The 210,138-nt window shown below is 39.0% G+C and overlaps 2 protein-coding genes and 2 long non-coding RNA genes across 8 annotated transcripts in view; 2 read left to right on the forward strand and 2 right to left on the reverse strand.

Annotated features, from left to right (window-relative positions):
* Window positions 1-786, forward strand: part of LOC311073155 (cadherin-like protein 26) — a gene marked incomplete at both ends in the record, with an annotated part of 5,064 nt that extends 4,278 nt beyond the window's left edge. Inside the window, 2 exons of the mRNA XM_084098637.1 lie at window positions 1-173; window positions 527-786. The exon at window positions 1-173 is cut by the window's left edge and continues 49 nt beyond it. Of these exons, the coding sequence (XP_083954763.1) occupies window positions 1-173; window positions 527-786 (433 nt within the window). The remainder of the gene's footprint in view (window positions 174-526) is intronic.
* Window positions 787-22,757: 21,971 nt separating this feature from the next.
* Window positions 22,758-26,569, reverse strand: LOC311073703. 2 transcript variants are annotated; one of them, XR_014604195.1, is made up of 5 exons: window positions 26,306-26,569; window positions 26,075-26,210; window positions 25,009-25,089; window positions 24,759-24,908; window positions 22,758-23,091 (listed from the first exon to the last, which is right to left on the reverse strand). It is a non-coding gene; the product is annotated as an uncharacterized lncRNA (long non-coding RNA). The 2 variants fall into 2 exon arrangements; XR_014604196.1 differs by having other exon boundaries at window positions 22,761-23,091; window positions 26,075-26,569.
* Window positions 26,570-70,287: 43,718 nt separating this feature from the next.
* LOC311073770 (cadherin-like protein 26) lies at window positions 70,288-193,984 on the forward strand. 2 transcript variants are annotated; one of them, XM_084099715.1, is made up of 17 exons: window positions 70,288-70,384; window positions 181,519-181,635; window positions 181,779-181,934; window positions 182,029-182,173; window positions 182,713-182,906; window positions 183,046-183,177; window positions 183,304-183,486; window positions 183,760-184,079; window positions 184,194-184,336; window positions 185,125-185,349; window positions 185,592-185,813; window positions 190,392-190,510; window positions 191,288-191,407; window positions 191,734-191,805; window positions 191,894-191,926; window positions 192,021-192,098; window positions 192,281-193,984. In XM_084099715.1, the coding sequence occupies exons 1-17, from the start codon at window positions 70,349-70,351 to the stop codon at window positions 192,485-192,487; spliced, it is 2,502 nt and encodes an 833-aa protein (XP_083955841.1). In that variant the 5' UTR covers window positions 70,288-70,348; the 3' UTR covers window positions 192,488-193,984. The 2 variants fall into 2 exon arrangements, with proteins under 2 accessions (XP_083955841.1, XP_083955840.1); XM_084099714.1 differs by having other exon boundaries at window positions 70,296-70,384; window positions 192,018-192,098.
* Window positions 99,244-104,358, reverse strand: LOC311073394. 3 transcript variants are annotated; one of them, XR_014604137.1, is made up of 13 exons: window positions 102,072-104,358; window positions 101,796-101,951; window positions 101,678-101,712; window positions 101,483-101,596; window positions 101,340-101,404; window positions 100,800-100,896; window positions 100,635-100,715; window positions 100,465-100,541; window positions 100,307-100,387; window positions 100,119-100,218; window positions 99,965-100,045; window positions 99,771-99,867; window positions 99,244-99,684 (listed from the first exon to the last, which is right to left on the reverse strand). It is a non-coding gene; the product is annotated as an uncharacterized lncRNA (long non-coding RNA). The 3 variants fall into 3 exon arrangements; XR_014604138.1 differs by having other exon boundaries at window positions 99,965-100,060; XR_014604136.1 differs by lacking the exon at window positions 101,340-101,404.
* Window positions 193,985-210,138: the final 16,154 nt, after the last annotated feature.

Raw genomic sequence — 210,138 nt, forward strand, 5'->3', positions numbered from 1 at the left:
CCTCCTCCAGATCAAAATATCAGACCAGCAGGGATTGTCCTCCATCCAAAACCTGTCGGTCACAGTGTGTGACTGCTCTATCGCTCCCGACTGCCATGTCAGGATGACTCGGATGGCTCAAATGGGACCTGCTGCAGCCTGGATCGTTGTTCTTACAGTTCTGATCTTCATAGGTAATGTAGTGATTTACAATGTTTTGATGGTATTAACAGTCCTAATAGATGAAGGATTTTGCAAAGTTTCATAATACTAAAAACCCATCCTTCTGTACAAGTCAATCCAACAATTAAAGGTGTGGTAAAACAACAAAAAATTCTTTGGAAACCTATTGAAACCGGTTTTTGAATGACATATGCTTTTGAGAATTACACTTATTTTATTGTTCCAGACCGCCAAAGATGGTGAATCATAGTGGAAAAGTTTGTGCACTAGCGTACACTTATGAGAATCTCATGTTGATCCAGTTACATGTGACTCTAATCAATGACATACCTGTCACGCTTTGGCAACAGCGTTTATAACATAGACACAAACACTAACCGACAAGGGACTAAACTGAACGGGGAGAATAATAAACACAGGGTAAACGAGGGAACTAACTACACAGGTGGCCACGGGCACCAAGGTGGCGCAGACAGTGAGAGGAGCCAGGGTGGAGTCCATACAGAGGGGGCGGACGGAACCCTGGAGCCGAACCATGGTGAGAGGTGGAGGAACCAGTGGAACCAAGTGGCTGACGGTCCAAGGCGACACCGTAGAACCGGAAGACGGGAGCTGAGCCACTGACCTGCGGGACTGAGGCGGTGACATGGGGACGGATGACCAGGGTGACAATGTGGTGAGGGAGGCCGACGGGGAGGTCAGAGGAAGGGAGGAGTCCAGGGGTGCCAAAGAGGTGCAGGTTGAAGGCCGACCTGGAGAGTCGAGCAAGCCCAGCAGAGCTTCCGGGCAGACGGACCGCGGAGGTGATGAAGGAGTGGTGGGTCGAGGTGAGGACGATAGGCTGACTGGACGAGGTGGTGGTTTGGGCCTGGAGGCCCGAGGTGTAGTTGGGGACTCGGCCTCTAGCCGAGCTGGTGGCACGGGAGCCTGAGGCGTGGAGGATGAGCTGCACGGAGTGAGCTTCAGTGGCAGAGCCGAGGAGCTACACGACACCAGTGGTGCCGACGGATCCAGGGGGCTGGTCGTGACCAATGATGGAGACGGGAGAAGGACAACAGGCAGGGATACGGGCGGAAGACTTCTGGGCAGGACCGGCGAAGAAGATGAAGTGAGGGTGGGGACTTGGGTGGGAACAGGATCCGGTGAAGAGAGACTGCTGTTCCGGAGCATCAAGGCCAGGTAACCAAGATAGGGCCTGCTCTGAGGACAGAGGAGAAGCTGCAGCGTGGGTGATTCCATCAAGTTAATTTCTTTGTTGGGTCGGTTATTCTGTTAAAGGAGAACTTGGTAACTTTTTTAACTTAATAAATCTGTCTAGAAATCATTTGGATGGTTAAACAACCTGTTCTGGTGATATTGGTGACTTTCCCCGCTCCCCCCAGCGTTCCCAGGCGGAAAACCAACCTTGCAACTTGAGGACTACCGTCCAGGCAAGATAGAAATTTGAAGTCTCGTGAGAAGCGAGAACGAGCGCGAAACACGAATTGCTTTACGGCAATTCGACATAAACACACACGCATGTATGATGTATTACCAGATTACCCACCTCGGTAGACATAGCTCCACACGATACAGTTGGCTTGCTCCGATCATAACAAACGCACATGAGCAGCGGTAGAGAGGGGGAGGAGGCCGCCGCAAGTGAGTTTTTTACGACCGTGTTGTGAAATATACGCCCCCCCCCACAGCTGTAGGGGGAGCTCGTGGGGAAAACATGCGACAACAAAAGGGAAAATCAGCGAAGAAGTGACTAGAGTTCGCTAGAGTTGCCGAGTTCTGCTTTAAGCTTTGGCTGATGAAGCAGACAGACGAATCTTGATTCCAAAATATGACAAAGCTTTAAAAGACACAAGCAGGTGAATAGGACGCAACAGCATGTATAATATAGACACGAACAATAACCGACAAGGGACTGAACTAAACAGGGAGAATAAACAAGGGTAAACGAGGGAACTAACTAGACACAGGTGGATGAAGGTTAACTAATCAGGGACTAACAAGAACAGGTGCAGACAAGACAGAACATAATTGTGACAATACCGGAATCCATATATGCTACCGTTTATCATGGTCTGCTTTGTCATTCTCTCAAAATTATCTTGCTCGATTGTGCACAGATTGTTTGGCAATCCCCGCGGAGTTCCATCTGCATGGATTTATCTGACTTGAAGGACTCATTGGTTATTCAGGGTCTCTCATCAGGGGAATATCCAACAGTATTAAGGTGAATATTAATAGAACTTATAAGTCAACCAGGGTACCCATTACCATCTTACTGGGTCGCGTGGTGTTTGTATGTGATTTCTAGGCCTAATCTTAAGAACGCTCACTGGTTTACCAGAGTACTGTGTTTGGTTGCGGTGATAACATTTGGACCTCCCTGTCAAGTGGTAATTCTGTGTTCCTGTATATAAGAGAACTGCCCCTCACCACCGTTGATGCCGCAGGGTATGTGACAGTCCATTTTTCAGTCTCTCATATACAACATTGGAGGGACATTACAAACAATGTGCGGCTCCTCGATACACTAGAAAACGGTTATTGTCATCAAGTCAGTAACAGACCGCTGTTATGTACCTGTATTGGCCCACAGTAGTTTGGGACCTTTGCCAGGCTCTTGCTTCAGATCCACCCCAGGGGCTTCCATTCAAAATACTTTCTTGTTCAGTAACAGGGTGGGAATTTCAGACGAATCCTCAGCCTCAGATGCTTGAACAGTCACCTCATACATCTACCTTTCTGCATGTTATATCATGTGAGTAAAAATGTAAATGTGGTAGATGTATTGCGTGCTGTTGAACCTGGCATGTGGTTCACCTTTGTAAACCTAAATGATGCATATTTGCACATCCAGATTACATTCAGACATTCCAGGGCAGAACATACCAATACTGTGTCCTTGCCTTTGGACTTTCTCTCTCCCCATGTGTGATCACACAATGTATTCAGGTGGCATTAGAAGTTAGAAATGCAGTGGGACGGCCTGTTGATTCTACACATCGACAAGCAGCCAAACAACAACACACTGCACCTACTGAAGCATGTTGCAGCCTCAGGGCTGAAGATGAATCTGCAGAAAAGCTGTTTGTTCTTCATCAGTCAATGTGTTTTCTGGGTATGCACCTGGATTCAATATCAATGAGGGCAACTCACACAGTGAACAAAAGGTGGTAGCAAGGTTCCAAGTTTCCAGAAACCCTACATCGAATTCCTGTGACTGAACTGCTGCCTGAGCAGTCATTCATCTACTGTGGTTACACCTGCAGCCATTTCAATGCTGGTTAATATCCAGGTGATTGTCAGCCGTTCACAGTTGTAGTTTATCTGGCATGGTGTGTAGATGAGGCTGCCTCTCACATGCAGAAAAGTGGAAACCACAGATGCTTTTCTGACAGGATGGGGAGAACTGTGGCAGAATTGTGGCATACAGGGGAGGTTTAGTTCATGGCTGAGGGTATGTCATATCAATCTGTTTGAGTTATTGGTGGTATTTCTTACCCTTCATCTTTTCAGACAGGGACTTGCAGGAGGCAGATACTAGTGAAAACAGACAATACCACATTAGTGTTTCTCATCAATCGTCAGTATTGTTGCTTCTTGCAGACAGACACCTCCTGTCAATTAGAGCAATGCACATTCCTGGTCAGAGCAAGAGTGTGGCGGATTCCCTTTCTCGCCGCAGCCTGAGCTCAGTGGATGGGTGTCTCCACAGACCAGTGGTTTGATCAATTTGGGAGAGATATGGGATGGTGTCAGTGGACCTCTTTGCCAGCAGGACATTAACACATTGTTCCCTTTGGTTGAGCAGAATCAAGTACTTGTTCAAGTACAAGCCCTAGCTCACATGTACAAGCCCTAGATCTCCTGCTATATGCTTATCCTCCTCTTCCACCGATCTGGGTGGTCCTGAGACGTGTGCAGGAGAGACAACACAAGCTAATATCCATTTCCGGAGACACTGAAGTTGTGTGTCTGGACCTTGGAGCTCCAGTACTGACTGAATCAATGCAAGATTCTCTGTATGGTACATAAACACTCAACCTTTCCACTATGACTAACCATTTCTGGCAGTCTTCCACTGTTAATCGAACCACGGTTGCACAAAGGTAGACAGAAATTCTCTCTTTTTTCAGCAATGTGCTTGATGGTCCTTCTGATCTCCTGCAAGGCAGAAAAAAAAATGATTGAAATGGACGATGGCATTGGTCATCTCATCAAAACAAATACGGAAAATCCAGGAACAGACTGCATGGTAATTTAATCACACAACCCACAGTAGCGGCCCTTCAGTAATATTTGAATTGGTGCATTTTATTCATTTTTTGGCAACACTTTACAACAAGGTTCTATGTGTCAACATTATGTAATAACATGAAATAATGAACCGTTCTTTTACAGCATTTGCTCATTTAATGGTAATTTGTCTTTGCTATTGTTATATATTTCAGCATCATTACTCCAGTCTTCAGTGTCACATGATCCTTCAGAAATCATTCTAATATGCTGATTTGATGCTCAAGAAACATCAGTGCATTGTGAGACATATTTACATTTTATTTATTAATGAAAACATTTATTTGAAATAGAAAGATTTTGTAACATTGTAAAGGTCTTTGTCACTTTTGGTCAATTTAATATGTCCTTGCTGAATAAAAGTAGTAATTTCTTTCAAATGAACCCAAAACTTTTGAAAAGTACTTGATGTGACATTTTTTGACAAGATTGAAATGATGCATAGTTCTTGTTATTTGAAGAATATAATTACAGTAACGTGATATGTGTAAGAAGCACTGTAAAATAACATTTTACCACATTAACTTTATAGATTTGTAAATGCTGTAAAAACTATTGTTCATACTACATGCTACCTATTCATTAACAAATAATAATTAACCGAACCTTATTGTAAAGTGTAAAGTATTGATAAGTGTAACTCATATTTATATAAAACATTCATTGTTGCCTTGAATGATTGTTTTAATTAAAATCATCAGGTTGTCTTCAGAAAGGTTCCTTCCAGTATAGGCATTCAGAAAACAGCTTCTTCTAACGTAAATACCAGCTTTAAGTTGTCTACAAATGTAAATTCAAGCCACAAGCTCACATCACGAACTGTGAGTAATTTCAATAAAACTATTCATGTTGGTCTTTGGGGTTAATTAGAGCATTCTGGGAAATAATCTTTATGTTTCAAAATTATTTCACACATAAATAATATCATCTAACATTTCTGGAAATGTTTCTGTATGTTATGTATATGATTAATTGTTCATGAGAAAAATTAAATGTTTTATTTAAAAAAATATAGTTAAAAGCAGTTCAATTTTATTTCTACTCCTTTCAAGTGAAATTCTGCATCCTGTTTGCTATCCTATACAGGAGATGCTTTTTTTTTAAATTATCTTTTTGTTTCAAAATATCCAGGCGATACATAAAACACAGGAGGCTCCAAAGCTAGACTTCCCCGACCAGATGTTCATACGCTCAGTAGATAGGGTGAGTATTACAACCACAGCAAGTTTCTAATGTTTTGGTCATTTCATTGGTTTTGTGATGGACTGTTTCTGCTATGTGTGTTTTCTAGAGTTCCACAAGATCATACAGAGAAAATTTCAGAGTAAGAATGAAGTGACAGTAATAATTAATAATATATGCAAACATCGGCTCAGCTCAGCCTCAATTACATCATAATATGTGTTTTTTTAAGCAGCGTTCGAGTATCAGATCAAGTGCTTTTTACGGCAATGCGACTTACCTGAGCAACAGCCTTGCTGTTATCATCAACAAGGTGATTTTATGCTTCTTTCAACATAGACTACTAATCAGAGGATTGGACATGATCTACTCATTCTTTATCATTAATCATTTAGAAGCATTTAGAACCTTTGGTCCGGGTATCGTTCGTTCATTTGTTTTTGCTTTTACATACGAAAACGAAAAAACGAGAAAACAGCTCCTTTTTCCGTTTTTTCAGAAAAACGAAAAAACGAAATTATGACTTGATTTTTGGTTTTCCCGTTCTTGCACGGAAATCAGAAAAAACACTTGATATTCCGATTTCCCCCTGTGAATGCAGGAAATGCATTCATTATTTTTCAAATTAAGAGTTTACCCATACGGTGACGCATTGCTGCCACATAGGCCAAACGTTACATATTATTTTTTCCCCTAAATTTTTTTCGTAATAACGAGATCTTTTGTCGTTAAAACGACATATTTTCTCGTAATAACGAGATATGTTATGTCGTTAAAACGACATATTTTCTCGTAATAACGAGATGTTATTCTATATGTTTTCTTGGCCTTATAAGGACATGTGTCGTCATGTACAAAATATGCCTTTAAAATATATATATATATATTATATTTTTATATTTTATAGGCCTATAAGTTTTTTTTATATAATATATTAGGCTATATATAAGATTTATAAGTTTATTATTTTTTACAACATTGTGTTCTTATTTTGTTTAATTAACGAAATGTCAATCTTGTCTTTATAACAGAAGATACAATACAATACAAAAATCTTCAATATACTACAATCTTCACATGTATAACGGATTGTTAGCTTATAACAGTCCTTTGTGTGGTGGAATAAGCAATGCTATATAGAAATATGGTTAGTTTCTGAATTTAAACTTTATTTTATTATTTCATTAACTAGGGATGTCCCGATCAGGTTTTTTTGCCCTCGAGTCCGAGTCCGAGTCATTTGATTTTAAGTATCTGCCGATACCGAGTCCCGATCCGATACTTCTATAATGCAAAAAAAAAAAAAAAGAATAAAGAAGAGCGAAAAAAACAGATCCAGGATGTTCCTTATTTTTTATTTAATTCACCTTATTTTAACATTCAACAACTCTGTTAACAAACAGAGCACTTCTGTGAGGTAGCTTGAACAATCAAGTAATAAATAAATTCTTCACTTTTGGACTTTAGTGCAACAGTAAATATTTTAAAAAGTCTAATATATAAACAAATAGCACCTCAACTTAAAATATCCGGTAGGCATGTAAACAAATAAAAAATAAAAGTGCCACAGTGTTTGCAAAGCCAGTAATGTGCTTTTAGGAACTGCGCTCCTAACTCTTACGCCGGTTTCACACTGCACTGTTAGCAGAGCGTGCAGCGCGTATTTTTTTCGCCGCCCATGTTAACAGATTAAACCAGGCTTTAGAGCATTCACACCGCGCGCAGAGGTGGCGCGGCAGTGCGTAGCAGAGCAGAAGTGCCGTGATCGTTTCGGCGCCGAGTCTATTTTTGCTGCGCCGCTTTTGCTGAATTAAAGTGACAATACATTGATCATGGCCAAAATACACCGCAGTTTTATCCAAAAAGTTCATTGATGATATCTATTGTGTTTTAAACAGTCAATCAAATGACCAACAGCAATTTAAAAAGAAAACAAATGTCCAAAAACAAACTTGTTGCCATAACAATAAAAACAAAGATGAACCAAAAGTTATATAAATTAAATTATTAATAAAATATGCTTCTTGACAAGTCTTTTCTCTTAAATGTATTTGAAAACGAAAAAAAGCAATGCCAACTTATCCATTATAGACACTGTCTGTACACAACCCGCGGTTCAGCCGCGCGTGACAAACGCTGCCAGTATGAAAGCAAAACGCGCGTGTCCTGCTCCTGCTCACCATACGCACTGCTCCTGCGCTGCTTACACTCTAATAACGCGTGCAGTGTTAAACCGCCGTAACTCTGTGTCACCGCATAATAGAGGTGTTAAAAAATAATGAGAATATAAATACATATATATCCGAGTCCTGATCGGGAGGTAACGTCCGATTCCGATCGAGTCTGAAAACACGCGATCGGGCCCGATTTCCGATCACGTGATCGGATCGGGACATCCCTATCATTAACTAATTATGCTAACTGAACTAATTTAATGTAAAGAGCTGGATAAAATTAGGCTATGTGGGCTATTGTTTAGAGTTGCCATAGACTAAAGATTTTTCTAGACTAGTAGTCATTTATTTAAGCAATTAGGACTAATCGCACGTTTATATTCAATCCTGGGTGCATATACGCTTATTCCTCGCTCAAGCGCATGCATAAAACTTGCCGCAAAGCACCCAGTAGCACCGGCAAAAGTAGGCTAATGATGCGTTACGGTCCGGACGTGACACAAAAAAACTTAAACTTTTAGGTGGTAAAATATGTTTTAGTAATTCTATGAATTTTGCGCAAATTAAAAATTTAATATATATATATATATATATATATATATATATATATATATATATATATATATATATTATTATTATTATTATTATTCTTATATTTTTTTTTTTTTTTTTTTTTTTTTTTTTATCAAAATCTCTCTTTTTTTTCTCTCGACACCTATTTAACTTGGCACGAAGTTCTGGAAAACTGTCAGTGAAGTCCCGATATGCAAATTTGTTTAAATTCATACCTACGTAATCACCATGACCAAATTTGTACTTTTTCTTTTTACATTGAATCTTGAAAAAAAAATATACCGACGCCTTTTTTTTTTTTGGCTGTTAAGGCAAACCAACATATTTTTAAGGATGGCCTGAGCAAGAGTATATCGGGAAGATATAAAGGGATAGCAAAATCTATTGGCAAGGGAAGGCAAAAAAAAACCTATATTGCGAAGGAATGCACTAAGAAGGGCCTTCTCTCCATTCTGCCTTTTGTCTGATAACCACCCTGACCACATGTCAATGCGTGAACATGTTTACATTTAGGCTATTTCAATAGACTTTTTCAGTCAGTTAAGCCAAATAATTGGGTAACAAATAGCATGCATATAGACTATTCATTTTAGAGGCTAACAAATACAGTATGGGTAAACTCTTAATTTGAAAAATAATGAATGCATTTCCTGCCAATCAGATTTAGCACCACCTACAGGGGAAAATCAGAATATCAAGTGTTTTTTCTGATTTCCGTGCAAGAACGGGAAAACCAAAAATCAAGTCATAATTTCGTTTTTTCGTTTTTCTAAAAAAACGAAAAAACGGAAAAGGAGCTGTTTTCTCGTTTTTTCGTTTTCATATGTGAAAGCAAAAACAAATGAACGAACGATACACGGACCACCTTTAGATCATAAGTAACATGTCCAAAAGTTTGACAGGATGGTCAACCATTTTCATTGCGCTTTCCTTCCCCCTTCTTCTCTATAGAAACTACTTGCTCTCCAAACCCGTGATGAGGAGTTTGTAGTTTATGAGCCGCACTGCTACGCGGATGAAGGACAAACTATGGACAATGCTGAACTGGATGCACTCTCTATTCCAGAGAATGACTTTCATCCAGAGATGCTTATCAATCTGGACAACAGGTTCTGTCAACTAGCAATAATTTCCAGACCTGACCTAATGCAAAGGTAACAGTTATCTCAAGAAGTGTAGCAGATTTTTTGAAAACGAGATACTGAATGAAAACCTGAAATCAAAAATATTGATACTGAATATTGGATGATCAGCGATGCTGGGTGAAACATTTACGACAAATGGAACGAGGGTCTTCGAAGATTTTTCTATTGTTTAATAGTGTTGATGTTAATGTAAGCTCAGGTTTTGGGTCTTGGGTCAGTGTAGATACATTTTTTGTTGTGACTCTCAGCGCCATGTCTTGTTTTCTTCTGGTGTTTTAACCACTAAGTGTCACAGTTGTGTTCTGTTTAGTTTGTTTCCAATGGACTTGTCTGCCTGTCTTCATGTCACGTATCATCACCATTATCAGTTCATCTGTATCACCTGGGTTTAGTTCATCATCATCATCATCATCATCATCATCTACATCACCTGTGTTCTGTTAATCAGTGTTCATCTGTGTTAGTATTTAAGTTCCTTCAGTTCAGTCAGTCTTTGTCTGTTCTCTGTTGTATTTAGGTGTGTAGCGGATGGACAAAATCCTGATGACTTGTCATTATGAATCTTAGGGAAGCTTTTAACCCTTAAAGTCATAATTGTAAATTACAGCTTAGCGCCGAACAGTCTGAATCAAATTGCCCTTCTGACACTTTTGCTGCCGAATGAAGTTGGGCAGAACCATCGCCAAGCTCCTCGCTTGCAGTTCAAAGAGATGGTTATTGGTATATACTCCTGTGTGTTTCCCAGTTCATAATCGCTTAGTTTATGATTTTCTAGTTGGAGTGAACTCTTAAGCGCTCATATTCATGCATACAAATGTAACTTTGTATCTCCACCTCCTTTACCTGCCGTTCTTGGTATCTCGTTAACCATCTCAGTCTGACTGAACTAACCATATACAGGAGATTACAGTAAAATGTATTATTCTGTGTGTACCATCCTTCTGGAGTAGAATCGACTATGCAGATGAACCGTCCCGACAGGACAAAGAAACATCTTCCCGCTCGAAAATCTCTGAAGGTGATTTGCCATTCACGCAAAAGGAGGCGTGAATGAGGATTTCCTTAAAAGGACGCAACATTTAGCTTCAGTTCTTCACTTCAGTTATTCTTCAGTTATTCTTCGGTTATTCTTCAGTTATTCATCCTCAGCTATCCTCTTCAGTTTTCTTCACTTCGGTTTTCTTTTTTGCTTTAGTTTTAGTCCTTTGTCTTTGTTTTTCATATTCCCCTTTGTTCATTTCTACCTACGAGTGAAATGAACTTAGCCTGAATTATTTCTTTGGTAACTTCACTTTCAATGTACCTTTAAATTCCCCGCGACTCTGCTCGCCCCAGAAGAAACGAGAGAGCACGCCCGGCTCCGAAAGACCGACGTACGCGCCTTCTTTCCTCAGCAACACAAAAGAACCATATGCAAATATCAGCTTTATCGAGTTTTTAATGCGTTAAGAGTGTTCGCCCCTGCTTAGGGTGATTTGATTTCTTGTTGTCTCTCAAAGGTTACTTTGTCTGTGATGATCTTTTTCTTTCCCTCAGTAGTTAACCTACCTGTGCGCTGATAGGCTATGCTTATTAGGCACCTTCCTGGTCAGGTCGGACTCCTTGGCCTAAAAATAGATCAAAAGAATGCAAAAATAAAAACTTAAGTTGTTTAGAATGCTTGATTTGATATGAATTAATGATTTAGTGAGTTTTACTGCAATGCTTACCTGAATAAATTAAATCTGGTGAGACTGAACACGGTGGTCTGTGGAAAATGGTCCATCTTCTGATTGGTTCATTTGCTGTGTAATAAATATTAGACATAATGCAAAGGTCACTTATTTGATATAAAGTTAGCACATGTAAGTTATTGTATGCTAACAGTTACCTAGCCTGCACATCACTGGCTAAAGAGCACTTATGACATATTGCTAATCATTTCAGCAAACTTTCAAATCCACTACTACGACTACATTTTATACGTAACGTTAATCAAATTAATAAAGAGTAGATGATTTTTAAAACACCCTTACAGATAACATTTTGTGTATTGTAAGTCGAGTAGCACTAAGTTACAATCTAGGTGCGGTCACGTTTACCATTGCTTGGCGAAATTTTGCGTGTAAAATCCATTTATTAATAAAGGTCTCTTCATTATCTGGAATTTCATGTGAAAGTGGAAAAAAATTATGCCGATTTTGAATCGGGGTTTCCACGCAAATTCGCAGCATTGATCAACATAAAGCTGCTTGGTTTAGCCGTGCTTCAGCTAACTTTAACGTTACACTATTGACAATAGTCGAGTTTTTTGCCCGCAAAATCTCGTCGTAACCTAGCTTTTAAACCAGTATTAAAATAACAGTAGCAGGAAATATTGTTTTTGTAAATGAACATGAGTAAAAAAATATATAATTCAAGTACAGCGAGCTTACCTCAAGAACCTTGAGCATCACCGGCGTGATTCGGCGCGAATCATCTCCTCCCTGGTAAAGAGGTGGTTTTCACGAACAGTTTTGACGCGAGGGGTAGTCGATAACGAAGTGATAAGGTATACATGTTTTATTTTCAACAATATAGTAAAAACAAAATAGTTGCTGTCGTTAACAGACTTTTATCTACTAACGTTACTGAACTGACTGGAACTGGATTATGTTCACTCAAAAGTCACCTTATTGGTTGGTTCAGTTCGACTAGCTAATTTAAATAACGGTCGCGTTATAAAAAATAACACATTAAAGTGTGTAAGCACATCAGTCTACTCATATTGTGTTAAATGCTTTGAGTAAATACCCAAGTTGTGTAAACTTTAAACTACACATGGATATGTGTAAAATAGATTATTTTTTTATACACAGTTTTAGTTAATATTGACACAAAATGTGTAAATTAGAGTGTTACACATAATTTGTGTAATTTTTCTACACATTCCTTCTAAGAGTGTACATTGGCAAAAGTATCCCCTTTATGGGTTATTTAACCTGTATGCGATACATTAATCATATTCCTGATTAATTATTAATATTCCCTTTATTTGAGCTAGTGTCCTTACAGGTGTGTGTGAACCTTCTGCCTGTCTGTACCTGTTTGAATATTATTAGTAAACATTTGCATTGGAACTTTTGACTAGTGATGGTGAAATGAAGCTTTGTGAAACACTGGAGCTTTCCCCCTCGACTGCATCATAAAATGGTTCATTACTCGAAGCTTTTCAACACATTGCACACTAACGACATCTTGTGGTCAAAAGGTGGAAAAGCTGCCTTTCTGTCCCAGAAGACCTTTTTTTTTATTTTTTTTATTTAAAAAAAAAAAAAAAACATACTAAAGAGTGCTTTATGGAAATTCAAAAAATCCCTAAAGTTTTCCATGAGGGTTATGTTTAGGGGTTGTGTTAGGGTTAGGGGATAGAAAATATGTAAATATGTCACGTCAATGTTACGTGGTAGTTTAACGTTGTTTCTTCTGCATATTTCTGAGTTTATGTTGGTGGATTATATTAAAGACTCCTTTATTTCTAATTTCCTGCATTGTGCACTCTTCACACACCAACTACGTGATATGGGAGAGGTTTTGTAAGATTTTATTAAGATAAAATGAAAGGTTTTTATTGTAAAAATGCATAAAGTCTTCTGTTATGATTAGAGTTATGGTTAAATTAACGTATTTATAGCTGTATATGAAAACATTAGTCGTTCATGGAATGTCTCCATTTAGATAGCTAAGTAAATGTGTGTGTCTTACAGCTCACTTCTTCCCTGTCAGGTCTTGTATTGTTGGCTGTTGAATGGTTGTATGAAATTTTCATGATTGCCATCAACATGTACTTTTTCATGAAATTCGAATTAAATTAAAATGTAAAACATGCATGCTAATTATTGCATGCTAACAATTGTATTACAATACAAACTGGTGTACATCTTTACAGATGGTCATGACTGTTAAAATCAGGCAACACTGACCTCTAGTGTTTAACAGGTGACTTGTTCATGTCTTGTGTTCACCATGTGGGGAACAGAAATTTGTCTTGGTTACATTTGAAATCTGATTAACATTATGCAAAAAGAGGAACTCGCAACAGTCAGACAAGTCTCTTGTTTCCATTGAAAATCCATGGAAACACAAGCGCAGAGGAATGCAAAATCATGTTCTGTGTGAAAGGACCCTCAGTGAACTGGAATGTGGGTCAACAGTAAGTTGGGCTATACTTCTATAAATAAATAAATATAGTTCTATATTTCCAGTACAAGGAAGTAAACGACACTCTCAAGAAAAGTGGTTCTAAACAGTACCAAATGAGGGTTCTTCGGCTTGTAACAATAGCAGAACCCTTTTTGGTGCTAAATAGAACCCTTTTTAGAAGGTTCCATAAAGAACCATGCTTTGAAAGTGCTATATAGGACCTTTATGGTGTTATAAATAACCTTTAATATTATTTTTTATAAATTATTTATTAATATTGTTTTTTTTTAGCCCTCTATCTGCCTGGTCTTATATCTTTTTGCCTCTATTTGGGATTTACATTAAAAAAATAAAATAAAAAAACAGCATGTTGTGTCAATTAAGTACTTTTATTTTGTATTGACATGGCAGATTGTAAAAATGACAGTGCTTTAACAACAGAGGTTACCTGAATACATTAATAAATAACAATTGACATTGAACACGATTTAGATGTATTGAAGACCAAGTTCCAGTGAAATATCTTCACAGTCCCCATGATGTCTTTACATCCTTCATTATGTGTGTATTCTGAGTGACAGTTTCTCTCTGCAGATGTTGAGGTTATGATGCGTGAGTGACAGCATCTGAAATAAACAATTGAGTTTAGAGTTACATTGTGTCTCTTCCATTTGTTCATGAAGGCCAAAATTAGCAAAAATGGACAGAATGAGCCCTTTAGCATGTTAAAAGGAAAAAGTGATATAAAGTCATGGTATAGCTTTAATGTTGTTTTGTTGTGATTGGGTATGTTTATGTCACGGTTCATGAATTCGCTGCCTCTTCCTGGGGCCTGTACCATGAAGCCGGATTAGGTGGCTAGCCAGCTATGTTTCAGCTTAGTTTCCGCCAACCCTGGGTTTTAGGTACTATGAAAGTAGCTCGGCTTTAATCGGTGTTCGTTGCCATGGTATCTTACGCTGCACGGCTAACCTGCTCCGGGGCAGGTTATGTTCTGGATTCAAGATCTCAGACCGAAGTTTGACCAATCAGCTGAGAGTAAAGAAACATTATAGGTGACGTAACTTATTCCAAGTGTCTGTTGCAATGACTTCACCTTTTCTTCCAAATCTGGTGGACATCTCAGCGCAAATTGTTTGACGAGCACTTCGTAGAGAAATAGTTTTTAGCCAGACAAAATCCCCTTGCCTTAACTGATAGTTACTTGTATGAAAGATACAGATTTTCCGCGGAAGGAATGTCTTATCTTTGCGAACTTCTTGAGCCTCACATAAAGAATTTAACACGTCGAATTCATGCACTTACTGTACCGCAAATTGTATTGCGTTGCGTTTTTTTTTTTGTGTGTGTGTGCAAGTGGTACATTCTTGCACGGTGGGTGACGCACAGAAGCTAGGGGAAAACATATGTTTGTCGAACCATTCGCAAGATGGTCCTCGCTCTGCAGGAGTACATGAAAAGCTTCATTAATAGTGTTCCCCGGACATTTATCGACCATGTCCATAAAAGAGGGCTTTTATAAAATTGCCGGTAATATATATTGATAGGGTGACATCACATGAACACTTTTTTTTTTCTCAAAAAGCAAATTTCACAAATGTACTATACAATATAATACATGTTAAGAATTATTTTGAATCTTTTTTATTATTCTTCTGATAATCTTATGATAGGATTCCCAAGTCATTGCAACATGTATGCAGTATTGCTCCAATCTCCACTGCTCTAGGGAACATGAGGCAGATTATGTTAATAGGAAGTCCTATCACAGCCTTAATGTTCAGGTAGAGATGATGTGAATATGTGAGATGATTATTTTCTGTGAGATGAATCTTTAAATAGTAACTTTAACAGATATAACAATGATCTACTAAACATTTCATCTGCAGATGACTTGTCTTGTGGTCATGAACATATGATCAAGTTTGGATGCCAAATGGCCTGGCTCCAGTGCTTGTCTTACCAATTTTCCTTGAGTCTGTGTTGTGTCAGCGCTTTGAGGAAAGCAAGTTAAATTTGGTACAGTACAAAACACTGTTAATTTGAACTGAGATAGAAAAACCTACACAATGACCCCCTATCATGACCCTCAGATAGGGCCACAGCACCGCTTCAGTGTGGCCCTCAGTAAAACCAGAGTGAAGATAGCGATGACCTTTGGCATCCTAAAGGCACATTTCAACTGTGTTCGGCGCTTCAGAGTCACCAGAGCGGGCATCACAGATAGTGGCTGTATGTGCCATTCTGCACAATATAGCCACCAGTAGAAAGAGCGAGAAACAACACAAAACCAGCTTCTCCCCGATGAAACTGACCCGATCACACTTGACCACCCAGCTGGTGCAGATGTAGATGCAATCACCATACAATATTACACTTAATAAAAGCACATTGAAACTGCAGATATGTCTCAAACTGTTTTATTGGTTTTGTGGGATGGGAGAGAGAAAGAGAGCAAGATAAAGTTGCATTAATAAATATTCATACTAAAGTGTTACTTGGTTAAATAAGATATATATATATATATATATATATATATATATATATATATCAGTTTTATCCAGCTGTTTGATTTTGTTTGGAGCCTCCTCAGCTCACAGTCAGCTCCTTTAGTGTGCAGTCTAGTTCAAGTCTCCTTTAGTGTGCAGTCTAGCTTGAGACTCTTTTAGTGTGCAGTCTAGTTCGAGACTCCTTTTGTACAGGGCCCTGACGGAGTCTGTTTCCACCTGAAACATAATTCCACCACAAACATGATCATTACAAGTTTTCTGGAGGCTCATCAAAATCACAAAAAGTTCCTTGACTTCCTACAAACACAGGACTGACTGTAATTTATGTCAAGGGTTTTAAATCCTTACACATTTCTTCTGAAGCCCATTGAGGTAGAGGCCTCAGTTTCTGGGTCAGGTTGTGAAAAATCCTACAAAAGAGATGTGTAAGGGCCAGTCCCTTTTTTATGCCACACATTCAAATGTTTGCCATAATAAAAAGCCCAGTGCATTCACATCAGCAACTGTCTGAGAACACACAGACAGAGTGTCTTCATCATTTGCTTCACCCTAATAAATAAAAGTAGGCCACTGTAAAGCATAACTGTTGTAAAGCAGGTTATGTTTGGTGTTCTGTCTGCTGCATACTGACCTCTGTGTGGGAGACTGTGTGTGTGTGTGTGTCTGTGTCTGTGTGTGTGAATGTGTGCTAGCTTCAACAGGGACACTGTATTTCCCTGCAGAACATACAGTCAGCCATATTTAAAACTTAAAAAAAAAGTAGTAATGTATTGCACACGTACCCAGTGTTACTTGCTTAGAGGAGCCAGCACCAGGGTCAGATTGTACAGCACCTGTAATCCCATCCATAATCGGCCGTCCCTTATTGCCTACTCAGAGCCAACTCCTCCGCCAGTGTATTCTGGTTTTCTGAATTTAATTCTTTATTTCTGTTTGCTGCAAACAAGTGTGATAAAATGTTCACAAAAGTAATAAAAGGTTGTGGTAAATACTCTTTGAATTAACTCCTTGAAATAACCACTTTGAATTATATTTTTATATTTTGTCTTTATCTGCTGCCAAGAACATTTGGAGTTGGGGTTGCATCTAAAAATCTAAAAATCAATGAATGTTAATCTTTCTTAGTAGCCTACATACATGCACATTTTTTATATATTACAAAAATAGGCTATTGGCTATATTACACATATAGGCTACACATACATATATACATACATCATTTTACATAAATATAGAATGTATTTGTTTAACTTACACATTAACAATCAGCAATCTTTCTCCAACAGTCTTCTCTTGCTTTGGCAGCAGAGACCGTATTGTTTCGAGCTTGAAATACATATTTAAATTAATCGTAATTATGAATGATTATCTCTTGCTCCTCCGCGGAAAAATATATTGCTCTAGCTTTACACGCGATTGGTTGTTCAGTGTCGACGTCACTCTTTTATGTGCACGCGCGCGTGGAGTAATCATAGCTTAAGGATCAAAGCCTGAGTTGACAGAGAAAGTTGATGAGCTGCATCATGGTACCAATAAAGCCTGATTGCATCGGTTTGGTTTTGTCAACTCAAAACTAATCCTGTAACCCCGAGTTTGTTAAGCTACCTTCATGGTACAGGCCCCTTGTCTCGTATGATTGTGTATAGTGTGTGTGATTAGTGTGGGTGTGTCATCATCAGCGCCAGCTGATTCCACTCCACTTACCCATATATTCTCAGTGACTGGTGTCTTTGATCGTTGTGGTGTTTACCGGGGTTGGTTCCTGTCCTGTTTGGTGTTCTTTCGTGATCATCGTTCCTGTTGGATTAGTGTCTTCGTTTCCTGTCGTCATCATCATCGTTCTTCTGGATTAATGGATTCCTCATTCACCTGTCATCCACCATCAGCCCAGTAGCCCATCGAGGTCCCTGCGTCACTTTCCTGCCCTGTGTGTCGTCAGAGAATGTCTAATAAGGCGAGAAGTACACTTCCGGCTTTTGAACTGGTTGCAGTTCCACTCTGATTCCACATGAGGGCGCTCACAGGACGAGTGCAGAATGAATGGAGGTCTATGGCGTTATACACATCAAAATCCACTTTTCTCAGGATATAATTTTTTTTCTAATAATTTGAATATTATATTCGAAAGGAGATGCAAAGAAATTACACACTGCTGGGTGTTAGATTTTTTAGAGTCACTTATTTGCTTTAAAAAGTCTTTTAAAGTGTCAATGACGTCATACACATCGTACGACAGATACTGCTTTACGGCAATCCTTCAGTCACTTAGGTGCGTTCGCGCTCTGCACTTTCTTTTCTTTCGAGGCATCGACAACACAGCTGACACCGGTAAATACACGTGCTACAAGAGCTTTTGTTTTGTTTGTTTCTGGTCCCGCTTCGGATGCCACGATGCCATCAAGCGGCATCTCTGGTCGTAATCAGTCCTTCACTGACCAATCAGCGTTCATTAGCAGAATGCTAGCGTGTTATGGGCAACAACAACTCAACCTGTAAGAAATCAAAAGGACTTAAGTACTCGTTCATTTAACTTTCGACCTATAACCCATGTTGAACTTGCAAAACCTACAATCAAATCTGAGATTTCTCAACGGCAATCGGGTGAAAGAGACAAATTTAGCTGTCTAGCGCCATAGACTCCCATTCATTCTGCACTCATGGGCGATCGCCCCCAGTGGAACTCTGGTGGAACTACAACCAAAATTCGGTACAATAGGACTTAATAGGGAGTGGGCAGGCTCTCCGTAGACTGGCTCTGGTGTCGTGTTGTTTGGACCTGATCATCACAGTTTATTTATAATAAACCTCTTTTACCTGCATCTTGCTTCCTCTCGCATTCATGACAGTTTAAGCATAAAGTCATAAGTTATAATTTATAGACATTTTAAGAAAGAAATATAATTTACCTGTTGAGAGTATGTTGACAGTCTGTGTAGTAACTATAGTTGTATAGCTGAGCTCCAGAAAATCAGTAATGAGGACATGGCTTTGACAGTTACAGATTTGAAAACAAAAAGGCGGGAATAAAGAACCCTAAACTCTAACACAAAGAACCATTTCAGCATATAAAGGGTTCTTCGGGACGATACGGCACTAAAAAGATCTGTTACTGCGAGTAAAGAACCATCTTATTTCGAGTGTAGGAAGAATTCTGATATCTGCCTCCAATAACCAGTTGTGGGTTTCAGTGTTAAGCCTTGATTAATTTGTTATGTTAGTACATAGGCTAGTTAATAAAAGACACTGTAAATTAAATTATAGCGGGCTGTAAATTAAAGTGGTGCTTGCTACCCTCTTCTTCCAGTTACAGAGGGTAAGTACAATACAACACAATCTCACTGACTCTGAAACCTTTATTCGAAGAAAAAAAAAAAACTTATTTCAAAACAGATTTATTACACTTCTAATTTGTTTCTCTTGCTTGGCTTCCTCCTCCTCTTGTTCCTCTTCTTCTTTTTCTTTCTTTCCACTGATGAATCTTAAGAAGGAATCCTGTGTCTCTTGCTATTCTGTATTAAAAGAAAATACAGGACACCTAGAAATATCCTCACCATCTTTTACCCTCATGCCATTCGAGATACGACTTTCTTTCTTCAGATGAAATAAAAGGTTTTTAGAGAAATAAATAATCTCTGGGAATACATATAAGCTAGTGCAAGCTTAAAAGTTGAAGCATCAAACATCACATACAGCAATAGTAATCCATACGACCCCAATGGATGAACCAATTTCTTCTGAAGTGAAACGATAAGTGTTTGTACCTGTTTGTAATGCTCACAACAAAATACAAAAAATAACAGATAATAATAATATAATGAGAAACGAACAATACAGAAGAACAGAGACGCCAGATCTTGGCTTGAAGCTTCACGCTGTTCATTACAATGTGTTTTGTGAAACGTGAAGTTGACTCTCATGCGCGTGTGCTGGTGACAGTTGTTCTGAAGTGAAAAGATGAGTAAATTATGAGAACATTTATGGGTGTCCTGTATTTCCTTTTAATACATAATAGCAAAAGACATGGGATTCCTTCTTAAGATTCATCAGTGGGAAGAAAGAAAGAAAGAAAAAGAAGAGGAACAAGAGGAGGAGGAAGCCAAGCAAGAGAAACAAAAAAAAAAAAGTGCTTCTTTCTGTCAGGACTTTAGTAGTAGTAGTAGACAAATATTTTTATTGAATTTTCCAAACATTTAAACAACAGTCACATCAAACTAAAATGTTAATACAACATCTCAAACGTAAGAAGAAAAAAAAAGCAAACAAAAAACCTACTAGGTGGGGGGTAAAGGGGGAGCTTAAAATTAGTGTTTGGGTTGAATCTATCTTCAAAATATGAAAGAAAAGGCCTCCAGACTTTAAAAAATCTGTTGACAGAGCCTTGCATGGAATGTCTCAGTTTCTCTAACTTTAAATATGCCATAACACTTTCTACCCACTTAACATGCGTTGGTGGTTTATTTGACTTCCATTTCAGAAGTATAAGCCGTCGAGCCAACAAAGAAGAGAAAGCCAGTGTATCCGATTGACCTGGTGGTAGAGAGAGGTTCTCAAATGCCACACCAAATATTGCTATTATGGGGTCTGGTTTTATCTCCTTTCCACACATATATGAAAACGTCTCAAACACAGCAGACCAGAATGGTCCTAGAACTGGGCATGTCCAAAACATATGACCAAAAGTGGCCTGTATCTGTAACATCTAGAACATGTTGGGTCTATTTCCGGGAATATTCTTGCCAGTTTACTTCTAGAAAAGTGTAGGCTATGGATTATCTTAAATTGCAGTAGTCCATGTCTGACACAAATAGATGTCGAATGAATTCTCCTAATGGCTGATTGCCAGACTGTTTCTGCGACTACACTTCCCAAATCCTCTTCCCACTGTTTCTTTAAAAAATCTAAAGATGGAGAGACCGCTCTTTGAATCAGACTGTACACTGTTGATATCAGACCTCGCTCAGATATACTCAATTCAAAGAGCTCCTCAATCCAACAATGAGGAGGAGGGGCCGAAAGGGTATTGAAATATTTTTTCACTAGACTTCGCACCTGCAGATATCTATAAAAAATTGATTTAGGAATATCAAATGCTTTAATCATATGTTCGAACGAGATAAAACTACCGCCTTGTAAAAAATCCCTTACAGAGTCCCTTTCTAAACCATGCCTGAAATGCATGATCAATTAAGGATGGTGGAAACAATGCATTGGAAGTAATGGGTAACAAGGAAAGTGCTTGTTTTCGCTTAAAGTGTGACCTAAACTGAGCCCATATTTTTAGAGAGCTAGTCACCAATGGGTTGCTTGTTAAATACTTCCTGTTGAGTGGTAGTGGGGCACAGAGCATTGAGAATAGAGAGACTGGACCACAAGATGCCTGTTCCATCTCCACCCAAACAGGTTTGTTCTCCTGATTCGAATGTTCTGCCCAATAGATAACTTTATCAATATTACATGACCAATAATAATACAAAAAGTTGGGCAATGCCAGTCCCCCTTCATCTTTCTGTCTTTCTAAAAATGTTTTCCTGATTCTTGGAATGCTTTTATTCCATATGAAGGAAGATAAAAGTTTGTCTAACTCCTTAAAGAAAGATTTGGGGATAAACAATGGGACATTTTGAAATAAAAATTAAAAACCTTGGCAGAACAGACATCTTAACTGTGTTTATTCTGCCTGCCAGTGAAATAGGTAGTAAGGACCATCGGTTTAAATCTTTTTTAGTTTTTTCCATCAATACAGTGAAGTTACATTTAAATAGCTCTTTGTATGTATTTGTCACTGAAATTCCCAAATACTTAAAGGAATCATAAGTTGTTTTGAATGGGAATTTCTTGAGGTCTAACTGCTTTGCCTCATTATTAATTGGGAATAATATACTTTTATTAAAATTTACACTGTTAGACAGTTCTTGTAATTTTACAGGAAATTCCTGGCTAATAGTTGCCGTAAATTTACTGTAAACAGTATACAGGACTGTTATTGTAATACTTAATACAACATCCCTACTGTAATTAATTACAATAATCATGTAAATTTACTGGTATTTGCCAGGAATTTCCTGTAATTTCACAGGATAGAATACTGTAAATATTACAGCAAAATGTTATATTTACGGCAACTCAGTAGCCAGGAATTTCCTGTAATTTCACAGGACAAATCAATATACTGTAAAACATTACAAGTATAAATATTACAAGTAAAAAGCTGTCATTTTTCGTATTGGCCAATTAAAAACACAACAATGGTATATTTTCTTTTTTTTTAATTAACAAACTGTGCAAAAATACATATTACAAAAGTATCCACTTTATCACACATAAAACAAAATTTTACTTTTAAAGAGATACTCCACTTTTTTTGAAAATAGGCTCATTTTACAACTCCCCCAGAGTTAAACAGTTGAGTTTTACCGTTTTCGAATCCATTCAGCCGATCTCCGGGTCTTTAGAAGAATGTCCGAGTTTTTGGTCCCATTGACTTCCATAGTATATATTTTTTCCTACTATGGAAGTCAATGGGACCAAAAACTGTCTGGTTACTGACATTCTTCTAAAGACCCGGAGATCGGCTGAATGGATTCGAAAACGGTAAAACTCAACTGTTTAACTCTGGGGGAGTTGTAAAATGAGCCTATTTCCAAAAAAAGTGGAGTATCCCTTTAATGAAGAAGCTCACTTCCAGACATCCAGGCAGCCAATCATCAGGGGGAACATGATGATATGGAACAAAGGTGTCCAGCCAGACTTGAACTGCATAGGGGAAGTTGTTCATGTTACTATCCCATCAACTCAAAGTCCAGTTTTCTTAGGAGGGTGCAAACAGGTGCGTTGAGCCTGTGTCTCTTCTCGGCTTTACTGCCCGTCTGGGAGTGGATTCCACAAAAAGCTCTGAAAACCGAGAGAGAGGAAAAAAGTTAAAGTTTTCATATCTGTTAAATAATGACAAATACTGTATAAAAAACATAAGTAACCTACTTGCTCATAAAATAAAATGACTTTGATGTATTTATTTAACATTAACAACTTTAACCATACAATTTAATTTAATGAATTAATGAAAGTTGTAATGTTAAATTGTTGTCCGTCAGTCTCTTCTGTTTACACAAATTATGTCCTGCAGGGGAAAACCAACTCTACTATAGAACAGACACTTAACAGCAATAGCTGGGTCTCCATCCAACTTTTTAATGCACATTTTAACCATTTGAAAAAGAAATCCTGACTGGAAACGGTTACAATTCACATAAAATATTCTAATGTGAACAAAAACTTCTATGTGGATTGACAAATTTGCATTTTTTGCAATTATATCAGGTGTTTCAAGTTGCCCTGTCAACCTTACGTTTTGATCCCACAGCTGTTCACGACTCCTAGGTGCGTGACCATTTATAATTCGCATAACAGAGTTGATTGAAATGCGCTCCAATTAGAGGGTTTTTTTGCCAAATTTTTACGAATGCGTTTAAAAGTTATGTTTTAATTGGATGGAAACCTATCTATTGACATCATTGCATAGAATATATCATAGAACCTAACAATACTGGTAATAAGGTAATAATTCATGGGACGTTACATATGAGAATGATGGATTCACTTTACAGTAAGAATTATCATGAATTCATGTATAAATTCATGCATGAATTATGCATTCATATCTCATGAATCATCAGGAACTAACACGAGTTCAACGTTTTTCATTCATGACTTCATGAGTGAACAACACCTTAATTAAAACATTAACTAAGATGGGTAAATCATCATGAATTATGATTTATTACGCATGATCATGATGTTTTCTTTGTTCACAGTTATACCACTGTTCATCAGTGTTTCTAAGGACCAGTCACCACTTTAGTTGAGGGGCCACACACATGAAGTCATTGATAGATAATGCTTAGTTAATGATGACTACTGTATTTGAATGTCAACAGTTCATGTCTTCTTCAAAGCCTGCAGGTGATGATGATGATGATGATGTTTATTTCAAACCTGCATTCTAATTTTCTCACAATCAACATAACAGGCAACATAGCAGACAAATTATACAAGTGCATGGTTTGAAAAGGAGGTGGACGAAGCAAACGCTTGTGGTAGTTGGACAGACCCCAAAATAGACCAATCACAGCTCAGAGCACACAGATTCTGTTGACATTCAAATACAGTAGTCATCATTAACTAAGCATCATCTATCAATGACTTCATGTGTGTGGCCCCTCAACTAAAGTGGTGACTGGTCCTTAGAAACACTGATGAACAATGTGCTAATGGTCGCATATGTGAACAAAGAAAAGCATCACGATCATGCGTAATAAATCATAATTCATGATGATGTACTCATCTTAGTTAATTTTTTTATTAAGGTGTTGTTCACTCATGAAGTCATGAATGAAAAACGTTGAACTTGTGTTATTTCCTGATGATTCATGAGATATTAATGCATGAATGAATGCGTAATTCATGCATGAATTTATACATGAATTCATGATAATTAATTTACCCATACTGTAAAGTGTTACCTCATTTTCTTTATTAGTGTGTAAACAGTTTAAACATACCTTTGTATAAAGTGCCTGAGGCGTCTTTAGGATACTGCATGTTGAACACATAGTAAGCAGCGAAGGTTTCAGCCACTCCATTCAAAAGACTGTTTTGGGCCCCATCACAACTGTTCCTTCTATGAACACTTGTTGCGATTAGTGTCTCTCCTGAAATGCATTAACACAATATGATAATAAAAGGTGAGTAAATCATGGGGTAATTTTCATTTAAAAGTGAACTACTCTATAAAATAAGGGAAGAATTTACCTTGCACAATTAAGCAAGGTGTGCTGGATAGGTCTCTCTCTCTCTCTCTCTGGATATCAGCAGCTGTGGCAGAGGGCTAGGCTAGGGAATAAAAAACGTAAACATTACCAAATGTATTACCAATTACACAAATGCCAAATTAAAAATCTATTATTATTTTAGTCCATATAGTCTGCCAGGCAGCCACATGTAATTTGAGACAAACAAAATGGTTAACTTAATTTTAATACTACTGATAATTTGCTGCCTTTTCTGAAGACAAAGAGAGCATTGAAAGCTTTTCAACAGAACCCAGGCTCCGGAAAAAAATATATTTTATGACGATGCTGGTTGGATTTAGTTGCGCACGCGCAGTTTATTTTAGATACAGACAGTTACATGACTGCTCTTCCAACCTGGTTTGCCAAGCACAAAGTAATGTTATAACATATGAGCATACCAGATGCTATATTCAGCTTATCTCACAGTTATAGCTGACTCACATAATTAAAGATACCAGCATTGTCGTTTAATTAAAGCCCATATTTCAACTAAAATGTGCTTGTGTTTATTCAGTGGCCGTAAAATCTAACGTTACAAACTTCGTTTATGCTAGTGTGCAAACCACGGCTTCAAGACCCCCGATTACAAGACAGCAAAGCCCTAATAATGTTACGACAGCCTATACAGTAGCACGTGTAATCAATGCAATAATAACCTGAGCTAACTGATCGGGCTAACGTTAATGCTTATTATTAACAGTCTGGGCTAACGTTATTTGAGCTATCGTTATTGTGGTGGTTTTCCATTAACGTTAGGCTACGTTACAAGCTCAGCTCTACTCGATTCTACTCACCATGTTTGTTTTTCCATTGAAAATAGTGCCGTGTATCTGCATGTGGTAACGTTACTATTTTCTTTATGGATTGAGTAACTTAAAGAAGACGCCGCTTCACCGCAGTCAGTTCAGGTTTATAACGTCGTTACCCGGGAGTGAGCGGGGCGAGTTGAGCTAACGTTATATCTAACATTACTCTAGCTAATGTTACTGAAATATACCAAGCGAAAAATTGTGAATATCTCGTACCTTGTAGCTGCATGTGGTAACTTTTTTCCGTATGGGTTGTGTAAGAAGACGCCACTTCACCGCGGTCAGTTCATGGTGTTGTTTTACCGGGAGTGAGCGAGTCGAGTCGGGGCGAACGTCACAGAAGCTAATGTCACTGAAATATACCAAACGAAACAATCACCACTCATATGACCGGTATTAATATATCCATAGACTTATAAAAATAGATGGCATGTTAACGTTTCATACCTGAGATGTGTTCCTTCCAAAAGCTGCTTCTTCCAAAAGTGTTTGATTCTGGTGCCGTTGGCCGCCGCGGTACCGCGCAATTTCAAAATTCAAATCGCAGCAATCCCACAATGCTATGCGGTGGCTGTAAAATAATGCTTCTACAGTGTAGTTACAACAAAATTACAGGACTGTCCATAAATTTCCCATCATGCATTTGTATTTACAATAAAAACATGAATACAATATGTTGTTGTAAATTTTATTGTAAAAATTACATCAATTGCTAACAGTGTATCTTATATCCTGATATTCCCCCAAAACTATTTATAAGTTCTATCGCTTTAGGTATGGACATATCTGGGTTGGATATATATATTATGAGGTCATCTGCATACAACGAAATCTTGTGGGTTCTCCCACCTCTATTTATACCTAGCAAATCTGCCTCCTTCCTTAAAGCTATTGCTAGGGGTTCTATCGCTATGTTAAATAAGAGTGGTGACGGGGCAGCCCTGCCTTGTACCCCTGTGCAAACAGAAATAGTCTGATATTACCCTATTGGTTCTTATACAAGCAGATGGATGTGCATAGAGTATACTGATCCAAGTGCAAAAACTAGATCCAAAACCAAAATGTTTCAGAGCTGTAAATAAATACATGTATTCTATGCGATCAAAGGCTTTATGTGCGTCTAATGACAACAGAAACACTGGTAGCCGTGGGCTGCCTTGTGAGTAAAGTATATTGAATAGTCTTCGTAGATTACTTGAGAGCTGCCGTCCAGGTATGAACCCTGTCTGGTCTTGATGAATAATAGACTGCATGACAGGATTCAACCTCACTGCTAAGACCTTAGCTAATATCTTATAATCATTTGAAAGCAAACTTATAGGGCGATATGAGTCGCATTTTAGGCGATCTTTACCTTTTTTTGTGTACAACTGTAATGATAGCCTGAGACATTGTTGGTGGCAAATTTTTTGCTCAATTATTTCCTTAAACACTTCTTTCAAAATAGGGGATAATTTCCCTGAAAACTTATTATAGAATTCGATTATAAACCCATCTGGGCCAGGTGCTTTTCCACTTTTCATTTGTTTAATAGCTTGTTCAATCTCCACTGTTGATATGGATTGTTCAAGATTGGCTTTATTTTGTTCACTGATGTTAGGTATTTCTAATTTGGCAAAAAAACGTCCTATGTTCGCCTTGTCACATGGCTCCGATGTATACAATTCCTCATAAAAATTTTTAAACTGCTTGTTAATATTCAACTGGTCTGTGGTTACTCCGTTTGCTGTCTGAATTTCAGCTATATAATTAGCTTCAGTTGTCTGTCTCAGGTGGTGTGAAAGCAACTTGCTAGCCCTTTCACATACTCAAATTCTTGCTGTTTAGATCTCAAATACAATGCCTCCTCTGTCTCTGTAATCAGGTTATCTAATTCTGACTGTAATAATCCTCTCTCCTTATATAGAGTAGGAGTGGGGGTTCTAGAATGTCCTTGATCTATATCATTTATCCTTGAGATCCTCTCCATTCTTTTTTTCCTCATACCTACACTGTATGAAATTATTTGGCCTCTTAAGATGGCCTTCATTGTCTCCCAGAGGTTGCAGTGAGTCATACCTGGTGTGCGGTTTGTTTCAAAGAAGTAATCTATCTGATTGGATAAGAAATCAACAAACTTCTCATCTGTCAATAATCTGGAGTTGAATTTCCACATACTCTGGGGTGGAATGTTATTAGGAAAGCAGAGAGTCATCAATACAGGGCTATGGTCGGAAATTACTATACCCGTGTATTCACATGATCTAAGTAGTGGTAACATTCTCTTGTCTATAAAGATGAAATCAATCCTTGAATAAATCTGATGTGCTGCAGAAAAAAAAGAATATTGCCTTGATGTTGGATTCTTATATTTCCGTGCATCGACCATACCATAAGTTTGCATAAACTCATTGACACATCGAGCTGATTTACTAAGTGGCCCAGATGATGCTTTAGATCGGTCCAGCACTGGGTGGAGTGTACAATTTAAATCACCTCCTAAAATAAGCTGGTGACTGTCAAGATCTGGGGCCTGTACCATGAAGGTAGCTGAACAAACTCGGGGTTACAGGATAAGTTTTGAGTTGACAAAACCAAACCGATGCAATCAGGCTTTATTGGTACCATGATGCAGCTCATCAACTTTCTCTGTCAACTCAGGCTTTGATCCTCAAGCTATGATTACTCCACGCGCGCGTGCACATAAAAGAGTGACGTCGACACTGAACAACCAATCGCGGGTCGCGATTTTTCCGCGGAGGAGCAAGAGATAATCATTCATAATTACGATGAATTTAAATATGTATTTCAAGCTCGAAACAATACGGTTTCTGCGGCCAAAGCAAGAGAAGACTGTTGGAGAAAGATTGCTTATTGTTAATGTGTAAGTTAAACAAATACGTTCTATATTTATGTACAATTATGTATGTATGTGTAGCCTATACGTGTAATATAGCCTATAGCCTATTTTTATAATATATAAAAATGTGCATGTACCGGTACTAAGAAAAATTAATATTCATTGATTTTTAGATGCAACCCCAACTCCAAATGTTCTTGGCAGCAGATAAAGACAAAATATAAAAATATAATTCAAAGTGGTGAGTATTTACCACGACCTTTTATTACTTTTGTGAACATTTTATCACAAACACTTGTTTGCAGCAAACAGAAATAAAGAATTAAATTCAGAAAACCAGAATACACTGGCAGAGTAGTTGGCTCTCAGATTATGGATGATTACAGGTGCTGTACAATCTGACTCTGGTGCTGGCTCCTCTAAGCAAGTAACACTGGGTACGTGTGCAATACATTACTACTTTTTTTTTTAAGTTGTAAATATGGCTGACTGTATGTTCTGCAGTAGAGGGAAATACAGTGTCCCTGTTGAAGCCAGCACACATACACACAGTCTCCCACACAGAGGTCAGTATGCAGCAGACAGATCACCAAACATAACCTGCTTTACAACAGTTATGCTTTACATTGGCCAACTTTTATTTATTAGGGTGGAGGAAATGAAGACACTCTGTCTGTGTGTTCTCAGACAGTTGCTGTTGTGAATGCACTGAGCTTTTTATTGTGGCAAACATTTGAATGTGTGGCATAAAAAAGGGACTGGCCCTTACACATCTCTTTTATTGTAGGATTTTTCACAACCTGCCCCAGAAACTGAGGCCTCTACCTCAATGGGCTTCAGAAGAAATGTGTAAGGATTTAAAATCCTTGACATAAATTACAGTCAGTCCTGTGTTTGTAGGAAGTCAAGGAACTTTTTGTGATTTTGATGAGCCTCCAGAAAACTTGTAATGATCATGTTTGTGGTGGAATTATGTTTCAGGTGGAAACAGACTCAGTCAGGGCCCTGTACAAAAGGAGTCTTGAACTAGACTGTTCACTAAAGGAGTCTTGAACTAGACTGCACACTAAAGGAGACTTGAACTAGACTGTTCACTAAAGGAGACTTGAACTAGACTGTTCACTAAAGGAGCTGACTGTGAGCTGAGGAGGCTTTAAACAAAATCAAACAGCTGGACAAAACTGATCTCAGTATGTATATAGTTATATATATATATATATATATATATATATATATATATATATTAGTATAACTTATTTAACCAAGTAACACTTTAGTATGAATATTTATTAATGCAACTTTCTCTTGCTCTCTTTCTCCCTCCCATCCCACAAAACCAATAAAACAGTTTGAGACATATCTGCAGTTTCAATGTGCTTTTATTAAGTGTAATATTGTATGGTGATTGCATCTACATCTGCACCAGCTGGGTGGTCAAGTGTGATCGGCTCAGTTTCATCGGGGAGAAGCTGGTTTTGTGGTGTTTTTCGCTCCTTTCTACTGGTGGCTATATTGTGCAGAATGGCACATGCAGCCACTATCTGTGATGCCCGCTCTGGTGACTCTTAAGGGCCGAACACCATTGAAACGTGCATTTAGGATGCCAAAGGTCATCTCTATCTTTACTCTGGTTTTACTGAGGGCCACATTGAAGCAATGCTGTGGCCCTGTCTGAGGGTCATGATAGGGGGTTATTGTGTAGGTTTTTCTAGCTCAGTTCAAATTAACAGTGTTTTGTATTGTACCAAATTTAACTTGCTTTCCTCAAAGTGCTGACACAACACAGAATCATGGAAAATTTGTGAGACAAGCACTGGAGCCAGGCCATTTGGCATCCAAACTTGATCATATATGTTCATGACCACAAGTCGTCTGCAGATGAAATGTTTAGTAAATCATTATATCTGTTAATGTTACTATTAATTTAAAGATTCATCTCACAGAAAATAATCATCTCACATATTCACATCATCTCTACCTGAACATTAAGGCTGTGATAGGACTTCCTATTAACATAATCTGCCTCATGTTCCCTAGAGCATGAAGATTGGAGCAATAGACTGCATACATGTTGCAATGACTTGGGAATCCTATCATAAGATTAACAGAAGAATAATAAAAAAAAGATTCAAAATAATTCTTAACATGTATTATTTTGTATAGTACACTTGTGAAATTTGCTTAAAAAAAAAGTGTTCATGTGATGTCACCCTATCAATATATCTTACTGGCAATTTGATAAAAGCCCTCTTTTATGGACATGGTCGATAAATGTCCGGGGAACATGAAACTTTTCATGTACTCCTGCAGAGCGAGGACCACCTTGCGAATGGTTTGACAAACCGTGTTTTCCCCTATAGCTTCTGTGCGTCACCCACCGTGAAAGAATGTACCACTTGCAAAAAAAAAAAAAAAAAAACCGCAACGCAATACCATTTGCGGTACAGTAAGTGCATGAATTCGACGTGTTAAATTCTTTATGTGCGGCTCAAGAAGTTCGCAAAGATAAGAAATTCCTTCCGCGGAAAATCTGTATCTTTCATACAAGTAACTATCAGTTAAGGCAAGGGGATTTTGTCTAGCTAAAAACTCTTTCTCTACGAAGTGCTCGTCAAACAATTTGCGCTGAGATGTCCACCGGATTTGGAAGAAAAGGTGAAGTCATTGCAACAGACACTTGGAATAAGTTACGTCACCTATATGTTTCTTTGCTCTCAGCTGATTGGTCAAACTTCAGTCTGAGATCTCGAATCCAGAACATAACCTGCCCCGGAGCAGGTTAGCCGTGCAGCGTAAAATACCATGGCAACGAACACCGATTAAAGCCGAGCTACTTTCATAGTACCTAAAACCCAGGGTTGGCGGAAACTAAGCTGAAACATAGCTGGCTAGCCACCTAATCCGGCTTCATGGTACAGGCCCCTGGAAGACGTGTAAAGAGGTCTTTAAAAAAATTTACATTGTCCCAATTAGGTGCATATATGTTTACCAGCAGCACTTGCTGGTTGAACAGTTTTCCTTGGGCGATAACATAATGGCCCTCTTTATCAGCTATCACCTTTGATTCCTCAAATGATACATCTCTATGAATTAATATGGCAGTACCTCGACTTTTCCCAGTAAACTTTGAATTAATTTTTTTTTGAAAACCCCCTCTTTTCAACTTATTGAGATCCTTAGGAATCAAATGTGTTTCTTGTAAATATACAATAGATGCTTTCTGTTTGGAGATGTGAGAGAAAACCTTGCTTCGTTTTATTGGATGATTAAGACCCCGACAATTCCAACTTAAAACTACTGTACTGCCTCTCTTTTCCATACGAGATTACTATTTGCTGCATAATATATGCTCCCTCGGAAAGGGGAGGGGGAGGGGCTGGGGAGGAAATAAAAAAAAGAAAGAAAACAAAAACAAAACAACAACAACAACAACTTGAGCTGGCCTCTAAAAGAAGGCTGCTAATTACCATATCCTCTTAACGTCACTCGTCCCACTGACTTAAACTCCAATCTGAACTGTTATGATAAAATAATATTGCCACAAACTGCATTTCTCCTGCATTTACAGGAATATGTTGAATACTAGAGATATAAATAACGTATCTCTTAAATGTAGGCTATTACTGTCAACCAACTTTATCTTCAGATACTAAGTGCCATAATCAACAATTAGCAATCAAACAAAGTCCAAATGGTAAAAGTTTAACTCACCATGCATTAATTAGCAAGATATTAAAAGTCACATCATTTGTATTAGGTTTCAAAGTGTCTCTCACGAAGTCCATAGCCTGTTTTGGATCTTTAAAACTCTGTCTCACCCCATCTTTCGCGGTGATTCTCAGCTCGACAGGATAGAACAGACCGTAGCGCACACCCTCACAGCGTCTGAGTAGTCCACGCACCTCATTGAAGGCCGATCGCTGTTTCACAACCTTTTGGGTATAGTCGGGCTGGAGGTGTATTTTGTCTCCGTCCGGTGTGACAATCTCCATTCTCTGCATGGCTTTCTTAATCAATAATTCCTTCTCCTGAAAATAGTGAAATTTCACTATAATTGCCCTTGCTGGTTGATCGTCTCCTGGTATCTCAGGGTTCTGTGTGCGCGATCTATTACAGGGGCCTTGTCCAGCTGTAACGAATCCTTGAGAAGCTCGGATATGAAGTCGGGAATATGCTTTCCCTCCTCCCGTCTCTCCTTCACTCACGTGATGCGTAGATTACAACGGCGCGATCTGGCCTCAAGATCCTAATTTTTTGCTTCCAATGCAGCGACATCTTGTTTAAGTTTCACCACCTCTCGCTGCAGAGTACACACGTCATCCGAATGTCCACTTTCTGCTTCTTCCAGCGAGAGCACCCGCGTCTCAATTGTGGCCATTCTCTACTTCCATCGTCGCGTTTTCCGCCATCTTATCTGGTTTGCTGCGAGTGCCGGACATATTCAGTAAACCTCTGAATTAGACGATTATTTACTCAAACTTTACTTTGTAGGGTCTCTTCTTTTTTAACTATATGAAATCACAATGAGCTGGTCGAGAATGCATTTGTTTTTAACTAGTTAAATACAGTTCAGTATGGAGACCAGCCAAACACGTCTTCACATGTTGCCGTCCAAACCGGAAGCCCGACTTTAGTATTTGAAATGAAAAGTTGATTTTAAAAAATGAATAAATTAATAAGAAGTATTGTAAATCTGTTTTGAATTAAGTTGTTTTTCAAATAAAGGTTTCAGAGTCAGATTGTGTGAGTGTTTTATTGTACTTACCCTGTAACTTCATGAAACAAGAGGGTAACAAGGACCACTTTAATGTACAGCCCACAATGTCACACTTACACTGTAACTACATGGAACAAGAGTATATTTCTCCAGTATTTAAAAAAAGAAAGTTGCAATTGTTTTAATTGCCTTGAAACAGGGAAGCCCAAACTAAAACAGCTGCACTTTTGATATCAAAACAAATTACTGTATAAATGCACTGATATGTCCCCCGTAATAAAATAAAAAAAGATTGTTGTCTATCATAATAGTATAAGTTCCCCCTTAGTTCTAAAATAAGTATAAATTATTTATTTTCCTGGTTGTTACCCCTTTATTCTAGAGATGGGTATTTTTCAAAAAATATCGTATTCGAATATTCGGGTTCATAAAAATCGAATATTCGTTTATTTAAATGTTTAACGAAAAAGACGTTATTTTTTAAGTTTAAGGTTATTTTTTTTATTGTCACCATTTCAGAATAAGCTTACTTTAGGCAATATACACAACAAGCTTACTATATATGTTAAGGTTTTCTTTTAGTTGAAAGCATTTAACAATATGTGTAAACAAAAAATATAAGGAACAAAAGCATTTAAGCTCAAGCAGCGCGAACGGAAAAAACGCTAATAAAGCAGACTGCGCTAGTTATCGTAGAACGTACATGCACTCGAGTCAGCATTATCGTGTTTATATTGTTTCACGTTCATGTTGAGAAAAACAATAATAGGCCTATCCACATGCTCGAGTGAGAGATTAGTTTTAATAACATAGTACTTTCCGGGCCTTAATCTAAAGCGTTACCAAAATCTCATCAATCAACAAATATGGCTGAAGCCGTTGTGGTCTTTTTCCCTGTATGCTGTCTGGTTCAGTCTGTAATTCCTCAAATAAAGGTGAATTAGACAGCTTTAAATTTCCCGAACTGTAGTAAATACTCTGCCCCTGTTAATTTGGAAAAGAGGCCCAAGTAGTAATGTCACATGGTCCATGTCTGTAGAGGCATCTTTTGCTGTAGAGGTTCTTATTCTTGTTCTTGGTTGTGAAGAGCAGCTGATCCCATCTAGTTCTTGGTAATGGAGGCAGATAAATTCATAGAGATGATGAATATTAACATTTAGCAATCCATATAAGTTTGCCCTACTGAAAATCTCAATTTTTTTTAACTGTTTTGCTTCCTAGAAATGCCAAAAATCCTTAGTGTAATGGGCAAGCTGGGGAAAATGGCTTGAAGCGAAGGAGCAGAGCCCACAGGACCAACTGGCATCACCTTCCAGCTTAAAGGAAACTGTGAGTATGCTAATTTCCAAACCACTACTGTAGTAACAGCTAAAACAGCAAGGTACAACAGTAAAGACAAAGAAGAACCGCATGCATGCACAAAATGGTGGCTAGCACAGCACAACATTCTGAAGTCTTTGTTTTAAAAATGGGTTATCCGAAAATAATAATAGAAAAAAACAAAGGCAGCGTGTGTGGAGCACCTGGCTCTCTCCGACATGTTCCCTGTGTTAGTCTGTTGTTGTCATCGTTACTGTAATTGTGTTATCAAGTTATGTGCTCCTATTGGTTCTTGATTTGACGGTCATCTTGAAAGTCGTCACACTGCAGGACAGTGGCTCAAAATTTCTGACACTGCCAAAATTTTATCGAAGTACACATTTTATCATAATGATCATTAATTGGCTGTTGGCGAACCTGTCAAACTAGCGCTTAAAGGATTAGTTCACTTCAGAATTAAAATTTCCTGATAATGTACCCACCCCCATGTCATCCAAGATGTTCATGTCTTTCTTTCTTCAATTGAAAAGAAATCATGTTTTTTTAGGAAAACATTCCAGGATTTTTCTCCATACAATGGACTTCAATTGCAACCAACGGGTTGAAGGTTCAAATCAGTGCAGTTTCAAAGGCTCTACACGATCCCAGCCGAGGAATAATGGTCAAACCATCTGTGATTTTCAACAACAAAACAAAACAAAAACATTTATATACTTTTTAACCACAAATGCTCGACTTTGGTGTTCTGCTTCTGCACGAAATGTTACGTTATCACATTGGAAAGGACCCAGTGTTAAAACGAACATGCAAAGACTAAATCAAACGTCCTTTACAAAAATAAATGTAAAACATCGATGTCGGACAAATTTTGAAGTCGGAGGAGAAAATGAGATGGAGTCTTTCGGCACTGGGTCGGTACTTCCACTTACGTCACAAGCGACGTGATGACGCAATATGTCGTGCAGAAGCAGACCACCGAAGTCGAGCATTTGTGTTTAAAAAGTATATACAGTTTTATTTTTTTTTAGAAAATGGCAGATGGTTTGGCTAGATAAGACCCTTATTCCTCGGCTGGGATCATGTAGAGCCTTTGAAACTGCAGTGATTTGGACCTTCAAACTGTTGGTTACCAATCTAAAGGGTAGTTTAAACGAGAATGCACGCTTTGATGATAATGCATAAACTGGTGTTGCATGAAAATGTGGAGAATGTGAAAACAAAGATGCCTCTTAAATTTATAAATGTATCGAATTTTTGCACGTTGCATCGATGCATCGTTACACCACTAATAGAAAGTATGTGATGCAAAGCTAAATTGTATCATGGCCCCCTAAAACTTTTTGTTAAAGCAATGTTTTATTTTGTAATATAACTCTAATATTAATGCATGTTTGTCCTCTCCCCACAGCTTGAAATTCACCTGGGCTCAGGAGTTTATGTACCAAAAAATGTGTTGTGGTCAGCTAGCCATGCAAACAGCCCCACTACCATGGCACGGATGCTTCTCCTTGGAGTATTTGATATTGAGACACTTCTAAAGAGCAATCTCAGAGGTATCCCTTACAAAAATTAACCATGGTTTTACTATAGTAAAACTGTAGTTAACTATGACTGTAGTAACCGTGGTATTTTGGTGCGAACCATGGTTTTTAAAAACTACTACAGTTATATTGTAGTAATACTACAGTAAAACCATAGTAACCATGACTGTAGTAACCGTGGTTACTACAAAAACCACGGTTACTACAGTCATGATTACTATGGTTTTACTGTAGTATTACCACAGTGTAGCCATGGTTTTACAAAATTATCTTGAATTACATTTAAGCCATTTACTTACAACAAACATCTACAAAATAACAACAGAAAGAAGTTACCATTCTATGATACAGACTTTATTACAGAAATTACATAATCTGAAAAAAATATATAAACTTGCATTTGTTCTCACATGTGACATAAAACAATAAACTACAAAGTTATACAAAATTATTGGTGATAAAGTGGTGCTGTGCAATGGTTAAAAAATTCAGTTGCTAATTTACAAATAAAAAAATAGCAATTTTTTCCACTATAATAATGATTTATATACAAAAAAAACATTGCACAAATAAACATGACTTAGAGCACCTTTAAATACACAGCATCAAATGTCTATAACCTGTAAACACGTGTCCAACACAAGCATGTTTGCAATTTATACTGTACATACATTAACAAGATGACAACAACTACTTCATTACTTAAAAACATTACTAAAAGTTTAATGGAAAATTCTTACATATACTACTAAAATTCAGAAGAAATGAGCAGTTCTTTGAAGAATGTTTAAAATGATATCCACTCACAAGAGATGAAGACATGGAGTCTCCTCATGGGGGATGAAAATTCTAGGTGAAAAAGTTTTTGTTCAAAAACGTGATGCAGCATCCATGCCAGTAGTTGTCAGTATGAAGTCTGCCATACAGGCCAGTGAGTTACAGTCCAGCTTGGGTTTGGTTCTGTCTCGACCTTCAGCCCAAATGGACGCAGGAGCTAAAATGAGAAGAATACACACCACATTAACACAAGACTTGCTGGAATCCTCAACTGTACGGGTAGCCGAGTAATAATGTCCAAGTGCAATAATGTCCATTCAGCCAGTGTTTTCATAAATAACCCATAAATTATTAGGGCTCCAAAAGCCAAGCAGAAATAATGTACATTATATGATCAGCTGAGTGTATTCTCTTTTACTTGTACTCTTGAAAGGTTAAACAGAACAAAAAGTACAAGTCTCATATATACATCATTTCACGAAAATCAGAACAAAACATTCTTCCAAAGTTCACGTTTTGTGTTCCACAGAGTCATAAAGGTCTGAAAAAACGTGAGAGTAGATGACGACAGATATCAAATATTTTTTGGTAAGTTACTTATCCCTTTAATGTATATCATATTTTGGGGAGTTATAATGACATTTGTTAGACAAAAATGAATTGGTTTGTAAATGTACTTACCACTAATACACTTGAATTGCCAATAGAACTCGCTTTCTTCCAGTCCAAGAATTCTTTTTTTCATATTGGTATAGATTGGACAGGTTTTAGAAAAAATATATATTTTAAAAGACAGAAAATTTAGATATACAGTAGGCTACATACCATATAATCATTATATGTTTATTAATGGTATTCACTATGACTTCACTATTTACCTGGCAAACAGCTGATGGTTTCACACTCTCTCTTGTCTGTATTAAAGAAGATGATAATTAGAAATTACATTTTGCCAGTCACAAGTTGTCCAAAGTAATTAAATGTAATGCTTAAGATCTGTGCATGGATACACAATTCTGTGTGGATGTCAAAATATATTAACAATACGGAACAAGTTCAATTTGTATTGGTTATAGATCTGCCAGGTTCTCACACCAGCCAATCACAGCTCACTCCCACTTCGTTTCACCTTCGTTCATCTTAGGAACACAAATGAAGATATTTTTAATGAAATTCTGAGGGCTTTCTGTCTCTCCATTGGGAGCAATGCAACTAACACATTCAAGGCCCAGAACGATAGGAAAGACATCATTGAAGTAATCCATGTGACTCCAGTGGTTTAACCGATTTTATGAAGCGATGCCGGTGCTTTGCTTGTTTTTGCAAAAAAATACTGACCTGGGCCCATATTCATAAAGATTCTAAGAATCCTCTAAGAAAACTCTTAATTTAGCTTAAAAACTTTTACGTAGGAGTCTTAGCTTAAAAGCGATTCGGGACCGATCTGAGAGCAACTCTGAGTAAGGAAAAGACAAAAACTTTCATCTTAGTGAGGAGGCGGGGTTAACCCCGTTGCTATGTATGACACAATCTTTTGAAGACTGTGATTGGTTGGTTGTCCAAGAAGGAAGAAAAAAGTGATTTTAACTATAGGGTCAATTCTAAGCCTTCACTTTGAAATTACATGCATAATTTTTCCTATTTGACCGTTCTCACACACACACACACACACATTATATATAAATCCTTTTTTTTTTTTTTACCATGCTGTTAATTTCCTATAAGGTATTTGATTGGCTTGGAATGATAAAACATTTTCCACTCTTTCCAATTACACTGATTGCTGGCGTGTCTATTTAAGTGGTGGTTTGAATGTTGGTTTTAATGTATCAAACATGGAATTTTCCCAGTTGCCAAATATCGTAATGTAGTGATTACTTTCATTTCAGGGGCTATGGCATTTCTGTGCTGTGTTGGAGATGTTAGCGTGTCTCTAATAAGATCAGTCTCAAACATGATCCCTGCACGATTTAATCTATAGCGTCTTATTAACTCACTGTTATTCATTGTCTGCAACACATTTCTTCTCCCTCTTCGTCTTTCTGCCATTTTCTCCTCTGCTAAAGAAACTCTTAAGCCTCTTAAAAGTCCTCATCCGTGCTCCTAACAATTTTGACCTTAAGACCTCTTTTAAGGGTTAAGATGCTTTCTGAATTACTTTTTTCTTTACTAGGATTTTTTCTTTAATTTTAAGAGTAAACGCCCACATTTCTAAGAATTTTCTTAGAATTTTGTCACTAGGAGCTACTCTTTGCATTAAGATTCTTTATGAATTCGGGCCCTGCAGTCCAGTAGGGGGAGCACTGCGACGCATGCTAGTGGTGGAAATTTGATTCTTTCCAGAGACTCGTTCATTTTCAGTTCGTTCACCAAAATGATTCGTTCAGATTCGTTCACTGATTCGTTCAGTGATAATTTCTTCATATTACATATATACTGCAGCAGGTGGCGAAAAAGAGTGTATTTTATGCTATGTTTTAACGAACGTATTTACTTGTTACAAAAAAAAGTGATTTGGCTTTGTTAAAATGTGTGCCTTATTTACTAAATTAATAACATAAGTCTAAATAAGTGGTTCAGATGACCAAACCAAAGTTTTCTTGCATAATTAACATTTTAATTGTTTAGTCAGACATACACATTCATAAATCTGGGATTATATTAAACGTTGATGTTCTGTATGTTGAATATGAATATAAACAATTATATGTGCACACACCTATAACTGCGCTTTTAATGAGATTGAATCACATGCTAAATGACCGATCTACCCAGTACTCTCATTCACGAACGAAAGTACCAGTTAGTTCAATTCGTTCACGAACGAGATCTCTCTCTCTCTCGTTCAGACTCAAAACAGAGCGATCTCAGTCAGTGATAGGCATATTCGTCCAGTAGATCCAACCAAATACATGCCCCTTCACAGCCCGAACTGAAATGCTATTTGCTGACGTTACGCAAATGAGACCTAACCAATACTGTCATATTTTTTTTGGTTTGTTTTAGTTTTTAGAGAAGTGCATATGACATGAATAAAACGTAATGAATTCATTTTTGATAATACAAAATGAACACAAGTAGGCCTAGTCAAGTAAATTGTTCAAAGTGCAAAATACCACAAAACAAAGACTAAAACACACAAACAAAATATAAGAAAAGCAGGTAACGAGAAGTGTAAATTTAAATCAAGTAAACAGTCAAGTGCACCCCCCTTAGCTCAAACCAAGTAAAAAATGACGATGTTAATTTGTCTTTGTTATATTTAACCATTAGCTTGCGTTATTAACCTGTTTTCATTACAATGGTAAAGTGTAAATTTCTTTCTTTGATGCAAACATTCTAACTACACAAACCTATCTCTATCGGTTCGCCATCATTATCGTTCAAACAACTGGTTATTTTCGTTCATGTACCAGTTCGTTCAACTCGTTCACAAACGATAAGATCTCTCTCGTTCAGACTCAAAAGCAACTCGGTCACAGTCAGTGAAGGGCGTATTCGTTCACTACATCCAACAAATCACATGCTCCGTCACATCTCATTCTCGAAGGCTATTGGCTCGAGGTTCATTCTTTGACAGGTTGAAAACACTGGTTCACTGAGCTGCGCATGCGCTGCTAATAGCGCCGCGCTGCTGTAGAGGGAGGGATTTCACATTTCAGTGAACGAGAAATATGAGTCAATGGATTATGTGAACGAGAACGATTCGTTCACCTAAAGGATTCGTTCAAAAAGAACGTTTCGTTCACGAACGTAACATTACTAACGCATGCGTATTGTGTTGACTCAAGACCGGAAGTTGTTCCGTGAATGTGCTTTAGATAATATTATTTTGTAAATATAGAGGTAAATTATGCTGTTGTTTTTTGCGCAAAACAAAGCACTTGCATCGCTTCATTAAATTGAGGTTAAACCACTGGAGTCATATGGATTACCTCAATGGTGTCTTTACTACCTTTCTGGGGCTTGAATGTATTAGTTGCGTAGGCTACCAATGGAGGAACAGAAAGCTCTTGGAGTTCATAAAAAATATCTTCATTTGTGTTCCGAAGATAAACAAAGGTCTTACGGGTTTGGAACGACATGAGGGTGAGTAATTAATGACAGAATTTTTTTACAAAGTAGAGCTAGGGCTACTGTATGATGAAAGGCAAGATGTTCACTAAAAATAGTTCACCCAAAAAATGAAAATTCTGTCATTAATTACTCACCCTCATGTAGTTTCAAACCTGCAAGACTTTAGTTCCTCTTTGGAACACAAATGAAGATCTTAATAATGAAATCTGAGAGCTTTCTGACCAACCAGACAGCTACGCAACTACCACTTTAACGCTTTAAAAAGTTCATAGAGATTGTAAAACTAATCCATTTGAATTGAGCAGTTTAGTCCAAATTTTCTGAAGAGACATGATCGCTTTATATGTAGAGCTGTCGCGGTGAAGGATTTTCCCTTGCGGTAATTTTGAGTGGCTCAATAGCGCTGTATGCGGTATTATCGCTATTTATTTATTTAGATTTATTTGTTGCTATATAAATGAGTGTTACAATGTGGTCAGCAGGCACAAAAACAAGTACATTTTCAGTAACCAATGTAGCCGAAACTAAACAGCATCTCTGCGCATTGAAAGGCTGTCACTCAGCCGCGCTGTCTCTGTAACGTTGCTGAGGAAGACAGGCGAAGACGAGGATCTAAACGCAGGGTATTTTAATAAAGTAACAAGAAACATGGAACACAGAACTCAAAGGAACAAAACCAGGGGAATCACAGAGGCAACCATTACACGTACAACAACTGACAAAGTAACAAGTGAAACACAAGGGCTATAAATACACAGGGACAAACAAGCTAAACAAGATAACAAGGGGGTGTGGCTAATTAGAAACACCTGGAAAGACTAATAAACAAGAAAAACTACAAAGGACTACAAAACATGGCACAGAACAGGAAATAACAAGTCCACACAAGACAAGGGGAACACAAGACAGAAATCATGACAGTCACATTGTTACGGCAACGGACTGTCTTTGAGTGAGTCATTAAACCGTTCATTCAACGAACACATTCAAAAACGCTGATTCATTAAAAGATAGATGTAATGAAACAAGGTGTTAATTATTTTTAACTTTGAGCTCCACTTTTCAAGGCTCAGCTGACCAGCAATGCGTCGCATGGGTAACGCTGAAGCTTCACTTTGTAACAATCGGCCTAATCGGTAGCGTTACAAGAATAAAATTGGGGTCAGATTAAACTGTGTGAGTATTTTTTAAGTGTTTTAAAAGATGAGACGACAACAGAAATAAAGTGAATAAATGAAGTGTATTTACAATTTCTACCAGGAACTTAAAACACCACAATACAACAAAGAAGCCTTAGGCTGTTAAAAGCATAGTCCATTGGTTCCATACCATAAAACAGTCCTTAAGAGTCCTTGCGTGCTGTAAGTCCCAATGTGTAAGTGTCCACCGGTGTATATACAATCCAACTGTAGTGATAATCCAATGAAAGTGATGTGGTTTGCTGGAATGGTAAGTCCTTAAAAGCAACTCCTCGATCCAGCTTTGGTCCTATTGACAGAGACCCTGTTTGTTTGCCATGCTGCTTCCTTTATGCTGGCTATTTCCTGTTTACTTGCAAAATAGCAGGGTGTTCAAATACTTATTTTCCTCACTGTATATGATCAGTTGTTACTGTGTCATAAATACTCATACCCTTCAAAGAGGCATGTGCATCAGCTGTACTGATACAATGATCTAACCAAGATGTAGTATTCCAAGCCTCGCTAACATAAGTATAGCTATCTACAGGCAAAATCACTTCACTTGACAATATGAGATTAGTATCCTGACAGAATTGAACAATATGTTTAGAAAACAAAAATGGATGCATTCATATCCCCAATAACATATACAGTGAGGAAAATAAGTATTTGAACACCCTGCTATTTTGCAAGTTCTCCCACTTGGAAATCATGGAGGGGTCTGAAATTGTCATCGTAGGTGCATGTCCACTGTGAGAGACGTAATCTAAAAAAAAAAATCCAGAAATCACAATGTATGATTTTTTAACTATTTATTTGTATGATACAGCTGCAAATAAGTATTTGAACACCTGAGAAAATCAATGTTAATATTTGGTACAGTAGCCTTTGTTTGCAATTACAGAGGTCAAACGTTTCCTGTAGTTTTTCACCAGGTTTGCACACACTGCAGGAGGGATTTTGGCCCACTCCTCCACACAGATCTTCTCTAGATCAGTCAGGTTTCTGGGCTGTCACTGAGAAACACGGAGTTTGAGCTCCCTCCAAAGATTCTCTATTGGGTTTAGGTCTGGAACTGGCTAGGCCACGCCAGAACCTTGATATGCTTCTTACAGAGCCACTCCTTGGTTATCCTGGCTGTGTGCTTCGGGTCATTGTCATGTTGGAAGACCCAGCCTCGACCCATCTTCAATGCTCTAACTGAGGGAAGGAGGTTGTTCCCCAAAATCTCGCAATACATGGCCCCGGTCATCCTCTCCTTAATACAGTGCAGTCGCCCTGTCCCATGTGCAGAAAAACACCCCCAAAGCATGATGCTACCATCCCCATGCTTCACAGTAGGGATGGTGTTCTTGGGATGGTACTCATCATTCTTCTTCCTCCAAACACGTTTAGTGGAATTATGACCAAAAAGTTATATTTTGGTCTCATCTGACCACATGACTTTCTCCCATGACTCCTCTGGATCATCCAAATGGTCATTGGCAAACTTAAGACGGGCCTTGACATGTGCTGGTTTAAGCAGGGGAACCTTCTGTGCCATGCATGATTTCAAACCATGACGTCTTAGTGTATTACCAACAGTAACCTTGGAAACGGTGGTCCCAGCTCTTTTCAGGTCATTGACCAGCTCCTCCCGTGTAGTTCTGGGCTGATTTCTCACCTTTCTTAGGATCATTGAGACCCCACGAGGTGAGATCTTGCATGGAGCCCCAGTCCAAGGGAGATTGACAGTCATGTTTAGCTTCTTCCATTTTCTAATGATTGCTCCAACAGTGGACCTTTTTTCACCAAGCTGCTTGGCAATTTCCCCGTAGCCCTTTCCAGCCTTGTGGAGGTGTACAATTTTGTCTCTAGTGTCTTTGGACAGCTCTTTGGTCTTGGCCATGTTAGTAGTTGGATTCTTACTGATTGTATGGGGTGGACAGGTGTCTTTATGCAGCTAACGACCTCAAACAGGTGCATCTAATTTAGGATAATAAATGGAGTGGAGGTGGACATTTTAAAGGCAGACTAACAGGTCTTTGAGGGTCAGAATTCTAGCTGATAGACAGGTGTTCAAATACTTATTTGCAGCTGTATCATACAAATAACTAGTTAAAAAATCATACATTGTGATTTCTGGATTTTTTTTTTTAGATTATGTCTCTCACAGTGGACATGCACCTACGATGACAATTTCAGACCCCTCCATGATTTCCAAGTGGGAGAACTTGCAAAATAGCAGGGTGTTCAAATACTTATTTTCCTCACTGTACATTAGAAGTAGAATTACTTTCAATAAAAGAATAAAGGCTAACCTATTTAAATGCTCATCTTCATTATGGTGACATTCATAAGGTGTATATACATTTAGGATAATGAATTCCTTGTCCTGATAGGAAATCTGTATTCCTATACCCCAGCTGACACCAAGTCTAACCAGCCAAATTTTTATTCCACAATATAGCCACACCCCTGGGTATCCTACCTCTAATTATACCAGTACCACTATCTGTTGTGGATTCACCAACACCATGAAAATTGACATTAAAAGAGTTCAGTTTTTCCAACTCTTGCACAGCTAAAAATGTCTCTTGCAAACATAGAATATCACAGTTCTCCAACAGCCTGTCAACAAAGTTACGGCGGGCTTTATGCCCATCACTCTGGTCCACACGCAAACCACGACAGTTGTATGACACGACCCGAATGTCCATGGGGGCCACTAATGGATGATCCATTAGTGATCCATTCAATAATGAATGATCATACTAGACGAAGGCACACGCATATCCCCGGACCCCAGTACAGTGTGAGACCTGATAACTCCCGCCCTGCACGGCTCACAATAGCGTTTAACAAATGCCACTTCAGCCCAGAGCTCCGGGTCATACATTTCACTGACCTCATTACATTCAGCAGAAATTGTAAATTAACTATATCTGCTATATACAGAATCAATCCTCTGACAAGAAACTTTGCGCCCAAGTTTTTCTTTCAGATATCCAGACAAAGTCAAAGCATCTAAATCAGGTGTGAACTTGGAGGCAAAAACACTCACCAGTTTAGTCTTGATCATTTTGATGTTGCCCATAGCTCCAGTGCCAACAACAGACATAGCATTACCATAGCATCTCAAAACCTTGACGGCGAGCCTTTTTCACCATGCGACTCCACTTTGGAGAGTTTGAGAACGTCTCAGGTTACGACTGTAACCCTAGTTCCCTGAGTAGGGAATGAGACAATGCGTCAATGACGCTTTGGGAACACCCCTGCGTGATTGCGTCTGAAGAACATGTGTCAACTAGTCCTATGGCGAGAATTAACGTCATGGGCGGGTGACGTCATGACCTGGAAAGGATAAAAGCACATCCGGATTACAACCGTGCTAGCTTCGAAAAAAGCCGAAGCAAGTCGATCACAGTGATGTAGGAAGTATGGCAAAGTGACGCATCATCTCGTTCCCTACTCAGGGAACTAGGGTTACAGTCGTAACCTGTAAACTAAATCATTTTGAGCAGAATATAAATGTATCATATTGTTATTCTTAATATATAAGAATATGTATTTTTTTACAACATTTTTAACATATAGAGAATATAAGTTTAGCATGTTGTGTGTATTTCCTAATTATAAGCTTTTGGTGAAATTGCAACAAAACTAAAAGTGCATAAAAACATAAAAAACGTCATTTAAATAAACTAAAAATCATTTTATGAGCTCAAAAATTTGAATATAATGTGCTATTGCTGAAAATTGCCCATATCTAAATGAGTATATTCATCTTTAAAGTTGAAGAAACAAAAAAGTAATGTGCTGGTAAGCATTCGTCAAAAAATAATAATAATTCTCCATAATGATGTAATTTATTTTTTTAATAACATATTGTAGCTGTCGGGCAGAAATCTTGTCATTTTTATTTAAAGCCACACCGTGTAACTTTTCAACCTTCATAATATATTTCCAAGACCCTTGTGATGGTACATCGACTTACAATAGGTTGAATGACACGTCTGCCATAGCCTGACGGGGTCTGTATCGCTTTTACTGGCACTATGTAACTTCGGGGTTCGGGTAGTAACCAGAGCACAAAAAGAACTACAAAATTCGACTGCTTTATGGCATACGTCACTTCCCCCACCACTTCCTCAAATTCGGACGTGAGCGTTTATATACTGTCTATGGACGTGAGATGCCAACCAGCGTTTGTTTTCGGCTTTCGTGCGTATGTTTTTGTCATGGGGGCTGTTGTGTTTAGACCTGACCACTTCATGCGTTTTCTCAGATCGGATAGCTATCCAATCGTGAAAAAACCAGGTGTAAATGCCCTCCGAAACGCATTCAAGATGCTCAAACCACTTCAGGAGGAGGTCTGAGACGCATTCCAGACGAAACTGAACAAGTATAAATGCATCTGGTTGTTTAAACCACATATGTAAATTGTACTCCTCCCAAAAATGCTAAAAAATAGATAATAAAAAAACCGTGTGAGAGCGTGTTATAGGCTATATGTTATTGCCAGATATGACGACGCGCTGGAACACGCATCACCGCAGATGAGAAGCTGAGCATCAGATCATCAAGCCAACGTGCAAACTATCGCAAATCAAAGTGAAAGTAAGTCGCAGATGCTTAACACACAATCATTAAAAGTAAAGAAACAAAATGATCTTACCAGGGCTGTTGCTGCTGCTCTCTCTTATTGCGGTCTTTGATTTAGAAATTTTAGCTGATGAACAATAAAATGCAGCTCATATCTGTTGCTTTCGGTGATGTGCACTCCATTAAATCTGCATATAGCGCGAGAATTGAAGATCGGATTTAAATCCGTTTCGCAAAAACACATTTATGTGACCAGGTGTAAATAGAATCGTTTTGATAAATCTGATAGCTATCCGATCTGAGAAAACGCACGAAGTGGCCAGTAAATAAATCTCTTATTTGTAAACTTGTTTGCATTCTATGTTGTATGTTGTTGCGCTTGCTTGTAGTATGTCATTTTTTTTTACATGCTGTTCATTCATCCATTGCTGATAATTAGACCAGTCCAATAATTTCCACATATGTCTAGCTAGATTTCGATTATCAGAGCTGTTAACAGACAACAAACACTCGTTCTCTAAGGCCTACGTGTTTTTTGCATTATGTTTTATTGCCTAGCTTGCCTCACGAACTAGTTTGCCAGCTGAACTCAGGTGTTGTGAGGTGTATTTACGACAGTGCAAGTATTCCACAGCGACTCTAGGGGTCGCTGTTTGACAAAAACACAATTTCTCCACAGTGTCCCTTTAATTTCAGAAGTCAACTGTTAAAGCTGTAGTCTGCGATGTTGAAAATCGGTTGGGAAGTTTTAAAAAACTCATCCCTCCCTCCACACACACCCCCCTCCCCTCTGTGCTACCTGATCCCTCCCACCGGGAAACGACCTGAACAACGTCACTCAGTCAAGCTGTGATCACCGGTAGTAAACATCGGCGCATCTTGTTCAAATTCCGATCGGCTCGAACAGAAACCCGCTAGGCCTACTGAAATATATTCAAGCACTTCAAGAAATATAATTACTTTGACCTGTGATAGGCGATGCTAAACGGCTAACATTCCAATGCCGACCGGCAGCATAAGCATGTTGTCAGACTGATAAAAAGCTATTTATGTAACACCTCACACCATAAAAGTATAAATAAATGCTTACCTGCTCAACAAAAAGTCAGCCGTGTCAGCGTCGGTTTTTTCGGTTTGTTTTTTCTCCATTGCTGAGCTGATGCTACTTTGCTAGCTACCATAGACTGTCAGCTGCTTGCCCGCGAAATTTCATGTTGCAGGAGGGGGGCGGGGTGGGGTGCGGTGGGGTGGAGACGCGAGCGTCAAGTGGAGCGGGGGATTGGATGAGAGCAGTTGACCAATGTAAGCTGTCCGGCCGGACAGCTTACATTGGTCAACTTCTCTGCAGCTGTACACCCAATAGAGTGAGTGGATTTTTTTCATTCTTTTTTCTCTTCATATTGTTAGGATTGTACTGTAGAACCATAACCAGCATCTAAACTAGGTTATTAATAATGAACAATCTTTGAAATCGTAGACCATAGCTTTAATCACCCTTTATATGGATTTTGTGAACATTTAACAAATTGTCAAACTGTTTTTTTATGTTAAAAATTGGAGTAGGATTTACTTAAAAAAAGCTAGGAAACAATTTTCACTCAGAAAAATGCTAGTAAATTTAAAGGTGCCATGTGTCAGAATTGAGGTAAAAATATCCAAAAAATGAGCTACACGCATCAAAAGAATGAGAAGAAATAAGGGCGATGATGTCATAAAAAAAATGACAAGTTATAGTGCTGCAGAGATATCAACCTGAATTAGCATTAGCATTACTAGCCACGGCCCGACAGGTGTCGTAATACCAGTTTTGGCCATGGGAGGCGGTATGCGGGCAACATAACCACCAGCCAAACATGCAATACACGAATAACTCACACGGCTTGTGGGCGTACTTGAACCTGATGTCAATCGTGTGGAAAGTACAGCCCACTACTACATTCAAATAAAATCTGATAAAAAAAGGAACAGAACCAGAGTAAATATTGGCACTGCTTTCCATCGCTGGAGACAACTAATGGACATGAAAGAAATGAGGTTCGACTCCGAACTTGCAACATTTCTTTTGGATTGGTAAGTAAGATGCTGTTAGTATTTCGTTAGAAGTTTGTTTTATATGTTTGTGTAGTTTTTCGGGAAGTTATAACATAGAAATGTATCGAAGGCTGTTCGATAAACGTATATATAACGTACATAAATAATATAGTACACATATATAGCACAATCTCTATAGCTCTTTTTTTCTTGCCAACTACGTGACCTATATTATGTTTATTAAATGGCTTTCCTGAGGTAAATCTGACATAATTGTTCTCCAGCTATGTTATTGACCTCTTCACGCTGATAAAAAACACTGATTGGTCGATACTATGTATGAGGAATACATTTTGGTAAGTCGTAGCCTAGCCTACTGTATCTTTCAACAGTGTTCGTTTTTTTTACTATTAGTAGAGATGATCGGTTCACGTGCGCTAGGGATCTGTCGTGTAACATTTACAAGCGCCAAAACGTAATAAAATTGACAGAATCTGAGAGCTGAGATTTTTTTATATCATAACTAACCTGCTCTGTCTAGTCTGTCGGTCTCCGTGTCCTCTTTGCTTCGCGATTTTTCTGTGCGTGAGAAAATTGATGTGTGGCGTGAGAGCGTGTGAAAAGTGTCAATTGCGTGTGTCTCACGGTGAATGCGTGAGAGTTGGCAGCTCTGGTTATGTTGGCGCTAGCTTGGTCAACATCAGCGAATGCTGTCTGTCAACTTAATGTAATTCAAACTAACAATAAAAATGTAATATGAACAAAACGAATATGAACATATTCACTGGTAAAGGTGAAGTAGCTTGAAGATGTCATATTTTACCTTTTATAGCCTACTACAGTTGAATCAGATTGAATGCATTAATATTATGAACAGCAGCTACGCTAATTATTTCCCATCTGCTTTTCTGTTGTTATCTCGGGACGCTAGTCCCAAGGTAAATACAGATCGTCAGCTCCAGTTTGTATCCAGCCTCCCATGGAAACTACAGATGCCCCAACACCCGTGCATAGACGACTCGAAGCCTGTGAAGAGACGACTCGACGCTGGCGATATGTTTATGCCCTAAATTAATACATGATTAACTAACTGTATTTTTCTATGTACATTTCTGAAATGCACTTTCTGTAAAGCTGCTTTGAAACAATATGTATTGTGAAAAGCGCTATACAAATAAATTTTAATTGAATTGAATTGAATATTTCAAAATCACTGTGAAGGTAGGGGCGGAGCATAGAGACTATGCCGTTTCTCGGTTGTTACTCCAGAGTAGACCAACTCACTTTCTGGAGGTATACTGCCCCCATCTGGTATGGAATGTGGAGTATGAATTTATTTTTTTTGGCGGACATTACTACACAAGGCACCTTTAAACAAAATTATCAGCAGCTTTAACTTTATTACTTTTTTTATTCTTATTCACTCTTTGTTTTAGCGATGTTTATAAATATACTATATTTTTGCATTTTGTTGACAAACTGTCCTACACTGAAAAGAAACCAATGTAATCTTCCTGATTTAATCACGTAAAACACAAGTCTAATCACAAGCACCACTCTTCTGAATGATGGTAACCACAAACCTCCAAGAGTTTGTAAACCAATTGTTTGTAAAACATATGTAATGCTAACTTTACTTACAAATTCAAAAAAATATTTTTATAGTGTATAAATAAAACGACATGAAGGAAGTTAATTCCAAAATGTAATTAATTGCACAGTCTTTGTTTTAGCTGCTTGTTTTAGCTGCTACCAATTGACACAGAGTCAAGAAATTACAAACCACCCACCCCCCAGGTCTGGCAATTCTTTGTCAACCCCCAATGCTAATCGATCTCCTCTCAGGGCATCAAAAGAAAACCGGTTTTTCCAGTTTTCACCAGCGTGTTGGGTTTTAATTCCTACCCTTGCAGTTCCTTTGTTTAAATGCTATTTAAGCAAATCTACTATACATACGCTTTAAGTTATTTCAAATTAATGTTTATAACTTATAAAAATAAGTTGATATAGCGTAACTTAATTTGACATATGTTGATATAACCAACTGACATTTACAGCAAGAAATGGAACGTTTCACATTTCATGTGATCAAAAAATGTTAATACAAAGCATAAGCCTCTTCCTGGCATGCAATCTAATCTACTAGGCTACAAAAATACAACAAAAAGAGCATATAATTAAAAAGCTTTTATTTGTTGAAAGTGGTCATACAAGTATACAGACTATTAAGGCATGAAAGTTATTGTACAGCTACATTCCAGTATGTCCACCATGACTCTTCACTACAACGTGAAGAGCCACACCATCTCAATGGGATTCATATCCGGGGATTCTGGTGGAGTCTTTACCCAGTAAATACCCTCTGCGGCAATGACTTTGCTTGCAACAGTGTGCTTCAGATCACTGTCCTGGAAAAAACGGTGGTGGACTCCGAAGGTTTCCCGAATATATGGGGAAGCAGTTTCTTTAATAATAGCGTCTTTGAAGAAAGTACGATCCATAATCCCATCAAAGATTGCGATAGGTCCTGGTCCAAGTCTGGATATCGCTCCCCAAACATGAACTTTCAGAGGATGCTTTGGCTTTGGTTTAAACACACGTCTTCCTGTCTTACGAAATGACATGGTGGCAAAGCGATCCAAAGCCACAGTTGTTTCATCCGTAAAAATGACATTGTTAAATTTCTCATTCTCGGCGATCCATTTTTGCACTTGTTCAAGTCGCTTCTCGTTATTTTTATCGCTGATCATGGGGCAGTGATAAGTTTTACCATACCTCCATCCAAGTCTTTGCCTGACCCTGCCGATTGAACGCTCACTGATGTCCACTCCTTTGTCACGCCATAGCTGTTTTTTCGCAGAGCTTGCCGCCATTTCATCGTTTTGGCTAGTGATGCTCTCTATGGCTGCGACAATGTCCCTAAAACAAAAGCAAAACATGAAATAAACATTTGACAATGGACACAACAAATATATGTCATAGTAGAGTTTGTGATAGCGCCGAGAGGTAACTTACTGATTAATGTTGAGAGGTTTGCGTTTGGTGGTTGTTTGTTCTTTGTAATGTCTTCTGATGGTGCTCAGTGTTGCGTATACACCAACAGAATTCAGATGGCGGTTTATTTCCCGAGTTGATTTTCCAGCAGATCTCATCACCCTGATGTCTTCGGAATGAAGCTTACTTATCTTGGTCATTTTGAAATGTCTTCACTGTACATGTGGAAGGACTGTATTTATCTACATAGATCTCGCGGTGTCAGTGGGGGCGTGGAATGTAAGTGAGAATGGAATGTGAATAATCTAGATTCATGTGATGGTCCATTAACAACTCATCAAGTTTTACGCGTTTATTCAATGTAAACAAGTTTTACTTATTATTTTAAATACAATCAACAATAGTTACAATGGAGATTAGCCTCCAGGATGAACCAACTCTAATGGACCAATTTGAACTGGGGCACGTTCGAGTTCAAAACGTTATGCAACGTTTTGTCGGGGCTGAACGCAGCCCAGATGTTTAAATCAATTTGAACTCTAATCAGACACGCCTGAAGCAACATTAACTAATCAAGAACTGATTCATACATATAATTAAGCTTTTATTTAAAAAAAAAACAGCAAAGCACTTTACTCCAAATACTCTACAAAACACTAAAGTGTTTTTAAAAATATTTACAGCATGGTGTTTTAAAAAAGAGAAAAACTTAATCTCTTCTTTCGGAGAAGTTCGTTAATTCTGTCTCTTATAAGCTTCCAGTCACGCGGTGTGGGGTGGAATTTCCTAGCAACAGCATCGGAAATGGCTTGACGTAGATTCCAAGGCAGAGCGTTTTTTCCCTTCGAACCATCATAATTCACGGAACCTACCCAGTCCTGATAAATGGTAAGGGGAATTAACCTTTTAAACAAACCAGCAGCGAATCGATCTGCTTTAGGTGTACCGTCTGATCCTGCTGAATCCACATAAAGTTGTTTCTCGACCTCCAGGGACACGTGATTTAAAGTCACATCATGTAGAATCACTCCCATGAGAGACCGTCGAACAGGTTTATGAGACTGAAAATATGAAGAGGTTCTTGGTGTTTCAGGCAATCTCAAACAAAATGATGACATTGCTGAAGGACAATGCTGTGATGTGCTGGACAGAGGAGAAGACGATGGATATTCTTGAACAGGTGAATAATTGTAATCAAGCATCGAATTTGTTGACAGTTGGTGGTTTAAGTAAGCTGAGTCCCCCGTTATATCTGCAGGACAAGTGCGGTCAATAAACGGTGTAGAAGCGGCCGATGGGAACCCTAAATCGTCATTGTCCAAATGTCCGCTGGTTGAAATAAAGTCCCCATGACCAGACGGATGGATAAGGATCGACTGTTGACATTCGCTCTGAGTTTCCACCGGAGTTGGAGGAACATTAACCGAAATGTCTGTAGCTGTAGATTGATCAGCGGTCGGCGGATGAGACGGGTGAGACCTCTCATTCAAACGTGCCTCCAACAAACCAACTTTTGCCTCCAAATCCAGAAGCCTTCGAGTCAAGGCTGAAAGCTGTTCTTTTGAGATGCTGACAGCAGGGCTTCGGCGATGGATCAGTGCAGCCTGTAAACCAGCAGGAAAAAAAATTATAACTTTATCAAACGGAGATGTGGGCTATATACGATTGCTCGTTACAGTTACAATAAATATCAATTACATACCAATTTCTTTTTTACTAGTCGAGTTTTTTGTGTTGAGGATTGACAAGGGTTGTTCTCCTTTCCAGAATTCTGTAGAGAAATGTACAGTATGGTTAAGACACAAGTACAACACAAACTGAAAGTACAATAGGCCTACAGCAAGTCAAAATTGGTTAATATTAAAAGAAACACACAAATACAAAAAAATTATTTCTTACCTTTCGTTTATTGGTAGCTAATTTTTTCTAACATTCACACTATGTCAGTTGACTTTATGCACAGCTGCACTACTTCCTGAACTTAAGCCAGCTCCTTTATTTCCTGTCTTAAAATTTTTGGACAAACTGATTAATCCAGGTGTGTCTGATTATTGTTGCTATATGACTACTGAGGTCAGGCACACCTGGATTAATCAGTTTGTCAAATAATGTAAGACAGGAAATAAAGGAGCTGGCTTAAGTTCAGGAAGTAGTGCAGTTGTGCATAAAGTCAACTGACATAGTGTGAATGTTAGAAAAAATTAACAATTTAAGAGACTGTAAATGGGTATAACCCGACAATCACTGGACATTTCAATGGACGACCACTTATCATTTAAAATGTTAGTTTTCAGGACAATTATGTTAGGACAACCAAAGGCCATTCAAACAGTTTTTAATCCAAATGGATTTAAATGCAAAATTTAAGTTTTTTTTTTTTTTCGTTTTTAATTGGTTGTGACTGGTGGTTAAGTGAACTATACTGTAGGCCTACTTGAGTAGACAGATTTCTAAAAGACATTTAAATTGTTAGTTTTATCTTATTTGTCATTGCTCTTTTTCCACTTAATGTTGTTATGTTAAGGATGAGTTACATTTATTTACAGCACATGCTGTTTTATTGATCATTGGAAACTCTGCTGCTTGCACTTATGCTTAGTACAATATCTTTGCTTCTGACAAGTTTCTGTAATAAATCCGTAAATCAATAAAAAAAAGCAGAAACGTGTATAAAACCCACTTCAATTACAGTTAACAATATCTGAACTGTGCTCTTTTGCATACTTCTAATTTTCTCATGCACTTTGTCTTGTATTTCTGCAATAGATTAATTTATCTGGCCATATATGTGACCAGACTAACGTAATTTCTCTGTCTTTTTATCTCTTTAAAATATTGCTACTTTTAGAAAAAATGGCATAATTATGAATCAAATTATTATGAACAAACAATGAAACTGTGTCAAAATTCGACAACACAAAGAATTATCAAAAGGCGATATAACGCACATCTCAGGTTAAATTAATTATATAAAAAACAGGGAACATTTTGTAAAAGCAAAACTGAACAAAATGCGTAATTAAAATAACTGTAGGCCTATTATGTTTTACCAAATATTTAATACCACTTCCCCATAATGATGTAATTAATTTTTAAAACAACATCTGTCAAACTGTCAATCAGATATCTCTTATCTGGTCATTTTTATTTTATTTTAGAAGTCATAACTGTTGATCACCCTTTATATGGATTTTGTGAATATGAATATTTAAAAGATTTACAAACTGTCGGCAAGACCTCAAGCCAAACCCGGACATTCTGAGACTAACGTGGAAAAATCTTTATGCTTAATGCATTAAGACAGTTCAATTAAAATATTTATTAAAAATGTAATGGCAATCAGATGCGCCCAAAATATAAATGCAACGTGTTGTGCTGCAACATTACCTCACAAGAAATATCTGCACAAGAACAATCACACAAGAAATATCTGCACGAATTAAGAATCTGGGTAAGTCGCATTATTTAAGCCTTTCATTATGTTAGGATAGAAAAAATACTGCTGGGTTTTTACAGGCAGAGTCTTATGCTCACACTAAATTCTCTGTTGCACTTAGTATAAATGCGCATTGCACGCACAATCATCTTAATAGTTGTACAAAAAAGTTATGCGCTGGCAAGAACTTCACTTTGCTGTTTTAATAAAAGCAATGTTAAATATTCTGCATGCACTCATCTTAGGGCTGGGGAAAAAATCGATTTGATTTAAAAATCGAGTTGGTAGGTCAAATCGATTCATATTTTCAAAAAATCGATTTTTTTCTCCCCCTCTTCAGTATAGCGTAGGCTACAATACATACATTTTGCATTCGCCAAATCTTCTTTCAGGGTTTCCGTAGCACGCTCCCTGCGGCGCAGCCCTCTGACCCTCCCCTCCCCCGAGGGCAGCGCATGCATACACAAACATATGAGGCGCCGGACTGGACAAAAGCGAAACGAACTGCGCGAGCGAGCGACAGTGCGCGAGAGAGACCGAGTGTGTCTGCGCGCGCGCGCGAGCGAAAATGCGCGAGAGAGACCGATTGTGTCTGCGCGCGCGAGCGAAAGTGCCCGAGAGAGACCGAGTGTACGCCAAGCGTGCCGCACAAGCCCTGAAAAGTGAAGCCAAAACGTCTCGATCGCCCCCCGGTGACTGGTCCTAGTATAGGTCATAAGCCCCGCCTCCCCGTGTTATTCAACGGGACGTGAGACCAACTAAACAAATAAAATACACTTCAAATATCTTTTTTCCAAACGTGGTTTCTTTCATTTGCTGTCATTTTTATCACGCTGATGTGAGTTCAAGTGTCTGTTTCAAAAATAAGTTGTTTTTTAGTTAACGTCATGATTGACAGCTGTGATTGACAGGTTCTCTGGGCGAAGTAGTCACTGAAGCACCAACGGACATTTTTTCGGGATCTTCGGAGGACTGAGGAGATTGTATTTACTTTATTTTAACAAGCCTCTTGTCATACTGCAATCAATTTTTAAAAAAGTGTGCAGAATCCACTCTCCCTGAGTGCATTCTGCGAGAGTGAGGACGGAGCGTTGATTTCGCGGCTTTACTTCCTGCTCACTACTAAATCACAGATTTTTTTAGGGGAAAAAATCGCCCAGCTCTAACTCATCTCCTGGAAACCACAGCAATGTCAAAGCATATAAAAAAATCTTAAATGTTGTCCAATACCCCTTCTTGTCTTAAGACAACTTTGATGAACCTTTTGGATTTACAAAGATTTTCAAATGTCTGTATTATACAGTACTGTAAATATTTGTGTCTATTACTATTTATAATTTATATTTTATTGTGGATGTTTTCTCACAATCATGACGTAATGTGATGTAAAATAAAAAAATCTAATGTAAAGTAGTAATCTATAAACATATTATACAATCTTAAAAAACTTTGAGTGTTTTAAGAGAAATCTTGTAAGGCTTTGATTGTGTTGTTTTTTATGCGCCACGTGGTGGATATTCTGTGAAGCGAAACACATTGAGGGAATTTGTAAGTAGGCCCCCCGAAAGCACTTGCAGAATTCTGCGAGACTCTGCGAGACGAATTGCCAAATGCCGGGAGAAAACGCGCGTTTTTAAAGGCCACATCTGTATGCCCTGCAGCCTGAGCGGGGCTAGAGCTGCATCTACGCAATTCATGAACGTGCGGGTTGATAGAGCTAGACCAAACGGAAGAACCCGATACTGGTAGGCTTTGCCCCCAAAAGCGAACCTTAGGAACTTCCTGTGTTGTGGAAGGATGGAGACATGGAAGTATGCATCTTTCAGATCTATTGTGACAAACCAGTCCTCGGATCTGATTTGAGTCACAATCTGCTTCAACGTCAACATCCTGAACTTCAATTTCTTGACTGAATGATTCAGAAGACGAAGATCTAAAATGGGACGCAACCCCCCCATCCTTTTTTGGAACAATGAAATACCGGCTGTAGAACACTGAATCTCTGTTGGCCGGCGGAACCGGCTATATAGCTTCCTTTGCTAAGAGTGCTTCCACTTCTTGTTCCATCACCAGAGCCTGCTCTGTATGTACTACTGTGAGTAACACCCTGTTGTAGCGTGGTGTACGAGAACCAAACTGGATTCTGTACCCCTTTTCTACTATGTGCAGGACCCATTGATATATATTTGACATATATAGGCCCTGTCCCATTTCTCCCCCCTTAAAACTTCCACTTGGTTTTGAATGCCCTCGAAAGTAAAGTCCTCTCAACGAGGGGAAGTGGAGTTGAAGATCTTTCCCTATGAAATGGGACACCACTATATGCAGATTGTATACATGCACATAACTATCCCAGTTATGATCAGGATATAAGTATCCATAATAATATGCTAAAAATCTAATAAAGTAATCAAATGTAAAATAACACAGCATAGTTTATTATAGATAGATTAATGCTCATTAAAGCTAAAGTTATTCATTCAAGAGCTGGGAGTAATTTTCTCTTTGCCTTTAGCTGTTTTATTCACATTAAAGGTGTAATCATTAGCAGGTTTATTAGGCGCTGCCACTTTAAGACCGAATGCAGAACTAATAATACACATTTTCTCCCAACTATTCCACAACTAACTCCCATTTAAGACATAAACTATAAATAATGTAAATCTCCAAACCGGTCATTTAGCCATATTTTTGTCTGTATGATCGTTTAGACGCACACATGAAACCCAAAGTATAGTTTGCTTGTCTAGTTGCAGTCCGTTTCCGAACGCGCGCCGCCATGGGAACAGGGTCAACGTCTCTTGCGCGGATCATTGTGCTTATAATAGCTCTTTTTACAATCAAACACCTCCCGCAATTTAGAATCAGCTGACACTGCATTTTACAACAATCACTGATTGTGTTTAGTGCTGTTTGGGTTTAACGTTAGAGAGAAGTAACACCGCGCTGTAAAGAAAAAGATGAAGCACTAGACGAATGCGGCTAGTTTTTAATAGTTTTACCTCACATCTTCTTTTTATAATCCTTGGAAGCCAAAATCGAAAATAAAATTAGATGAACTACCCAGATCAGATGTATATTTGATGGGCAGACTCTCTCGAAGCACTCGGCAGATATCAACATCGTATAGATAGCTTCGTGAAATATTTTCTAACATTAGTGTTCAAAACTTAACAGTCCATTGGATGTGCATCAAGCTAACATATTCCAAAATATTTAGAAATTTTAACATGCTTATTTGAGAAAATATAATTACAATTCAATTGTTCCTTTCCAGCGGTGTCCGCCATCTTGTTTAAAAAAATTTACCGGCTTGCTGAGTCCGCAAGGTATCCTGGGTAATTTCATCTTCCACTTCCTTTTAAGCCTGCATCGGACCACACTATGTTTTGAGGGTTGATTTTAAGGGAAGAATAGCACTCCCCCTTGCTCTTTAGAGTATTGGGACACCCTACCCCTACACAAGAACGCGCAAAAACAAGGGTTAGGGCAGAAATCTAGGGTAAGGGGAGGTATTGGGACAGGCCCATAGTCTTCCACTCTGACAGATAATCTACTAAGGGAACCAGCCTCTCGAGGCTGGCCTCTGGTATAATAGAAGCTATCACTTCGGTGACCTGGAACATACTGGCAGGAATTAACTGTGCTGACTGACTTTCAACCCTCCTCAGAGGCACAGAAGCTGGGGGGGGGGGTGGCAGAACGGCCTCCTGAGGGCACCGGGATGGCGCAGGCACCATATAATGAGGTGAACACTGTTCCAGCCCGGAGGGGGCTGCCCTCAGAAGTCTGATGCCATAGGCGTCAGGACCTCTTCTTTGCCGAAGCCTTCTTCGCCAACAGAACGTTCCTCAGATCGGTCTGCTGCTTAGAAGACTTCGGCTGAGAGTCTCGTCCCGCACCCCACGGCTTTTGCGGGGGGGCACAAGAAGCAACACTCTCCATCTGCTAAGGAGCTTGACGGCTGGGGCTGCTCACGCCCAGCAGCCCCAGAGGCCTGGGGAGGTACCGTTTGAACGCCTCCGCTTGCTTTTCGCTTCTTGAAATCTGTCTACCACGGTGTTAACTGCTTCACCGAATAGACCACTAGGCGAAAACGGGACATCCAACAGAAAATATTTATCTTTGTCTTTGATATCTGATAAATTCAACCAAAGATGTCTCTCTGCAGCCACATTAGCTGCCATCGACCGCCCAATAGCACGAACGGTCTCTTTAGTGGCTCGAAGAGACAGATCGGTGGCCCGACGCAGTTCTTGAACTATGTCAGGCTCCGCCCCCTCGCCAGTCTCGAGGTCCCTCAGCAGGTCAGCCTCAGTGCCGCTGCTAGCCATTTTGGTGCCCTAAGCATAATTCCTTTATGATGCCCCCCCACCCCGACCCCGAGAAAAAAAAAAACGTTTGTTTTTGCCAGTTTCACTTTTTATTACCAAACATATAACTCAATACCAATAACACAATAGCAGCATCACAGTATAAAACTTAAGAACACTAAAACGAGAAAGTAAAATCTTCACAGCTTTGCTGACTTTGTAAACATATGTAGAATAGCCAACACACACTACACATTTGAAAGTGCAAGCTTTTCTTCAGTAAACAGAATAGCAAAATAAATAAAAAATCAAAATAATCCAGACATGTTTTTCCCAAATTCAGTGTCACTTTGAATAAATTACATTAAATAATCATGAATAAGTACAAACAAGAATAGTCAATCTTCTTAAATAAAACAAAGTTTTAGAGGATGAAAAGTCACAACTTTACTTACTTTGTAAACACAGTAGGCTATGTAGAACAGCTAAAACACACATTCAAGTAAAGTGCAAAATCTTCTTAGACCAAATGTTGTCAAAATTAACCAAAGACATACATTTTGAGAGAGCCATAATGCTATTCTGTATGGATCAAGCATTTCCACCAGTTTTGGGAGGCTCTATAGAGCCACACGTCTGCATTTCCTCGCTGCAAAATCACTAATTAGGTCATCATATGACAGCTTCTGAGCCACTTCACCACTGATGCTGATGACAGCAAGACCACTTAGACGTTCCTGCCCCATTGTTGAACGCAAGTATGTTTTAGTTTTGAAAAACTTCGCTCAGCAGGCAACTGTAACAGGGAGAGTTAATGCAACTCTAAGAGCAACCCAGAGATTTGGATACACCTCTTGAAGGCAATTCTCATGGAGAAATGTGAGCAACTCCAAGGCAGTTGTCTGTGGTGACAGTTGAGGAAGGTTGATGATTTCCTGAACCATCTCAAGTCCATCAATATCAGAATTTCCTTTCTCAGTCAGTGTCTTCTGCACTTCAATGCATTTTTTTTGTAAGTCCTCCTTGGACATTCCGTGCACTCTGCTGAAATCAAGCAGCACTCCAAATTTGTCTCTGACCTGGGTCATGGTCTCAAAAAGCTCCTGCAGTGACATCAAAGCTGAGTCCACAACACTATTGAAAAATGTTACCTCAAGCCTTTTGAGGGCATCACTGAAGGGCTCGTCAGCAGTCTCATATGCAAACTGCCTTTTTGTGTTCCTGAGCCTTTTCTCCTTGAGCTCTGGCTCTATGTTCATGGCCTCACAAAGCTCCTTGGCAGTTGACACTGCCTCAGCAAATCGAGAGTGCCTGTATCTGGAGAGGGAGGTTTTGGCATTGTCAATGAGCCTGACAGCAATGTCAAGCTGCATTGAACTAGTCTGCAGAAGCTTGTTTACTTGGTTAGTGGTCGTAAGAATTTCACACCAGACAACAGAACAGATCAGAAATCTAAAAGATGCCACCTCTTCTGCCAGGGCTTGAGCCTCTATTTTTGCGACTGAGTCATTGACAGTTTGCCTAGCCTCGATGAGTGCATTTCTGATTTTTAATTTGGCTTCTGGCAGCTGTGACACTCTTAAGCCTGCTCTCACACCTCACATCACTCCATGATTTCACAGTCAGGTTGACATGTTTTTTCAAGATGCTCCATCGCTGTGTAGCTCCTGAGAAGAAACAAAATAGCTTCTGCAAATAGCCAAAATAGCCAGTGGCATCCCTGGATGACTTAGCAGCATCAGCTATGACAAGATTAATCGAATGAGCTGTGCAAGGAACAAACAACGCTCTCGAATTAAATTGTAGCAGTCGGGCCTGAACTCCTTGCTTTTTCCCCTTCATGTTTGCTCCATTGTTGTAGGCCTGTCTGCGGCAATTATCAAACGGAATGTCGAGTTCCTTCAACTTCTCTAGAAGGACAGTAGACAGGTTCAGGCCAGTTGTTTCAACCACCTCCATATACCCAAGGAAATACTCCTTGATATTTGGCTTTGGCACCAAATCAAAAATTTGCACGATGAGGGACATTTGTTCCTTATGGCTTATATCAGGTGTACAGTCAAGAATAAAATGGAGAAATATTTCACTTCCTGAATCTGTGTCTGGATTGTTTGTAATGTTTTGGTGGAGATGATCTGGATCAGTTCATTTTGTGTCTGATGTCCAAGATAATGCGTTCGGGAGCTTTCATCGGTTATCTTGGTCAGGTGGTTCTCCATCACGGGATCAAAACTGCCTAAAAGCTCCACTTCCTTTAAGAAGTTGCCATTGTCTGGCTCATACAGACACTGTGAAGACCCTCTAAATGACAAATTCCTTGAGGCAAGAGATAGGGTTATTTTAAGTAAGCGTTTGAGAACATCTCGCCACCTTCTTTTTTCTGCCTCCAGCAATGTCAGTGCCTGGTGGTCTATTGTCATATTTGTCTGTAAACGCATGTCCAGTTCTCTCCATTTAAACATGCACTGGGCATGGTCTGAACTACATTTCATGACTCCTCAAACTACTATTTATGTTGGACCAGTCACTGTGGCCCTCTGCAGTCAGCTTTATAGCTTTCAAACTGAAAAGCTTACACGCAAAACAGAACACAGCATTGTTCTGTTGCGAGTAAACAAGCCAACTTCTCATGATTTTCTCTCCATTTGAGAGCGTTTTGAATTGTACTACTATGCTACTATGAAACGCCCTGCCATCTAGTCCCTTTAGAAAATTAAAATCTGATGGGACTTTAAATGGGCCTCTTCATACTATTTCAACACGATCCGCGTCTAAAACCTGTGACGGCCAAAAAGCAGGATCAGCTGGAGGGGGCACACAGGTCTCTACATTGTCACCTGCTGATGGACTCTCAATGATAGGACTTGTGCTTTCAGAGGTGGTGGTTATCTGCTGTGTATCTGTCCCTAAACTGCTGGATGAGGGTGGTTGATCAGGGCTTCTTTCTTCTTTCGTTTCTCAGATCCTGACTCCTGCTGTCTTTTCGGGGCCATTTCCCCAAAAGACTTTCTAGACTAGAGCAATTAAATTATCTTGTTCCCCTTTTTTTGTTACATATACATGGCTAAAATGTGCCTAATAATATTTCTATAGGCTAATGAAATAATATCGGCATTATATATATTTTTTTTTTCATTAGGCTATTTTTGGTGCCGCCTACGCACTTGGTGCCCTACGCACAGCGCGTGATGCGCGTGGTGGGAGCGGCGGTGCTGGTCAGCCTGATACACTTGTAATATAGCCATGGTATAAAGACATGCACCGGCCTGACCTGCTGCCGTATATGCTTTACCCACTAACATAGAAGAAGTTTTTAAAGGTTTAGTGGGCAGCATTGGGGACTTCAAGGACGATGCTGATGCCGGAGAGAGATATGATGCAAGTGGCTGCTCTACTTTCAGCATATTCCTATAACCATATTCATTCAACCCTTTAATCTCAGAATAAACATGAACTTGAGGGCTAAACACTCTAGAAGAATAAGGTTTATTCCATGTTCTAGATAACTCTTTGTGAAGATCTGGAAAAAATGGAAGTCCCCTAGGCGGAGGTATTGTGCTTGGTGTAAGGAAACGTTCATCTAAAAGGCTCTTAGGACGGGCGCCTTGTTTCTTGGCTGGCCATTCAATATTCAACTTAGACACAGCTCGAGACAACACCTCCAACAGCTCCTCATGCGCTGGGGAAGAAGCTGGCGTTTCTTCTTCCCCCGTTTCGATGCTCGCGGGACGGGCTTCCAACTCCGGAGAGAGAGCACTGGATCTCACGGGTAAAGGTTTAGAAAGGGCGGGGCCAATCTCAATCCCCTCCGTGAGATCCTCTGCAGCAGGGCCCGAACCGCAGGGAACGCTCGACTGAACACCCTCCTCAAAGAGTGACTCGAAGCGGCAGCCTCTCACAATGCTCACAGTCAGCCCCCTCGAAGGCTGACAGAGAATGCTCCGCTCCCAAACACATCATGTTCGTGTGTACCCCACCCGTGAGATAACGAGGGCAGAGAGAAGCACACAACTTGAATGATTGTTTGGACGCCATAATAAATAGATTGAAGCTGTATAGTTTTCGTGACAGACAACAATAAATATGACAGACAGTTTGACATAGAGCGCTTGCTGAGGCACAGAAGCTAGCGCGGTCATAATCCGGATGTGCTTTTATCCTTTCCTGGTCATGATGTCACCCGCCCGTGACGGTCATTCTCGCCATAGGACTAGTTGACACATGTGCTTCAGACGCAATCACTCAGGAATGTTCCCAAAGCGTCATTAGCATCGCGAGTTCCCTCGAAAGGGAACAACGTTAATCCAACTCCATCTGTAGTTGCAGAACTTTCCACACTCCGGGCATTCATGTCCGGCAGATGTCACCGGCGCGGCTCTCCCGGCTCTCCCGGCGCGCTCTCCAAAATGTTACCTGACATTAGTAAGGTAACATTTTGAAATATATAATATTTTTGCTTAAGCAAAAACAATTCAAAAACATCTGCAATCAGGTGATGTTACAATGTGGTTGTAGCAGCGCACAAAGAAGATGAATAAGTAAATAAACACATGAATAAGAATAATCACAGGAACAAAAAACACCCAAGAATCGCCTAACGAAACTGAGGCTACATACACACAGTATGTATATACAAAATATACACACAGGCATACAAGGAAATAGACAAGACACAGGTGAAAATCACAGGTTACTATGGAGACAAACAAGGGCATAATCAGTCACTATGACAACTTAAAAAGGAACAAATGAAAAATATTCAACAACCTAAGAGGCTGTTTACACAACACCATTTCCAACAAAAATGGAAAACTTTTTGCGGTTTGGCCGTTCATTTACTGGACAGGGGCATTTTGGGGGCCTTTTTTGAAAACGATACCATTATTGTCTCCATGTAAATTACAAAAACATGAATTTGTGAAAACGGTGACATCATGCGCATGTGTATGAAGTGTTCAATCTATAGGCACGTAGTGTTTCTTTACAAAGTGATATCGCAATCTACTGGCCTGGCATGAGTAACACAGCGTTTTTAATTGTTTTTGTGGATCCGTGTGAACGGGGATCATTTTGACAACATTATTGTCTGTACATGAAAAATGCTAAAGAAAAACTTTTCCATTTTTAGTCCAATGGAGGTCTCCAATAATATGGGTGAAGGTTTTTGCATGTTACTTGTCTTTCCTTTTAGCAACACAACAAGATTAATTTCTCATATGTATTTTCTCGTTATTTCATCTGACCCGTTTTAATGATATCTGTGCACCATTAAATGTGAGCGAATGTTTGACTATTCTTTTTAACTCTTTACTGAAAATAATGCCAGAGTCCATTAGAATAAAATCAAATGTTTACAATTTATATTATGTCAGGTAAATGTATCATGCCAATTTCATAATCAGTTCAAAGATAATCAATAAAAAACATCAAATGCTTTGGAATAAAGAGAAGAGATGCGAAGTACATGACGCTGAGAGTCTCGGCCGCTCTCAGCATTCACAGGCTGATCTGAGGTACAGAATTGCGCTGATCCTCTAGTTGCATTTCATTATATAGACAGAAACTTCTTTCACATGGAAACATCTGCTAACAATGGGAATTTACATTCAGAGTTGACACCTTTTGGGAGTAGGAGACCATTTGTCTAGAGACCCACCCTCCTCTGTCTGCCAGTTATCTATAAACTCTTAAAAACCTTATTACCTTTTGTTTTACTTCTTTGGGAATGAGACCTTTGTACCAGTCGCACTGAGACATTTCATACGATACCAAACATTTGTAATAATGTATGATAATTATTCACATTATAGATTCTTGGGTGAATTTTGGTGATCTCAGCATGAGGGATGGAGGAAGAGGGGAAGAAATGTAGATTAGGATTGCTTAGGTGAGACTTGTGTCTCGAATGATGTTTCACAAGAGAGAGTTCAAATGTTAATTTCCAAAAAAGGTCCTTTGTCCTCTCAGGGAGTGGTCGTTCCTCAAGTAGACTGCCTGGCATTTATCTAATTTCTCAAGTCTTACAGGGTTGATGGAGGTCGGTATAAAATTAATACAAAATGTAACTTATCAATATCCATGTTTTTTTATTAATGTTACATCTCAACAACTGACATACTGTAACATCACACAGTTGAGCAAATAAGGACTGCTAAGGTCAAATTTGTAAAATACAAATAATAGACTAGACTTGCCAAGCCTGTTCCATGTTCCAACGAATGAAACATGCCAATAACCAAAGTGCAGGCAAGTGCTCTGATTACACCCTCTGATAACATTGTTTGCTTATTGTTGGGAATTAGGTGTGCCTTGTGTCAGATTTTTTATCATTTACTGTTCGACAATGTTTCCAAAGTGTTTGAATTAAGCAGCTCCTCAAGGTAACAACATTGTGACGCATTGCTGCCACATGCATATTATTTTTCCACTCAGGGGCGGACTTTACCATTAGGCAAAGGTCGGCAATTGCCTTGGGCCCCGAGCTACCTAGGGGCCCCCAAAATGCCCTATTAACTTATGCTTAAGTTTTTTTGTTTTTTTTATTATATATTTCTAAAACTCCATTTGCGAAAAATGGCATCAAATCAAATCGCAGACAGGAGGGGGCCCCCCGCCTCACTACATTGGACTATTCCATTATCTCACTTTTACTGCGCATCTGCGAAAGTGACAAGACTGTGCCAAAAAACTGATGGAGAAAAAGAAGTGATTGACAGACAGAGTGTACAGAGTGACAGACAGAGTGTACAGAGTGACAGACAGAGTGTACAGAGTAGTAGACAGAGTAAAAATGAAGCGAAGCTAGCTACCCAAGCGGTGCTGAAAAAAGGAGGAAGCGGGAGGAAAGCAAAAAGTCCGAAAAAGTGCGCGGCGCTAAAGATAAACAACACGCAGTAAAAGGAGGACTGGGAAATACACAAACAGAGCAAGACGAGTCTAAACGCGAAAATTTAAAGTTTCGAAGTTACCCAAGCGGCTCAAATAAAAGAAAAAAAAGTGAAAAGACGCTGATAAGTATTTGGGAACGCTGCCAAAGATGACAGACTTTTTTACGGCTACTGTTGGGGATACAGATCAGGAACAACAACGTCCAACGCACAGAAAAATCGTGAAGCAAAGAGGACACGGAGATCGACAGACAAAACTGAGCAGTTTACTTATGAATCATGATATTTAAAAAAAATCTCAGCTCTCAGATTCTGTCAATTCTATTACGAAATTCAAACAATAAATACCGTTTTGCCGTTTTAATGTGACGTGACAGATTCCTATAGCGGCACGTGAACTGATCATCTCTAGCTAATAGTAAATAAACACGAATTAACAATGTTGAAAGATACAGTATAACTTAACGAAATGTATATTCCTCATTCATAATATTGATCAATAAGTGTTTTTCAACCGCGGAAAGAGGTAAAACAGCTGGAGAACAGTCACATAACATTTACCTCAGGAAAGCCATGTAATTGGCTAGAAAAAAAAGAGCTATAGCCTAGAGAGTATTTGGCTAAATATGTGTAGGCCTACTATATTACTTATTTTAACCTTAAATTATACCAGCTGATACAAGCAAAAAAAAAAAAAACATAGCTTACCAGAAATTGTTGGCTACCATGTAAACATTGTAACATGTTTCTGTTTAGGAGTAAGTTAAAGAAGTGTATGCAGGGTTTAAAGAGGACGTTTTTTTCTCCTCTCTAACCTTTACTTCCCCGTAGAATAGCATTACCTGCCTATCCACCATTCAGTCGGTAGGGCCTACATATTTTTTTCGTTCTCTTTTAAAGATTGGATGGGGAGGGGCCCATAGCCTACCTTTGCCTTGGGCCCCTGATTTGCTAAATCCGCCACTGTTTCCACTCAATATAAACAACATATTTTCTCGTAATAACGAGATCTTATGTCGATAAAACGAATTTTTTTTCTCGTAATAACGAGATGTAATGTCGTTAAAACAACATCTTTTTCTCGTAATAACAAGATGTTATGTCGTTAAAACGACAAATGTTCTAGGCCTTATAAGGACATGTGTAGTCATGTACAAAATATGCCTTTAGTTTACCCAAATAAAATGTATAGCCTATCATGTCTTTATCATACGTTCAAAAACCTTAAGCAGCAGCCCCCAATGGACATTCATGTTAAAAGATCAAATTCTGTACACACCTTATTAATAAAGCATGTGTAGCCTACAGATTAGCAGATGAGCCCAGAATACGAACATTGCGTTTAATTGCACGTTTCGCATTTTCCTCCCATAGAAACCCTTTATTATAAAGAAAACTCTTAACGTGGCTTTCAATGATAGGATGGCATTGCAGTGGCATTTTCCTATCAACAGTGGAAACAATTTAAAATACTCCATAATTTCTGGTCAAATAGAAAAGAATAATACATCATTCGACTACCTTTATTTGTGTAAACACACAATAACAAGATAACGTTGTGCTTTCGTAAAAGAAAAGAAACGAACAGGACGCGCTTTCATGGTATCCGTGAACTGGAGCGCGTCTCAAAAATGAACTGAAAAACAGCGTATAGACAAGCCTCACAGACATGAGAAATATAGCTTACGAATTAAAATGCTTCGTTATTTTTTCAGACACATTTATCTTCATTAGCCTACTTTTGCCGGTGCTTTGCGGCAAGATTTATGCATGCGCTTGAGCGCGGAATAGGCTGTAGCCTATATGCACCCATTGAATATAATGTGCGATAAGTCCTAATTGCTTAAATGAATGACTAGCCTACTAGTCTAGAAAAATCGCTTAATATTGGAATGTCCCCTTATTATGTCGAAATAACGAGATATTTATGTCGAAATAACGAGATATTTATGTCGAAATAACGAGATATTATGTAGAAATAATGACTTATTATGTCGAAATAACTACTTATTATGTCGAAATAACGAGATATTATGTAGAAATAATGACTTATTATGTCGAAATAACAACTTATTATGTCGAAATAACGACTTAATATCTCGAAATAACGACTTGTGTCGAAATAACGTAATCTGCCACATTGTACTAATTTGTCTTCTAATTTTAATTTAGTTAAACTGTGTCAATTATTGTTGTTTTTTTGTTGTTTTTTAGCTAAATTAAAATGAGGGAATTAATTAGTACAATGTGGCAATGATTCAATTTGAAACGATGGAAGGAATTCTTAATTTATGGCTATGATGTTGTCAGGGATCGGCCAGGATCCATCACCATTCAATCACAACGATCACTATCTCCTGAGTATTAAAGGGATACTCCACATTAAAATGAAAATTCTGTCATCATATAATCACCCTCATGTTGTTTCAAACCTGTATGAATTTCTTTCTTCTGCTGAACAGAAAGGAAGATATTTAGAAGAATGTCAGTAACCAGACAGTTTCTGGTCTCATTGACTTCCATAGTAGGAAAAAAATATACTATGGAAGTCAATGAGACCAGAAACTGTCTGGTTACTGATATTCTTCTAAATATCTTCCTTTCAGCAGAAGAAAGAAATTCATAAAGGACTGAAACAACATGAGGGTGAGTATATGATGACAGAATTTTCATTTTAAAGTGGAGTATCCCTTTAATCACCAGCACCTGCATGCCATCTGCTCATCACCACCTACACTTATAAGCACACACCTCACTCTGGCACTTTGTCCGATCTCATATATGATTCATATATAAGGACTCATCTCATTGTCTTTTCCTACCTTCCATGCATCTTTGGCAAAGTCTCCTAGTCTCCAATCTTGATCATATTCTGAATTAAGAAATCATTATAATGCAGTCAAAAATAATTTACAGGGAACATAAATAATTACTTTACCTTCTGAGTCTCCTAGTCTCCTTCCCACACCGGTGTGTGCTTCCACCATCCTCCACTCCATCATCCACGACCTCCTCAACCATCTAAACAGAAAAGACTTTCAGTATCTCCATTCGTCATTACTCATAGACATACCTTTAAAGGTTCCCTCTACTGCTATATTTGCATCAATAAACCGGTTTCTCACCTCTACCATTATTGTTTGGAGTCTCTGTTCCGTGACAGAATGTGTATTTTTTCTTCCGCATGTCAAGTGCAGGGCTCCGTGTTGGATAATCAGTATGACAAATATTTTTTTCTTTTTATTTGGTTGAATTTGCTTTTAATTTTGAAGTCATTATTCGTACTTTTCTGAATAAGTGGATGAAAAAAGTTCGTCAAAGTTGTCCTAAGACAAGAACAGGTATTGTTCAAACTTCATGTATAACTTTAATGAAAGGTTTTGATCCACTTCAAATTGATTACTGTATAAAGTGCAAAACATTTGCTGAATGTTTTAAACATGTTTAATTTCAGATATAGTTGCCAAAGTAATATTTCTCATTTTGGTTTAGTTTAAGTTAAAGTAGCCTACAAAAATAACTAAAACTAAATAAACTAAAACTCAATAAAACTATAGACATATAAACAAACACACACACACACACACACACAAATAATTCAAATTATGAACTAAAACTATAATAGTATATCAATGATAGTAAAATGGCACTGAGCCAGTCCCTGCCCTCCCTGATTTGAATATCCCCTCCCCTCTCCCATCAGTTATATGAGCAGCGGTGAACACTATTGCTCTGTGAGAAAGAAGGAAACTCAGACTCATTCACACTGGATTGCTTGACGATCTGCTTCAACATGAAGACCCTTGCTGTCAGTTTGCTCCTAGTGCTGGTGAGTTCGAGGCCTGTGTGATGTGATACAGCTTTAGCCATGTGTTTATGTTGCAGAAACTAAGTCTAGCACACTGTATAAAGTCAGGTGAAATCCACGTTTATACAATGAGCTGAATAATGTTTGATTCCATCAAATGATTAGCTGATGCGATTATTTGCCATGTGTCAGTAAAAACTGTAGGTAGAGCATGTTTATTTAATTAGTTATGTTGACTGGATACATGTTACTACTATTGGGTTTGGATGAAAAGTCTTTGGAATGTATGTCATTCCTGTATGAGATCATGACAATGTCAAGCGGTGCAAGCGTATATGTCCTCAAGCAATGTTAGAAAAGGAAACATCACAGAAAGTTTGATTTATTAATGTAAATGCTGGCCAAAAAAAAAGTGAAATTATAAATAACATAATAGAGGACATAATAAAGAATCCTTTATGCAACATCATTTACTCTTCACAAGTTCTCCTTTGGTGCAAATTAAATTTTAATTACCCTGCACTGTAAAACCCAACAAGTTAAGTTAACTCATTTCATTTGAGGAAACCGATTGCCTCAATTCAATTAAGTTTATAAAAACAATAGTTATGAGTACTCTGAACTTATTTCAGTTGAGTTTACTAAAAGTAGATATACATTGCAGTCAAGAAATTAAGTGATTAATTAAGTGATTATTGAGCATTAGTGATTAACACCTGCTGTTAACGAGCAGAATCAATGAAGGAAAGAGAAACACAAGAACTACAACTGACTTCAGCCACAGCCTTAGATGAAATCAACTCAAGATAAAAGACGTTTAAATCTCTAAAGATCTCAGCAGAGGAGGATTAAACCACTACACAAACACCATTACCAGCTTCACTTATTATTATTATTTGACTTTTGTCATGCGTCTACAGTTGTTGTTATTGAGAATGAACAGAGGGTTAGATGATAATGATTTATTGAGTTTTATTTAAAGACACCATGATAGTGATCCGTGTTTGCTTTAGTTGGGCTCTTGACCCTTGACTTTATAACACCAGTTTTTCCTCTGGCTGCTGTAACTGAGTGTTTATAAAACACATTTGTTATGGCACATACGCCAAAAGAAAATATGAGCATGTGGTTGTGTTAAGATAAAAAAAAATCATCATTTAGTGACTTGATTCTCTGATGTTTTCCAGAGCCTAATCTCTGATTAGACAGGAGATGTATTACTTATATTATTCATTATAATAAAACTGATTCTGCTGTAAGGCCCATTGTTGTGACAATCAGATTTTAAAAACCTCTATGGTATCATGCTGACTTACACAGTAATCAAGAATCAGCATATGAATCTCAACAATGGTGACCATTAAAAAATGATTTATGCCGCAATGCATGCTGGGAGCCATGGATAAGTTTTGTATTATGCTAGTACCCAGCATGCATAATTTTTTAATGGTCACCATTGTTGAGATTCATATGCTGATTCTTGATGTCTGTGTGAGTCTTAGTAATGCAATACCTTTTCTGAGAAATTTTTTGTGCACAACTATTTGTAAAATCCTTCATATTATCTGATGGTCACAACATGGCTAGCTCTTATGCTGTAGAATCACAGTTTTGAGTAAATCTAATATGTTGCCCTTTTAATCAGAAATCAGTGAATCGAGTCACTAAATGATGATTGTCATCATCAATCCTTCACCATCAACACCCGATAAGACTTCTCCTTGCCTTCTGTGCCATAACAAATATGTTTTATAAACACTCAATTATAGCAGCCAAAGAAAATCTTAAGTGCAAAAGTCAAGGGTCAAGAGCTCAACTAAAGCAAATGCTGATCTCCATCACGGTGACCTTAAATGAAACTCAAATCATCAACTTCTAAACCGTTGTTAATTTTAATAAGAACTTGTGTAGACGAATGGCAGTAATAAAGTCAAACTGGTTAGTAATAAGTGAAGCTGGTAATGCTGTTCGTGGAGTTGTTTAATCCTCTTCTGCTGAGATCTTGAGATATTTAATGTCTTCTTTTATCTCCAGTTGATTTTGCTGTGGCTGGAAGTCAGTTGTAGTTCTTGTGTTTCTCTTTCCTTCAGTGATTCTGCTTATTAACAGCAGGTGCTCATCACTAATGCTCAATCATCACTTAATTAATCACTTAATTATACAATTATCATTCTGGGATCTAGAAATGTTCTATAACTCATTCAGTTTGAGTTATGTTTCAGTCATTCAAGTTTCGGTAATATTTGAGTGCTGTGAACTCAATTGTATTTAGTTAATATTACTGTTAGGTTTTACAGTGTGACTATGGCAATAAATTAAATGATTTTAATAAGCTTGTCAAAATCTTCTCAGCAAAATGTTTATATTTAAAGTAGTCAAAGCGATTTGGGGACTGCTTTACAAATTTAAAACCATACAAAAAATCAAAGTTGTAAATAAAACAAAGATTATTGAAGTACGTTTTACAAGAAAATACTATTTCAGTATTCTTAACTTAAATTCACATTTAATTCAATACTTGCCGTTTCTTGTTAATTGTTTGTGAAATTTACTAGCAATTTTGGAGTCAAGTCAAGTCACCTTTATTTATATAGCGCTTTTTACAATACAGATTGTATCAAAGCAGCTTCACATTGATAACATGAAAATAATACAACAAAGTTTGTTTCTAGAAGAAAATTGCGCCATCGTCCACCCTAAGTAAGGCAGATCAATAATATTGTTGAATATTAAATGTCCCCAACTAAGCAAGCCAAAAGCCAAGGCGACAGTGGCAAGGAACCAAAACTCCATCAGGTGACAGAATGGAGAAAAAACCCAAGCTCAGTCGAGGGCCAGTTCTCCTCTGACCAACGAGCGAACAATGTATGATTATGAGTGAATATTGTTGCAAAGTAAATCCTCACCAATTTATTACAGTGTTTCTATTCCACAAAAACATTTGAATTTGTTTCTTTGACTTTCACACGACATTATGACTTTAAGTCACAGGAACAATCCTCCTCGAGCAACCTTGGCTTTTTTCAAGGAGAAGAACCTGGTAGTTCAAGGTTTGTTTCTTGAGGCCTTTAAACCTTTTCAAACCAAGCCATTTTTGGGCAATAACCCACATTTTTAGCTGCTAGACTAAATCACCCATCTATTAAGAATCACACTGACTTACTACTAAAATAAGAATCTCCTACATGTAAAATAACAATAATGTCTAGTCTGGTGAAGATGAATAAGATTCCCAAAAGGTTGAAATAACAATATTAATTATAAAATAAAACAAACTCAGGTAATCCACAAAGTAGAGCCCGACCAATATATCGGCGGGCCGATATTATCGGCCAATATTAGGCATTTTCCTAACTATCGGTATCGGCATTTATAATGGCCGATAAATTAATATTTAAAAAAATGCAGCGTGCGGTGATTTATGTAAGGATGGCGCTGCCAATAAAGCACCTAAAAGCTGTCACAAAGAACTGGCAAAAGTGGCAAAAAATAACGGCCGCGTCCGGTGTAGACACAGAGTTAAAGCTCATTCTGCTACGTTACAACATCAAGCAATATTCCAATAATTTATATAATTATAACACTTTATATAGGGCCATTTTGCATTGAGAGTAGCCTAGTTTCACGTTTAGTACATTTTGCTTACTACTTATTTAAAATAGTATAAAACTACTGTACATATGTAATTATAAACGTTTTCATTATGATATTATTAATTTTACTTTACTAAAAAGATCTGAGTTCTTCCTCCACTGGTAGATATTAGAGAAATTAAGATTAAAAATAGAAGATAAGGTTTTGTCAGTGACACTTTTGATATATTTATTGATACAAGTTATGTTTTAAATAACGTGACTAAATTAAAAGACAAAGTCGTTAGTGAAGATTATGCAACAGTATTTAGAATATAATATAATATAAAATGCAATGCAAACTAGTTTGGTTACAGCTCAAATTCTCATTCTATCATTCACCCTGCCTCCATTACATATCTTTGTCACACAAGTGTTTGATCACCACATTTGAGTGATCATTGCAAAACGTTTATATATCTATTCTGTTTATACTGTGTATATACAGTACCCATCAAAAGTTTGTACACACCAATTGGAAAGTGTGTCCAAACTTACTGTACTATAATACACATAAATAATATTGCTACTGTATTATAATATACACATAAATAATATCAGCCGATATATCGGTATCTGGCTTTTTTTATCGGTATCGGCATCGGCGCCCAAAAATCCATATCGGTCGGGCTCTACCACAAAAGAAACAGATAACTGAAGAAAGACAAACTAAGGCCCTGTCCCAAATGGCACACTTCATATGCACTTTCAGTCTTGTGGACTTACAATGGCTGCCGCGTGCGCGTGTCCGTTAAGTCCGCCAGACCGTAGAGCAGGTGTCGGCAAAAGGCGGCCCGCGGGCCAAAACTGGCCCGCCAGCAATATTTTCTGGCCCGCCAGATTATTTTGGAAGTCCGTTGTTTTTTTTGTTTTGTTTTTAATCAGCCTATTTTTATTTTACAATAACAGTTTACAAATAGGCCCCGTGTATCATTCGTTCAATCGTTTTTTCAAATTAAAACCAAAAATAAAAAAATAAAAAACGACTTGTTTTTCCATTATTTATTTCCTGAACTAAAATGAAAAAACGAATAATTAACGACTCGTTTTCCGATTTTCTGATTGTGCGCTCAGATCAAAAATAGAAAAAATGGGTTTAGACAAATTTGAATTTTGAATTTTAATTTAACACCTTAGCAGACATATACCAATGAAATCATTTTAAACAGATCACGTACTATTGTGGTAACAGATTACAGCCATTTTAATAAGGGTGTGAATAGCAATCATGCTCTCCTGTAGGCTAAGTCTCATTCGCTTACAGTCCGACTTTTGAACTTTTTTTCATTATTATTTATTCGGGTATAACACACTGATAAATAATATGTATTACCTGATAAAAAATATTTGCACTAAATGCTGCACAAAACTCTTCCACTACTTGAGAAAAGCCGTGGCCGCTCGGCGATTTCACCACCGCATACCGTGTAAAACGCCCATAAGGAATCATGTGGCGCGAGATTCAATTTTAAAGTATAGGCTAAAGAAGGTAGCGGTCGGAACTCTGGTGTACCTATACTTTGGACGGAGCGGGCGGTCTGACTGACAATAGCCCACTCCCGACATCTTTTGACAGCGTATCCGCACTTCATTCTGACCACCTGTACACCTAGCTCTGAGAAGCTGTTTGGTAGGCCTACTGAAACCATTGTCAGTCAAACACATTCTTTTTTTGCAAGGATGTTTGAAATAGTTTGGCAGAAAATAGCCTACTTCATTTGTCAGTAGGGCAATATGGTTTTCGTTTATGTTGCTTAGAAATTTGAGTGATAGGCTTTGTCCTATTTAATTTATGTTATTTATATTTCATTAATTTGTTTCTGTGAAATCTTTTTCTCTGCTGACAGTACAATGTTAAAATAATATTTATATTGACACGAACACAATTTTTGTATAGCATATATAATTGTTATAGGCTACTTAATCTCTCTCTTTCCATTAGAGACATTTGAATGTGAGATTCTGGAAACGAGATCTAAATTTTGCGGACCCGTCAGGTCGGGAAATAAAGCGGGTGAACACAGAGTGTATTTTAAGCGGTTGCTGAATAGAACCTTGTGGGAGCGGACGAAAAAAAAAAAAAACAGTCCCGCGCAGACCTCCTTAAACCTTAGGTGTGAATGTGTGTGTCCCGAATAAATAATAATAAAAAAAGGAATAAAGTTCAAAAGTCGGACTGTAAGCGAATGAGGCATGATTGCTATTCACACCTTTATTAAAATGGCCACAATAGTAGGCTATGTTTAAAATGATTTCATTGATATATGCCTAATATGCCTACTCCGTGCAGCTGGCCCGCCATCTACTGGCTAAAAAAAATATTAAAGGCTAAAAATATAAAGTTACCTGCCGACCCCTGCCCGGAGTGTCCCATTTGTCATTTTAGGTCTCAGAAGGGTGCTCGCGAGCGCTTTTGCCGAGCCCGCACGTATCCTTTTCACAATACAAAATAACTGTTTCATCTAAATGTTTCATTCACAGTAGCTGCCTTTCATAAAGCCATTACTATCAAACTTTTGAGAACTTTTTACTTACACTACATTAGTTATGTGGTGTAAGTGTATTTTCTAATGTGGCAACTGTAGTCTGTATTACTGTAATTATTTCAGCAACAAGGGTGAATTGAAACATGCATCTTGAATTGTTTGCTGTTGAATGAACTGATTGTTAAAAGTACTAAACTGAAAGAAGATCATACTGTTGTGTTTTGGTGATTAAACCAAATGTTCTCTTTACATATTACAATAATCTGGTGTTTGAAACTATGGTTATGTGGACTGAAAAGTCTATAACTGTAATGAAAGCATGGGATCAGGTTATGAAAGAATGACCTGCTGTTACAAGTGTGATCAGTTTGGATTTTTGTACTAAGAGTTTTGAAAATGTACACCTTACTTAATAAACCTTACTGAATAAAAAAAACCTGATCAGATTCCAAAAATGAAATCCTTGTAGAGGATTAGATTATATGGCATTTTAAAATACTAGTTACTTTTTTTATTGATTACATGATTACTTAATATTCACAAAATGGCAGTAAATTATTAAAAATGCATTATTCTCCTTAATTATTCTTTTTATCTTTTCATTTTTCCTATCAAAAAAAGCCTATATGTTCAGAAAGTCTTCCAGTTTTACAGAATAAACACAGACCGGCCACTAGTCAGGCGAGTATAATTAAATGGACTTTTGAGAGACCGAAAAAATATATATAAATAAATAAAAATAAAATATACTTTTTTTTAGTTAGTGCTTCATTTTGATCGTTTTCATTTTAAAATGTTTTATTTCTTTTAATTGAACATTTTTAAGATTTAATTTGTTATTAACTTTTCATCAGTTTACGAATCCCCTGCAGTTTCTTCACAAAAAAAAAACTTAAATAATGTAATGTTTAATGCACCTAATGTTGTTGAAAACAGAAAATGTAATAATTTTTCTTTCTGTTTGTATTATTTTTTTTATTTTTTTTTATCAGCATGATAAAGGATTTTACTCAAATCAATGTGATAAACGAGTTAGGTCCAAAGTAATTTAAAAGTAATCAGATTATATTACGTGTAATTAGGGGCCAAGCCCCGAAGGGGCTATGGCACCTATTGTATCTGTTAGTTTTCTTATTATTAGGGGCCAAGCCCCGAAGGGGCTATGGCACCTATTGTATCTGTTAGTTTTCTTATTATTATTAGGGGCCAAGCCCCGAAGGGGCTATGGCACCTATTGTATCTGTTAGTTTTCTTATTAGGGGCCAAGCCCCGAAGGGGCTATGGCACCTATTGTATCTGTTAGTTTTCTTATTAGGGGCCAAGCCCCGAAGGGGCTATGGCACCTATTGTATCTGTTAGTTTTCTTATTATTATTAGGGGCCAAGCCCCGAAGGGGCTATGGCACCTATTGTATCTGTTAGTTTTCTTATTAGGGGCCAAGCCCCGAAGGGGCTATGGCACCTATTGTATCTGTTAGTTTTCTTATTATTATTAGGGGCCAAGCCCCGAAGGGGCTATGGCACCTATTGTATCTGTTAGTTTTCTTCTTATTATTATTATTATTATTCTTCTTCCTCCTCTTGAAGTCTATGGCAGCCCTATGAACCATACATAGGAAAATGATGAAATTTGGCACACTTGTAGTGATGGTAATGAAAAGTAATTGTAGCAATTTTTGAGTCTCTAGGTCCAACTCTATAGCGCCACCAGCAGTTCAAAAATTCAACATTGAAATGGTTATAACTTTTGAACCCTTTGATCTAGAAAAATGAAACTTAGTACACCTGATTCATCTCATCATGCTGATTAGAACCAATATCTTACATTAAGACTCCGCCCATTACAGTAGTGGCCATTTTGAAAAGTACAGTATGCAGTTTTTTTGCTACTCCTCCTTCAAAATTGGTCTAATTTTGTCCAAACATGTACTCAAATGATCTTCGGACTGAGCCGCATAAAAGTACTGTCCCCGATTTTTTTTATTCTTCTCTGATCAAAAGTTATGACGTCGCAAACTTAACGAGGTCGACCCAAAATTGGTTCAGAAGCTATAGCTCGGCCAAACTTTGATCAATCGAAACGAAAATTGGTACACTTCATCGGAAGCATGATCTGAGGTTCCATGCCAAAGTTGGGAACAGCGCCACCTACGGGTCATGAGATATGGAAAATGCATATTTTGGCCAATAACTTATGAACAGTTTGTCAGAAAATTATAAACTTGGTGTCTATCGATTCCTTGGGTCATGACAAATCCGTGGATATCGATTTTGCCATGATGGGATGTACCACGTGTCCGCCATTTTGAATGATGTCATAATTTGCAATATCTTTTAAACTATTTGAAATTTCTTCACCAAATTTGGTATGGATCATCATTAGCATGGCCCGAAGGTACCTGAGAAATTTGATCACAGCGCCACCTAGTGTTCCAGAGATATCATTGTTTTTTGAAAAAACGCTTATAACTTTTGCTAACATTGCTTGAAATTTGATTTCTTTATGTCAATATATTCCTTGGCTTATGCCGATTTCAACGATATCTCATATGTTATTTATCAACAATGTGACTGGCCGCCATATTGGAGTGAATGTAAAACAGTTTTTTCGCTACTCCTCCTTCAAAATTGGTCTAATTTTGTCCAAACATGTACTCAAATGATCTTCGGACTGAGCCGCATAAAAGTACTGTCCCCGATTTTTTTGCTATACTGGAAAAAAAAAGTTATGATGTCGCAAACTTAATGAGGTCAACCCATAATTGGTTCAGAGGCTGTAACTTGTGAACAGTTTGTCACAAAATCATAAAATTGGTGTCTATCGATTCCTTGCGTCATGTCGAATCTGAGGATATCTATTTTGCCAGCATTGGATGTACCACATCATAAGCTATATTAGCATTAAGTTAGCTTAGCATGCTAATCTCGTTAACATGATTTTGTGTGCTCATTCACACACTGAAGCCTCTCCTCTGCAGCTTTGTAAAACATGTCCTCTGGGTGGCGCAAGTGGTTCAACCATGCGTCATGAATCCCGAACCATTGTGGTCGTGGGTTCGAGACCAGTGTGGGGCGACTTTGAAATTGTGTATAAAATAATAATTTAAATTCCTTCCGGCTCTGCACTGCTGTTGGTGCTTAAATGCTAGCTGTGCTGCTGTAATTGATGTGCTTACTGTGCTTGATGTACATTAAATTTCTGATGTTTTGCTCTTCTGGCTCCGCATTGCGCTACAGCGGCTGTTGCTTGCTCTGCCTTGCAGGGCTTGGCCCCGTATTGCTGCTTGCAGCTATATTTATTATTATTATTCTTCTTCCTCCTCTTGAAGTCTATGGCAGCCCTATGAACCATACATAGGAAAATGATGAAATTTGGCACACTTGTAGTGATGGTAATGAAAAGTAATTGTAGCAATTTTTGAGTCTCTAGGTCCAACTCTATAGCGCCACCAGCAGTTCAAAAATTCAACATTGAAATGGTTATAACTTTTGAACCCTTTGATCTAGAAAAATGAAACTTAGTACACCTGATTCATCTCATCATGCTGATTAGAACCAATATCTTACATTAAGACTCCGCCCATTACAGTAGTGGCCATTTTGAAAAGTACAGTATGCAGTTTTTTTGCTACTCCTCCTTCAAAATTGGTCTAATTTTGTCCAAACATGTACTCAAATGATCTTCGGACTGAGCCGCATAAAAGTACTGTCCCCGATTTTTTTTATTCTTCTCTGATCAAAAGTTATGACGTCGCAAACTTAACGAGGTCGACCCAAAATTGGTTCAGAAGCTATAGCTCGGCCAAACTTTGATCAATCGAAACGAAAATTGGTACACTTCATCGGAAGCATGATCTGAGGTTCCATGCCAAAGTTGGGAACAGCGCCACCTACGGGTCATGAGATATGGAAAATGCATATTTTGGCCAATAACTTATGAACAGTTTGTCAGAAAATTATAAACTTGGTGTCTATCGATTCCTTGGGTCATGACAAATCCGTGGATATCGATTTTGCCATGATGGGATGTACCACGTGTCCGCCATTTTGAATGATGTCATAATTTGCAATATCTTTTAAACTATTTGAAATTTCTTCACCAAATTTGGTATGGATCATCATTAGCATGGCCCGAAGGTACCTGAGAAATTTGATCACAGCGCCACCTAGTGTTCCAGAGATATCATTGTTTTTTGAAAAAACGCTTATAACTTTTGCTAACATTGCTTGAAATTTGATTTCTTTATGTCAATATATTCCTTGGCTTATGCCGATTTCAACGATATCTCATATGTTATTTATCAACAATGTGACTGGCCGCCATATTGGAGTGAATGTAAAACAGTTTTTTCGCTACTCCTCCTTCAAAATTGGTCTAATTTTGTCCAAACATGTACTCAAATGATCTTCGGACTGAGCCGCATAAAAGTACTGTCCCCGATTTTTTTGCTATACTGGAAAAAAAAAGTTATGATGTCGCAAACTTAATGAGGTCAACCCATAATTGGTTCAGAGGCTGTAACTTGTGAACAGTTTGTCACAAAATCATAAAATTGGTGTCTATCGATTCCTTGCGTCATGTCGAATCTGAGGATATCTATTTTGCCAGCATTGGATGTACCACATCATAAGCTATATTAGCATTAAGTTAGCTTAGCATGCTAATCTCGTTAACATGATTTTGTGTGCTCATTCACACACTGAAGCCTCTCCTCTGCAGCTTTGTAAAACATGTCCTCTGGGTGGCGCAAGTGGTTCAACCATGCGTCATGAATCCCGAACCATTGTGGTCGTGGGTTCGAGACCAGTGTGGGGCGACTTTGAAATTGTGTATAAAATAATAATTTAAATTCCTTCCGGCTCTGCACTGCTGTTGGTGCTTAAATGCTAGCTGTGCTGCTGTAATTGATGTGCTTACTGTGCTTGATGTACATTAAATTTCTGATGTTTTGCTCTTCTGGCTCCGCATTGCGCTACAGCGGCTGTTGCTTGCTCTGCCTTGCAGGGCTTGGCCCCGTATTGCTGCTTGCAGCTATTTAGGGGCCAAGCCCCGAAGGGGCTATGGCACCTATTGTATCTGTTAGTTTTCTTATTATTAGGGGCCAAGCCCCGAAGGGGCTATGGCACCTATTGTATCTGTTAGTTTTCTTATTATTAGGGGCCAAGCCCCGAAGGGGCTATGGCACCTATTGTATCTGTTAGTTTTCTTATTAGGGGCCAAGCCCCGAAGGGGCTATGGCACCTATTGTATCTGTTAGTTTTCTTATTATTATTATTAGGGGCCAAGCCCCGAAGGGGCTATGGCACCTATTGTATCTGTTAGTTTTCTTATTATTATTATTATTATTATTCTTCTTCCTCCTCTTGAAGTCTATGGCAGCCCTATGAACCATACATAGGAAAATGATGAAATTTGGCACACTTGTAGTGATGGTAATGAAAAGTAATTGTAGCAATTTTTGAGTCTCTAGGTCCAACTCTATAGCGCCACCAGCAGTTCAAAAATTCAACATTGAAATGGTTATAACTTTTGAACCCTTTGATCTAGAAAAATGAAACTTAGTACACCTGATTCATCTCATCATGCTGATTAGAACCAATATCTTACATTAAGACTCCGCCCATTACAGTAGTGGCCATTTTGAAAAGTACAGTATGCAGTTTTTTTGCTACTCCTCCTTCAAAATTGGTCTAATTTTGTCCAAACATGTACTCAAATGATCTTCGGACTGAGCCGCATAAAAGTACTGTCCCCGATTTTTTTTATTCTTCTCTGATCAAAAGTTATGACGTCGCAAACTTAACGAGGTCGACCCAAAATTGGTTCAGAAGCTATAGCTCGGCCAAACTTTGATCAATCGAAACGAAAATTGGTACACTTCATCGGAAGCATGATCTGAGGTTCCATGCCAAAGTTGGGAACAGCGCCACCTACGGGTCATGAGATATGGAAAATGCATATTTTGGCCAATAACTTATGAACAGTTTGTCAGAAAATTATAAACTTGGTGTCTATCGATTCCTTGGGTCATGACAAATCCGTGGATATCGATTTTGCCATGATGGGATGTACCACGTGTCCGCCATTTTGAATGATGTCATAATTTGCAATATCTTTTAAACTATTTGAAATTTCTTCACCAAATTTGGTATGGATCATCATTAGCATGGCCCGAAGGTACCTGAGAAATTTGATCACAGCGCCACCTAGTGTTCCAGAGATATCATTGTTTTTTGAAAAAACGCTTATAACTTTTGCTAACATTGCTTGAAATTTGATTTCTTTATGTCAATATATTCCTTGGCTTATGCCGATTTCAACGATATCTCATATGTTATTTATCAACAATGTGACTGGCCGCCATATTGGAGTGAATGTAAAACAGTTTTTTCGCTACTCCTCCTTCAAAATTGGTCTAATTTTGTCCAAACATGTACTCAAATGATCTTCGGACTGAGCCGCATAAAAGTACTGTCCCCGATTTTTTTGCTATACTGGAAAAAAAAAGTTATGATGTCGCAAACTTAATGAGGTCAACCCATAATTGGTTCAGAGGCTGTAACTTGTGAACAGTTTGTCACAAAATCATAAAATTGGTGTCTATCGATTCCTTGCGTCATGTCGAATCTGAGGATATCTATTTTGCCAGCATTGGATGTACCACATCATAAGCTATATTAGCATTAAGTTAGCTTAGCATGCTAATCTCGTTAACATGATTTTGTGTGCTCATTCACACACTGAAGCCTCTCCTCTGCAGCTTTGTAAAACATGTCCTCTGGGTGGCGCAAGTGGTTCAACCATGCGTCATGAATCCCGAACCATTGTGGTCGTGGGTTCGAGACCAGTGTGGGGCGACTTTGAAATTGTGTATAAAATAATAATTTAAATTCCTTCCGGCTCTGCACTGCTGTTGGTGCTTAAATGCTAGCTGTGCTGCTGTAATTGATGTGCTTACTGTGCTTGATGTACATTAAATTTCTGATGTTTTGCTCTTCTGGCTCCGCATTGCGCTACAGCGGCTGTTGCTTGCTCTGCCTTGCAGGGCTTGGCCCCGTATTGCTGCTTGCAGCTATATTTATTATTATTATTATTATTCTTCTTCCTCCTCTTGAAGTCTATGGCAGCCCTATGAACCATACATAGGAAAATGATGAAATTTGGCACACTTGTAGTGATGGTAATGAAAAGTAATTGTAGCAATTTTTGAGTCTCTAGGTCCAACTCTATAGCGCCACCAGCAGTTCAAAAATTCAACATTGAAATGGTTATAACTTTTGAACCCTTTGATCTAGAAAAATGAAACTTAGTACACCTGATTCATCTCATCATGCTGATTAGAACCAATATCTTACATTAAGACTCCGCCCATTACAGTAGTGGCCATTTTGAAAAGTACAGTATGCAGTTTTTTTGCTACTCCTCCTTCAAAATTGGTCTAATTTTGTCCAAACATGTACTCAAATGATCTTCGGACTGAGCCGCATAAAAGTACTGTCCCCGATTTTTTTTATTCTTCTCTGATCAAAAGTTATGACGTCGCAAACTTAACGAGGTCGACCCAAAATTGGTTCAGAAGCTATAGCTCGGCCAAACTTTGATCAATCGAAACGAAAATTGGTACACTTCATCGGAAGCATGATCTGAGGTTCCATGCCAAAGTTGGGAACAGCGCCACCTACGGGTCATGAGATATGGAAAATGCATATTTTGGCCAATAACTTATGAACAGTTTGTCAGAAAATTATAAACTTGGTGTCTATCGATTCCTTGGGTCATGACAAATCCGTGGATATCGATTTTGCCATGATGGGATGTACCACGTGTCCGCCATTTTGAATGATGTCATAATTTGCAATATCTTTTAAACTATTTGAAATTTCTTCACCAAATTTGGTATGGATCATCATTAGCATGGCCCGAAGGTACCTGAGAAATTTGATCACAGCGCCACCTAGTGTTCCAGAGATATCATTGTTTTTTGAAAAAACGCTTATAACTTTTGCTAACATTGCTTGAAATTTGATTTCTTTATGTCAATATATTCCTTGGCTTATGCCGATTTCAACGATATCTCATATGTTATTTATCAACAATGTGACTGGCCGCCATATTGGAGTGAATGTAAAACAGTTTTTTCGCTACTCCTCCTTCAAAATTGGTCTAATTTTGTCCAAACATGTACTCAAATGATCTTCGGACTGAGCCGCATAAAAGTACTGTCCCCGATTTTTTTGCTATACTGGAAAAAAAAAGTTATGATGTCGCAAACTTAATGAGGTCAACCCATAATTGGTTCAGAGGCTGTAACTTGTGAACAGTTTGTCACAAAATCATAAAATTGGTGTCTATCGATTCCTTGCGTCATGTCGAATCTGAGGATATCTATTTTGCCAGCATTGGATGTACCACATCATAAGCTATATTAGCATTAAGTTAGCTTAGCATGCTAATCTCGTTAACATGATTTTGTGTGCTCATTCACACACTGAAGCCTCTCCTCTGCAGCTTTGTAAAACATGTCCTCTGGGTGGCGCAAGTGGTTCAACCATGCGTCATGAATCCCGAACCATTGTGGTCGTGGGTTCGAGACCAGTGTGGGGCGACTTTGAAATTGTGTATAAAATAATAATTTAAATTCCTTCCGGCTCTGCACTGCTGTTGGTGCTTAAATGCTAGCTGTGCTGCTGTAATTGATGTGCTTACTGTGCTTGATGTACATTAAATTTCTGATGTTTTGCTCTTCTGGCTCCGCATTGCGCTACAGCGGCTGTTGCTTGCTCTGCCTTGCAGGGCTTGGCCCCGTATTGCTGCTTGCAGCTATATTTATTATTATTATTCTTCTTCCTCCTCTTGAAGTCTATGGCAGCCCTATGAACCATACATAGGAAAATGATGAAATTTGGCACACTTGTAGTGATGGTAATGAAAAGTAATTGTAGCAATTTTTGAGTCTCTAGGTCCAACTCTATAGCGCCACCAGCAGTTCAAAAATTCAACATTGAAATGGTTATAACTTTTGAACCCTTTGATCTAGAAAAATGAAACTTAGTACACCTGATTCATCTCATCATGCTGATTAGAACCAATATCTTACATTAAGACTCCGCCCATTACAGTAGTGGCCATTTTGAAAAGTACAGTATGCAGTTTTTTTGCTACTCCTCCTTCAAAATTGGTCTAATTTTGTCCAAACATGTACTCAAATGATCTTCGGACTGAGCCGCATAAAAGTACTGTCCCCGATTTTTTTTATTCTTCTCTGATCAAAAGTTATGACGTCGCAAACTTAACGAGGTCGACCCAAAATTGGTTCAGAAGCTATAGCTCGGCCAAACTTTGATCAATCGAAACGAAAATTGGTACACTTCATCGGAAGCATGATCTGAGGTTCCATGCCAAAGTTGGGAACAGCGCCACCTACGGGTCATGAGATATGGAAAATGCATATTTTGGCCAATAACTTATGAACAGTTTGTCAGAAAATTATAAACTTGGTGTCTATCGATTCCTTGGGTCATGACAAATCCGTGGATATCGATTTTGCCATGATGGGATGTACCACGTGTCCGCCATTTTGAATGATGTCATAATTTGCAATATCTTTTAAACTATTTGAAATTTCTTCACCAAATTTGGTATGGATCATCATTAGCATGGCCCGAAGGTACCTGAGAAATTTGATCACAGCGCCACCTAGTGTTCCAGAGATATCATTGTTTTTTGAAAAAACGCTTATAACTTTTGCTAACATTGCTTGAAATTTGATTTCTTTATGTCAATATATTCCTTGGCTTATGCCGATTTCAACGATATCTCATATGTTATTTATCAACAATGTGACTGGCCGCCATATTGGAGTGAATGTAAAACAGTTTTTTCGCTACTCCTCCTTCAAAATTGGTCTAATTTTGTCCAAACATGTACTCAAATGATCTTCGGACTGAGCCGCATAAAAGTACTGTCCCCGATTTTTTTGCTATACTGGAAAAAAAAAGTTATGATGTCGCAAACTTAATGAGGTCAACCCATAATTGGTTCAGAGGCTGTAACTTGTGAACAGTTTGTCACAAAATCATAAAATTGGTGTCTATCGATTCCTTGCGTCATGTCGAATCTGAGGATATCTATTTTGCCAGCATTGGATGTACCACATCATAAGCTATATTAGCATTAAGTTAGCTTAGCATGCTAATCTCGTTAACATGATTTTGTGTGCTCATTCACACACTGAAGCCTCTCCTCTGCAGCTTTGTAAAACATGTCCTCTGGGTGGCGCAAGTGGTTCAACCATGCGTCATGAATCCCGAACCATTGTGGTCGTGGGTTCGAGACCAGTGTGGGGCGACTTTGAAATTGTGTATAAAATAATAATTTAAATTCCTTCCGGCTCTGCACTGCTGTTGGTGCTTAAATGCTAGCTGTGCTGCTGTAATTGATGTGCTTACTGTGCTTGATGTACATTAAATTTCTGATGTTTTGCTCTTCTGGCTCCGCATTGCGCTACAGCGGCTGTTGCTTGCTCTGCCTTGCAGGGCTTGGCCCCGTATTGCTGCTTGCAGCTATTTAGGGGCCAAGCCCCGAAGGGGCTATGGCACCTATTGTATCTGTTAGTTTTCTTATTATTAGGGGCCAAGCCCCGAAGGGGCTATGGCACCTATTGTATCTGTTAGTTTTCTTATTATTAGGGGCCAAGCCCCGAAGGGGCTATGGCACCTATTGTATCTGTTAGTTTTCTTATTAGGGGCCAAGCCCCGAAGGGGCTATGGCACCTATTGTATCTGTTAGTTTTCTTATTATTATTATTAGGGGCCAAGCCCCGAAGGGGCTATGGCACCTATTGTATCTGTTAGTTTTCTTATTATTATTATTATTATTATTCTTCTTCCTCCTCTTGAAGTCTATGGCAGCCCTATGAACCATACATAGGAAAATGATGAAATTTGGCACACTTGTAGTGATGGTAATGAAAAGTAATTGTAGCAATTTTTGAGTCTCTAGGTCCAACTCTATAGCGCCACCAGCAGTTCAAAAATTCAACATTGAAATGGTTATAACTTTTGAACCCTTTGATCTAGAAAAATGAAACTTAGTACACCTGATTCATCTCATCATGCTGATTAGAACCAATATCTTACATTAAGACTCCGCCCATTACAGTAGTGGCCATTTTGAAAAGTACAGTATGCAGTTTTTTTGCTACTCCTCCTTCAAAATTGGTCTAATTTTGTCCAAACATGTACTCAAATGATCTTCGGACTGAGCCGCATAAAAGTACTGTCCCCGATTTTTTTTATTCTTCTCTGATCAAAAGTTATGACGTCGCAAACTTAACGAGGTCGACCCAAAATTGGTTCAGAAGCTATAGCTCGGCCAAACTTTGATCAATCGAAACGAAAATTGGTACACTTCATCGGAAGCATGATCTGAGGTTCCATGCCAAAGTTGGGAACAGCGCCACCTACGGGTCATGAGATATGGAAAATGCATATTTTGGCCAATAACTTATGAACAGTTTGTCAGAAAATTATAAACTTGGTGTCTATCGATTCCTTGGGTCATGACAAATCCGTGGATATCGATTTTGCCATGATGGGATGTACCACGTGTCCGCCATTTTGAATGATGTCATAATTTGCAATATCTTTTAAACTATTTGAAATTTCTTCACCAAATTTGGTATGGATCATCATTAGCATGGCCCGAAGGTACCTGAGAAATTTGATCACAGCGCCACCTAGTGTTCCAGAGATATCATTGTTTTTTGAAAAAACGCTTATAACTTTTGCTAACATTGCTTGAAATTTGATTTCTTTATGTCAATATATTCCTTGGCTTATGCCGATTTCAACGATATCTCATATGTTATTTATCAACAATGTGACTGGCCGCCATATTGGAGTGAATGTAAAACAGTTTTTTCGCTACTCCTCCTTCAAAATTGGTCTAATTTTGTCCAAACATGTACTCAAATGATCTTCGGACTGAGCCGCATAAAAGTACTGTCCCCGATTTTTTTGCTATACTGGAAAAAAAAAGTTATGATGTCGCAAACTTAATGAGGTCAACCCATAATTGGTTCAGAGGCTGTAACTTGTGAACAGTTTGTCACAAAATCATAAAATTGGTGTCTATCGATTCCTTGCGTCATGTCGAATCTGAGGATATCTATTTTGCCAGCATTGGATGTACCACATCATAAGCTATATTAGCATTAAGTTAGCTTAGCATGCTAATCTCGTTAACATGATTTTGTGTGCTCATTCACACACTGAAGCCTCTCCTCTGCAGCTTTGTAAAACATGTCCTCTGGGTGGCGCAAGTGGTTCAACCATGCGTCATGAATCCCGAACCATTGTGGTCGTGGGTTCGAGACCAGTGTGGGGCGACTTTGAAATTGTGTATAAAATAATAATTTAAATTCCTTCCGGCTCTGCACTGCTGTTGGTGCTTAAATGCTAGCTGTGCTGCTGTAATTGATGTGCTTACTGTGCTTGATGTACATTAAATTTCTGATGTTTTGCTCTTCTGGCTCCGCATTGCGCTACAGCGGCTGTTGCTTGCTCTGCCTTGCAGGGCTTGGCCCCGTATTGCTGCTTGCAGCTATATTTATTATTATTATTATTATTCTTCTTCCTCCTCTTGAAGTCTATGGCAGCCCTATGAACCATACATAGGAAAATGATGAAATTTGGCACACTTGTAGTGATGGTAATGAAAAGTAATTGTAGCAATTTTTGAGTCTCTAGGTCCAACTCTATAGCGCCACCAGCAGTTCAAAAATTCAACATTGAAATGGTTATAACTTTTGAACCCTTTGATCTAGAAAAATGAAACTTAGTACACCTGATTCATCTCATCATGCTGATTAGAACCAATATCTTACATTAAGACTCCGCCCATTACAGTAGTGGCCATTTTGAAAAGTACAGTATGCAGTTTTTTTGCTACTCCTCCTTCAAAATTGGTCTAATTTTGTCCAAACATGTACTCAAATGATCTTCGGACTGAGCCGCATAAAAGTACTGTCCCCGATTTTTTTTATTCTTCTCTGATCAAAAGTTATGACGTCGCAAACTTAACGAGGTCGACCCAAAATTGGTTCAGAAGCTATAGCTCGGCCAAACTTTGATCAATCGAAACGAAAATTGGTACACTTCATCGGAAGCATGATCTGAGGTTCCATGCCAAAGTTGGGAACAGCGCCACCTACGGGTCATGAGATATGGAAAATGCATATTTTGGCCAATAACTTATGAACAGTTTGTCAGAAAATTATAAACTTGGTGTCTATCGATTCCTTGGGTCATGACAAATCCGTGGATATCGATTTTGCCATGATGGGATGTACCACGTGTCCGCCATTTTGAATGATGTCATAATTTGCAATATCTTTTAAACTATTTGAAATTTCTTCACCAAATTTGGTATGGATCATCATTAGCATGGCCCGAAGGTACCTGAGAAATTTGATCACAGCGCCACCTAGTGTTCCAGAGATATCATTGTTTTTTGAAAAAACGCTTATAACTTTTGCTAACATTGCTTGAAATTTGATTTCTTTATGTCAATATATTCCTTGGCTTATGCCGATTTCAACGATATCTCATATGTTATTTATCAACAATGTGACTGGCCGCCATATTGGAGTGAATGTAAAACAGTTTTTTCGCTACTCCTCCTTCAAAATTGGTCTAATTTTGTCCAAACATGTACTCAAATGATCTTCGGACTGAGCCGCATAAAAGTACTGTCCCCGATTTTTTTGCTATACTGGAAAAAAAAAGTTATGATGTCGCAAACTTAATGAGGTCAACCCATAATTGGTTCAGAGGCTGTAACTTGTGAACAGTTTGTCACAAAATCATAAAATTGGTGTCTATCGATTCCTTGCGTCATGTCGAATCTGAGGATATCTATTTTGCCAGCATTGGATGTACCACATCATAAGCTATATTAGCATTAAGTTAGCTTAGCATGCTAATCTCGTTAACATGATTTTGTGTGCTCATTCACACACTGAAGCCTCTCCTCTGCAGCTTTGTAAAACATGTCCTCTGGGTGGCGCAAGTGGTTCAACCATGCGTCATGAATCCCGAACCATTGTGGTCGTGGGTTCGAGACCAGTGTGGGGCGACTTTGAAATTGTGTATAAAATAATAATTTAAATTCCTTCCGGCTCTGCACTGCTGTTGGTGCTTAAATGCTAGCTGTGCTGCTGTAATTGATGTGCTTACTGTGCTTGATGTACATTAAATTTCTGATGTTTTGCTCTTCTGGCTCCGCATTGCGCTACAGCGGCTGTTGCTTGCTCTGCCTTGCAGGGCTTGGCCCCGTATTGCTGCTTGCAGCTATATTTATTATTATTATTCTTCTTCCTCCTCTTGAAGTCTATGGCAGCCCTATGAACCATACATAGGAAAATGATGAAATTTGGCACACTTGTAGTGATGGTAATGAAAAGTAATTGTAGCAATTTTTGAGTCTCTAGGTCCAACTCTATAGCGCCACCAGCAGTTCAAAAATTCAACATTGAAATGGTTATAACTTTTGAACCCTTTGATCTAGAAAAATGAAACTTAGTACACCTGATTCATCTCATCATGCTGATTAGAACCAATATCTTACATTAAGACTCCGCCCATTACAGTAGTGGCCATTTTGAAAAGTACAGTATGCAGTTTTTTTGCTACTCCTCCTTCAAAATTGGTCTAATTTTGTCCAAACATGTACTCAAATGATCTTCGGACTGAGCCGCATAAAAGTACTGTCCCCGATTTTTTTTATTCTTCTCTGATCAAAAGTTATGACGTCGCAAACTTAACGAGGTCGACCCAAAATTGGTTCAGAAGCTATAGCTCGGCCAAACTTTGATCAATCGAAACGAAAATTGGTACACTTCATCGGAAGCATGATCTGAGGTTCCATGCCAAAGTTGGGAACAGCGCCACCTACGGGTCATGAGATATGGAAAATGCATATTTTGGCCAATAACTTATGAACAGTTTGTCAGAAAATTATAAACTTGGTGTCTATCGATTCCTTGGGTCATGACAAATCCGTGGATATCGATTTTGCCATGATGGGATGTACCACGTGTCCGCCATTTTGAATGATGTCATAATTTGCAATATCTTTTAAACTATTTGAAATTTCTTCACCAAATTTGGTATGGATCATCATTAGCATGGCCCGAAGGTACCTGAGAAATTTGATCACAGCGCCACCTAGTGTTCCAGAGATATCATTGTTTTTTGAAAAAACGCTTATAACTTTTGCTAACATTGCTTGAAATTTGATTTCTTTATGTCAATATATTCCTTGGCTTATGCCGATTTCAACGATATCTCATATGTTATTTATCAACAATGTGACTGGCCGCCATATTGGAGTGAATGTAAAACAGTTTTTTCGCTACTCCTCCTTCAAAATTGGTCTAATTTTGTCCAAACATGTACTCAAATGATCTTCGGACTGAGCCGCATAAAAGTACTGTCCCCGATTTTTTTGCTATACTGGAAAAAAAAAGTTATGATGTCGCAAACTTAATGAGGTCAACCCATAATTGGTTCAGAGGCTGTAACTTGTGAACAGTTTGTCACAAAATCATAAAATTGGTGTCTATCGATTCCTTGCGTCATGTCGAATCTGAGGATATCTATTTTGCCAGCATTGGATGTACCACATCATAAGCTATATTAGCATTAAGTTAGCTTAGCATGCTAATCTCGTTAACATGATTTTGTGTGCTCATTCACACACTGAAGCCTCTCCTCTGCAGCTTTGTAAAACATGTCCTCTGGGTGGCGCAAGTGGTTCAACCATGCGTCATGAATCCCGAACCATTGTGGTCGTGGGTTCGAGACCAGTGTGGGGCGACTTTGAAATTGTGTATAAAATAATAATTTAAATTCCTTCCGGCTCTGCACTGCTGTTGGTGCTTAAATGCTAGCTGTGCTGCTGTAATTGATGTGCTTACTGTGCTTGATGTACATTAAATTTCTGATGTTTTGCTCTTCTGGCTCCGCATTGCGCTACAGCGGCTGTTGCTTGCTCTGCCTTGCAGGGCTTGGCCCCGTATTGCTGCTTGCAGCTATTTAGGGGCCAAGCCCCGAAGGGGCTATGGCACCTATTGTATCTGTTAGTTTTCTTATTATTAGGGGCCAAGCCCCGAAGGGGCTATGGCACCTATTGTATCTGTTAGTTTTCTTATTATTAGGGGCCAAGCCCCGAAGGGGCTATGGCACCTATTGTATCTGTTAGTTTTCTTATTAGGGGCCAAGCCCCGAAGGGGCTATGGCACCTATTGTATCTGTTAGTTTTCTTATTATTATTATTAGGGGCCAAGCCCCGAAGGGGCTATGGCACCTATTGTATCTGTTAGTTTTCTTATTATTATTATTATTATTATTCTTCTTCCTCCTCTTGAAGTCTATGGCAGCCCTATGAACCATACATAGGAAAATGATGAAATTTGGCACACTTGTAGTGATGGTAATGAAAAGTAATTGTAGCAATTTTTGAGTCTCTAGGTCCAACTCTATAGCGCCACCAGCAGTTCAAAAATTCAACATTGAAATGGTTATAACTTTTGAACCCTTTGATCTAGAAAAATGAAACTTAGTACACCTGATTCATCTCATCATGCTGATTAGAACCAATATCTTACATTAAGACTCCGCCCATTACAGTAGTGGCCATTTTGAAAAGTACAGTATGCAGTTTTTTTGCTACTCCTCCTTCAAAATTGGTCTAATTTTGTCCAAACATGTACTCAAATGATCTTCGGACTGAGCCGCATAAAAGTACTGTCCCCGATTTTTTTTATTCTTCTCTGATCAAAAGTTATGACGTCGCAAACTTAACGAGGTCGACCCAAAATTGGTTCAGAAGCTATAGCTCGGCCAAACTTTGATCAATCGAAACGAAAATTGGTACACTTCATCGGAAGCATGATCTGAGGTTCCATGCCAAAGTTGGGAACAGCGCCACCTACGGGTCATGAGATATGGAAAATGCATATTTTGGCCAATAACTTATGAACAGTTTGTCAGAAAATTATAAACTTGGTGTCTATCGATTCCTTGGGTCATGACAAATCCGTGGATATCGATTTTGCCATGATGGGATGTACCACGTGTCCGCCATTTTGAATGATGTCATAATTTGCAATATCTTTTAAACTATTTGAAATTTCTTCACCAAATTTGGTATGGATCATCATTAGCATGGCCCGAAGGTACCTGAGAAATTTGATCACAGCGCCACCTAGTGTTCCAGAGATATCATTGTTTTTTGAAAAAACGCTTATAACTTTTGCTAACATTGCTTGAAATTTGATTTCTTTATGTCAATATATTCCTTGGCTTATGCCGATTTCAACGATATCTCATATGTTATTTATCAACAATGTGACTGGCCGCCATATTGGAGTGAATGTAAAACAGTTTTTTCGCTACTCCTCCTTCAAAATTGGTCTAATTTTGTCCAAACATGTACTCAAATGATCTTCGGACTGAGCCGCATAAAAGTACTGTCCCCGATTTTTTTGCTATACTGGAAAAAAAAAGTTATGATGTCGCAAACTTAATGAGGTCAACCCATAATTGGTTCAGAGGCTGTAACTTGTGAACAGTTTGTCACAAAATCATAAAATTGGTGTCTATCGATTCCTTGCGTCATGTCGAATCTGAGGATATCTATTTTGCCAGCATTGGATGTACCACATCATAAGCTATATTAGCATTAAGTTAGCTTAGCATGCTAATCTCGTTAACATGATTTTGTGTGCTCATTCACACACTGAAGCCTCTCCTCTGCAGCTTTGTAAAACATGTCCTCTGGGTGGCGCAAGTGGTTCAACCATGCGTCATGAATCCCGAACCATTGTGGTCGTGGGTTCGAGACCAGTGTGGGGCGACTTTGAAATTGTGTATAAAATAATAATTTAAATTCCTTCCGGCTCTGCACTGCTGTTGGTGCTTAAATGCTAGCTGTGCTGCTGTAATTGATGTGCTTACTGTGCTTGATGTACATTAAATTTCTGATGTTTTGCTCTTCTGGCTCCGCATTGCGCTACAGCGGCTGTTGCTTGCTCTGCCTTGCAGGGCTTGGCCCCGTATTGCTGCTTGCAGCTATATTTATTATTATTATTATTATTCTTCTTCCTCCTCTTGAAGTCTATGGCAGCCCTATGAACCATACATAGGAAAATGATGAAATTTGGCACACTTGTAGTGATGGTAATGAAAAGTAATTGTAGCAATTTTTGAGTCTCTAGGTCCAACTCTATAGCGCCACCAGCAGTTCAAAAATTCAACATTGAAATGGTTATAACTTTTGAACCCTTTGATCTAGAAAAATGAAACTTAGTACACCTGATTCATCTCATCATGCTGATTAGAACCAATATCTTACATTAAGACTCCGCCCATTACAGTAGTGGCCATTTTGAAAAGTACAGTATGCAGTTTTTTTGCTACTCCTCCTTCAAAATTGGTCTAATTTTGTCCAAACATGTACTCAAATGATCTTCGGACTGAGCCGCATAAAAGTACTGTCCCCGATTTTTTTTATTCTTCTCTGATCAAAAGTTATGACGTCGCAAACTTAACGAGGTCGACCCAAAATTGGTTCAGAAGCTATAGCTCGGCCAAACTTTGATCAATCGAAACGAAAATTGGTACACTTCATCGGAAGCATGATCTGAGGTTCCATGCCAAAGTTGGGAACAGCGCCACCTACGGGTCATGAGATATGGAAAATGCATATTTTGGCCAATAACTTATGAACAGTTTGTCAGAAAATTATAAACTTGGTGTCTATCGATTCCTTGGGTCATGACAAATCCGTGGATATCGATTTTGCCATGATGGGATGTACCACGTGTCCGCCATTTTGAATGATGTCATAATTTGCAATATCTTTTAAACTATTTGAAATTTCTTCACCAAATTTGGTATGGATCATCATTAGCATGGCCCGAAGGTACCTGAGAAATTTGATCACAGCGCCACCTAGTGTTCCAGAGATATCATTGTTTTTTGAAAAAACGCTTATAACTTTTGCTAACATTGCTTGAAATTTGATTTCTTTATGTCAATATATTCCTTGGCTTATGCCGATTTCAACGATATCTCATATGTTATTTATCAACAATGTGACTGGCCGCCATATTGGAGTGAATGTAAAACAGTTTTTTCGCTACTCCTCCTTCAAAATTGGTCTAATTTTGTCCAAACATGTACTCAAATGATCTTCGGACTGAGCCGCATAAAAGTACTGTCCCCGATTTTTTTGCTATACTGGAAAAAAAAAGTTATGATGTCGCAAACTTAATGAGGTCAACCCATAATTGGTTCAGAGGCTGTAACTTGTGAACAGTTTGTCACAAAATCATAAAATTGGTGTCTATCGATTCCTTGCGTCATGTCGAATCTGAGGATATCTATTTTGCCAGCATTGGATGTACCACATCATAAGCTATATTAGCATTAAGTTAGCTTAGCATGCTAATCTCGTTAACATGATTTTGTGTGCTCATTCACACACTGAAGCCTCTCCTCTGCAGCTTTGTAAAACATGTCCTCTGGGTGGCGCAAGTGGTTCAACCATGCGTCATGAATCCCGAACCATTGTGGTCGTGGGTTCGAGACCAGTGTGGGGCGACTTTGAAATTGTGTATAAAATAATAATTTAAATTCCTTCCGGCTCTGCACTGCTGTTGGTGCTTAAATGCTAGCTGTGCTGCTGTAATTGATGTGCTTACTGTGCTTGATGTACATTAAATTTCTGATGTTTTGCTCTTCTGGCTCCGCATTGCGCTACAGCGGCTGTTGCTTGCTCTGCCTTGCAGGGCTTGGCCCCGTATTGCTGCTTGCAGCTATATTTAGGGGCCAAGCCCCGAAGGGGCTATGGCACCTATTGTATCTGTTAGTTTTCTTATTATTATTAGGGGCCAAGCCCCGAAGGGGCTATGGCACCTATTGTATCTGTTAGTTTTCTTATTATTATTATTATTATTATTCTTCTTCCTCCTCTTGAAGTCTATGGCAGCCCTATGAACCATACATAGGAAAATGATGAAATTTGGCACACTTGTAGTGATGGTAATGAAAAGTAATTGTAGCAATTTTTGAGTCTCTAGGTCCAACTCTATAGCGCCACCAGCAGTTCAAAAATTCAACATTGAAATGGTTATAACTTTTGAACCCTTTGATCTAGAAAAATGAAACTTAGTACACCTGATTCATCTCATCATGCTGATTAGAACCAATATCTTACATTAAGACTCCGCCCATTACAGTAGTGGCCATTTTGAAAAGTACAGTATGCAGTTTTTTTGCTACTCCTCCTTCAAAATTGGTCTAATTTTGTCCAAACATGTACTCAAATGATCTTCGGACTGAGCCGCATAAAAGTACTGTCCCCGATTTTTTTTATTCTTCTCTGATCAAAAGTTATGACGTCGCAAACTTAACGAGGTCGACCCAAAATTGGTTCAGAAGCTATAGCTCGGCCAAACTTTGATCAATCGAAACGAAAATTGGTACACTTCATCGGAAGCATGATCTGAGGTTCCATGCCAAAGTTGGGAACAGCGCCACCTACGGGTCATGAGATATGGAAAATGCATATTTTGGCCAATAACTTATGAACAGTTTGTCAGAAAATTATAAACTTGGTGTCTATCGATTCCTTGGGTCATGACAAATCCGTGGATATCGATTTTGCCATAATGGGATGTACCACGTGTCCGCCATTTTGAATGATGTCATAATTTGCAATATCTTTTAAACTATTTGAAATTTCTTCACCAAATTTGGTATGGATCATCATTAGCATGGCCCGAAGGTACATGAGAAGTTTGATCACAGCGCCACCTAGTGTTCCAGAGATATCATTGTTTTTTGAAAAAACACTTATAACTTTTGCCAACATTGCTTGAAATTTGATTTCTTTATGTCAATATATTCCTTGGCTTATGCCGATTTCAACGATATCTCATATGTTATTTTTCAACAATGTGACTGGCCGCCATATTGGAGCGAATGTAAAACAGTTTTTTCGCTACTCCTCCTTCAAAATTGGTCTAATTTTGTCCAAATATGTACTCAAATGATCTTCGGACTGAGCCGCATAAAAGTACTGTCCCCGATTTTTTTGCTCTACTGGAAAAAAAAAGTTATGATGTCGCAAACTTAACGAGGTCGACCCATAATTGGTTCAGAGGCTGTAACTTGTGAACAGTTTGTCACAAAATCATAAAATTGGTCTCTATCGATTCCTTGCGTCATGTCGAATCCGAGGATATCTTTTTTGCCAGGATTGGATGTACCACGTCATCATAAGCCATAAGCTACATCAGCATTAAGATAGCTTAGCATGCTAATCTGGTTAACTTGCTTTTGTGTGCTCATTCTTACACTGAAGCCTCTCATCTGAAGTTTGTGATTGTACATCCTCTGAGTGGTGCAGTCTGCTAAACCATGTGCTTCTAATCCTGAGCCGTTCTGGTTGTAGGTTCGAACCCTGTGTTGGATGAGTATAAAAATTGTGTTGATTCCTGTTTTGTTCAGGCATTTTTCTAATCTATTGCGCTAATGCTGCTTGTTTTGATTTCATCCATAAGTACTTCTGAACCTATCTGTTCTTCATGTACATTCTATTTCTGCTCTTTTTGCTCTTCTGGCTCCACATTGGCTAACCATAAGTTACATTAGCATTAAGATATCTTAGCATGCTTAACTGGTTGAGATGCTAAGTAATTCTTTTGTGTGCTTATTGTGTGCTCATTCTTAATCTGAAGCCTCTCCTCTGCAGCTTAAGCGTAAAATGCTAAACCATGTGCCATGAGCCCAAACCATTGTGTTACAGACATAGTGTCTTTCTGAAAAGTAACTCATTAGAATATGATATGTGGCACATTCATATAAAGATTAACGCTTGACTTGATTTATTGAACTTTGGCATCTTGGTAAAAATGTAAAAAAAAAACAGTTTTCCCAATGGTACTACTAGATGAGTAACAGTCACATCACCCAGAGGTTGTGAGTTCGAGTCCTGTCCAACTTCATAAAATGGTTTCTGTATTTTCCAGTTAAGTATTTTTTTAATCTTTCTTCTGGGATTAGAAACATTGTTTATTCTATGTTGAGTCTCACCTGAAGTCTTGAGTATTCAGAAAGTTTTGTGATCAAAAATGATTTCTATAGCAGTCCTTGACAATCTACTATTCTTGCAATGTAAGCATTTTCTTCATATTAATACTTTTTGCCTTTATGTGTTCATTCTCATGTCAATTTCCTTTTATGCATTGTGTGTAGTGAGCTAGAGAGTAGAAGGGTGTGATTTGATGTTGTCATGGTCTAAGTAAACCTATTTTTTTTTAATTAAGCTGGCTTTTATAAATTAAGTTAACTACATAAACTATTATACATGCATTTGTTTGGTTTAAAGCTTTAAGTATTGTTAAAGTTAAAATTAACATTCAGGTTGGACAACGTTTTAACTATTGTCCTGAAGACACTTACTAATTTTAGTATTTCAAAACAATAAAAACAACTGTTAAATAATAGCATACTACAAATTAAATGAAAATTATGTAAATGCTCTATCCACTAAGCTGTTTTATGATGCACTTTTTGTAAAAGACACCAAGTTTGTGTAGAATCAATTCATATACTAAATATAGTCTATATCCATTTAGTACAAGTAGAAAATCACTGACAGTAAAGTGAAGTAAATGGCTACAGAGACAAAGTATATTTCAATCATTTTATTAAAAAGAATCTTTATTACATATTTATCTTGAACATGTGCCTTAATACCCCAGTGAGCAAGCCAAAAGGCGACAGTGGCAAGAAAAACTCCCTTAGTAGGGTGGAACATCTTGGATCAAAGGGTGGAGCATAATAGTAGGGTGGAACATCTTGGATCAAAGGGTGGAGCATAATCAGCAGAGTGGTAAAGGAAGAAACCTTGGGAGGAACCAGACTCAGCCGGGGCAGGCCATCCTCTTTTGGCTGGCACATATTAAGTAACTGTACATAGGCCAAATATAATACAAGCCATCCATTCAACATTGTTACTGTGGAGATGTATTCAGTAGTAAAATAAATTAATTGACTGCCTGCATACGTTTAAAGTTCTTTCAGAACATTTTCTGAATTGATAGTTGACAAGACTGTTGTTGTCACTATTGCTAGAGGGGAAAAGCAATAAAGTTATCAAAAATCACAAAATTATATGTTTTCAGTAACACGTTTGAATATATTCATTGTATATTACCTTTTTTAATCAGTTGTATAATTTACAGAAGTTCATGCAGTAGAAAATCTTGCGATTGGTATATGGGAGGAAGTTATGACTTGTGCGTTTCAGATATCTGCAAAGTTTACATGCGTTTAACAAACTGCTTGGTGAAAGTAAAAGGTTTACACAAAAAACATAGCCATCAATGTAGAAAATGTCTGTTAGCTTACCTTTTTTCAGTAGTGAAAAATTGTTTATGGAGTTTATGGACCTCAGAATATCAACAGTGGTTTTTGAGTTGTTGCACAAATCTGAAAGTAGATTAACTAGGGCTTGAATGAAAGCGTTTCAATTTCAATTTTGCAGACATGCAATGAAATATACCTTTTTTATCAGCTGTGGGCTTCTTTATAGGAGTTCATGGATCAGAAAATCTTGTGATGAGTACATGGAGGAAGTTATGACTTCAGTGTGTTTCAGAAATCTGAAAATATTACATTCATTAAATGCTCCAAGTGAAGTCTTCACATAAAATATTTTGCAGCTAACATAGACATTGTATGTTAACTTACATTTTTGTTGGTAGTGGACATTTGTACAAGGGTTTGTGGACTTCAGAATATCAACAGTGGTTATTGAGTTGCTGCACAAATCTGAAAGTGTACCATTAGTAGATTAATCAGTGCTTGTATAAAAGTCAACAACTTAAATTTACTTCAATAAAATGTACCGTTTTATCAGTTGTGAACTTCTTTATAAAAGTTAATGAAGCAGATAATCTTGAGATGGGTATATGGAGGAAGTTATCTGCAAAGATGACAAGCATTGAACAAACTGCTTGGTGAAAGTAAAGGGTTAACAAACATTTTCTTCTTAATGGCAATGTTTTTGTTAGCTTACCTTTTTGTCAGTAGTGAAAATTTGTATAAGAGTTTATGGACCTCAGAATATCAACAGTGGTTATTGAGTTGTTGCACAAATCTGAAAGTGTACCAATAGTAGATTAATCAGGGTTTGAATGAAAGCGTTTCAATTTAAATTATGCAGACATACAATGAAATATACCTTTTTATCAGCTGTGGACTTCTTTATAGGAGTTCATGGAGCAGATAATCTTGTGATGGGTATATGGGAAATTATGACTTCAGTGAATTTCAGAAATCTGCAAATATTACATTCATTCAACAAAGTGCAATAAGTGAAGTCTTCGCATTAAACATTTTGCAACTAACATAGACATGGTCTGTTAGTTTGTATATGGGGACATTTGACATTTGTATAGGGGTTTGTGGACTTCAAAATAACAACAGTAGTTATTGAGTTGCTGCACAAATCTGAAAGTGTACCATTAGTAGATTAATCAGTGCTTGTATAAATGTCCACAACTTAAATTTTCTTCAATCAAACCTACCATCTTAATAGTTGTACGATTCTTTATAAAAGTTAATGGTGCAGATAATCTTGTGATGGATATATGGAGAAAGTTAGGACTTTGGTGAATTTCAGAAATCTGAAAACATTACATTCATTGAACAAAGTGCAATAAGTGAAGTCTTTACATTAAAAACATTTCGCAACTAACATACACATGGTCTGTTAGCTTACCGTCATTTGTATAGGGATATGTGGACTTCAAAATATCAACAGTAGTTATTGAGTTTCTGTACAAACTTGAAAGTGTACAATTAGTAGATTAATCAGTGCTTGTATAAATGTCAACAACTTAAATGTACTTCAATAAAACTTACTGTTATATCACTTGTGCACTTCTTTATAAAAGTTCATGGAGCAGAGAATTTTGTGGAGCAGAGAATCTTGTGATGGGTATATGGAGGACGTTATGACTTCAGTGTTTCAGAAATCTAAAAAAATACATTTGTTGAACTGCTGAAGTGAAGACTTAACAATATTTTGCTACTAATGTAGACACTATGTTAGCTTACCTTTTTGTCAGTAGTGGACATTGCAGTCTATAAATCTGAAATTATATTGTTAGTTGATGTAGTGCCTTAAATATTTTCTTTTTAAACTATTAAAATGTACATAATCATGTCAACTTACCTTTTTATGTGAAGTTTTCTAGATCTTTTTTAGATGTTTTCTTGAAATCCTATTAACTTAATTGCATTTTATAAGACAACTGTAGGAATGCAGGCAGTCTTTGTGGATGCTTCCTATGCTGATTGGAAGCATCCAGTGTTGTTTGGATGGCTTAGACTAGGGCAGAAATTAGATCAAAAACAATTTTTCAACTAAAAACCAGAGACATTGTCTTAAAAAGATCAAGACAAATCAGATACACAAATTGAACAAATGAAATGCATAAACAACAAAAACCTTGACTGGATGTAGCTTTGGAGCTCCAGAAAGAAGAGCAATTATGGGAGGTGCTGGGTTGTGCCCGATGAACAATGGATAGAACTTGGTATGGAATGGTCAGGACTGTATGGACCTTGAAATCTCAAGATGTGTGTCACATGGTATGGACAAAAAAAGAATAGACAGTGCAGTTATATACATTTCTTAGTTCAGCGTGCTGCATAAATCAGACATATTACCTTACATGACCAAACCTTTCTTGATAAAATACTAGTGGACTTGCAGAAATTACAACAGAAATAATTTTCTGAACACTTTAACTGTCATCGTCCCGTATGCAGATATACACTGTCCCGTTTACTCTAAAAAGTAGGATATGCATATTATCCCCTAATATATAATATTATCTTTTATATTGCCTTTTTTTTATTACATCACATATTTTAGTAGTTATCATAAATTAGGTATCATTTGAAAGCTTATGATCTCAGAATTCATCCTGTGAAAACGGTTTTGAAATTGGACATTGTGTTACCATAGAAATGGTACTCTAAATTATTTTATCAGGCTCCTCCACTTTTGGGCGTCATGTTTCATAATTTATGATAAAAATATTTTCTAATCTTGAGAAAACACATTGTCAGAAAGGTCTGAGCCTCAAGGTTCCATATTTTGTGACAGAAGTGATATTTGGACAGAAATTTATTAATTTGTTATGGTAGAATGCATACAGTTAAATTCAATGGAATTCAATGACACCCAGTGGCTATTTTTGGTAATACGCGTAAACATCTCATGGGAACTTAAATTTTTTTGATATCCAACTTCAAATTTGGAACACAACTTGGTTACATATGGCTTTGATTTATAGTAATTGTTTTGTAAAACATTTAGTAATATATATATATATATATATTATATAAAAGAAAAATATTTAATAATATTTGATTTAATGTAAAATTAAACTTCAATAACTGCTTTCATTTCAGTAATAATCTGCTATTTTCTCCCTTTAAGACCAACTTGGGTCTATACTCCAAAACATTCTTGAATTACAACCACTTAAGCTTGAATAGTGCATTTTAATGTCCATTCTCAAAAAGGGGGGTGACAGGTAAGGGGTTAAGGCGAGACACTAAAGGGGAATAGGGTAAAATTTTAAAATAATAGATATCACCATGAAACTTCCTCAGTTGATTACTTAAAGTATATAAAAAAATGTATTACAAGTTTTAGAAATTTGTATGTTTAATTATGCAAATTAGGCATCATGTCACTAAATATGCACGATTTTGTATATATTTTCAGTAGATAGATCTGAACATATGATAAAGCCAGGTGCAAAATTATTTTTTCATTTGGTTTACACAAAAGATGAAAATAAAAACTTAGAGGGATTTCAGGATGCTTTCATTAACTAGGGAATCAAAATATACTGTCCATGGCCATAAAAAAAATAAATTTTCGCCATATTTTTTTATTAAAATGTCACATAAATCAGGCCAGGAATGATTTATTAACAAATCCCTCTGAAAATATCTTCAGAATACTGCTAAGTGTATAACTGGAAAGTTTGGTGTACATAGGTGCTACATAAGCGGAGAGGTTTCTACTGGAGAATGACAATAAAATACAAAAACTAATTTTGAGAAAACGGCAGTTAAAGATTTAATAGTTCTAAATGAGATTTCTTCGTTAGCTTTAAATCCCCCTTTGGACATTCACGATTGATTACTGATAGAAAGAAAATGCCCATATTTGGTTTACATGGCATTGTGCAGGAGACTCAAAGCTTTACAACTATCCCGGTCATGACAGACTTCAGTGAACAGACAGATCTCAGCATGTCATGTTGGAATACTAACTTCCTGGTAAATTCGGGAGAAACTTACTGCCGCAAGTAAACAAAATGTAATAAAATAAACATCTTCATTTTCAATGTTTTCTTTATAGCAGCTTGAAATAATACTTATTGAATTAGTAAACTAGCCCAAAATCTCAAAACTGACCACTGCATGAAAAATCGATGTTTTTGTCTGCTGTGTCTCACCTTAATGATATGATTTGAAATAAATGGTCTAATAACGTACCGTTTTCACTTGTGAACTTGAACAGACCTCCATGGACCTCAGATTAATTGTAGCATGGTAGGGGCACATAAAAGAAAAATGCAGTTATACAGTCTTCATTATGTGCCAGAAATGTCAATTACTTTACTGAAACTAGTAGCAATTGTTATTGTCAGAATAACAATTCTTCTTCTTCCCAATGGAAGTCTATGGCAGCCCTATGAACCGTAAATAGGAAAATGATGAAATTTGGCACACTTGTAGTGATGGCCATGATTAGTAAATGTAGCAATTTTTGAGTCACTAGGACCAACTCTATAGCGCCACCAGCAGTTCAAAAATTCAACATTGAAATGGTTATAACTTTTGAACCCTTTGATCTAGAAAAATGAAACTTAGTACACCTGATTCATCTCATCATGCTGATCAGAACCAATATCTTACATTAAGACTCCGCCCATTACAGTAGTGGCCATTTTGAAAAGTACAGTATGCAGTTTTTTTGCTACTCCTCCTTCAAAATTGGTCTAATTTTGTCCAAACATGTGCTCAAATGATCTTCGGACTGAGCCGCATAAAAGTACTGTCCCCGATTTTTTTTATTCTTCTCTGATCAAAAGTTATGACGTCGCAAAGTTAACAAGGTCGACCTAAAATTGGTTCAGCGGCTGTATCTCGGCCAAACTTTGATCAATCGAAACGAAAATTGGTACACTTCATCGGAAGCATGATCTGAGGTTCCATGCCAAAGTTGGGAACAGCGCCACCTACGGGTCATGAGATATGGAAAATGCATATTTTGGCCAATAACTTGTGAACGGTTTGTCAGAAAATTATAAATTTGGTGTCTATCGATTCCTTGGGTCATGATGAATCCGTGGATATTGATTTTGCCATGATGGGATGTACCACGTGTCCGCCATTTTGAATTTTGTCATAATTTGCAATATCTTTTAAACTATTTGAAATTTCTTCACCAAATTTGGTATGGATCGTCATTAGCATGGCCCAAAGGTACCTGAGAAGTTTGATCACAGCTCCACCTAGTGTTCCAGAGATATCATTGTTTTTTGAAAAAACGCTTATAACTTTTGCTAACATTGCTTGAAATTTGATTTCTTTATGTCAATATATTCCTTGGCTTATGCCGATTTCAACGATATCTCATATGTTATTTTTCAACAATGTGACTGGCCGCCATATTGGAGTGAATGTAAAACAGTTTTTTCGCTACTCCTCCTTCAAAATTGGTCTAATTTTGTCCAAACATGTGCTCAAATGATCTTCGGACTGAGCCGCATAAAAGTACTGTCCCCGATTTTTTTGCTATACTGGAAAAAAAAAGTTATGATGTCGCAAACTTAATGAGGTCGACCCATAATTGGTTCAGAGGCTGTAACTTGTGAACAGTTTGTCACAAAATCATAAAATTGGTGTCTATCGATTCATTGCGTCATGTCGAATCCAAGGATATCTATTTTGCCAGGATTGGATGTACCATGTTATAAGCTACATTAGCATTAAGATAGCTTAGCATGCTAATCTGGTTAACTTGCTTTTGTGTGCTCATTCTTACACTGAAGCCTCTCCTCTGAAGGTTGTGATTGTACGTCCTCTGAGTGGTGCAATCTGCTAAACCATGAATCTAAAATCCTGAGCCATTCTGGTCGTGGGTTCGAGTCCCATGTGGGATGACTTTAAAGTTGTCATTTAAATTCCTTCCGGCTCTGCACTGCTGTTGGTGCTTAAATGCTCGCTGTGCTTCATTTACATTTATATTTAATTTCTGCTGTTTTTGTTCTTGCGGCTCTGCACTGCTGTTGGTGCTTAAATGCTTGCTGCGCTGCTGTGCTTGATGTACATTTACATGTATATTCAATTTCTGCTCTTTTTGTTCTTCTGGCTCCGCACTGCTGTTGGTGCTTAAATGCTTGCTGTGTTGCTGTAATTGATGTGCTTACAGAACTTGCTGTGCTTGATGTACATTAAATTTCTGATGTTTTGCTCTTCTGGCTCCGCATTGCGCTACAGCGGCTTTTGCTTGCTGTGCCTTGCAGGGCTTGGCCCCGTATTGCTGCTTGCAGCTATATTTATTATTATTATTCTTCTTCCTCCTCTTGAAGTCTATGGCAGCCCTATGAACCATACATAGGAAAATGATGAAATTTGGCACACTTGTAGTGATGGTAATGAAAAGTAATTGTAGCAATTTTTGAGTCTCTAGGTCCAACTCTATAGCGCCACCAGCAGTTCAAAAATTCAACATTGAAATGGTTATAACTTTTGAACCCTTTGATCTAGAAAAATGAAACTTAGTACACCTGATTCATCTCATCATGCTGATTAGAACCAATATCTTACATTAAGACTCCGCCCATTACAGTAGTGGCCATTTTGAAAAGTACAGTATGCAGTTTTTTTGCTACTCCTCCTTCAAAATTGGTCTAATTTTGTCCAAACATGTACTCAAATGATCTTCGGACTGAGCCGCATAAAAGTACTGTCCCCGATTTTTTTTATTCTTCTCTGATCAAAAGTTATGACGTCGCAAACTTAACGAGGTCGACCCAAAATTGGTTCAGAAGCTATAGCTCGGCCAAACTTTGATCAATCGAAACGAAAATTGGTACACTTCATCGGAAGCATGATCTGAGGTTCCATGCCAAAGTTGGGAACAGCGCCACCTACGGGTCATGAGATATGGAAAATGCATATTTTGGCCAATAACTTATGAACAGTTTGTCAGAAAATTATAAACTTGGTGTCTATCGATTCCTTGGGTCATGACAAATCCGTGGATATCGATTTTGCCATGATGGGATGTACCACGTGTCCGCCATTTTGAATGATGTCATAATTTGCAATATCTTTTAAACTATTTGAAATTTCTTCACCAAATTTGGTATGGATCATCATTAGCATGGCCCGAAGGTACCTGAGAAATTTGATCACAGCGCCACCTAGTGTTCCAGAGATATCATTGTTTTTTGAAAAAACGCTTATAACTTTTGCTAACATTGCTTGAAATTTGATTTCTTTATGTCAATATATTCCTTGGCTTATGCCGATTTCAACGATATCTCATATGTTATTTATCAACAATGTGACTGGCCGCCATATTGGAGTGAATGTAAAACAGTTTTTTCGCTACTCCTCCTTCAAAATTGGTCTAATTTTGTCCAAACATGTACTCAAATGATCTTCGGACTGAGCCGCATAAAAGTACTGTCCCCGATTTTTTTGCTATACTGGAAAAAAAAAGTTATGATGTCGCAAACTTAATGAGGTCAACCCATAATTGGTTCAGAGGCTGTAACTTGTGAACAGTTTGTCACAAAATCATAAAATTGGTGTCTATCGATTCCTTGCGTCATGTCGAATCTGAGGATATCTATTTTGCCAGCATTGGATGTACCACATCATAAGCTATATTAGCATTAAGTTAGCTTAGCATGCTAATCTCGTTAACATGATTTTGTGTGCTCATTCACACACTGAAGCCTCTCCTCTGCAGCTTTGTAAAACATGTCCTCTGGGTGGCGCAAGTGGTTCAACCATGCGTCATGAATCCCGAACCATTGTGGTCGTGGGTTCGAGACCAGTGTGGGGCGACTTTGAAATTGTGTATAAAATAATAATTTAAATTCCTTCCGGCTCTGCACTGCTGTTGGTGCTTAAATGCTAGCTGTGCTGCTGTAATTGATGTGCTTACTGTGCTTGATGTACATTAAATTTCTGATGTTTTGCTCTTCTGGCTCCGCATTGCGCTACAGCGGCTGTTGCTTGCTCTGCCTTGCAGGGCTTGGCCCCGTATTGCTGCTTGCAGCTATATTAGCAATTGTTATTGTCAGAATAACAATTCTTCTTCCGCAAATGGGAGTCTATGGCAGCCCTATGAACCGTATATAGGAAAATGATGAAATTTGGCACACTTGTAGAGATGGCCATGACTAGTAATTGGACCAAATTTGGTGTCTCTAGGACCAACTCTATAGCGCCACCAGCAGTTCAAAAATTCAACAATGAAATGGTTATAACTTTTGAACCCTTTGATCTATAAAAATGAAACTTAGTACACCTGATTCATCTCATCATGCTGATCAGAACCAATATCTTACATTAAGACTCCGCTCATTACAGTAGTGGCCATTTTGAAAAGTACAGTATGCAGTTTTTTTGCTACTCCTCCTTCAAAATTGGTCTAATTTTGTCCAAACATGTGCTCAAATGATCTTCGGACTGAGCCGCATAAAAGTACTGTCCCCGATTTTTTTTATTCTTCTCTGATCAAAAGTTATGACGTCGCAAAGTTAACAAGGTCGACCTAAAATTGGTTCAGCGGCTGTATCTCGGCCAAACTTTGATCAATCGAAACGAAAATTGGTACGCTTCATCGGAAGCTTGATCTGAGAGTCCATGCAAAAGTTGGGAACAGCGCCACCTACGGATCATGAGATATGGAAAATGCATATTTTGGCCAATAACTTGTGAACAGATTGTCAGAAAATTATAAACTTGATGTCTATCGATTCCTTGGGTCATGACGAATCCGTGGATATCGATTTTGCCATGATGGGATGTACCACGTGTCCACCATTTTGAATTTTGACGTAATTTGCAATATCTTTTAAACTATTTGAAATTTCTTCACCAAATTTGGTATGGATCGTCATTAGCATGGCCCGAAGGTACATGAGAAGTTTGATCACAGCGCCACCTAGTGTTCCAGAGATATCATTGTTTTTTGAAAAAACGCTTATAACTTTTGCTAACATTGCTTGAAATTTGATTTCTTTATGTCAATATATTCCTTGGCTTATGCCGATTTCAACGATATCTCATATGTTATTTTTCAACAATGTGACTGGCCGCCATATTGGAGCGAATGTAAAACAGTTTTTTCGCTACTCCTCCTTCAAAATTGGTCTAATTTTGTCCAAACATGTGCTCAAATGATCTTCGGACTGAGCCGCATAAAAGTACTGTCCCCGATTTTTTTGCTATACTGGAAAAAAAAAAGTTATGATGTCGCAAACTTAACGAGGTTGACCCAAAATTGGTTCAAAAGCTATAGCTCAACCAAACTTTGATCAATCGAAACGAAAATTGGTACACTTCATCGGAAGCATGATCTGAGGTTCCATGCCAAAGTTGGGAACAGCGCCACCTACGGGTCATGAGATATGGAAAATGCATATTTTGGCCAATCACTTGTGAACGGTTTGTCAGAAAATTATAAACTTGGTGTCTATCGATTCCTTGGGTCATAACGAATCCGTGGATATCAATTTTGCCATGATGGGAAGTACCACGTGTCCGCCATTTTAAATTTTGTCATAATTTGCAATATCTTTTAAACTATTTGAAATTTCTTCACCAAATTTGGTATGGATCGTCATTAGCATGGCCCGAAGGTACCTGAGAAGTTTGATCACAGCGCCACCTAGTGTTCCATAGATATCATTGTTTTTTTTTAAAACGCTTATAACTTTTGCTAACATTGCTTGAAATTTGATTTCTTTATGTCAATATATTCCTTGGCTTATGCCGATTTCAACAATATCTCATATGTTATTTTTCAACAATGTGACTGGCCGCCATATTTGAGCGAATGCAGTTTTTTCGCTACTCCTCCTTCAAAATTGGTCTAATTTTGTCCAAACATGTACTCAAATGATCTTCGGACTGAGCCGCATAAAAGTACTGTCCCCGATTTTTTTGCTATACTGAAAAAAAAAAGTTATGATGTCGCAAACTTAATGAGGTCGACCCATAATTGGTTCAGAGGCTGTAACTTGTGAACAGTTTGTCACAAAATCATAAAATTGGTGTCTATTGATTCCTTGCATCATGTCGAATCTGAGGATATCTATTTTGCCAGGATTGGATGTACCACATCATAAGCTACATTAGCATTAAGTTAGCTTAGCATGCTAATCTGGTTAACTTGCTTTTGTGTGCTCATTCTTACACTGAAGCCTCTCCTCTGCAGTCTGTGATTGTACATCCTCTGAGTGGCGCAATGTGCTAAACCATGTGTCATGAATCCTTAACCAATATGGTTGTGGGTTCGAGTCCTGTGTGGGACAACTTTAAAATTTTGTATAAAGTTGTCATTTCAATTCCTTCTGGCTCTGCACTGCTGTTGGTGCTTAAATGCTCGCTGCACTGCTGTGCTTGGTGTACATTTACATGTATATTCAATTTCTGCTCTTTTTGTTCTTCTGGCTCCGCACTGCTGTTGTTGCTTAAATGCTTGCTGCGCTGCTGTGCTTACAGTACTTGTAGATTGCTGTATTTTGTCTGCTTGCTGTGCCTTGCAGGGCTTGGCCCCGTATTGCTGCTTGCAGCTATATTTAGGGGCCAAGCCCCGAAGGGGCTATGGCACCTATTGTATCTGTTAGTTTTCTTATTATTAGGGGCCAAGCCCCGAAGGGGCTATGGCACCTATTGTATCTGTTAGTTTTCTTATTATTATTATTATTATTATTCTTCTTCCTCCTCTTGAAGTCTATGGCAGCCCTATGAACCATACATAGGAAAATGATGAAATTTGGCACACTTGTAGTGATGGTAATGAAAAGTAATTGTAGCAATTTTTGAGTCTCTAGGTCCAACTCTATAGCGCCACCAGCAGTTCAAAAATTCAACATTGAAATGGTTATAACTTTTGAACCCTTTGATCTAGAAAAATGAAACTTAGTACACCTGATTCATCTCATCATGCTGATTAGAACCAATATCTTACATTAAGACTCCGCCCATTACAGTAGTGGCCATTTTGAAAAGTACAGTATGCAGTTTTTTTGCTACTCCTCCTTCAAAATTGGTCTAATTTTGTCCAAACATGTACTCAAATGATCTTCGGACTGAGCCGCATAAAAGTACTGTCCCCGATTTTTTTTATTCTTCTCTGATCAAAAGTTATGACGTCGCAAACTTAACGAGGTCGACCCAAAATTGGTTCAGAAGCTATAGCTCGGCCAAACTTTGATCAATCGAAACGAAAATTGGTACACTTCATCGGAAGCATGATCTGAGGTTCCATGCCAAAGTTGGGAACAGCGCCACCTACGGGTCATGAGATATGGAAAATGCATATTTTGGCCAATAACTTATGAACAGTTTGTCAGAAAATTATAAACTTGGTGTCTATCGATTCCTTGGGTCATGACAAATCCGTGGATATCGATTTTGCCATAATGGGATGTACCACGTGTCCGCCATTTTGAATGATGTCATAATTTGCAATATCTTTTAAACTATTTGAAATTTCTTCACCAAATTTGGTATGGATCATCATTAGCATGGCCCGAAGGTACATGAGAAGTTTGATCACAGCGCCACCTAGTGTTCCAGAGATATCATTGTTTTTTGAAAAAACACTTATAACTTTTGCCAACATTGCTTGAAATTTGATTTCTTTATGTCAATATATTCCTTGGCTTATGCCGATTTCAACGATATCTCATATGTTATTTTTCAACAATGTGACTGGCCGCCATATTGGAGCGAATGTAAAACAGTTTTTTCGCTACTCCTCCTTCAAAATTGGTCTAATTTTGTCCAAATATGTACTCAAATGATCTTCGGACTGAGCCGCATAAAAGTACTGTCCCCGATTTTTTTGCTCTACTGGAAAAAAAAAGTTATGATGTCGCAAACTTAACGAGGTCGACCCATAATTGGTTCAGAGGCTGTAACTTGTGAACAGTTTGTCACAAAATCATAAAATTGGTCTCTATCGATTCCTTGCGTCATGTCGAATCCGAGGATATCTTTTTTGCCAGCATTGGATGTACCACATCATAAGCTATATTAGCATTAAGTTAGCTTAGCATGCTAATCTCGTTAACATGATTTTGTGTGCTCATTCACACACTGAAGCCTCTCCTCTGCAGCTTTGTAAAACATGTCCTCTGGGTGGCGCAAGTGGTTCAACCATGCGTCATGAATCCCGAACCATTGTGGTCGTGGGTTCGAGACCAGTGTGGGGCGACTTTGAAATTGTGTATAAAATAATAATTTAAATTCCTTCCGGCTCTGCACTGCTGTTGGTGCTTAAATGCTAGCTGTGCTGCTGTAATTGATGTGCTTACTGTGCTTGATGTACATTAAATTTCTGATGTTTTGCTCTTCTGGCTCCGCATTGCGCTACAGCGGCTGTTGCTTGCTCTGCCTTGCAGGGCTTGGCCCCATATTGCTGCTTGCAGCTATATTTATTATTATTATTCTTCTTCCTCCTCTTGAAGTCTATGGCAGCCCTATGAACCATACATAGGAAAATGATGAAATTTGGCACACTTGTAGTGATGGTAATGAAAAGTAATTGTAGCAATTTTTGAGTCTCTAGGTCCAACTCTATAGCGCCACCAGCAGTTCAAAAATTCAACATTGAAATGGTTATAACTTTTGAACCCTTTGATCTAGAAAAATGAAACTTAGTACACCTGATTCATCTCATCATGCTGATTAGAACCAATATCTTACATTAAGACTCCGCCCATTACAGTAGTGGCCATTTTGAAAAGTACAGTATGCAGTTTTTTTGCTACTCCTCCTTCAAAATTGGTCTAATTTTGTCCAAACATGTACTCAAATGATCTTCGGACTGAGCCGCATAAAAGTACTGTCCCCGATTTTTTTTATTCTTCTCTGATCAAAAGTTATGACGTCGCAAACTTAACGAGGTCGACCCAAAATTGGTTCAGAAGCTATAGCTCGGCCAAACTTTGATCAATCGAAACGAAAATTGGTACACTTCATCGGAAGCATGATCTGAGGTTCCATGCCAAAGTTGGGAACAGCGCCACCTACGGGTCATGAGATATGGAAAATGCATATTTTGGCCAATAACTTATGAACAGTTTGTCAGAAAATTATAAACTTGGTGTCTATCGATTCCTTGGGTCATGACAAATCCGTGGATATCGATTTTGCCATGATGGGATGTACCACGTGTCCGCCATTTTGAATGATGTCATAATTTGCAATATCTTTTAAACTATTTGAAATTTCTTCACCAAATTTGGTATGGATCATCATTAGCATGGCCCGAAGGTACATGAGAAGTTTGATCACAGCGCCACCTAGTGTTCCAGAGATATCATTGTTTTTTGAAAAAACACTTATAACTTTTGCCAACATTGCTTGAAATTTGATTTCTTTATGTCAATATATTCCTTGGCTTATGCCGATTTCAACGATATCTCATATGTTATTTTTCAACAATGTGACTGGCCGCCATATTGGAGCGAATGTAAAACAGTTTTTTCGCTACTCCTCCTTCAAAATTGGTCTAATTTTGTCCAAATATGTACTCAAATGATCTTCGGACTGAGCCACATAAAAGTACTGTCCCCGATTTTTTTGCTCTACTGGAAAAAAAAAGTTATGATGTCGCAAACTTAACGAGGTCGACCCATAATTGGTTCAGAGGCTGTAACTTGTGAACAGTTTGTCACAAAATCATAAAATTGGTGTCTATCGATTCCTTGCGTCATGTCGAATCTGAGGATATCTATTTTGCCAGCATTGGATGTACCACATCATAAGCTATATTAGCATTAAGTTAGCTTAGCATGCTAATCTCGTTAACATGATTTTGTGTGCTCATTCACACACTGAAGCCTCTCCTCTGCAGCTTTGTAAAACATGTCCTCTGGGTGGCGCAAGTGGTTCAACCATGCGTCATGAATCCCGAACCATTGTGGTCGTGGGTTCGAGACCAGTGTGGGGCGACTTTGAAATTGTGTATAAAATAATAATTTAAATTCCTTCCGGCTCTGCACTGCTGTTGGTGCTTAAATGCTAGCTGTGCTGCTGTAATTGATGTGCTTACTGTGCTTGATGTACATTAAATTTCTGATGTTTTGCTCTTCTGGCTCCGCATTGCGCTACAGCGGCTGTTGCTTGCTCTGCCTTGCAGGGCTTGGCCCCGTATTGCTGCTTGCAGCTATATTTATTATTATTATTATTCTTCTTCCTCCTCTTGAAGTCTATGGCAGCCCTATGAACCATACATAGGAAAATGATGAAATTTGGCACACTTGTAGTGATGGTAATGAAAAGTAATTGTAGCAATTTTTGAGTCTCTAGGTCCAACTCTATAGCGCCACCAGCAGTTCAAAAATTCAACATTGAAATGGTTATAACTTTTGAACCCTTTGATCTAGAAAAATGAAACTTAGTACACCTGATTCATCTCATCATGCTGATTAGAACCAATATCTTACATTAAGACTCCGCCCATTACAGTAGTGGCCATTTTGAAAAGTACAGTATGCAGTTTTTTTGCTACTCCTCCTTCAAAATTGGTCTAATTTTGTCCAAACATGTACTCAAATGATCTTCGGACTGAGCCGCATAAAAGTACTGTCCCCGATTTTTTTTATTCTTCTCTGATCAAAAGTTATGACGTCGCAAACTTAACGAGGTCGACCCAAAATTGGTTCAGAAGCTATAGCTCGGCCAAACTTTGATCAATCGAAACGAAAATTGGTACACTTCATCGGAAGCATGATCTGAGGTTCCATGCCAAAGTTGGGAACAGCGCCACCTACGGGTCATGAGATATGGAAAATGCATATTTTGGCCAATAACTTATGAACAGTTTGTCAGAAAATTATAAACTTGGTGTCTATCGATTCCTTGGGTCATGACAAATCCGTGGATATCGATTTTGCCATGATGGGATGTACCACGTGTCCGCCATTTTGAATTATGTCATAATTTGCAATATCTTTTAAACTATTTGAAATTTCTTCACCAAATTTGGTATGGATCATCATTAGCATGGCCCGAAGGTACCTGAGAAATTTGATCACAGCGCCACCTAGTGTTCCAGAGATATCATTGTTTTTTGAAAAAACGCTTATAACTTTTGCTAACATTGCTTGAAATTTGATTTCTTTATGTCAATATATTCCTTGGCTTATGCCGATTTCAACGATATCTCATATGTTATTTATCAACAATGTGACTGGCCGCCATATTGGAGTGAATGTAAAACAGTTTTTTCGCTACTCCTCCTTCAAAATTGGTCTAATTTTGTCCAAACATGTACTCAAATGATCTTCGGACTGAGCCGCATAAAAGTACTGTCCCCGATTTTTTTGCTATACTGGAAAAAAAAAGTTATGATGTCGCAAACTTAATGAGGTCAACCCATAATTGGTTCAGAGGCTGTAACTTGTGAACAGTTTGTCACAAAATCATAAAATTGGTGTCTATCGATTCCTTGCGTCATGTCGAATCTGAGGATATCTATTTTGCCAGCATTGGATGTACCACATCATAAGCTATATTAGCATTAAGTTAGCTTAGCATGCTAATCTCGTTAACATGATTTTGTGTGCTCATTCACACACTGAAGCCTCTCCTCTGCAGCTTTGTAAAACATGTCCTCTGGGTGGCGCAAGTGGTTCAACCATGCGTCATGAATCCCGAACCATTGTGGTCGTGGGTTCGAGACCAGTGTGGGGCGACTTTGAAATTGTGTATAAAATAATAATTTAAATTCCTTCCGGCTCTGCACTGCTGTTGGTGCTTAAATGCTAGCTGTGCTGCTGTAATTGATGTGCTTACTGTGCTTGATGTACATTAAATTTCTGATGTTTTGCTCTTCTGGCTCCGCATTGCGCTACAGCGGCTGTTGCTTGCTCTGCCTTGCAGGGCTTGGCCCCGTATTGCTGCTTGCAGCTATTTAGGGGCCAAGCCCCGAAGGGGCTATGGCACCTATTGTATCTGTTAGTTTTCTTATTATTATTAGGGGCCAAGCCCCGAAGGGGCTATGGCACCTATTGTATCTGTTAGTTTTCTTATTATTATTAGGGGCCAAGCCCCGAAGGGGCTATGGCACCTATTGTATCTGTTAGTTTTCTTATTATTATTAGGGGCCAAGCCCCGAAGGGGCTATGGCACCTATTGTATCTGTTAGTTTTCTTATTAGGGGCCAAGCCCCGAAGGGGCTATGGCACCTATTGTATCTGTTAGTTTTCTTATTAGGGGCCAAGCCCCGAAGGGGCTATGGCACCTATTGTATCTGTTAGTTTTCTTATTATTATTAGGGGCCAAGCCCCGAAGGGGCTATGGCACCTATTGTATCTGTTAGTTTTCTTATTATTATTAGGGGCCAAGCCCCGAAGGGGCTATGGCACCTATTGTATCTGTTAGTTTTCTTATTATTAGGGGCCAAGCCCCGAAGGGGCTATGGCACCTATTGTATCTGTTAGTTTTTAGGGGCCAAGCCCCGAAGGGGCTATGGCACCTATTGTATCTGTTAGTTTTCTTATTAGGGGCCAAGCCCCGAAGGGGCTATGGCACCTATTGTATCTGTTAGTTTTCTTATTAGGGGCCAAGCCCCGAAGGGGCTATGGCACCTATTGTATCTGTTAGTTTTCTTATTATTATTATTATTATTATTCTTCTTCCTCCTCTTGAAGTCTATGGCAGCCCTATGAACCATACATAGGAAAATGATGAAATTTGGCACACTTGTAGTGATGGTAATGAAAAGTAATTGTAGCAATTTTTGAGTCTCTAGGTCCAACTCTATAGCGCCACCAGCAGTTCAAAAATTCAACATTGAAATGGTTATAACTTTTGAACCCTTTGATCTAGAAAAATGAAACTTAGTACACCTGATTCATCTCATCATGCTGATTAGAACCAATATCTTACATTAAGACTCCGCCCATTACAGTAGTGGCCATTTTGAAAAGTACAGTATGCAGTTTTTTTGCTACTCCTCCTTCAAAATTGGTCTAATTTTGTCCAAACATGTACTCAAATGATCTTCGGACTGAGCCGCATAAAAGTACTGTCCCCGATTTTTTTTATTCTTCTCTGATCAAAAGTTATGACGTCGCAAACTTAACGAGGTCGACCCAAAATTGGTTCAGAAGCTATAGCTCGGCCAAACTTTGATCAATCGAAACGAAAATTGGTACACTTCATCGGAAGCATGATCTGAGGTTCCATGCCAAAGTTGGGAACAGCGCCACCTACGGGTCATGAGATATGGAAAATGCATATTTTGGCCAATAACTTATGAACAGTTTGTCAGAAAATTATAAACTTGGTGTCTATCGATTCCTTGGGTCATGACAAATCCGTGGATATCGATTTTGCCATGATGGGATGTACCACGTGTCCGCCATTTTGAATGATGTCATAATTTGCAATATCTTTTAAACTATTTGAAATTTCTTCACCAAATTTGGTATGGATCATCATTAGCATGGCCCGAAGGTACCTGAGAAATTTGATCACAGCGCCACCTAGTGTTCCAGAGATATCATTGTTTTTTGAAAAAACGCTTATAACTTTTGCTAACATTGCTTGAAATTTGATTTCTTTATGTCAATATATTCCTTGGCTTATGCCGATTTCAACGATATCTCATATGTTATTTATCAACAATGTGACTGGCCGCCATATTGGAGTGAATGTAAAACAGTTTTTTCGCTACTCCTCCTTCAAAATTGGTCTAATTTTGTCCAAACATGTACTCAAATGATCTTCGGACTGAGCCGCATAAAAGTACTGTCCCCGATTTTTTTGCTATACTGGAAAAAAAAAGTTATGATGTCGCAAACTTAATGAGGTCAACCCATAATTGGTTCAGAGGCTGTAACTTGTGAACAGTTTGTCACAAAATCATAAAATTGGTGTCTATCGATTCCTTGCGTCATGTCGAATCTGAGGATATCTATTTTGCCAGCATTGGATGTACCACATCATAAGCTATATTAGCATTAAGTTAGCTTAGCATGCTAATCTCGTTAACATGATTTTGTGTGCTCATTCACACACTGAAGCCTCTCCTCTGCAGCTTTGTAAAACATGTCCTCTGGGTGGCGCAAGTGGTTCAACCATGCGTCATGAATCCCGAACCATTGTGGTCGTGGGTTCGAGACCAGTGTGGGGCGACTTTGAAATTGTGTATAAAATAATAATTTAAATTCCTTCCGGCTCTGCACTGCTGTTGGTGCTTAAATGCTAGCTGTGCTGCTGTAATTGATGTGCTTACTGTGCTTGATGTACATTAAATTTCTGATGTTTTGCTCTTCTGGCTCCGCATTGCGCTACAGCGGCTGTTGCTTGCTCTGCCTTGCAGGGCTTGGCCCCGTATTGCTGCTTGCAGCTATATTAGCAATTGTTATTGTCAGAATAACAATTCTTCTTCTTCCCAGTGGAAGTCTATGGCAGCCCTATGAACCGTACATAGGAAAATGATGAAATTTGGCACACTTGTAGAGATGGCCATGAATAGTAATTGGACCAAATTTGGTGTCTCTAGGACCAACTCTATAGCGCCACCAGCAGTTCAAAAATTCAACATTGAAATGGTTATAACTTTTGAACCCTTTGATCTAGAAAAATGAAACTTAGTACACCTGATTCATCTCATTATGCTGATCAGAACCAATATCTTACATTAAGACTCCACCCATTACAGTAGTGGCCATTTTGAAAAGTACAGTATGCAGTTTTTTTGCTACTCCTCCTTCAAAATTGGTCTAATTTTGTCCAAACATGTGCTCAAATGATCTTCGGACTGAGCCGCATAAAAGTACTGTCCCCGATTTTTTTGCTATACTGGAAAAAAAAAAGTTATGATGTCGCAAACTTAACGAGGTCGACCCAAAATTGGTTCAGAAGCTATAGTTTGGCCAAACTTTGATCAATCGAAACAAAAATTGGTACACTTCATCGGAAGCATGATCTGAGGTTCCATGCCAAAGTTGGGAACAGCGCCACCTACGGGTCATGAGATATGGAAAATGCATATTTTGGCCAATAACTTGTGAACGGTTTGTCAGAAAATTATAAAATTGGTGTCTATCGATTCCTTGGGTCATGACAAATCTGAGGATATCGATTTTGCCATGATGGGATGTACCACGTGTCCGCCATTTTGAATTTTGTCATAATTTGCAATATCTTTTAAACTATTTGAAATTTCTTCACCAAATTTGGTATGGATCGTCATTAGCATGGCCCTAAGGTACATGAGAAGTCTGATCACAGCGCCACCTAGTGTTCCAGAGATATCATTGTTTTTTGAAAAAACGCTTATAACTTTTGCTAACATTGCTTGAAATTTGATTTCTTTATGTCAATATATTCCTTGGCTTATGCCGATTTCAACGATATCTCATATGTTATTTTTCAACAATGTGACTGGCCGCCATATTGGAGCGAATGTAAAACAGTTTTTTCGCTACTCCTCCTTCAAAATTGGTCTAATTTTGTCCAAACATGTACTCAAATGATCTTCGGACTGAGCCGCATAAAAGTACTGTCCCCGATTTTTTTGCTATACTGGAAAAAAAAAAGTTATGATGTCGCAAACTTAATGAGGTCGACCCATAATTGGTTCAGAGGCTGTAACTTGTGAACAGTTTGTCACAAAATCATAAAATTGGTGTCTATCGATTCCTTGCATCATGTCGAATCTGAGGATATCTATTTTGCCAGGATTGGATGTACCACATCATAAGCTACATTAGCATTAAGTTAGCTTAGCATGCTAATCTGGTTAACTTGCTTTTGTGTGCTCATTCTTACACTGAAGCCTCTCCTCTGCAGTCTGTGATTGTACATCCTCTGAGTGGCGCAATGAGCTAAACCAAGTGTCATGAATCCTTAACCAATATGGTTGTGGGTTCGAGTCCTGTGTGGGACAACTTTAAAATTTTGTATAAAGTTGTCATTTCAATTCCTTCTGGCTCTGCACTGCTGTTGGTGCTTAAATGCTCGCTGCACTGCTGTGCTTGGTGTACATTTACATGTATATTCAATTTCTGCTCTTTTTGTTCTTCTGGCTCCGCACTGCTGTTGTTGCTTAAATGCTTGCTGCGCTGCTGTGCTTACAGTACTTGTAGATTGCTGTATTTTGTCTGCTTGCTGTGCCTTGCAGGGCTTGGCCCCGTATTGCTGCTTGCAGCTATATTAGCAATTGTTATTGTCAGAATAACAATTCTTCTTCTTCCCAATGGAAGTCTATGGCAGCCCTATGAACCGTAAATAGGAAAATGATGAAATTTGGCACACTTGTAGTGATGGCCATGATTAGTAAATGTAGCAATTTTTGAGTCACTAGGACCAACTCTATAGCGCCACCAGCAGTTCAAAAATTCAACATTGAAATGGTTATAACTTTTGAACCCTTTGATCTAGAAAAATGAAACTTAGTACACCTGATTCATCTCATCATGCTGATCAGAACCAATATCTTACATTAAGACTCCGCCCATTACAGTAGTGGCCATTTTGAAAAGTACAGTATGCAGTTTTTTTGCTACTCCTCCTTCAAAATTGGTCTAATTTTGTCCAAACATGTGCTCAAATGATCTTCGGACTGAGCCGCATAAAAGTACTGTCCCCGATTTTTTTTATTCTTCTCTGATCAAAAGTTATGACGTCGCAAAGTTAACAAGGTCGACCTAAAATTGGTTCAGCGGCTGTATCTCGGCCAAACTTTGATCAATCGAAACGAAAATTGGTACACTTCATCGGAAGCATGATCTGAGGTTCCATGCCAAAGTTGGGAACAGCGCCACCTACGGGTCATGAGATATGGAAAATGCATATTTTGGCCAATAACTTGTGAACGGTTTGTCAGAAAATTATAAACTTGGTGTCTATCGATTCCTTGGGTCATGATGAATCCGTGGATATTAATTTTGCCATGATGGGATGTACCACGTGTCCGCCATTTTGAATTTTGTCATAATTTGCAATATCTTTTAAACTATTTGAAATTTCTTCACCAAATTTGGTATGGATCGTCATTAGCATGGCCCGAAGGTACCTGAGAAGTTTGATCACAGCGCCACCTAGTGTTCCAGAGATATCATTGTTTTTTGAAAAAACGCTTATAACTTTTGCTAACATTGCTTGAAATTTGATTTCTTTATGGCAATATATTCCTTGGCTTATGCCGATTTCAACGATATCTCATATGTTATTTTTCAACAATGTTACTGGCCGCCATATTGGAGTGAATGTAAAACAGTTTTTTCGCTACTCCTCCTTCAAAATTGGTCTAATTTTGTCCAAACATGTGCTCAAATGATCTTCGGACTGAGCCGCATAAAAGTACTGTCCCCGATTTTTTTGCTATACTGGAAAAAAAAAAGTTATGATGTCGCAAACTTAATGAGGTCGACCCATAATTGGTTCAGAGGCTGTAACTTGTGAACAGTTTGTCACAAAATCATAAAATTGGTGTCTATCGATTCCTTGCGTCATGTCGAATCCGAGGATATCTATTTTGCCAGGATTGGATGTACCATGTTATAAGCTACATTAGCATTAAGATAGCTTAGCATGCTAATCTGGTTAACTTGCTTTTGTGTGCTCATTCTTACACTGAAGCCTCTCCTCTGAAGGTTGTGATTATACGTCCTCTGAGTGGTGCAATCTGCTAAACCATGAATCTAAAATCCTGAGCCATTCTGGTTGTGGGTTCGAGTCCCATGTGGGATGACTTTAAAGTTGTCATTTAAATTCCTTCCGGCTCTGCACTGCTGTTGGTGCTTAAATGCTCGCTGTGCTTCATTTACATTTATATTTAATTTCTGCTGTTTTTGTTCTTGCGGCTCTGCACTGCTGTTGGTGCTTAAATGCTTGCTGCGCTGCTGTGCTTGATGTACATTTACATGTATATTCAATTTCTGCTCTTTTTGTTCTTCTGGCTCCGCACTGCTGTTGGTGCTTAAATGCTTGCTGTGTTGCTGTAATTGATGTGCTTACAGAACTTGCTGTGCTTGATGTACATTAAATTTCTGATGTTTTGCTCTTTTGGCTCCGCATTGCGCTACAGCGGCTTTTGCTTGCTGTGCCTTGCAGGGCTTGGCCCCGTATTGCTGCTTGCAGCTATATTTATTATTATTATTATTATTCTTCTTCCTCCTCTTGAAGTCTATGGCAGCCCTATGAACCATACATAGGAAAATGATGAAATTTGGCACACTTGTAGTGATGGTAATGAAAAGTAATTGTAGCAATTTTTGAGTCTCTAGGTCCAACTCTATAGCGCCACCAGCAGTTCAAAAATTCAACATTGAAATGGTTATAACTTTTGAACCCTTTGATCTAGAAAAATGAAACTTAGTACACCTGATTCATCTCATCATGCTGATTAGAACCAATATCTTACATTAAGACTCCGCCCATTACAGTAGTGGCCATTTTGAAAAGTACAGTATGCAGTTTTTTTGCTACTCCTCCTTCAAAATTGGTCTAATTTTGTCCAAACATGTACTCAAATGATCTTCGGACTGAGCCGCATAAAAGTACTGTCCCCGATTTTTTTTATTCTTCTCTGATCAAAAGTTATGACGTCGCAAACTTAACGAGGTCGACCCAAAATTGGTTCAGAAGCTATAGCTCGGCCAAACTTTGATCAATCGAAACGAAAATTGGTACACTTCATCGGAAGCATGATCTGAGGTTCCATGCCAAAGTTGGGAACAGCGCCACCTACGGGTCATGAGATATGGAAAATGCATATTTTGGCCAATAACTTATGAACAGTTTGTCAGAAAATTATAAACTTGGTGTCTATCGATTCCTTGGGTCATGACAAATCCGTGGATATCGATTTTGCCATGATGGGATGTACCACGTGTCCGCCATTTTGAATGATGTCATAATTTGCAATATCTTTTAAACTATTTGAAATTTCTTCACCAAATTTGGTATGGATCATCATTAGCATGGCCCGAAGGTACCTGAGAAATTTGATCACAGCGCCACCTAGTGTTCCAGAGATATCATTGTTTTTTGAAAAAACGCTTATAACTTTTGCTAACATTGCTTGAAATTTGATTTCTTTATGTCAATATATTCCTTGGCTTATGCCGATTTCAACGATATCTCATATGTTATTTATCAACAATGTGACTGGCCGCCATATTGGAGTGAATGTAAAACAGTTTTTTCGCTACTCCTCCTTCAAAATTGGTCTAATTTTGTCCAAACATGTACTCAAATGATCTTCGGACTGAGCCGCATAAAAGTACTGTCCCCGATTTTTTTGCTATACTGGAAAAAAAAAGTTATGATGTCGCAAACTTAATGAGGTCAACCCATAATTGGTTCAGAGGCTGTAACTTGTGAACAGTTTGTCACAAAATCATAAAATTGGTGTCTATCGATTCCTTGCGTCATGTCGAATCTGAGGATATCTATTTTGCCAGCATTGGATGTACCACATCATAAGCTATATTAGCATTAAGTTAGCTTAGCATGCTAATCTCGTTAACATGATTTTGTGTGCTCATTCACACACTGAAGCCTCTCCTCTGCAGCTTTGTAAAACATGTCCTCTGGGTGGCGCAAGTGGTTCAACCATGCGTCATGAATCCCGAACCATTGTGGTCGTGGGTTCGAGACCAGTGTGGGGCGACTTTGAAATTGTGTATAAAATAATAATTTAAATTCCTTCCGGCTCTGCACTGCTGTTGGTGCTTAAATGCTAGCTGTGCTGCTGTAATTGATGTGCTTACTGTGCTTGATGTACATTAAATTTCTGATGTTTTGCTCTTCTGGCTCCGCATTGCGCTACAGCGGCTGTTGCTTGCTCTGCCTTGCAGGGCTTGGCCCCGTATTGCTGCTTGCAGCTATATTTATTATTATTATTATTATTCTTCTTCCTCCTCTTGAAGTCTATGGCAGCCCTATGAACCATACATAGGAAAATGATGAAATTTGGCACACTTGTAGTGATGGTAATGAAAAGTAATTGTAGCAATTTTTGAGTCTCTAGGTCCAACTCTATAGCGCCACCAGCAGTTCAAAAATTCAACATTGAAATGGTTATAACTTTTGAACCCTTTGATCTAGAAAAATGAAACTTAGTACACCTGATTCATCTCATCATGCTGATTAGAACCAATATCTTACATTAAGACTCCGCCCATTACAGTAGTGGCCATTTTGAAAAGTACAGTATGCAGTTTTTTTGCTACTCCTCCTTCAAAATTGGTCTAATTTTGTCCAAACATGTACTCAAATGATCTTCGGACTGAGCCGCATAAAAGTACTGTCCCCGATTTTTTTTATTCTTCTCTGATCAAAAGTTATGACGTCGCAAACTTAACGAGGTCGACCCAAAATTGGTTCAGAAGCTATAGCTCGGCCAAACTTTGATCAATCGAAACGAAAATTGGTACACTTCATCGGAAGCATGATCTGAGGTTCCATGCCAAAGTTGGGAACAGCGCCACCTACGGGTCATGAGATATGGAAAATGCATATTTTGGCCAATAACTTATGAACAGTTTGTCAGAAAATTATAAACTTGGTGTCTATCGATTCCTTGGGTCATGACAAATCCGTGGATATCGATTTTGCCATGATGGGATGTACCACGTGTCCGCCATTTTGAATGATGTCATAATTTGCAATATCTTTTAAACTATTTGAAATTTCTTCACCAAATTTGGTATGGATCATCATTAGCATGGCCCGAAGGTACCTGAGAAATTTGATCACAGCGCCACCTAGTGTTCCAGAGATATCATTGTTTTTTGAAAAAACGCTTATAACTTTTGCTAACATTGCTTGAAATTTGATTTCTTTATGTCAATATATTCCTTGGCTTATGCCGATTTCAACGATATCTCATATGTTATTTATCAACAATGTGACTGGCCGCCATATTGGAGTGAATGTAAAACAGTTTTTTCGCTACTCCTCCTTCAAAATTGGTCTAATTTTGTCCAAACATGTACTCAAATGATCTTCGGACTGAGCCGCATAAAAGTACTGTCCCCGATTTTTTTGCTATACTGGAAAAAAAAAGTTATGATGTCGCAAACTTAATGAGGTCAACCCATAATTGGTTCAGAGGCTGTAACTTGTGAACAGTTTGTCACAAAATCATAAAATTGGTGTCTATCGATTCCTTGCGTCATGTCGAATCTGAGGATATCTATTTTGCCAGCATTGGATGTACCACATCATAAGCTATATTAGCATTAAGTTAGCTTAGCATGCTAATCTCGTTAACATGATTTTGTGTGCTCATTCACACACTGAAGCCTCTCCTCTGCAGCTTTGTAAAACATGTCCTCTGGGTGGCGCAAGTGGTTCAACCATGCGTCATGAATCCCGAACCATTGTGGTCGTGGGTTCGAGACCAGTGTGGGGCGACTTTGAAATTGTGTATAAAATAATAATTTAAATTCCTTCCGGCTCTGCACTGCTGTTGGTGCTTAAATGCTAGCTGTGCTGCTGTAATTGATGTGCTTACTGTGCTTGATGTACATTAAATTTCTGATGTTTTGCTCTTCTGGCTCCGCATTGCGCTACAGCGGCTGTTGCTTGCTCTGCCTTGCAGGGCTTGGCCCCGTATTGCTGCTTGCAGCTATATTTATTATTATTATTCTTCTTCCTCCTCTTGAAGTCTATGGCAGCCCTATGAACCATACATAGGAAAATGATGAAATTTGGCACACTTGTAGTGATGGTAATGAAAAGTAATTGTAGCAATTTTTGAGTCTCTAGGTCCAACTCTATAGCGCCACCAGCAGTTCAAAAATTCAACATTGAAATGGTTATAACTTTTGAACCCTTTGATCTAGAAAAATGAAACTTAGTACACCTGATTCATCTCATCATGCTGATTAGAACCAATATCTTACATTAAGACTCCGCCCATTACAGTAGTGGCCATTTTGAAAAGTACAGTATGCAGTTTTTTTGCTACTCCTCCTTCAAAATTGGTCTAATTTTGTCCAAACATGTACTCAAATGATCTTCGGACTGAGCCGCATAAAAGTACTGTCCCCGATTTTTTTTATTCTTCTCTGATCAAAAGTTATGACGTCGCAAACTTAACGAGGTCGACCCAAAATTGGTTCAGAAGCTATAGCTCGGCCAAACTTTGATCAATCGAAACGAAAATTGGTACACTTCATCGGAAGCATGATCTGAGGTTCCATGCCAAAGTTGGGAACAGCGCCACCTACGGGTCATGAGATATGGAAAATGCATATTTTGGCCAATAACTTATGAACAGTTTGTCAGAAAATTATAAACTTGGTGTCTATCGATTCCTTGGGTCATGACAAATCCGTGGATATCGATTTTGCCATGATGGGATGTACCACGTGTCCGCCATTTTGAATGATGTCATAATTTGCAATATCTTTTAAACTATTTGAAATTTCTTCACCAAATTTGGTATGGATCATCATTAGCATGGCCCGAAGGTACCTGAGAAATTTGATCACAGCGCCACCTAGTGTTCCAGAGATATCATTGTTTTTTGAAAAAACGCTTATAACTTTTGCTAACATTGCTTGAAATTTGATTTCTTTATGTCAATATATTCCTTGGCTTATGCCGATTTCAACGATATCTCATATGTTATTTATCAACAATGTGACTGGCCGCCATATTGGAGTGAATGTAAAACAGTTTTTTCGCTACTCCTCCTTCAAAATTGGTCTAATTTTGTCCAAACATGTACTCAAATGATCTTCGGACTGAGCCGCATAAAAGTACTGTCCCCGATTTTTTTGCTATACTGGAAAAAAAAAGTTATGATGTCGCAAACTTAATGAGGTCAACCCATAATTGGTTCAGAGGCTGTAACTTGTGAACAGTTTGTCACAAAATCATAAAATTGGTGTCTATCGATTCCTTGCGTCATGTCGAATCTGAGGATATCTATTTTGCCAGCATTGGATGTACCACATCATAAGCTATATTAGCATTAAGTTAGCTTAGCATGCTAATCTCGTTAACATGATTTTGTGTGCTCATTCACACACTGAAGCCTCTCCTCTGCAGCTTTGTAAAACATGTCCTCTGGGTGGCGCAAGTGGTTCAACCATGCGTCATGAATCCCGAACCATTGTGGTCGTGGGTTCGAGACCAGTGTGGGGCGACTTTGAAATTGTGTATAAAATAATAATTTAAATTCCTTCCGGCTCTGCACTGCTGTTGGTGCTTAAATGCTAGCTGTGCTGCTGTAATTGATGTGCTTACTGTGCTTGATGTACATTAAATTTCTGATGTTTTGCTCTTCTGGCTCCGCATTGCGCTACAGCGGCTGTTGCTTGCTCTGCCTTGCAGGGCTTGGCCCCGTATTGCTGCTTGCAGCTATATTTAGGGGCCAAGCCCCGAAGGGGCTATGGCACCTATTGTATCTGTTAGTTTTCTTATTATTAGGGGCCAAGCCCCGAAGGGGCTATGGCACCTATTGTATCTGTTAGTTTTCTTATTATTATTATTATTATTATTCTTCTTCCTCCTCTTGAAGTCTATGGCAGCCCTATGAACCATACATAGGAAAATGATGAAATTTGGCACACTTGTAGTGATGGTAATGAAAAGTAATTGTAGCAATTTTTGAGTCTCTAGGTCCAACTCTATAGCGCCACCAGCAGTTCAAAAATTCAACATTGAAATGGTTATAACTTTTGAACCCTTTGATCTAGAAAAATGAAACTTAGTACACCTGATTCATCTCATCATGCTGATTAGAACCAATATCTTACATTAAGACTCCGCCCATTACAGTAGTGGCCATTTTGAAAAGTACAGTATGCAGTTTTTTTGCTACTCCTCCTTCAAAATTGGTCTAATTTTGTCCAAACATGTACTCAAATGATCTTCGGACTGAGCCGCATAAAAGTACTGTCCCCGATTTTTTTTATTCTTCTCTGATCAAAAGTTATGACGTCGCAAACTTAACGAGGTCGACCCAAAATTGGTTCAGAAGCTATAGCTCGGCCAAACTTTGATCAATCGAAACGAAAATTGGTACACTTCATCGGAAGCATGATCTGAGGTTCCATGCCAAAGTTGGGAACAGCGCCACCTACGGGTCATGAGATATGGAAAATGCATATTTTGGCCAATAACTTATGAACAGTTTGTCAGAAAATTATAAACTTGGTGTCTATCGATTCCTTGGGTCATGACAAATCCGTGGATATCGATTTTGCCATGATGGGATGTACCACGTGTCCGCCATTTTGAATGATGTCATAATTTGCAATATCTTTTAAACTATTTGAAATTTCTTCACCAAATTTGGTATGGATCATCATTAGCATGGCCCGAAGGTACCTGAGAAATTTGATCACAGCGCCACCTAGTGTTCCAGAGATATCATTGTTTTTTGAAAAAACGCTTATAACTTTTGCTAACATTGCTTGAAATTTGATTTCTTTATGTCAATATATTCCTTGGCTTATGCCGATTTCAACGATATCTCATATGTTATTTATCAACAATGTGACTGGCCGCCATATTGGAGTGAATGTAAAACAGTTTTTTCGCTACTCCTCCTTCAAAATTGGTCTAATTTTGTCCAAACATGTACTCAAATGATCTTCGGACTGAGCCGCATAAAAGTACTGTCCCCGATTTTTTTGCTATACTGGAAAAAAAAAGTTATGATGTCGCAAACTTAATGAGGTCAACCCATAATTGGTTCAGAGGCTGTAACTTGTGAACAGTTTGTCACAAAATCATAAAATTGGTGTCTATCGATTCCTTGCGTCATGTCGAATCTGAGGATATCTATTTTGCCAGCATTGGATGTACCACATCATAAGCTATATTAGCATTAAGTTAGCTTAGCATGCTAATCTCGTTAACATGATTTTGTGTGCTCATTCACACACTGAAGCCTCTCCTCTGCAGCTTTGTAAAACATGTCCTCTGGGTGGCGCAAGTGGTTCAACCATGCGTCATGAATCCCGAACCATTGTGGTCGTGGGTTCGAGACCAGTGTGGGGCGACTTTGAAATTGTGTATAAAATAATAATTTAAATTCCTTCCGGCTCTGCACTGCTGTTGGTGCTTAAATGCTAGCTGTGCTGCTGTAATTGATGTGCTTACTGTGCTTGATGTACATTAAATTTCTGATGTTTTGCTCTTCTGGCTCCGCATTGCGCTACAGCGGCTGTTGCTTGCTCTGCCTTGCAGGGCTTGGCCCCGTATTGCTGCTTGCAGCTATATTTATTATTATTATTATTATTCTTCTTCCTCCTCTTGAAGTCTATGGCAGCCCTATGAACCATACATAGGAAAATGATGAAATTTGGCACACTTGTAGTGATGGTAATGAAAAGTAATTGTAGCAATTTTTGAGTCTCTAGGTCCAACTCTATAGCGCCACCAGCAGTTCAAAAATTCAACATTGAAATGGTTATAACTTTTGAACCCTTTGATCTAGAAAAATGAAACTTAGTACACCTGATTCATCTCATCATGCTGATTAGAACCAATATCTTACATTAAGACTCCGCCCATTACAGTAGTGGCCATTTTGAAAAGTACAGTATGCAGTTTTTTTGCTACTCCTCCTTCAAAATTGGTCTAATTTTGTCCAAACATGTACTCAAATGATCTTCGGACTGAGCCGCATAAAAGTACTGTCCCCGATTTTTTTTATTCTTCTCTGATCAAAAGTTATGACGTCGCAAACTTAACGAGGTCGACCCAAAATTGGTTCAGAAGCTATAGCTCGGCCAAACTTTGATCAATCGAAACGAAAATTGGTACACTTCATCGGAAGCATGATCTGAGGTTCCATGCCAAAATTGGGAACAGCGCCACCTACGGGTCATGAGATATGGAAAATGCATATTTTGGCCAATAACTTATGAACAGTTTGTCAGAAAATTATAAACTTGGTGTCTATCGATTCCTTGGGTCATGACAAATCCGTGGATATCGATTTTGCCATGATGGGATGTACCACGTGTCCGCCATTTTGAATGATGTCATAATTTGCAATATCTTTTAAACTATTTGAAATTTCTTCACCAAATTTGGTATGGATCATCATTAGCATGGCCCGAAGGTACCTGAGAAATTTGATCACAGCGCCACCTAGTGTTCCAGAGATATCATTGTTTTTTGAAAAAACGCTTATAACTTTTGCTAACATTGCTTGAAATTTGATTTCTTTATGTCAATATATTCCTTGGCTTATGCCGATTTCAACGATATCTCATATGTTATTTATCAACAATGTGACTGGCCGCCATATTGGAGTGAATGTAAAACAGTTTTTTCGCTACTCCTCCTTCAAAATTGGTCTAATTTTGTCCAAACATGTACTCAAATGATCTTCGGACTGAGCCGCATAAAAGTACTGTCCCCGATTTTTTTGCTATACTGGAAAAAAAAAGTTATGATGTCGCAAACTTAATGAGGTCAACCCATAATTGGTTCAGAGGCTGTAACTTGTGAACAGTTTGTCACAAAATCATAAAATTGGTGTCTATCGATTCCTTGCGTCATGTCGAATCTGAGGATATCTATTTTGCCAGCATTGGATGTACCACATCATAAGCTATATTAGCATTAAGTTAGCTTAGCATGCTAATCTCGTTAACATGATTTTGTGTGCTCATTCACACACTGAAGCCTCTCCTCTGCAGCTTTGTAAAACATGTCCTCTGGGTGGCGCAAGTGGTTCAACCATGCGTCATGAATCCCGAACCATTGTGGTCGTGGGTTCGAGACCAGTGTGGGGCGACTTTGAAATTGTGTATAAAATAATAATTTAAATTCCTTCCGGCTCTGCACTGCTGTTGGTGCTTAAATGCTAGCTGTGCTGCTGTAATTGATGTGCTTACTGTGCTTGATGTACATTAAATTTCTGATGTTTTGCTCTTCTGGCTCCGCATTGCGCTACAGCGGCTGTTGCTTGCTCTGCCTTGCAGGGCTTGGCCCCGTATTGCTGCTTGCAGCTATATTTATTATTATTATTATTCTTCTTCCTCCTCTTGAAGTCTATGGCAGCCCTATGAACCATACATAGGAAAATGATGAAATTTGGCACACTTGTAGTGATGGTAATGAAAAGTAATTGTAGCAATTTTTGAGTCTCTAGGTCCAACTCTATAGCGCCACCAGCAGTTCAAAAATTCAACATTGAAATGGTTATAACTTTTGAACCCTTTGATCTAGAAAAATGAAACTTAGTACACCTGATTCATCTCATCATGCTGATTAGAACCAATATCTTACATTAAGACTCCGCCCATTACAGTAGTGGCCATTTTGAAAAGTACAGTATGCAGTTTTTTTGCTACTCCTCCTTCAAAATTGGTCTAATTTTGTCCAAACATGTACTCAAATGATCTTCGGACTGAGCCGCATAAAAGTACTGTCCCCGATTTTTTTTATTCTTCTCTGATCAAAAGTTATGACGTCGCAAACTTAACGAGGTCGACCCAAAATTGGTTCAGAAGCTATAGCTCGGCCAAACTTTGATCAATCGAAACGAAAATTGGTACACTTCATCGGAAGCATGATCTGAGGTTCCATGCCAAAGTTGGGAACAGCGCCACCTACGGGTCATGAGATATGGAAAATGCATATTTTGGCCAATAACTTATGAACAGTTTGTCAGAAAATTATAAACTTGGTGTCTATCGATTCCTTGGGTCATGACAAATCCGTGGATATCGATTTTGCCATGATGGGATGTACCACGTGTCCGCCATTTTGAATGATGTCATAATTTGCAATATCTTTTAAACTATTTGAAATTTCTTCACCAAATTTGGTATGGATCATCATTAGCATGGCCCGAAGGTACCTGAGAAATTTGATCACAGCGCCACCTAGTGTTCCAGAGATATCATTGTTTTTTGAAAAAACGCTTATAACTTTTGCTAACATTGCTTGAAATTTGATTTCTTTATGTCAATATATTCCTTGGCTTATGCCGATTTCAACGATATCTCATATGTTATTTATCAACAATGTGACTGGCCGCCATATTGGAGTGAATGTAAAACAGTTTTTTCGCTACTCCTCCTTCAAAATTGGTCTAATTTTGTCCAAACATGTACTCAAATGATCTTCGGACTGAGCCGCATAAAAGTACTGTCCCCGATTTTTTTGCTATACTGGAAAAAAAAAGTTATGATGTCGCAAACTTAATGAGGTCAACCCATAATTGGTTCAGAGGCTGTAACTTGTGAACAGTTTGTCACAAAATCATAAAATTGGTGTCTATCGATTCCTTGCGTCATGTCGAATCTGAGGATATCTATTTTGCCAGCATTGGATGTACCACATCATAAGCTATATTAGCATTAAGTTAGCTTAGCATGCTAATCTCGTTAACATGATTTTGTGTGCTCATTCACACACTGAAGCCTCTCCTCTGCAGCTTTGTAAAACATGTCCTCTGGGTGGCGCAAGTGGTTCAACCATGCGTCATGAATCCCGAACCATTGTGGTCGTGGGTTCGAGACCAGTGTGGGGCGACTTTGAAATTGTGTATAAAATAATAATTTAAATTCCTTCCGGCTCTGCACTGCTGTTGGTGCTTAAATGCTAGCTGTGCTGCTGTAATTGATGTGCTTACTGTGCTTGATGTACATTAAATTTCTGATGTTTTGCTCTTCTGGCTCCGCATTGCGCTACAGCGGCTGTTGCTTGCTCTGCCTTGCAGGGCTTGGCCCCGTATTGCTGCTTGCAGCTATATTTATTATTATTATTATTCTTCTTCCTCCTCTTGAAGTCTATGGCAGCCCTATGAACCATACATAGGAAAATGATGAAATTTGGCACACTTGTAGTGATGGTAATGAAAAGTAATTGTAGCAATTTTTGAGTCTCTAGGTCCAACTCTATAGCGCCACCAGCAGTTCAAAAATTCAACATTGAAATGGTTATAACTTTTGAACCCTTTGATCTAGAAAAATGAAACTTAGTACACCTGATTCATCTCATCATGCTGATTAGAACCAATATCTTACATTAAGACTCCGCCCATTACAGTAGTGGCCATTTTGAAAAGTACAGTATGCAGTTTTTTTGCTACTCCTCCTTCAAAATTGGTCTAATTTTGTCCAAACATGTACTCAAATGATCTTCGGACTGAGCCGCATAAAAGTACTGTCCCCGATTTTTTTTATTCTTCTCTGATCAAAAGTTATGACGTCGCAAACTTAACGAGGTCGACCCAAAATTGGTTCAGAAGCTATAGCTCGGCCAAACTTTGATCAATCGAAACGAAAATTGGTACACTTCATCGGAAGCATGATCTGAGGTTCCATGCCAAAGTTGGGAACAGCGCCACCTACGGGTCATGAGATATGGAAAATGCATATTTTGGCCAATAACTTATGAACAGTTTGTCAGAAAATTATAAACTTGGTGTCTATCGATTCCTTGGGTCATGACAAATCCGTGGATATCGATTTTGCCATGATGGGATGTACCACGTGTCCGCCATTTTGAATGATGTCATAATTTGCAATATCTTTTAAACTATTTGAAATTTCTTCACCAAATTTGGTATGGATCATCATTAGCATGGCCCGAAGGTACCTGAGAAATTTGATCACAGCGCCACCTAGTGTTCCAGAGATATCATTGTTTTTTGAAAAAACGCTTATAACTTTTGCTAACATTGCTTGAAATTTGATTTCTTTATGTCAATATATTCCTTGGCTTATGCCGATTTCAACGATATCTCATATGTTATTTATCAACAATGTGACTGGCCGCCATATTGGAGTGAATGTAAAACAGTTTTTTCGCTACTCCTCCTTCAAAATTGGTCTAATTTTGTCCAAACATGTACTCAAATGATCTTCGGACTGAGCCGCATAAAAGTACTGTCCCCGATTTTTTTGCTATACTGGAAAAAAAAAGTTATGATGTCGCAAACTTAATGAGGTCAACCCATAATTGGTTCAGAGGCTGTAACTTGTGAACAGTTTGTCACAAAATCATAAAATTGGTGTCTATCGATTCCTTGCGTCATGTCGAATCTGAGGATATCTATTTTGCCAGCATTGGATGTACCACATCATAAGCTATATTAGCATTAAGTTAGCTTAACATGCTAATCTCGTTAACATGATTTTGTGTGCTCATTCACACACTGAAGCCTCTCCTCTGCAGCTTTGTAAAACATGTCCTCTGGGTGGCGCAAGTGGTTCAACCATGCGTCATGAATCCCGAACCATTGTGGTCGTGGGTTCGAGACCAGTGTGGGGCGACTTTGAAATTGTGTATAAAATAATAATTTAAATTCCTTCCGGCTCTGCACTGCTGTTGGTGCTTAAATGCTAGCTGTGCTGCTGTAATTGATGTGCTTACTGTGCTTGATGTACATTAAATTTCTGATGTTTTGCTCTTCTGGCTCCGCATTGCGCTACAGCGGCTGTTGCTTGCTCTGCCTTGCAGGGCTTGGCCCCGTATTGCTGCTTGCAGCTATATTTAGGGGCCAAGCCCCGAAGGGGCTATGGCACCTATTGTATCTGTTAGTTTTCTTATTATTAGGGGCCAAGCCCCGAAGGGGCTATGGCACCTATTGTATCTGTTAGTTTTCTTATTAGGGGCCAAGCCCCGAAGGGGCTATGGCACCTATTGTATCTGTTAGTTTTCTTATTATTATTAGGGGCCAAGCCCCGAAGGGGCTATGGCACCTATTGTATCTGTTAGTTTTCTTATTATTATTATTATTATTATTCTTCTTCCTCCTCTTGAAGTCTATGGCAGCCCTATGAACCATACATAGGAAAATGATGAAATTTGGCACACTTGTAGTGATGGTAATGAAAAGTAATTGTAGCAATTTTTGAGTCTCTAGGTCCAACTCTATAGCGCCACCAGCAGTTCAAAAATTCAACATTGAAATGGTTATAACTTTTGAACCCTTTGATCTAGAAAAATGAAACTTAGTACACCTGATTCATCTCATCATGCTGATTAGAACCAATATCTTACATTAAGACTCCGCCCATTACAGTAGTGGCCATTTTGAAAAGTACAGTATGCAGTTTTTTTGCTACTCCTCCTTCAAAATTGGTCTAATTTTGTCCAAACATGTACTCAAATGATCTTCGGACTGAGCCGCATAAAAGTACTGTCCCCGATTTTTTTTATTCTTCTCTGATCAAAAGTTATGACGTCGCAAACTTAACGAGGTCGACCCAAAATTGGTTCAGAAGCTATAGCTCGGCCAAACTTTGATCAATCGAAACGAAAATTGGTACACTTCATCGGAAGCATGATCTGAGGTTCCATGCCAAAGTTGGGAACAGCGCCACCTACGGGTCATGAGATATGGAAAATGCATATTTTGGCCAATAACTTATGAACAGTTTGTCAGAAAATTATAAACTTGGTGTCTATCGATTCCTTGGGTCATGACAAATCCGTGGATATCGATTTTGCCATGATGGGATGTACCACGTGTCCGCCATTTTGAATGATGTCATAATTTGCAATATCTTTTAAACTATTTGAAATTTCTTCACCAAATTTGGTATGGATCATCATTAGCATGGCCCGAAGGTACCTGAGAAATTTGATCACAGCGCCACCTAGTGTTCCAGAGATATCATTGTTTTTTGAAAAAACGCTTATAACTTTTGCTAACATTGCTTGAAATTTGATTTCTTTATGTCAATATATTCCTTGGCTTATGCCGATTTCAACGATATCTCATATGTTATTTATCAACAATGTGACTGGCCGCCATATTGGAGTGAATGTAAAACAGTTTTTTCGCTACTCCTCCTTCAAAATTGGTCTAATTTTGTCCAAACATGTACTCAAATGATCTTCGGACTGAGCCGCATAAAAGTACTGTCCCCGATTTTTTTGCTATACTGGAAAAAAAAAGTTATGATGTCGCAAACTTAATGAGGTCAACCCATAATTGGTTCAGAGGCTGTAACTTGTGAACAGTTTGTCACAAAATCATAAAATTGGTGTCTATCGATTCCTTGCGTCATGTCGAATCTGAGGATATCTATTTTGCCAGCATTGGATGTACCACATCATAAGCTATATTAGCATTAAGTTAGCTTAGCATGCTAATCTCGTTAACATGATTTTGTGTGCTCATTCACACACTGAAGCCTCTCCTCTGCAGCTTTGTAAAACATGTCCTCTGGGTGGCGCAAGTGGTTCAACCATGCGTCATGAATCCCGAACCATTGTGGTCGTGGGTTCGAGACCAGTGTGGGGCGACTTTGAAATTGTGTATAAAATAATAATTTAAATTCCTTCCGGCTCTGCACTGCTGTTGGTGCTTAAATGCTAGCTGTGCTGCTGTAATTGATGTGCTTACTGTGCTTGATGTACATTAAATTTCTGATGTTTTGCTCTTCTGGCTCCGCATTGCGCTACAGCGGCTGTTGCTTGCTCTGCCTTGCAGGGCTTGGCCCCGTATTGCTGCTTGCAGCTATATTTATTATTATTATTCTTCTTCCTCCTCTTGAAGTCTATGGCAGCCCTATGAACCATACATAGGAAAATGATGAAATTTGGCACACTTGTAGTGATGGTAATGAAAAGTAATTGTAGCAATTTTTGAGTCTCTAGGTCCAACTCTATAGCGCCACCAGCAGTTCAAAAATTCAACATTGAAATGGTTATAACTTTTGAACCCTTTGATCTAGAAAAATGAAACTTAGTACACCTGATTCATCTCATCATGCTGATTAGAACCAATATCTTACATTAAGACTCCGCCCATTACAGTAGTGGCCATTTTGAAAAGTACAGTATGCAGTTTTTTTGCTACTCCTCCTTCAAAATTGGTCTAATTTTGTCCAAACATGTACTCAAATGATCTTCGGACTGAGCCGCATAAAAGTACTGTCCCCGATTTTTTTTATTCTTCTCTGATCAAAAGTTATGACGTCGCAAACTTAACGAGGTCGACCCAAAATTGGTTCAGAAGCTATAGCTCGGCCAAACTTTGATCAATCGAAACGAAAATTGGTACACTTCATCGGAAGCATGATCTGAGGTTCCATGCCAAAGTTGGGAACAGCGCCACCTACGGGTCATGAGATATGGAAAATGCATATTTTGGCCAATAACTTATGAACAGTTTGTCAGAAAATTATAAACTTGGTGTCTATCGATTCCTTGGGTCATGACAAATCCGTGGATATCGATTTTGCCATGATGGGATGTACCACGTGTCCGCCATTTTGAATGATGTCATAATTTGCAATATCTTTTAAACTATTTGAAATTTCTTCACCAAATTTGGTATGGATCATCATTAGCATGGCCCGAAGGTACATGAGAAGTTTGATCACAGCGCCACCTAGTGTTCCAGAGATATCATTGTTTTTTGAAAAAACACTTATAACTTTTGCCAACATTGCTTGAAATTTGATTTCTTTATGTCAATATATTCCTTGGCTTATGCCGATTTCAACGATATCTCATATGTTATTTTTCAACAATGTGACTGGCCGCCATATTGGAGCGAATGTAAAACAGTTTTTTCGCTACTCCTCCTTCAAAATTGGTCTAATTTTGTCCAAATATGTACTCAAATGATCTTCGGACTGAGCCACATAAAAGTACTGTCCCCGATTTTTTTGCTCTACTGGAAAAAAAAAGTTATGATGTCGCAAACTTAACGAGGTCGACCCATAATTGGTTCAGAGGCTGTAACTTGTGAACAGTTTGTCACAAAATCATAAAATTGGTGTCTATCGATTCCTTGCGTCATGTCGAATCTGAGGATATCTATTTTGCCAGCATTGGATGTACCACATCATAAGCTATATTAGCATTAAGTTAGCTTAGCATGCTAATCTCGTTAACATGATTTTGTGTGCTCATTCACACACTGAAGCCTCTCCTCTGCAGCTTTGTAAAACATGTCCTCTGGGTGGCGCAAGTGGTTCAACCATGCGTCATGAATCCCGAACCATTGTGGTCGTGGGTTCGAGACCAGTGTGGGGCGACTTTGAAATTGTGTATAAAATAATAATTTAAATTCCTTCCGGCTCTGCACTGCTGTTGGTGCTTAAATGCTAGCTGTGCTGCTGTAATTGATGTGCTTACTGTGCTTGATGTACATTAAATTTCTGATGTTTTGCTCTTCTGGCTCCGCATTGCGCTACAGCGGCTGTTGCTTGCTCTGCCTTGCAGGGCTTGGCCCCGTATTGCTGCTTGCAGCTATATTTAGGGGCCAAGCCCCGAAGGGGCTATGGCACCTATTGTATCTGTTAGTTTTCTTATTATTATTATTATTATTATTCTTCTTCCTCCTCTTGAAGTCTATGGCAGCCCTATGAACCATACATAGGAAAATGATGAAATTTGGCACACTTGTAGTGATGGTAATGAAAAGTAATTGTAGCAATTTTTGAGTCTCTAGGTCCAACTCTATAGCGCCACCAGCAGTTCAAAAATTCAACATTGAAATGGTTATAACTTTTGAACCCTTTGATCTAGAAAAATGAAACTTAGTACACCTGATTCATCTCATCATGCTGATTAGAACCAATATCTTACATTAAGACTCCGCCCATTACAGTAGTGGCCATTTTGAAAAGTACAGTATGCAGTTTTTTTGCTACTCCTCCTTCAAAATTGGTCTAATTTTGTCCAAACATGTACTCAAATGATCTTCGGACTGAGCCGCATAAAAGTACTGTCCCCGATTTTTTTTATTCTTCTCTGATCAAAAGTTATGACGTCGCAAACTTAACGAGGTCGACCCAAAATTGGTTCAGAAGCTATAGCTCGGCCAAACTTTGATCAATCGAAACGAAAATTGGTACACTTCATCGGAAGCATGATCTGAGGTTCCATGCCAAAGTTGGGAACAGCGCCACCTACGGGTCATGAGATATGGAAAATGCATATTTTGGCCAATAACTTATGAACAGTTTGTCAGAAAATTATAAACTTGGTGTCTATCGATTCCTTGGGTCATGACAAATCCGTGGATATCGATTTTGCCATGATGGGATGTACCACGTGTCCGCCATTTTGAATGATGTCATAATTTGCAATATCTTTTAAACTATTTGAAATTTCTTCACCAAATTTGGTATGGATCATCATTAGCATGGCCCGAAGGTACCTGAGAAATTTGATCACAGCGCCACCTAGTGTTCCAGAGATATCATTGTTTTTTGAAAAAACGCTTATAACTTTTGCTAACATTGCTTGAAATTTGATTTCTTTATGTCAATATATTCCTTGGCTTATGCCGATTTCAACGATATCTCATATGTTATTTATCAACAATGTGACTGGCCGCCATATTGGAGTGAATGTAAAACAGTTTTTTCGCTACTCCTCCTTCAAAATTGGTCTAATTTTGTCCAAACATGTACTCAAATGATCTTCGGACTGAGCCGCATAAAAGTACTGTCCCCGATTTTTTTGCTATACTGGAAAAAAAAAGTTATGATGTCGCAAACTTAATGAGGTCAACCCATAATTGGTTCAGAGGCTGTAACTTGTGAACAGTTTGTCACAAAATCATAAAATTGGTGTCTATCGATTCCTTGCGTCATGTCGAATCTGAGGATATCTATTTTGCCAGCATTGGATGTACCACATCATAAGCTATATTAGCATTAAGTTAGCTTAGCATGCTAATCTCGTTAACATGATTTTGTGTGCTCATTCACACACTGAAGCCTCTCCTCTGCAGCTTTGTAAAACATGTCCTCTGGGTGGCGCAAGTGGTTCAACCATGCGTCATGAATCCCGAACCATTGTGGTCGTGGGTTCGAGACCAGTGTGGGGCGACTTTGAAATTGTGTATAAAATAATAATTTAAATTCCTTCCGGCTCTGCACTGCTGTTGGTGCTTAAATGCTAGCTGTGCTGCTGTAATTGATGTGCTTACTGTGCTTGATGTACATTAAATTTCTGATGTTTTGCTCTTCTGGCTCCGCATTGCGCTACAGCGGCTGTTGCTTGCTCTGCCTTGCAGGGCTTGGCCCCGTATTGCTGCTTGCAGCTATATTAGCAATTGTTATTGTCAGAATAACAATTCTTCTTCTTCCCAGTGGAAGTCTATGGCAGCCCTATAAACCGTACATAGGAAAATGATGAAATTTGGCACACTTGTAGTGATGGCCATGAATAGTAAATGTAGCAATTTTTGAGTCTCTAGGACCAACTCTATAGCGCCACCAGCAGTTCAAAAATTCAACATTGAAATGGTTATAACTTTTGAACCCTTTGATCTAGAAAAATGAAACTTAGTACACCTGATTCATCTCATCATGCTGATCAGAACCAATATCTTACATTAAGACTCCGCCCATTACAGTAGTGGCCATTTTGAAAAGTACAATATGCAGTTTTTTTGCTACTCCTCCTTCAAAATTGGTCTAATTTTGTCCAAACATGTGCTCAAATGATCTTCGGACTGAGCCGCATAAAAGTACTGTCCCCGATTTTTTTTATTCTTCTCTGATCAAAAGTTATGACGTCGCAAAGTTAACAAGGTCGACCTAAAATTGGTTCAGCGGCTGTATCTCGGCCAAACTTTGATCAATCGAAACGAAAATTGGTACACTTCATCGGAAGCATGATCTGAGGTTCCATGCCAAAGTTGGGAACAGCGCCACCTACGGGTCGTGAGATATGGAAAATGCATATTTTGGCCAATAACTTGTGAACGGTTTGTCAGAAAATTATAAACTTGGTGTCTATCGATTCCTTGGGTCATGATGAATCCGTGGATATTTATTTTGCCATGATGGGATGTACCACGTGTCCGCCATTTTGAATTTTGTCATAATTTGCAATATCTTTTAAACTATTTGAAATTTCTTCACCAAATTTGGTATGGATCGTCATTAGCATGGCCCGAAGGTACCTGAGAAGTTTGATCACAGCGCCACCTAGTGTTCCAGAGATATCATTGTTTTTTGAAAAAACGCTTATAACTTTTGCTAACATTGCTTGAAATTTGATTTCTTTATGTCAATATATTCCTGGGCTTATGCCGATTTCAACGATATCTCATATGTTATTTTTCAACAATGTGACTGGCCGCCATATTGGAGTGAATGTAAAACAGTTTTTTCGCTACTCCTCCTTCAAAATTGGTCTAATTTTGTCCAAACATGTGCTCAAATGATCTTCGGACTGAGCCGCATAAAAGTACTGTCCCCGATTTTTTTGCTATACTGGAAAAAAAAAAGTTATGATGTCGCAAACTTAATGAGGTCGACCCATAATTGGTTCAGAGGCTGTAACTTGTGAACAGTTTGTCACAAAATCATAAAATTGGTGTCTATCGATTCCTTGCGTCATGTCGAATCCGAGGATATCTATTTTGCCAGGATTGGATGTAACATGTTATAAGCTACATTAGCATTAAGATAGCTTAGCATGCTAATCTGGTTAACTTGCTTTTGTGTGCTCATTCTTACACTGAAGCCTCTCCTCTGAAGGTTGTGATTGTACGTCCTCTGAGTGGTGCAATCTGCTAAACCATGAATCTAAAATCCTGAGCCATTCTGGTCGTGGGTTCGAGTCCCATGTGGGATGACTTTAAAGTTGTCATTTAAATTCCTTCCGGCTCTGCACTGCTGTTGGTGCTTAAATGCTCGCTGTGCTTCATTTACATTTATATTTAATTTCTGCTGTTTTTGTTCTTGCGGCTCTGCACTGCTGTTGGTGCTTAAATGCTTGCTGCGCTGCTGTGCTTGATGTACATTTACATGTATATTCAATTTCTGCTCTTTTTGTTCTTCTGGCTCCGCACTGCTGTTGGTGCTTAAATGCTTGCTGTGTTGCTGTAATTGATGTGCTTACAGAACTTGCTGTGCTTGATGTACATTAAATTTCTGATGTTTTGCTCTTCTGGCTCCGCATTGCGCTACAGCGGCTTTTGCTTGCTGTGCCTTGCAGGGCTTGGCCCCGTATTGCTGCTTGCAGCTATATTTATTATTATTCTTCTTCCTCCTCTTGAAGTCTATGGCAGCCCTATGAACCATACATAGGAAAATGATGAAATTTGGCACACTTGTAGTGATGGTAATGAAAAGTAATTGTAGCAATTTTTGAGTCTCTAGGTCCAACTCTATAGCGCCACCAGCAGTTCAAAAATTCAACATTGAAATGGTTATAACTTTTGAACCCTTTGATCTAGAAAAATGAAACTTAGTACACCTGATTCATCTCATCATGCTGATTAGAACCAATATCTTACATTAAGACTCCGCCCATTACAGTAGTGGCCATTTTGAAAAGTACAGTATGCAGTTTTTTTGCTACTCCTCCTTCAAAATTGGTCTAATTTTGTCCAAACATGTACTCAAATGATCTTCGGACTGAGCCGCATAAAAGTACTGTCCCCGATTTTTTTTATTCTTCTCTGATCAAAAGTTATGACGTCGCAAACTTAACGAGGTCGACCCAAAATTGGTTCAGAAGCTATAGCTCGGCCAAACTTTGATCAATCGAAACGAAAATTGGTACACTTCATCGGAAGCATGATCTGAGGTTCCATGCCAAAGTTGGGAACAGCGCCACCTACGGGTCATGAGATATGGAAAATGCATATTTTGGCCAATAACTTATGAACAGTTTGTCAGAAAATTATAAACTTGGTGTCTATCGATTCCTTGGGTCATGACAAATCCGTGGATATCGATTTTGCCATGATGGGATGTACCACGTGTCCGCCATTTTGAATGATGTCATAATTTGCAATATCTTTTAAACTATTTGAAATTTCTTCACCAAATTTGGTATGGATCATCATTAGCATGGCCCGAAGGTACCTGAGAAATTTGATCACAGCGCCACCTAGTGTTCCAGAGATATCATTGTTTTTTGAAAAAACGCTTATAACTTTTGCTAACATTGCTTGAAATTTGATTTCTTTATGTCAATATATTCCTTGGCTTATGCCGATTTCAACGATATCTCATATGTTATTTATCAACAATGTGACTGGCCGCCATATTGGAGTGAATGTAAAACAGTTTTTTCGCTACTCCTCCTTCAAAATTGGTCTAATTTTGTCCAAACATGTACTCAAATGATCTTCGGACTGAGCCGCATAAAAGTACTGTCCCCGATTTTTTTGCTATACTGGAAAAAAAAAGTTATGATGTCGCAAACTTAATGAGGTCAACCCATAATTGGTTCAGAGGCTGTAACTTGTGAACAGTTTGTCACAAAATCATAAAATTGGTGTCTATCGATTCCTTGCGTCATGTCGAATCTGAGGATATCTATTTTGCCAGCATTGGATGTACCACATCATAAGCTATATTAGCATTAAGTTAGCTTAGCATGCTAATCTCGTTAACATGATTTTGTGTGCTCATTCACACACTGAAGCCTCTCCTCTGCAGCTTTGTAAAACATGTCCTCTGGGTGGCGCAAGTGGTTCAACCATGCGTCATGAATCCCGAACCATTGTGGTCGTGGGTTCGAGACCAGTGTGGGGCGACTTTGAAATTGTGTATAAAATAATAATTTAAATTCCTTCCGGCTCTGCACTGCTGTTGGTGCTTAAATGCTAGCTGTGCTGCTGTAATTGATGTGCTTACTGTGCTTGATGTACATTAAATTTCTGATGTTTTGCTCTTCTGGCTCCGCATTGCGCTACAGCGGCTGTTGCTTGCTCTGCCTTGCAGGGCTTGGCCCCGTATTGCTGCTTGCAGCTATATTTATTATTATTATTCTTCTTCCTCCTCTTGAAGTCTATGGCAGCCCTATGAACCATACATAGGAAAATGATGAAATTTGGCACACTTGTAGTGATGGTAATGAAAAGTAATTGTAGCAATTTTTGAGTCTCTAGGTCCAACTCTATAGCGCCACCAGCAGTTCAAAAATTCAACATTGAAATGGTTATAACTTTTGAACCCTTTGATCTAGAAAAATGAAACTTAGTACACCTGATTCATCTCATCATGCTGATTAGAACCAATATCTTACATTAAGACTCCGCCCATTACAGTAGTGGCCATTTTGAAAAGTACAGTATGCAGTTTTTTTGCTACTCCTCCTTCAAAATTGGTCTAATTTTGTCCAAACATGTACTCAAATGATCTTCGGACTGAGCCGCATAAAAGTACTGTCCCCGATTTTTTTGCTATATTGGAAAAAAAAAAGTTATGATGTCGCAAACTTAACGAGGTCGACCCAAAATTGGTTCAGAAGCTATAGCTCGGCCAAACTTTGATCAATCGAAACGAAAATTGGTACACTTCATCGGAAGCATGATCTGAGGTTCCATGCCAAAGTTGGGAACAGCGCCACCTACGGGTCATGAGATATGGAAAATGCATATTTTGGCCAATAACTTATGAACAGTTTGTCAGAAAATTATAAACTTGGTGTCTATCGATTCCTTGGGTCATGACAAATCCGTGGATATCGATTTTGCCATGATGGGATGTACCACGTGTCCGCCATTTTGAATGATGTCATAATTTGCAATATCTTTTAAACTATTTGAAATTTCTTCACCAAATTTGGTATGGATCATCATTAGCATGGCCCGAAGGTACCTGAGAAATTTGATCACAGCGCCACCTAGTGTTCCAGAGATATCATTGTTTTTTGAAAAAACGCTTATAACTTTTGCTAACATTGCTTGAAATTTGATTTCTTTATGTCAATATATTCCTTGGCTTATGCCGATTTCAACGATATCTCATATGTTATTTATCAACAATGTGACTGGCCGCCATATTGGAGTGAATGTAAAACAGTTTTTTCGCTACTCCTCCTTCAAAATTGGTCTAATTTTGTCCAAACATGTACTCAAATGATCTTCGGACTGAGCCGCATAAAAGTACTGTCCCCGATTTTTTTGCTATACTGGAAAAAAAAAGTTATGATGTCGCAAACTTAATGAGGTCAACCCATAATTGGTTCAGAGGCTGTAACTTGTGAACAGTTTGTCACAAAATCATAAAATTGGTGTCTATCGATTCCTTGCGTCATGTCGAATCTGAGGATATCTATTTTGCCAGCATTGGATGTACCACATCATAAGCTATATTAGCATTAAGTTAGCTTAGCATGCTAATCTCGTTAACATGATTTTGTGTGCTCATTCACACACTGAAGCCTCTCCTCTGCAGCTTTGTAAAACATGTCCTCTGGGTGGCGCAAGTGGTTCAACCATGCGTCATGAATCCCGAACCATTGTGGTCGTGGGTTCGAGACCAGTGTGGGGCGACTTTGAAATTGTGTATAAAATAATAATTTAAATTCCTTCCGGCTCTGCACTGCTGTTGGTGCTTAAATGCTAGCTGTGCTGCTGTAATTGATGTGCTTACTGTGCTTGATGTACATTAAATTTCTGATGTTTTGCTCTTCTGGCTCCGCATTGCGCTACAGCGGCTGTTGCTTGCTCTGCCTTGCAGGGCTTGGCCCCGTATTGCTGCTTGCAGCTATATTAGCAATTGTTATTGTCAGAATAACAATTCTTCTTCTTCCCAGTGGAAGTCTATGGCAGCCCTATAAACCGTACATAGGAAAATGATGAAATTTGGCACACTTGTAGTGATGGCCATGAATAGTAAATGTAGCAATTTTTGAGTCTCTAGGACCAACTCTATAGCGCCACCAGCAGTTCAAAAATTCAACATTGAAATGGTTATAACTTTTGAACCCTTTGATCTAGAAAAATGAAACTTAGTACACCTGATTCATCTCATCATGCTGATCAGAACCAATATCTTACATTAAGACTCCGCCCATTACAGTAGTGGCCATTTTGAAAAGTACAATATGCAGTTTTTTTGCTACTCCTCCTTCAAAATTGGTCTAATTTTGTCCAAACATGTGCTCAAATGATCTTCGGACTGAGCCGCATAAAAGTACTGTCCCCGATTTTTTTTATTCTTCTCTGATCAAAAGTTATGACGTCGCAAAGTTAACAAGGTCGACCTAAAATTGGTTCAGCGGCTGTATCTCGGCCAAACTTTGATCAATCGAAACGAAAATTGGTACACTTCATCGGAAGCATGATCTGAGGTTCCATGCCAAAGTTGGGAACAGCGCCACCTACGGGTCGTGAGATATGGAAAATGCATATTTTGGCCAATAACTTGTGAACGGTTTGTCAGAAAATTATAAACTTGGTGTCTATCGATTCCTTGGGTCATGATGAATCCGTGGATATTTATTTTGCCATGATGGGATGTACCACGTGTCCGCCATTTTGAATTTTGTCATAATTTGCAATATCTTTTAAACTATTTGAAATTTCTTCACCAAATTTGGTATGGATCGTCATTAGCATGGCCCGAAGGTACCTGAGAAGTTTGATCACAGCGCCACCTAGTGTTCCAGAGATATCATTGTTTTTTGAAAAAACGCTTATAACTTTTGCTAACATTGCTTGAAATTTGATTTCTTTATGTCAATATATTCCTGGGCTTATGCCGATTTCAACGATATCTCATATGTTATTTTTCAACAATGTGACTGGCCGCCATATTGGAGTGAATGTAAAACAGTTTTTTCGCTACTCCTCCTTCAAAATTGGTCTAATTTTGTCCAAACATGTGCTCAAATGATCTTCGGACTGAGCCGCATAAAAGTACTGTCCCCGATTTTTTTGCTATACTGGAAAAAAAAAAGTTATGATGTCGCAAACTTAATGAGGTCGACCCATAATTGGTTCAGAGGCTGTAACTTGTGAACAGTTTGTCACAAAATCATAAAATTGGTGTCTATCGATTCCTTGCGTCATGTCGAATCCGAGGATATCTATTTTGCCAGGATTGGATGTAACATGTTATAAGCTACATTAGCATTAAGATAGCTTAGCATGCTAATCTGGTTAACTTGCTTTTGTGTGCTCATTCTTACACTGAAGCCTCTCCTCTGAAGGTTGTGATTGTACGTCCTCTGAGTGGTGCAATCTGCTAAACCATGAATCTAAAATCCTGAGCCATTCTGGTCGTGGGTTCGAGTCCCATGTGGGATGACTTTAAAGTTGTCATTTAAATTCCTTCCGGCTCTGCACTGCTGTTGGTGCTTAAATGCTCGCTGTGCTTCATTTACATTTATATTTAATTTCTGCTGTTTTTGTTCTTGCGGCTCTGCACTGCTGTTGGTGCTTAAATGCTTGCTGCGCTGCTGTGCTTGATGTACATTTACATGTATATTCAATTTCTGCTCTTTTTGTTCTTCTGGCTCCGCACTGCTGTTGGTGCTTAAATGCTTGCTGTGTTGCTGTAATTGATGTGCTTACAGAACTTGCTGTGCTTGATGTACATTAAATTTCTGATGTTTTGCTCTTCTGGCTCCGCATTGCGCTACAGCGGCTTTTGCTTGCTGTGCCTTGCAGGGCTTGGCCCCGTATTGCTGCTTGCAGCTATATTTATTATTATTCTTCTTCCTCCTCTTGAAGTCTATGGCAGCCCTATGAACCATACATAGGAAAATGATGAAATTTGGCACACTTGTAGTGATGGTAATGAAAAGTAATTGTAGCAATTTTTGAGTCTCTAGGTCCAACTCTATAGCGCCACCAGCAGTTCAAAAATTCAACATTGAAATGGTTATAACTTTTGAACCCTTTGATCTAGAAAAATGAAACTTAGTACACCTGATTCATCTCATCATGCTGATTAGAACCAATATCTTACATTAAGACTCCGCCCATTACAGTAGTGGCCATTTTGAAAAGTACAGTATGCAGTTTTTTTGCTACTCCTCCTTCAAAATTGGTCTAATTTTGTCCAAACATGTACTCAAATGATCTTCGGACTGAGCCGCATAAAAGTACTGTCCCCGATTTTTTTTATTCTTCTCTGATCAAAAGTTATGACGTCGCAAACTTAACGAGGTCGACCCAAAATTGGTTCAGAAGCTATAGCTCGGCCAAACTTTGATCAATCGAAACGAAAATTGGTACACTTCATCGGAAGCATGATCTGAGGTTCCATGCCAAAGTTGGGAACAGCGCCACCTACGGGTCATGAGATATGGAAAATGCATATTTTGGCCAATAACTTATGAACAGTTTGTCAGAAAATTATAAACTTGGTGTCTATCGATTCCTTGGGTCATGACAAATCCGTGGATATCGATTTTGCCATGATGGGATGTACCACGTGTCCGCCATTTTGAATGATGTCATAATTTGCAATATCTTTTAAACTATTTGAAATTTCTTCACCAAATTTGGTATGGATCATCATTAGCATGGCCCGAAGGTACCTGAGAAATTTGATCACAGCGCCACCTAGTGTTCCAGAGATATCATTGTTTTTTGAAAAAACGCTTATAACTTTTGCTAACATTGCTTGAAATTTGATTTCTTTATGTCAATATATTCCTTGGCTTATGCCGATTTCAACGATATCTCATATGTTATTTATCAACAATGTGACTGGCCGCCATATTGGAGTGAATGTAAAACAGTTTTTTCGCTACTCCTCCTTCAAAATTGGTCTAATTTTGTCCAAACATGTACTCAAATGATCTTCGGACTGAGCCGCATAAAAGTACTGTCCCCGATTTTTTTGCTATACTGGAAAAAAAAAGTTATGATGTCGCAAACTTAATGAGGTCAACCCATAATTGGTTCAGAGGCTGTAACTTGTGAACAGTTTGTCACAAAATCATAAAATTGGTGTCTATCGATTCCTTGCGTCATGTCGAATCTGAGGATATCTATTTTGCCAGCATTGGATGTACCACATCATAAGCTATATTAGCATTAAGTTAGCTTAGCATGCTAATCTCGTTAACATGATTTTGTGTGCTCATTCACACACTGAAGCCTCTCCTCTGCAGCTTTGTAAAACATGTCCTCTGGGTGGCGCAAGTGGTTCAACCATGCGTCATGAATCCCGAACCATTGTGGTCGTGGGTTCGAGACCAGTGTGGGGCGACTTTGAAATTGTGTATAAAATAATAATTTAAATTCCTTCCGGCTCTGCACTGCTGTTGGTGCTTAAATGCTAGCTGTGCTGCTGTAATTGATGTGCTTACTGTGCTTGATGTACATTAAATTTCTGATGTTTTGCTCTTCTGGCTCCGCATTGCGCTACAGCGGCTGTTGCTTGCTCTGCCTTGCAGGGCTTGGCCCCGTATTGCTGCTTGCAGCTATATTTATTATTATTATTCTTCTTCCTCCTCTTGAAGTCTATGGCAGCCCTATGAACCATACATAGGAAAATGATGAAATTTGGCACACTTGTAGTGATGGTAATGAAAAGTAATTGTAGCAATTTTTGAGTCTCTAGGTCCAACTCTATAGCGCCACCAGCAGTTCAAAAATTCAACATTGAAATGGTTATAACTTTTGAACCCTTTGATCTAGAAAAATGAAACTTAGTACACCTGATTCATCTCATCATGCTGATTAGAACCAATATCTTACATTAAGACTCCGCCCATTACAGTAGTGGCCATTTTGAAAAGTACAGTATGCAGTTTTTTTGCTACTCCTCCTTCAAAATTGGTCTAATTTTGTCCAAACATGTACTCAAATGATCTTCGGACTGAGCCGCATAAAAGTACTGTCCCCGATTTTTTTGCTATATTGGAAAAAAAAAAGTTATGATGTCGCAAACTTAACGAGGTCGACCCAAAATTGGTTCAGAAGCTATAGCTCGGCCAAACTTTGATCAATCGAAACGAAAATTGGTACACTTCATCGGAAGCATGATCTGAGGTTCCATGCCAAAGTTGGGAACAGCGCCACCTACGGGTCATGAGATATGGAAAATGCATATTTTGGCCAATAACTTATGAACAGTTTGTCAGAAAATTATAAACTTGGTGTCTATCGATTCCTTGGGTCATGACAAATCCGTGGATATCGATTTTGCCATGATGGGATGTACCACGTGTCCGCCATTTTGAATGATGTCATAATTTGCAATATCTTTTAAACTATTTGAAATTTCTTCACCAAATTTGGTATGGATCATCATTAGCATGGCCCGAAGGTACCTGAGAAATTTGATCACAGCGCCACCTAGTGTTCCAGAGATATCATTGTTTTTTGAAAAAACGCTTATAACTTTTGCTAACATTGCTTGAAATTTGATTTCTTTATGTCAATATATTCCTTGGCTTATGCCGATTTCAACGATATCTCATATGTTATTTATCAACAATGTGACTGGCCGCCATATTGGAGTGAATGTAAAACAGTTTTTTCGCTACTCCTCCTTCAAAATTGGTCTAATTTTGTCCAAACATGTACTCAAATGATCTTCGGACTGAGCCGCATAAAAGTACTGTCCCCGATTTTTTTGCTATACTGGAAAAAAAAAGTTATGATGTCGCAAACTTAATGAGGTCAACCCATAATTGGTTCAGAGGCTGTAACTTGTGAACAGTTTGTCACAAAATCATAAAATTGGTGTCTATCGATTCCTTGCGTCATGTCGAATCTGAGGATATCTATTTTGCCAGCATTGGATGTACCACATCATAAGCTATATTAGCATTAAGTTAGCTTAGCATGCTAATCTCGTTAACATGATTTTGTGTGCTCATTCACACACTGAAGCCTCTCCTCTGCAGCTTTGTAAAACATGTCCTCTGGGTGGCGCAAGTGGTTCAACCATGCGTCATGAATCCCGAACCATTGTGGTCGTGGGTTCGAGACCAGTGTGGGGCGACTTTGAAATTGTGTATAAAATAATAATTTAAATTCCTTCCGGCTCTGCACTGCTGTTGGTGCTTAAATGCTAGCTGTGCTGCTGTAATTGATGTGCTTACTGTGCTTGATGTACATTAAATTTCTGATGTTTTGCTCTTCTGGCTCCGCATTGCGCTACAGCGGCTGTTGCTTGCTCTGCCTTGCAGGGCTTGGCCCCGTATTGCTGCTTGCAGCTATATTTATTATTATTATTATTATTCTTCTTCCTCCTCTTGAAGTCTATGGCAGCCCTATGAACCATACATAGGAAAATGATGAAATTTGGCACACTTGTAGTGATGGTAATGAAAAGTAATTGTAGCAATTTTTGAGTCTCTAGGTCCAACTCTATAGCGCCACCAGCAGTTCAAAAATTCAACATTGAAATGGTTATAACTTTTGAACCCTTTGATCTAGAAAAATGAAACTTAGTACACCTGATTCATCTCATCATGCTGATTAGAACCAATATCTTACATTAAGACTCCGCCCATTACAGTAGTGGCCATTTTGAAAAGTACAGTATGCAGTTTTTTTGCTACTCCTCCTTCAAAATTGGTCTAATTTTGTCCAAACATGTACTCAAATGATCTTCGGACTGAGCCGCATAAAAGTACTGTCCCCGATTTTTTTTATTCTTCTCTGATCAAAAGTTATGACGTCGCAAACTTAACGAGGTCGACCCAAAATTGGTTCAGAAGCTATAGCTCGGCCAAACTTTGATCAATCGAAACGAAAATTGGTACACTTCATCGGAAGCATGATCTGAGGTTCCATGCCAAAGTTGGGAACAGCGCCACCTACGGGTCATGAGATATGGAAAATGCATATTTTGGCCAATAACTTATGAACAGTTTGTCAGAAAATTATAAACTTGGTGTCTATCGATTCCTTGGGTCATGACAAATCCGTGGATATCGATTTTGCCATGATGGGATGTACCACGTGTCCGCCATTTTGAATGATGTCATAATTTGCAATATCTTTTAAACTATTTGAAATTTCTTCACCAAATTTGGTATGGATCATCATTAGCATGGCCAGAAGGTACCTGAGAAATTTGATCACAGCGCCACCTAGTGTTCCAGAGATATCATTGTTTTTTGAAAAAACGCTTATAACTTTTGCTAACATTGCTTGAAATTTGATTTCTTTATGTCAATATATTCCTTGGCTTATGCCGATTTCAACGATATCTCATATGTTATTTATCAACAATGTGACTGGCCGCCATATTGGAGTGAATGTAAAACAGTTTTTTCGCTACTCCTCCTTCAAAATTGGTCTAATTTTGTCCAAACATGTACTCAAATGATCTTCGGACTGAGCCGCATAAAAGTACTGTCCCCGATTTTTTTGCTATACTGGAAAAAAAAAGTTATGATGTCGCAAACTTAATGAGGTCAACCCATAATTGGTTCAGAGGCTGTAACTTGTGAACAGTTTGTCACAAAATCATAAAATTGGTGTCTATCGATTCCTTGCGTCATGTCGAATCTGAGGATATCTATTTTGCCAGCATTGGATGTACCACATCATAAGCTATATTAGCATTAAGTTAGCTTAGCATGCTAATCTCGTTAACATGATTTTGTGTGCTCATTCACACACTGAAGCCTCTCCTCTGCAGCTTTGTAAAACATGTCCTCTGGGTGGCGCAAGTGGTTCAACCATGCGTCATGAATCCCGAACCATTGTGGTCGTGGGTTCGAGACCAGTGTGGGGCGACTTTGAAATTGTGTATAAAATAATAATTTAAATTCCTTCCGGCTCTGCACTGCTGTTGGTGCTTAAATGCTAGCTGTGCTGCTGTAATTGATGTGCTTACTGTGCTTGATGTACATTAAATTTCTGATGTTTTGCTCTTCTGGCTCCGCATTGCGCTACAGCGGCTGTTGCTTGCTCTGCCTTGCAGGGCTTGGCCCCGTATTGCTGCTTGCAGCTATATTTATTATTATTATTATTATTCTTCTTCCTCCTCTTGAAGTCTATGGCAGCCCTATGAACCATACATAGGAAAATGATGAAATTTGGCACACTTGTAGTGATGGTAATGAAAAGTAATTGTAGCAATTTTTGAGTCTCTAGGTCCAACTCTATAGCGCCACCAGCAGTTCAAAAATTCAACATTGAAATGGTTATAACTTTTGAACCCTTTGATCTAGAAAAATGAAACTTAGTACACCTGATTCATCTCATCATGCTGATTAGAACCAATATCTTACATTAAGACTCCGCCCATTACAGTAGTGGCCATTTTGAAAAGTACAGTATGCAGTTTTTTTGCTACTCCTCCTTCAAAATTGGTCTAATTTTGTCCAAACATGTACTCAAATGATCTTCGGACTGAGCCGCATAAAAGTACTGTCCCCGATTTTTTTTATTCTTCTCTGATCAAAAGTTATGACGTCGCAAACTTAACGAGGTCGACCCAAAATTGGTTCAGAAGCTATAGCTCGGCCAAACTTTGATCAATCGAAACGAAAATTGGTACACTTCATCGGAAGCATGATCTGAGGTTCCATGCCAAAGTTGGGAACAGCGCCACCTACGGGTCATGAGATATGGAAAATGCATATTTTGGCCAATAACTTATGAACAGTTTGTCAGAAAATTATAAACTTGGTGTCTATCGATTCCTTGGGTCATGACAAATCCGTGGATATCGATTTTGCCATGATGGGATGTACCACGTGTCCGCCATTTTGAATGATGTCATAATTTGCAATATCTTTTAAACTATTTGAAATTTCTTCACCAAATTTGGTATGGATCATCATTAGCATGGCCCGAAGGTACCTGAGAAATTTGATCACAGCGCCACCTAGTGTTCCAGAGATATCATTGTTTTTTGAAAAAACGCTTATAACTTTTGCTAACATTGCTTGAAATTTGATTTCTTTATGTCAATATATTCCTTGGCTTATGCCGATTTCAACGATATCTCATATGTTATTTATCAACAATGTGACTGGCCGCCATATTGGAGTGAATGTAAAACAGTTTTTTCGCTACTCCTCCTTCAAAATTGGTCTAATTTTGTCCAAACATGTACTCAAATGATCTTCGGACTGAGCCGCATAAAAGTACTGTCCCCGATTTTTTTGCTATACTCGAAAAAAAAAGTTATGATGTCGCAAACTTAATGAGGTCAACCCATAATTGGTTCAGAGGCTGTAACTTGTGAACAGTTTGTCACAAAATCATAAAATTGGTGTCTATCAATTCCTTGCGTCATGTCGAATCTGAGGATATCTATTTTGCCAGCATTGGATGTACCACATCATAAGCTATATTAGCATTAAGTTAGCTTAGCATGCTAATCTCGTTAACATGATTTTGTGTGCTCATTCACACACTGAAGCCTCTCCTCTGCAGCTTTGTAAAACATGTCCTCTGGGTGGCGCAAGTGGTTCAACCATGCGTCATGAATCCCGAACCATTGTGGTCGTGGGTTCGAGACCAGTGTGGGGCGACTTTGAAATTGTGTATAAAATAATAATTTAAATTCCTTCCGGCTCTGCACTGCTGTTGGTGCTTAAATGCTAGCTGTGCTGCTGTAATTGATGTGCTTACTGTGCTTGATGTACATTAAATTTCTGATGTTTTGCTCTTCTGGCTCCGCATTGCGCTACAGCGGCTGTTGCTTGCTCTGCCTTGCAGGGCTTGGCCCCGTATTGCTGCTTGCAGCTATATTTATTATTATTATTCTTCTTCCTCCTCTTGAAGTCTATGGCAGCCCTATGAACCATACATAGGAAAATGATGAAATTTGGCACACTTGTAGTGATGGTAATGAAAAGTAATTGTAGCAATTTTTGAGTCTCTAGGTCCAACTCTATAGCGCCACCAGCAGTTCAAAAATTCAACATTGAAATGGTTATAACTTTTGAACCCTTTGATCTAGAAAAATGAAACTTAGTACACCTGATTCATCTCATCATGCTGATTAGAACCAATATCTTACATTAAGACTCCGCCCATTACAGTAGTGGCCATTTTGAAAAGTACAGTATGCAGTTTTTTTGCTACTCCTCCTTCAAAATTGGTCTAATTTTGTCCAAACATGTACTCAAATGATCTTCGGACTGAGCCGCATAAAAGTACTCTCCCCGATTTTTTTTATTCTTCTCTGATCAAAAGTTATGACGTCGCAAACTTAACGAGGTCGACCCAAAATTGGTTCAGAAGCTATAGCTCGGCCAAACTTTGATCAATCGAAACGAAAATTGGTACACTTCATCGGAAGCATGATCTGAGGTTCCATGCCAAAGTTGGGAACAGCGCCACCTACGGGTCATGAGATATGGAAAATGCATATTTTGGCCAATAACTTATGAACAGTTTGTCAGAAAATTATAAACTTGGTGTCTATCGATTCCTTGGGTCATGACAAATCCGTGGATATCGATTTTGCCATGATGGGATGTACCACGTGTCCGCCATTTTGAATGATGTCATAATTTGCAATATCTTTTAAACTATTTGAAATTTCTTCACCAAATTTGGTATGGATCATCATTAGCATGGCCCGAAGGTACCTGAGAAATTTGATCACAGCGCCACCTAGTGTTCCAGAGATATCATTGTTTTTTGAAAAAACGCTTATAACTTTTGCTAACATTGCTTGAAATTTGATTTCTTTATGTCAATATATTCCTTGGCTTATGCCGATTTCAACGATATCTCATATGTTATTTATCAACAATGTGACTGGCCGCCATATTGGAGTGAATGTAAAACAGTTTTTTCGCTACTCCTCCTTCAAAATTGGTCTAATTTTGTCCAAACATGTACTCAAATGATCTTCGGACTGAGCCGCATAAAAGTACTGTCCCCGATTTTTTTGCTATACTGGAAAAAAAAAGTTATGATGTCGCAAACTTAATGAGGTCAACCCATAATTGGTTCAGAGGCTGTAACTTGTGAACAGTTTGTCACAAAATCATAAAATTGGTGTCTATCGATTCCTTGCGTCATGTCGAATCTGAGGATATCTATTTTGCCAGCATTGGATGTACCACATCATAAGCTATATTAGCATTAAGTTAGCTTAGCATGCTAATCTCGTTAACATGATTTTGTGTGCTCATTCACACACTGAAGCCTCTCCTCTGCAGCTTTGTAAAACATGTCCTCTGGGTGGCGCAAGTGGTTCAACCATGCGTCATGAATCCCGAACCATTGTGGTCGTGGGTTCGAGACCAGTGTGGGGCGACTTTGAAATTGTGTATAAAATAATAATTTAAATTCCTTCCGGCTCTGCACTGCTGTTGGTGCTTAAATGCTAGCTGTGCTGCTGTAATTGATGTGCTTACTGTGCTTGATGTACATTAAATTTCTGATGTTTTGCTCTTCTGGCTCCGCATTGCGCTACAGCGGCTGTTGCTTGCTCTGCCTTGCAGGGCTTGGCCCCGTATTGCTGCTTGCAGCTATATTTATTAGGGGCCAAGCCCCGAAGGGGCTATGGCACCTATTGTATCTGTTAGTTTTTAGGGGCCAAGCCCCGAAGGGGCTATGGCACCTATTGTATCTGTTAGTTTTCTTATTAGGGGCCAAGCCCCGAAGGGGCTATGGCACCTATTGTATCTGTTAGTTTTCTTATTATTAGGGGCCAAGCCCCGAAGGGGCTATGGCACCTATTGTATCTGTTAGTTTTCTTATTAGGGGCCAAGCCCCGAAGGGGCTATGGCACCTATTGTATCTGTTAGTTTTCTTATTATTATTATTATTATTATTCTTCTTCCTCCTCTTGAAGTCTATGGCAGCCCTATGAACCATACATAGGAAAATGATGAAATTTGGCACACTTGTAGTGATGGTAATGAAAAGTAATTGTAGCAATTTTTGAGTCTCTAGGACCAACTCTATAGCGCCACCAGCAGTTCAAAAATCCAACATTGAAATGGTTATAACTTTTGAACCCTTTGATCTAGAAAAATGAAACTTAGTACACCTGATTTATCTCATCATGCTGATCAGAACCAATATCTTACATCAAGACTCCGCCCATTACAGTAGTGGCCATTTTGAAAAGTACAGTATGCAGTTTTTTTGCTACTCCTCCTTCAAAATTGGTCTAATTTTGTCCAAACATGTACTCAAATGATCTTCGGACTGAGCCGCATAAAAGTACTGTCCCCGATTTTTTTGCTATATTGGAAAAAAAAAAGTTATGACGTCGCAAACTTAACGAGGTCGACCCAAAATTGGTTCAGAAGCTATAGCTCGGCCAAACTTTGATCAATCGAAACGAAAATTGGTACACTTCATCGGAAGCATGATCTGAGGTTCCATGCCAAAGTTGGGAACAGCGCCACCTACGGGTCATGAGATATGGAAAATGCATATTTTGGCCAATAACTTATGAACAGTTTGTCAGAAAATTATAAACTTGGTGTCTATCGATTCCTTGGGTCATGACAAATCCGTGGATATCGATTTTGCCATGATGGGATGTACCACGTGTCCGCCATTTTGAATGATGTCATAATTTGCAATATCTTTTAAACTATTTGAAATTTCTTCACCAAATTTGGTATGGATCATCATTAGCATGGCCCGAAGGTACCTGAGAAATTTGATCACAGCGCCACCTAGTGTTCCAGAGATATCATTGTTTTTTGAAAAAACGCTTATAACTTTTGCTAACATTGCTTGAAATTTGATTTCTTTATGTCAATATATTCCTTGGCTTATGCCGATTTCAACGATATCTCATATGTTATTTATCAACAATGTGACTGGCCGCCATATTGGAGTGAATGTAAAACAGTTTTTTCGCTACTCCTCCTTCAAAATTGGTCTAATTTTGTCCAAACATGTACTCAAATGATCTTCGGACTGAGCCGCATAAAAGTACTGTCCCCGATTTTTTTGCTATACTGGAAAAAAAAAGTTATGATGTCGCAAACTTAATGAGGTCAACCCATAATTGGTTCAGAGGCTGTAACTTGTGAACAGTTTGTCACAAAATCATAAAATTGGTGTCTATCGATTCCTTGCGTCATGTCGAATCTGAGGATATCTATTTTGCCAGCATTGGATGTACCACATCATAAGCTATATTAGCATTAAGTTAGCTTAGCATGCTAATCTCGTTAACATGATTTTGTGTGCTCATTCACACACTGAAGCCTCTCCTCTGCAGCTTTGTAAAACATGTCCTCTGGGTGGCGCAAGTGGTTCAACCATGCGTCATGAATCCCGAACCATTGTGGTCGTGGGTTCGAGACCAGTGTGGGGCGACTTTGAAATTGTGTATAAAATAATAATTTAAATTCCTTCCGGCTCTGCACTGCTGTTGGTGCTTAAATGCTAGCTGTGCTGCTGTAATTGATGTGCTTACTGTGCTTGATGTACATTAAATTTCTGATGTTTTGCTCTTCTGGCTCCGCATTGCGCTACAGCGGCTGTTGCTTGCTCTGCCTTGCAGGGCTTGGCCCCGTATTGCTGCTTGCAGCTATATTTATTATTATTCTTCTTCCTCCTCTTGAAGTCTATGGCAGCCCTATGAACCATACATAGGAAAATGATGAAATTTGGCACACTTGTAGTGATGGTAATGAAAAGTAATTGTAGCAATTTTTGAGTCTCTAGGTCCAACTCTATAGCGCCACCAGCAGTTCAAAAATTCAACATTGAAATGGTTATAACTTTTGAACCCTTTGATCTAGAAAAATGAAACTTAGTACACCTGATTCATCTCATCATGCTGATTAGAACCAATATCTTACATTAAGACTCCGCCCATTACAGTAGTGGCCATTTTGAAAAGTACAGTATGCAGTTTTTTTGCTACTCCTCCTTCAAAATTGGTCTAATTTTGTCCAAACATGTACTCAAATGATCTTCGGACTGAGCCGCATAAAAGTACTGTCCCCGATTTTTTTTATTCTTCTCTGATCAAAAGTTATGACGTCGCAAACTTAACGAGGTCGACCCAAAATTGGTTCAGAAGCTATAGCTCGGCCAAACTTTGATCAATCGAAACGAAAATTGGTACACTTCATCGGAAGCATGATCTGAGGTTCCATGCCAAAGTTGGGAACAGCGCCACCTACGGGTCATGAGATATGGAAAATGCATATTTTGGCCAATAACTTATGAACAGTTTGTCAGAAAATTATAAACTTGGTGTCTATCGATTCCTTGGGTCATGACAAATCCGTGGATATCGATTTTGCCATGATGGGATGTACCACGTGTCCGCCATTTTGAATGATGTCATAATTTGCAATATCTTTTAAACTATTTGAAATTTCTTCACCAAATTTGGTATGGATCATCATTAGCATGGCCCGAAGGTACCTGAGAAATTTGATCACAGCGCCACCTAGTGTTCCAGAGATATCATTGTTTTTTGAAAAAACGCTTATAACTTTTGCTAACATTGCTTGAAATTTGATTTCTTTATGTCAATATATTCCTTGGCTTATGCCGATTTCAACGATATCTCATATGTTATTTATCAACAATGTGACTGGCCGCCATATTGGAGTGAATGTAAAACAGTTTTTTCGCTACTCCTCCTTCAAAATTGGTCTAATTTTGTCCAAACATGTACTCAAATGATCTTCGGACTGAGCCGCATAAAAGTACTGTCCCCGATTTTTTTGCTATACTGGAAAAAAAAAGTTATGATGTCGCAAACTTAATGAGGTCAACCCATAATTGGTTCAGAGGCTGTAACTTGTGAACAGTTTGTCACAAAATCATAAAATTGGTGTCTATCGATTCCTTGCGTCATGTCGAATCTGAGGATATCTATTTTGCCAGCATTGGATGTACCACATCATAAGCTATATTAGCATTAAGTTAGCTTAGCATGCTAATCTCGTTAACATGATTTTGTGTGCTCATTCACACACTGAAGCCTCTCCTCTGCAGCTTTGTAAAACATGTCCTCTGGGTGGCGCAAGTGGTTCAACCATGCGTCATGAATCCCGAACCATTGTGGTCGTGGGTTCGAGACCAGTGTGGGGCGACTTTGAAATTGTGTATAAAATAATAATTTAAATTCCTTCCGGCTCTGCACTGCTGTTGGTGCTTAAATGCTAGCTGTGCTGCTGTAATTGATGTGCTTACTGTGCTTGATGTACATTAAATTTCTGATGTTTTGCTCTTCTGGCTCCGCATTGCGCTACAGCGGCTGTTGCTTGCTCTGCCTTGCAGGGCTTGGCCCCGTATTGCTGCTTGCAGCTATATTTATTATTATTATTATTCTTCTTCCTCCTCTTGAAGTCTATGGCAGCCCTATGAACCATACATAGGAAAATGATGAAATTTGGCACACTTGTAGTGATGGTAATGAAAAGTAATTGTAGCAATTTTTGAGTCTCTAGGTCCAACTCTATAGCGCCACCAGCAGTTCAAAAATTCAACATTGAAATGGTTATAACTTTTGAACCCTTTGATCTAGAAAAATGAAACTTAGTACACCTGATTCATCTCATCATGCTGATTAGAACCAATATCTTACATTAAGACTCCGCCCATTACAGTAGTGGCCATTTTGAAAAGTACAGTATGCAGTTTTTTTGCTACTCCTCCTTCAAAATTGGTCTAATTTTGTCCAAACATGTACTCAAATGATCTTCGGACTGAGCCGCATAAAAGTACTGTCCCCGATTTTTTTTATTCTTCTCTGATCAAAAGTTATGACGTCGCAAACTTAACGAGGTCGACCCAAAATTGGTTCAGAAGCTATAGCTCGGCCAAACTTTGATCAATCGAAACGAAAATTGGTACACTTCATCGGAAGCATGATCTGAGGTTCCATGCCAAAGTTGGGAACAGCGCCACCTACGGGTCATGAGATATGGAAAATGCATATTTTGGCCAATAACTTATGAACAGTTTGTCAGAAAATTATAAACTTGGTGTCTATCGATTCCTTGGGTCATGACAAATCCGTGGATATCGATTTTGCCATGATGGGATGTACCACGTGTCCGCCATTTTGAATGATGTCATAATTTGCAATATCTTTTAAACTATTTGAAATTTCTTCACCAAATTTGGTATGGATCATCATTAGCATGGCCCGAAGGTACCTGAGAAATTTGATCACAGCGCCACCTAGTGTTCCAGAGATATCATTGTTTTTTGAAAAAACGCTTATAACTTTTGCTAACATTGCTTGAAATTTGATTTCTTTATGTCAATATATTCCTTGGCTTATGCCGATTTCAACGATATCTCATATGTTATTTATCAACAATGTGACTGGCCGCCATATTGGAGTGAATGTAAAACAGTTTTTTCGCTACTCCTCCTTCAAAATTGGTCTAATTTTGTCCAAACATGTACTCAAATGATCTTCGGACTGAGCCGCATAAAAGTACTGTCCCCGATTTTTTTGCTATACTGGAAAAAAAAAGTTATGATGTCGCAAACTTAATGAGGTCAACCCATAATTGGTTCAGAGGCTGTAACTTGTGAACAGTTTGTCACAAAATCATAAAATTGGTGTCTATCGATTCCTTGCGTCATGTCGAATCTGAGGATATCTATTTTGCCAGCATTGGATGTACCACATCATAAGCTATATTAGCATTAAGTTAGCTTAGCATGCTAATCTCGTTAACATGATTTTGTGTGCTCATTCACACACTGAAGCCTCTCCTCTGCAGCTTTGTAAAACATGTCCTCTGGGTGGCGCAAGTGGTTCAACCATGCGTCATGAATCCCGAACCATTGTGGTCGTGGGTTCGAGACCAGTGTGGGGCGACTTTGAAATTGTGTATAAAATAATAATTTAAATTCCTTCCGGCTCTGCACTGCTGTTGGTGCTTAAATGCTAGCTGTGCTGCTGTAATTGATGTGCTTACTGTGCTTGATGTACATTAAATTTCTGATGTTTTGCTCTTCTGGCTCCGCATTGCGCTACAGCGGCTGTTGCTTGCTCTGCCTTGCAGGGCTTGGCCCCGTATTGCTGCTTGCAGCTATTTAGGGGCCAAGCCCCGAAGGGGCTATGGCACCTATTGTATCTGTTATTAGGGGCCAAGCCCCGAAGGGGCTATGGCACCTATTGTATCTGTTAGTTTTCTTATTATTAGGGGCCAAGCCCCGAAGGGGCTATGGCACCTATTGTATCTGTTAGTTTTCTTATTATTATTAGGGGCCAAGCCCCGAAGGGGCTATGGCACCTATTGTATCTGTTAGTTTTCTTATTATTATTAGGGGCCAAGCCCCGAAGGGGCTATGGCACCTATTGTATCTGTTAGTTTTCTTATTATTATTATTATTATTATTCTTCTTCCTCCTCTTGAAGTCTATGGCAGCCCTATGAACCATACATAGGAAAATGATGAAATTTGGCACACTTGTAGTGATGGTAATGAAAAGTAATTGTAGCAATTTTTGAGTCTCTAGGTCCAACTCTATAGCGCCACCAGCAGTTCAAAAATTCAACATTGAAATGGTTATAACTTTTGAACCCTTTGATCTAGAAAAATGAAACTTAGTACACCTGATTCATCTCATCATGCTGATTAGAACCAATATCTTACATTAAGACTCCGCCCATTACAGTAGTGGCCATTTTGAAAAGTACAGTATGCAGTTTTTTTGCTACTCCTCCTTCAAAATTGGTCTAATTTTGTCCAAACATGTACTCAAATGATCTTCGGACTGAGCCGCATAAAAGTACTGTCCCCGATTTTTTTTATTCTTCTCTGATCAAAAGTTATGACGTCGCAAACTTAACGAGGTCGACCCAAAATTGGTTCAGAAGCTATAGCTCGGCCAAACTTTGATCAATCGAAACGAAAATTGGTACACTTCATCGGAAGCATGATCTGAGGTTCCATGCCAAAGTTGGGAACAGCGCCACCTACGGGTCATGAGATATGGAAAATGCATATTTTGGCCAATAACTTATGAACAGTTTGTCAGAAAATTATAAACTTGGTGTCTATCGATTCCTTGGGTCATGACAAATCCGTGGATATCGATTTTGCCATGATGGGATGTACCACGTGTCCGCCATTTTGAATGATGTCATAATTTGCAATATCTTTTAAACTATTTGAAATTTCTTCACCAAATTTGGTATGGATCATCATTAGCATGGCCCGAAGGTACATGAGAAGTTTGATCACAGCGCCACCTAGTGTTCCAGAGATATCATTGTTTTTTGAAAAAACACTTATAACTTTTGCCAACATTGCTTGAAATTTGATTTCTTTATGTCAATATATTCCTTGGCTTATGCCGATTTCAACGATATCTCATATGTTATTTTTCAACAATGTGACTGGCCGCCATATTGGAGCGAATGTAAAACAGTTTTTTCGCTACTCCTCCTTCAAAATTGGTCTAATTTTGTCCAAATATGTACTCAAATGATCTTCGGACTGAGCCACATAAAAGTACTGTCCCCGATTTTTTTGCTCTACTGGAAAAAAAAAGTTATGATGTCGCAAACTTAACGAGGTCGACCCATAATTGGTTCAGAGGCTGTAACTTGTGAACAGTTTGTCACAAAATCATAAAATTGGTGTCTATCGATTCCTTGCGTCATGTCGAATCTGAGGATATCTATTTTGCCAGCATTGGATGTACCACATCATAAGCTATATTAGCATTAAGTTAGCTTAGCATGCTAATCTCGTTAACATGATTTTGTGTGCTCATTCACACACTGAAGCCTCTCCTCTGCAGCTTTGTAAAACATGTCCTCTGGGTGGCGCAAGTGGTTCAACCATGCGTCATGAATCCCGAACCATTGTGGTCGTGGGTTCGAGACCAGTGTGGGGCGACTTTGAAATTGTGTATAAAATAATAATTTAAATTCCTTCCGGCTCTGCACTGCTGTTGGTGCTTAAATGCTAGCTGTGCTGCTGTAATTGATGTGCTTACTGTGCTTGATGTACATTAAATTTCTGATGTTTTGCTCTTCTGGCTCCGCATTGCGCTACAGCGGCTGTTGCTTGCTCTGCCTTGCAGGGCTTGGCCCCGTATTGCTGCTTGCAGCTATATTTATTATTATTATTATTCTTCTTCCTCCTCTTGAAGTCTATGGCAGCCCTATGAACCATACATAGGAAAATGATGAAATTTGGCACACTTGTAGTGATGGTAATGAAAAGTAATTGTAGCAATTTTTGAGTCTCTAGGTCCAACTCTATAGCGCCACCAGCAGTTCAAAAATTCAACATTGAAATGGTTATAACTTTTGAACCCTTTGATCTAGAAAAATGAAACTTAGTACACCTGATTCATCTCATCATGCTGATTAGAACCAATATCTTACATTAAGACTCCGCCCATTACAGTAGTGGCCATTTTGAAAAGTACAGTATGCAGTTTTTTTGCTACTCCTCCTTCAAAATTGGTCTAATTTTGTCCAAACATGTACTCAAATGATCTTCGGACTGAGCCGCATAAAAGTACTGTCCCCGATTTTTTTTATTCTTCTCTGATCAAAAGTTATGACGTCGCAAACTTAACGAGGTCGACCCAAAATTGGTTCAAAAGCTATAGCTCGGCCAAACTTTGATCAATCGAAACGAAAATTGGTACACTTCATCGGAAGCATGATCTGAGGTTCCATGCCAAAGTTGGGAACAGCGCCACCTACGGGTCATGAGATATGGAAAATGCATATTTTGGCCAATAACTTATGAACAGTTTGTCAGAAAATTATAAACTTGGTGTCTATCGATTCCTTGGGTCATGACAAATCCGTGGATATCGATTTTGCCATGATGGGATGTACCACGTGTCCGCCATTTTGAATGATGTCATAATTTGCAATATCTTTTAAACTATTTGAAATTTCTTCACCAAATTTGGTATGGATCATCATTAGCATGGCCCGAAGGTACATGAGAAGTTTGATCACAGCGCCACCTAGTGTTCCAGAGATATCATTGTTTTTTGAAAAAACACTTATAACTTTTGCCAACATTGCTTGAAATTTGATTTCTTTATGTCAATATATTCCTTGGCTTATGCCGATTTCAACGATATCTCATATGTTATTTTTCAACAATGTGACTGGCCGCCATATTGGAGCGAATGTAAAACAGTTTTTTCGCTACTCCTCCTTCAAAATTGGTCTAATTTTGTCCAAATATGTACTCAAATGATCTTCGGACTGAGCCACATAAAAGTACTGTCCCCGATTTTTTTGCTCTACTGGAAAAAAAAAGTTATGATGTCGCAAACTTAACGAGGTCGACCCATAATTGGTTCAGAGGCTGTAACTTGTGAACAGTTTGTCACAAAATCATAAAATTGGTGTCTATCGATTCCTTGCGTCATGTCGAATCTGAGGATATCTATTTTGCCAGCATTGGATGTACCACATCATAAGCTATATTAGCATTAAGTTAGCTTAGCATGCTAATCTCGTTAACATGATTTTGTGTGCTCATTCACACACTGAAGCCTCTCCTCTGCAGCTTTGTAAAACATGTCCTCTGGGTGGCGCAAGTGGTTCAACCATGCGTCATGAATCCCGAACCATTGTGGTCGTGGGTTCGAGACCAGTGTGGGGCGACTTTGAAATTGTGTATAAAATAATAATTTAAATTCCTTCCGGCTCTGCACTGCTGTTGGTGCTTAAATGCTAGCTGTGCTGCTGTAATTGATGTGCTTACTGTGCTTGATGTACATTAAATTTCTGATGTTTTGCTCTTCTGGCTCCGCATTGCGCTACAGCGGCTGTTGCTTGCTCTGCCTTGCAGGGCTTGGCCCCGTATTGCTGCTTGCAGCTATATTTATTATTATTATTCTTCTTCCTCCTCTTGAAGTCTATGGCAGCCCTATGAACCATACATAGGAAAATGATGAAATTTGGCACACTTGTAGTGATGGTAATGAAAAGTAATTGTAGCAATTTTTGAGTCTCTAGGTCCAACTCTATAGCGCCACCAGCAGTTCAAAAATTCAACATTGAAATGGTTATAACTTTTGAACCCTTTGATCTAGAAAAATGAAACTTAGTACACCTGATTCATCTCATCATGCTGATTAGAACCAATATCTTACATTAAGACTCCGCCCATTACAGTAGTGGCCATTTTGAAAAGTACAGTATGCAGTTTTTTTGCTACTCCTCCTTCAAAATTGGTCTAATTTTGTCCAAACATGTACTCAAATGATCTTCGGACTGAGCCGCATAAAAGTACTGTCCCCGATTTTTTTTATTCTTCTCTGATCAAAAGTTATGACGTCGCAAACTTAACGAGGTCGACCCAAAATTGGTTCAGAAGCTATAGCTCGGCCAAACTTTGATCAATCGAAACGAAAATTGGTACACTTCATCGGAAGCATGATCTGAGGTTCCATGCCAAAGTTGGGAACAGCGCCACCTACGGGTCATGAGATATGGAAAATGCATATTTTGGCCAATAACTTATGAACAGTTTGTCAGAAAATTATAAACTTGGTGTCAATCGATTCCTTGGGTCATGACAAATCCGTGGATATCGATTTTGCCATGATGGGATGTACCACGTGTCCGCCATTTTGAATGATGTCATAATTTGCAATATCTTTTAAACTATTTGAAATTTCTTCACCAAATTTGGTATGGATCATCATTAGCATGGCCCGAAGGTACATGAGAAGTTTGATCACAGCGCCACCTAGTGTTCCAGAGATATCATTGTTTTTTGAAAAAACACTTATAACTTTTGCCAACATTGCTTGAAATTTGATTTCTTTATGTCAATATATTCCTTGGCTTATGCCGATTTCAACGATATCTCATATGTTATTTTTCAACAATGTGACTGGCCGCCATATTGGAGCGAATGTAAAACAGTTTTTTCGCTACTCCTCCTTCAAAATTGGTCTAATTTTGTCCAAATATGTACTCAAATGATCTTCGGACTGAGCCACATAAAAGTACTGTCCCCGATTTTTTTGCTCTACTGGAAAAAAAAAGTTATGATGTCGCAAACTTAACGAGGTCGACCCATAATTGGTTCAGAGGCTGTAACTTGTGAACAGTTTGTCACAAAATCATAAAATTGGTGTCTATCGATTCCTTGCGTCATGTCGAATCTGAGGATATCTATTTTGCCAGCATTGGATGTACCACATCATAAGCTATATTAGCATTAAGTTAGCTTAGCATGCTAATCTCGTTAACATGATTTTGTGTGCTCATTCACACACTGAAGCCTCTCCTCTGCAGCTTTGTAAAACATGTCCTCTGGGTGGCGCAAGTGGTTCAACCATGCGTCATGAATCCCGAACCATTGTGGTCGTGGGTTCGAGACCAGTGTGGGGCGACTTTGAAATTGTGTATAAAATAATAATTTAAATTCCTTCCGGCTCTGCACTGCTGTTGGTGCTTAAATGCTAGCTGTGCTGCTGTAATTGATGTGCTTACTGTGCTTGATGTACATTAAATTTCTGATGTTTTGCTCTTCTGGCTCCGCATTGCGCTACAGCGGCTGTTGCTTGCTCTGCCTTGCAGGGCTTGGCCCCGTATTGCTGCTTGCAGCTATATTTATTATTATTATTCTTCTTCCTCCTCTTGAAGTCTATGGCAGCCCTATGAACCATACATAGGAAAATGATGAAATTTGGCACACTTGTAGTGATGGTAATGAAAAGTAATTGTAGCAATTTTTGAGTCTCTAGGTCCAACTCTATAGCGCCACCAGCAGTTCAAAAATTCAACATTGAAATGGTTATAACTTTTGAACCCTTTGATCTAGAAAAATGAAACTTAGTACACCTGATTCATCTCATCATGCTGATTAGAACCAATATCTTACATTAAGACTCCGCCCATTACAGTAGTGGCCATTTTGAAAAGTACAGTATGCAGTTTTTTTGCTACTCCTCCTTCAAAATTGGTCTAATTTTGTCCAAACATGTACTCAAATGATCTTCGGACTGAGCCGCATAAAAGTACTGTCCCCGATTTTTTTTATTCTTCTCTGATCAAAAGTTATGACGTCGCAAACTTAACGAGGTCGACCCAAAATTGGTTCAGAAGCTATAGCTCGGCCAAACTTTGATCAATCGAAACGAAAATTGGTACACTTCATCGGAAGCATGATCTGAGGTTCCATGCCAAAGTTGGGAACAGCGCCACCTACGGGTCATGAGATATGGAAAATGCATATTTTGGCCAATAACTTATGAACAGTTTGTCAGAAAATTATAAACTTGGTGTCTATCGATTCCTTGGGTCATGACAAATCCGTGGATATCGATTTTGCCATGATGGGATGTACCACGTGTCCGCCATTTTGAATGATGTCATAATTTGCAATATCTTTTAAACTATTTGAAATTTCTTCACCAAATTTGGTATGGATCATCATTAGCATGGCCCGAAGGTACCTGAGAAATTTGATCACAGCGCCACCTAGTGTTCCAGAGATATCATTGTTTTTTGAAAAAACGCTTATAACTTTTGCTAACATTGCTTGAAATTTGATTTCTTTATGTCAATATATTCCTTGGCTTATGCCGATTTCAACGATATCTCATATGTTATTTATCAACAATGTGACTGGCCGCCATATTGGAGTGAATGTAAAACAGTTTTTTCGCTACTCCTCCTTCAAAATTGGTCTAATTTTGTCCAAACATGTACTCAAATGATCTTCGGACTGAGCCGCATAAAAGTACTGTCCCCGATTTTTTTGCTATACTGGAAAAAAAAAGTTATGATGTCGCAAACTTAATGAGGTCAACCCATAATTGGTTCAGAGGCTGTAACTTGTGAACAGTTTGTCACAAAATCATAAAATTGGTGTCTATCGATTCCTTGCGTCATGTCGAATCTGAGGATATCTATTTTGCCAGCATTGGATGTACCACATCATAAGCTATATTAGCATTAAGTTAGCTTAGCATGCTAATCTCGTTAACATGATTTTGTGTGCTCATTCACACACTGAAGCCTCTCCTCTGCAGCTTTGTAAAACATGTCCTCTGGGTGGCGCAAGTGGTTCAACCATGCGTCATGAATCCCGAACCATTGTGGTCGTGGGTTCGAGACCAGTGTGGGGCGACTTTGAAATTGTGTATAAAATAATAATTTAAATTCCTTCCGGCTCTGCACTGCTGTTGGTGCTTAAATGCTAGCTGTGCTGCTGTAATTGATGTGCTTACTGTGCTTGATGTACATTAAATTTCTGATGTTTTGCTCTTCTGGCTCCGCATTGCGCTACAGCGGCTGTTGCTTGCTCTGCCTTGCAGGGCTTGGCCCCGTATTGCTGCTTGCAGCTATATTCTTATTATTAGGGGCCAAGCCCCGAAGGGGCTATGGCACCTATTGTATCTGTTAGTTTTCTTATTATTATTATTATTATTATTCTTCTTCCTCCTCTTGAAGTCTATGGCAGCCCTATGAACCATACATAGGAAAATGATGAAATTTGGCACACTTGTAGTGATGGTAATGAAAAGTAATTGTAGCAATTTTTGAGTCTCTAGGTCCAACTCTATAGCGCCACCAGCAGTTCAAAAATTCAACATTGAAATGGTTATAACTTTTGAACCCTTTGATCTAGAAAAATGAAACTTAGTACACCTGATTCATCTCATCATGCTGATTAGAACCAATATCTTACATTAAGACTCCGCCCATTACAGTAGTGGCCATTTTGAAAAGTACAGTATGCAGTTTTTTTGCTACTCCTCCTTCAAAATTGGTCTAATTTTGTCCAAACATGTACTCAAATGATCTTCGGACTGAGCCGCATAAAAGTACTGTCCCCGATTTTTTTTATTCTTCTCTGATCAAAAGTTATGACGTCGCAAACTTAACGAGGTCGACCCAAAATTGGTTCAGAAGCTATAGCTCGGCCAAACTTTGATCAATCGAAACGAAAATTGGTACACTTCATCGGAAGCATGATCTGAGGTTCCATGCCAAAGTTGGGAACAGCGCCACCTACGGGTCATGAGATATGGAAAATGCATATTTTGGCCAATAACTTATGAACAGTTTGTCAGAAAATTATAAACTTGGTGTCTATCGATTCCTTGGGTCATGACAAATCCGTGGATATCGATTTTGCCATGATGGGATGTACCACGTGTCCGCCATTTTGAATGATGTCATAATTTGCAATATCTTTTAAACTATTTGAAATTTCTTCACCAAATTTGGTATGGATCATCATTAGCATGGCCCGAAGGTACCTGAGAAATTTGATCACAGCGCCACCTAGTGTTCCAGAGATATCATTGTTTTTTGAAAAAACGCTTATAACTTTTGCTAACATTGCTTGAAATTTGATTTCTTTATGTCAATATATTCCTTGGCTTATGCCGATTTCAACGATATCTCATATGTTATTTATCAACAATGTGACTGGCCGCCATATTGGAGTGAATGTAAAACAGTTTTTTCGCTACTCCTCCTTCAAAATTGGTCTAATTTTGTCCAAACATGTACTCAAATGATCTTCGGACTGAGCCGCATAAAAGTACTGTCCCCGATTTTTTTGCTATACTGGAAAAAAAAAGTTATGATGTCGCAAACTTAATGAGGTCAACCCATAATTGGTTCAGAGGCTGTAACTTGTGAACAGTTTGTCACAAAATCATAAAATTGGTGTCTATCGATTCCTTGCGTCATGTCGAATCTGAGGATATCTATTTTGCCAGCATTGGATGTACCACATCATAAGCTATATTAGCATTAAGTTAGCTTAGCATGCTAATCTCGTTAACATGATTTTGTGTGCTCATTCACACACTGAAGCCTCTCCTCTGCAGCTTTGTAAAACATGTCCTCTGGGTGGCGCAAGTGGTTCAACCATGCGTCATGAATCCCGAACCATTGTGGTCGTGGGTTCGAGACCAGTGTGGGGCGACTTTGAAATTGTGTATAAAATAATAATTTAAATTCCTTCCGGCTCTGCACTGCTGTTGGTGCTTAAATGCTAGCTGTGCTGCTGTAATTGATGTGCTTACTGTGCTTGATGTACATTAAATTTCTGATGTTTTGCTCTTCTGGCTCCGCATTGCGCTACAGCGGCTGTTGCTTGCTCTGCCTTGCAGGGCTTGGCCCCGTATTGCTGCTTGCAGCTATATTTATTAGGGGCCAAGCCCCGAAGGGGCTATGGCACCTATTGTATCTGTTAGTTTTCTTCTTATTATTAGGGGCCAAGCCCCGAAGGGGCTATGGCACCTATTGTATCTGTTAGTTTTCTTATTATTATTATTATTATTATTCTTCTTCCTCCTCTTGAAGTCTATGGCAGCCCTATGAACCATACATAGGAAAATGATGAAATTTGGCACACTTGTAGTGATGGTAATGAAAAGTAATTGTAGCAATTTTTGAGTCTCTAGGTCCAACTCTATAGCGCCACCAGCAGTTCAAAAATTCAACATTGAAATGGTTATAACTTTTGAACCCTTTGATCTAGAAAAATGAAACTTAGTACACCTGATTCATCTCATCATGCTGATTAGAACCAATATCTTACATTAAGACTCCGCCCATTACAGTAGTGGCCATTTTGAAAAGTACAGTATGCAGTTTTTTTGCTACTCCTCCTTCAAAATTGGTCTAATTTTGTCCAAACATGTACTCAAATGATCTTCGGACTGAGCCGCATAAAAGTACTGTCCCCGATTTTTTTTATTCTTCTCTGATCAAAAGTTATGACGTCGCAAACTTAACGAGGTCGACCCAAAATTGGTTCAGAAGCTATAGCTCGGCCAAACTTTGATCAATCGAAACGAAAATTGGTACACTTCATCGGAAGCATGATCTGAGGTTCCATGCCAAAGTTGGGAACAGCGCCACCTACGGGTCATGAGATATGGAAAATGCATATTTTGGCCAATAACTTATGAACAGTTTGTCAGAAAATTATAAACTTGGTGTCTATCGATTCCTTGGGTCATGACAAATCCGTGGATATCGATTTTGCCATGATGGGATGTACCACGTGTCCGCCATTTTGAATGATGTCATAATTTGCAATATCTTTTAAACTATTTGAAATTTCTTCACCAAATTTGGTATGGATCATCATTAGCATGGCCCGAAGGTACCTGAGAAATTTGATCACAGCGCCACCTAGTGTTCCAGAGATATCATTGTTTTTTGAAAAAACGCTTATAACTTTTGCTAACATTGCTTGAAATTTGATTTCTTTATGTCAATATATTCCTTGGCTTATGCCGATTTCAACGATATCTCATATGTTATTTATCAACAATGTGACTGGCCGCCATATTGGAGTGAATGTAAAACAGTTTTTTCGCTACTCCTCCTTCAAAATTGGTCTAATTTTGTCCAAACATGTACTCAAATGATCTTCGGACTGAGCCGCATAAAAGTACTGTCCCCGATTTTTTTGCTATACTGGAAAAAAAAAGTTATGATGTCGCAAACTTAATGAGGTCAACCCATAATTGGTTCAGAGGCTGTAACTTGTGAACAGTTTGTCACAAAATCATAAAATTGGTGTCTATCGATTCCTTGCGTCATGTCGAATCTGAGGATATCTATTTTGCCAGCATTGGATGTACCACATCATAAGCTATATTAGCATTAAGTTAGCTTAGCATGCTAATCTCGTTAACATGATTTTGTGTGCTCATTCACACACTGAAGCCTCTCCTCTGCAGCTTTGTAAAACATGTCCTCTGGGTGGCGCAAGTGGTTCAACCATGCGTCATGAATCCCGAACCATTGTGGTCGTGGGTTCGAGACCAGTGTGGGGCGACTTTGAAATTGTGTATAAAATAATAATTTAAATTCCTTCCGGCTCTGCACTGCTGTTGGTGCTTAAATGCTAGCTGTGCTGCTGTAATTGATGTGCTTACTGTGCTTGATGTACATTAAATTTCTGATGTTTTGCTCTTCTGGCTCCGCATTGCGCTACAGCGGCTGTTGCTTGCTCTGCCTTGCAGGGCTTGGCCCCGTATTGCTGCTTGCAGCTATATTTATTATTATTATTCTTCTTCCTCCTCTTGAAGTCTATGGCAGCCCTATGAACCATACATAGGAAAATGATGAAATTTGGCACACTTGTAGTGATGGTAATGAAAAGTAATTGTAGCAATTTTTGAGTCTCTAGGTCCAACTCTATAGCGCCACCAGCAGTTCAAAAATTCAACATTGAAATGGTTATAACTTTTGAACCCTTTGATCTAGAAAAATGAAACTTAGTACACCTGATTCATCTCATCATGCTGATTAGAACCAATATCTTACATTAAGACTCCGCCCATTACAGTAGTGGCCATTTTGAAAAGTACAGTATGCAGTTTTTTTGCTACTCCTCCTTCAAAATTGGTCTAATTTTGTCCAAACATGTACTCAAATGATCTTCGGACTGAGCCGCATAAAAGTACTGTCCCCGATTTTTTTTATTCTTCTCTGATCAAAAGTTATGACGTCGCAAACTTAACGAGGTCGACCCAAAATTGGTTCAGAAGCTATAGCTCGGCCAAACTTTGATCAATCGAAACGAAAATTGGTACACTTCATCGGAAGCATGATCTGAGGTTCCATGCCAAAGTTGGGAACAGCGCCACCTACGGGTCATGAGATATGGAAAATGCATATTTTGGCCAATAACTTATGAACAGTTTGTCAGAAAATTATAAACTTGGTGTCTATCGATTCCTTGGGTCATGACAAATCCGTGGATATCGATTTTGCCATGATGGGATGTACCACGTGTCCGCCATTTTGAATGATGTCATAATTTGCAATATCTTTTAAACTATTTGAAATTTCTTCACCAAATTTGGTATGGATCATCATTAGCATGGCCCGAAGGTACCTGAGAAATTTGATCACAGCGCCACCTAGTGTTCCAGAGATATCATTGTTTTTTGAAAAAACGCTTATAACTTTTGCTAACATTGCTTGAAATTTGATTTCTTTATGTCAATATATTCCTTGGCTTATGCCGATTTCAACGATATCTCATATGTTATTTATCAACAATGTGACTGGCCGCCATATTGGAGTGAATGTAAAACAGTTTTTTCGCTACTCCTCCTTCAAAATTGGTCTAATTTTGTCCAAACATGTACTCAAATGATCTTCGGACTGAGCCGCATAAAAGTACTGTCCCCGATTTTTTTGCTATACTGGAAAAAAAAAGTTATGATGTCGCAAACTTAATGAGGTCAACCCATAATTGGTTCAGAGGCTGTAACTTGTGAACAGTTTGTCACAAAATCATAAAATTGGTGTCTATCGATTCCTTGCGTCATGTCGAATCTGAGGATATCTATTTTGCCAGCATTGGATGTACCACATCATAAGCTATATTAGCATTAAGTTAGCTTAGCATGCTAATCTCGTTAACATGATTTTGTGTGCTCATTCACACACTGAAGCCTCTCCTCTGCAGCTTTGTAAAACATGTCCTCTGGGTGGCGCAAGTGGTTCAACCATGCGTCATGAATCCCGAACCATTGTGGTCGTGGGTTCGAGACCAGTGTGGGGCGACTTTGAAATTGTGTATAAAATAATAATTTAAATTCCTTCCGGCTCTGCACTGCTGTTGGTGCTTAAATGCTAGATGTGCTGCTGTAATTGATGTGCTTACTGTGCTTGATGTACATTAAATTTCTGATGTTTTGCTCTTCTGGCTCCGCATTGCGCTACAGCGGCTGTTGCTTGCTCTGCCTTGCAGGGCTTGGCCCCGTATTGCTGCTTGCAGCTATATTTATTATTATTATTCTTCTTCCTCCTCTTGAAGTCTATGGCAGCCCTATGAACCATACATAGGAAAATGATGAAATTTGGCACACTTGTAGTGATGGTAATGAAAAGTAATTGTAGCAATTTTTGAGTCTCTAGGTCCAACTCTATAGCGCCACCAGCAGTTCAAAAATTCAACATTGAAATGGTTATAACTTTTGAACCCTTTGATCTAGAAAAATGAAACTTAGTACACCTGATTCATCTCATCATGCTGATTAGAACCAATATCTTACATTAAGACTCCGCCCATTACAGTAGTGGCCATTTTGAAAAGTACAGTATGCAGTTTTTTTGCTACTCCTCCTTCAAAATTGGTCTAATTTTGTCCAAACATGTACTCAAATGATCTTCGGACTGAGCCGCATAAAAGTACTGTCCCCGATTTTTTTTATTCTTCTCTGATCAAAAGTTATGACGTCGCAAACTTAACGAGGTCGACCCAAAATTGGTTCAGAAGCTATAGCTCGGCCAAACTTTGATCAATCGAAACGAAAATTGGTACACTTCATCGGAAGCATGATCTGAGGTTCCATGCCAAAGTTGGGAACAGCGCCACCTACGGGTCATGAGATATGGAAAATGCATATTTTGGCCAATAACTTATGAACAGTTTGTCAGAAAATTATAAACTTGGTGTCTATCGATTCCTTGGGTCATGACAAATCCGTGGATATCGATTTTGCCATGATGGGATGTACCACGTGTCCGCCATTTTGAATGATGTCATAATTTGCAATATCTTTTAAACTATTTGAAATTTCTTCACCAAATTTGGTATGGATCATCATTAGCATGGCCAGAAGGTACCTGAGAAATTTGATCACAGCGCCACCTAGTGTTCCAGAGATATCATTGTTTTTTGAAAAAACGCTTATAACTTTTGCTAACATTGCTTGAAATTTGATTTCTTTATGTCAATATATTCCTTGGCTTATGCCGATTTCAACGATATCTCATATGTTATTTATCAACAATGTGACTGGCCGCCATATTGGAGTGAATGTAAAACAGTTTTTTCGCTACTCCTCCTTCAAAATTGGTCTAATTTTGTCCAAACATGTACTCAAATGATCTTCGGACTGAGCCGCATAAAAGTACTGTCCCCGATTTTTTTGCTATACTGGAAAAAAAAAGTTATGATGTCGCAAACTTAATGAGGTCAACCCATAATTGGTTCAGAGGCTGTAACTTGTGAACAGTTTGTCACAAAATCATAAAATTGGTGTCTATCGATTCCTTGCGTCATGTCGAATCTGAGGATATCTATTTTGCCAGCATTGGATGTACCACATCATAAGCTATATTAGCATTAAGTTAGCTTAGCATGCTAATCTCGTTAACATGATTTTGTGTGCTCATTCACACACTGAAGCCTCTCCTCTGCAGCTTTGTAAAACATGTCCTCTGGGTGGCGCAAGTGGTTCAACCATGCGTCATGAATCCCGAACCATTGTGGTCGTGGGTTCGAGACCAGTGTGGGGCGACTTTGAAATTGTGTATAAAATAATAATTTAAATTCCTTCCGGCTCTGCACTGCTGTTGGTGCTTAAATGCTAGCTGTGCTGCTGTAATTGATGTGCTTACTGTGCTTGATGTACATTAAATTTCTGATGTTTTGCTCTTCTGGCTCCGCATTGCGCTACAGCGGCTGTTGCTTGCTCTGCCTTGCAGGGCTTGGCCCCGTATTGCTGCTTGCAGCTATATTTAGGGGCCAAGCCCCGAAGGGGCTATGGCACCTATTGTATCTGTTAGTTTTTAGGGGCCAAGCCCCGAAGGGGCTATGGCACCTATTGTATCTGTTAGTTTTCTTATTAGGGGCCAAGCCCCGAAGGGGCTATGGCACCTATTGTATCTGTTAGTTTTCTTATTATTATTATTATTATTATTCTTCTTCCTCCTCTTGAAGTCTATGGCAGCCCTATGAACCATACATAGGAAAATGATGAAATTTGGCACACTTGTAGTGATGGTAATGAAAAGTAATTGTAGCAATTTTTGAGTCTCTAGGTCCAACTCTATAGCGCCACCAGCAGTTCAAAAATTCAACATTGAAATGGTTATAACTTTTGAACCCTTTGATCTAGAAAAATGAAACTTAGTACACCTGATTCATCTCATCATGCTGATTAGAACCAATATCTTACATTAAGACTCCGCCCATTACAGTAGTGGCCATTTTGAAAAGTACAGTATGCAGTTTTTTTGCTACTCCTCCTTCAAAATTGGTCTAATTTTGTCCAAACATGTACTCAAATGATCTTCGGACTGAGCCGCATAAAAGTACTGTCCCCGATTTTTTTGCTATATTGGAAAAAAAAAAGTTATGATGTCGCAAACTTAACGAGGTCGACCCAAAATTGGTTCAGAAGCTATAGCTCGGCCAAACTTTGATCAATCGAAACGAAAATTGGTACACTTCATCGGAAGCATGATCTGAGGTTCCATGCCAAAGTTGGGAACAGCGCCACCTACGGGTCATGAGATATGGAAAATGCATATTTTGGCCAATAACTTATGAACAGTTTGTCAGAAAATTATAAACTTGGTGTCTATCGATTCCTTGGGTCATGACAAATCCGTGGATATCGATTTTGCCATGATGGGATGTACCACGTGTCCGCCATTTTGAATGATGTCATAATTTGCAATATCTTTTAAACTATTTGAAATTTCTTCACCAAATTTGGTATGGATCATCATTAGCATGGCCCGAAGGTACATGAGAAGTTTGATCACAGCGCCACCTAGTGTTCCAGAGATATCATTGTTTTTTGAAAAAACACTTATAACTTTTGCCAACATTGCTTGAAATTTGATTTCTTTATGTCAATATATTCCTTGGCTTATGCCGATTTCAACGATATCTCATATGTTATTTTTCAACAATGTGACTGGCCGCCATATTGGAGCGAATGTAAAACAGTTTTTTCGCTACTCCTCCTTCAAAATTGGTCTAATTTTGTCCAAATATGTACTCAAATGATCTTCGGACTGAGCCACATAAAAGTACTGTCCCCGATTTTTTTGCTCTACTGGAAAAAAAAAGTTATGATGTCGCAAACTTAACGAGGTCGACCCATAATTGGTTCAGAGGCTGTAACTTGTGAACAGTTTGTCACAAAATCATAAAATTGGTGTCTATCGATTCCTTGCGTCATGTCGAATCTGAGGATATCTATTTTGCCAGCATTGGATGTACCACATCATAAGCTATATTAGCATTAAGTTAGCTTAGCATGCTAATCTCGTTAACATGATTTTGTGTGCTCATTCACACACTGAAGCCTCTCCTCTGCAGCTTTGTAAAACATGTCCTCTGGGTGGCGCAAGTGGTTCAACCATGCGTCATGAATCCCGAACCATTGTGGTCGTGGGTTCGAGACCAGTGTGGGGCGACTTTGAAATTGTGTATAAAATAATAATTTAAATTCCTTCCGGCTCTGCACTGCTGTTGGTGCTTAAATGCTAGCTGTGCTGCTGTAATTGATGTGCTTACTGTGCTTGATGTACATTAAATTTCTGATGTTTTGCTCTTCTGGCTCCGCATTGCGCTACAGCGGCTGTTGCTTGCTCTGCCTTGCAGGGCTTGGCCCCGTATTGCTGCTTGCAGCTATATTAGCAATTGTTATTGTCAGAATAACAATTCTTCTTCTTCCCAGTGGAAGTCTATGGCAGCCCTATGAACCGTACATAGGAAAATGATGAAATTTGGCACACTTGTAGTGATGGCCATGAATAGTAAATGTAGCAATTTTTGAGTCTCTAGGACCAACTCTATAGCGCCACCAGCAGTTCAAAAATTCAACATTGAAATGGTTATAACTTTTGAACCCTTTGATCTAGAAAAATGAAACTTAGTACACCTGATTCATCTCATTATGCTGATCAGAACCAATATCTTACATTAAGACTCCACCCATTACAGTAGTGGCCATTTTGAAAAGTACAGTATGCAGTTTTTTTGCTACTCCTCCTTCAAAATTGGTCTAATTTTGTCCAAACATGTACTCAAATGATCTTCGGACTGAGCCGCATAAAAGTACTGTCCCCGATTTTTTTTATTCTTCTCTGATCAAAAGTTATGACGTCGCAAACTTAACGAGGTCGACCCAAAATTGGTTCAGAAGCTATAGCTCGGCCAAACTTTGATCAATCGAAACGAAAATTGGTACACTTCATCGGAAGCATGATCTGAGGTTCCATGCCAAAGTTGGGAACAGCGCCACCTACGGGTCATGAGATATGGAAAATGCATATTTTGGCCAATAACTTATGAACAGTTTGTCAGAAAATTATAAACTTGGTGTCTATCGATTCCTTGGGTCATGACAAATCCGTGGATATCGATTTTGCCATGATGGGATGTACCACGTGTCCGCCATTTTGAATGATGTCATAATTTGCAATATCTTTTAAACTATTTGAAATTTCTTCACCAAATTTGGTATGGATCATCATTAGCATGGCCCGAAGGTACCTGAGAAATTTGATCACAGCGCCACCTAGTGTTCCAGAGATATCATTGTTTTTTGAAAAAACGCTTATAACTTTTGCTAACATTGCTTGAAATTTGATTTCTTTATGTCAATATATTCCTTGGCTTATGCCGATTTCAACGATATCTCATATGTTATTTATCAACAATGTGACTGGCCGCCATATTGGAGTGAATGTAAAACAGTTTTTTCGCTACTCCTCCTTCAAAATTGGTCTAATTTTGTCCAAACATGTACTCAAATGATCTTCGGACTGAGCCGCATAAAAGTACTGTCCCCGATTTTTTTGCTATACTGGAAAAAAAAAGTTATGATGTCGCAAACTTAATGAGGTCAACCCATAATTGGTTCAGAGGCTGTAACTTGTGAACAGTTTGTCACAAAATCATAAAATTGGTGTCTATCGATTCCTTGCGTCATGTCGAATCTGAGGATATCTATTTTGCCAGCATTGGATGTACCACATCATAAGCTATATTAGCATTAAGTTAGCTTAGCATGCTAATCTCGTTAACATGATTTTGTGTGCTCATTCACACACTGAAGCCTCTCCTCTGCAGCTTTGTAAAACATGTCCTCTGGGTGGCGCAAGTGGTTCAACCATGCGTCATGAATCCCGAACCATTGTGGTCGTGGGTTCGAGACCAGTGTGGGGCGACTTTGAAATTGTGTATAAAATAATAATTTAAATTCCTTCCGGCTCTGCACTGCTGTTGGTGCTTAAATGCTAGCTGTGCTGCTGTAATTGATGTGCTTACTGTGCTTGATGTACATTAAATTTCTGATGTTTTGCTCTTCTGGCTCCGCATTGCGCTACAGCGGCTGTTGCTTGCTCTGCCTTGCAGGGCTTGGCCCCGTATTGCTGCTTGCAGCTATATTTATTATTATTATTCTTCTTCCTCCTCTTGAAGTCTATGGCAGCCCTATGAACCATACATAGGAAAATGATGAAATTTGGCACACTTGTAGTGATGGTAATGAAAAGTAATTGTAGCAATTTTTGAGTCTCTAGGTCCAACTCTATAGCGCCACCAGCAGTTCAAAAATTCAACATTGAAATGGTTATAACTTTTGAACCCTTTGATCTAGAAAAATGAAACTTAGTACACCTGATTCATCTCATCATGCTGATTAGAACCAATATCTTACATTAAGACTCCGCCCATTACAGTAGTGGCCATTTTGAAAAGTACAGTATGCAGTTTTTTTGCTACTCCTCCTTCAAAATTGGTCTAATTTTGTCCAAACATGTACTCAAATGATCTTCGGACTGAGCCGCATAAAAGTACTGTCCCCGATTTTTTTTATTCTTCTCTGATCAAAAGTTATGACGTCGCAAACTTAACGAGGTCGACCCAAAATTGGTTCAGAAGCTATAGCTCGGCCAAACTTTGATCAATCGAAACGAAAATTGGTACACTTCATCGGAAGCATGATCTGAGGTTCCATGCCAAAGTTGGGAACAGCGCCACCTACGGGTCATGAGATATGGAAAATGCATATTTTGGCCAATAACTTATGAACAGTTTGTCAGAAAATTATAAACTTGGTGTCTATCGATTCCTTGGGTCATGACAAATCCGTGGATATCGATTTTGCCATGATGGGATGTACCACGTGTCCGCCATTTTGAATGATGTCATAATTTGCAATATCTTTTAAACTATTTGAAATTTCTTCACCAAATTTGGTATGGATCATCATTAGCATGGCCCGAAGGTACCTGAGAAATTTGATCACAGCGCCACCTAGTGTTCCAGAGATATCATTGTTTTTTGAAAAAACGCTTATAACTTTTGCTAACATTGCTTGAAATTTGATTTCTTTATGTCAATATATTCCTTGGCTTATGCCGATTTCAACGATATCTCATATGTTATTTATCAACAATGTGACTGGCCGCCATATTGGAGTGAATGTAAAACAGTTTTTTCGCTACTCCTCCTTCAAAATTGGTCTAATTTTGTCCAAACATGTACTCAAATGATCTTCGGACTGAGCCGCATAAAAGTACTGTCCCCGATTTTTTTGCTATACTGGAAAAAAAAAGTTATGATGTCGCAAACTTAATGAGGTCAACCCATAATTGGTTCAGAGGCTGTAACTTGTGAACAGTTTGTCACAAAATCATAAAATTGGTGTCTATCGATTCCTTGCGTCATGTCGAATCTGAGGATATCTATTTTGCCAGCATTGGATGTACCACATCATAAGCTATATTAGCATTAAGTTAGCTTAGCATGCTAATCTCGTTAACATGATTTTGTGTGCTCATTCACACACTGAAGCCTCTCCTCTGCAGCTTTGTAAAACATGTCCTCTGGGTGGCGCAAGTGGTTCAACCATGCGTCATGAATCCCGAACCATTGTGGTCGTGGGTTCGAGACCAGTGTGGGGCGACTTTGAAATTGTGTATAAAATAATAATTTAAATTCCTTCCGGCTCTGCACTGCTGTTGGTGCTTAAATGCTAGCTGTGCTGCTGTAATTGATGTGCTTACTGTGCTTGATGTACATTAAATTTCTGATGTTTTGCTCTTCTGGCTCCGCATTGCGCTACAGCGGCTGTTGCTTGCTCTGCCTTGCAGGGCTTGGCCCCGTATTGCTGCTTGCAGCTATATTGTGATAGATTATGTTACTAACTAAAAAACTAATTTCATGTAATTTGTATTCAGTGATGGACTACAGTTTGTAAGTAATCTACCCAGCACTGAAGATAATGAAAATATAGGTAAAATAGGACATGTTATGGCCGGAATTCGTGAGATTCACTTATTGACATAACCTTTATAACAACTTTCATAACATTATTTATGACGACTTCTTTTTAACTCTAGTTTACCTGGACCGTGTGTGTATGGGCTGACGGGGGAAGACAGAAGCGCGCATGGATCATTGAATCTTTCACTATCGAGGAAGAAAACCCTGGTCCATTTCCATATATCCTAGGCAAGGTGAGCAGAGTTAGAAACAGTTACCCATTTTGTCGTTCAATTCCATTTAATTTTTATAGGGTTTTTCACATTACATATGTGTACAAGTACTGGATTAGCATGATTATGTGAACACTTAAGTGTGCATGTTGTTTGTGTTTCAGATTGGATTAAATGAGACTTATTTAGTCAGATTCCAGCTAAAAGGTCAGGGTGTGGATTTAGAGCCAAAGGGTATTCTCAGAATTGATACACAAGGTTATGTTTCAGTATATGGAAAGGTGGACTTTGAAAATAAACAAGGAATTAAAGTTCTCGAAGTAAGTACTCCCTAATAAACAAATCGCATTGAAATTCATGTAAATACACTGCAAAAAAGGCTTGTACATTGACATGCGCTGGACTCAATTACAGTTGACATTTGAAGCAAAAGACGCATCAACCAATAAAGTGGAGACAAGGCTCGGGGTTCATATCAAAATATTGGACATAAATGATCATGCTCCAAAATTTCAGCAGTCGGTCTATCAAGTGACTGTGGATGAGTCACATTCTCAAGGTAACCCAGTTTAGTTTGCCCTTCACTAATTTATTTATGAAATTGTAAAATTAAATGATTAGTTCACCCACAACAAGGCATTTGACATTTTTTTTAATGTTGTTGCAGACCACTATATATATTTTCTCATAACACAAAAGCAAACATTTATAAATTATTAGAATTGTTACACACGACACAACAATTTTTTTTAAATCAAAGTTCAAATTAATTTGAGGCATTGTAACTTATTATTTAAGTTATTACAAGATATGAGAGCAAGATTTTTAATGAATAAACAACTTATTTTGGTCAGATTCTCACGCCCAGCTATTGTTAAAGATACTTATTATAAAGTGTAAAGTTCTATTATAAGTGCAATGGCCAAGGATATTAAACAGATAGGATTGGATTCTGTAATACAGCAGTAAAAACAGCATACAGGTTTGAAACAACATAAGGGTGAATAAATAAGGACTGGGTGAAATATTCTTAAATATTGAATAAATTCTTTGAGGATGAAGAACTTACTTTACATTCATCTAGCACTTTTTTTCTAGGTGAAACAGTAGTGACAGTACTGGCATCTGATGAAGATGATTCAACAACAAACAATGGAACATTTGATTTAACAATCAAGTCTGTCACACCAACACCAGATAATGTTACATTTTATATTCAGCAGCAAAAAGATGTAAATCAGCAACAGCAACAATTCGGGAAAATTTATTTTAATGGGTGTTTGAACTATGAGGTATGAAACTAATTTCTTTCATTGGTAATAATAAGATACTTTTGTACCTTTACCTGTTTGGCATGCATTGCTTTTTGTGCTTTATAAATATTTCTCCATTCCTACACAAGAAATCTTCTACTAAGTTAATATTTTCCAGAAAGCTCAGAAATATACAATCCTGGTTGAAGCAAAGGACAAAGGGGAAAAGATACAATTATCAAGTACAAGTACAGTGATAATCAATATTTTGGACAAAAACAACAATCTTCCAGAGTTCTCTGGCAAAACAGTAGGTTTCATATTGGACTGGAAGTTTCCAAGTTTTGATGCTTGTTATTTTTGTTTTATTTTTTATTTTTTTATGGTAAGCATATTGTTCTATAAAACCCAACCAAATATTTGACTTGTGTTTCAGGGACCTGGGAAGGTCAAGGAGCGTGAAACTGGGGTTGAAGTTCTGCGACTGCAAGTAACAGACAAAGACACCCGTGGTTCAGAAGCCTGGAAAGCCAAATACACTATCCATGGAGATAAAAAAGAGCAGTTCAAAATTGAAACAGACCCTAAAACAAACGAGGGGATTTTAACAGTTGTTAAGGTAGGCATATGGTTGACGTTTTTATTGTGTAAGTCAGCGTGCCCAAAGGTTGAGTCAGTGTTGCTGGTTTAGGCTGGTTATGATGCTCAAACAAACAGAGAAAATGTTTTGATTGCGCCAGAACCAGTTTGCACTGAAATACCTTGTCGTTATATTGTTGCCTCTTTTGGAGCTATTTTGACATAAAAAAAAGATATGAAAATATGTATGCATGCATTCATGTTGACACTTCTCTGAACTCTCTTTATTTTCCGGCTCATTCCAAACACCTAGCAAATGGACTACGAGGAGCAAACATACCAAAGTCTATTCATCAGTGTGCAGAATGAACTTCCTTACTTTTCATGTAAGGTCAAAAAGCAAGTAGAGAATGCCAAGTGGGAGGTCGACGTTATACCCCAAAACTCTGGCATGAGTGTTGAAAACCTCTATAATACCATTCCAGTGACCATTTTTGTTGAAGATGTCAACGACCCTCCGGTATTTATACCCCCTGTTAAACACGTTCACATAATGGAGAACATAGCAGCAGGAACAAGTCTCACAACCTTCACTGCTAAAGACATGGATGGAAGCCATATAAACACATTTAAGTATGAGAAGCTAATAATATGTGTAAAACTAATGCCACTGTAGTTTATTGGAGGTACAGGATCACATATACTGTAAACACAGGTGAATTCATCTGGTGTTTGTTTGGTTCTCAGATTTGTTAAAGGTGAAGATATTGATGGATGGATAACTGTTGATGCAAAGACTGGACGAGTATCCACGAATAAAATTATGGACAGAGAGTCGCCGTTTGGGATAAACAGCACCTATAGAGCAACCCTATATGCTGTGGATGATGGTAAGATGATGGTTTTTAAAGAAATTAATACTTTTATTCAGCAAAGATGCATTCAATTGATCCAAAGTGACAGTAAATACATTTTTGTTACAAAAGATTTATATTTCAAATAAATGCTGTTCTTTTGAACTTTTCATCAAATAATCCTGAAAAAGTTATCACTGTTTCCACAAAAATATTAGGCAGCACAACAGTTTTCAACATTGATTATAATCAGAAATGTTTCATATTAGAATGATTTCTGAAGGATCATGTGACACTGAAGACTGGAGAAATGATGCTGCAATTACAGCTTTGCATCACATGCATAAATTGGAATATTACTGCACAATGCTACTGCTTTTACTGTATTTCTGATCCAATAAACGTAGCCTTGGTGAGCATAACAGACTTAAGAGAAATCTGACTGACCACAAACTTTTCAACAGTAGTGTACTTCTAACTATTATAAATATTCTCATATTCTGAAGTATACCTGGACAAAGAAGTTATTTTATTTTATTTACAAAATTATTTACAAATTAAATTTAATTAAGTAATTAACCACACAGAGTCCAACATTAACATCTGTCTAGCGGAAAATGCATGAAAAAAAAAATAGCTAGCCAGTTAGTCTTGTGTAACCAGACTTACGATAATGGCATAAAGTCAGTTTCAGAAATGTTAGGGTGATAAAACTGTCCTCTTATCATAATGAAGAAAGCTAAACTCATGAATGATCATGGATGGCATTATCATGTTTTGTACTCCAAATGAATTTCTGTTTACCCCATGTCTCCGATTGGCAGGTGTCCCACCGCTGACAGGCACTGGAACTCTATTTATTCACCTGAATGATCAAAATGATAACGTACCAATGCTGGAAGTGAACACAGTCAACATGTGCCTGGATACAGAGCCCACAGTGGCCAATATCACAGCTGTAGACCTGGACCTTCCTCCATACAGTTCACCTTTCCACTATGAGCTTTTAGGAGATGTTAAGGACAAATGGAGAGTTGAACCAACCTATGGTAATGTCACCTTCTACTTCACTCATCCCAGTCCACCCTACACAATTCCTCACTTAATGTCCTGTTTCAATCTGGAAAAAACATCACAGAAGAAAAATAAGTTATGAACAGTGTTATGTTATGTTACTCTAGGCAAATAATGCCAGAGATCTATTAGAAAGACAGCACTCTTCCACCACCTCTTTGAGGTTGTGTTTCTGTATCTTTCAGCAGTAATACTAACACATCTTTTTCTCTTGAAGGCACAACGGTGAGTCTTGTAAAAGAACACAGTGTGTATTCAGGTCATCACCTCCTCCAGATCAAAATATTAGACCAGCAGGGATTGTCCTCCATCCAAAACCTGTCGGTCACAGTGTGTGACTGCTCTATCGCTCCCAACTGCCATGTCAGGATGACTCGGATGGCTCAAATGGGACCTGCTGCAGCCTGGATCGTTGTTCTTACAGTTCTGATCTTCATAGGTAATGTAGTGATTTACAATGTTTTGATGGTATTAACAGTCCTAATAGATGATGAAGGATTTTGCAAACAGTTTTATAATACTAAAAACCCATCCTTCTGTACAAATCAATCCAACCATTAAAGGTGTGGTAAAACAACAACAAAAAATTATGTGGAAACCTATTGAAAAATGCTTTTGAGAATTACATTTTTATTTTATTGTTCCAGACCGCCAAAGATGGTGAATCATAGTGGAAAAGTTTGTGCACTAGCGTACACTTATGAGAATCTCATGTTGATCCAGTTACACGTGATTCTAATCAATGACATACCTGTCACGCTTTGGCTGACGAAGCAGACGGACAAAGCTTGATTCCAAAATATGACAAAGCTTTAATGTACACAGGCAGGTGAACAGGACGCAACAGCGTTTATAACATAGACCCGAACAATAACCGACAAGGGACTGAACTGAACGGGGAGAATATAAACACAGGGTAAACGAGGGAACTAACCAGGTGGATGAAGGTTAACTAATCAGGCACTAACAAGAACAGGTGCAGACAAGACAGAACATAATTGTGACATCACGGCCCCCCTCCAAAAGGCACGTCCTCGCGCCGTGATGATGACAGAAGTTGATAGGTGTGTTCAACATCGGCTGCGGCTGGATGTAACCGATCGGCGAAAGTTGCGGCGTACAGGCGGGGAGGAGCTGCAAACGGACAGGTGAAGTCGGACACTTTCTGGTTCCCGTAGTGACCGCTCACGTGGTGTTTGCATACTTTACCACAGCTGAAGTGAAATAAATGCAATATTTGCCAAATACACAGATGTTTCAGAGACATTTTTATTCAATACTTAATGTAATATGTAATACTTAGTTCAACATAAGCCTATAGCTACTATCAATGAAGTGGAGTCAACGTTTTTTAATCAGTTTTATTTTGATAAACACAATACAATATAACATTGCGACTACATGATCATTGTCATGTGGTGAATCCGGCCAATCGTGGAACAGCTGTGTCTTCATCAGAGCTCGTGCAGCCGCTCTTGAGAAGCTGCACTGGCTGAGTTCTCCGGCTACTCTCGAATCGCTCTCGTGGTATTTTGATGGCATATGTCACACCATAGTGGTGCAGACAGTGAGAGGAGCCAGGGTGGAGTCCATACAGAGGGGGCGGACGGAACCATGGAGCCGATCGGCGGAGGCAGAACCATGGTGAGAGGTGGAGGAACCGGTGGAACCAAGCGGCTGACGGTCCAAGGCGACACCGTAGAACCGGAAGACGGGAGCTGAGCCACTGACCTGCGGGACTGAGGCGGTGACATGGGGACGGATGACTGGGGTGACGATGTGGTGAGGGAGGCCGACGGGGAGGTCAGAGGAAGGGAGGAGTCCAGGGGTGCCAAAGAGGTGTAGGTTGAAGGCCGACCTGGAGTGTCGAGCAAGCCCAGCGGAGCTTCCGGGCAGACGGACCGCGGAGGCGATGAAGGAGTGGTGGGTCGAGGTGAGGGCGATAGGCTGACTGGACGAGGTGGTGGTTTGGGCCTGGAGGCCCGAGGTGTAGTTGGTGACTCGGCCTCTAGCCGAGCTGGTGGCACGGGAGCCCGAGGCGCGGAGGATGAGCTGCACAGAGTGAGCAGTGGTGGCAGAGCCGAGGAGCTACACGACACCAGTGGTGCCAACGGATCCAGGGGGCTAGTCGTGACCAACGATGGAGACGGGAGAAGGACAACAGGCAGGGATACTGGCAGAAGACTTCTGGGCAGGACCGGCGAAGAAGATAAAGTGAGGGTGGGGACTTGGGTGGGAACAGGATCCGCGAACCAAAGGTCTATCAGGTCACAGTCCGCTCCTGGCTCTGCAATGGACTTTCTCACATGCGTCGACTCCGGGGCCCTGAAGTATGCGCCTTGGGCTCGTCGGCCGGTGAAGAGAGACCGCTGTTCCGGAGCATCAAGGCCAGGTAACCAAGATAGGGCCTGCTCTGAGGGCAGAGGAGAAGCTGCAGCATGGGTGATTCCATCAAGTTCATTTCTTTGTTGGATCGGTTATTCTGTTAAGCTTTGGCTGATGAAGCAGACAGACGAATCTTGATTCCAAAATATGACAAAGCTTTAAAGGACACAAGCAGGTGAATAGGACGCAACAGCGTGTATAACATAGACATGAACAATAACTGACAAGGGACTGTCTCTCTCTCCCTCTCTCTCTCTCTTGATTAATGGCGAATTGCAACCAACTTTTAGGTGCATACCGCCACCTACTGTACAGGAGTGTGTAACATCATGCTATTTAATTATTCTCATATTCTGCTCATCAACCCAGTATTTTTAAGAAATTTAAAAAGAGCCGTTCTGGAGCTTATTATCCCTTCTCCCTCTCCTTCTGTTCCCAGTATCCCCATCAGATTCCACTCACGCCCTGCTTCCTGAACCCGGTCTTGAAACACCTGTCTTTCCACCTCATATAATATACAGTGTAATATGACATGTTCAGCATTTTCTTTAACCCCACAGTTTTCACAGTATTCACTATTCCTTTTCTCCATTAGAAACAAGGTGCCATTCAATCCTGTATGATCCACTCTCAATCTTGTCATTATAATTTCCTCCCGCCTAGTCCTTTCTTTATAATTTTTAATACTGACATATTTTTGTATTTTATGATATCCACTTCCTTTCAGGTCTTCTTCCCACCATTTCTGCCATATTTCCATACCTTTCTTTCTAATCACTGCTTTTCCTTCTCCTTTTCCAAGTGGGATTGGAACTGTTATTTCCTTCTGTAATGCATCTTTTGCTAGTTTGTCTGCACTCTCGTTCCCTTTTACTCCCTCATGTGCTGGCACCCAACAAAACTGAACGTCTATTCCACCCCGATGTAATCTTAGCAGACTGTGATGTACGACAAGGGACTGAACTGAACAGGGAGAATAAATAAACAAGGGTAAACGAGGGAACTAACTAGACACAGGTGGATGAAGGTTAACTAATCAGGGACTAACAAGAACAGGTGCAGACAAGACAGAACATAATTGTGACAATACCGGAATCCATATATGCTACCGTTTATCATGGTCTGCTTTGTCATTCTCACAAAATTATCTTGCTCGATTGTGCACAGATTGTTTGGCAATCCCCGCTGAGTTTCATCTGCATGGATTAATCTGACTTGAAGGACACATTGGTTATTCAGGGTCTCTCATCAGGGGAATATCCAACAGTATTAAGGTGAATATTAGTAGAACTTAAAGTTAACCAGGGTACTCATTACCATCTAACTGGGTCGCGTGGTGTTTGTATGTGATTTCTAGGCCTAATCTTAAGAACGCTCACTGGTTTATTGTGTTTGGTTGCGGTGATAACATTTGGACCTCCCTGTCAAGTGGTAATTCTGTGTTCCTGTATATAAGAGAACTGCCCCTCGCCACCGTTGATGCCGCAGGGTCTTATTGTCATCAAGTCAGTAACAGACCCCTGTTATGTACCTGTATTGGCCCACAGTAGTTTGGGACCTTTGCCAGGCTCTTGCTTCAGATCCAACCCAGGGGCCTCCATTCAAAATACTTTCTTGTTCAGTAACAGGATGGGAATTTCACCTGGATTCAATATCAATGAGGGCAACTCACACAGTGAACAAAAGGTGGTAGCAAGGTTCCAAGTTTCCAGAAACCCTACATCGAATTCCCGTGACTGAACTGCTGCCTCAGCAGTCATTCATCTACTGTGGTTACACCTGCAGCCATTTCAATGCTGGTTAATAGCCAGGTGATTGTCAGCCGTTCACAGTTGCGGTTTCTCTGGCATGGTGTGTAGATGAGGCTGCCTCCCACATGCAGAAAAGTGGAAACCACGGATGCTTTTCTGACAGTGGCAGAATTGTGGCATACAGGGGAGGTTTAGTTCATGGCTGAGGGTATGTCATATCAATCTGTTTGAGTTATGGGTGGTATTTCTTACCCTTCATCTTTTCAGACAGGGACTTGCAGGAGGCAGATACTAGTGAAAACAGAAAATACCACATTAGTGTTTCTCATTAATGGTCAGTATTGTTGCTTCTTGCAGACAGACACCTCCTGTCAGTTAGAGCAATGCACATTCCTGGTCAGAGCAAGAGTGTGGCGGATTCCCTTTCTCGCTGCAGTCTGAGTTCAGTGGATGGGTGTCTCCACAGACCAGTGGTTTGATAATTTGGGAGATATATGGGATGGTGTCAGTGGACCTCTTTGCCAGCAGGACATTAACACATTGTTCCCTTTGGTTGAGCAGAATCAAGTACTTGTTCAAGTACAAGCCCTAGCTCACGTGTGGCCAGATCTCCTGCTATATGCTTATCCTCCTCTTCCACCGATCTGAGCGGTCCTGAGACATGTGCAGGAGAGACAACACAAGCTAATATCCATTTCCGGAGACAGTGAAGTTGTGTGTCTGGACCCTGGAGCTCCAGTACTGACTGAATCAATGCAAGATTCTCTGTATGGTACATAAACACTCAACCTTTCCACTATGACTAACCATTTCTGGCAGTCTTCCACTGTTAATCGAACCACGGTTGCACCAAGGTAGACAGAAATTCTCTCTTTTTTCAGCAATGTGCTTGATGGTCATTCTGATCTCCTGCAAGGCAGAAAAAAAAATGATTGAAATGGACGATGGCATTGGTCATCTCATCAAAACAAATACGGAAAATCCAGGAACAGACTGCATGGTAATTTCATCACACAACCCACAGTAGCGGCCCTTCAGTAATATTTGAATTGGTGCATTTTTTAATCAGTTTTAGGCAACACTTTACAACAAGGTTCTATATGGCAACATTATGTAATAACATGAAATTATGAACCGTTCTTTTACAGCATTTGTTCATTTAATGGTAAATTTCTTTGCTATTGTTATATACTTTACAATATCATTTTTTCTTGTGATCAAAGCTGAATTTTCAGCATCTTTACTCCAGTCTTCAGTGTCACATGATCCTTCAGAAATCATTCTAATATGCTGATTTGATGCTCAAGAAACATCAATGCATTGTGAGACATATTTACATTTTATTTATTAATGAAAACATTTATTTGAAATAGAAAGATTTTGTAACATTGTAAAGGTCTTTGTCACTTTTGGTCAATTTAATATGTCCTTGCTGAATAAAAGTAGTAATTTCTTTCAAATTATCCCAAAACTTTTGAAAAGTACTTGATGTGACATTTTTTGACAAGATTGAAATGATGCATAGTTCTTGTTATTTGAAGAATATAATTACAGTAACGTGATATGTGTAAGAAACACTGTAAAATAACATGTTACCACATTAACTTTATAGATTTGTAAATGCTGTAAAAACTATTGTTTATAGTACATGCTACCTAATTCATTAACAAATAATAATTAACCGAACCTTATTGTAAAGTGTAAAGTTAAGTGTAACTCATATTTATATAAAACATTCATTGTTGCCTTGAATGATTGTTTTAATTAAAATCATCAGGATGTCTTCAGAAAGGTTCCTTCCAGTATAGGCATTCAGAAAACAGGTTATTCCAATGTAAATACCAGCTTTAAGTTGTCTACAAATGTAAATTCAAGCCACGAGCTCACATCACGAACCGTGAGTAACAATAAAACTCTTCATGTTTGTCTTTGGGGTTAATTAGAGCATTCTGGGAAATAATCTTTATGTTTCAAAATTATTTCAAACATAAATAATATCATCTAACATTTCTGGAAATGTTTCTGTATGTTATGTGTATGATTAATTGTTCATGAGTAATTCAAACTAAAAAAATTAAATGTTTTATTTAAAAAATACAGTTAAAAGCAGTTAAAAAAAAATTCTACTCCTTTCAAGTGAAATTCTGCATCCTGTTTTCTATCATATACAGGAGTATATACAGCTTTTTTTTTTAAATGATCTTTTTGCTTCAAAATATCCAGGTGATACATAAAACACAGGAGGCTCCAAAGCTAGACTTCCCCGACCAGATGTTCATACGCTCAATAGATAGGGTGAGTATTACAACCACAGCAAGTTTCCAATGTTTTGGTCATTTCATTGGTTTTGTGATGGACTGTTTCTGCTATGTGTGTTTTCTAGAGTTCCACAAGATCATACAGAGAAAATTTCAGAGTAAGAATGAAGTGACAGTAATAATTAATAACATATGCAAACATCAGCTCAGCTCAGCCTCAATTACATCATAATCTGTGTTTTTTTTAAGCAGCGTTCGAGTATCAGATCAAGTGCTTTTTACGGCAATGCGGCTTACCTGAGCAACAGCCTTGCTGTTATCATCAATAAGGTGATTTTATGCTTCTTTCAACATAGACTACTAATCAGAGGATTGGACATGATCTACTCATTCTTTATCATTAATCATTTAGAAGCATTTAGAACCTTTAGATCATAAGAAACATGTCCAAAAGTTTGACAGGATGGTCAACCATTTTCATTGCTCTTTCCTTCCCCCCTTCTTCTCTATAGAAACTACTTGCTCTCCAAACCCGTGATGAGGAGTTTGTAGTTTATGAGCCACACTGCTACGCGGATGAAGGACAAGCTATGGACAATGCTGAACTGGATGCACTCTCTATTCCAGAGAATGACTTTCATCCAGAGATGCTTATCAATCTGGACAACAGGTTCTGTCAACTAGCAATAATTTCCAGACCTGACCTAATGCAAAGGTAACAGTTATCTCAAGAAGTGTAGCAGATTTTTTGAAAACGAGATACTGAATGAAAACCTGAAATCAAAAATATTGATACAGAATATTGGATGATCAGCGATGCTGAGTCAAACATTCAGGACAAATGGAATGAGGGTCTTCAAATATTTTTCTACTGTGTTGATGTTAATGTAAGCTCAGGTTTTGGGTCTTGGGTCAGTGTAGATACATTTTTTGTTGTGACTCTCAGCGCCACGTCTTGTTTTCTTCTGGTGTTTTAACCACTCTGTCACAGTTGTGTTCTGTTTAGTTTGTTTTCATTGAACTTGTCTGCCTGTCTTCATGTCACGTATCATCATCATTATCAGTTCATCTGTATCACCTGGATTTAGTTCATCATCATCATCATCATCTACATCACCTGTGTTCTGTTAATCAGTGTTCATCTGTGTTAGTATTTAAGTTCCTTCAGTTCAGTCAGTCTTTGTCTGTTCTCTGTTGTATTTAGGTGTGTGAACCTTCTGCCTGTTTGTACTTGTTTGAATAATATTATTAGTAAACATTTTGCATTGGAACTTTTGACTAGTGATGGTGAAATTAAGCTTTGTGAAGCACTGGGGCTTTTCCCCCTTGACTGTATCATGGTTGTAAAATGGTTCATTACTCGAAGCTTTTCAACACGTTGCAGAGTAACGACATCTTGTGGTCAAAAGGTGGAAAAGCTGGCTTTCTGTCCCAGAAGACCTTTTTTTAATTTATTTTTTAATTTATTTAATAAATCACTTTCTGCTCTGTAAACCACAAAGCAATACAATTAATCCTCATAATTCAAGTGTTAGTGTTGATGTAGTTCTTATACAATGTATGAACAAATAACTGTATGAATTAATTTATGAAAACAAATAATAATAAATGGGACTAATTCACTTGTACAGAAACAATTCTTATGAATCTGCTTTGATCTACAAGTGCAGCCTTATTCACAAGGCAAGGCAAGTTTATTTATATAGCACATTTCATACACAATGGCAATTCAAAGTGCTTTACATAGAAGAAATTAAAATAATAAAAAGAAATAAGAATAATTAAAACGGTTTAGAAAAATAAAATAAAATACAGTACAGTACAAACAGTCGGACGAACAGCGGCACAGTGCTCAATCAGTAAATGCATAGCTAAACAGATGTGTTATGAGTCTGGATTTGAATGTGACTACTGTAGGAGCACGTCTGATCTCCTCTGGAAGCTGGTTCCAGCTGCGGCTGGCATAATAGCTAAAAGCGGACTCGCCATGCTTAGAGTGAACCCTTGGTATTTCTAGCTGATATGATCCTAATGATCTGAGTGATCTGTTGGGTTTATATTCAGTGAGCATATCTGCAATATATTGAGGTCCTAGGCCATTGAATGATTTATATACCAGTAATAATACTTTAAAATCAATCCTAAATTTAACTGGGAGCCAGTGTAAAGACCTGAGGACTGGTGTGATATGTTCATATTTTCTGGTTCTGCTCAGAATCCTGGTGGCAGCGTTCTGTATGAGCTGCAACTGTCTTATGGTCTTTTTGGAAAGGCCAGTGAGGAGTCCATTACAATAATCCACCCTGCTGGTTATGAAAGCATGCACAAGTTTCTCTAAGTCTTGTCTGGAAACAAAGCATCTTATTCTTGCAATATTTTTCAGATGATAGTATGCTGATTTAGTTATTGCTTTGACATGACTACTGAAACTAAATTCTGACTCTAGTGTCACACCAAGATTCCTGACTTGATGTTTAGTTGTTTGACCCCTAGAGTGAAGGTATGCGTTCACCTTGAGAACTTCATCTTTGTTTACAAACACAATGACTTCAGTTTTGTCTTTGTTTAACTGAAGAAAGTTTTGACACATCCAACTGTTGACTTCGTCAATGCATTGGCACAGGGAATCAATGGGGCTGTAGTCATTAGGCGATAGGGCTAAGTAGAGCTGTGTGTCGTCTGCATAGCTGTGGTAAGCAATTTGGTTCTTTCTCATTATTTGGCTCATTGGGAGCATATACAGGTTGAACAGGAGTGGCGCAAGAATTGAGCCTTGAGGGACTCCGCATGTCATGGATGTCCACTCAGACTTATGGTCTCCTATACTCACATAATAAGTCTAAGTATGACCTGAACCATTTTAGGACTATCCCAGAAAGCCCCACCCAGTTTTCCAGACTGTCAAGAAGTATGTTGTGATCGACAGTGTCAAATGCAGCACTGAGGTCGAGTAGTACCAGCACCGATAATTTGCCTGTATCAGTATTTAAGCGAATATCGTTTATTATCTTTATGAGTGCGGTCTCTGTGCTGTGGTGCGGTCGGAAACCAGATTGAAAATTGTCAAAGGATCCATTCAAGCTCAGGAATTTGTTCAGCTGATTGAAGACAACTTTTTCAATGATCTTGCCTATGAAAGGAAGATTTGAGATCGCTCTATAGTTGCTTAATATGGTCTTATCCAGATTGCTCTTTTTCAGGAGGGGCTTGACAACTGCAGTTTTCAGGGAGTTTGGAAAACTCCCAGAGAGAAGTGAGGCATTTACCACTTCTAGAAGATCTGCTTCTAAACTGTTTAACACACTTTTGAAAAAAGATGTGGGAAGTGTGTCAAGAGTGCAGGTTGATGTTTTAAGGTGCTGTACGGTTTCTTCCAAAATTTTGCCATCAATTTCTTTGAAATCAGACACTTTCTCAGGTGGTTTGATCTGTCTGACCTCAGTGCAACTCAAGGATGTGCTGATCACCTTTCTGATATTATTGATTTTCTCAGAGAAGAAAGAAGCAAACTCACTGCACTTGTTGTCTGAGAGCATTTCACTGGGAATCTGGCTTGGAGGGTTTGTCAGTCTCTCTACAGTAGCAAAAAGAATGCGTGTGTTGTTTAAACTGCTGTTTATAATATTTGAGAAGAAAGTCTGTCTAGCTTTGCCTAGTTCCATATTGAAAGCATGAAGGCTGTCTTTGTAGATGTTATAATGGACTACAAGTTTTGTTTTCCGCCACATGCGCTCTGCTTTTCTGCATTGTCTTTTCATATTTTGCACTGCTGTTGAGTTTCTCCAAGGTGCTTTTTGTCTGCCACTCTTCTTCCTGACTTTCACAGGAGCAATATCATCAATTACACTTTTTAACTTTTGAGTTAAAAGAATCAAGGAGAAAATCAACAGAGTCTGCAGATATGCTTGGTGTTAAGGATATAGCCTTCATAAATAGTACACTAGTGTTCTCGTTTAAGCATCTCTTCTTGACAGACACAGATCTAGCTTCAGTGGCAGGAGAGATCAGTATCAAAGAAAATACAGAAATGATCAGACAGTGCTACATCCTTAATAACAATCAGTGAAATGTTTAGACCCTTACTGATAAATAAATCTAGAGTGTGTCCGTGATTGTGTGTGGGTCCATGTACATGCTGAGTCAGATTATAAGTTTTTAAAACAGTATTGATTTCTTTTGCCATATTGTTTTCTGCACTATTTATGTGGATGTTAAAATCTCCAGCAATGGCAAAACAGTCAAACTCTGAGGTAATTGTTGATAACAGTTCTGTAAAGTCCTCAGCAAAGGCTGGAGAGTATTTTGGAGGCCTGTAAATAATGATAAGTAAAATGCGTGGAGCACCTTTTAACACAATACCCAGATATTCGAAAGAAGGGTAATTCCCAAATGATATTTGCTTACATTGATAGATATCTTTAAAAAGAGCAGCTAGACCCCCACCTCTCTTAACAGCTCTGCAGACACTCATAAAAGTAAAGTTAGGAGGGGCTGCTTCATTGATTACTGTTGCACTGCAGCTGTCTTCTAGCCAGGTTTCATTTAGAAGCATAAAATCCAGATTGTTTGTGGTTATTAAGTCATTGACTAGAAGTGATTTATTTTTAAGTAAACGAATGTTTAAAAGTGCTAACTTAACAGTCTTACTTTTTGTCCCCACATCAATCTTAGTTTGACGTGTAATAGGCACCAGATTAGTTTGGTTTGCTGTACGGCTATTGAAGGCCTTAGACTTTCTATCTTGTAATAGAACAGCAATAGAGAAAGATACAGGCACACTGGGTTCCCGCTTGTTCTGTAAACATTTGAGAAAGTTACTGTTATCATAGCGGGGACCCGACACATATCACTGAGAGCTGGTATCAGTTGTTTTTGGTTCACCTCGAGCAGATGGAGGAGGGTGTGGGCCCTGGCGTTGTGGCAGAGGCCGAAGAGCTCTCACAGGAGGGGGAGGAGGGTGTGGGCCCTGGCGTTGTGGCAGAGGCCGAAGAGCTCTCACAAGAGGGGGAGGGCGAGCTGGGCCCGCAGGCTTTGGTGGTAGCGGTGCCTGTCGTTTTTTGGTTGGTATCTGGGGGCTTGCAGCAAAAGAGTGGGATAGTTTGGTTCCAGCATACACCAGTACTTCCATTTTCTGTGAGAAGCACAGAAGTGGCGATGCTGGAGAGAGGGAAAAAGTGTCTGGTGAAAGGGGCTGTTGCTCTGGTGTTATCGGAGGCTGTAATATGCTGTCCTGGCTTCCCTGGCTGTTTTCCAGGAAGTCGTCCTTGGGTGCTGAATCTTGGAGCAGTTCTAATATGTCTGTCTGTGGTGAGCTCTGTGGGCAGGGCTCAGCTGAGATTGAGTCTGTGAGCAGAGGTTGTTGTGGCGGAGTGGTGTTATCATTGTCCTTGTGTGATATGTCAACCGCATGTCCATTTTGCTGCTGAAGTGAAGTCCCGTGGTCATTCATACTGTGTCCAGGTGTGTGTGTGCCGTTCAGATTGAGTGGATTGGCACATACTGCAGAAGGATGATTGAGGGAGAAGTAGATATTGTCCTTTAACACTCTTGAACCAAGTTTGTTTGGGTGATGGCCATCCCGATGAAAAAGTTGTCTCTGACTCCAGAAAAGATTGAAATTGTCAATGAAGTTTACTCCTTTTATGTTGCAGGTTTTATGCAGCCATGTATTTAGCCCAAGCAACCGTGAAAACCTGTTTGTTCCTCTTGCTGGGAGTGGTCCACTGATGAATGTTTGAACTTTCAGTCTTTTAAGTGTTTCAAAAAGTTCATTGAAATCCTTCTTAAGGAGTTCTGACTGCTCTTTATGAATATCATTCTTCCCCACATGAATGATGAGTCGATTTGCAGTCTTATGTTTCATCAGAATGTTCTGAAGTTCCCTGTTTATATCAGAAGTTGTTGCTTGTGGAAGGCAGCACGTAGTTGTATCCCTGCCGCTAATGTTTCTGATTATGGAGTCCCCCACTATCAGAGTCCTGGGCTTGGCAGCGCTCTGAGCTGAGTGCCGCTGTCTGCTCGACCTTGAGCGCCAGTTAGCATCAGTGTTAGCAACTGGCCCATTCAGTCTGTTTTCGATCACATTCATCACGTTTGGGGATTCCTCATTTACATTCATTAGTACTTCAAATCTGTTCTCAAGATGTATAGGCGGTGGTAGGAGACCAGTGTTTGCAATCCTTGTCAGAGCTGTATCTGGGGTAGAGGATGCTACTGCGTCAATATGTGATGCTCGTGACAATCTGATGTCTCGAGTGCCTTTGGGTCTCGCTCCGTTTGTGCCATCGATTTGTAAGTCGATCGGCTTGTTTCTCTACCTGTCGAGGAGCACTAGTTTCATGGGACTCACCGGTATGCTGAGGGTGTCCATGACGAAACTCTGTTGTGTGCTCCGTCTGGTTTGGTGGTCCTGTAAGTAACTTTGTTTCAAGAACTGCAATCCTTTGTAAAAGTCTGTGGCAGTTGGTGCAGTAGATTCTTGAACCAGAAGAGGCATTTTCTCTTATCCTTGTAGGTAGTTGTGTTTTCCTTTCCCGGAATGTAAGCTGATCGGGTAAAAGAATTCTGTGTTTTTGTAGTAATCCAAACTTTGTCGTATGAGCACTGTGCTGATTTGCTGAAGTTAAAATTAGGTGATAAAAGGAAATAAAAAAAAATATAGGAGATAAAATGTAAAAGCGATAGAGCAAAGCGCGGAGCAGTAAGCAAGGGCGTCCGAACAGTAGCTGAGCAGGAAGTGAATCTTTACATAAACTTTAGCCTCAGTCCTAATCCTACGAGTTCATATGCAAGGCTCATGTAGGCATATATAATCAAAATAAAAAAAATAAAAATTGTTGTGGAATGGTGAAGTGCTTGTGAACTGGGGAGCTGACATTTTATTTTGTGGGTAATTTAATAAATTAATGTTTTTTATTAAGGAACAGGACTTTTAGACTTTTAAACAGGAAATAGACTTTTATTTAGTTCAATAGTGTGAGGGCTAAGTCTATTTCTTTTTTTTACTACTACCGAAGGGTATGACACTCGAAACCTGCTCAAGGGTTTCGCTCTATTTTTTAATCTGAATCCGAAGCAGTCACGTGACCGTGTGTGGAAACGAAGCTTCGGACGTCACAGATCACGTGGTTATGGCAAAACGAATCAAGCTCCGATACACTGCTTCAATGTGTGATGTTTTGTTTTTTTGATACAAGCTTCGAAGCCTCGGTGCCGAACGTCACATCACTACTTTTGACTCCTCATCTTCTTCTGCCTGCACCGCACCTTGACAGAAGAACGGACTGCCCAAAATGGACGATAGGGTCAGAATGATCGTCCTTGCTCAGGAGAGCCAATTTTTTTGTACTTTTGCCCTGGATTTTTGCTGCCTTGTCGTCACCAGCGCCCTCAACGACGAGAGCCTGTGCACCTTGTTCCGGATCAGGGCCACATTTAACCATCAAATCGACCTCCCAGACACCACCGGACTGGAGGGAGACCGTCATCCAGTGTCTGTTGTGCCTTGATCTGGAACACAGCTAGACCCAGGGAATCCTCATGTCATGCCTGACCAGCCTGATCTTCACGTCATGCCTGCCGAACCAGAGTCTCGTCCCGCCGAGACCACCCGTCCAGAGTCTTGTCCTGCCGAGACCGCCCGTCCAGAGTCCACTGTTCCTGTCCTTGTCCAGAATTCAGAGGAAATAGACTTAATAGACACCGATGTACCCTGTCATCCTCCAGGTGTTCAATCTGTCTGCCCGGAACTATCCATAAGTCCTGCCGAGCCTGAGTTCCTTCCCGTCATGTCTGCCGAGCCTGAGCTTCTTCACGTCATGCCCGCCGAGCCAGAGATGCTTCACGTCAGTCCTGCCGAGCCAGAGACTGTTCACGTCAGTCCTGCCGAACCAGAGATGCTTCACGTCAGTCCTGCCGAGCCAGAGACTGTTCACGTCAGTCCTGCCGAGCCTGAGCTTCACGTCAACCCTGCCGAACCTGAGTCTTTTGTCCGTGAGTCTGTCTCCGAATTCCCACCCAGCCTCCCTCTCCCACCTCCTCCCATATACCACCTCTCAACCCTTCTTCCACCACTGCCTGTCAGCCCCTCAGCTCCTCTAACCACCTTCAGGGAGGTGAAGTCGCCGTGGATCTGCTGGCCTACAACTCCAGCCTGGTCGGTGGATCCCCGGTCTCCACCTCCAACCTCCGCGACCAGGACTCCGCCTCAGCCTGACGGCCCATTAACGTCCCCTTGGCTCCTACCTCCCTCAGCTCCACCGTGGCCCATCAGTTCCGCCAGGCTCCCTCGTCCCCCCGGATCCACCTTGGTCGCTCGTCAACCTTCCCTCACCTCTGGACTGCACTCCTCTGGCTACGCCTCGCCCTTCTGTGTCCCTGCCTGCACCTCAGTCGTCAGAGCCGGCGGTCCCGCCGGATCCTCGCCGTCACCTGGACTCGTTGGCTCTCCGGCTCCACCCTGGTCTCCTCTCCCACCTGCTGCGACCCCGTCAGTCAGCCCCCTGGAGTTGTCCTGCCTCCTCCATGACTCCCCCCTCCGTCGGCTCCGCCCTGGCCGCCTGCATAGTCTGCTCCACCCTGGTCTCTCCTGCCTTCAGTCTGCCCTCACCTGCTCTTTGTCCTCCTCCTGGGTCCCCTTCCTCCCTCCGCAGTTGGTATATCTACGGCGCGAGGACAGAGTAATGTCACAGCTGTGCTCTGTTTAGTTTGTTTTCATTGGACTTGTCTGCCTGTCTTCATGTCGCGTATCATCATTATCGGTTCATCTGTATCACCTGGGTTTAGTTCATCATCATCATCCCGTTCAGTCAGTCTTTGTCCGTTCTCCATTGTATTTAGGTGTCTGTGAACCTTCAGCCTGTCTGTACCTGTTTGAATTATATTATTAGTAAACGTTTTGCATTGGAACTTTTGAATCCTCATCTTCTTCTGCCTGCACCGCACCCTGACACTAAGCTGACAACACTTCACATAATCTAGTGCTAGCTTTAAAGTGCCACTTAACCAGGTTCAATCCAGCCTCATACTAAGGTCCGTTAACAAAACAAAGTGTATCAGACATTTTGCAGGAAGACAAAACAGGCATGGGTTAAAATCATGCCAATGAAAACATAAACCTGAATGAAAAAAAACTGCTGGATATACAGTGCTGTGAAAAGTGTTTGTCTCTGAATTTCTGTGTGTTTTTTTTCTTCTGAATGTCATAACATCTTCAATTAAAACCTATGAAATGGTCTCACTTTATATTAGGTATTTTAAATTAGTATATACTTACAGTACATGAAAAAAATATTTCAGTTCAAAGCACTTATTGCTTTATTGTATTGCAGAACACTTGTGCTGCCATTGAGGTGGGATACGGGTAAGGTTGGGGACAGGTTTTTTGATATGGGTAGGTTTAGGGGTGGGTTAAGGTGTAAGAGAAGGGTCAACAGTGTAATAAAGATGTACTAATAGAAATGAATTGCAGCTGTAAATACATGCAGGTATTTTTTAATATTTAAGTATAATGTAAAACATGTACGCACACAACAAGTGCATTGTATCAAATGATTAAAGTAAATGCAAGCACATAATAGTTAAAGACACTTAATATAAAGTGGGACCTATGAATGCATAAAAATACTATTCATGAAAAAGAATGTTTTATAACATCCAATGTTTGGACTGGATCATGAACATATAACAGGCCCCCTGGGCACTTCGCAGGGATAGAAATACTGCAGAAAGAAAAAGCACAGGGGTGCATCCTCCTGTCCGAGGGAGATCTCTGGGACAAAATGACCCCTACCACCACCTCTGACGCCCGTTTCACACATACTCTGTGTGCAGTGCAGGAGCAGCACGCGCTATAGTGCTTTCACATATGCTGCGTTTGTAGTGCGTAACTGATCCACGGCTGTACCACAAAAACCTACTTACTATTTTTATTTGAAATCCATAAGTTATACAGCAACGTTTATTAAAAAAAGTTTTGTCAGCATTGCGATTCTCTTTGTACACATATACACTCTTTAATGGACGTATGCACTTTTAAACACAATTTAAAACAACGTAGGCCTATTATTCATGCATTACTTATACTTATATTAAGTTGCTCAAGAAAGTGGTCAAATATTTAACCATGTACTTATATTAAAATCGTAAAATTAAAAACATTTTAAATGAAAACTTAAAATTGACAAAAACAGCCGACTCTCATGCCTTTTCTTTTGCATTTACATTTTAATACAATAAATCTTTCATGTCACAAAGAACTTGTTTCTCCACCTCCACGAATGAGACAAGTGTTGTTCATTATGTCGCCTTGTCGAGGTAAATTGTAGTTTTCTTTGCTTTACCCCGTTCTTAAAGTAAAAAGATGACTGTGGAAAAAAGTAGTATTTAATGTAGTAGTATTACATTTCTACCAGAAAGACTCGGGAGATATTGATATAACAAGCGTAAATTTATAAAATTGGCAAATTTATAAAGTTCTTTGACGTAGGCCCCGTCCTTAGCGCGCAATGTGAGGGTAGCGAAAGCTGCATATCCTGCCTGAAGACGAAGGCAGGGGTGCAGCCGACCCCCTGGAGGTAAAGGAAGGGACCATCCTGGTGGTGGTGGGGAGGATGAAGGGGAAGGTACCATCTTGGTGGTGGTTGGGGAGGATGGAGGTAATTGGCAGCGTCAGCATCTGCGAACTCAGACAAATGTAAGTACCAATCTTTTATACTGCAAGTGTTAACACATGATTGGATAGAAGTGAGGTAATACATGACACGCTGATTGAGTCTTACTGGCAGAACTTATGCTAAAGCTTTCATTTTATTTAATTAAACGCATTTATGGAGAAATTACTACATTTTAAGGTCAATCTGTGTTCATTTTGACCACGGAACATGCGCTGTCACTTTAATTCAGCGTTAGCAGCATAGCAAAAATAGACTTGGTGCAGAAACGATCGCTGCACTGCTGTATACGCACCGCACCTGGAACGGATCGACGGACTGCAACTGCGTGCAGTGTGAAAGCTCTAACCTGTTAACATGGGTACGGAAAAAAATACGCACCGCATACGCACTGCAAACGGAGTATGTGTGAAACGGGCATGATGCATCAACCTCAGTATTAGAAAGAATAAGGGCTGAAACAAAGTGACTAACTGATTCTGAATGAACCACCATTAAAAACTGGCAAACCCCAGAAAGCACTGGACCGATTTGCGTGTATCTGGAGTTGGCCAATCAGCAACTGCCTTAACCTGTTAGCTAGCATCGGCCCGAGGATGGGCCGTGGGGGCGTGTCTATACTTTTATTACTTTTTTTAACCTTTGTTTTATAACAAATATTCAACTGACTATCATAAACTATGCATCATTTGAAAGCTAAAACACTCAAGAATCATGTTCTAAACTTGTTTTTGCAATCAATACACCAGAGAGGAAAGGGTTAAATTAAATGCAAAAGGACTGGTCGTGTAAACATGAGCAAAATGAACGGCAATACTTATCTTTCATCTCCTATGGTTCAGATCAGTTTGGATGAATCCAAGAAACAACAGCATACATTTCAATGTAAGGGTCTACTCTTCAAAATGCATCCCACTTTTTAATCCAAAACAACGAAAAAATAGGGAAAAAAATGAAATATCCTCCTTTGTTTGCATGAGCGTTTTCACGCTAGAGTTCGCATCATGTTCATTTTCAATGAAATATCGATTCTAATCCGTATTCCAACGCTCAAAAGCCATCTCTCCCTCGTAGTTTAGACTCTTCCGGATCGATATTGCAAGTACAAAAGTGTCAGACAGAGTCTGGAACATCTGTTATTCAAGATTATTTTAGATGATATTTTTTTCAAGATATTTATTCGGCCAATTAAAGATATGGGTAAGGACATCCATCTTTCTATAGAGCTACTAACACTTTCAAGAAGTGGATATAATTTACTTTTTTATATTTTAATTTACCCAGGTATGTAAAACAATCAACGATATTGAAGGTTGCAGCACACTTACTAGGTTGCTGTCTGTCAATCTCATTTAGATATAGAATGGAACTTTTAGCATTATTAATTTTGTATCCAGAAATTTCTCCAAATGTATTTATAAGATCTAATAAAGCAGGTATTGATGTATCACGATGTTTTAGAAAAAGAATTAATCTTCAGCGAATAATGCTATTTTATGTTCTATCTATCCTAATGCCTGTTAATTCCACCTGTCTTTTTACTGCTATTGCAAAAGGTTCGAGGAGAAAGGGGTGAACCTTGTCTGCACCCTCTTGATATGCTAAATGGTTTTGAAACCATAATATTTGTCAACACTTCTGCTGTAGGGCTACTATAAAGTAACCTAACCCACCTGCAATAACCTTCACCAAACCCAAATCTAGGCAACAAATCAAACAAATAAGACCATTCAACCCTATCATGTGCCTTTTCGGCATCCAATGATGGTAGAGCAGTATCGCGTTCACTCCTCTGTTCATGAAGATTATTTAGGGCTCTTCGAACATTATGAAATCCTTGCCTGTGTTGTATGAAACCATTTTGATCCTCTCCTATTAAATTTGGTAGAATACCTTCTAGATTCAGATTCAGATTCACTTTATTAGCCATTTGCAGTGTAAAACCACATTGGAAAAAAATGTACAAGGAGCTCAAAGTGCAATGTCGACACATAAGATGACACAACATAAAAAACAGACAAGCAAGTGCCACATAAAAACTTAAAAGTAAAATGCTGTACATTAAAAGTCTGTACAAAAATTTAAAATGCCTGGTTTAAAGTGCTTTGTTTAAAGTGATCACAGCTTGGGGAAAGAAACTGTTTAAATGGCGATCAGTTGAACATTTGACAGAGCGATACCTTCTCCCTGAGGGAAGCATTTCAAAAAAGGCCCCTGCAGGATGGCCTGAGGCATCATTAGCAAGTTGTAAAGCTCGGTTCAAGAGTCTAGCTTTATATGTGGCCTCCAGGAACGGCAAAGTGCAGCCAATGGTCCGGCTGGCTGAGCGAACCACTTTATCTTTCAGAGTGAGATTACCAAACCACACAGTAATAGAACTGGTTAGGACACTCTCTATAATGTATTGTCAATATGGCAATGTTTCTTTAAGTGGTGCTTCAGCCTCCGTATTTATTGTTATGACTCCTCCCTCTGATATGTGTTCCGGTGCTGAGGAATAAACAAAAGTGAGCATGGCTCGGTACTGAAGTTCTGTGTCAGTCGTATTATTTTACATGGTGTCAGAAGTCTGTCAGGAACAGATAAGAAAAGAATGCCATTATCACAGTTTGATCACCCTAGGATCGACTGGGATGCTCCTGATCTGTACCAAGAGTTTGAAAGATTTCGGAGTCACGTCACATTCGTTTTTGACGGCCCGCTATCGGAGCAAACAGCAAAGCAGCGTGCAGGCTGGCTGGGCACGTGGATCGGCGAGCAAGGTAGAGAGATATACAAGACTCTACACTGGGGCGAAGGTGAGAGAGATGACCCGTTGTCACAGTGTCTGGTTTGTGTTCCCTGGGTAACCACTAGAGGTCCTCTTCCCCCACGGTGTCTTTCACTCATAACTACATTTCCCATCATCCTGTTCTGTCACTCATTGGTCATTGCACTCAGCTGTTTCCCGTCACCTTGTTAGTATCTGTGTGTATATGTACCCTGTCTGTTTAGTCATTGTCATGGAGTCCTTGTTTATTGTCATGCCACTTTTGAAGTCTGTTTTTGCTTGTTCTGGTTTGTTTCTTGTTTTTGGATTGCCATATTGGATTTTGACCCTTGCCTGGACTGGATTGTGAGTACGGAATACCCTATTAAAATACTGCAATTGGATCTCCCTTTTTCCGTGTGTGTGTGATCGTGACACCCGTCCAAAGTTATGGATAAATTCACCAACTATGTAAGGCCGAGAAAAAACAAGAAAATAGCTAGACATCGCTATAAACAAAGAAAGCAAGGAGTCACTGAAAGTTTTGATCACTTTGTGAAGGATTTGAGACTCATGCTCATGGATTGTGAGTATGCTGATCCAGATGATATGTTAATCGATGCGATAATAGCGGGTGTCAAAGAAAAACGCATTCAAGAGAGATTATTGGACAAAGGGGAAGATTTAACCATACTAAAAGCAATTGAAATCGCCCAGCAATTCGAACTGTCACAGAAGCAAATTAAAATAGTCAGAGAAGAAGAGTCTCAAGTGCAAGCAGTAAAGGTGAAAACTAAATACCAAACTGCAAACAGAAAAAACTATCAGAAAAATCCGACAAAATATGTACAAAAAGAAATGCATGCAGACCGACCAAAAAACTGTTCAAGTTGTGGTAAAGACCCACAACATAAGTGGAATCAAGGAAAATGTCCAGCAAAAGGCTCTGTCTGCTCATATTGTCACAAACCAAACCACTGGGTGGCAGTATGCCACAAGAGATCAGTGAACACAGTCAGTGTGGAGCTGCAATCAGAAACAGAGGATGAGGAAATGCTGAGCATAAATGTCACACAAACAGAAGATCAGAGTGATGATGATGATAAGTGGACAGCAGATATCGAAATACTGTCTAAAAAAGTACCAATCAGAATTGATACTGGTGCAAAATGCAACACACTGACTTTAGACAGTTATCAGTCACTTCCACACGATGGTGAGCTCAAAAGCTCTAATCGAGTGTTAAAGTCCTACTCTAATCACAAGCTAAAGCCAATAGCTGCAGTTGATCTTCTGGTTAATTACAAGAATACTGAGATATCGCAATTCGAGATTGTGGACATTTTTCAAGAAAATGTGCTCAGTGGGGCAACAGCAGAAGCATTAGGTTTAGTAACGCGTCTCAATGCACTGCAGCCTTCTAACAAAGAAAATAAAAAGCTGAATTCTGGTCAGAGGACAACAAAAAATGTGCCGGCTGGACTAGATGATTATCCAGAGCTGACTCACACTACTGGAACCTTGCCAGGCAAATACACAATTAAAATTGATCCTGATCCAAAAGGTGTGGTCCATCCTGTCCGACGACAACCAGCGGCACTGAGAAAAAAAATAATAGAGAAGCTACAAGAGATGGTTAAAGATGGACACATCGCAAAAGTTAACCAACCGACCGAGTGGGTGAGCTCGATGGTAGCAGCAGTACTCAATGGCAAGATAAGGATCTGCATCGACCCGAGTGACTTAAACAAGGTCATAAAACGAGAGCATTACCCAATGTGCACCATCGAAGAGATTGTATCTGCAATGCCTGGTGCTAAAGTTTTCTCAGTCTTGGATGCTAAATCTGGCTTCCTACAAATAGAACTAGATGAAGCATCATCACTGCTGACCACCTTTAACACGCCAATTGGTAGATTTAGGTGGCTTAGACTTCCTTTTGGCCTAAAATGCTCACCAGAAATTTTCCAGCGCATTATGGATGAAATGCTTGAGGGCATCAGCGGCGCAATCAGTGTCATGGATGGCATCCTTATTGCAGCACCTTCAGTTAAGGAGCATGATGAGATCCTTCAAAAGGTAATTCAGAGAGCAACAAGCTATAATCTGAGTCTCAACTTTGATAAATGCCACATCAAGAAATCTTCCGTGCCCTACGTGGGACACCTGATAACATCAGATGGTCTGAGGGCAGACCCAGCGAAGATAGAAGCTGTTAAGTCCATGCCAGAACCAGCAGACAAGGATGGTGTCCGTCGTTTCCTGGGTTTCGTCACCTACCTGTCAAAATTCTTGCCAAACCTCAGCGAAGTTGACACTCCTCTGAGGCAGCTCCTGAAAGCTGATGTTGAATTTGTATGGCAACCAGCACAACAGCAAGCCTTTGACAAACTCAAGGACTTATGCACGAAGTCGCCTGTGCTAAGTTTTTTTTGATCCGTCCAAACCTGTTGAGATTTTCTGCAATGCCAGCAGCAACGGCCTCTGTGCGGTTCTACTGCAAGACAGTCATCCAGTTGCATTCTCATCCAGGTCACTGACAGATACCGAAACGCTCTATGCGCAAATTGAGAAAGAGATGCTCTCAATAGTTCATGCTTGTGTCAAGTTCCATAATTACATATTTGGAAACCACGTCACAGTGTACAACGACCATAAGCCTCTGGAAGACATTTTCAAAAAGCCATTGCTCTCTACCCCAATGCGGATACAGAGAATGCGTCTTCGTCTGCAGTGGTATGATCTGACTGTTAAATACAGACGAGGAAAGGACATGGAGCTGCCGGACACACTGTCTAGAGCTCAGCTGCCAGAGAACAAGCCAGAGGTGGAGGGTTTTGAGTGTATCTCCATGCTCAACTTCATTTCAGTCAGTGAGCAGAAGTATTCAGAGCTCCAGAACTGCACAAAAAATGAGCTCAACTGCCTCCAGCAATCAATCCAGCAAGGCTGGCCAGACCACAGGCGTGATGTGCCTAATGCAGTACAACCATATTGGGACTCTCGAAGCCAGCTTGCAGCTTCCAATGGTGTTGTTTATAAAGGCCTGCGTATAGTGGTACCCCCTTCTATGCGAAAACACATGCTGAAGCTTATACATCAGTCTCACTTAGGAATAGTGAAGAGCAAGCAGAGAGCTCGTGAGGTCCTGTACTGGCCAGGCATGAGTTCTGAAATTGAACAAATGGTGAAGAATTGCGGCAAGTGTGCAGACTTTCAGAACCGGCTGCCTAGGCAACCACTAAAACCAACAGAAACACCTGATCTTCCATTTGAAGAAGTAGCTTCTGACCTGTTCGAGTTTGAAGGAAACCATTACGTTTTGCTGGTGGATTACTACTCAAAATTCATCGAAGTAGATAAGTTGAAAGACCTACATAGTCGTGCTGTCATAGAAAAGCTTAAGGCTCAGTTCAGCAGACATGGCATCCCCACCATCCTTCGAACAGACAATGGTCCACAATATGCAGCAGATGCGTTCAAGGATTTCTGCCAAAGTTATGGAATTGTGCACAAGAAATCGTCACCAAACACGCCACATTCCAACGGTGAGGCAGAGCGTGCAGTCCAGACTGTTAAGAAACTTTGGTCCAAGGCTACAGAAAAACACCTTGCGCTGCTTGACTACAGAACAACGCCAATAGAGTCAGTAGGCCTGTCACCAGCTCAACTGCTCATGGGCAGACGGCCCCGTAACAACCTGCCTGCTGCTCGTCTGTTGCTCACACCAGCAGCGTACGAACCTCACAAAGTTAAACAGCGGCTAAACGAAAGCAAAAACATTCAGAAGTTTTACTACGACCGTAAGAGGGCAAGTGGCCCTCGTGCAGCACTGAAGCCTGGAGATGAAGTAAGGGTTCAACCACACGCCGGCAGTCACAAGTGGTCTCCTGGAGTTGTAGTGAAAGAGCATTGTGCCCCAAGATCTTATGTTGTGGACTGTGAAAGTAGAGAGTACCGCCGCAACATTCCGCATCTTCGTAAGAGCACAGCAGCTGCTAACGAGTCCCGTCACAGGCTTAGTGATGATCAATGGACAGAAATAGTAGAGCCAGAAAGTGTTGAGGAGCCAAAGTCTGTGGATCGTCCTGGTTCTGTCACAGTGTCTGGTTTGTGTTCCCTGGTTACCACTAGATGTCCTCCTTCCCCCACGGTGTCTGTCACATTAAGAACTGCATTCCCCACAATCCTTGTCTGCTCTCATCACTGTTCATTGCACCCAACTGTTCCCCATCATGATCGTTAGTTTCTGTGTTTAAATACCCTGCCTGTTTAGTGTCTGTCACGGAGTCCTAGTATTGTGTCACCCGCATCTCAGAGTCTGTCTTGGTTTGTTTATTTTGTTTCTTGTTTTGGACTGATTTACTTGGATTATGACCCTTTACCTGTTTGTGGATATGATTAGGGATTACCCTAAATAAAGCTGCTATTGGAATTCACCTTTTCGTGTGCGCGTCGTGACAGGTTCCTCACAAACATCTCCTACAGAACTAGGGGCTGCGAAGTACACTACCAGACGAGGCAGAGTTGTGAAGCCTCCCTCCTGTAGTCAGGGAAAGGCGTGGTAAAGACGCCTTTTGGAAGTGATGTGCTACAAACCTCTCCTTCCTAGTTACTCGTGTTATTGTTCATTGCTGTAATCATTTTGTCAGTGATTAATTTGAATGCAAAGGAGTGTTGATGTTCTTGATTATAGGGATGTGCAAGTTTTAGGCAAAATTCCATAAATGAAAAAAAAAAAAAAGTTTAATATTGGTAATATCTGTTTATGTGCACAAAGTGGTTGTTAGCTTAGTTATTGCTTCATGCTTAGGAGGGGAGATGTAATGTATTGTCAATATGGCAATGTTTCTTTAAGTGGTGCTTCAGCCTCCGTATTTATTGTTATGACTCCTCCCTCTGATATGTGTTCCGGTGCTGAGGAATAAACAACAGTGAGCATGGCTCGGTA

Source organism: Abramis brama (assembly GCF_963993115.1).
Source record: "Abramis brama genome assembly, chromosome: 22".
Classification (NCBI taxonomy): Eukaryota; Metazoa; Chordata; class Actinopteri; order Cypriniformes; family Leuciscidae; genus Abramis; species Abramis brama.

Coding starts and splice junctions, on each gene's coding strand:
- LOC311073770 (XM_084099714.1), top strand. CDS start 70,349: ATGAAGACCCTTGCTGTCAGTTTGCTCCTAGTGCTG. Junction 183,487..183,759: donor GGATTTTAACAGTTGTTAAG/GTAGGCATATGG, acceptor CCAAACACCTAG/CAAATGGACTACGAGGAGCA. Junction 191,806..191,893: donor TCATACGCTCAATAGATAGG/GTGAGTATTACA, acceptor TGTGTTTTCTAG/AGTTCCACAAGATCATACAG.